Below are 288358 nucleotides of genomic sequence, written 5' to 3' on the forward strand. Positions count from 1 at the left end.
AAGCCTGAGGTACATCTCTCTGCTGAGCAAATTATGTTGTTTGTTATTATTAGTGGGAAGAGCAGCAAATCACAAATGAGAGTTTGTACACAGCTTTATAGTTTGCAGGCAAACCTGGAGCCTGGCAATACAACTATACCCTGCTCTGCTCCCAAGAGGTTTTTTCTGACACTCTCCAAGGTCCAGCTAACACTTCCACTTCCTGGAGGACAGCTGGTACAGCTGGTGACAGTCTCAGCTGGGAAGTCACAGCCTAGAACACAGCCTCCCAGCAAAGACCAGAGCCTGACAGCATAAACACGTTTTCTCATCTCCATTCCTGAGAGGCATTAATCTCTCCCAGAATGTGCTTTTAGTTGTTGTTTCCCAGAAATGGATCAGATTTACTCTTTTAATGCGATCTGCATTCTGAATCACTCTGAAAGTAGAGTGCCTCCATGTTGAAACATTAGAGCTAATAAAATTTATTAAGAAACCAAAACAGGGTATTAAATATGCAGATGCTTGATTAGGAGTATTACATTTATTTTTAATATTGAGATAGTTTAAACATTGAACATGCATGCATTTGAGAGCAGATGTGACTAGATAATTATTGTCAATAGAACTATCAAAAATACTTTTTATGGCATGAAGATCATATGAATTTCTCAAACAAACACAGGCAAAACAGAAAACCAAAAAATGCTTTCTCTGAAATCGACTTATTTCTATGAATTTTCTTACGTTTTTTTCTTGCTTTTCCATCCAGGGATCCTGGGTACCTCTACGACTTTTAATTGTTATAGTAAAAGAACAGTGGGGGCAATCTGATCAATACTACCTTTCAGAGAAAAGCTGGTTATTTGAGCATGGTTCCTATTTCACCTGTTGTGTTATTAGTAATATATTCCCTGAATAATTATAAGCATTGTAATTCTTCATATATGTAATCCATCTCAAAGCCAATAAATAATTTCTTCAAAATAGAAAAAGGATAATTAAATTCTCTCAAGAATATTGGTCTTTTAGCAAAGTCATAATGCAGGCTTTGAAATGCAAACCTATTTATCCTGTCCATTCAACTTACAGAGCTGCAGTAGGATGCGTGGTGTGACATGGTCCAGAAAACTTGAAGTTGCATTTTGCCTTGCCTGTTGAAACAGGTTATGTCATCATGCAACTGTTATTGCTGAGGAATATAAAAAAGATGAAGTTTTAAAACATTAAAAGTAACAAACATGACTTTCAAAAGCTTTGAAATAAAGCCAGCATTTAGCTATATAATAGGAAACTTAGGTATTCCAAGTGTTTTCTCTCTTGTTTGCATGACATTCAGTCTTGGAATACAGTTATTTATGCTTCTCTGAACAGGTGCATTTTGCCACTTGCCATAAAACTATGTCCAAACATAGTCTGTGCTGTCAAGAATCAACCATTTCCTAGTGCCTGACTAGAAAACATTACCAATAAAGAAACAAGGTTCAGTTCAAGTTCCCTTCCTTTATATTCCCCCAGGATTCTTGCTACAAGACTTCTCAGCCCATAGTATTTTTTGCTTCAGAAAGCAACACCCATTTCTTTTGTAAGCCATCTGCTCAGTGCATTAACAAAATCTGTGCAACAGCTTCCCAGCAACATCAGCACCTGCTGATAGGGGCTGGGGTTTCAGGCAGATACTGCCAGCCTGTCACAGCTTCTTATCTCTCTAATCTTCAGAGCACTGTCTGGGATTATCTCCTGGAAATCAAATGCCCAGCAAAGATGGCTTGTTTTTGTTTGGTTTTTTTTAATAAATCAGCAAACATGCTCTCAATTGAGTTCATTACCACTGTAAACATCCTTTATTATACAGATCACTGGGAATTTACAGGCTGTAGCAGCACAATACTGACATAACATAGCATTTCATATACAATAACTTTTTATAGTCATCACTCCAAGCACACTCTGGGTGAGATTCAGTACTGATGTAACATATTTTTGAACAGCTTTAAGATACAAGCACTCCTATTTTTAACTACACAAAGCATTATTTCAGAGTATCTTAATCTGTTTAGTAATCAAAGCTTGGAGGTTTTTCTTCAAATAATATCTTCAAGTTCCCACCTGCTGTTTGCCCTGTTTAAGAAAAAGGGAGTCCAAGAACTTCAGCAGTTTGAGAGGGGTTTTTCTGTTGAACATTTATCAAGCCAGTAAAAAAAAAGTAAAATATTATTAATATTATTTCCATTGTATGAAGGCTGTTAAGATCAAATGAGGCATAAGATGAAGGAAAGGGTAAATTTATACCTGCTGGTCAACTAAGTTAATGTGGGCATTCAGGAAATAAAAAACAGTTTTCATAAATACTCACAAATTGGGGTAAGAGTCTGTCATTTAGGGCAAGTAAAGGCTAGTTATGCTATTGCTGGACTGAAGGCCCAAGCAGAGGGAGGGTTGCTCCTCCTTCACAGCTGGACATAGAAATCAAACCATTAGTTATACAATATGGTCAGGAATCACTGCAAAGTGGGAATGAGAGATTTCTGCCCAGCAAAATCATACTCTTAGTTCATTTGTCTCCATATCCATTTAATCCAGACCTTACCAGGTGTAACTGAGAATGGTTTCATATAGGCTTATTCAAAAAAGTCTGAAGTGATCAGTTCATTAATTTGAATTATTGCAGTGTAACAACTATCGTGCGTTATATTGTATTACTACCACCATAACCATTCTTAAAGACAATTGGTATCTAAGCTTTATGAGCTAAAGAAGCTCTAAATCTTTTGATTCAATCAACAGAGAAAAGTTTGCACTAATTTTCATTATTAGGGTCTAAATGCTTTGTTAATTTAAATTTGGGGTGGAAGGGAAAGAATTAAATGATTTTGCATAGAATATTACAATTTGTTTAGATAGGCTAGTATACCTTTGCCATTAGCAAAGCTTTAATTCACTTGAAAATACTGTACAAGAATTACAACATTCCTATGAGGTAAATATTACGCATCTCCATTAAGGCAATAGATACAGATTCAAATTTATTCCAGTGGCACTGGTTCAATGTCATGTCAGCAATAAGCTTGTATATCAGGTGAGAACATCATCAAAAGCCACACAAGATAATGATCTATGTACAAGGTTCAGAAAAATCTATTTCCAGCATTTCTCTAAATTTTCTTCAATGTTTGTACACTGCTTAAAACATGACCTCTGAAGTCTCTGGCAGAATGAAGTACACAGGTTCTCCCAGATACCATTCATGTGCTCAGTAGATTAAATGTCACTGTCTTACAAGATGTATTAATTTATAGCCTTGTGATTTTTCTCAATATAGTTTAAAGTACTCTTCATACAATATCTTCAGAATTTGTGTTCTTCAGAGCATTCCCACAGTAGAATTAACTAGCAAAACCATTTCCAAACTCCTAATTGTAGGTACAAGTCTTTACCTTAGCTAAACTACATAGAACTTCATACCACAGAAATACCGTATTTTTCACGCAAAAAGGACTACTGAAGAGCTGATCTTAACTGAAACAGAACAGAATTGTATGTAGAGTATTAATCTGAAGTTTGGATTTCATTAATACACACCATTAAAGCACTGAAATACGTTAGTTCCTGTTTCTACATACAATTCTCAAATATACCAGGGGATACAAGAACCTCCTTATTTAGGCCTACCACTGTACCTCAAAGGAGCTTCAGCTGCATGGGCAATAGGTTTTGGGTTGTTCTAGAAAGCATTTTTCTTTTATACAACTGTACACTTATTTTGCAGTGTTGACGCTTTTTAATGACAACAGGACTGTAGAATCCTTTGAGATTTTTTTCTAGTATGTATGCTCCCCACCCCCCCCAAATAAAAATAAGAACATAATAGAATTGGTTTTACTTACAAAGGCATGATAGATGTATCTGTACCACAAGATACACTGAAGAAAGGTCAAAATATCTCCATGTGCACAGTCATTTCACTGCTAGGTAGGTGTTTGTGAGAAACCAGAATAATGAGATGGCATCAGAATCAGTACTGACTTCTCAAGGGTAGCAAGATACAGAAATTTCATTAGCAGTAGAAAAGGCTCCGTAATACAATTACTGCAAGCTGCACTGGGCTGCATCATGCAAAGTTATGCCTGCTAGCCTGTCAAGGTAGGCAACTTGAAGTCAGCACACACCATTTCTCACCACTCAAACTGAGCAGCTCGAGTAGTCCTCAGAGCAGAGGACTTAAGAGTGATAGAAATGGCATAACATTTGTGGAGAGAGAAAGTGAAAGTTAACTGTAGCAGGGATAAGGACTATATATTTGCACTTACAGGAAATGTTAAGCACAGAATTATAGTAGCCTCTTTTGCAACATAGAATAAATCCTACCAAATCTCAGTTTGTGCTATATAGCACAAAGAAATGCAGGATCAGTACCTATTTAGATGGGTCAGCTCTGCATAGAGGAAGTACAAAACATAGAAGGCGCTGAGTGGAAGCACTCACTGGATCTTTGGTATGGACAGCAGTATAGGTCTTCTGCATATTACATGAACCTTTAAGAGTTCAGATTTATATTAAAAAGATGCACCATCTCAAGGAGGCAGCAAGAGCATGGCTACTTGCTAGGAGAACATGCATCAGCAGAGATCCACAGCCCCAGGGACCAGCCCCACCACACCCAAGCAAAGTGCTCAAGACAAACCTGGAGATGGCAAACAGACCCAACCAAGAACCCATACCAAAAGGCAGTACCACAGTGATGAAGCCAGTCCACAGGCAAAGATAAGGTCCAACAGTTGTCAGGCTGGCCCACAACAATGAGGCAGGACTGATATCAAGCTGGGAAGCCACCCTATAAGCTAAGGCTGAACAGGTACCATAATCAGGCTGTGAATGAAGGAGATCAACACTCCTCTAACATAGCTCCAATAAAAGGTGAGGGACTCAGGGCTGAGCTTAAAATGGAGCTCGTGAGCCCATGGGTGTGGTGGAGGCTCCAGGTGAGACTGGTGAGGGCCATTAGGGTTTATTAGTGCCCTCCTGCAGCAGGATTCAGAGGGACTTGGGATTTGAGTGTTTTTCATTTTGTGTTATCCTTCACAAGCAGCTTTATTTCATCTCTCATGTTAACTTAGTATTTGTCTGGGTAGATATGTGATATTCAGTTCACAGTATAGAAGGAACTTTCCTATTCAGCAACAGGGTTTTGTTTACCTAACCCTTTCAATCAAATCTTGCTATTTGCAACAGGAATATCTGGTTCTAGAAAAGATAAAAAATATAGGGGTGAGCTTGCAGGAGAACAAAGAATAACCCAACATAGGTAGTATTTTCTATGGGCTGAATAATGTCTATTTGCTGTTGTTGCATTTTTAGAGATTGAAAATGTCTCTTTATTGTGTAGCATTCACCAGCAGGAAATAAACTGAAGTGTGTGGATTGAGGGCTTTTAAAATAGCATATTATGAAATGAACTCACTGAGTTTATGTGCATTTCCTACAAAAAAAAAAAAATAGCTCATCTTGAAAGCTGTTTTATCGCTCTTTAAGGTAATGAGTAGGATGCAAATGTAGAAAGGATAGCCTGATAATAACCCTCATTTCTTTGAAGCACAATGCTTCTGTTAAAAAATAGTTTTTCAGCTGATGATCCATCACAGGCAGTGATGGATGATGGCTTTACTACTCTCCAAGTCCCATCCTACCGCTATCTTGGACTAAAAGTTTATTGCAACAAAGCCTGGTAGAAGAAAAATGACTCAGTACAATTTCGCATTTTATAAAGTGCACTGGAATAGCAGGTCCATGAAGACTTTACAAGCTTTTTCCATTCAAAGTTCCAACCACAGTTACACAAGATTGAAATTCACATTCAATTGAATTGTTATGCGTTTTCCCCTGGTTTGACTCAGTTATATATTCTGGTTACTTTGCTCTCGTTTGAAGGACTATGTAAGACTTAGGATGATGTGAATTCAGATTACATAAACAAGAATTGCTTTAAATTCCCTTTTCTCTATCAGAAAAATTAAAAGAAGACTGATATTCACAGGACTCAGCCAGGAGTTCCAAATAATTTAATATTCATTTGTGAGATTCAGTTCATCTAATAAAGTTAATCATTCGGACTTTTCCATCATTTAATCACAAAATCATAGGATTTATACATGAAATAATATGACATTGTGCCATGAATATTTCATAGCTAAAGTTTAAGAGGTGTATTTTTGTATCAAGTGTAAGTTACACAGCTACAATGTTAACAAGAACTAGAGATTTTATTCTTAAATATTACAGACATAAAATGGAGGTCAAAGTTAACTTGTTCATATATGACCTATCTATATATATCTCCCACAGACAGCAATTATTTTATAGGCAGCAACAAAAGAGATGGATGTGTAGTAAGAGTATCACATTTTAAATCCACAAAAGTGGTAGGGCAATAACATATGTAGCAGTAATAGTGATAATTTTCTAAGGCAACTCATTGTGCTGAAACACTGCCAGGGGAGGAGACAAACTGGACAAGCTTTTAATCTCATTTCTAACACATTATCTGAATAAAAGAGAAAAAAAAAAAGAATTCTAAAATATCAGAGACAGAACCACCAGATTGTATTGTTGGGGTTTTAATTCTGCAAAATTCTGCATAATAAAGAACCTGCTGTTCCATATCCACATGAATAAACTTCAAAATACTTATCAGCTAGCTAATATTTAACCGCTCTATTTATCATGTCTAATTTGCAACTGATATTGCAAAGGGTAACATTTTCACTCTTATTTGAATTTCCCCAGTATTTTTTAATTCACTTCCTAATAGGCTTTTCAACCAGCTAAAGCTATCACCTCAACAAGGCACAATAAAAACACACTATCAAAATACAACGAGAAGAGTTGTCACTTTTGTATACTGAGTCTTCTTTCTCATATTCTTCTTTCATTATATATAAATTTTTAATCAGTAAATATTCATGTCACAACAGAAAGCAATATAGAAAGCAAGAAAAAAAGCTACTGCCAGAAAACATGTTATTTTTATATATCCTAAATTAAAACAGACTGTAAAAGCATGAAACATTCAAAAAAAAAAAAAAAAAGTGAAAAGCAAGTCTCTGCAAAAGCATATGTTTCCTCATACAGGATCTGTCCACCCCCAAATGACCTAGTTTTTCCTCAGTGTCCCCAGCTTTTTGAAGACCACATGTTGTTCCAGTGATGTTTACAGGGTTGTCCTAAAGCAACCAGATAAACCAGAGAAGTCTGAAGAAGCCTGTCCTCTCTGTGCTATAGTCTTCAAAATCACAAAAAGGAAAGCTTTGCAGAGCCCATGCCTGTGGAGAAACGCACAGCCTGAGGTGGGAGAATCCTGCGAATTCTTCACTACTATTTGTTACCGCAAAGAAACAAAAGACTGCTATCATTATACCTTACATAGACATGATTTTGGGCTTTGGTTCAGTCTACAGATTGTAATTTTTGTGAATATAATAGGTAATATTAACATAATTTACATTTCCTTATCTCATGGGATTTTTATATCCAAGAAGAGATAATGACCATGTTATTGAGTGATTATGATTTATTATTTTAATTATGGTAGAAAACAGAGACCCCGTTCAAAATTAAGTCCTTGTTGGGATGCAGCTGTCCAAACATGTATTAGAAGACCAGAAGTCTGCAAATTACTCCTTTCAAGAGCCATCAAGCAGTAGAGAGCTCCACACACAAAGGCAGGGATGAACCTGGACTATGCATGTATTGCCAAGATTGTAAGAAAATTACAGGTTCTCCTAGTCATAACCAACACTTTTTCTCTCCAAATGAAATAGGTTATATTCCTTACTATTTTCCTTTTTAAAAGACCATATTGTATATTTGCCTGTTGAATGAGGCAAGTTCTGCAAGTTCTACCATTTCTCTTCCATAATGATAGTAGGACCTGTTTTGCTTTCTCTGCACAGGTATGTGCTCCAATTCTGGCTTTGTTTTCTTCTCTCTTTACCATTTTCAGACTTTGTTCACCTCTGTCCTGCACTGTTTCATTCCTTTACCAGTTACCATGCTCTCATCTCCGTGGCAATATGAAGCTGCCCTCCACAAGGGGTTCTGCTGCTCTGCCTGTACCTCCTCCAGCCTTTCTCCTCTCCCTTGAAATTGCAGTTGCCATGGGACTGCCACTCTCCAACATCACTGAAACTTTCAGAAGCCTCTGACTTCATCTGACTGTCTCACCCTGAGACTTACGGATTAAAAAGCACTGCATAAATGATAAGTATTAGTATCAATTGTATTATTAATATTTGCATGTTAAAAGATCATCATACAAACCATTTAGCTTCCTCTTCAAACAGGTAGTGGATAGAAAGGAAATATCCCTCCCCTGTCCTCCATAGGGAAAGTGCTTTTAACTGAAGAACAACATAACCTGCATTTATCATTCCTAAGACATTCTAGGAATAAATTATTTACCCAAGAGAACCATTTCTAATATATCGTTTGTGCCCATTCAGTCTGTGGTCCTATGCTAACCTTGAGACAACAGATATGGCTAATTATACTTTTGTCTCTGCAATAAATTCATGAAACGTTATGGCAGAAATGAAAGAGACCATGTCAGGAAAATATTTTCTTTAAGTTAGTTTACAAGATGCAACAGTTGCAAAAATAGAAATCCAACCGAGGCTGAGTGTTGCAGGTAGCATCCTGATGTCACTGATGACAAAACTTCATTTGAGTGTAAAAAAAGCAAGATTTTGTTCTAGATTTCACAAAAATACTTTCTCCTCAGCTATGACTTTTATGGCCTTTGCCCCTGTGTGTGTGTGTGTGTTCAGGGGATTAGAAATCTCAGCTGTGGTTTGTCTTTTCAGTAATGACCAGGTAGGGCCCCAGCCAATTTAGACATGCCTGCATCTTTATGTTCAACCCTTTTAGTGAAAATAACATCTAACGTCCAAGTTATTTGAATGAAAAAAGGGATGCTGAACACCACCAAAGTGTGCTACTGAATTTCATTAGCTTTGTGAACTCTTATGAAATAATGATTCTGGTAGTAAATTTGCAGTACAGTGAAGGGAAAGAGCAAGTAAATAGTACAGGGTGGGAAAGGGGATGAAGGGAGGCCAAAAAGGATAGAAAAGGGGGAAAGCAGAGGGTAAGACTAAAGGCATATTAAGTCTTTAAGGTACAGAAAAATTACATTTCGTGAAGAAAGAAAAAAAAAATCACAATTTTAGCAATATAAAAAAGTAAAACTAAAAGGAAAAAGAAAACCCCACTTTTAAAATCTGAGGATAATATTTATTGTGATAAAAAATAAAGCACACAGAAAATTTCTGAGGAGAGATATCAAAGGCCAAGAAAGCAGCCGTTTCAAGTTATCTACATATAAAATCCAGTCGCTCTGAGTTCAAATGTTGCACCTGAACATAACAAATAACTGCAAGCATTATTCCTAACATTGTCAGGCTTCTGTACATCCTCTGTTAGAGACCTTGATCCACTGTCTTTACCAGAAATTATTTTAAAGGAACTAAAGCAACAAGAAATGCTTGAGGGTAACTTTTATATATAGACATTTATTGGTTAATATGTTACTTGGGAATGGATCTGCCCTTTGCAAAAAATGGAATGCATGGAGTTCTTTCATGCAAATGTGATGATTAAATGACAATACCTAATACCAATTAAAAAGCCCAGTCTTTCATATTCCTGTGAAAAAAAAATGTCTTTTATATGGTTACCATCTTTTAATATGAATTAAAAAAAAAAAAAGTTTCACTGGAAGTGCTATATTTATTTCAACTATTATAAGAAAATTAGCTCAACATTTCAGATGTGAAACTGAGTTTAAAGAAGATCTGCCTTGGACTAAATGCAAGTCGAATGCAAGTTCTCTGTTTCATAGGATTAAAAAAAATGCTTGAAAACATTCAGTTTCTCTTTCTTGGTCTATCAGTTATGCATCTACCTAATACACAAAACGTGTACTAATATCAGTGCACATTCTGCCAATGGCTTCTCAGATTCTGGAAATGAGAGGAAAAAGCTTTTACACTAAGATTTGCATTACAATTACTTGAAATACCCACGTCTCCTTTGTGTTGTGTTCTTTGTGTTAAAACCATAGATACTTCTCTTTCTAGCTTCGTCAAACACAAACCAAAAGTAGATCTACAAATACTAAATAAAATTTCTAACTTGGTTTCTTGGCTGCTTTTTTTTCAGATGTAAAATGGCTTTTACTGTTTGTTTCCTGCATGTGTTGGGGGGTGTTCCAACAGTTTCACACCTATGAATATGATACTGTAATTTTTTTTGCTAATTATTTCTCCTAATGAAAGGTTACTGGTCTAAATGCTCTTTTAGAGGTGCAGCTTTCTGGCTTGTAAGTGTTAGGAAGAGGCACTGCAGATACATGATTAAAGAGCATCTACTGTAATCCTCTGAGCTTGGAATGACTCCTCATTCATTGTAGTAGCAATAAAAAGAAATCACAGAAAGATAGAAGAAATTGGAGCATTTAAAGTCTCAAACTCTGGAAATACCAGAAAATACTGGAAAAGAAGGCAAGAGCACTTAAATGCACATCTGGAAGCAGTAAGTGTTATTTAAAAGCAAATCAACCAGAAGGAGGTTTTCCTTCTGAAAATAGCAAGTACTGATGCATTTGGCATATTTAACAGTTTCCATCAATCCAAGCAAAGGAGGACATTCATGATGCTGTTACAAAAAAATTGAGGAGCATTGCGTTCTACATAAAAATGAAGCATGTGAAAGTTATATGCTTTGAACCTGGAGGTTTAAAAGTATTTTGTAGTTTGTAAGGTTGGTGAGACAATTTTATCTACTACAGTTTTTATGATAAAGCATGGCATTAGCCTGCCTTAGGGTGAGATCTAATGAAGAATTGTAGATTAAAAAAACAAATACGACTTCCAAGTTTAAAAAGCCACTGGTTTTCAACAGAAAGTGGAGCAAGTAATAGAGAAATAGACTCCTGGGAGAAGCAGACTCCAGATGAGGTAATTCAGAATCTGCCAAGAAACTAGTATTTGAATAAGCGTTGGACTGGACAATGCTCTGACACCTTAGATATGACCAAGAGTTTAAAATAGCATAAGACAAAGACATTAGAGGCAGAAAAGCCTGAAGAGCTTGAAAGTGTAAGCCAGGAATAACACCACAACTAAAGCGGATGGGAGAAGCTGAATGTTAAGTGAAAGCTTGTATTAATTTGATTGCAAGTGCCAGGGGACTGAACCATGAACGAACTGCATGTTGCTGACACCTTTGCCTTGGATGACTGTTGTTTTAGGAATAAAGGACACTTTCAGAAAAAGATGTTATGTGCAGAAGAAATAATAACCATGACAACAAATGGAACATATTACTTTCAATTAGCCGTATGTGTACAACTCCCAGTATTTCTAGGAACTGTGCTATAACCCTAAGAGAAAATCAACAGGTGGTAGAAAGATAAATGGATAAAATTCCAGGTTTAGGAAAGTGATTTTGTTGCTGTTTAAAAAACCATGCTTCTAGAAGCTAGTAACAAACCAGGAAAAACATCTTAGACTGGTTTATTATTTTTAGATGGCAATACTAGAGATATTTCAGCTGAAGAGCTGATTCTGCATTAAAAGGCTTTTCAACTAGGCTTCTTTACCCAATACAGTTGTATGTGACAGCGGGACACAATTTAAAGGACATACATTTGAGCAGAATACAGTGAAGTTTGGATTTAGATATGTGACTACTAGTTTTCATCACTCCTAATTGGTTGGGTGCAGAGTACAAAAGCCTGGTGAACCCTCTGTGTGAACTCTCTTAGTCAGAAGAAAACTGACCTTCATCTAACGTAGCCTATTTCACTTCCAAAGTGAGCTAGCCTAAATTGAATTAAGGTAATTTTTAATTTTGAAGAAAAATACATACTGAGGCATTTAATATACCTTAGTCTACTTTAAATTAATAGCTGTAGTGAACTTGGAGATCTCTGTAGAAAAGACCTAAAAGGAGAAATTAAAAAACACCACTATTTTTGCTATTTCATCTTCTTTCTTCTGTAAAACATGATTCAGAGTCTCAATATACTGCAAAAACAAACATCAGTGTAATATTGATGACCTCCCAATTATGGTAAGCACACAGATAATGAAGTCAACTACCCTGAAACTGTTTTACTATATAGTTTTTTTTAAACAGTTATGCATTTGAATAACTTCAACTGCACAAATAGTATTTCTAATCAGATCTGTGTGAGTAGACTAGAATCTAATGTTAGACAACTATACCATCAAGTTTCATTCCTTCTATAGTTCATGTGCAGCAATCCAAATACATTGCTGAACTACTAAAATGACAAGAAAAAGGGAAAAAAAAGGCAACTGATTTTTTTGTTGTTTGGTTGTCTTTTTCTCCACTATTTTTTTTTTTATAGGATCAATCGCACAGAAGTGCAGCAAACCAAAATAATATAAAATATTTTGCTTTTCTTAGGCTGAGCAATCTATTATGGATTCCAAAAGTTTGGAACACCTGTGTAGAAAAGCAAAGGACTTCTCACAATGTGAATAAGGAAACTTTTAAAATGAAGATAATGGCAGCCAGATACCCACAAAAGGATCACAAAGTCAGTCACAGAGGAAGGTCAGTAAGAATTTTCCTTAACAGTAATTAGCAGTTTATTCTAAATCACAAATTTGCAGGCAGTACCTTCTACAAATATGGAATATTCTGCAGAACAATTATAAGCAACTGAAAAAAGTGGTGCTTCGCTGATAGCAAGACACTACACCCCCTCTCCCAAATGATCATAGGAGATAAAGGCCAAGAACTGAGCAGCTGGACTTACCCATTAAGAAAGTCTGTAGTTTATCTCTGCAAAAACCATGTCTACACGTCTACTCAGAAGGACATTGATCACAAACCACCACCTGCCACCTTCCATGAATGAATATATAGCCACAATCCACAGAAAATTCAACAAATGATGTCTTGTCAAGGGGCAATGCTGATAGCAAAAGCACAGACCATATATGCCTGTTTATGTTTAAAACATTAGGAAAAAACCCATCTTGTAACTTTATGGCTCTTGAGAGGCTTGTGGTGAAATATGTGTAGTTAAAAATCAATAAGGGAATATATAAACCCTTTCCTTCTATGTTTACATGGTTTTCTTTGACCAGCAGCTATCTTAGGAAACATATAATGCCAAAAAGGGAAGGTGAAGTGGTGAAGTGTTGGCTGCTGCTGTAAACTTCCTTTGGAACTTCTTGCTCTAGGTGCACCCAGTCATGTTGAAGGAAGCCCAAGTCACCTGTAATTAAGAATCCTTCCTTCCTTGAACCAAAATGTCCCTCAAAATTGTAACAGTTAAATTGTGCAGAACACTGCCCTGAGGCTCCAGATTCACAGTCAGGGCATCAGAGACAATTTGTCAGGAGATCTGTCAGAGCACGTTGTTGGCCAAGTTGCTCGGTTTCATTGTGGGTTCAGGGGCTGGCAACACCAGATATTGAAACATGATGTAAGACCTTTCACTCCTCTCTGTGAGGATGGGTCCTCAAAAGAAACTAATTGTGCATCAGTGGATTTGGCCTTACCTGCACAAAGATGTGCTTCATCACTTTTTGTATAGCTAGTACAGGAAGCAAGGGGAATTGCCATATTCCTGCTTTCATCCTTTCCCTTAGCACATCTACATGACATAACTGATATATTCTTGGCAGGGCTGAAATTATGCTGCAGTGATGAATATTTCTGTTTCTGGGTCAGAAGCTGTAAAATTTGGAAATAAATTCCACATTCACAAAGAGATACATATGCTTCTTGGCACGTTAGCAACCTGCTAGAAAAACATCCCACGCTGGCAGAGCAGGGGTTAGCTGAGAGCAGGAAATGTGCCAGTAGCCTGGAACAACCTGAAAGGAAAACAAACAGTTAAATGCCAAATATATCCGTCTGTTTAGGAGTAGAGGAGACTGCCAGGGGTACTCAAAGATGCAGGAATGTGGGATTTGGGGAACAGCAGTCAAAGCCAGTATTCAAACCCTTGCAGCGTACAGGCACTGCTGTAATGGTAAGACGGGCTGGCCATATAAAGACAATTACAACTAAGGCGGGTACATATTCATAACCTGAGCAGAGCCTACATCCTCAGGGCAGGAATTATCACTATGGATGGGCAAACCCATCAGTCCCTTGCAGGCACACGGTAAATGCAAGGGAAGAAAATTAAGATGCGTGATGATTTAAATTTAGTGACTCCTTTCAAATGTGTATTGACAACAACTGCTGTAGTTGCTACAGAAATGCCACTATCTCATCTAGAAATTGGAATAATTATGGAGTGAAATGATATGTGGCTCCAGAAGTAATTACCGTATGAAAAGGTGGTTTCCATTTAAAGCATGCGAGAGCCCTTGATCTAACAGAAATTTATCTTTTCTGTCCTGAAATAACCCTCTCATTTTTAGTTCTGAGTCCACATAGCATGGAATATGCAAGTTTCATGAGGGAACTGTACATCTGCTACAGAGCGCTAGGCTTAATCAGAGAAACAGATTGATCTTGCTAGGATATTCCTAATCAATATTTCCCAACAAATACGTAGAAAAACGGATTAAAACCTGCTGTGAGTCACTGAAACTGCATCATTAAGTGTGTACAGTTTTAAAACTGCTCAGCTGACTTTCTTAGAGTATAGCTATTTTTTTTAAATCTTACACAGATTAGCAAAACAAATGAAATTGCTATTTTTTTAGATTGCACCATTACTTAAATATCCTAACATATCCAAACAGAACGTTTTTCATATTTGCATGATTTGATTTTTTAACCAGTTGTGTTGCATGAAAGAAGACAAACTACTTTTGTATGAGCAGTGATACAGAGCATTTCAGCATCAAAGGATTTTACATAAGAAAACCAAAGGATTACATATAGGAAAATTAGGGCAAAGTAAAGATTAGGGCTAGAATAAGAGTTGATGCTCTGAACGCTGCATAGTCTACACTTGCATGTTCTGCCATTATTTTATAGCTAAGTTGAGTAAGTGGTGTGAACAAGAATGCGAATGTCCAGCCCTAAGTCTTTGTTTCTGTTACTTTCACTTAGACATGCAATGCTAAGATCATGGAAGTGGCTTATTTGATGTTTCACAGCACTGTTGACTTACATTTGCTATGTCAATTATGAAAGTGTTTGGGTATAAGCATTTATGCAAATCCATCAGTGCCGCATGTGTATTCAAAGCATGTGCTTATTTGAGAATTAGTATTATGCATTGCTGCACATGTGTATGCTGTGCATATATTGGATTTTGCTGGAGTACCTGCAACGACCAGCTGATCCTTGTCCACCAGATCCCAAAAGACAGTAATGATTACTGGACCTTGCTGGATCCTCACTTATGCCACCTATGCAGTATAATTTGCTAGTGAAGGGATGAGCTGTAATGCCAGGAATATGCTAAAGACGCTGCAGCATACCTCATTTGTTAGTAATGCTACTGCTGTCTTCTCAAGGATATCAAAATGCCTGTCAGCACCTGGATGAAAATCAGCTGACTCAGATTCAATCTGGCCAAAATGAAAATGATGATGGCTGGAGCGGGAACAATGTTTAAAACTGGGGTAACATCTTTGCCTACCTGCGATACCATCTTCAGACATTTATATAAATACTACAGCACCTCGGGTTTGTATTTTTTGTCATTGTCTGAATGATGAAGATGGTCAATGGCAAAGGTACCCTACTCTTTTCCCAAGCTTAACTTCTCCTGGTTCAGATCTGGCTATTGCAACCTTTGTGCCCTTCCCTGACAGAGTGAATTACCGATAACGAGGTGAACCTCTGGATCAGAGTTTAAGGAATGCAGACTCCAGCTTTGGCAAAATGAGGCAGCCTTCTTAAAACAGTAGCAGCTTCTCTGACCCCAATGGTTTGCAGGTTATTTCTTTGCTATGTCTAAGCCACATTTCTGATCTTCAAAGCAATAAAGACCAGGCTGCCCCAGAGCCTGTTTCTTTAACCATAAAATCACAGGTACTCCTCTGAAGCAAGCAGTACCACAAAGATCAGGATCTTCCTCAGGAAGAGGAAACCCTTCAACTGTAGTGTTCCTTGACAGAACTTCAACCTACAAAACATCAAGATAATTCAGGTAAGTGCTCCCAAAACTCTGCAGCGGGATAACCCAGGCAGCTTATACCACTGTCAAGGTAGAAGAACACACTAGCTAGGTATGCCTAGTGTTCATACAGTGTGCTCCAGAGCAGTCACAGGAGACTGGAAACTTCCCAGAAGTATCTGCTTTCATGTGCAGAAATTGGGAAGTGGATGCATACAAAATCCCTTCTTAGAGAAAGGCAATTGAGTATTAGGCCATGACAGCGTGTGCAGCACCAGCAGGCAGCCCACAGCATCAGGAGAGGGTTTTGGTAGGCCCTATGAAAGGTGGTACCTGAGATGGCTGCCGTCAGAGCAGTTCATGGAGCCTGCAGCCTTGGAGAAAGAATGCTGCCAGAACAGGCTGGGCATCACATAAATTGTCCTGGTAGAATATATATGGTTTGTGATCCCTAAGATTAGCACTTCTGCTTTCCACTATCCTCACTTTAAGGCACATAGAGCCTACTTTTGATAAGCATTTCCTTCCAGAGCTAAAACACTCAAAGTGTTTTACATGGTAAATATATATATTCAAAGAGTGCTATTATCAACTCGAAAGTCACAATACCGTTTGAAAATGCATAGTGTAGCTATTTATGACATGAGTGGCAGCGAAAGGGGGAGTAAAAAAAAAAAACCACCTCTTTCCTGGCAGCTCTCTCACTCTGTATTTTTTTCCCGTAGTCTGTTGAGCCGTGTAAAAACAGTCTGTGAACAGGCGGCAAGCGCGACTTCCCTCATGTTCGCTGCCGCGGCGCAGGCCCGGCCAGGACGGGTCGGGAAGACCCAGCCGGCCGCCACGGGATGGCGGCCCCGCGGAGCTGGTATCCCCGAGCTGCCAGGGATGTTCTGGGGGATGCGGCCGAGCCCCAGGCGCGGGCGGGCGCAGCCGCAACGCCTCGAAGCGCTCGGCCACTGGGGTCACCTTGGGCCCAGCACGCCGCACCCCCGACCCAAGAGCCTCTCACTGCGGGCGGGAGGGAACTCCGGACAAAGGGCACAGGGCCGCTTCCACGCCACCGCCCCGTGAGGCCGGGCACTGGCCGGGGGTACACGGAGGCGGCCGCGCCCCTGCCGCAGGCGCTGAGGCCGAGGGCAACCCCCCCGCCCCGGCCCTCTCTGAGCCAGCGCTGGCACGGGCGAGCGCCGCCCCAAGCTCCTGTAGCCCCTTGTCTGTGCGTCCCTTCCTCCACTCGGGCCCGGCGTCTGGGGCAGCACCCCCCACTTCGGCAGCGGCGGAGCCCGGACCCGTGGACGGCAGCATCCCGCGCCCCGCGCGCCCCCCGCGGGCGGCGTAGCAGAGAGGAGGCACCGCCCCGGCCGTCATTTCCGCCGTGTGTCGGGGTGGGGGAGGGGGGCAGAACGCTCGCCTCCTCCTCCGCGGCGGCCGGAGACACAGAGACCTAGCGCGGGGCGAGGGGAACCAGCCGCCGCCGCCGCGCCCGCGGGCCGCGCCGCCCCGCCAGCAGAGCCCTGCCCCCTCCCGCAGCAACCGCCCGGCATACTTCCCGCCCCCCCGGCCCCGCGCCGCCTCGGCCCGGCCATGGGGAACGCAGCCACCGCCAAGAAGGGCAACGAGATCGAGAGCGGTGAGTGAGGGGGACCCGCCGCCTCCGCTCGGCGCCTAGCTCCGCTCCCCGAGGAGGGGCCGGCGGGCTGGGCCCGGCGCGCCCGCCCCGCGCCGCTGCCGCAGGCCCAGCGGCCTAGCGGTTGAGGCGCCGAGCCCCCTGCCCCGCGCAGGCCTGTGCGCGTCGGTCGTTGGCTCAGCGCGGCCTGCTCGTCCCTGCGGAGAGCTCGCCTCTGGGTTTAGTGCCTGAGGCAAAATGAGGGATAAATCCGCCTGCGGCTGCCGAGCCGAGGCCGCCGCCGGGCCACGCGTCCGGCTGTCCTGCAGCAGGTGTCTGTCCCCGGCCAAGGAGGAGCCGCTCTACGGCTGGGCCAGGGTGTCGGCGGGCAGGTGTCAGCGCCTCAACCAGCCTCCATCCTGGCCCCGGCCAGCTCGCTTTCCCCACCCATGAACACACCCTTGCCGACGGGGGAGGCCGCCCGCCGCGCCGCTTTCCGTCTGCGACGGGAGGGTTTTCATCCCGCTGCGGGGAATGTAGGTCAGAAACTCCTGAGCCTGCTCGGATCGTGCAGCTCCGGTGACCCCGCCGGTGCTGCCGCTCCCCGGGGCACGGCCCCAGCCCTGCGGCGTGTTTACATCGGGAGCGCGCCGGGAGAGCAAACGCTGCTCTCCAGATCCGTGGGTAAAATGGAAGACAAAAGCATTGATCTGAATTTGTCATTGCAGGGTGCTTTTTGCTGTTTTGTTTTCTTCTCCCTAAATATCTCAGCATAATCTTAAAATGTTATAAAGCTGATTCAGTTGGGGGGAGGAATACGGACTTTATTTTTAGCAAGTTAACTTCCTTACTTTTCTTCTAGTGGAAAACTTCGGGTATGTTTGTGATGGGTAAGAGAAAAGCCAAGACATAGAGAGCAGCCGGTTGTGCAAGCTTAGTGTTCCTACAACAATACCCTTTGTTACTGGAAATTCCTTGGGCCGTGTTAAAGTGGAAAGGAGTTTAAACATCCAAGTTACTTTTTTTTTTTTTTTGGGCAGTTTGTTTACTTTTTGAGTGTTTACTGCTTGAGGCTTGAGGTAGAACCGAGTAACCCCATTTGTGTCGGCTAGCGCCTACCCACATATTCCTCTGCTCCCGGTGAACTGTATGGGTATCTCAAGGTGTGGGACCCGGGCTCTGCTTCACCTGCCCAGTCCTGCTCTGTGGTTTTGCCTTCCAGTTCTTGCATCTTATCTCCGTATTATTATTACAGATTTCACAATCCAAATGTTTGTAAGTATTTGACCTTTACTGTTTAGTGTTTTTTATTTATCAGAGTGCATTAACTTTTGATAGGGAGTATTTTAGCCTACCTATAAAGATATGTGTGGAGAAAGAGAGGGAGAGTGGGCGAGTTGTTTGAAGTACTTCAGATGACAACACTGGATTTTATACTTCGTAGCAGCTGTGTTGCTATTAATCTGTAGAGTTAAATAACACTACACCACGCAGTGTTTACTTCTAATTCTTAATAAATTCTTATATTACCAAATACAGTGATTTTTAGGTTGCAGGAGGAGTTTGCTTCAGAACTCCTCTCTCCTTTTATTAGAGTTTAAAAATGAAATGGCACTGAAAATACCAAGCTCAGATGTTCAGTTACTCAATATATTTAGCAGCTGAAAGCTCTGTAAGGTTTCAACTTCTGTTTCTTCATCATTGCCATCCTTCTGGGAAAGACCAGGATTCACTTACTGTGGAGAATCAATAGTATATGAATACTGTATGTATAGACACATAATAAATTACTAGAAATAAGACTTGGTTTCCTGGTAGTGAAAGTTGATGTGTAGTCTTATTGATACAATACATGAACAGAGAAAACTGAGAAAATATAAAATATGACGGACTTTTATTATTTCAGATATGCACATTCATGGTTGGACCAGTTTTCCTGGTTTGCATGTTAAGTGTCCTTAGTAGCACATATTCTAAACTTCAGAACTCTGAAAATGAAGTTATTTGAAGTGGTAACAGAAAAATATCCAGGTTTGACTCATAAAGGTGATGTTATGCCCTTGATCTGTGCATGGAGCTTATGGTATTGTGTGGATCAAGGACATGCTAAGGTCCCTGAAAGAACAATGAAGGGTAATGCTGCTTCCACTGATAACTGTACTTCATGAAGTTCATGAAGTGTAATTTGAGACCTCTTTCACTATGTGTGGTCAGCACAGTAAATGCGGTTCACCTCACCGCGGCCTCTGTATTCTTCTTGTTTACTTTAGCTTTCCATGTATATTCAGATACCTTCAGTACTTCACTTGGACTGCAAAGAGGAATAAAGCCAGTTATAGGTGAACACCAGTAATAGAATGGAGCAAATGTTTCAGAGTATTTCTAGGCAGAAGTTGCAGGTCAATGAAATCTGAATGCTGGCTAATTTTCTTCAGCCTAGCCACCAAGTGAACCAGGCTTGCATAGCAGGGTTAGATACATGGCTGTATAGACAGAAGATGAGAAGCTTCAGCGTAGTCTTTTAAGGCTTTCCTTCTATGCTCTTCTGTTCAAGATTCTCGTAATATGCAGTGGCTTTTGATTTGAAGGACCAAAATAAGAAGTGATCCTTTAGAAAAGAGAAGCTTAAGGGTTCTGTACCTGTTTTAAATGGGTTCATGGTTTTCCACAGGGCACAGCAGCCTGCAAATTCTGAGGGTCTTTTAGAATAACAAAGTGTTTTTCATTTGGAGTCTGAAGACACACAGTTGTTAGTTTTCTGAGAAGTTTGACAAAGTTTGATCCCTCATCCTAATATTTGTTTAATTATTCATTGTTTGGGTTTGCTGGGGTTCTTTTTTCAGTTGCTGATTTATAGTAGTTGAAAAACCTTATTTTGCAGCCTATGAGTTAAAAAATGTCAACATGTAGTAGATTAAATGTAAAAAAAAAAAAAAAAGCCACAGGCAGTCTACCTTAACTTGTTCCAATTACTGTAGGAAAATGTTAGCTGCTTTAATATTCATTGTCTTGGAGTCATTTGTTGAAGTAGCAGATGACATAAATACAACTACAACACATCTCTTGAGTTTAAAAAAGGTTATATTGTATTTTTTTAACCCAGTAAGTGAATCTGTTACTTCCAAGAGCATTATTGATTTTATGTGAAACAGGACTGTTTTAACTTTGCTAGAACTAGTTTATGAGCTGGAATGAATGTAAGCCCTGCAAATTGTAAAGTTTGTAGAAAGCTGTAGCATTGGGGTTTTTGGTATTTCGTATTTTTCCCTTCAGGTAACTTGATAATACAAATTTTTTTTAAAGTAATTACAATGTGTGTTTCTGAATTATTTGCCCCTTTAGATGTGCAAGATAATGTCATACGTGATAGCAAAAAGTTTGTTTAGAAATTAATTAGTTATCTCACAGGTGTTTTGTTTGGTTTGTTTTTTCCTAGGTTCAGTCATACTTAGCTGTGATCTTGTCTGTTTCTTTTTAAGCACCAAACTGGATTAGAGACCAGGTGATTAGAACACACGCTTGGGTGACTGGCATACGTATACTTTCTCCCAACAGATCTTGAAACCACATAGGCTTGGCTTCTGGGTTATGTTAGCCAGGATTCAAATGATCTTTGCTGCTTTTTCTGTAGCAGTATGTGGTAGTAAATTGCTATTAAAATGTATGCTTAAAATTAAACTATATGTGATTTTCAAAGCATAATTCTGTACACACACCTTCTTACCTGGTAGCCATATCTCCAGCTTCTAGTGCAGAATGGCTTTACTAACTTCAACTTCTGTGGTCTTTAAATACTCAAGTACAGTGTGTGTGATGTGTATTGTGCATGTGAGTTTTATGTTCATTCACTCCTCCTCAAAGTGTTCCTGCTACAATATATTCCGTATGACAGAATTCCTATTATAGTCAATTCTTCCCTTTTTAACTCTTATAATTATTCTGTAAGTAGTGCTTCTTTGAAATGTGCTTGACAGGAAGATGCAGCCTCCTTCATTTTCCTTTGCCAATAGATTTTAACTTCCTCAGGGGACATTTCTTTGAACTAAGTTTTTTTTATTTATTTATTTCTTTCTTTTTTTTTTTCATGTGCATTCAGTGCTGGGTCATTCTGCTGTACTTACTCATTGAGGACCAAAAGAGACCACAAGTTTGTTTCTTGTAAGACTGGATGAAGCAAAGCTCTGTTATTACTGACCTTGATTAGATTAAAATCAGTGAAGTGGAGGTGAAAATCTCCTTGTCCATTACTTTTCCAAGCTTGCCAATTCCCTGTGACTCTTCTAGAGACCTTGTTTCAGTGTTTTTAAGTGTGGTATTGTTCAACAGTTGTTTTTCTTATGCTCTCTGATTTTGAAATGAATAGCTTTTGAGGCCTTGCTTACACATTCTAGAAACATCAGCTATAGTATGTATTGTATAAATAGTAATTAACAATATATATTCCAGTGATGCTGGAATGGACTGTATGGATAACATCTCTAAACGATGCATAAAAAGCTTCTTTCCTTATACTTTTGGGCTTGTATTGTCTTACTATTCATCAGTTGGGTTTCAGCAATAAGGAAATAAGGAATTTTCAGCATTGTCTGAATATCAGGAGTACTTATAATTACCTGCTGAAGAACTAAAAATTCCTTTGCTGTAATAACCAATGTAAGACTGCCAGTATACACCATCTGAAAATTCTGCTTTAATTAAAATCAAAATGCTTATTCACAGCTTGGACTACCAAGAGAGAGGCTATCATTCAGTAAACGGTAGCCACATGGTAGCATAACAAAAGGTCAGAAGAACCTCCAAGTGACGAATTAGCTTATGCATTTAGCTGTTGCAGTTGGGCCTTTATTACAGCCTCAGATGGCTTTAAAGGTGGAATATTTTAAATAACTTGACATTGCCTTGTTTCTGGCTTTCTTTAGTGTTTGTTCATTTACCCATATATCGACATTCATAGAAATGACACAGTCAAAAGTAATAACTTGAAAAATATTCAGATTTCTCATACTTTTGGCAGCAGTCACATTGTTCCTCAGTGTAATTAAGGCCGTGTCTGTGCTGCAAAAGCTGTCTCATTAGTACAGGGAGCAGAATGTGGACAGAGAAGTAAGTGAAAAACCTGTGAGGTCGCAACACTGCAAGTTGTGGTGTTGCAGGCTGCCCTGCTTTGCAGTGTCTGTCAGGCTGTCGGGGAGTCTTCTTCAGTTAGTTAATTTCTTCCGTAACTGACACATCTGTCCTTTGGACAGAGCTGTGGAAAGGCCTTTGGATGGCTGTCAGATTTTATGTGTTTTGCCTACATCCTTACTTTAGACATCATGAAGGGCTTGTTTGCCCAGAAGCTCTTTTGTTTTTAAACTACAGCAGTTAGTTTAATAAAGGATATTGTCTCTGCTACACAGCAGGCTAGTTCCAGATCAGATCCAAGTACAGCACATTTTTTTAATCAGTGCTTCTGCTCATTTAAGCTTGCAGAGCTTTCAGTGTTAGGAACCTTGAGTCGGTGAGGATTTTTCTTACAAACTTGTAAAACTTAGGGCTAGAACTTCGCAGTCTGCCCTGCAGTGCTGCTCTCAAGCTTTGTCTTTGTTGCAGGTGCAAGGTGCTATTTCATAAGCATTTCTATCAGCTGCAGTTCTGCTTTTCTGTGCCTGCCACTTCTGTGCCCTCAAGTGTGCTGGAGCAACTGTTTATGAGACAACAAGGTGAACTGAATTTGAGATTGATCTAGGTTAAAAATAACCCTGCAGAAAAGGGAAAGCAGAAGAGACTTACTTAACCTGGATCAGCTTCCTGATCCAGTTCACTGCAGCTGCCCTAGCAGTTGTACCAGTGCAGGTATGACACAGAGGTGGCACTGGGTAGCAGGAAGAAAATAGGGGCTGCCTGACCTTCTGCTCTTGCCAAAAGGAGAGCTGTGGTGTTGTGGTTTCAGGCTGTACTGCAAGTCTTTTCCTACTGTAAATAGTTTCTACATTGTGAGGTAGAAATGCTTCCTGAAGAATGGGAGAGAGGACAAAATAGCAGTGAAACTTTTAAGGAGGTAAGTGAAGCGAGAAATGTGTTGTCTTAGGAGTTTTGAAACTAGAAGATAAAATCATAAAATTACTTTCCTTTTTTTCCTTTTTTTTTTTTTTTCCCTCCTTTCCCTACCCCTGCTGTGGTTAGGAAAGGATTGCACACATTCCTCTGTGTAATTTTATTTATTTGTGTTATCTTGGTGTTCAGTAGGGCTGGTCATGAACCAGGACCCCATTTTGTTTATGCAAACACCAAGCAGACAATTTGTTCTCCCAAACCTACATGTTTTTGTTGTTGAATACAGACAGATGGGAAATACAAGATGAGACTATTCGTCTGTGTAGCAGGAGAATCAGTATAAAGCAATTTGAAGGTATGTTTGTAGATGTTGCTGTGCAGGAAGCTGAAAGGAAGATACTGGGGTAGCCGTGTCTGTAGTGTTCAGGATCAGCAGCAGTAAATGACAGCCTCTTCAGTGCTTGATTGAGCTCATCTCTTTGACGTCCTGCTTGCTGTTTCTTCAGCATCGAAGCAGAACAATGTCTGCTAAGAGTAAGGTGTCACAAAATGGCTGAGCCCATTTGATGGCTTGTACTGTTGAAAAATCTGGTTTTATTCCTAGATGCTTCACAAGTCAGAGTTCAAGTGTTTTTTTTCCTGATGCATTGATAAGCTGTTTTACATAGGCAAAAAAACATGTGGGTTTTCTCTCTTTGGTTATCTATAATTATTTTGCCTGCCAGATCAATTCATTGAGGTGTCAGATGGCAATAGACAGATTCAAAGGAAGCGCTGAAAGCACTGTTGGTGATGAAATGGTGAGGTGGCAAGGAGTCTCTTTTCTTAGCACTGAGCTATTAGATTAACTCAATAGTTTTCTAAAACCTGACTGCTAACTTGGAAGTGATTACTCTAAACTACCTCATTGTCTGCCTTTGTTCATATAATTAATTATTTTAGGGCTTGAAGGTTCTAGTGAGAGATGTTAGCGTGTAGCAGTTAGACTTTACTTTTTAAAGCTTTCAAAATTATATGAAGATGGAGAAAAAATGGCAAAGCATTACTTCTTTGCATCTCCATACTTAGCATATAGATCTTTAAAACAGTAGTATTTTAGAAGTTTTTTGTTTAGTTTTATTTTGTATTTAGTTTCAGTTTTTTTTTTTCCAATTTGATATTCAAAATAAGAAGTGTTCCAAAGTTTTTATTCTTTCGTTTTCTCATCCTTACACTGTTTTCAACTTTTTCCCTGTCCAGAGGGGTTAATCTGTAACCATAGAGGGCTTGCTAACTTGTGATATAATGAGTTCTGGTACGTATTCTTAGATACACATGTAGTAAGTAAGGTTTAGACTAACTCTGTGGGTTGCTTAACATTTTACCTTGTAATAAAGGTGTGGAAACACCTTGTCTGTTTTGTTTTATGGTGATTTGGTTTTGTTTTAAAAAAGCCACAGATTTTATGACTTCAGGCTCAACTTTACATTGGTTCTTTACATTGGGGTATCATCTGTCTGTAGTTTTGAGCCATAGTTTTGAATGTTTTAGAAAATCTTTTGGAAAATCATAGAGATATATAAATACACTCTTCCTGTTAAACTGGCCTCCAGACTCTGAGAAGGCAAAAATCTTTTCCATGACATAGCTGTTCTCTACCAGAGAAAGCCTGATGGCCATTTTGAGCCAAGTTCTCTTCTTAGGAAGGGCAGAGAATTACTGTTCTATCCTGCACTGTTTCTTCTGAGAGATAGGGCATCTGTGTGATAGACTGACACTGAAATGTTTCATGTGATGTTAAAAAAAGAGGCACAGAAAATCATCCTTCAACACATTGTGATGAATGAATATCTAATCTGCTGGGTGGTTTTAAGAGGTAAATGTTAGTTTAGTTATCCCTCTGCCTCTTGTTAACTTTTTGTTAATATACTGTAAGGTTTAAACAGAGGACATCAGGAACTTCTTGTTTAATTTCATTCAAGTTAGGCTGTTTCCAGCAAGTATGTACTTGTTAACCTACTGCACTTGCTGTTAGCACTTGTCTGGAAACCCACAGACTTCCACAGCTGCAGCGTGGTTCACAAAATTAAAACAAAGGAAACTGCATTTCTGGCATGAAGATGAAAACTTTAAAGATAGAAAAGATTGTTATTTTGCCTGTGCCCAGAATCCGTTGCTCTTCCCTCTCATGAAATGACATAATTAAGGGTGTATGTACTCAGATACGTCAGCAGGTGCATTGTAATAGTAATTAATGTTAGTTTTGATTACTGTGATATTAGGCAGTTTGAAATTCTTTGTTTGTCTTCTAGCAGGTAACAGTAATAGGTTTATTGTCTATTTAAATTCTAATTGTTAAGCATATGATAATCTAGCCTTACTTTTCACAGGGGGAAGTGTGACTTAACTTCACCAAAGTCTATCATTAAGATGAAGTTTTTAATGCAAATTACCTGCATTCAAGCATTTTATTAGCTGATCCATAGATTAATGTGGAGCCTGGAGGTTTTAATCAGGGTTTCCCATTGAAAAACAAGGTAGGTGGTGAGAGAGAGTGGAAAAAAAGCATTCCGTATTTAAAATTATGCCAAACCAATTTAAAAGATCATGGTATTTGCTTCTAACAGGTGTCATTATGATGAAAGGAGATAAGTTTTCATTGACTTGTTGAGGAATATTTTATGTCAGTTTTTAAAAATCAGTGCTTATGACATACGTTTGGTTCTTGTGAAAACTTGTGTAATGAGAAGTAGGGGTTTCACAGGAATTGAGGGCTGTGCATGCACTGCAATCCCAGTACTGGTACTCCGCTTTGGGAATTATGGGTTAGACATCCTAAAGCAGTAGGCTGCAACATGCATCCCTTGGTCAAACTAGTTTCTGTAGCTTAAAAATGTACATTGTAGTGGTAGTTGATGATGTGAACTGAACTTCAGAGTGAAACAAGGTGCTAGATCATTTAGTTTAATAGCTTATATGAATATCAAATTGCAAAACAAGTAAGTCTTGTGATTAGTTTTAAATCTGTAACAGCTTCATAGGTTAAGGAATTGTGTGGGAGGTTCAGAGTTTATAGTGCTTCTTAATAGTTCTTATGGTTGTCTACTGGTTCCTTTGAAATTAGCAGATGTTTTTTATCTCTCAGTCTCTTGAGGACTAGTGATCAGATGCAGAACTGACACAAAGCCAAAATTAACTGAATTTTTACGCAGGTTATGCCAGTACCTAATAACAGTTCAATTTTAATCCAAATTTTGTCAATTGTTACAACACACTTTCTGACAAAAGATTTCTCTTTTGATGCTACCTACATAATAATCCAACTGCTTATTTAGTATTAAGAAATTATTTAATTCACATATTAACTTTTTTTTATATTGGACTTCAAGGTAGAACGTTCTTGAACTTTAAATTAATATGTCCAAGGCGTTGGAGGTTTTTTATCTCCTTGGGTTTTCATGGCTGGTAACATTTGTTACCATTTGTAGGTAGTGAACATATTAAACATTTTGCATCTGAGGTGAATACTCAAGGAAAGCTTGGCAAGGATGGCAAAAGGTTCTGAATGATTTCCATATGAAGAATTATGATGTGACATCCCTTCTATCTAGAATTGATAGAGGATATGATCTGTAAAATTACCAATCTCTGTGTGGCATGTGAAATGAGAAGTGTCCTGTATTTGCTCTGTTCTTGCTTTTGTTAAGCAGTCACTTTGAGTCACTTTTTCTGTTGGCTTTTTCCTTTGGGACAGATACCAATTTAGTCCTAATAAAACAGTAGAGCCTGCCTTGCTATGAGGAACTACAGAAAAAGAGGGTGGAGAGAAACCAGGCAACAGCTAGTAAAAAAAGTGTGAGTCAAGAAATTTAAAAACAGGGAGATAAAAGGAACCCTTAGCAGAGTATAGTGTGGGACTAGTCCATGTTATTCTGTTCTGGAAGAGGGAGCTGATGAAAGCTAGCCAGAGATCTTCTGCCTGAAGAGGTGGAAGTAAATGCCAAAGGTGTCAGGGTCATCCTGTGAAGCTTCTTCCTCCTAGTTGCAGCTTGGTCAGAGCCAGTGGAGTTGATGAAGAGATCTGGCATCGCATAGAGCCTTAGAGAGGAAGTGCATAAATGTAAAGATGAGCAAAGAGAATCTTAATAAGAGATTTTGGAGAAGCTGGAGGAGGTGTTGCTGTTTGTCCCACTAAGGCCATGGAACGTGTGTGTTCAACAGGGAGCTAAGCTCTTGGGACTCCATTAGCAGTATGGATGTGCCCATTCTTTAAAGTGTTTTTCCTGGCTGGGCTCTGGATGTAGCCCAGAGTACAAAATGGTCCACCTGGCATCTTGCGTCTTCTGATGGTAGGAGATCTTGTCTCCTGTCTGGACAGGTCCAAAGGTGAGAAATTGAAGTATGAATGCATAGGGGAGTTTTCCAGGACAAGGTAGGAAGATGAACTGGATGTCATGAAGCTAACTACAAATACTGTCTGGGGAAGCAGTTGTATATCACGGGGACAAGGATCTTCTGCTGGTCTTACAGGTGCCTCACTCTTGTAACTAGGAATTACACCGTTGCTGTAGAGGTGGCATTGAAGGTCAGGGCAGCCAGGACTAGCTTCATGCCAGATACTCTTAAGCCGCTTTATTGTGCTTCTGCCACAGATGCCAAGTATACTCAGTGTGTTGTATAGCTTCAGCCCCTTTAGTATTTTCCGTTGATACCTGTTACAGTAAGTCCCTTATTTATGTACAGTTCTAGTCTCCTTCGTGCGCTTAACTGTATTTCTTGCAGTCCTCACGTATGTTTTCCTGTAGTCTGCATGAGACAGTTTTATGTTGCATTAAAAAAAATGTTTCCTGTACCAAAGACATACTTTTGTTTGTTCTGTATATCATGATAATTGTAGGTGCTACTTGTATACCTTCAAATCGTTGTTTGTTGGGGGAGGGGGGGGGTCTGCTGTTATTATTTTAATGGGTGGTGTCTCTTTAGAAGCTTGCTGTTTTCAGGAGCTGAAGTGGTATTATACAGTTGTTCCCTTCAGGAGAGTTGGGTTTTCTTGGTGGTGATGGGTTTGGAGGGTTTTTTTATTTGTTTTAAACAAAAGTTTTTGGGAAATTATTATCAGAAGGAATATAGAATATAATTTGGCCAAATAATTTGTGCTTTTCAATTGTAAGATAGTGTTATATAATGATTTGTTGGAATTTTTGAATCAGTTATAGCCACAATTACTTGGAATTGCTGATGCTTTTTTCACAACTTCTTTTAGAAGCAGTTTTATAGTTTCTGCTGGGCAAGAGCTGTGTTTTCAAAGTAGAACCTGATTTTTGCTGGTATGATGGTTTGTTGTTGTTGTTATTAAAAAAAACACAAAAAACCCCACCCAAAACCAAAAAACAACAAACCAACAAACAAAACCCAGCCAACCAAACCAGGCAAAAATCCATATTTGCATAGTCTCCATCTTCAGGTTTCAGGCTATAGTTACAACACTTTTTTCAAGTTGTTGCTTATAGTGTAGTTGCATGATAAATTTTCTGTGGCAGTAAATCTGGCTTGAAAAAAATCCTGCCCTGACTGCCCTTGCAGGTCTGGGCTACAACTTCCAGCTCCTCAAGTGCCAGTAGAGCTGTTTGAGGATTGCTCTGAAGTGTCATCAACATGGTTAAATCACTTGCTCCTGCTCTGCTCTTCTAACCTGTTGATTTTGTGGACCTCTCTTAAACTATGGCCTAACTTTGTGTGGGACTGATACAAAGGAGGGAAGTGAAAGAAAGGGTGAAACGTTGTAAGTGAATTTTGCCACTGAAGAAAAAAGCATTTCTATAAAGGGAAGGAGAAAATGCTAGTGTCACACAGTGTTGATCTAAGCTTTTAGGCATGTTAACCTCAGGTGGTTTTTAATTTGAGGGGCTCTTTGGAGCCTTCCTTTGAACCAGAGATGTTGCTTGACTGACTTCTGTAATGATGTGCTGTCCTGGGTTTAGCAGTTGCAGTCAAAAAGTCCTGCAAAACTCAGGACGTGTGCTTCAACACACCAAGAATACTGTTGGTGAAAGTTGTCTCATTTATGCTTACTAGTGAGACGGAAATAGTATTTGTACATTTTAGTTCTTAAATGTGATTGCTCTAATGGTCATCTAAGCAAAGTTTATTTTGACAAAGTCATCAAAAGGATCCCAAGTCTTTTCATATTTTTAATTACTCTAGAATGTACTCAAGCTTTTGTTAGGACAAATAAAACTGGAAGATGACTAAAATGTACACGCTTATTTTAGATATAGCATGTGAGTAGAGTGTAACAGGAGGAAGGAGACATGCAGATCTGTGTAGTAGCACAATGAAAGATGTGAAAGAACCAGATATCAAAGCTAGCCTAAATTACACAGTAAGGCTAGAGCAAATTCAGTATGATCTTCAACAAGAAAAATGAAGGCATCTCTTAAATTTACCTTTGCAGCTGAACTGAATTTTCCACTTAATGGTGAAGATACCAATTTTTCTGTAGGATGTATTTTTCATTTAAAGTGAACATAAAGTTTGTAGCCTTACTGCCCTTTCTTTCAAAAGATTACTTGTGGTAGTTCTGGCCTTCTTTGTGTGAAAATAATCCCCAACAGAAAATAGTAGTTGGCTGGTTTTTCAGAGTTCTGTTCAGAATGCTGTAATTTTCTCCACCAACTAAATTGACTCATTCATTTCCACTAATACATACAAACTTACTTGTTCTGCTGCCAGTCCTCTTGTGAAGAGGACTAGCCCAAAACACAGTGGCTGGGAAAACAGGGTAGTAGATGTTCAGTATGCAAAGCCTATAAAACACAATTTTTTCACATACAGTCCTTTAGGGAGGGAGATTTTTCACAATGAGAACAATCAGCCATTGGAATAATTGCCCCAGGGAAGTGGTGAATTCCCCAACATTGGAGACTTAAGATTTGGGTGGACAGAGTGCTGGGCCATCTTGTCTAGACCATGCTTTTGCCAAGAAAAGCTGAACCAGGTGATCCTTTAGGTCCCTTCCAACCTGGTTTCTGTGATTCTGTGATGTGTAATGCTGAAGCTGAGTAGCAAAGGAAGTGTGTTGAGCTTGAGATTGTTACTTGTACAACTCTTGAGAGGGGCTTATAGAAAGTGACTGCATGTTGGAAGGGAGAGAATAGAGATCAGGTACATTTATGAGAAAGAGCATTGATGAGAATTTGGATTTCTCTCAGATTGCCTGAAGAGGGCAAGAGTTACATGAATAGCTGTTGTGATTTCCTGTTGAACGTACATTTAATCATGAAAAAAAGGAGACATTTAGTGAACTTGGGGAAAATGTATTCTGCAGTTGCTAAAGACAGATTATATTCATATAATGGGCATAAGACACAATATTGGCAGTTTTTTGAGAGAGTAGTAGTAAACACTGGAAAAGAAAGGTGCAAGAGAATAAAGCAATATAATGATTATCTCTATTAAGCATTTACTAATGATACAAGTAGCAGCAGTAGCATTATTGCAGAGGAATATTCTTCCTCTTCCAGAATAGAGAAGCACACTAGTGTTACGTGTAAATAAGTATACGCACATATACATATATGCATACATATATGTGTGTGTATATATATATATCTATGTAAAAACTCTTGACACATGTAAAAACTTGATTTTCCCTATTGGAAATAAGGAATATTAACTTTTTGTTGTGTTAGGAAAAACAACTGATCATTTGGTACACAAATCTCTTAATGTTACTTTTCTTTGGGGCCCTTGCTAACAAGAAGCCATTGGACCTTTTCTTGCAGTTTAAGAATATGATGAAAGAGTGAATCCCTTATTTGTGTTTACGTGATGAAGTGTTGAATAAAAGGTAGCATTGCATTTTTTCTGGTGTTTCCTCATATGGCACAGCATATTCTCTCATGAAAGATTAAATTGCAGATGCTGCTGACATCTGTTACTGTTCGGGAGGTTCTTGTTTCTTTGGAGGAGAGTTATCTGAATTGTAATTACTTGTCTCCCGCAGCAGTAATAGCTTTTCAGTATCCTTTTGTAGGAGACAATTTGGAACCACAAACAGAAACAGTTCTTCATTTTTGTAGCTATCTATTTTGTGTGGTTTTCTGGTCTAAACGCAGCTTAATTGTCACAGCACTGGTTAGTGTAGAACTGAACTTAGAGGACTGATAATGTGAAGTAGTAAAATACTGTGCTTAGAGTTAGGCATTGTTGCTGCTTAAGAAGTGCTTCCAGAAAATCATTCTTCTCAAGTACTTCTTCAGTAGTGATGGTATTTAAGAAGGGACAGCAAAATTAGAACCGTTTTGAAAGATGACCTACAAGCAGATATAAATCTGGTCCTTCAATTTGTTACAATTTAAGAAGGCAAAAATGTAGTCATAACAGTAGTCTGATATTTATAGCATACTTTGTAGTATGCATATGCTGTATGTGTAGATGAAATTCACTAAACTGAAGGAAAATCTGAGCAAGGGGAAGAGGGTATTTTCTACTGCTACCATTTTGTGACTTTTTCACATTGAATAAAGTGAGAAGGGTAGCAGTTCTATTGCAGCGAATGTAATTATGCTCTAGGTAAGATCATTGTTTAGAAACATCTTACTGTATTTTGACAAATACCATGTTGGTGAGTGATACACAGGAGTTGCAGTTAGAAAAATGGGAAGAAATGGTAGCTAATTTATCAAGAGTTACAGCTTGAAGCATTCATGTATTAGTAATTTAAAATTCTGTAGTATCCATTAATAATCCATAGAGGTATGTGAGGTACTGCAGGAAGTTTGAGATAATGTTACCTTTTTTTAAGTAAATTTACAAAGGGGAGTGGAGATGGTGGCCATTTAATGTTCCTTTCACATCTTAGTCATTGATTTTGCCAAAGCAACCAAAACAGTAAGCCTGTTTCAAGGGAAGGTTGTTTTTTTTTATTATGTTGAGGTTTTTGGTTGGTTTGGTTTGTTTTTTTGCAGGTGTATTTGTTTTATTATATAAAAGGAAATTGTATTTGATATGTTTATCCTCCTACAGAAATTTTATCATGTGAATCTGAATGTATGGATGATGCTACTATTGCAAACAGCAGTAATTTTGATCAAGAGATAATGGTATTTATGTAAACTTGTAAAGAGGCCATAAGTTACTGGCAGTCTAGTGATGGTGGTGAGGTAGTTCTATTTGTAATTTGGGTGTCTAAGGTTAGAAAAAAATAGGACATTTACATTCAGAGTTAGATTTTAAAAACGATTTCATTGATGGGAAAGGGATCTGCTTCTTTTCTATTGGCATGTCTTCATGCTACTAATTCTTTTCTTACCTCAGTTTTTTAGCCTCTTAGCAAAAGCATTTTTAAGAAGTCATTTTCACTTTAAGAAACAAAAAGCTTTTAGCGATGAAATCAGATATTCTGGTGTTCTGTTAGACAATATAAGTATAACATTTTCATTAATTCAAGTTGCATGATGCAGTATTACTTGGCGATTTATTAACAGGAAGTCTAGCTTAAGAACAAATTGTTTTATGAGTATTGAGACTGTTTTAATTCAGTGTTTCTATTATAGTTCATGTAGCAGTATCATGAAAGTATCATCTTTAGTGAAGAGTATTTTCTGATACTACAATAAAGTGATTTTAATCACAGGCATTGTTAGCATTCACACTAACAGGAATACTTTGGAGGGTATTTTTCCTGTCCACAAGTGTTTACATACCATGCTTCTACCTCTTTCTGCTTTGTTGTCTGAAATCTAGTATAGAAATTAACCACCAGAAATTAACAGGCTGGCAGAATTGTCATTTTTGTTGAACTTTACCCCTCAAGTCCTGCACCTATTCGGGTACTCAGGAAGACATTTCCACTTTTAAAAAAAGAAGACATGTACATCTTGTTATACACAAGGTGTCATAGGGTACTTTTTAAGTCTTTGTATTTCAAGCAGGTATTTTCAGATCATATTTCAGGGTAACAAGGGTATTTTAAACACTGGTGTCTAGTTAAGATTAGAAACTTTGCATGGTAGTATTTTTAACTATAATACTAGTTTAAAATTGCTTTGCTTAAATATTACATTATTTTAGTGTGGTTTTCAGTATCTTACTTTATCTGATATGAACAGGGTTATTCAAACACTTTACGATATGTTTCTTTTACTGCTCCTTTTTGCTCTGACATTTATGGTATGATGGGTGGGATAAGTTTTTAGTGAAAGCAAGGGATGGAAATGCAGCCTTGCTGTTCTTGGTAAATGCAACAAAAAAAAAATTCAACCAAATCAAAGTAATGTTTTCAATTAAAAAAAAGTAAACACAAAAACAATCAAAAAACCCCAACCAACCAAGAAAACCCTAAACAAGCAAAAAACCCAATCCAAAAAACAGGCAGCACACTCCTGAAATATTTCAGGAAGCGGAACTATAGCACTTGAGGAGTGCACCTGGGTATCATTTGGTACAGTTGGTAGGGATATATATGTGTGCTTCTAATGGAAATAAAAGGCACAGCAAGAAAGCCACTGATACAGTTTGAGCAAACAGTGAAACGTGACCTGTGGAAAAATGTAGCAAGGTATTTTTTGGCAGAACGTGGCTAAATAAGCCTTATTATGGGCCTCTTGGATTCATTTCTTTGTAGAGGTAGGCTTTTATATGTTCCTTGTAAATACCCAAGACTGAATTGAGCTAATCTGCAGAGAGCAGCCTCTCGCCCATTTCTGTTCAAGTGGGGAGTACATGATGGAAACAGGTAACCAGCTGAGGTCAAATAGCGATGTGCATTTTTGCAAACACCATGGTGTTTTTTTTCTTTTTTGACTGACTTACAGCTGTAATGATATGTATTGTCCTGAAGATACTTTGCTGTACTACATAGTCATATTTGTTTGCTTTTGATTTATGGTTTATTATTTACATCAACAGGCTAAAACATGAATTTTCAACTGATATGTCAGTTTCCTTTCCTAGGCAGTTAAATACCAATATATGCTTTCTCTATAAAAACAGCTTCTTGGACATATGATCACATGTCACCAGCTACACAGTGTGTATCAGTTTATTTTGCAAAGGTTATGATTTGCTTTTACGAAAGTTTGCAATTCTTATATAAATGTATAAGCTTTTAAAAATAAAAACTGGTGTGACTCTTACAGTTCTGTCAGACCTTTATTGTCCATGAATAAAGGGTCATCTTAAAAAAATAAGTTTAATGGTCATAAAGCTCTGATAACAATTGAGCAAATTAAAACAGTATCATGGGTGGAGGAGAAAGGTTTTTATTAAGGAGTTGAACTTGTTTCTCTTATGTATTCTTATGATTCTTCTTGAAATTCTTTTAGATGTAATTAGCATATTTCCATACACACCTTTTTCTATTGTTGTCGTTGCACCTTTTTTCAAGCTTGCTTTCTATCTAAGTCTGTTCTGGCCAGATTAGCTTTATGTTTCTGTTATGTTTTTGTTCAGATTGGGATTTATTCAGTAACATGCATGCATCACTTCAAACAATTTTTTTGTTGAAGTTCTTTATGAAAGTTAATAGATTTGCCATGTTACCCAAAATTTAGCAATACAGTTGGATAGAGGATAAAATGAAACCATAGTTTCCTCCCTGCTTATGTTCTTACAGTCCTAATCACTGTAGAACAAAAGGTATTTTATGCACCTCCTCCTTCACCACCCCCAAGGAATCTTGCTACTTTCAGTGCTTGAGACATTAAACAGTACTCAATAAGCAAGTTTTATTTATATTTTCATTGTTACTCTCAGTGCTTGTTGTTCTGCCTTATTTACTGCAAATTATTCTTTTCCTTGGGAGCTGTTTACAAGTCATTATTTTAGTTCATGGTTGTTTTGTAAATATCGAATTTACCTTTATAACATCCTGCTAAATGAGGGGGTTTCTTATTCCTGTTTTATGAATAGGAAACTAAGGTACAGAGATTAAGGTAAAATATTTCTCCTTATTTAGGGAGCCCTTTCTGATGTGATGACTTTATTTCTTGAGGCACATATTGCATTAAATCCTCTGAAGTACTCAGGTGCGGTTTAAATACATTTTTGTGTGGCAGTTACAATTATTTCTTCATCTTTATGAAACAGGCATCCAAATACCTTTTGATCATTATGGGGGATCAAAAAGCAGCAGTACATTAAGCTGAAAATAGTGGGTTTAAGGAATTTGTTTCAAAGCAGGGATATTGTCCATTCCTCAAGAATGGCATTCAGTGGCCCACATCATCAGTGTCTTGCTGCTTCCCAGAGTTTTGTAGCTCTTTCCACCCTACATAAAAGATCCCTGCAGATACATTCCTTTCACTGCCTAATCCTGAGTGACTGCCAGAGCAGTTCAATACACTGTATTGCAGGAGGTATCAGTCTGTGGAGAAATAAATACATGACTGTATCTGTTGTTACAAAGCACGTGTAAAAGAGGGCCATGATGAGGTTACTAAACTGATGCTAATTCTGACTTCTCTATGCTTTTGAACACCAAAATGTGAAATATGAATAAGGTTTTAAAACAGTTTTATGAAGTTACATGGACAAGTACTTGTTTATACGATTGGATTTGTGTCCTCTTATAAGAAGGCAGTAACACTACTCAGTTATTATCCTTATTCATAAACATTCATAATTAGTAAGACAGTAAGTGGATAGTAAATTAGTTCACTTTATCCCGTGTTGGTTGAATTTCTGGTTATTAAAATTACAGTAAAGCTAAGGGCAATACAGTAGATCAGTGGCAAAGTTTGTAGCTTGTATGTTTTTATGTCGAGTTGGAGGCATTTATTAAAATTTTTAAGAGGACATCAATTTGATAGATATACCTCAATTTTAACAAAGAAAGCTTGGGATCTTGGGAAGGGAATAGGTACTGGTGGGGGAAGCCTTTGCTTACTGGAACTACCAGGAGGGTCTTCTACTAAATTTACAGAAGCACTCTTAAAAACCTCATAAAAAGCCTACCCAGCTGTGTTTTGTAAGAAAACCAGAAATATGTCAGATTATGGTATCACAGTATTGAAATTGTTTGTAGATATGATTTGGCTCTTATCCAAGGTCAAATCACAGTATTTATTGACCTTCCTACTTAGCCTTGATGAACAGAAAATCTGGGCTGTTAAACTTGGGAGTCATATGATTGGCTAAATCCTTATTTCTCAGTTGTGGTGTTCTAGAAAAATAAGGCAGAGGCAATGCAATCAGGCTTAACAGTCCTATTGCTTTTAACCATTTCTGAATTTCTGTTCGGAAGAGTATAGCTTTTAAGAAAACTATTAGCTTTTTAAAATTAGTTGGCATTATTAAGCAGCTTTCATGTGAAAACTGGCGACTAACTGAAATATTTATTAGACAATTAACTTTTTAGAAGACTGAGGCATACAGCAATACAGTGAAGTGACTTATAATTGCTGTAGGCTTATAGTAACACTTCTAGTAACTGAAAATAATGCGTATCTTCATTTTTCATCACTCATGCATTTAAATTAGCAAGTCTGTTACAGAGAGAAAGCTATGGCAATTAGTATATCAATTTACTTCACGTTCTCAACATGCTTATTAATTTTAGCTCAAAATAGATCAAATGTACCACATGTGACTCCTGTATCATAATACTACTTATCTATTTTTAAATCTAAATGGACTCTGGGAAAGTACTTTGCAAACTTCTGGCCTCTATTGCAGAGCAGGTTTCCTATGTATTTCTAGGTAAAGTGCCTCCTAATGGGGTCCTGTACTGTGCATTGGTCTTTCTGGCCATGTTTCAAGGCTTTTGTATTTGTTAATCAAAAACCCTGAAGTAAATCAGGTGCATTGTGTAAATGCTTTTTTCAAAATGAGCAAGCTGGGAAGACTCCATCTTCTTTATTTCAGTCCTGAGAATGTTCTGATTTTACAATAGAAAATCAAATGTCTGCTGTAGGTCATGACCTAAGAATTGTATTATTCGATTTTGTTTCGTGTTTTCTCTGTAAACTTACATTCACAGCTGATTTGGACCTCTTTGTCTCACAGCCAAAGGAATGATCATTTTTCCCTGAGTGTATGCTATCAGCTTTTCAAAATGTATTAAATGTCTCCTATTAAAATATATTGAATAATGGAAAGCAAACAGCCTTCACCTTTCTTACTCTGTAATCATGGCGTTATGGTTCAAAAGTTACGTATGAGTTAATTTTTATTTTTATTTTTTTAATGGTCAGTTGGGTTTCCTCTATTTCCACTGCATGTAGTCCAGGTTAAATGTCAGGACTTTCTAGCAGGATATCACCTCACCAAATTATCGTAATCGTGAAAATTAATGAAGTAAGAGAGAATCTCAAAAGGCAGTAAAGAATTTTAGTATTTTCAAGTTTGAAGGCCTCTGTAAAATAATGTAAATATAAGGAGAGCAGATGAAATGTTGCTGAACTGGTTGGTTTCATGGTTGCATCTCAATATACAGTTGTGTTGTACAGTAACTGTAGTTGGCTTTTGAGCATAAGTTTGTGTAACTGCCATTTGTAATAATTCAGCCTGAGAGTTACAAAGACAAAAATATCAACAAGAAGCAGCACCACAGAGATGATACCAGTGTTTAACAGAACATTATGAAGGAACATTAATTATCTTTGCAGTCTGAATTGCATCACAATTTGGGATCCAAGGGAGTACCCTTAGGTGACAAGCGCTGGCAAACAATCCACAATAGATGGTGGATATTTGGAGCACTTAGCCTGTGAACCAAATAGCAGTGGTGCTATTTGGGTTTTCTGAAGTTACCTTTAATGCTGCAGTCTTGTCTCTTGATGAAGAGAGAGAACCTCAAGGTCCGGTTATTTATGTATTTGTTTTCATGTAAAGACATCTGCATGTTAGTGGTGCTGCAGCCACTAAATTTTACAGCTTAAACATCTCAATCGGTATCTGTAACAACAACAGATACAAACTAAGGAAGATGGCGAAACAGTTTTAACAAACACCAGTGTTTGAGGCATTCTTTTTTTCTCAGCATGCCTAAAGTATATCTGTAGTTTGTTATTCATATCCTTAGTCAGCTACTGCTAAGTCAGAAGTTGCTAAAATATTGAAGAATATTAAAGATGTGGGTGTTTTGTCTTTCATTTATGCACAGTTGGCAGTCAGTAACTAAATTCAGTTTTCATTTCAGTTCCAGAGCTGAAATGAAGAGTTGATATAATAGGATAGTGTTGAATCAGTTTTTGGCCTTCGACCTTCTAAAATTAATGTGTAAAACAGAATTAAGAGTGAAATTGTATATAGACATGGAATGTTGTCCTTCAAATGGCAGAAAAATCAGGGCAGTGAGGGGTTAGGCTTTTTTCTTCTTCTCCATTAACAGTGATAGGCCTTTCTCCATCTAGAAAAATTTTGCCTACGCTCTTGGGGACTTGCATTGTGCAACATCTCTCATTTTGTGGCCGATTCTATTTTTTTTTTAATGAGGCCATAGTTGGCAGCTGACTCCCTCGTCCCCCTCTTTTTTAACATGAGAGAATAGAACTATTTTGATTGTTAGGGAAAACAGTGGTGAAGATGCCTCATTTGCTCTATACCTTACACTCAAACTCAGGTTTTGCCTGTTCTCACAGTAGTTGTTTCGGATGCAGCACCCTCATCCTTTCCTCCCTTAGCTCCTTGTTTCAGTTTTTTTCTCTGTCTCATGTCAGCTCCCTGACGCAGTCTTGTGTCAGGACTCAGTTCCTTGCCTGTTAGCCCTGTTAGCCCTTCCTCTGCTTTTTTTGTTTTTAAATTTTTTCACCCCTCCCTCCTCCCCAGTTCAGTTGCGAAACTTTTGAGTGAGAGTCAGTCATTCTGGTGAATTCTCATGTCTCATGTTCCCCATGTTTGTGTCATAGTTGATCCTGAAGTGGAAACTTAATAGAGAGTAGGAAACTAATGTAATTTTAAACTGTGTAGTAACAGCTCAGTAATTATTTGTAATCTAAGAAAACATAGTTTCCTTTATCTTTCATATTTCAGCCTGGACATGCATCAATAGTTGATCTCCAAGTTGCTGATATAAATAGTACTATCATATCTTTAAAAGATCTATTTCACTCTTGTGATTCAACACGTTTTCGTAGGAGGCCCTAATTTCTGATTTATTTGATTTAGGACAAGAATCAGACCTTATTAAGTGTGGTGATTTGTTTCTGTATGCATTTTATTAATCCGTAATATGTCAGCCAACTTAAATTGTTTATTGCCAGAAGTCTGATATTAATCCATTTTCTTGGCTGATGCAAAAAAATTTAAGTGTTTGAACTTAAGGATGCCAGTTTAAGCATATGAAACACTAAGTTATTTTTAATTCAAACAAAACCCAGTCAATTTTATTTTAAATTGCTTCTCTATTTAAGCCTTAGTTTTATATTAAATTTTAGGTTACCAGTTATTTTTAGACACTTACAAATTAATGAAAACAGATGTGATGTATGATTAGAAATTTTGGCATGTTGAGCAGTCAAGCTGAACTGAAAAATACTTGAATGTTTAATATGTGGGACAAAATTGTATCAAGGAGCTATTTGATTGAAAAACCAGGGGTGCAAAAGGATGCTTTGAAGAAAGGCAGAGAGAACATCTGAGCTTGACCCCACTGCACACTGCAGGATGTGAATGTTTGTCTCCGAAATGGCTGTGGCCCTGTTGTGTGTCTGGATACTTGTATATTTAGATATTAATTCACTCCTTTAAGGGAGTGAAACCAACAATTTCAGTAAAAACTGTTCAAATAATTAGGGAAGGAGAAAGTCTGGTTTCAAACACACTGCATGACATATGTATTCATATAATGCTGCTCATGTATGATGTTCAGAATTTAAATATTTACCAATAAACATGGTTTGCTTTGTTTTTTTTAGGGTTTTTATGTTGTTTTTTTTTAAATAGTGTTGAGAGGAATCAGTCTTTGTAGACAAGGAGAAGATTTAAAGGTTCATGCTAGGTTTGTTGCCCTGAAATGTTCATACCTCTTCTAGGTGACTCCCAGCATTTTGCTGTCAGGGTTGTTAGTTACAGTTTTGTTCGGAGTGCTGCTGAAAGTATGCTTTTTTTGTCTGTATTCCTTGAGTTGGTTCCTTTAAGTAGGACAGAATTCGTACGTAGGACATCAGCTTTTCGTTTTCTTAGAGTGTATACATGCGTACACCTCCTTTAGAGGAAGGAAGGAAGCAAAACTTTGTGTTTCAGCATGGGTGGCTGAGAGGCTGCAAGCTTTCCAGCACAGTATGAAGCTTTGATCTTCTAGCTGAAGTTGTTGTAATTAAGGAGTAAGAGAAACTGATTTTATGAAGGATTTATAAATCTTCTTTGTGTAGGCTGGGTAGAGTATTTGGAAGAAACTCAATAAGCTACATCCAAGTGAATGCTTGTGAAGCAAGTGTAAGACAAGATGGAAATAAATTTGGTATCCTCTATTTGCTTTTGAACAATTTACCAAGTTTTCTTTCTTAATTCTGTGAAATAAAAGACTGATGAACTATATACAATTTTAAATGCTGTAGTCTTGGGTGGAGGGTGGTGATGAACATTCATGTGGTGCTGTTAATAAAGACTGTTCTTGAGTCTGAACTAGTGAGGTAGCTTTTCAGTTAGGAGGATAGAGTATGATGGTCTATTCCTAGGGTTCACGAGTTGGGTTGTCCTACACAAAATGAGGAGATACCTTCAGAGCTTGACATCTGTATGGTATATTTTTAGCAGGTTTGGAATACCATTCTCCATAGGGCCTGGAGCTGTACGCAGGCTACTCCAATTGCAGGTTGATGTAATACAGAGTTACTGAAGCAGTCATCGTTAATGGAGTATGGACTAATACTGTATTTAATTCGTTCTTAATTAGCTCATGGACAGAGGTCTTAGTAAAGATATATCTGAAGATAATAAGGAGGGTGCAGCGATGTAGTTAATCCAGTAACTGTGACAAGTGAATCTCTAGAAAGGATAATTCATTCTACCCTCTGAGAAGTTCTGTAAGAATCTGTGTTCAGTGTGCTGAAGTAATATTTTACTTAGGTGGATATTGTGGGGTTTGCACAGATTCGAGGCATTCATGAAAAGGTAATTCAGTTGTATATTTCAAACTAAGTTGAACTTATAACCACATGTAATGTGGAGTACCAAAAGCAATTCATCTTTAGAACTTGGCCATGTCTGACATTCTGAATGCCCAACAAACCCTCTGGGAACCATGCAGAGTTGCATTAGACAGCATATTAGCATGGTTAACCTTTTGCAACTTTTCAGAAAAACTAAGTACCAGTAGTGTTTTCAAAAATTACAGTAATACATCATTTGCCTTATTTGCCTGATATATCAGTTGTTATTTTCTTCTGAATGTGTTGTCTTTACAGAGGCAAAGGAATGGAAATGTCAAAGCATGTTACCTAAAAATACATGAACTACCCTTGTCACTTCAGATAAGTATTAATTTAGCTTTTAATTTACATCATTTAAGTGCTGGAGTTTTTCCTGTCATATAAGAAAAGTGAGGAGAGTAATTGCAATTACAAAGTTCATTGTTTTGATACTTCACTTAGATGTGATACCGTGCATTTCCTCCCTCAAGAGTGGAGGAAGGTGGATCTTATAGTGGAAATAAGTTTAAAGATTTGCCCAGTGTATTGCAACTGAGACATTTGGCAGTTTTCTTGGGCACAGTTTAACTTGAGAGGAATTGGAAGAAAACCAGAATCTTCCCACATGCCATGTGACTCCCAGAAATAACAACTCTGTTGAGGTTGTTAGGGAGAGTTAAGAGCATCTGAGACCAGTCCTAGGAGAAACATATTTGTTCTTCCAGGAGGAAGAAAATAAGCCTCTGGCTAGTTACAGAATTCAGATATTTTTCTCAAAAAATAGATTAAAATAATAAATTCTAGAGATAATGCCTTTAGTTCTGCCAAATTAGAGGGATTTCCACTTTCCAGAAATTGGAATGATGCCCATGTTGCTATCATAAGGTAGCATTTACCTGTTCAAAATAGGAATATTCAAAACTGGTTATAGTAGTATTCATGGATGGGATGAATGTATCACTAGGCAGCTAAGGACAACATTCCCAGTTATTACTGGGAACCCCTCAAATGGTAAAGCCTGTGTAGGCAAATTCTCTGTTTTCCCTGCACACAATATGCAGTGAAGGTATGCAGTGAAGCCATCAGGTATTTCAAACATGAACATTTCTGCAACTGCAGACTTTGTGGCAGAGATTCTTATTTCAAGATGAAAGTATTTGGATGCTTGTCACTTGTCACAGTTCTCAAATTCTGACCTGTGTAGGTTTTCTCTGCATGGTTTGGGGTGGGTTTTCTTTGCAAGAGTTCTGCTAATGAGGAGAAATTAAAAGTAATACCAGTGGCATCTCTCAAAAACAAAGACCCTGTCTTTGAACAGTTACTTGTTTTTCTTGGCTCCCTTTCATACGTAACAGTCATCACATCATAAGCCTCAGCAATTTATAGTTAATCTGGGGAAGGTCAGAGCAAGATTCTCAGAGCTCTGGCTGGGAATTGTTAGCCCTTGGGTCTGTGACAGCCGTTTGTTATAGGGTAGGTCTCTTGGCTTCTGAGACTAAGGTGGAAATGGAGCTACAGGTGTGTAAATGTTTAGATGACTTACATTGTGGTGAGAAGTTCTTTTCTGTAAATATCAGAAATAGGAACCAGTGGAAGGAAAATTGAAACATGGACTTCGGTAATATTGTTCAGTATCAAATGCATTGGATTTCTGCTGCAAAAATTTCTTTACCTGTGAGAGTGTTGGTTACCATGGTCAAATTTTGCTTGAATACAAGTTTGGGGAATTCTTTGGATGACAGTGATACAGAAAAGTCTTGCAGTACCTGTGTTTAAGAGAAGGCAGGGTTGATTGTCAGTGCTTTAAGGTGACCTTCTGTGCTATTGGTGGTATTTCATAGTATGAAATACAGTGATTTTTAGAATACATTTTTAATTTTTGTTTGCTTCTATTTCTCTTTAAAGCAAATTAAAGGTAAATACAGTTGCAACTGATGGATGTTCTTGTTTCTAATTAAAAATAATTTCAAGATTTAGTTTATATTACACTTAAAAAATAAATATTGTTGAACTGTGGAAAAGTTCATTCTTTATGCTGGCTGATAAAGTGAACTATAATAGAGCTAGTCAGCATAATGAGAACCTGCTTATTAGAAAGAAAATCCTTAATTTTTAAACAAAATGCAGAATTGTTGAAGTTCTTGGAATAAAGATGTAATGTCTTATCAAGCACTGATTTTACACTAAAAAAAAAAAAAATTGTATGTTCAACACAGCTTGTAACTTACTCTCTGTAAGCTGGCAAAGGGCATCACTAGTTTCTTTTGATCTTGTTTAAAATACAGTCTTTGATCATTTTGCTTTGAGAGTGAAAATGCAATTGCAAGGTTGTGGCTGCTGGAGGATACAGTATTAAGGTATTGCATCTTTTCTCTGGTGTCATTCATATTGCATGTGGAGCTGACATGCCATGTGAATTGTTAGATTTTGTTTTTTGTCACAGAATTGCAAGTAATGGTGTATTTTATCCACACTTGCTTGTAGAGCTTTTCTCAGGGTTCTGTTTGAATAGATTTAGGTAACAACTTTCAGAATTTTGGTTTCTGGTTTCTTAATTACTATTCTTAAAATTGTCTTGTAATATCAACTGAAATAGCATCTCGGCAAGTTTACATTAAGAAAAAGAAAGAAAAGAACCAGTTATGCATTTAATCTTGTAGTGTTTCTATCCTGGAAAGTGCTTTGTGCTTTCCTGTACTTTAAACAAATATTAGAATAAATAAAACATATTTGTGGTCATATATTTCTCTCTTTTTTTGTAAGATGCCTACTGGCAATTGTATCTTGCAATCCAAACTTCTCTCAGTTTCAAGATAGCCATCTCAGCTTTAGTTATTTTGGCTTTTAGTGTAAAGTAACACTGGGGAATGCCGAAGGATACTACAGGCTGGGAATTAAAGTGCCTGTTTCCTTAACCAGTAGCTGGAAAAGACATTTCATAAATAGCAGAAGAGAATTTTTTAATTTTAAGTGGGTTTTTATTAACCTGGTAAGATTGTATTATATCCAAATGAAAATTCTGCTTAAGAATGTATCCATACTACTAATAAGTAATTCATTTTACATGAAAAATTAAATATAAATTATACTTTGTAAATTAAACCCTATCATAGATAGGCAAAAAAGTAAGATCTGTGCACTTCACTGCTACCTCATTAAGAAAAATAACCAGTAATTAGAAAGTTGTGGTATGAATTATTTTCCCTCTAAAAGTATCTAAGATCTTTAATTGTGTTTATGTACAACACATTTACCAATGAATGAGTACTTTTAAAACTTGCTGTTCAGTATTACAGTTCTCATACCTCACACTTCAGTGGTAAACCAGTAGATGGCATCTATCACTCAGTTTAAGTGTAGACTAACAAATTCTGTAAACCCAGTGTCATCATCTTCAGTATGTAGAGGAATTGTGTGATCTGGAGTGTACTCCTGATGCCTCTGTAATCATGCAAGTTCCTGTAACTGGGATATTGCTTGCTTAGCACAATGTGTGTTAGGAGCATTTGATGAACTTTGAAATACCCTCCTACATGTTCTATGGTCTGTTGTTTTGGGGACCCGCAGCATCCCCTCTACTTTTCAAGGATTTAGTGCTGATTTTCCACTCTGTCTGCTGTGGGAGATAGTACTAGATCTATGTTAATTCTGGCTTTCCACTGTTTTGTAGAATATCTGAAACTGAGCAGGCTGGTAGGAGGGGAGGGACCAGGACACTCCCCAGGACAGTCTGTAGTCTGGCAGCAGAGCAAAGGAATACATGATCTGTTCCTAACACAGGTAGACACATGCCCATCTCCACATTACATGAACAGATCTTCTGTGCTTTAGACTGTACTTTAAAAGCCATTACTGTATTTTCCTAATTATTGCCTAAATGCCATATAACTGGAGAAAACCAAATGTGTGAATTTAAAATATTTAGCTCAGAGTGGAGTCAGTTGTTTTGTTTTATTCCTTTGGTCATTTAAAATGCATTTGCTGGTCATTTTAAATGCATTTGCTGGTCATTTAAAATGCAGACAGGCTTCCTAGAAGGGGTACTTAGGTGATTCTAGTTACTCTAGTATTTATCATTCTGTTCTTTCTCTGTGTGATACATAATCTGATACTAGAGTGTAGCTACTAATATAGTAAAGATTTTTATCTACAAGACTTTAGTTTTGGTGAGCATTTTACTGCTGTCCTTTCTCTTACTTTCTCCCATTATCCTGTATCAAGAATTAGCTCTAAATGTGACTGCAGATCATTCAGGTTTAATCATCATTTGGTATGTGAGGTACTTTGGATCTGGGACATGTAACGCTCGATTTGTCCTGAGCAGGGTTTTTCAAACATAAATGTGCCCTTTATGGGGCAGTTCCTTAATACAGCTAAGAGGCTAAACCAAGGAAGGGTAGACCAAACCAGCAGATTCTAGAAAAAGTAAAGCTCCTCTACCCAGAGCTTTCTGTAGCCAAGATGTCCTTCACAGCAGCTGCTTACCTGCAGGAGCCTTTACTGATTCTGTGAGACCCAGATCTTCAGCATCATTGTTCTGATGGGAGATTGGCCAGAATCCAAGCAGGTAATGTCTCCTTTAACACAATTAGATATTGAGCAAAATGAGCCTCCTAGTTCAGGAACTTAATTTTACTCATTTTGGTGGATAATCCATTAATGATTATTATTAACAGTAGAAATTATTTTGATGCACATTAAGTGGACAAAACCTTATGTCTGCTGTTAGTTTTTTCAGAGGGACAGAGTTACTGAGGTCATATGTTAAATTTCTTCCAAATTTAACCTTGGATTTTAATTTAAGTAAGTCCATACACGTACCTGTTTTTAATAGACCTCACTTGTTCCAAAAGCAAGAGCACCTTACGTAGTCTTGCCAGACAACTATTTTATGCAAGTATAACAAAAACTACTTGCGTAAGTCTTGGCGTACTTTCTCTTTTGCTGGAACCTAACAAGGTTTGTACAGAAATTCTGGTTATATGTAGAACTATCTTAAATTGTGCTAGGAAGCAGTTATAGAGAGTTATTTGAGTAGCATATGATCTGAAAGGGCACAGACCAAGCAGATTTCTACAAGTACCTTCAGAAAGTTTCTTGTACTTACATGGAAGCAGCGATTTCCAGGATGGATCTTCACTAAGCTTGGTTTTATTATGGAATAATTGTGTAATTTTTATTCACATTTTGCAGACTTGTCTCTTGCAATATGTCATTCAGTCCAGACCATAAGCACCTGTGAGCACATCATCTTGAAGGAAGCTGTTAAAAAAGCAAGGAGAGAAATCCAGTCCCTTTGGGGAGTTGGAGAGTTTTGTGGAAGATTTGGCTTGCAATGAAAGAGTTCTCTGTCCCCTTCTTAATGCTAGATGGGGACTATGACTAAAGGCTATTTGACTTCAAAATAACTTATAACGTTTTGATAGAAACGAGGAAACTTGATCTGCTGCTATGGTGTATGTAGAAAATGGAATCTTTGAGGATGAATTTGTCAAATTTTAACATGAAAAACTGATGGAAAGAGAGATTTTACTTGCATATGAAAAATCAGATGATGAATTTGACTTCCCCTCTACATCCTCCCCCAAGTTCTGTTACTTTTTAATTCCTTTCCTATCATCATGGGTAAAGAATAAGCTGTGCTGTTGGACCATGTGATCCTGCATTTATGCTTCCTCATGAGAGATGAAAGTTATTAGACATATGCTGCAATTAAGCTTGTGTACAGTAGATGCCAGTAGAGCTCTACTGAATCAAAATAGAAACATGACCAGCATTTCCATAGCAACAACTTCCTCTTGGCTGTCCTATTTATAGAAGTGCTGCAGTCCCAGCCTTAGCACTGATCTCGGAGGGGCTCTCTAGTAAGGGTTAACCTTCATAGAAAGAAGATGTTCACGTAGAGCTGCACTAAGACTGCAAAGGTTTACTTGCTTGTGTTTTATTAAACAGTGAAGTTACCGGTTGTGTTTATTTTGTTAATAAACATTCTGAAAAATCTTTTGTTTCAAAATGGAAAGCCATTAAATTTGTGAGATACTAACAAATACTGCTTTTCCTTCCGTATGTTTAAAAAGAAATACAAGCTAGTGGTGTAGTTCTGGATGTAGAGTGAAAATCAAAATACATCTGCTTTTTCAAGAAGCCTTTTTCTGTCTCTGTTTCTACCCATAATTCTTTCTGAAATATGCATGCCTGGCAAGACTCGGAATGAATTGTGTTTACATAATTTCTGATGAAAATGTTCTCTTTTTTTAGTTATAAAATGGCTATCTATGTATTTTAGTTTATATCCTTTCCTCTCAAGATTTTTATAAAAATACATGTATATCCTCAGGCTTATAGCACAGAATGCTTTAGGTTCTTTAGCATATCTTAACAGATTTTAGATGTCGTTATGGATGTTTATAAATGCTTATATTTTGTAATTAAAATTAGACAAAATACTTATTAAATTGTGTTGGCTGCATCTTTCAACTTAGAAATATCTTATTGGTCTGTCAGAGACCTGCCAAATTCAGCAACATCCTCAAGCTCTTAGAAGCGGAGGAATTGTCACTGACAGTTTGTGTCGAATGATTGCTCACTCCTTTTGTAATAAATAATAAATACTAAAGCTGGACTTCCATTCTTAAAATAACTGATGCATAAGGGAAGAGATGTGCTTTATCAAGCCATCAATTTTTAAAGCAAATAAACTTTAACCTCTAGAAAACAAGTTCTTTATTGTTCATAATAATAAAGAACAAATAATGTAATAATGAAGGACAAATAAATTAATTCATTATTCATTTATAAGGTTTCTGTAAGTTATTTGTTCCATAGATTACAAACGAAATGAATATGTAGAAAATGTCAGTGTGTCTTTTTTTTACTTGTGGATGGAGGCCAGTGCTGAAAAGGAGAAATATTTATTTTAAATATTTAAAATAAGAAGGTAAAAAAAGAATATCTTATTTAGCCATTAAAGAGAAGTAGAACACACATAAACAGACAGAGGGAGACTGAGTTTCGTAGGTAACTAGGAAATACTGGATTTCAAGGTTTGGAATTAAAGCTAAATTTTAGTTAGCTGTGGGTGGTCTGAAATTTGTTTTGTGTCATTTTCCGAGGTCCTGTCAAAGAATAAAGTTAATTGTATTTAAAACTCCTACATGTTTTTCATTGCAAGGTGTTCATGGTTAACCTTCATTGAACACTGGAGAGGACGCTCCCAGTTTTGATATAGCATGAGGAAATTTCAGTTCTGTGTATGAAACTGAGAGGTATGGCATTAGATCCTAGGTATAAAGTAAATACATTTCAAAGGTATATAGGTGTGCTCTATATTTTAATGTTTTCCTATTTTGTACTTCTTTAAAATTCAGGAATTCCATGGTAACTTTACTTGGGAAACATTTTATATATTTTAATATGATAATATGTGCATTTTTCTGTATTTCATTAAAGAAGGAGTGTACAAATAATGCCATCTCAATTCTTTGAGGAAAGGAGGGTGCTTTCTTTCTTAATCCTTAATTTTTAAGGCTTGACTGGTTGGGAAGAATTGCTTCTTAGGAATTGAGAAATTATGTTTTAGCAGAGATTAAAATAAATTGTTCATGTAGCTACATTTTCCTGATTCTTCCTCATCAAGAAGCTGAAGAGTCTGTGTCTGGGTTACAGTGCTGTATGTTGTTACCTATGGTTTAGAGACACACACAGGGCATGAGCCATTGGGACATGTGCACAGGGTTATGGGTTGGCTATCAGGAAAAGTGTAAATGGTTTTGTTGCCTGTATCAGGTTAGAGGACCACAGTGTTAGCCCTTTTTTTTTTTTATATAGATAAATTTTGGGAAGAAATTTTTACTTAGCTATTATTTATCAAAATACTGTAACTTACACGTACAGTGTTCGCATTCATAGCTGAATCTCTTACCCACAGTCTGGGGTTTTTAGTGTGTTCTAAAGTATTGCCAAGATGTAGTGGCTGGAATTTAGTGAAAGTAAATTTCTGCCTAGGGGAAATTCTTCACATTTCAGTGTAGACTTTGGCTGAAGGGAGAAGTTGGAACTTTGCTATCTCTTGTAGGGGAGAATTCTAGAAATTGGTTAGAAACATTGAAGCAATTCTCTCTTACGTTTTTCTGTGTTAACTCTTTCCTTAAATCGTGTGCCTAGTTGGTTTGAGCAGAGTGTGTTTGGGAGTGCATTGGAAGAGATGGAGCTCTGCAGGCAAAGGGTATCACAGTGCTGGCACCAAGCCCCAGCATTCTGAGCTGCCCAGGGGGATTTTCAGCACGGTCCAGCTGTAGAAACTAGTAGGAGATGTAGATGGCCACTGACTAGGCTTAATTTCTTCAAACATTAATTGTTTTTTAAGTAGCTGACCTGAAGTAACCCCTTTTTTTTTTTTTTTTTTAACAGAAAGGTTTCCTAGGCCACAGAGACTGTAGAGTAAAAATTAGGGTAAAAGGTAAATGCATCCTGATGAGGCCTGATATTATATGGCACATACCTGTGCACAGAGGTTGGCATAAACCTGATCTGACTTTTATAGCATTGGGTGGGTAGAACATATGGATGTTCATGGTCTGGCTAGAGTACAGCCAGCTTCTGTTCTTTTGGGAAGGAGTAAGAGCTTAACCACAAGCACTGCACAGCTTTACATCAAACCTGGCTCAGGTTCTTCTCCCAGCTTAGAGCATGAGTAGGATGACGTCGAGTGCTTGCACATGTCTGTGTAAGCATTTAATTGTATTTAAAGATTTACAAACTGTTCTGAGGAAAAGCAGCATTGGCTAGCAAGTGGAAATCCTAAGACAAGCAGAACACAGAATTTTGCCTTCGATAAGCTTTTGGGTGGTAAAATACTATGTCAGACCTTGTGGATTCTGTGCTTCATATTTGACATAAGATAATGGATAAATTAATGTCACACAGATTTGGAAGCTTGTTAATAAGACAAAAGATTAATTAGAAGGAAATAGAAGGTTCCACTTTTGAAAACCATGGACTTCTTTTGAAGAGATGTGAGCCTCACAGGAAGTCAGCTTAGTAGTATTGTGTATTACCATTAGGCAATGCCAATCAATGCCAGAAATCTACATTAGGAGGGTGTATTGCTATCTGTGTAAAAATATGACCAGTACTTTCTTCTCATGTTCTGTATATAGAGTGTTCACTGCCAATAGTTTGTAAAATTGTGTCAAATACAGGTTTTTCTTCTTTGGATATCTTTGAACAATCCTTTTTTCGTAACCTGTTTTCACTTTAACCAATTCACTCTTGTGATCTCAGGACGGATGTTTCTGCTTCCTATTTTTGGCACCTAATTCAAGCATCCAGGTTAGTTGGGTGCATTCAGAGCTCTGAATTTTGGTGGGCAGAGTTGCTCTCTGTTGCCACACCTCTGCATCGACTGTAGAGGGTTGGCAGACTCTTACTTAATGTGAAGCAATGTGAATTTTGTAAATTACCCTCTTTCACATTAGGGAAACAAAATGGTTTAGTTAAGAGACTTGTGTGAAAGATAAGGTAGCAGTAGTGTAAAGGCTCAGAACTGCAGCAGAGGAGAGAGAAAAAATGAGCACACTATCATGCCAGGTGCATTAATTTACTGGAGAAAACAGCCAAGGTCAGAGAAAATCATAAGCCCAGGGACTTGCAGTGAGCTGCAGGGGATCATGGCTGTACAATACCAGAGGGCCTCTTCCAGCACCAGAAAGTTCACCAGGCAGAGAAGTAAGTATCTTGTTATTGTCAAAGTGTATTTTACACTGGTGTATGACAGGCAAGCATAGCATTACTTTGCCATAAAATATTTGGTTATATATGGCACATAACATATCCCCTCTGGTTATTTGTAACGCCTGATAAGACAAATGGATCCCAATAGTTTTCACCAGCTCTTGTTTCTTCCAGCGTTCTTGAGCTGATGGGATGTCATGGAAGTCAGCACTGATCTTGCGATAAAATAGGTGAGAAGCCAGAAAGTGAAAGGTGGAGAAGGAATTGTAATGGGCTGGCATCCAGGGAAGGTTGCAGCACCTGACCGTGACTGGGGAGAGCAGCCTGGTCACCAAACAGATAGCAGGTTCTCATCTAGATTTGCAAACTGGTGTGTAAATTGTAAGCATTTGGACGGCTGGTTCCAAATTTTGAACAGGTTCTATAGAAGGAAAATATGTTTTTAAGTGTATCTAGAGCCTGAAAGCAAAGGGCGTTCCTGTGCTTTTTGTATAGTCCCTAGAAATTTAAACTCTTGTGTTGATGGAGGCAGGTACCAGGAAGTTAGGAAGTGCCTGTTAGGAGGCATGTAGCAAAATCTGTAAAGTCTGTCCAGCGACATTTTTATTGTTTTATCGTTATCACAGGCAGTTTGTCATCATAGATTTTTTTCTGAAGCACAGAGCTGTTATGAAATAGTTATATAATGTCCAAGGATGGATATCTGCTGACATTTGAAAACCTATTCAGTGAGAAGTATGATGGTAAAAATTGAGAGGTATGTCTTTAACACGTGTTGACTGTAAAACAGGAGACAGATTGTAGGAAAGTTATTTCAGTCTTTCTTAAGAGTAGCCTAAATTTTTAAGAAGCTGCATTTTACATGTGCAGAGGGTACACTGGGAAACCTGCCTAATGTATGTGTTTCCATTTTCACAAAATGAATATTTAGTATTGCCCATGTAAGCATGCAAAATTTACATAATTTGCAAATTAATATAATTTAATGTTAAATACAGCTTTCAATTTATTTCCCTGTGGTTTGGGCCATTAAAAATGATGCTTTATAGACTTACTGTACAGTTGAAAATACTCAAATTTCTTTTGAATGACAAACTTTCTTACACGATACCAGTATGTAGAGCTTTTACATAAGCAATGTCAGGAGCTGGTGACCATGACTTCGTGACTCTCCTTCCAGCAGCCTTTCAGGCTGGAAGAGTGAGCATGCTGCTAGATAAGGATCTGCCTATGCTGGTTGTTCTGGTGCTTTACTCTTGAAAAAATTAAAATCATTTGGTTCACTCCTAGAGTAAACAGAATCCAATTTGGATAAGTATAATGCAGTTGTGTTTATATGAAAGTTAGAATTTAACTTCTTCAGTCTGATTTTTTCAAAGGAGAAAAATAATACTTTCCCCTTCCCCTCATAATAAAATAATAGCTTATTCAGTAGTTTGTGCAAGTAAGCTCCTTACTTAGAAAGCTGTTTAGTTGGAAACATGAGATTATTAATGGTTAGATTACAACTGGTTATGTTTGCTGTGATGATGGTAGTACTCCATCTTAATAACGGGGGAAGAACTGCCGAACAGTCACTTTTGTTCACCCATGGTTGTGGTAAGTTAAAAAAAAAAAAAAAATAGACCTACCTTTTGATCTTTACTTCTGAGCAAGTCATTTGTAGTATTTTAACATAAAATGTGTATTTAAATATAAAATATGAAGTATTAAAAAGCTGTGAGAACACATGCTGTAGCGATTATTACACATTTAAAAACAAACAAAACAAACCCACTTTTTGATTGACATAAAAAGAGACTTTGAGCAGTATAAACCAGTATATAACAGAGTTTTTCTTAACAGGAAGTAGAAGAGAGTAGTGGTTAGAAAACACTGCACACAGGAAGCTTGACACATGCATAACTCTGAGTGGCTCTGGGTTGTCCAGCTCTCGTTAGATATTTTCTCTTTTGCTTTTGTAAATGTCGCTGGTGTATATAGATGGCAGCTCAGAAGGAGGTACCTTGTAACCAGTGCACAGGGACGGCCACAGCGCTGCAGAGGCTGGAAGGTTTTGCTAATCGCCTTTTCCATAGGCATTCAAAGAGTGGTGCACATGAACAGAGAGCGGCTCTGGAAAATGGGAGCCAACATTGCTCTGAGCTTGCTGTCCTATGGGACAAATCAAGTAAGTAGGGGAGTTGTTTATAGATATTTGCTCTTCATTTGCCTGGGAAGTGCAGAACTTGCATGTTTGTAATCAAATATGAACGCTGATCTGTGTTACGTTCCAGAGGCAATTTCATGATTCATTACCTAAAGGTATTAATTTGAAGAACAGCATATTACATCTGGCAGAGGGGCTGGGGGTCTGGCTCATGGACTGGTGGCTGGCAGAATAATTCATCCCTTGTCCCTTCTTTTCTCATGAAGCACAGTTGACTTGTTTGGGCAAGCCCCCACCCTGATATTTACTTCTAAATTACTTTCTTCGCTTTCAAATTGAATCAGCTAGTTCAGCAGAAACAGAAAACTCATTAAAGATTGCAATGTTTAAACTCTGTAATAGGCGGGCATTGCTGCACAGATTAAACTACTAATTACAGGGCTTCTTATCATTAATCATTTTGTTTTAAGGCATATATACATCTATACGTATACTCTATCCAGTATTAAATCATTAAATTGTGTTTGGTTTTAACTATTATTTACTAATTTAATGTGCTGACTATCATTAGCTTTAATTTCTTGATTAGTGCACAGTCTACAGTATTATTTTGATGGATTAAAACTTTTCATGATTTCATTTTGGGTAATAAGTGAGAGATTTCAAAAAATATCACAATCTAAATAAATTGACATTTGATTTTCATATTTTTCTTTTAAAGCTGTGCATTATTTTGCAAAGCAATTATTGTCTCTGTGGTTAAATACTCATTTTAAAATGTTACAATATGGTAATGGATGATAATTTTGTTCCAGATTTCAGATTCATTGATGGATTTGAGATAGCACAATTATTTCAGTGGAAAATACGCCTTATTGGAAATGCTTAGCATCACAGTATTGCCATGAAGCAAATCTGGTTTTATACATCTCCCTGCTTGCAATTTAAAATACTATTTGAGGAGGGAGTGAATCTGTTCTCAGAGGATAAGCAATAAACATGGAAACAAAAAGGTGTTAATGCATTGGCCTAAAATAGATTAAATCTAGGGCTCCCAAATGAGAGGTGAAAGGATTGACTAGTTTTGTTGGGAAGACAAATGATGGAAGTGCATAAATTCTGAGCTTCCACTTCTCCAGAATGTTTTTAGCTTGGTAAAAATAGAGGCATACTTGTGCTTATGTAGAAGCTCTTCTTTTTTAATGTAAATAGCTATTTGAAAAAATTAATTTGGAAGCATTTTTGTATATAGAACATAAAGAAAAAAATAGTATTGACCTACTGACACTTACAGATTGTGATCTGTTTGTGTACAAGTCTCAGCTACTTTTTTCCCCTCTAGCTAAGGCAGGGTTCCTCGTTTGACATGCTTGATGAGGAAATGGACTGTCGTGTCTCTTAATGATAAACATGGTGAAAATGGCTGTTCCGCAAATGCTATTTTAAGTCAGAATTAAGCACAGTGGTTACATGCAGTTTTTCTGAGCCAAGTTACTGAGCTCATAGCTGAATGGTGGTTAATTATGTAGCTTTAGTTTTGGGGTGAAATTCATAATCTTCATCCTGAACCTTTATTCTCAATTTGTAATTATTTTTAAAAAAATATAAAATACTGCAGGTGCACATGGACTGAGTCTGTGTTTGAAGATTCTCGTTTTGCTACCACTGTAGGTGAAGGAGTGATGGAGAAGATAAGGAGTAAAGTGGAGGGAGTGTTTCTGCTTACAATTGACTCTCATCTTCAGAAAAATACATGATCTGTGAGAAATGAAAGCAAAACAGAGTGTTGGACTTTTTGTTTGTTTTTTTTTATACCTGAGAGCTCAATGTTAAAGAATTGCGTAGCATCACTGAATTTGAGCAGTAGATTAATTTTGCAGAAAGTTCAATGAAAAAGCATTGGTTAGGAGCATAGTGGTGTTCGACTTGCAAGGATATTTGAATAGTCTCAATCATTAGGCTCATGTCACAGTGACTCAGAAATACCAGTGTAAGGTCTTGGGTGAAGCTACATAGCAGACAGCATGATTTACTCGTTAAACTTGAGGAAAAAGTTCTGGTTTTAGTACCTGAAAAACGTTCGGAAAGTGACTTCTCAGAATTTTGCTCATTTAGGTTTCAGATAGAATCCATTTGAAAAGGAAGTTAATGTGTTTATCCATTCTGGTGTAATGAGGTTTTGTAACAGGTCCAGTTTTATGTATGTCCTTCTACAAGCAGTTACTGATGAAGCCATGGGTTTGGTGAAGGGGAAGGAGCTGCTGCTTGCTGGATGAACTTTTTGTTTGAGTTGTCTTTCTGCTGTTGTGGGTTTCAGTAATTTGTCATGTGGTCTATGGTCTTAGGGTTTTTTCAATGATTGGTTTTGAAATAACATGTCTTTACTTCTTTATTTGGACATATAAAACAGTTTTTCTAATGTGCTTTGGATTCTTGGTTGATGCTGGAAATTAATGTGTTGTGTAAATCCTCAGAATCCAGTGGGGCAGAGGTGAGTCAGGCACCGCGGGCTTTGAAATCTGTTTTAAAAAGCTGACTGAGCGCATGTGTGATTGTACAGCCTGAACTGGTAACCAGGTCGGTTGTGCTGCACAGCTAGAAGATGAAAGGGCTGTGATGGTAGTCATCGGAATGGTGTATTTTGTTTTTAGTTTAGACAACTTGACTGTATCTACTTACAATTGTATGGAACCTACATTTTGTTCTGTTTTCTTAGTTGCTTGTTGCTCTTTCAATCTGAAAGATTGAGATTGGAAAGGAAAGGAGAATAAGGCTGCTTGGTTTTGAATGTAAAGACAGTAAGATCAGTGTGAATCTCTTTAACTGATACAGATATTTTGCAGATCTGCACTATCAACTAGCATAACTCAGATGGTCAGGAGAGTCACCATTTGTGTGTCTTCTGTCATCTTCATAGCCTCTAAATTGCAACTGATGAATAGTGATGAATAGTCAAAGGAATATTATTTGGTCTCAAACTGAGTCAAAATAATAGCATTATACTTCCCAATACCATGGAATGACTTACAGAAATTTAGATGAATAATTACTATCTGTATGTGTGTGTGTAGAGAAAAATATATGTGAAAGATGAAATAATGTACAGAGTATATTGTGTGAATTGATTCAAGCTTTAGAATAACTGCTACTTGGGTGCAAGTCAACAGATAATTCTGGTCTAAGGTTGCCATGGAAACAACCAGTGCTTGATATAATTGAGAACATCTTAAAACCTCCTGGTGTTTGCATGCTTTTTTTTCCCCCTGCCATTTTGCGTTGCTTTAGACATGAATAGGTAGCGCTGGTCAGAACAGTAGTAGTTTAATGAGCAAAACTAAATCCCTGTGTCCTGAATATTGATTTTGGTTTACTACTGGTATCTTGCGCTTCATAGGGTTTTTTTTTTTGCATCGCAAGGAGCTTATAAGGAAAAGCAGCTCTCTGGATTCTGTGTGCTCTCTCTTTCCAGTTACTGTATAAGTGTGTTTAGATATTGGAGCACTGATTTGGTAGAGATTAAAATACTTCATCAGCCATTGGATTAATATTAGGAGCAATATGTTTCTGAAAGCTGGCTTTTCAACATGAATGGTAAGTCTTTTCTGTTTCCTTTATCACGATATTTTTGTTCAATCTTCATAGTCAGGAAAAATCTACTAGGCTTCTCTTTCTTGTCTGCATAGCTGCATCGACTACTGATCTCTTTGTTTTTGTAATCGGCTCACTGTGGGTTTCTGTTAAAAATGATTAGTCAGAAAGTATTGCAGTTTTTGCTAAATATTTTTCTTTGCATAACTGGTACTTAGTATTTGAAATTTTATTTTAAATATTTCTTTTAGAAATAACTTTTACAAAAATGATTAAGGCACAATCTGATTTGGAAAATTTAATAATTGAATGATACACATATCGGATCACTTAATTTTCTGTGCCACTCATAATTATTTTATGTGAATTGATAGAAATCTGAGAGGCCTTCTGATATTATTTTAATTGTCACCTAAAAATTCTAAATTGGCATTTGTTGATTTTCATCTGAACCAGCCTATTCTTCTATGGTTTTTATTCTTTCTAAATGATGGGATAGCAGAATAGTTGAGGTCATTCATGGAAGTAGGGGAGGGGATTCTCATTTGAAATGAGATACTATAATAGATCTCGTAAACTTACAGGCAGGTATTTGCTTTCCAAAGCCATTGTGACTACTTGTTACAAGGTACTTTGATTTTAATGGAATGATGAAGTACTGTATTCTTTCTTGGAATGTTATATCTGAATATATGAACTCTGCATATTTATTTCCTTGGAAACAGCTGTCAATTGAAATTTTTTGCAAAAAGCTCTAGCATGTTTGTTCCCGAAATGCTGCTTTTTTTGTTTCAAGCAGATAGTCTGGAGCTTTGGAAGATGACTTGAGATGGCTAGAGATTGCTTGAAAAGAATAAACAGTTAATCATGTATATGGGATTTGTGTGGTTTTGCTTTATTCTGTGAATTTAAAGGACCATTTTTACAAAGGTTTCACTTTAGTACATGGCATGAGATAAAAGAGTGGGAGGAGCCATCCCACTGCCTTATCTAATATATATATATATAGCTTATACATATATTTACATCATACAAATGTGTTGAGGTCATCTTCTCTGCAATTAGAAAGTGTGGCCGTTGTTTCCTTGGTGTACAAAGTACAACAGACAGGTATCGGAACTGGTACAGTTATAAAACAAGGTTTCAGAACTTTGTATGTATGTACCTTATGGAGATTTAGGTTGCAGTGCTGCGGCTTTTCAAGTAAACCTTAATGCAGTCTGTCCCTGAAGGAGGTGGCCTGGCTTCCGCTGTGTGCTCCCTGCAGCCCTGTGGGGATGCTGCCAGGCAGGATGCCGGTGGGGAGCTGGTGTATACAGCAGCTGGACCTCCCCACTAACATCTGCCCCTGCACAGCCTCTCTGGAAGTGAGGCTGAAACCTGCAGCCTTGCTGTGCTTCTCTACAGCACACTACCGCCTTTGTCCATTGATGGAGAGGTCTCTTGTTGGGTCAGAAAGTCTCTGCTTCTCACCAGTTACCAGGCTGGGTTTTCCATCACCCTTTTCTCTGTTTCTCTTACTGTTAGGCTGTAGCTTCCTCAGGAATTAAGGTTTGTGGAAATCAGCTCTATGAATTTTGAATTTTTCTGCTTGGGTGTTGGGGTATTTTAGGGGGCATGCTGGTGTGATTGAGTCATCTTAAGGGAAAAAAATTGCTTTATGAATGAGGTGAAAAAGAGGTTAAAGGTGATTTATTGATTGATTGATTTTTATTTTTCCTAGGAGGTGGTGGGGTTGGTTTTGTTGTTTTTTTTTCCCCTGGGGCTTTATTCTGCAATTTGCATCTGTAGATTTCATTCATCTTGACATCTAGGCTCCCAGCTCCATTAAAAATAGAAATAAATAGCTGCAACTTCTACGAAGTGTCAGCTCCCAGTCAAAAAGGTCTATAAATGAGAAGTGTAATTTTGACAAGGGGAAGGTAACAAAATCTTGCTTTGTCAAGTGAGGATTAGATTGTCTTTGCTGTAAATATTTCCCCATGTAAACAACTTCGGCTTTTCAGTGCACTTTTGCTGTGGTCTTCCCTGCAGCAGTGTCACTTTGCCCCATCAGTGAATAAAATCAGATCCTCCTCTTGTGAGAGACTGCCAAGATTTTGTTCAATTGCAGGTATAATTGCTTTACTTCTCCCTTCTTTGCACCCCCATCCCGGAGAGCTTCACTTTATATGATTGTTTTTCTGAAAAGACTTGAAAGAAGGAAAAACTCTTTCTATTTCTTTGGTTTTGGGGATTTGTTTTGAACAGTAGAACGTTCTTGAACAGATAAAACTGTAACTTCCACAGCCCCAGCTCCTAATTCTGAAAGATGCTACTCTGCTAGATCTTCTGTTTCACTAGGAATAGGCTTAATGATCCCAAGTATCACCAAATACATGGTTGGGCCAGTACTTTCAAATACTGTAGATAGAGGTAATTGCTGGTATAGACATTTACACTCATAATACAGTAGGTACCAAATGTGCGTGGAGACAGATGGGTAAGTATGAGGAAAGAGGGTGAGCAATGCTGACAGACTCTGCTGAATTATTGTCTAGCTTTGCCTGCACTGGAGAATAGGAGTGGTTCAGGAGTGAAGGTAAAGGGAGGTAGCGTGCATAGTTACTTGCACTGGGAACATCCTTTAAGGGAGAAGGACAAGAAGTAGCAACTAATTATTTCTACTGCTGAAAAGACTGCAGAAAATGGAAGGATGCCTTGGAATTTCTAGGTGCCATGTCTTTGTACATGTGACTTATGGGACTGATGGATTCTTCCATTCAAAAATTCCCTGATGTTACACATTCGCCTCTGATAGTGGAACTAGGATAATTTCTTTGGTGTTGATCTGGGTTCATGCTTTGTTCTGATTTTTGTACAAAATTTTGGAAAAAAGAGAAGGCGACAGAGGTGTTGTGTTGGTGTAGTTCTTAAATTGCATTCATACAGTAAATAGTCCCTCAGGGTGCTTGGTTTGGGGTCTAAGCAAACAGTTTAATAAAATGAAGGTTTCTTCTAAAGGAAAGGGTGTTTGGTATGTTTCAGTTTTGTATTTCTTGAATTGTGACTTACTTTAGTCCCAGTTGTTACAGTTCTGATGGATATTTTGTTACAAGAATAATGTTCATCTTTCCTTTGTTTTTAGTTTGCATCTCAAATTGTTTAGATAATTATTTGTTGCTGGTTCCTCAGAGAGTTGCTGCTGGTATTGCTGTTGCAGCCAAAGTTCACAACAGGAGTTTCTCAGCTTTAATTATTGAGGTTCCTATGGGCTGTTTTGTAACTTGAATAACGTTTTGGGTGTTTTCCTTTATTCATTCGAGTTGCTGGCAGATACTCCAGCCCATCAAGAATTCACGTGGCTTAGGGGGGGGTTATTTTTTTTGTCAGGATTTGCAGCTCAGTTCTCTTCAAGTTTCATGCCTGCCTTTTATCCAAATTCGCACTGACTTTAACCAGTTTCTCCCTGAAGTCTCATTCTTTATCAGAATGGATAGTAAACACTCTCACCTACTTATTGCTTGCCCTTATCCTGAGGCAAACAAATTTGTTGTTCACTCAGTATGTTGAATTGTGAAGTGTGTTTGTTTATATAAGACTTCCTTATTCAGGAAGTCACCCTCTCTGCTAATTAAGGTTATAAATGAACTTCTACTTGGCTAGTTACTGTAGACAACCCTTTCTGTAAATACGGAAAGCCTGTTCTGCAGGAGATAATGTCAGCATGGCGATGTGTCAGGAGCTCAAATCTTGCAATGAGATGAGGAGCTATTTTGCTGATTTACCCTGACAGCTGTGAAGATGTGTCCTACTGATCCCAGTGCATGTGTATGAAAATCTGTGTCGTTTTGTTATTGTGAGACCTGGGACGAGGTAGCTTTTGTGCGAAGCAGACTTAGACATGAGTGTAGTTGAACCAAGACTGGAGTATCTACAAGTGTTTTGATGCCTTGTATGAAATACTTGAAAAAACAAAAAGCAGGACAAGAGTTGCCCTTTTCAAGTCACTTGTAAAATGCATCCATGCAGTCAACAGCCCTTACAATTGTTTAGTTTGGAGTATAAGGAAGAAAAGAGTTCAGTAAAACTTGGGTTGCTTCTAAAGAAGAGGGTATTTTTGTATGAGTATCTATCTAGTATTACGAGAGGCATTTCCTGCTTCAGGGGATTTATTAATCAATATGCAGACCAGATCAACTACCTGCTTACAGTTTCTAATAATCTAACTATAAAAAATACTTCCAGTGATAGCTGCCCAGTAATATGTTATCCATTTTAGTCACTGAACTTTTACAAAGAGGGAATGTGGAGCAGTAAGATGGAAAGTTGGTGCTAGCCAGTTAGACAGGATCTTAAACAGTGTGGAGGGGTAGATGGCTTACTTGGAGGAAAACTGCAGGAGGTGCCATAAATGTTGTGCTTGGTATGCAGTTTTGATGGTAAGAGGAAAATTTGATTATTATGTATATTAGTATTTAACTACTAGAATTTGCAGAGAACCTTTACTCAAGAATGTGATATGTTTACAAGATATTTTATAGTAGTACCTTAAAAAATCTTGCTCTTGGAACTCATTCTTAAAATGTATTGGGGATTTTTTTCGCACATGGTAACCATGGAAATATATGCACTGTAGAAACATGAGGTGTTTGAATTTTCACAATTCTTGCCAAGTTTTCTATTTTCTTTGTAAAGTAATACCTGTTACATTTCACACAACAAAGGTGGTCTTTTTACAGTATAGGTCCAGTGGTAGTTGCAGCATTTTAGATTACGGTGGGTAAAGTTTAGCTACAACTACAGTAGGTGGTACTGCACAGGTGAAACTTAATTTCTTATTGCTCACAAAGCACATCAACATCTGATAATTGAGAATTCTATGTGTTAAGATTTCTTCACATAACCTTTTCTGTATGAACTAATTGTATATGTAGGGAGTGTTAAGTACTGCATTGAAAGTAATTGTATTAAACTTACGATTTATTAATTTGAAATTTTAGGTTAATAGCATTAATTTATCTAATAATTGAAAATTAATAATTTAAAATTAGAATTATTTGTCAGAAGCCTGTTCAGTAGGCACTGCCACACTTCATGGTCACCTTACACGCACAAACTGGTACTCCTTCAGAAAATGAGTTGTTCTCCTGCCCCACATGTTTGCCTGTTTCTACCCCACATTTCCCTTCCCTCACCCCAGGAGAAGCTTTCATGTGATGGAAAGAACTGCAAGTTGCTCTGGATTAAAATTAGCTTTCCATGGCCTGCCATGCCTTCTGTCCATTACTTTTTAATCTGGCCTAATTCCCTGACCTGTCTGGGCAGTCAGCCACAAGGATGCTTTTGCTCTTTCAAGGAAGGTCATGATAGAGTGGCAGGAGCGAGTGGCTGTGGAAGGATGGAACTGGGATACTTTGTATTTATACCTGCCCATAGTGAATGCTAAACTGTGGTCTAACAAATCAAAACTCTATTTCTTGCACTTTTAATCCTCTAAGTGTGTGGATTGTTGCAAGAGAGGAAGCAGATTTACAGATCTGTTGTTTCCAGCAGTCTGGAATAATTTCTTTCAATGAACGCTTTAAGAGCAGGAAGGAGTGAGAGAAACTCCTTTCCAAAGCTTAGTTTTAACGTATTCCACATCTAACTGGATGCAAGTTGTACCGGTTCAGAGAACTGGAACAAAAAATTGCCTCTAATCAATCAGCAAAAGGTTGCTAATAATGCTTTAATTTGAAAAGAAAGCTTGGTTAAGAATGAATCCTGAAGGAGCAAAATACCCGAAGAGATGGAATACCTCTTCCCACCAGGAATATGCAGGAGACTTTACGTCATGTCCTGTGCTTGGATGTTTAGATGAAGCTATTCTGCTTGTCTGCATTGAGGAGGCTTGCATATAATCAATAATTTAGCATTTGAATAATAAATCCCAGCATGGTTCATAGAATCATAGAATGGTTTGGGTTGGAAAGGACCTTAAGATCATATAGTTACAGCCTCCCTGCCATCTTCAGAGATGCGTCATCCTAGACCATGTCGCCCAAAAGCTCTGTCCAGCCTGGCCTTGAACACTGCCAGGGGTGGAGCGTTTACCACTTCATAGGCGTTGGTTGGTTGTTTCCATATTTTTGGCATTTATCTGTGTGGTTTTTGAGGGAGGAGCCACTTTTTTAATTGGGTCTAGATTCTTTAGACTAAGAAAGCAGATATTTTGTCTCATCTGTATTTTTTATGGTGGAAAATGATTGAATCAGGACATACACACATGTACAACTCTGCTGAGCAGAGCTAGTACAAGATTTGATATGTTCGTGACTGAATAAATTTACCGATTTACATAAGTTTGAGGGAGTTTAAGCAAGATTTCAGGGATTCACACTGAGTGACTCTGTTAGTTGGGTTTGGCCCTGTCTGCACAGGGTGTTCTCTGTCATGCTGTACTTCCAGCATTAGCCAGGTTCAGTCCCTCTGTTCGGACCTGTACTTTATAATTTAAGGAAAAAAAAAATAAGGGGAAAAGACTGAAAATTGGATTTGGAAACAAAGTTGATTTTATTCTCTCTAAAAACAGAAGAAGGAAGAAGAAAGTCAGTCTGACTGCAGTAGTTGTGTGCGGTAGAGTGTCTACCCCTCAGAATTTAACAAAGGTATCTCTGGTAGTGAAAACCTGTTTTGGTTTGTTTAAATCTGTCACATCTCTTTTACAGGCTCTTGACAGCCAGCCAAGCCAAGAGGAGAGGTGAACATTAGGACTTCAGCTTTAACTTACAGCTTAAAATTACAGTCTTGCAGCACTGAAAACAAAAATTAAGGAGGGGAGGGAAAGGGGAAGGAAGAAAAGCTGGGTTCTTTATAGAGCACCTAGTTGTAAATTTGTTTTTATAGAACTGGCAAAATACAGTCTGGCTCAAAACTTAAAAAATGTGGATAGGGTTAAAGAAGGATTTTGCCTGTGTTCCAAATTTCAAGTTGTAATGAAAAAATACAATTTATATTTCGTAATTGTTGCACATTGGAAATTGATTCGTGCATGCTCCCCACAGCCTCACCCTGCCAAATCAGGTTCCACTGCTCTTTCAGTCTTTGGGCACTGCAGCTGTAATTGGTCTTAATTTACTGTTTATCCTTTTGCTCCCCCAACTTACTCCATGGTTTTTCCATGCCCTTCTAATCTCTGTTTCCTACCAGTACTTCCCAGGATTCCATAGAAATGTTTACAGAATGCAGTTAGATTATTAGCGCTTCCATTTAGATGCAGATTTGGATGCAGTTAATAATTCTTACATGGTCATTCATATTTTGTATTCCAGCAAATAGGCTCCTCCAGAACTGCACCACATGATTTTGGTTTTGGGGTTTTGTTTTGTTGTGAACTGAAGGAAAGGTTCTTAGCCATTGAAGCTGGCAAGTTAGTTTGTTCTGCATCCCCTCTTCTTATCATAGTGTTTTAAAGAAATACAAGGTCAAAACCCTGTTCTCAAAAACTTGATAAATGAGAGATTAAATTGACACAGAGTTTATTAATCTAGGCTTAGTGACTTTGCAACTCTTAGAGGAGAAACAAGACAAAACCATAGCTGGTCAGTTTTTCACAAGAGGGCTGGTATGTGTGTCTCACTGCAGCACTAAAGCAAGATTGACTTGCCCTCTACCAGGCTTATATCACATTGGACTTTTTTCCCTATTGTTTTCATATCATGAGAAGCAAAGTCTTTTGTAATTGTTGACAGTCTAATGGTACCATTTTAGTTTGTGTTTTGAAGTGTTTCCCTTCACTTCACCAGCTATTAAAAAGTTAACTGGTGCTCACACTTCTTCCTCTGAGTGTATAATAATATTTAGCACTTAGTAGTGTTCATTTTCAAGCACTTGCCAGGGTAGAGAAATCTTTTTCTGAGTTTTGTGATATTACTCCTGCTAATAAAGAGAAATTAAAGAAATTTAAGGTGACCGGTTAATCCTGTAAGAGGGAGACTTGACTTGAATCATATTCTTCTTACTTGCTTCTGAAATGTGGTACCATAACCACAGGATGCACTAAGGCATCTATATACATCTCCATAATGTTTAAGGCTATAAATACTGGTTGTTTAAAAATGAAATATACATGTGTATTTACCAGAATCTCTTCATATATATTCATTTTTCCATTACATGGAATTTGGGGGTTTAATTAAATAGCTCATTTAATTCTAACTTCAAGTGATTATATTACAATTTTGGAACAGAAATTGAATTGTATTTTGATAAAGGGCATTTTAAATACCAAGTAGAGATTGGCATTTAACACAGCAGATGGGGGTTTGTAGTGGTGCCCAGTGTTTAGTCTTAATCAGTTTAGTTCTTGCTTTCTTGCCATGAATCCTATTGAATCCTATCCAAATAGTTCCCCCCAACCCCTCCTCCCCCAAAAAAAGCAACAAACAACAAAAACACCCAAAACCGAACAAAAAACTGGCTTGCTGGCTCTTGTGGGATAGGCGCTTGAGAATAACAAATACAGTGCATGTGGGAGGTGGAGAAAGGCACAGTAATTAAAGGTAACTTCAGGACTGCTCCATCTGTGACCCCTTCCCCTCTGCTGTCATTTCATCCCTGCAACTGAGAGGTCTTAACCCCTTTAACTTTTTTTTTTCAGGAGCTGTCCTTGGATTCACTTGCTTTGAAACCATGTTTTAGGCAGAGTACTCTTGATGGTACTCATACCCTTTGTTAACAGTTCTTCATTATAAGCTTGCTAACTTTTCATACAAACATTAATCAGTAACCCAAGCAAAAATACTGTGTGTTGTGTGAATATACTGTTAGATAACAGTCTGCTTTTGGGGGTTTGTGTGGGTTCAGGGGAGTTTTGCTTGGTTTGGGTTTGGTTGTTTGGGGGTTTTTTTTAATGTTTCTTTGTATGCTGGTATTACCTAGGAACCCTTGGATCTTGAGTTGCACTTCCCTTGGAAATCTCCTACAGCAGGTTTCCTGCTTATCACCGTGTTGCCTTGGTTCTGAGTACAGCTCTCTGCAGGCAAAGTCCCACTCCACCTTTTATATGAGGGGGATATCATATCTTGTCCAGCTCTGTGTGCACCTGTAGCATTTCTTCTGACCAGGGTTTGAACTGAAGCAAGCAGAAGTTACAAAACTGCTTGAAGTCTTTCATTTGCGAGTTCTCTGTTTCTTACAACCTTTTTCTGAGTATCTCCCCATATTCCTACTATATACTTCAGATGTCTGCATTGCACAAAACTTGCTGCTTCTACCAACAGTTGTTCTTGCTGGGCACAAAGACCTAGGTTTGTGCTGTGTGTTTGTGCTTACTCAGTCTCTGGACCACTGGTGCCTTCTCTCCAGTTCCAGCTGCTGTGCTTCCTGACACGTCGTCAAGGTCCAGCTGGAGAAAACCCCAGTGTCAGAACTATTTTGTTCATGATCCCCAGAGTGAAATTACGATGCAAGTGAGGTCAAGTACCATAATCGATCAGTTTATTTATTAATTACTATAAAAAAGTGATAGGACAGATTGGGGAAAAAAAAAGAAATTAAGCAAACCTTCCAGAGTGCAGAGAGGTAGTCACCACTGTGCATCCAGCGACGTCCCAAGGGTCCATAGTCATCATCTGTAGTCGTGGGAGTCGTCATCGGTGGAGGATGTCCAACACGGCGATTACTTTTTTCCTGTCATATTTTGGGGGGAGTACCTCTTTTCTTAATGCCATGTACTGCACATTGCTGGTGAACCACGAGCATCCAGTTTCACTGCTCTTGCAGCCAGGTCTTCAACTGCACATGTCTGTAGCAATCCTCGAGATAAGGGGCAGCAATTCCTCGCACCAACCCTTGAGATAATGGACAGAGGATTCTTATCTCAGTGACTCCTACCTATCTCTCAGACAGTGGAGTCCCATTTCAGCTCCTCACACCCATCCTTGGGCAATGGACCTTTGAGTCTCAGCTTCTCATACCAATGTTTGAGACAATGGAGTCTGATTTCAATTTAGTCTCTTACACGAGTCCAATTGTTTTGAGTGCTGCTGTCACCCTCACCAGTGCTATTACTCATGTAAAGCAAAAGCTTTTCCTCCTTTAGTTTCAGCCTCCTTTGCTCCAGCTTGTGCAGTACCAGTGAAACCAGTCTGAATAGGGTCTGTTTGGCTGATCTTTGCTGCACTCTTCACACCCTCATCTTTACTGTGCTCAACTGTATCTAAGAGTGATCCTTGCTTTTCAGTATTTATGGGAACCTTTCTTTCAACATCTCTTTCCTGAATTCTTTTTTTACTTTGACAATCTTACAAAATCAAATCATTTCATCGTATGGTGACCGTACAGGATTTCCATGTGTGTTCCAGTTTGCATACAGCAACTTGGGCTGTGCAGTTGAGACTTTCTGAGGGGTTTTGCTGCTGTTGGGTAGGACTGAAATTTGATTGTGAATTTTTATTTTTTTTTTTGAGACTGCTTGCCATTTCTGTGCTATGCACCACATGCCGTGCAATTCACACATGCTGTCTTCTGGAACAAAGTGCTAAGTAGTGGGAAGATCACCCGATTACAGGTTTTATTGTGATCCAGCATGCTGCAATGAAGATAGATACACTTTTGTTAGCAACAGTTCCTTGGATGTGTGTCCTGGAATAGATTAATGATTAAAGATGCCAACTTGATCTGTTGAAGTTTTGTAAGCTGTGCTTATTTCTGTGATGCATCATCTTTTTTTTCATACTGAATTTAGCTGCCTCTGGGTTTGTTTTTTTCCTCTTTTCTTTGCTCAAACATTCTGTGATTTAGCATGAGTCATTTTGTCTGTGTGGGAAAGGGTTGGTTTGTTAAAGGGTCCGCTCTTGAGTGGGGAGGGGAACGGGTGGAATGTATTTGTGTTTTCTATGTGTTTATTGTGGAAATGCATAAATTTTTTTTTTTCTTTTTTCCTTCTCTTTCTTTCCTCTCTTCATCATCTCATCTGTGTGGGTGAATGTTCCTGCAAACCCTTGTGGAACCTATAGAGACTTTTGGTATGCTCATTCCTTCATTAGTGCCCAAAGTCATAGATACTAGGAATAGCTTAAAGACTAGCAAAGCAAACGAGTCACATTGTCACAATATAAGGTGGCTAAAAATGTGCACTTGAGGAAATCTTATAAGCCATCGTCTAATAAACCTGCTCATTTGAATCATCACAATAATACCAATGGCCATTACTATCCAGTTGGTGTAAATTTTGATTCTGTGCTTGAAAAGTAGAAATGAAATATGTCTTCCTGTAGCAAGAACTAATGTTTTGTGGTGGAGAGAGACTTCAAAACTACCTATCCTGTTCCAAATTCTAAGTCTTATTTTCAGAAGTGACTCAAGTGTATGCACTTGCCTAAATTCCATTTGAAATAACATACCAAATGATGTTGTGGTGTAGGAGCCCAGGTGACCTCTGAAAATGAGAACAGGCATAGTTCAACCCATTTCCTCATTAGGAAGGAAATGTAATTCTAATAAAACGCACCACAGAATACAAAATCATTTTTAAAAGGTAGCAGTTCTAAGATATATGAGTGACATGTAGATACTTTATTTTGAAAATGTGTTCAATGCTGCTTTCCAAGAAAAAAAGGATGAAAATAAATAAGGTAGAAGTTCAGTTGAAGGAGAGCTTGTGGCTTGTTGATATTCTAGAAATGAAAGATTTTTCTCGTCCTTCCACAATTTGAATATTTCGAGCTGTATCACATTTTTTCATGGACACCATTCTTTATTCCAGAAGCAGAACAGAAAGATGACTGTATGTAAATGTCATTGTTTTAATAAATGCAGAGTAAATTATATTTCAGTGCAAAATACGTGGAAACTTAAAATATTTATATGAACAATGGAGATAGTGTGAGGAATATTTAAGATACGTACTGTAATAGCATAAAAAGAGACCAGTTATGATTTGGCTGTGTTATATAGTATAAAAGTTAACCTTCATTTCTAAGCTACAGCCACTTGAGTTTGAAGGCTTGGCTTTTTGGTAATCTTAATGATCATCTTTGTGTTTTTTTCTTGTCATTAAGAGAAAATAATGTTCATGCTATTTTGATATAAGTTGATGTTTTAAAACTTCATCTGTAGACATCATTTTACCAAGTCGTCGCTGTTCTCCTGAATGGACGAAGGATCATCAGGCATGAATTTGGACACTGTTAGCTTCCCTTTTTTGTGTTGAGAAATTATTTCATGCCACAGGAAATCCTGTCCTTTTCTCAAATTAGGATCATTAGAAGTCATTACATGAGTAACCTCCATAATTTAAAAACAATGGAAATATTTTTCCCCACACAGGATAAATATGTCAAGCATTTTTACTGACTACCCACTAAAATATTTTTAACTCTCAGTGAGTTTTAATACCAGTTTAAAATAGGTCCTTTGATAGAAACTATGTTTTTAATACCAATTTAAAATAACTCCTTTGATATAAACTATGTTTTTCTTACTCTGTGTAGCCATACATTTAGGGTAATAAATATGTTCTTCCTTTCTGATATTTCTTGTGATCTCACTGTGAGTGGATCTCATGCTTTAAACACTATTTGGACTTCGAGGTCTGGCAGAACTTTTGATATTTTTTCTGAAACCTCAGTTATTTGTTCCTCCATCAGAGCCAGTGACTGTGGGAGCCATAAACCTCCTTTGGGCATTTTGTGGTAGTTGAGTCCTGTAGCGCATTTGATAGGGAGTTAAAAAGGAGCACAGAACAATTACTGACGAGCCTTCTCCAGGGCTGCCCTTGCTTTTACTGCTGCTGTAACTCCACTAGTACTAGAAGAGAATTTAAAGAGATGTCTCTGTGTAGACTCCAGTATTCTTTGAAAAGCACAAAAAAGTTCTGATTCAGCAGAATCAGATTGTTTACAACCCCATAAATCTATTTTTATGACCACTGGAACGTAAATTACAGTTGCTAAAACATATATTCCTAGATACTAACAGAAAATCTCAGCACACTGCTCAGTATTTTTTGAATTTGCTTGTGGCAGAACATCACAGTGCAGAAAATCCACTGTTATGAATGCTCTGTTAGTGAAATAATTCAGAGAACACAAAAGCAGTAGGATATTTTCTTCTTAATTCTGTGATTTTTTCAGAACCTCAGCAATGTCTAAAACACCTCCTATTTATGATGGTGCTTTAAGTAATCTGCCTTGATCTGGCTGAGAATTGATATCAAAAAAATAGAACAGCTGAAAGATGATCTAAATGAAATACGTTGGTGCACATTTTAAATAGCCATCCAGAATTTTACTATTACACATTCCTTCAATTTCAATGGAAAATCAATATTAAAAATTCTTATTCTCTGACTGTGGGCATGCCTAATATGCAGTGTCAGCGTAGCCCTGTGCTTTGTCTTTGCTTGCAGTAATGCTGTCCATTTGTTAGTTGAGCTTGCAAACAGCCTTTAAATTAAGGTGATGAGGGGAAAAGCAGTGAGATTGCCATTACGCTTAAGCAGCTGAAAGAAAATGTAACTTTTATTTAACAAAAATTGATTAAAAGTCTGTGGAATGGCTGTTGTAAATGTCAGGTGTTTGTGTTTTTTTCCCAGCCAAATTAAGAACATCTTGCATCACCTTAAAGCCTGCTTGCATATACAGTATTGTGAGATAATAGAGCCGATGTAGAATTTCTGTAGAATGATGTAGTTTCTCCAGAAAGCTTAGAGACCACCTGGAGATACTGTAAAAGCTCTAGAGGCATTGGTGCTTGCTTTCATACATGGAGAAAATAGCGTATTACAAGCTGAAGAAATAAGTTGATAATGAAGTTTGCATATTTTGCTAACAAAGCATCTCCATTGCATTCATGACGAATTGCACTAATTAAATTGTTCTTTTTTGGTCTGCTTTTCAGTGAAAGAGTTCCTAGCCAAAGCCAAAGAAGACTTTTTAAGAAAATGGGAAAGCCCCCCTCAGGTATCCATCATTTAAGCATTCAGTAATTTTCTCTTGCATTTTTGTATAATGTGATGTGTTATCGGCCTGCAGTGAGTGGTGCAGAAAACAGAAATCATTTTTAATGCCATTTTTAAAGGAGTTTCCAATTTTAATGTCAGTTTTGTTATTGAAGTTCATCAGCAAAGACTCTTGGTCCTTCTCCAGATTTGAGTCAATGAAATGCTCATATTGAACAACAGCTTTCTCTTACAGAGAATGGTGTTCACCAGCAACATGACAAGACTCATATTCTACTGACATGGTTTAACTGGCATTTTATGACAATAAGCATTGGCACATCTGTCATCTACCCTGTTAATAATTTCCTCCATGATATTAAGGGGAATTGAGGTTATTAAGTCTACTTCATAGGGCTTGGGGCAGGTTAAGGAGCTTGTTAGAGAGACATCTCTGAGAAGTTGAACTTGGTTTGGGTTTTGGGGAAAGGGTCGTTGTTTTTAAAGCAGCATTTGGAATGCTGTAGTACTGAATGTCTTGGAAAACTTACTCAGGGATACGCTCTCCAGACAGCCCTGATGTAGGAGTGCCTCTAGAGCTTGGGGTATTTTGCATGTTTCGATATTCTTGTTTGTGAAGTATGGGGGGGTTATTTATCTGCATGTTAAATTTGTGATCTGTTTACTGCATTTCTCACTAAGCATGTGTCATCTGTACGGACAAATTACAGAAATGTTGATACAATTCAGTTAAGTCATTTTCTGGTTTAATGAGTGCAATGTAAAATCTCATATTAAAATTTGACAGGCATGAAATCGTAACAACAGTGTAGTTGGCTATTGTTGTCTTTGATAAATGAAATTTTACTCATTATTTTTCATAAATAATTCAGGTCATACAGATTAAATTGTCTTTGGGTATTAAATAATGTCATTATATCTTTGTACATGTAGAATACTGCTGGCCTAGATGATTTTGAGAGGCAAAAAACCCTTGGAACAGGATCATTCGGGAGAGTAATGATGGTGAAACATAAAGCCACAGAACAGTATTATGCTATGAAGATACTGGACAAACAGAAGGTTGGTGTAACTTATAGTGGGTTCTGTGGTACAAAAAAGTTTTATGTAGATCAAGATCTGGTAACTGTGGATAAACTATATTGCACAACTGTGCTTTTGCTTATCACGTTTGGGTACCGGTGATACATGAAAAGCTTGGCTTTCTCTTTTGAACCTGCAGATTCAGCTGTTGAGGGCTGTGTCAGATTCTTACAACTGCCAGTAACGCTATTGGCAGGCTAAAGAGGATCTCAGTACTGTCCAAGGCATTAGGAAAATATTGTCAGTTAAATTCTTTGCTTAGCTTTTTGTGAGGTGGCCTATACCAAACTGTAGTGTTGTAGTTAAATAAATACATAAATACATCTTCACAGTGTAGCTCAAAATTCCGGAAGGCTCTTTGGATCAAAAATTAACAAAAATTTCAATTGTAAACCATAATTTAAAAATAATTTATTTTCCATTCTTGAACCCATGAGGTATTAACTTTTGTAAGCATAATTATGCAATAATCACGTTGCACCTCTAGTAACTGCATAGATAGAACAGTAACCTCTCAGAACAGCCATGACAGTAGACATTTTCTATGTTGAAAACTTAAATGCTGGAGTCTGAATCTGTATTGTTACTCCAGCCTGATTTAACACCTTATTACTGTTAGATTACTTATTACTGTTAGATTAAGTTAAGTGGCATCACTTGATAAAGTTTAAATTTTAAATAAAACAGAACTCTAGAATGCTAAGATGTGTTTTAAAGGAATTTATCAATACAGTTAGTTTTTAACCATTCAGACAAGCCTTTCAGAAGTACATTATTTAGATTAGTAGGTTCTCAGGTCTTCAGTGTAAGAGCTTTTCTTACTTTGTAAGGCACTGTAAATAACTTTGCTACTGTACAACAAAAATCATATTAAGGAAATATTAATCTGGCAAAGAGAACTTAATACTCAGCAACTGATAAAGTCAGCGTTATCTCAGTGTGGACTCTTGCACTTAGGCATTATTACCTTCCTGAGTAATTTTAGATAATGGAATCATGGCAGTGACATAAACGAGTCCTTTATGAAATACACTGTTTCAACTTGGTATACATAATTTTATGTCTGTATATTCTATTAGAAATATGTTAGTGTTATATCAGTAGCTTCTATTAATGAATCACAAAAATAGAAGGTGGTTTAGGGAGAACCTATTTCTGTCACTTTCTATATTCTAGAAAACATACAGGTGTCTAAAATTAGCTGGCAGACTGCCTGTGATTTTTCATTTACATTTTACTTGGTAATAGAAGTTGATGTAGCCAGAAGTCTCACGTGTAATGTTGTTAGTCTTTTATTTGTCTGGTTTAATTTAGGAAGGCTGTAACATACTATTGCTTGGCTAGTTTCATTAATAATTGTTTTTTTGAAAAGGAAATATTCTTAACAAAAGCTTAGGCACAGGCTGCTGGAGAATCTGACATTCCAAGATACCATTTGATCTACAGCAAGCTGTCATTAGACATGCCATGAGCCTGAGCTTAAATGTGAGCAAAGCGGTGTTATCTGAGGTTACAGTTTGATATTACGAAGTGTTAAACAGCAGCTTCAGCCTGTGGTGCTGCTGCCGTTGCCCTCCAGTATCTAACTAGCAGAAGATGGAGGAAGGGTGGAAAAGTCTTGTCTAGCATTGCAGCTGTATGCTTCACAATATCAAATTAAAACTTCAGCTTGCTTGCTTCCATCACCAAGGTAATTCCAGAACCATAGCTTTTTTAGGGATGAAGCAGACGCTTCCCACACAAATGAGCTGATTTGAGCAAAATTTTTATTTGGTCCCTAAAGATCTGTGATTCAAAAGAGATTTAATATTTTTAACTCCGTACTTCTTTTGTATGACATATATTTCAAAACAGTAGTGGGTTTTTTAGGTTCTGCCTTTTGAATCTAAAAAATAAATTTAAACACAGTGTTGGTCAAGGTTGGAATATCTTGCTTATCTGTTTTTTGTAGCTGTTAGATTTGATTTCCAAACGTGTAAAACCAGACTTCTTTTGATCACTCTTGTGTATTTTCTCCTTCTTTCCTTGGGGGAGGGGGGAAGGAGAAGTAACTTTACTTGGAAATCATGCCATTCTCAAAATCTATATTGTGCAATAGGGATTAAATAAAATGGAAAGAAATTGATTTTACAGTGTTGGGGTTTAACACAAGTAAACCAGTTGTTAATTACTGAGAAAAAGCAGCGATCAAAAATTTGCCATTTGCTGCCTTGTTAGCATCTTAGCATTATAATGGGTTCCAAGAAGGTAGCATTTAGATTTTTAATGCTTCTGCTAAGCAGGAAAGCAAAGCACACTTGAAAGGTCTGGCAGAAGTAACAGTTGTTTATAAGAATGGCAGTTTTGAATTTGTGTTCTCCTTAGTCATCTTCTCACTACTGTGTGAGCTAGATCAAATAAGTCAGTTTGCTCCTGTCCACAGATAACAAAATTCATAATTAAATGTGGCTGACACAATTTCCTGCCTTTCTTAGCAAAGGGTCCAGGGACCAAATGGATTTTATTGAACTGTCATCCAGCTGCAGAAGTATCTCCCTTACAAATGCAAGCAATTCTTAAGAATACGGAGTTTTCCTTACTGATGTTTCAAAAACAGGTGTTTTCCTTACTGATTCCTATTTTAGCACGTAGTAAGAAACACTATTTCAGGAGTTATCTGTGAACCACATTGCATCAGTATTACTCTTTAAAGTTGGACTTTTTAATCCTTCCTTAGCACTCCTGTTGTACTAGTAATCTATAAGGGTTTTTTATTATCTGTAAAGTTACAAGCTTGCTTTCAACTAATTGTTTTACACTGAAAAAATCTATCAACAGTAAAATGTCGTATTTAAACTGAAGACTTTTTCCTCCCCTAGGTCGTCAAACTGAAGCAAATAGAACACACACTGAATGAGAAGAGAATATTGCAAGCGGTGAACTTTCCTTTCCTTGTAAAACTGGAGTATTCTTTTAAGGTAATCATTATTTTGAATGTAGTTGTTTGGATTTCAGTGATGTGAGTGCTCGAACATGTTAAACCATTTAACTTTTATAGTACAATAGTTGAAAGTTTTCAAAGTGCTTCACATGGCACTGTTGCCAGGTCTTGAGCTTTAGTTCCTGCACTTATGTGTACACTTGCACACACCCTGGGTCATCAGGTGGTGACTGAAAGGATATATGCAAATAAATAAAAATTAAACTCTTAAAGACTGCCCTTTTTGAGGGAAACTGGCTCTTGTGCAGCAGAGAGTTTGTAGTTGTCATTCTGTCTTTGAGAAAACACAAAGTATGTATTTCTATACCAATATATTGAATGATAAATTTGTAATTGTTTTGCAGGCTTTTTAGTTGAGATTTATATCTGAGGCAGGGCCTAGTGACAGTCTTAACCATGACGGAAGGAGCATTTGATAGCTTCTGATTTCATGGCAGTATGTGTTAGTTTGTCTGTAAAGAAATTTGCATGTATCTTCTAAAATTCCTTCCTTTTTTTTTTTTTTCCTTCTTTCTTCTTTGTTAATACCAGTTAAAATGAGCAAAGATGTTCTACCTCAATCCTTATAGTTTTGAAGCTTGGGGCAGGGGCTGTGGGAGACAAGAATACCTCTGTCTATCAGTTCTGAACTTGTAAGAGTGCAAGGTCTTGTCTTGCAGTAGGCATCTTATCCTCTCTTCCTTCTCATCACTTACACGCCTTTCTGTGTTAGGAACTCACTGATTATTTAGATTTACTTTAAAATAGATTTGTTGACATACACAATGTTCCTTTTGTCATGTGTGTCTGTGATTTTCAAAGAATTTCTACCTGTCTTGCTTCATATTTAAGGTCATTTGATGGCTACAATCTTCAGTTTGCATTCTTTAATAAAATATACTGTATGGAGGAATTATAGAGACTGTAACATGCCTCATATGTATTTGTGTGTGTTTACTTGCTTCCTTAGGACAATTCTAATTTATACATGGTAATGGAATATGTTCCTGGTGGTGAAATGTTTTCACATCTAAGAAGAATCGGAAGGTTCAGGTGAGTGTATTGATGACTTTACTCCTTTAAAAAGGCTTATGTTGCTAAATTGAGAAGAGGGGTTTACAAAATTTGTTAGTATTGTTGGAAAAATTCTGGAGGGTTAATGCATTAAAGTTACTCCTCTTTCGGTGTTGAAGCTGGTCAGGCAATGAAAACCTCATAATTATTTGTTATTTTTCAGTTAGTTAATGCAGGCATTTGTGATATATGCATGATAGAATCTTGGAATTCCTATGCTCACTGAAATTGATGTTAATTTCTAAAAGTAAAACTTAAAGTCTAAGCTCTGTATTTTGGGATACGTTCATGCTGATTTGCATGTGTATTTCAGCTGCGAGACTTAAAGACAGGAAGTGATTGTGTCAATTCTAAAATGTTTGTCGTTTGCTGTTTTTTAATTAATTTTTTTGTTGTTGTTACACAGTAAAAGAATCTGTTACAAGATACTTAAGTTGTCCATCCCTGGCAGTTACATGGTTGTTTCAGTATCTTAGCATAGTATTGGGGTACTTAATGTTCTTTTAATTCTTCACAGTGAACCACATGCACGGTTTTATGCAGCTCAGATAGTGCTAACATTTGAGTACCTCCATTCATTAGACCTCATCTACAGAGATCTAAAGCCTGAAAACCTTTTAATTGATCAGCAAGGATACATCCAGGTATGATGTTCTTCATATATTTAGATAGTCGAGTCTTGTCTTACAGTAGGGTTAGGTGGTTTGAGAAAATGTGTTTAGAATAAGTAGTCTTGAAGCTGGTTGGCATGTATTTAGGGAGCATTAAAATGTCCTACTGCTTAGTAATGGTTAAAACCACTGGAATTTACCTCCTCTGACTAAAATTAAGTATGCACAGTGGAGTTGTCTGTGGTTGAGTGAGTTGTCAAGGTTTCCCTTGGGGTTTGTGGTGTGAAGTAGGTAGTTACATGGCTCTGTTCATCTGACCTATTTTAGATGTCTGCCCTAGAACAAGAGAAACAGTGCCCTAAAATGTCTGGTTCTCTGCATCATCTATATAAATGGCTTAGGATGACCACCTTAGATGTCAACACCAACACTACCGTACTTCATTTCATTCAGATGAATCCCACCCTTGGGATTCTTAACCTTTGCGGCACATCTGGAGTAAGAGCTTAGCTGAGACCAGATCAGAATTGCAGTGCTGTAAATGGTGGCTTTGGTTTTACAACAGCCTCTTACGGCACCCCCTTACCTTTCTTTTTAGCTTTTCTCTTTTTTATAACTGGCAAATGGGATACAGCTGTATACCAAAAGGTGGTATACAGTAACAAGCACTTTGCAGTGCTTTGCAGTCCTTCAATGATAGGAGCAGGTCTTTCCTCATTGTGTCAGCTCTTACTATAGCAGAATCTAACAGGAAAAAAACATAACAAAAACTTTTGAGAGAAGTAGAAAGGGTACATATCTTACATTGTTTATAACTCTAGAATAATCTTGCATGGAGAATAAAATAACACTGTAGGGAGAAGTACAAGTTCTGTTAATGTGGTTGGGGAGCACCATTAATGTAAAGCTGTGAATGGCTTCAGAATTGGTGACTCTGTATGTGCAACAATATGGTTTTGTGATGGTGGGCATACTGCAAATGATAATGGGTCCAACAGTCACTCTTTCCTTGTGAAATTGGTTCACTTCTGCTTCTGAATAGACAGGGGGGTGGGTTCATACATTGATACTGCAGCTCCAACTAGATTTTGTTTAGAAACTGCATTAATTTTTGTTTTTAATTTTAAAGCCATTACTGTTTGTCTCATGTCTGCAGTGTATTTTTCTTATTTAGACTGTGCATTCACAAATGCAGAAATGATTCTTTGCTGACTGAAGCAGGTCTGTCTAGTCAGTACGTCATCCTCTCTGTTCAGTTCCATCTGTGATTGCTGGTTTTATCAAAAACAAAGCAAAAAAAAGCTGCCTTGATAGTTTGGATTGTTTAATTGTGAGAGCAGTGCATCAGAAACATCAGCATAGGATGTTGTATGATAAGCACTTATTATCATTGTGGTATAGTATTGTTTTCTCAGGAAGCCATTGAAAAAAGGTACAAAGGAGGAAACAAAAGAAAGAGATCTCCAAACTTAATGCCCTGAAACTGACCCCAGAGTTTCACATGTAATTCCCTGGCTTCCATGTGTATTCTGCAATACAGCCCAGCAAATATGGCACAGCTGTCATCACATACAAAGTTCTGAAACTTACTGCAGAAAACATGACAAGTAGAATGAGGAGTTTATAATGGCCAAGAACTTGCCATTTGCGAATACAGTTACTGCTACATTTTTCCTGCCTCAGTCCTCAAATAAACAGTATTGACTCTGGTGATGCTTTCAAAGGTACTCAAAATCAGAAGTTACAGAAAGTGTCTTACTCTCACACTAATTTTACAGGTAACCTTTATACACGTATGCAATAAAATTCTACATTTACATGACTGGCAGATATTGTGACCCTTTTTGTGATTCATGTATTTGTTAACTAAAGGAAAAGATAAATATTTGTTCATATTCATATTCTTTAAACTTCCAGCAGTATAAACACTCTGATTGAAAAGTGTAAGAAAATTAATGTAATTGCAGTACATGTGGGAGACAGTGAGCCGAAGTTCCTGCTGATTTTTTAAATTATCAGTAGAAGGTTTTGTCAGGGGCAAGATATATTTTGTTATTTATTAATTTTATCATGAGAAACCTTTGTCTGAATTAGAAGTATCAGCAGGACTAGCTATTACATGTACATCTGACTATATGATACACTACATGATTAGAAAAGCAAATACTTCCTCTGTATAAAATGGCTTTCCAAAATACTTCAAAAGTACTTGATTTTAAATTTCTTTGTAGAAATGCACTTAACAGACAATTTATTTCTTCTGCTGACAGGTCACGGACTTTGGCTTTGCAAAAAGAGTAAAAGGAAGAACTTGGACGTTATGTGGGACTCCAGAATACCTGGCACCTGAAATAATTCTCAGCAAGGTACTTTGTCTTGTTATTCAGCCATGTACTTGACGCAGTTAGAACTTATCACACAATTATTAAACTCTGAGGCATAACCAATTGCTGATACTTCCAGAAATCAAATCTTGACTAGTCAATTCTTGATGGTAATTACACAGAATGAAATTGTTGCTTTTAAGTGTTTTTTAGTATGCTAAAATGTACTCCACAGCGGAGATTTTCACATAACTGTACACAGCTTTCTACATGTGCTTGCCATGTAACTTGTGAGGTAAAAAGGGATTTAAGGAGTCTCTAATGAGGTGATTTAACTAGCATCCTTGTCAGAAACCAGATGTGAATTATTACATTCTGAAGTGTTAACAGACTAGAACAGGAGCTCCAGGGTTAACAAGAACCACATTGGGTGAGTCACTAGTTATTAAATAATTAGTTGCAGAGTGTTTCGGGTTTAAGGCACTTTACATGAAGTCAAACATAACAAACCGCTGCTTTTACACATCAAGTACATGCAGTCCAACCTTACCATTGAGGAGTTTGTCTCTTTACTTGCACTGAGTGTTAAAATAAAAGAAATCTCATTTATCATATAGGTGCTCAACTGTAGCCCCTTCATGTTTTGTAAAGGTAAAAAGCAGTTCTATGAACTGTATATGATACAATCATAATGCATAATGTTAAATAGTGCATTTAATATCCAGTTTAAATACCCTTTGGAGATCAAAAAGTAAGCAAAATGTACTTTTTTGGGGGGAGAAAATGTTTGTCATTTGCAGCTTTTTTGCCCCTATGAGGCTAAAGCAGCAGAATAAATTGCAGTATATGTACTACAAATTCTCCACAGTAGATTTTTGAGAAAAGTCCAAGTCTTAGCCCTGAGCTTTGTAAAAGATCTCAGAGAACACATAAAATTCATGAGGTTGGTGGAGTTTTTTATTATAAATGAGTCTGTAACAGCTAAATTTAAGCCCTTGTAGCTAGTTGAATAAATATGAAAACAAATGTCCTGAAATGTGGATAATCAAGCAAAAATTTATACAGTATAGGAAGTACTGTTGTATTTAATGAAATTTTCCTAAGCTTTGAAGGACATTTCAATCATTCTTTAACAAGATTATTTTGATTTAAAAAAAATAAGTAAATCATGGCCACTTCCGTCACTTAGGGAGTGTTGTCACCTCAGTGTAAAGACATCACTGAAACTCAGCACAGGAATATGTGCAAAATGTTTCACTTTCATCACTGTTTCACTGTCATCACTGCATTTTTTAAGTATATTTTAAGTATATTGCTGTTGGAATCTACGAGCCTTGGTTTGGTTTGAACTAGTTTGTAAGTTGCGTATTAAGCAAGCAATAACGCATTTGCTTTCTATTCCATGGATAGATGCTGAAAACCTTTTAACTATGTTAGAAGTGGTGCTAACAGTAGTATTTCTCCTTTTATCCAGGGTTACAACAAGGCAGTGGATTGGTGGGCATTAGGAGTGCTAATCTATGAAATGGCAGCTGGATATCCCCCATTCTTTGCAGATCAGCCCATTCAAATTTACGAGAAGATTGTGTCTGGCAAGGTGAGTGAAGGCTTTGTGTATTTTTGCAAGCGTAGTTGTTTGTCTTAGCAGAACCTGGTTTTTGTGAGGAATAGATGCAGAATTTAATGGCTGCTAGAGAGTGAGCAATTTGGAAAGAACATGGAAGAAGTTTGTAATGTGTGCTTCTTAAGAAAGGACCGTATTACAGTAACATTAAAAATCAAAGTTCTAAAAATCTGTTCCCTGCTTTCAAATGCAAGTTATTAAATTTACAGACATTGTGGCATTATATCCTTTTATGCTTGGATAAAAATGATCTATTAACAATTATTTGGCTTCATGCTTTATTTGCCTTGCTATTTTCTTTTCTAGAAATATTTTTAAGAAGCTCTAAAGAGTTTCCATAATCCATGGTAGGTTTCTTTACTTCTGCAGTCCTGTAGTTCAGGACATGTCAAATGTTCTGTTCAGCTTTCATTGTTACATGGGATTTTTAAGAAATGTTTCCAACTTTTCCATTTTATTTTTTCATGAATAGCTCTTAGTGAGATGTGAGTATTCTGTTGTTTCTCCTGCCAGCCAGTGTTGTCTCTTCATGTTTCTTTGTGCTTATTTGATTTGTTACAGTTCTTCTCTTCCTTGTCCCTACATAAACACATGCTGTGCCACATCTTACGTACTGCTGTAATTCTGATCAAGGGAGGAGCCTCAGTAGGCCCTAAGACCATATTTAAATCAAGAAGGTGGTTGCTGTAATACTGTGACCCCTCAACTGTCTCTGTGAATAAATGGGAATTAACTTACTAAGATACATTTTTAAAGAAATGTTTATCTTCCAAAGTCAGAAAACTTGGGCTTTTTTTTTCAGTTGTATCTAATTTGCTCAACATTTGTACTGTTGATCATCTGCTTTTTTTACTGAGTCCATGGATGGTTGCAGAAGCAGCACGGGATGTGAACTCTGGAAACTCTAAATTCAGTTCTCAGCTAGCAGTATGTTTCCTTTATAACCTTAAGTCTTATTTAATCTTTCTCATGCACCTGGTTCTCTACTTAAAAAATTTAGTTAATATTTCCTTACTGCTCAGCTGTCTAAGTATTATATTCATTAAAATCTGTGGATTTTTCCTGTACTAGAGTAGAATATCCTGGCAGATAAACTGAAGCAGTTGATCTTGATTATCAGGTCTCTTGGTTTCGCAGCACATTTCTATGTTAAATAATTCCATGTTCTGCATTTACGTCATAACTGATCAGCTGGATATAGGGAGTGTCAAACGCTGAGACTACAGGCATGACAAATACATCTTTCTGCCTGTTCTTTTCCCCTTTCTTCTCTCTACCATCTCAAATGGTATCAGCAGATCTTTTGCTAGTAAAACTCCGTGTAATTACATTCCATGAATCATCTTCAACTATTTCTTAGCCAGGTTTGAATGAATTGTATTGGCAAGTGACTTCAAATCGTGCTGTATTATTTATCCAAGATCTTTGGTGTTGGTGTGTTCAGTTATCAGACACAGATTACAGTACAGCATAAAGTTCCAGATTGAATTTTCATGTACGATTGCTGAATGATATTTCAGAGCATATGTATGTGCTTTATATATATACTATTATATACTGTATCTCCTATGTGTGTGTGTGTGTATATATATACACAGTATAATCTAAAAATTTATTCCTGGAAGATAGTTAAAAATGCCTTGAGATTATGTGTTGGTAAAGCACCAAGTTAAGTTTAGCTTTTTTAGTATTATTACATTAAATTAATATTTTTCCCCAGCTCAGTCAGATCTAGAAACTTTCAGTTCAGAAAATGGTGGATGGACAAGGTAACACTATTGGTAAAGGCTCTGTGAAACAGAAGTACATGTGCAACAGTAATAATTGCTCTTTTCACGCATTCCTACTTGATTTGTTTTTAGAGGAAGAATAGGAAATGGCGCAATATTTTCTTTTGTGTCAATGCTGGTTTACTTTGCAGGGGGAAGAATCAAACTTCTGTATTGTTTTTTTAATGTTGTGGATGTATAATTTTAGGTAAGGTTTCCATCACACTTCAGTTCAGACCTAAAGGATCTTCTAAGAAATTTACTCCAGGTAGATTTGACCAAACGATATGGAAATCTGAAGAATGGTGTAAATGACATAAAGAATCACAAGTGGTTTGCAACTACAGATTGGATTGCCATTTATCAGAGAAAGGTAAGATCCGTCAGAACTATTCAGATCACAACTATTGCAGATCTTTAAGGAGTTAAATTTCTGATTACTTTGCTTATTTCTTGCTTTTCTAAATCTGTTACTTGTAGTTAAAGTGAGAAAGAGTGACAGTAGTTTAATCTTTAAGACTCTCTGAAGAATATATATTGATTGAATTATGTTTGTTTCCATTGGTATTTTAGCCTAGACCTTTCTATACATTCATGTTCTCTTAACACTTGTTGTGCTTTAGTCTATTTCTGGAATATCTTAGAATGAGCCATCTCCTGCCTCTCTCGCTTCTTATTTAACCCCTGCTATAGTGGCATCTATAAATACTCCTCCACAGCAGAGAGGAATCTTGTTTTCCTTTCCAGCTAGTTCTTAGCAGTCAGGCTGTGCTTCAGTGCGGAGAAGCTCTAGCCAGAGTTAGAGCTTTTCTTTTTCTGCTAAAGAAGCATGCCACCTCCTTCTTGGCTCTTGCTTTATCTGTGACTGAGACTGGATCATGCAGAGAATGTCTATGCTCAGTCCTCAGTATCTGCTGAGAAGTTTTTGTCTTCTGACATTACGCTTTAATTGACTGCAGTTCCATAAGCTGTAGCAATGGCAGGAGCCGTGCTGATTGCTTTTTTTTTCTGGCATGTTTAGAATGGCTTTCTAGACCTGCCTGACCAGCATGTTTTGTAATGCGGTTTTTAGAAAGTCCCTGCCCAGTCCACACTATAAAATTTAAGCCTGCCTGAGGCTGAAAGCAACAGAGACAACTGGGAATATTTTCAGAGCATGAGCAGCCATTGATGTATCAGTTAGAGGGGAGCACATCAGTAGCTTCCAGGATGGATGAAGCAGAGCTGGGAGAGGAAGCTGGAGAAAAGGGATGAGGATGATGACAATTTGGTCTACGTTTGTCTTCAGTAGCTCCAAAGCTCCTTCTCCCCTTGAGGGCAGAATTAAACTTAAATATCTGTAAATTATTGTGGAAACAGATTCCTAAGAAATTAATTGTTCTCTTAAATTCAACCTCTGAATTACCTTTAATTTTTTCAATGGGCAACCAATAGATGACTAAAATAACTTCAGTGGTGGTGTCTCAGAAGACTCAGTGGAGAAATAATTTTGTAGATATTGGTATTATACATATATATAACATATATGTATACATATGTATAACATTTTATTATATATAATATATACAATATATAATTAGATATCGGCAAAAAGGTTAGAGGTAAGTGATAGTATTTGAAAGAATTGGTTTGAATCTGAAACACTAACAGTCTTGACTATAGAGGCACGAACTTGCTGCTGTAACAGCAATATTTTAAAGGCCAAGCCTAAAAACTAACAATAGTTTATAAAAAGAAACTGGTTGTTTGGCTACACAAATTGGCAGTACAGTTGTTGTATTATTCACTAATGTATTAATTACTAGAAGACAGGGTACAATTAACACATCCTGTATTTGTATTAAGTATAGATATTTTTAAGAAAAGATTCCCCATTGTAGAATTGTAATAATCTTTGCTTTCTTAATGCCTGTTTACAAGGCAGATTTATGTGCACTGAGTTTCATTTGCCAGTATGCTGTCTGGGGACACCAAGGCCCCATAATAAATATTAAGTCAGATGTTTTAATACTGTGCTGAATATCCTTAGCATTGCTAGTGCACTGGTGTGGAGAATTATTTTCACAGAAACAAGAAGTATTCTAAAACATGAGCAAGTAATATAGCCAGAATAGCTATTATTGGTTTTAAAGGACTGTGAAAAGTGATGCTGAATAAGTTGGGAGTTCTCACAATAAGGAATAAATACTGTAATACTAAGGGGCTGAAACAACAGCATGGATCATAGTATCATTTAAGCAGTCATAGAAATACAGCAATAAATTCAAGGCTTATACCAGCTTTTCACAGCGGCTGCTTCCACAGCATGTATTTTCCTAAATCTCCTTGGCAGCTAATGTAACAGGAATAATTTGTTAGGCTACAGTCGTAAGTGAACCAGTTAATTACTTAATATTTCAGATAAGATCAGGTCTCATTTTCTTTGTTTGCATAGCTGTTTATTAAAATGCTGCCTGATAATATGATTGTACTTAGGGCAGAACAGGTACTCTGCTATAAACAAGTGTTACCTCCTGAAGTGTCCTTTTAGCAATTTCCTTAGTGAAGATAATAGGAAAAAGTCTGAGCCATCTGATTTGACCATGCTTTAAAATTCTTCTTGTGTTCTGAGCTTTGTTGTAAGAGAGTTTTTGAAAATCAGTTTGAGAAGACACAGAATTCAGGTGATGGTAACTGTGCGGCTTTGTAGGCCAGGTGTGTACACAAACTGTATATTCTCTCAGAATAAATTGCCTAAATACTTACATTGTTTCAGCAACAAAAGGGTACACACATGTCAGTCAGCACAGTTCTATAAATGCCAACAGTTAGTGTTATTTCTTGGGGTGTATAATGTTATCAACCAAAGTTAGCACACCTTAGTTTGTATTAGTATGTGCTGTACCTCTTTAATTTACTGATTTTCACACACACATACACACACACCCCATCAGTAATCTGCCCAGGGCAATGAGCAGTTCCACAGTTGCACAGTTGATCTGATCCCCTGCCTTAGCTGGAGCTGTGCCTGCTCTGCTTATCTGCCTCCCCACCATGTTGCCTCTGGCGCACATACTCCTTGGGACATCCCCAAGAGAGATACTTGCCTGATTACTTCGCATTTCCAGGTTTAAATTTATATCGCCTCAGCAATTTTACTAGAATTTTGCTTACTGCAAAGGTGGATAAATTAAGCACCTGTCAAATGAAAAAGAGAAATGCAGTATTGATAGTCATACCTCACACTTCTGTTTGTCCTAGACATGTTGGAGTAGGGCTCCTCTCCTTCCCCCCAGTCTTCTACTCTCTCTGGTCCCTCCTTTACCATCCATTTTTCATTACTGCCTCCCATTAACCCTGAAGCCTGCATATTTATTCTTCCAGCATGCAGCTGATTCTAAAATTCCACTTACTTTAAAAAGTAATTAAGCTTAATTTTGAACTTTAAGACATGTGATAGACTAGAAGGATTAATATTTGAATTAATATTAGCTAAGTGAAGGTAGAGTTTAGTAGTCTGATCCCTAAAATAGCATTCCAGTGTCTGCAAGTTGCTAACAATTCCTTTCTAATTCTTCCACCTCTCCACTTTTCTTCCCCTTCCCCTGACTGTGTAGGGACAGCCAGTAAAAATGCAGGTATGTCCATGTACAGATCCTGTCTGTGCAGATCCCTGTCTATGAAGATCCATATCTTCATTTATTGTCATTTCAGTTTAACTTCCAAGATGAGTGGAGGCTGAAAGTAGGGACAGATTTGAGACTGTTCAGTTGTATCTAGACCCAAGGATTTTATTGTAAGGTCAACTTCAGGAAGCTGTAGGTTCCCTTAATTTTAAGAAACAGCAGTTAAGAGGGTCCTGGAAAATGACAGGTTCACGTGCCTGAGTGTGAATGGCTTACTACCATACAGCCGACATGAGATGTACTGAATCCTGTGTTCGAGTATATATGTGGATCTGAGAGGATGTGCAAGTAGTCTTTACCACAAGGGTTTTTCCGTCATTAATTAGAGCTGCACTGGCGTTCTGTACAGTCTTTAGTGACCCCTTCATGTCACTGCTTGTCTCTCACTTGTGGCCTAGTTTCAGGAAGGCTTTCACTTCCTACAGTTAGGTCCCAGGAGGAACTTTATAGGAGATAGAGAACATACTGTTTTAAACTTGTACTAGATTAGTTTTTATGTGGAAATGGAGGTTTGATGTAAGTAGAAGAGGAATTCCAAACTGATTTTTGGGTAGTGTTGATGGTAATCAGCCTACTCTGCTTCCGCTGTGACTGTGTGCTAGTGCTGTGCAGCCCACGCTGTGCTAGGAGCTGCACCACGCAGCTGGCGAACAGCGGAGAGCAGGGCCTCTTCTCCAAGAAGAGAATTAAGGTTTGTTTTGAAGTGGAAGCAGTTTTTACTTCATGGTGGTCAGTGTCTTTCAGCTCACATTCATACAGCTAGACGTGCACCTTCTTAGGCTGGATTTATTTGTGCCACAACTTCAAGCTGTAATATCTGATTTCTTGGCAGAATTTGGGGAGTAATGGGAATATTGTTGTGCTTATTATCACAGTGTTAAGTCTAAGAGTATTAGGCAATAACATTTCAAGTGCCTCTTTTTTTTTTCCTCACCAAATACAGGTAGAAGCTCCATTCATACCAAAGTGCAGAGGTCCTGGAGATACCAGCAACTTTGATGACTATGAAGAAGAAGATATTCGTGCGTCTCTAACAGAAAAATGTGCAAAAGAATTTGCTGATTTTTAGTAGGAGTAAGAGGACAAGATGACATCAGGGCTCACATTGGGATCTTTGCACTCTGTTAACAGATGAGGTGGAGCTGAGACCATCATATGTCAAAACAGTTACCTAGTTACTTCATTCCACAAAGCTGACTGAGGTCTTTATTGCCATCTTCCATGTGTGCAGTTTGCACCAACCCTTCTAACTAGGCACAATTAAGCAAGCACTGTTTGTGCAGTAACACAGAATAATAGACCACTTTCCTACTTAACTTTGGTTTCTGTCGTTCTTTGTTTCTGTGTATTGTTCATTTCCCCCCTTTAAAATGAAGTAGTTTTTTACCCAAGAATGCTCCATTTTATTTTGAATAATGTATTATTTGTGTGAGTGAAATGGAAGGTGTTGCGGCTAGTGTGATTTAGACTGAAGTGAAAGATAAATGTTGCTTCTAGTCTGTGCCAGCCAATAATTCTTGTCTGTCTTGTGTCTGATGCTACGATTTATAAAAAATTTTTAGTAGCTCAGACTAAACCTAGCCAACATTTTTAGCATTTTTGAAGGTAGTATTTATCGCCATATAAATGTCTGCTAAATTAACTTAAAAACGTTTCTTCCTGGAGACTGACCAAAATTCAGTAGAATCAATTGGATGGCTTATGTAGGGGACAGTAGCTAGACCCTGTGCCTTGGTTTTCTACATCCTTGCAGTTTTCATCACTGCCTCCTTCCTTTCTATTTCCCACCTAGGCAGTAGGTAAATTGCCATAACCAGACTGTACCATGGAGAGCTTACAGTCTTGTGAGAAGGAGTAATTATACCTGGTCTGGATTTTGGACCATATTTAACCAAGTCAACTTACCAGCATTTCAGTTGGCAGGTATGAAATAGCATTTTTAAGAACATGAACCCTAAACTCTTAAAGGAAGTTTTGGTCAGTATTGTAGAGAATATGATTCATTTTGATTCACATTTTTTTTCTGGGTTTTGTTTTTTTTTGTTTGTTTTTTTTTTTTCTTAAAGCCAGCGTTTGGGCTCCCCAAGTATTCCTTGTTTCAAGCCTTTTTTGATTAAAAAAGGCACCCATTAAAATCACCACCACCACACCACAAAAAACAAAATGTGCTCTGCCATTAGCTATGAAAAACAAATGGTTTCGCAAATGCAACATAATGTTCTAGATGCATCGCTGGATGAACACGGTTATTTTTTGTTAGCTGTTAAGAATAAGAGGTTCTTGCCAAGTTTTTATTCTGGTATACTATATTAGTAAACTGAGGATGGAGTACTGCTACAATCATTTTCTTTTTAATTACAGCACTTCATTCACGAAGAAAAGAGATAAAGTTTCAAAACTACAGCAGCTGGGTTTATTTTAGTTGCGTTGTGTCTTCATTTCTAATCTACTTTCTTTCAGTCAAACAGAATGTATGGTCACACAGATATAAGTATTTGGGCTTAATTGTTTTGTATACTCTCACCAACTGACTTAAAAGATACCGCTGTCATGTGCTAGCTTTGGGCACTTTTACACATTTAATTCAATGTTAATAGTCAGTGGCTCAGCACTTTTTTGGGGGTTGCTTTTAAACTTATTCATAGTAGTTTTATTTGTACACTTGATTCTGGCTGTCTCAGTGACCTGTCTTAAAACAGCACATCTAAACAATTTAAACTAGACTCATTTTATGATCAATTTACATGCATACAAGGATGAATTGTTTTTAAAGAAAATGAGCTATATTGATACATAGCCATTGTATTTGTTTGGATGCCAATGCAAATACACCACTGGCATTCCCTCCTTTTAATCTGTATGGCACTCCTTTAAGAAAAGCCTTTGTAGACATTTTACAAAAGAATGAGAGATGTACCATCAACATTCTGTATGTTTAGGTTGTTGAGCATTTTTGCACAACGTCATTAGGAGGCTGACACTGAATGCAGTCTTTGTCCACCCATATTTACATATGTGCAAGAAAAGTATAAGATACTTTGCTGTAGCAAATTTTATGTAACAAAGATAATATCGTCACATTAATAAATTTAAAGAAATCCTTTGTATGAAAATGTTAAAATCTTTTGTATTTCATTTAGACCAAGGACATGCTGCTGTATGCTAGCTGTATGCGATAAATTCTACAGTAACTTTGTTGTCGTTTATGAACTTTAAAAGATTTTAATAAATGTTGGAGATCACAATTTGATTCTGTTATGATTTTAATTTTCAATCATTACCTTTATAATTCTAGTAAGGATCTGAGATTTTTTCTGTTTTGTAAAATACTGTAATCATCCATCTTGCGTGTACAATAAGACAGAAGTCTAGGATTGGTTCTGACCTGTCTGATATCCAGATTAAACTCTACATGGGCATAAGTGGGAAAGTCATCTTAACACCACGATATTATGCTACTTTTTTAATTTTATGAAAATCCTGTTAGAAAGTAAAATACTTTTCCAATATGGCATAATAGACTTCAGTATGGAAATGAGATTCTATTTTGGAAAAGGAGGGGAAGTGTGCAATTTCCAAGGCATTAGTGAGTACATTTGACAATGTGAGTATTATACAACCCTCTCATTTAAACAGTCATAAAATATAACTACAGAATATTATGTTACCTGTATTTAATTTGAAAAATCCTTTTCACAATATGGAAAAATTGTATATCTATGACAGTAGAAGCTTGTTAATTTTACACATTTGAGGAATTAAGTGTTGAACTATATGGTATATTTTAATTGTATTCTAGTTGTATGTAACTTTCATTTCCAACATAAAGGATTGTATCTCATTAAGTAAATTGCTTTTTTTATTATCTTGTCAGTTGCATTAAAACCCTTATTTTTAAATCCTTTAAAGTATTTTACTAATTTTTGCAAATAATTAGATGTTTTTAAGTGCTGCAATAGTGTGCAATATAGTAAACATTTATATACAGAAGTGCAAATTAAATTATGTACAACACTTGTGCTGCTTCTTTGTGAATCAGAATATTGTATGATGAGAGTCGTTGCATCTCCCCACACACTGCAAACAGAATTTGAAAATCGGAGGAAAAGGTTATGAAACATACAGTTCATACTAGTTGGGACACATTAAGCTTTACACTGACTAGGGGGTTTGGAGAAGATGGTATAGAGAATATGAAAGGCACTGTGAGATCTCACTGAATTGGACATCATAGACAATCAAAAGTAAGCAAGGTGATCATTAGCAGCAATATTGTTTGTCTTCATATTTTCACCTTCAGACTGGATGCTTTTTATTAAAGATAATTGCCTGGTTTTAAACTGTCTGCAGATCCTGCTGTACAAACTTTGTGCTATGTCTCATTGTGCTGTGAAACAACTGATAGAAGTAAAGACTGTTCATGGTCTTGGCATTGTCTGTCTTGAGGCTTTTTCCGCAAGTGGTGTTCAGAGAGGCTCTGGTACCTGCTCTCTGTAAGGCAGCTCCTCCTCTTCCCGCTTTTGGAGCGGAGCTTCGGCCTCTTTGCCTCTGCTGCTATACGTATGACTACAGACTGTGGTTTTGTGTTCTTCATGGTTTCGTGGTACAAATGCTGTATTACATTTTAAAGACCTTTGTACTTTTTCTAAAGCTGGACTAAGAAACTGTAAAAAGGTTGTCTTCTGCTTTTACTACAGCTCCCATGCAAACACGGCATGTCAAGCAGCAGATTTGAAGGTGTCGTTCAAATCTGTTGCTGTTCTTTGCCGCATGTAAGGAGGAGTTATCCCAGATAAGAATTTGAGAACTGTTCCATAAGAAACTGGTAGAAAGACAATTCCATCCTCCAGGTGGGGTGTGTGTAGCTGATCTGGATGTGTATGACAAAACGTTTTATGACCACCATAGTTTTACAAGTGTGGGTCTTGGCACACGTTTTAAGAATGTTTTTACTCAAGAGCTGGAGGAATCAACTGATCTGAGACTCTGAGGGAGGGATAAAATGAGTGAGGTCAGGTTGGACAGTGATCACTTGCAGTAAAAGGGTTAGAGCTCCATAAGGATGTTTAAATGTCATATAGGTAGTAAATATTTGTCATCTTACTACACAGGAAATATGTAAATTGTTGCATTTTTTTAGAAGTATGAGATGGGCATCTCAAGATAACTTCCCTTTACAATTTGATAATGAATAAAGATTTGAATTAGATCTGAAGTCTAGTGCCATTTTAACCTTTTGTTGTTGGGTTGGAGGTGTGTATTACAAAAAAGGGGTGCCTCCCCGAAGGAACTTGCATATATTGACAATGTAATTTATTCTTATAATTTACTACTGTGATAGATTCCTACCTCAGTGGGATAGCAGCAGCTCAAGGCTTCCATGAAGTCACTGGCTCATGAGCTCCCAGTGGTCTATTTCAAAGCCAGTAAAATTTCCTTCAGAATCCTTGATCTGGTTGTCCTGTTCCCTCCCTCAGAGAGTCAAATACAAATGTTTTTGCAGAAATGTATATCAAAAAATTGTGTTTATGTGGCTTTTTTCTTAAAATTTTAAAAGCAACGTATTTGTGGTGTTCATTTGCATTACCTGATGGGCAGTGAAGTGTGTAAGAAAGAGACAAACTTGCACATTCCTTCTTGGGGTTCAGCGTACAAGATTCAGATTTTGAGAGATCACACAGTAGCAATCTAGCATCTAGTTGCAAATTCTGCTGTGTTGAGAAGCAGTTTATCTGAGGGTGAGAGGTCATCGACAAGGCTGAGGTAGAGAAAGTAGTTTGCTTATGTGTGGGCATGGTGGCAGCACAGAAGCTCTTTAGGATGCAGAGTTCTAGGTGGAAGGAATTTGAGGACATAGGTCAGTGATCTGTTCCCACATATACACAACCACAGTAAAAAATGTTTTCCTTTCCTGGGGGGTAGAGATTATAGACCTATTCCTCTGCCTTTGCTTCCAAGATGCAGTAGAAGATTGGACACACTTTAGGTATATTAACACACATGGAGCAAGGTCTCAGCAGTCTGGTGTGTAGTGTGGTATGTTCAAATCTGTCCAGTCAATTCCAAGAAAAAATACCAGTCATTAGGGCAATGAAAAGTGGAGTGCTGGAAAGGCTTGATTAACTTCCTGAAATTCTTCACCAAGATAATTTGATTAAAAATATTTAACAAAAAAAAAAAAAACGCAAAGAAAGCAAAAAAACCCCAGCCTAATCCAATCCAACACCTTTTCATTTGCATTTAGTGGTATATCAATGCTTTAGTCTATGGAGCACTATCACAACAACTGTCTTCCACTAGAAGTATTGTTCTTTACTGTGTATCTGCGTTGTTACTTTGTGTATACAGTTGGATATCTAAGTAACAGGTCAACAAAATGGATGTCCTTTCAGTTTCTTCCATCTTTCTGTTTAATGTTTGCATAAAGTGGGGATCTAGGCATTAGGACTTCATTAATGATAGGTAACATCTTGGGTGAGTAAAACAATGTAATGCACTCACAGGTGTGTTAATTGAGGTTAAGCAATCGATATTCAGTTATTTCATAAATGCCAAGAGTTTTTAGTACCCAGGGATTATTAACATTATTCTCTTACCATATATATGAGGAACTATGCATCTGGCAGGCTTGCTTACCAGTGGAAAAGCTAAGAGAGGAGCTGAGCATGAAGCTTTAGTAAAAACATAATGTACAAGAAACAAGATCCTGGTGGCAGAATCGGTAACGTGACATAATGTGTACAATGCAGTGATAAGAGTTTGGTAATGTTAGCATGTTAGTTTGTCAGGAGTGTGGTTCTGCTTTTATAGATGTTATATGCTCTGTAGCTTAGGACATGATGCAGGGACTTGGCTTCAGGAGGACACCCGCATCAGGCAGGCACCTCCTGTTACGAAAGTCCCCATAGCTCATTCATTCTGGAAGAGAATTTCAGACCAGGTCTGGGTTGGCTGCAAGGTACATTTCCTGCCAATAGAAGTATTGCAGTGAATGCTGTAGGGAAAATAGCCCCTTAAAGTTTCAATATATATTTTTCATTTTACTCGGGATTTATACAACCCCAAGCTATGCTTTAGAGCATTCCTAGTATTATGTCTGAAGTTATTAAACTGGTCTTAATTCTGCAGCTACTTACTAACAGAACTCAACTCTGACTTTTCTTGATTTTTCTTTTTTGTTTTTAATGTTCCAGATTACTACAAAAACCTATAAAATGAGATGAATCACGATTCCACCTTCCCTTAGCTTCTCTAGAACAAAAAGCTCTCGTTGCATTCGTTTGCCAGTAGATGGCATATTTATATGACATAGAACAGTGCGTGAAAGAAATGTCGGCTCCAGAGCACGGTAAGAACAAGAGGGGTGGAAAATAAATATTTAAGAGCAGTAGGGAATGAGAAATTCTGACTGTAGTGGCCACATAATCTGTCAGATAATACATGCAACACCAACCACGAGTATTTGTTCTTTATGTATTAGTAGATTTTGCCTTTAATCCTTGCAATATTTAAATACTTGCAGTATTTCTCTACTGATTTTCGTATCAGCAAAGACAAGGCTTTGACACTAAATTGAACAAAAGCATTGTTTTCATTATATATTGTTGCATGTGCTGTATGAAAATTTCACTAAAATATCTCACTGATAAATCCTGTTTTCATGAGAGGCAAGAATCAGTGGAGTTGTTTAATAGCACACAGTCACATTTCTGTATTACATGCAGTTGAAAGTTCAGAAATACGCTGCTTTTAACCAAAGACTGACACAAAAAAAAAAAGAAAAAAGAGAAAAAATTGAAAATGCTTTTAAGCTGGTTCATTGAATATACAGTATTTACAGTAGAGAGAATATACATTTTTTAGAATTGGATATAGCTCTACTAATTGAAGCTACAATGTTTACAGGCAAAATCCATTTTCCTGAATTATGTGACCACCAGAGCAGTCAAGAGATGATGAAGTTACAGCCAGTGTGTTCTTGAGAGCACCTCCGGTCTCTCTTGAGCCTCATCAACCAATTTAGAGCTGATCAAATTCTTAAGAGGTCAATTTAACTGTTACAACCTTAATGCACAACTTTCAAATGTCTGTCGTGCCTGACATGTGTGAGCATCTGGTTATATCAAAGGAGAGAGTAGAGAGGGGAAACAGGGCCATCTAATGTGTGTCTGGAACACTTCCCCTGCTGCAACATTGGGTCCTTTCTTGCAGTCACTGGCAGTTTTGGCAACCACTTGCCAAACAACATGCGTGTCCTTTGATCTTTCATATTTACATAAAAAGCACAGGGTTGCCATGATTCCTTTTGGCTTTCTTGTAGTTCAGTGCCTACAAGCAGATAGAGAGCTCATAAGATCCACACTGGCACAGTGACTGAGAGCTGCTGAAAACACCCTTCTCTGAGCCTGTGGTGCTTTCAGTGGGCTGAGGAGCAGCACCCTCCATGGAAGAAATGCCACATTCTGGTCTTCCACACCTGCTATCTGGCAGTTTGACTAGAACTGTAACATTTAAGGAAGATGACAGTATTTACCAGGACACGTGTGCTTTATGAATCTTAGAAGTTACTTTACAGATTTTAGAAATCTGGATGTTTCTGAAGCAGGCTAAAACTGCCTGCCACTGGCTAACCGCCTGCCTACTGGGTATCTGGTGGAAAAACCTCACAGCCCTAGAAACTCACTGAATGGTCCGCCTGTGCATCTCTGAAATACCATCATTCCCCAAATGGCTGTGGTTAGCAAAGGTGGAGACCCTTCAAGAGTTTGCCACATCCAGGTGTGGCATAGATCTCTGTGCATGCCCAGAATATTTATTCAGAAGAAAACCATGAAGGAACAGACTGGGTTCGACTGGACTCCTGATACCAAGGTGGGTTTGTGTCTAAGCCTCTGCCTCTCTTTTCTTGAGTGGATACATGGACCTGCATATTTGCAGTCTTGGCTTCTAAGAAAACCTCTTGATGGGGAGGTAGGTGATTTCCTGGTGAGAAGAAAGCTTCCCAGCAAAGTGGGGAAAACCTAGCAAGCATCAGCATATTGTGCTTTTTTCCTTTGCTTCACTTCATACAACCAAAGCGCTGCCTTTAAGATTTTCCATAGATTTAACAGCTGTTTCACTGAAATGTCTGAGCCATATTTATATAAAACATTTTTATTAGGCTGGGTTGTTTTACAATGTTGGTATTTCATGTGAATAATTTTCATAAGCTTCTTGCTACGTTATCACAAGCTAAGCAAATATGTGGCAGGTACTACTGCTAGTATGAGCAGAATGAGTTGTGGTTTGCATGTTTTTTTTCATGTAAAGTATAAGCCTTAAAATAACAAGGGTTTAAGTCTGGACAGTAGCTTTATTAAATATGAGCTACTACCAGGATAAGAAGGAGCACAACAAAATAAGTAGGGCAGGAAATTCTCAGTGAAGTGGATATAATTCACATGCAGGGAGATTTACTTCAGCAATTCAGTCTTGGAAAACAGGAAGCAAAAGCAGGAAGGTGCCACTGGACTTGCATTGCAGTCAGCTGCTGAACACATTCATTTTCAGCCTGGTGTGAAGAGGGTGTAACTCTAGTCACCCTATTGGAAATTCATGAGATTACAAAAAAAAAGGGGGGGGGGGGGGTTGGTGGATAATGCTTGTTGTGTAAAAAGGACCTCAGCATACTAAAGCAAAGGTTTAATGGAGTCCCCGTCAGAACAGAACAGAGGGGCTTTGCCATCCCGTTAATTACTGCCTTGTCAGCGAGGCAGAGCAGCGCTCCTCCCCGCCAGGCATGCAGGGAGCTGGGCTGCTGATGCGGCACTGTGCACCTGCAGAGCTGTTAACCCATGCACCGATCCTGAAACAGCGCTTTCACAAAACTTCCTGCCCATCTGTGGGCCTCCATTTTAACCTGTGAGGGTGTACCCAAGTTACCATGTGGAGTACAAATCCAGGCTGAATGGCTCTTGTGCTCTGACCTAGTATTTAAACACACACTTCAACTTAATTGCCTCAGAAGTGAATGCTGGGTTGGTACAAGTCACTCTGCTGTGCCCTTGCCAAGGGTTTTCTGCCTTTCCTCTCTCCAGACTTGCTTTACACCAATGCCATCTTTGGCCTTTTGTCCAGGCTTTATGCAGCACTTCAGAGCAACATGACAATGCTCTGCCTTGCAGAAAACCCTGGCAGGTCAGACACAGCATAGCTTTTTAACGACCTTCCTGGCCAAGGCAGGAATTGAAGAGAGGTGCTTCATTGCTGGACTCTGCGTGCAAACTGAAGTACCCTGCTAGGAACTGTCCCTCATTCCTCTGTCCAGTGCCAAAGCAGGGAAGGGAGAGCAGGACAATGGGTATTACACTGTTGACACTGTGGAGCAAGGTAAGAGGCAACCTTGAAAGAATATGGACTGGAGTGAAAAAGACCTTAACTAAGGAAAGAGAGTTTTCTGAGAGAAAAGTGTTGGAAAGGTGCAACCTGGACCACTAACAGGGACTTTGCCTCTTTCTGGGTGTACAGTAATTGACAGGGACTCTGGAAAAGACTCCATAAGTGTAGTGTGGAGCTAGGGGCTCTTCAGAGCAGACAGGGAAGGTAGAAGTTATTGCTGAGACCCTACTGCACCTCGCAGTGCAGCCCCAAATGTCTGCACCTGGGAGGCAAATGTACACAAAGAGGAAAGAGGAACAAGCTCAGAACACGCAGAGATTATTACAGTGAGGGTCTAAAAGGGCTACGGCCATTCAGACAACTGAGTCTATATAAGCAAGTAAATACTACAGAAATTGAGAAGTCAATTATTAAATTAATATTACTACAGGAACAAATAGGTCTAAACTGGTCATGTATTTTTGAAGTTGTAAATTGAAAGTTCATAACCACCAGTAAATGGGAGCTTGACACAGACTTTCTGCTTGGCAGATTGGGATGAGATTCCTTATGAGTTCAGAACCAGCGCTAGATGCAGATGTGGTTATGTGAGGGTTTGTGTGAAGTGGCAGGAGATCAAACTCTGCAGCCTGGAAGGTCCCCTCCTGTATTGCTAGGAAGGAAACAATGCAAAAGGGATTTTTAGACTGGAAATAGCTATAAATTAATTCAGTTTGAGTAGCAAGCTGTCATCTTGAAGTTGTGTCGCTTCCACATCTGTGACAAGAATTACTTAAAACCAGCCTGTGCCATGTTTGTTTCCTCTGGCCCCAGTGTTACATTAAGAGGGGTTGATGATTTTTGGTCACTAATCACGTTTGGGTGAAATCTCTCAGCATTTTGCCTCTCTGGTTCACTTTCTTCCTCGCAGTAAGCAGCATTTCCAATCTGGCAGCCAGGAACCACAAATGATCACTGCCAGCCCCGAAGTGTCTTCCTGAGCATCCCGAGGAAAAGCATTATCGCCTTCCAGCGCTATCGCTCAGTCAGCGGGGCAGCTGGTGCTGTGACAGCCCCGTCCCAGGCTCCACACCACGGGTGCTGCGCCCGGGGGAAGGAGCTCAGCCGGGCGGCCCCTCAGAGACTTCAGCTCCCGGCAGGCCGCGCGGCCGGCGGCGATTGGCTGCGCGGTGCGCGGGCACTGGCTGGACCGCCAGCCGTTACTGCCGCCTCGCGCCCAAGGCGGGCGTCGCGTGTGCGGCCTGTCCCCAACAGCCGTCTGCCTGGCATTGGGACGGTCGTCACTGACAAGAGAAATAGGTGTTTTACACACGGATGTAATCCGTTCTGCTCCGCATAAGCCTAGTTTATGAAGAGGAGCTTTCCTCGCTTCCCTTAATGTGAAACCACACAAGCCCTTTGTTGTTTCCATGCTCCGCTTGATCTATCGTTTAGCCATGATTTTACCCAGGCTGTTGGAACAAGAAAGGTTTAAAGGGCTTTATTTTGCTCTGGGGGAGCTGAAATTGGGTACCTGCTGCACAGTTAACAGGGTACTACGCTCTCCTTAGCTACACGTGCAATGCATTTTGTCTTCCATGTGTTGCTGTCACTTCCAGGGACAAAAAATATAATATTTTTCAGTGGAAAACTGGTATTTTCCAATACCCAACCCCCAGGGTCATCAGTGTCCAGTATCTACACTTATTTCTGCGCATTTCTCCTTGTGTAACAGCAGAAGCTCAGAAACACGTGGAGTTCACCCCTTAGTCAACAATGGCCTCGCTTCGTTCCCTACATGGCCTGGAACTGTTTTTTTTTTTTGCTAGAAGTGGGATGCAAATAGTCAAACAAAAGTCTAATTCACTTTCCTGCTTTGTTTCCCTTCAGGCGTCATCTCCTTTTAATTAAATTACCTTACCCCAATGAATGAAAATACAAACTACTGATCATATCCACATTGAATTTTTCCACAGCCTGTTTTCCTCTCTCTGCTGTTCAAGGTCTTTTAGCCAGAATGCACACACTGTGTGAGCCTCACTTCAGATACTCCAAGGATTAATTGAAGAACATGATGGAAGGGAAGGGGAGAGCGTGAGTAAAATAGCTGGTTTATATTTGTATCCTCAAATGTCAGTTCATTACCAAGTTAGAAACCAGCTGATGCAGAAAACTCATCATGGCTTCATTTAGAATGCTTATTTCTTGAGAGACGAAAAAGAATTCTTACTTGTCCAACACAAATACGGTATGTTCTACAGCACACTTTGGGATGTGAAGTAAAGAGGGTTTTCTTTAGGGTGCAGTATGTTTAACACACTATTTAACTTGTTCATCTGAATTTATTTAAATCCAAAAGCAGAGAGGAGGACTCCTGCTCTCTGTTCTCAATGCTTGAGTCTCATTATTTGCATAAGTTTTGCAAACTTCGGTTATTTATTTGGCAGCATGTAAGTCAGGCAAAATGAAATGGTTGTGGAAGTCACATTTATTGTCCTTTGCATGAAAATGAGCTTTTCCTGTGATTTTAGTGCTTGTAACTGTGTCTGGTTAGCAGTTACTTGACTCAGATCTCTGCCGATGTGTGCAGCCAGGATGCACTCAGCTGCTTCTGTGTGTGAGACAGATGCAGGGTGCCTGTGCCAGCCCTGTGCCCACCCTGCTGCTCTGTCTGTGGGTGCCAGCTGGGGCACTTGCAGCATGGTGCCGTAACTTGCTCTGCAGAAATCGGCTGAAGTCACCAGCTCATTCCATATGAATCCCCAGGTAGCTTGTAATGTCCTATTGCCTCTTGGTGAACTGCAAGGGTGTAGTTTGAGTCTTTTGACTCAGAGGGAAATTCTGCAAGTAAGACATCCCCAATTTTGTACTAACCCAGGCTGTTAAGGATGGTCAGAAGGTCACAGCTTCTGAGTTGTGGTTGGGACGCAGCCCTGGTGTGGAGGGGGTCTGCAAAGCTCATGTGTGTGGAAGGCAGGGTGGGTTCATTGGTATTACTTGCCTTATTTTCCTACTGCTGACAGCGTGTCATCCATGTAACGCTTCTATGCCATTAGAAAAGAGCCTGAATCAAGGAAAGTCTGGGAGAAGAAGTTACAAAATAGTGTAATAAAAAACGTGCAGTTGTTGGAGGAATGTGCCAACATTTGTATTAACCTTTGTGGGTGAGACCTGATTGCCAGTGGACCAGACTTGGTCGACTGTTTGTGTGCACTTTGAATTGTACCTCACTGCACAGCAAATCCCGTGGGTATCTGTGGGTCTCCTTGTGAAATAAGATACGACGTTTATGTGAGTACGAGGTGTAGCTGTCCCTAGGAATCGCTGTCTCTATCTCCCGTTTTCCCCCAGTGCTGCCCTTCGTTGGTCCCCTTTCCTGTCACCTGGCCCCTGCTGATGCTCCAGTTCCAGAGAAAGCCAAGTGTCTGATAGCCACCTCCAAGTTGACGAACTTGTCCTAGAAACGAATTTTACGTAACTTTATAATTTTTTTCCCGAGATATGGTTGTTCCCATTTCTCACCTTGTCTAAATTTCTTCAGCTCAGTACTGTATCTTTCAAAGAACGTCTGCGGATTTTTTCCCTTTTTCCCCACTCGTACCATTACTTCACACACCCCACTCGGTAGGAGGAGTAGAAATGTTTACAATGAGGTCCCAAGAAACTCAGGTCATGAATCTGGCACTGAGCGCTTCTCTCCGGCCCTGCAGCCGCCCGTGCCAGCAGCCAGCCTCCGCCCTGCCCCCGGCTGCCCCGCAGGTAAGTGCTGCTGGAGGGAAGCCGCTCCCCGGAGGGGTCGGTCGCTGCTCCCATTCCATCAGACTCCTCGGGATACCCTCCGCGAAGCGGACGCCTGCGAGGAAGGGAGCTGCTGCAGGGCGGCGAGCGGGGAGACCCCGCGGGCCCCGGGCTGAACGTGGGGAGCTGGGGAGGCGGCGCAGTGCTGCGCCTTTAAAACGGGCGCCATGACGCGGGCGGCGGTTGGTGCGGGCCGCGTGTGGCGGGCACGTCAGGCGGGCCGGGCGCCAGGCGGGGCTGCTGCCCGGTGTCAAACTGAGCCGCCTCAGAGCGCCCCGCTGCCGGCGGGGGGGGCGGGAGCCGCGGGCTCCGGAGCAGCCCGTAGCAATGCTTTGGTTTAGTTGCTCGTAGGTAGGTTTTTCTGTCTTACTTCCCCCCACCCCTCACCCCCCCCCCCCCAGCCAAAAATTGACAATGTGGTGCAGTGGTGCCTAGCGAACGGTCTCGGAGATGCTTGTAAAATGGTGAACGCGTGCCACACAGCCCCAGAGGAGCTGGCTCCTCCCGCCGCGGGGGAAGGGGAGAGCCCCAGGAGCCCCCCGGTGGCCGCGGGCACCCTCCGCGGGAGGTGCCGTGCCCCGAGCCCGGCGTGGCCGCAGGTCCTGCGCGGCCGGGGTGAGTGGACCTCCCGCAGGCGGACTGGTGCGGTTGTCATTTTGCAGGCACTTCAGGTGAACCAAGAAGTGTTTCGAGGGAATGCGTTATTTAGTCACCGGGGCAGGAAGAAGCATCTTTCCTATTAGTTTGTTAGTGTTTTGTTGGTACTTTGCGTGCTGCTAGCTGTGTAATAAAGGGTCTTTTTTAATTTTTTTTTTTTGTTAACAGCAGTATTAATTGCTACTTTCTGGTTTTGCAAAGTTTTAGTTGAAGAGCATGATTTCCTATTCTGTATGTCCCAGAGCTCTGTAACATTTCACTGGCATCCATTAATGCTACAGCAAGAGCATCCTGAGACCTTGGTCAGTTCTTTGGTGCCTTCTGAAATAGAAATGGCTTACTTGAGAACAGAAAGAAAAGGCTTCGGTCATTTCTGCATGTTCTGTGGAGTGGTAGAAAAAGCTGTGTAGCTAAAGTATTCCAGCATGCTGCAAGGAGGGAAACAAACTGGATTTTCTCCTGTGTCCTTCGTATACTCCTTTCCTTTTCAGACTCCAGTGTATGGCACCTGTAGAAGACACTGTGCTAGTGAAGGAAGGATGGTCTTATGGATAAGATATAGATTTCAGGGCTCAGGAGTTTGGCACTCAATTCTAAACTCACCTTATGTGTGAAATGGGTATAAGTCGCTTTGTGCTGATCTGTATCCTGGATTCCCTATTTGTAGGACAAGGCTATGAATTTCAAAACCTTACATCTTATCCTCACTAGGGATAAGATCATACATCTGTTTGGATCCTCTGTATAGCAGGATGACTGAAGGCATAATAAGCTCCCTGGATATCTAGCTATATATTGCACGTCGCTCTACGCATATGGATATATAGTTTGATAAAATTTTTACCAGTTTCAGGAAGGATCAAATGTAACATTACCTGCGTTGATTTTTCAGGTGTGAAATATTTCTTGTGTTTGAAGCACAGGTCAGCATTTCCTAGTTCATTAGCTATTATCAGCCTTGACAGGCTTCTGAGGAGAACAGTCTTTTGACAGCACCTGTGCTCTCAAGTGGAAACGTGGTTGTGTCCTGGTAGAATGCTTGTTTCTGTTACATTATGTTGCTCTTTTCATACTACCAATAATTAAGCACAACTTTTTCTCCCCTTGTTGATCAGTTGCTGAAGTAAAAGAAACTTCTATCCTCCCCATGCTAACTGTTGACATGGAAAACAAGGAAAATGGCTCTCTGGATGTCAAAAAGTAAGTGAATCCATAGTGTTTAGTTTATTTAAACAGCACATGGATTTTGATTGTAATTTGACCTAACATGACTGGCAGTGATGGGCACCTCCATCTTTGCTTGCTTCAAACCTTGCCTGTTCTCAATTACATTTGTTGTATTTCAGCTTCAAAATGGAAGTGCCTTGGGAACTGAATCTATGTGATATGTTGAACGGGGAGATGTAGAACCTAGTAACTTAAGTTGGGGTGCCTTTTTCCTCTGATTTCTCCTCTCAATCAGAGTCTAAAACAAGTGGTACCCCAGTAACCAGTATTCTACATCTGCTCACCTGTCTGCTAGTGGCTTCTGTAGAGGCAGTTCTTGCGGGAGGGGTGTGGCCTATGTGGAAGTCTACTCTCTGTCTCATTCAGACATATGCCCTTCTCTGCTGACTGCCCAGCATTGCTGAGAAGTAGTAGCAGCAGCATGTGTCTTTGGTGTCAGTTCTCTTCTGGAAGATGTATTTTAAGCTGTTCACTGGAGAAGACCTAAACTGGGCTTTTACTTCAGATCTAGGGTGAGAATAAAGCATAGACATGGCGTGCACTGCTCTATGATTTTCCTTTAGCATGGTAGACTGCAGGCTAAGGGGTATGACCTATTCTGGAGGCATTTCTATATCCACAGAGGTCAGCAATTCTTAAATCAGGGCTGGCAGTTCTCAATTCTGAGTGATGCTATGATCTGAGAAGTGGAGTTCTGTGTTTAAAAATTTGGCCTTGCTGCTTTAAAGTTATAGAAGCTGTGGTAAGTAAGGTAGATATATGCATATATGGATATATTTAAAGAAAACCCACAAACACACCCCCCCCATAAAAAAACACCAAACAACCAAACCAACCAAAACACAAAAACCCCACAGAGAAACAAAACCCAAGCAAAACCAAAACAAAATACTAAAAAGAAAACAACAAACCAAAAAACCCAAACCACAAAGAAAGGTACTGGAGTGAGTTCTTAGTCTGTCTTCTCAAACAGCAGCACTTCTGCAAAGCTGCACTTCATTCTTCTCCTTCAGATCTCTTTTCCACAAGCCTTCCAAGAAAACTTGACAATGCTTTGGCTTCCAGGCACTAGAGTAGTAGTAGTAATAATCACCATCATCACTTCAAGATGCTGGTAAAACACTTGATTATGACACAGCATCAAAAGATCTGATGGCAGCCATTAAGACTGGCATGCTCCCCCTTCTCTTGAGACATTGCTTACACCACAACGACATAAAATGCATTTTCCTATTCAGTGACTATGAATAAGTTGTATCATGTGTGTGTCCTTCAGAAGCCACCTTCAGTTGGCAGTCTTGCTGCTACAATGAGGACTCTATGGTGGGAGAAGAAAGGAGGCAGTCAGGGCAAGGAAAGTTTGCATTTAATTATTTCCCCCTGAGTCTTAGGTGACAAGGGCTCAACTACTGCTGGTAAAGTTGGCTTTTTAGATGGGGTTTATATTTACACTGATCAGGAGCTGTGTTTTCTAAATGAACATTGTATGTGCATGTATCTACAAAGGAAGTACTTGGCACTTTCTTGAGGTGCTTATAAATAGCTTGGCTAAAACCTTTTTGTTCACAGCTATACCCTTGCAAGCCTTGCTGCTTCTGCCACATGATGGCAATAAAGCACAGGGACAGTGGTGAAAAGCAGTCAAGCCGCATCTTTATTCATTGCCAGTGCATCTAGTATCTTGTTACAAAGCCTAAAATGCCAGTCCTCTTAAGACAATACAGCATCCAGAATGTCTGGCATAAACCGGTGTATGGCTATGCCATGGCTGTTATGTATTCCCTCTTCTTGTCTAAAGAATAGAGCCACGTGCAACAGCAGGGCAAAGAGGAGACAAAGTCTAGAAGCCAAATGGGCATCTGTGTGGGTAGATGGGTTAAATAAAATCCAGTCTCCAACAGTCTGCCACATGCCTTTGAGTTTTCTGCAGCTGTAGCTGTGGAAATTGGCTCCACTTGAGATCCAGCATGATGCTATTCCTTGAAGCGGGAGCTTGCAGTTATTTTCTGTGATTAGTTAATGACTAAGGTAGAGCCCCTGAAGTCATTGCAGTTGAGCCTGGAATGGGGCTGGACCAAGCTGTAGTTCCATAACGGTAAAAGAAGAGCTATATGAAGAACTAGCATATGTGGGCTGAAATACGAAATTGTGGGAAGCAGGGTTTGAGACCATATTTAGCTGGAAATTAGAGTGTTTCAGGAAGCAAGCAAAATACAATTAGGAGGTATTTTTACAGGTTGAATATTTTATTTGCTATTTAGGAAGAATTAAATTAAGTATCTTTTAGGATTTATTACATTGTTGGTTTTACTTTTTAAATACCGGGGAGTTGGGGTTTTGTTTGTTTATTTTTAATTTTAAGTAGAAGATGAGTCATTGAAAGTGATAGTCTAGGGGAAAATACAAAGATTTAAATATAATACTTCAAATGCTGCCTTTACAAATACGTATAGGTTTTCTCTGGTGCTTTTCACGTTTTACTTCTTAAGCCTCAGAATGTGTACAACACCAAAAATCTTAATTGAAAGGCATTCTTTGATAAAAAAACGAAGTGCAGTTCTGATAAGGCTGCATACTCTCATTTTCAATTTTGCTGAGTATTGCCTCTTTGTGTAATCACAATCAGTGAAGCAATTCATGAAGTCAGTCATTACTTGATGAGCAGAAGTAAGAAACTCTGGCCCTTTGCTCATTGCTCTGAGATTTGTATATATTCCATGTGATAAGTGAAAGAAACTGCTTTTAGAAAGCAAAGTGCAGCATTCAGTGTGATGTTGAGGTTGCAGTGCGAGTCCCTAGGACCAGAATTTTGTTGACATGTTGACAGGTACATTCCAAAAGTTAGGAGAGAAACAAAGATCAGTGTGTTCATGAGTCCTCCTTCCCAGGGCTGAGCTAGTTGTAGAAATTGGGTTGTTGTAGAAATAGTGATGGGAGTATTTTTTGTGATTCTGTTAACTTCTTTTCATGGCTGGTTAGAAAAATGGTTGGCTTTTGATTCCCTCAGTTATTTTGCTGAAAGACACAAATCTAGTCAAGACAGATGTGGTGACAGCTGGGAAAGAAAAATCTGAAAAATGGCATAAAAATGCTGTTAGCAGAGTATAATCTGTGTCTCTTTTCCAGCTGGTGCTGTTGAAAATCAAAGTCCTCTAAGCTTCAGGACCTGAAATGGACAGGATTCTGACATCTGTCCTGATCTATAAGTTTTCAATATTTCTACATTAGCATTATGTTTAAGCATGCAGAACGCTGCAGAAACATCTGGCATGGACTTTGTGACTTCTAGTTGAGAAAGAACTTCTTTAACGCCTTTCTTTTGACATCTTGCTCTTCATCCTCCTAAACTGCTGTAGGAAAGGCAATCAAGCTGACTGTTTTTGTTACCAAGAATTTGCAAAAGCACAAAGGTTATCTGAGATAGGGTGACGGCAGTTTAAGTATGAGAAATGCAGAATAAGCATAGTAATATGAATGACTGGTTGGTTTTGCTACTGTGGAAAGCAATTGCCTAAGGTCAAGCACAGAAGGCATTCATTCTGACTGTGTTTACAAAAAATCCATAGATTTGTCCAAAGATGAGTCCAAAAACACTTTAGGGAAATTTTCAGTATTGAGCAATTAGTGCAAGCATTGGTGCCTCTGGTTGGTTGGTATTGTTTTGTTTTGCAAGGTAAAAGTGTTTTCCAGTAGTTTCTGCCCATGTTACAAGGAAGTACAGTCTTATCTGGGGAAAGAATAACATCCACATACTGCAATTCTGTTTAAGTACTTGGTAGCTGAAAGTAAGTCTTGAAAGGCAGGTATTTGGTACCTCAGTCATGATAGTCTTTGTTCTCGAACTGCGAAGATCCTGACTGATTACTTTTGGCTGATGTGAAGATTCATATACTTTATTCTTTTCTGAAGGGAGAGGTACCTCAGTTGTCCCCAGCATTAGGTCCTTGAAATGGAAGAGAACGGGAGTGGCTGTTCTGTACCAGGGCAGGGGGAGGTGTGTCAAAGGCTACTTTTCCTGGAGGAACAAGGAAGGAGGGAATGTACATGGGGTGTGCACAGAGAAGAAGCAGACACTCTGCACACATTTAGTGATTACTTGTCTGGATTTGTACTTTGCAGTTCAGTAGAGAATGGGAGACCTCCGGATCCTGCTGACTGGGCTGTTACCGATGTTGTGAATTATTTCAGAACAGCTGGATTTGAAGAACAAGCCAATGCTTTTCAAGAGCAGGTAAATCTGTTAGGAAACACCTATTGACTGCCATCATTTTCTCAAATGGCACATTTTTGTCGTGGACTTCGTTATATGCTGTCAAATGGGAGTGGAAATCCCACATTAGTGGAGGGTAAAAATCCATGGGACTATGATCTCTGAGTAATAATATTGTTCAACAAGGTATGAATAATGGGTTGGAGTTTGACTAAGAGAGTCATGTGAGAAGTGATGAATCTAAACAAATTTTCTGCCTTGGCCTCAGTCTTCTTGTACAACCCACTCAGTTTCACCATCATGTTATTTAAAATGTGAGTGGCAATTCCCATCTTCCTTAGTGTATTGTATAGATACACTTATGACTATTTATACAGTCTGGGACACCTAAGAAGCAAGTAGCTTTTGAAAACCTAGGATAACAAAGGGGCTGCTGGGTTGCATTGAACTTAACAGTGCAAGCAAACAGGAAAGGACAAGTTGGTAGTAAAAGGGAATGATCTTTTTAGGCACTGGAGCAGCATGTTTTTCTGAGAAAGAGGCTGGATCTTCATTTCTGGTTCTTGTAACTGCTGGTGCTTCTTTTGGTAGATTTGATGAGCAAAGAATTTTAATAGTTATATGGCCCCTTGCAACTCACCTGTCAGCATGCTGTTAAGGTGTATTACTGTGTGGAATAGGGAAGTTGGCTTACTTGGCCTACAGCTCACCTGTCCCATAGAGAAGAAACTTCCATTTCCAGATTGTCGGTTCAGCACCTTCCCTGGTAAGTCTGTAGGTTTGTGTGCAACTACCAGGAAATTATTTAAACAACATCTGTGTCTAGCTATCAAAATAGATGTCTTGACCTTCCAAGGCACTGATCTAGTACAAGTTATGGGCAGCTTTGTAGGGAAACTGTAAATCTAACATGGAATGCCATTACTGTTGGTCAGGTTAATCATGCCAACCTTCAGCACCTGGACAGTAAAGTCCCATGAGATTTGAATTAGTGACTATAACAGTATCTAAATTTACCTCTTTGTTCTTGCAGGTCAAAAGCCTGGTGTTGAGTAGTTCTTTTGCAGGGTGCAGAGAGAGGCTGTTTCTGCAGGTGCTACAATTTTTTCAGAATTTGAAGATGGGTAAATAGGAAAAAAAATTTTTTATGTGTATCCATTCCTAAATACCAGCATCCTTGTCTCCTCCACTGCCCTGGAAATGTGGTTTAAAAAAACACACAGGCAATTTAACTACAACCTCTGGGAGTTATTTTCCTTATAGTGCAGGTACCTCTGACTTTCTTCAAATAACCCCTCTGCACCTCAGCTGGCTTGTCAATAATACTGCAGTATTACTACTGATCTAACAGCAGCAATGTGAGACTAACTCATGAGGTTTAGCAAAGCAATTTGCAACAGTCTGCCGGAAAGCAGCATAGAAGTAAAGTGTAAAGGTTTTATTAGTATTCTGCAGTGAGGGCAAGTGGCTTCAGGAGGACAGCTGAAGTAAGCTGCTTTTTAGCAATGTGTTGCCAGGGCTCTGGTAGGGTAGCCATGGGCAGAAATGTGGCTGTGATTCCACTACTAACTTCACTTTATGCAAAGCCTTAGAGAGGGAAGCTAAAAGCTGCCATCAGGATGCAACCAGGAGATGTGGGGCAGACACTTACAGCAGAATTTATTGCCACATCCTTCCCTCTCCGTTCCCTTGGCAGCTCAAGGAGCAGCAAGTACCTGGTCCTCCATGCCAGCTCTGCCAGCCCATTCCTTGTCTGCACCAGGAACACTTCCAGGAATAACCCTGTTCCTAACCTCTTACTGGTGGTCGTGTTCAGTTTCTTTTATGTTGTATACTAGTCACTAACTTTGTGTGCTTATGGCATTTGTTATCAAAATCCCCCAGGCCTTCCAGGTATTCCAGTGCTGTCAGGTTCACTTTGAACCCTTAGCTGTCCGCAGTCTGTATAGTTACCAGGCATGCAGCTGAAGCTCTGTCCATCTTCATTTTAGTGCATTTGTACTGCAGCTTGCCTGGGTCCCAGAAACCCAAATTAACTTGATCTGCTACTGCCCTGAATATGTACTAGAAGGGGAATGAGGTTGTAAATGGTATTCTGTTTCACCTACAACAATGGGAAATTGTTTTTCACTGGTCTGCTTCAGTAGGGGTAGCACAATGGTTTCCTTACAAAACATCCATAGCTGAGAACAATGAGATCTGTTACTATGTTCAGCTTTTGCACAACAGTAACCGAGTCCACACTTTCTTTTGATGAATCTGAATGTATCTGGACTCACCCAAAGCAAGTGTCTCAAAGAATTTTTAAGACTGGATTTTTTTTTCTCACAATGTTTTAAAGAGAAGGAGAAATCATTTTAAGTACTGCAGAATGTTTTATTAAAACTGTGTTGTAAGTGCTGGTAAGAAGTGATGATTGTATGATGATTATACATTATTCCTTCTTGGAGTTTCACTGATGTCAGCAAGTCAGCTCACTGATGAAAACAGATTCAAATGAAATATATTGCCCAGTAACAAAAAAAAAAAAAAACCAACCATAACATCAGAAAGCAAATCAGAGAAGCCAAGAAGTTAGAGGCACAGGATTATCAAAGAGGAAGGCGGAGCAGATATGGGATGAGGGTGTGAACACCTTCAAATAACTGCTGCCTCTCAGTACATGGCTAAGCTAGAAGCCCTGGGAGCCCATGGGGCTGTGACTCACTCAAAAACTGACGCTGTTTGCCATGTCTTGAGACACACTAGTGCAATGCCTGACTTTCATTGTTGTTCAAGTGGCTTTTAGCCGTTAGTATTGCGATAGCCAGATAAGCCCAAGAAACCCAGTGTTAGTTTGCTGGCCTCACTGCAATGCCTTACCAGAAGGGGAGCTAGGGTTTGATGCTAGCTTGTGTCCACTGCTGCTTTCTAGCAGAGCCATGGCATGGAGGAGCATGTGAGCACGCTGGCTGCTCTGCTTTCATGTTATCTATACTGTGAAACCTTGCAGTTCTCAGTCACTTAGAGCAGAAAGAATGCTGGGAGAATTTGAAGCAAAACTGGTCCTCTGGTCATTTACTGAATATAATATGCTATTGCTGCTGAGGTCATCCTGGCACAATGGAAAATTACTATTAGCTCTCTTGTGCAGAGGGGTCCCTCTACAGATGACATTAAGAAGGCATAACAAAAGCTGGCATTGAAGTTGCGTCCTGAAAAAAGTCCAGAAAATAGAGAAGTAGCAGAAAAGAAATTTGGAGAAGTCACCAAAGCATACAAAAGCTTACCTGGTACCAAAAACTGGACTGACTTAACAAATGTACGGAAGCAGGTTTAAGTGGAAAACTAAAAAGAAGTGGAAGAGTTTACAATACACGCAAAGATATCATTCATTTCTACACATACATGTTTAGAGAATCAGTTTTCTATTCATTTAAAGTTACCAACATTTCTAGAATCCCTGGAGAGTCATGTGGAAGAAGAAGGGAAAGGGGTCAATGGTTTTCTCCTGTTCTTGGAGTTACTCCAGTTTCAGGTACTGGATTTATTTCATTTGGAGGCAGTTCTTCTTCCATAGCATCATTGAACAACAACAGAAAAGGCAACTTCAGGATAGGTCACAGCAATGAGCAAAATACTCACTGGAGTAAAAATTCCCACAAAAAGAATTGTGATGGAATGGAAAAGAGAGGATAGAAACTGGTTTTAACTGTTATTCTCAGCAGTAACTGGAAAGAGGCACCTGATATAATTGGGTAAGAAGTTACTGGAAACTTTTTCCTTTTGGAACTACTTTTACACTGTGCTCCCCTGATGGACCAGCAGTCATCATTTAAAGAAATTCTGCTTACAGCTGACCTTTGAGTATGTTGTGGTTTGCCCATGTATTTTGTACCTACAATCATAAGAGACGTAAGTCTGGACAAATTCATGCTGAACTCTAATAACTCGAAGTCTTCCTCCTTTTATGTTGGGTTGTAATCAAGGATGGGATCTCTGACATTTCCAAGACAACAGTTAGTATTCCTAAGATACTGCAGTGGGACAAATTGATGTGTGATGTTTATAATATTTATAAAAATACAAAATTTTGGCAATATATTATCGTGGACAGCAACAATATATGCAGGCATTTGAACTGGTTGTTGGCTTTTGATAACAAATTTAACAGTTGTGGCTATTTTGTTTGGGGTGTTTTGGTTTGGTGTTTTTTTTTGTTGTTGTTTTTTTGTTTTTTTTTCAATAAAAAAAAAGAATGCAACAGCAGAGTCAAGTTCAGTCCTTATAGCAGGAGAATGCCATAAAGCTATATACTTCTTTGGGCTAGGACAGCCCTGGGAGGTCTTGCTGTGTTGTGAGATACCAGTCAATGCATTAGCTGTTGCTCCTGTTTCCTAAGTAGTGCACTGTGATTGAACTGTAGGGATGTGTAAAGAAAGAATGGTTCCATGTCTAAAACAGTGATGGAAGTTGAAAGGTGTAGATTCTTTCTCTTCCATTTTGACCTTTGAGAAATCATTTACAGGTAGTTTTCAAATATGCAACAAGGTTTTGAAGTAAAAAAAAAACCACACCCTAAAGCCTACAGGATTTTAATCTAAATAGGTCAGAAAGCCAAGGTTTGAAGAAAAAACAAAACCCCACAAAACAATCAATCAAAGAAGTTCCCTCCCACTGTTGAGTTCCACAGTAGTCTAAATAGTAAATAGTAAAAGTAGTTCTAAAATTTCTGATTGCAGGAGTCTTCTCCTTCCTTCTCCACAGGACACATTGGAAGGTTGGCCTTTTAAAGAAGGCATCTGAAGTTATTAGCAGATACTGACTAGCCCAAACTTGCCTATCGCTGCCAATGGTAACTCTCCTGGAATGCACTTTATAAGCTGCTTTCTTGAGAGTGTCCTTCTCTTACTGGCGACAATTAGGCAATCTGCATATGTACCTATTAATTTGAAATAGATTTACAAAGAGGGAATTTTGAAATAAAGCTTATTTGGGTTTTGTGCTTGACTACACAGTATTTATGCTTTAGTCAGCACAAGTGAGCACTTGAAAAGCTGACAGCAGAATTTAACAGCTATAAACACAGTTTAAGGAAAATAAAAGCTACTATTTTTTTTTCTCATTGATCCTCTCTAGTAGTCCTCCATTTGTTGCATGACTGTTCTCATCTGTTAGATTTGTACATTTGTCTTAATAAACTCTTTAATTCTTCTTATAGGAAATTGATGGCAAATCATTACTCTTGATGACAAGAAATGATGTACTGACTGGACTTTCATTAAAACTGGGGCCTGCGCTGAAAATCTATGAATATCACGTTAAACCTCTACAGACACAACATCTAAAGAACAACTCTTTATAGCAAATTATCTAACTGGGGTCATGTGCCTCAAACAACAAATAAGCAATTTGGTTTCATGTGGTGGAACTTTGTAAAGAGAAAATATATCTGTTAAGAATTTAAACCAAATTATTATATATATCCTATTGGATAGAGTTGGCAATATACTATATACTGAGTCTGAACTGAGAGAAGTGGTGTGTATTTTTTACATAGTACATAATGATTTTCTCTTTTAGGAAGTGTCAACGAGCATGTTGAAATAGCTACATCACTGTATCCAGAACAAAAGGGAGGTATGTCAATCTCATTTTTGAGCCAGACATGTTCTTGATTTCACGAATTAAAATACCAAAAAACTCCCAAACCCAAATAAAGTTTACATGCATCTTTGGGAGAGAGAAACCAATTAATGTAGGTTTTGGTTTATACTAAAGACCTACTAAAAATATTGCTACTTGTAATTTTAGGATGGGACTGACACTTGCCAAGTCACCCTTTTTTGCAGAGGGTCCTATTTTGACCTTATTAAGGTTTACTCGTGGTATGCTGCAATGTTTAGAGCTGTGTATACAACTAACATAACCCCTTCAATAGCAGAAGGTGTTGCTAACAGGTGAAACTGGGTTGTGTATTTTTTGCTGTCCTTTAAATTTTCAGCTTGTTTTCACCTGGTTTTAATAGTAGTTCTATGTAATGTATAGTTGTTTCTTTAAAGTTTGTGTTGCTTTGCAAAACAAAACAAAAAAGCTTTGTTTTATTCCTTTTTCTAATTTATGATAAGTTGTTTTTTAACATTATGCAGAAATTTGTAAAAAGAGTAGAATTCTGCACATTTCTAATATTGTCTGTCGTTGGTGGTGTAATGGTTGATTTTTTTTAATGCTTTACTTAACAGTTTGAATACTTGTTTTAAAACTGAAGGAAGCTGTCTCATCGCCATACATCTCTGTTAAAAGAGAGTCTTGTTCAATCTGTTCGTACAGTTCCCTATTTGATACGTTGCTTGCTATATCCCAATAAAGCATTGCTTATGTTTGGATCAAGTTTAATTTACAGATCTTTTACTTTCTCTGATTCTTTGTTGTGGTATATTGGAGCTCCTGGTTTTCTCCATTTTCACATTAAAAAGGTACCAAAACTAACTTAATATTCTATGTTATTGTGATTACTTTTAATACCACCTACCAAGATATTTTAAAACAGAATTATTTTTGCTTTTTCTTATCTAGTGTTATATACTGCTGAAGAAGAAGCCCTGGTCACAGTTCACCAGTAACATCTGTGCTTTTCTTACCACATTCTAGAGCCATCGGTGGTGTAGAGGTGCTGTGCTGGCCCTGGTACAGCAAGGTGATTTGCCCTAAAATGCCTGAGAGATAGCCAGCCCATGGTCTGTCCATGTCTGGGCTCACCATCTTCTGAAGCCATGAAAGCTTTGTGATGACCCCAGAAGCTGGGATGTGAGGTTGCATCAGTGAAGCTTAGCAAAGGATCCCGGAAGTAGGAAATAAGCAGGAGAGTGGTGAAACTGGAAATGGTGTGGAAGGAAATAGTGAGGGGGTGCAGCTGAGAAGGAAGAAGGTAAAAAGAAAGTGGTGCTTTCTGCCAAGTAGGAGCAGGATTCAGGAAGAGGAAGGAGAAGCTACTTTCATTGCCTGCCTAGGCGGGGGCCCTGCCTTAGTTTCTGACTTGGCCAGGCACAGGGTGTGGTTGTTGATGCTGCAGTGCTAAAAGAGTTGCTTTTGTTTTCTAGAGTTGAGATTTGAGAAGTGATAAAGCCATGTTAATAGGTATGCTGTATCTATTAACATTTATTTAGCTAAAGTTCACATTATATGGTATAATGCATAAAGTATACACATCAGCATGCTTTCTTGTATACTTTGTTACCTGTACAATATATTTATTTGGAATTCGAGACACATGATAGGAGATGGGAATGTATTCACCATTTCTCTTTCTGTCCTTCATATTGTGCTCACTTCAAGTATTGTCTGAATTCTGCTTATGATTTTATTTATATTTTGACAGTGTCCAGACATACCTACTGGAAGTAGGGATCTTCCTAAATATCTTAATAGAGATTTCAGTAGGTTTACAAAAAGGATTATGCGAACCAGCTATGTGTAGCAGTCTGGAGATGTCTATCAGCCCTTTTTTTTGTAGGATTATTGTTGCAGGAGAATACATAGTGCTATGTTACTGGAGGATGAATTGAGTATTCTCTTTTTCTCCATATGCATGCTTGGTGTGGGATTAACACATTTCATAGATCTATGGATGACATAAAATTATTTCATGAGGGAGTAAAATCTCTACTGTAGCCGCAAGAGCACATTTGGTGATTACTGAGCACTGTTTGTTCATTTAATATGTTTTAATGAACAAATGAGCTGCATTCAGAAACATCCAGATTGTATTTCCCTTTTGATCAGCTCCACTAACTGGTCTGTACAAGTAGAGAACTAATGGGAGTCTTGCTGCAAAATGTGAAAAGGAATTTGGAGGAGGTTGCTCAGAACTGTAACAATTACTTTTTTTAATGTCCCTGATCCATATTGTAGTTTCCTGCTGTTCTCTGGGCTTTCTAATGCTGCTGCTCGCTTTGTGCAGGTGACTGTTCTGATTTTGTCAGTTACATTCTCCTTGCTTTTTTCTGTGAGAATAAAAAATCTTTTAAAATGAGACTGGTGGCTTTGAGAGAGGAAGTCAAAGCCAGATTATTTTTAGCTCCCATTTCTCTTGCAGAAAACACAGCTGCTGTTGAGATGAGGAAGCGACTGATGGGCATTACTGGATACCCTGTCAATACTGCAGTTCTGCAGTCACAGAGTTTGCAAGAATACAGTTTATAACGTGCCCTTAATGTGCCTGCAGATAGGAGAGATCCTCCTCCTTAAAAGACCTCTCTGCTTTGGGTGGCGGTTAAGCTGCCAGTGCCCAACTGCTCAGTTGATAGTGGGTGTGAGAGTGAGGGTGGTCTCAGTGCTGCAGGTCTCTTTGCTGTCACGCTGCACCAGCAGTTTAGAGAGTGGCCTCCTTCTCCTAGAGGCAGTTTTAAAGGCGCAGAACAACAGTCAGCTTCCCTGCCCTGCTGTCAGCACAAGAATGGAGACACGTGCTACAGCCAAGGTCCTCCTAATTCCCTTTCCCTCTTCTTACTTTTCATAATACCACTAGTGCACATTTATCAGAATCTTTCATAGCACTTTTAAAAATTATTTGAAAGCATTACAGATTCTTTTTTTGGTATGATAGTTGTGAAATATATATTAGTACTGTTCATCAGCTCTGATGTTCACTGTCCTCTCAAGCTGTAGATACAAATGCATAACATGTTCTCTTTGCATCCAAATATAGTACCAGGTACCACAAATAAAGCACATACAAGCTTCCATATTTATGGAGGCTGTGGCTGTGTCTATCCACCAAGGTCACTTTCTCAAGCCAGAGAAAATGGGGCTGTCTGCTTGCTGGTATCTCCCCTCCCTCTGTGTTTCTTTAAAACAGTTTGCTCTTATGTGCTGCACTTGTTCAATCTGTAGAAAAAATTGCTTTTATAATTCTAGGACAAGACTCAGCAGCGGTAGCAAAGGGAGTGGCTCTCCACGGGTCACTCCTAGTTAGAAATGGCCAAGGCAAAATGTCATGTTAAGCTCTCACTATCAGTGATTACTCACTGAATGAAATCTTTTATCTTTTCACTGCTTTTTTCAACAGATTCAAATTCCACCAAGTCCTTTACTACTTCCTCTTTTTAAAAACGAGCATTTAGTTGGCCAGTTAACTTCAACACTCCTCTTTTCACTGTCACACTTCAGTTACAATCACAGTAAATTGAGAAGCAGAGGGTCTTACTTTCTGCGAGTCTGGGGGAAGATACAAATGTATTTTTCTTTTTTTTTTTTTAATGGCAATATTATCTAAAATTTGAAGGCTGAGTCTGAGCAGGACCAAAAAAACCATTATCTCACTTTCTCCACCCTGGTTCTTTACTTCCAAGTCAGAACACCAGTTCCTTCCTTTTCAGGAAGGAGTTTTGGTCTGAAAGTCAGGTAGGAAATTGACTGCAAATTTGCATGTCAACAATGTAACCATCACTGTCTCAGCAGACAGTGGGATGAATTGAGCAGCACAGAGAAAGTCTGTTCTGCTCTCTCACCTTCACCTCAGGGACAATTTACATAGACAATGGATTGGCTTCTGCTTCCTCCAACAGAACAAGAGGACTTGGCTGGTGCTGGGGAATGTCAGCCAGGATTGCTCATCCATGTCCCATTCTGTCACACCAAAGGCCTCCATACACCTTCACCTCTACGTTGCTCAGTTTTGACAGCAGCTTCCCATAGGGGTAGTGCAGATGGCAGTGGCTGTCATCAGCCTGCAAAGGCAGCCTTCCATTGGAGTAATAGGCAGAGTGATTTAATACATAACTTTAATTCCTGTTGGGAAGGCTGACTTCTTTTCAATATGATAATGTAACAAGTTCATTAAATTCTTTTTTGCTTAGCCCCTATAATTTGCAAATTGTTTGATTTGGTGATGCTCCTTTGGATCCCAGATATGTATTCAACTTACTCCCAGAATAACATTATGTGGTAGATGCTGTAAATCTGGGGATGGAACTGTAGCCTCAAACACCTGGAGAGCCCAAGGGGAGCACCATGAAGACTGTAAGTGGCCCTTGGTTTCCATGTGAGAGTTCCACTGCTTCTGAAGGCTGCTGGTGAGTACAGGAGACCTCTGTTGTATTTATATGCTGCACTTGTGAGCGTCTTCTTTAAAGGAGCAGTCAGCAGTTATAACTGCTGTATCATCAGCTGATCTGCTGATAAAGCAACAACAAATGTCTTGGCATTGGCAGGCCTGTACTCATCTCAGGATGTTCTCTTCATCTTTTCAGATGATTGCTATAATCCAGCTGCCCTTCTATGAACACTGCAGCACTTGCTACACTGAGGAATTCTCTGACTTTGTAGCAGCTAAACGGTATAAAAAAAGGGAGGGAAGGCTCATCATTTGCACTGATGGAACATTGCTTTATCTTGTACTGGTGAAGTGCAGCAGGAGGAAGGAAGGAAGGAAAGGGTAAGGAACTTGTAGCTGAGTTTGTTCCCCAGCTGGTAGCCAAACCACAGGGAGAAGCATGGAAGTGGGGGTGCACTTGGGTGTAGCAATCCTGTTTCACAGGGATACTCTTCTTCCTCCCTTCTGTATAAATACTACATGCCTGTTTGCCTGGGCTTCTTTACTTGGAAACATGGCAGGAGTACAAGGCCATTAAAACTTGAGCTTGTGACTTTTCCAGTGTGATATAGATGTTAATATGGGAATTCATGCCTAATGTCACTCTTGAGGGGTAGCAGAAGACACCTTTAGTACTTGCATACTCTGGGTTCTGTTGCTATGCTTCCCTCTGCACCCAAGTTTTCTCTACTCCCCTTTTTTTTTTTTTCTTCAACTTTGATTTGTCTGATCTTTTTTACTACAAGTGTATTTCCACCCCTTTTTTCCTCCCCCTCATCTTTGCGCTTATCTTCTAGTGTCTCTTCTGTTACCTTATGTTCCACTTCCAGGCAGGCTCCCCTGTGCATGTCCATCCACTGGGATCTGGGCTACAAATGCTCATCCCCACAGGGAAGCACTTACTTGCAGCAATACCTGACCTGCTATGGTCAGCTAACAGGACTGAATGATTATGTTAGCTTCTGCAACACAAGTCCATGAAGTACTCCTCCAGCTCTCTCTGGCAGGCACCTACAGGGTATGTGCCCCTTTCCTGGTTCTGTCCATCACTTGTTTTTTTGTGAGCCTGGCAGAGTTGAACTGCTGTCCCGGGGTGTAATTTGGTATGAACCTTGAGGAGGATGTAGCAGGCTTCAACTCAATGCAGTGGAGAGTTTGTAAGTCTGTAATAAATTTATGTAACAACTAACACCATCTTGTGTTGTTTCTTATTTGATTGCTATAGATCGGTCATACATCATCAGATCTAGTAAGTATCTTTTCTAATATATATGTATATATGGGACCAGCTTGCTATGAATGGTAAGGATCAATCTCAGAAAACAGTTTATATTGTAATTATAGCTGAGATGTGAGTTTACATTTTTGATCCTATATCTGGAGACATTTAATAGGCTTCCTTTTTAGGTATAGCTGTGCACTTTCAGGAAGAAAATGGCTGGCTGTTGTATGAACACAAATTGCAGAATTCTAACTTCAAAAGTATTTATTTTGGGATTTCTAGCCAGAAGGGGTTTTTTTTTGGCCACTTCAAACGTTTAAATGTGTGTTGGAAAACAGGTAGCTTGAATATATGTATAGAGTAATACAGCCAATGAAGACAGATCACTTGTACTGACCGTGACAGTGATACTTTATCTCTGTTTTAAAAACTGGCTAGTGAGTTTAGCTAGTTCATTTTATCTGTGTGATACTGGTTGGTTTTGGAGTATGGTTAACAGCTGAGAAGGATAGCTGTTGGACAGTCATGGGCAGCTATCAGAATTGAACAGAAACAGGATGTGAAAGAATCAGACGCTAAAATGATTGTTTGCGCACATGAAACACCATATTTCTTGGTAGAAGGCTCCAGGCCCTAGAAACTACTGGGATGTAGCCCAGGACTAGTAAGGTTCATGTTATCAGCAAGAAGATGTATTTAAATGCTAATTCTGTGATTTGCTAGCTGCTGCTTATTTTCATCAAGTATCATTTCATCAGCAAAGCATCACTGTTGCCTCTGAGTAGAACACAGTAAACAACTTGAACTGAAACAAAAAATATCTTTCAATTAAAATAATGCAAGTCCATTGTGGAGACTGAATCTAATGAAGCCAGTGAAAACTTGGTCAGGTTTCAGGCCCAGATAAGTCTGGCTGAGTCCCATTTCTGAGAATGATTTTTGCTATTGTTATGTGAATCTAATTGCATATGGAATATTTGGCCTTCTTCCGATTGCTTACCTACTTTCTTTAGAGGCAGTCTGCCCACGTAAGCGAAACAAGTTTTCAGTGCTGCATGGAGCTGTGCTGAGATGCTTTTAAAGACTTGATGAAAATCTGCATGTCCGTGAAGGTTTATAGAAACTGCATTGCATGAGTGTACATGTGTGCTTGTTGCCACAGGAAAGTCTGAACAAACAAGTACTTGCTGCATTGTGTCCTTGTTCTGCCAGGAAGGTTAGTCCACTGTTACCTTACAAGCCCACAAATGAAGCACAAATAGTAACAAAGGAAACTTTCTGCCTAATGCAATAAATTTCTCATAAGGTATAGAGGAAGTGCATTGTGAAGATCTGCCCTGTTTAGAAAGAGGTAAATGCCAAAATACTAAGTAAGAACCTTTTTCATCTGTTTTTACATCTACTGATAGTGAATTGTCATTTGGAACAGGACTGGTCACTTTTTGAGGTAAAACTGGCTGAACTAAAACATATTTATTTGCTTGCAGTGTTTGCATTTATATGTAGGTAGTAAATTGTTTCATTTCTTATTTGGTAAATAGTCAAATACTCAAATACAAACAAAAAAGTTTGTTCTTTTGATGTTGCTCTTTATTTGCCCTTAAAAGATACATTAATAAATTACAAGCACCTGAAAATGGCAGAAGTAGCAAGACATTAGCCCACAGGTACAACACAACACAGTCTAACGAGGTATGAAAGGATGTCCCTGGCAAAAGCTGAAAGTGTTGTAAATAAAACTTTTGGAATTTGCTAGTGACCAGAGAGCAACACATCTGGAAGAGCCTCACTTTGTAATGTCACTTGTTCTGTTGTTTTTCAGGAGATATCTCAGGCTTGTGAGCAGCATCTTCCCTTTGCATCTATTACGTCTTGCTCACCAAAGCAAGTTCCTATCTTACAAAGCACCTCAAAATGTCACAGTGCAAGACATGCTCCTCATTTTCAGCGCCTGTGAATTTAATGATTGTACCCAGAGGAATGCTGCAGGTTTGCTGAACTGAGACGGCACAAAAACAACTGAATTGTGGTTTTCAAAAGTAACTGGGCAATTCCCATTGGATTTGCACTCTGTCACATGGAATCTGTGAAAATGACACTCAGAAAATGAGAACAGTGTCTTGAAGCTGTCAGTTCTGTTTCAAATGTGGTAGCCTCAGTTTGCAAGATGAGAACTGTTGGCTGTATAGTTTTATCTCTATGTTTAAAGTTATCACCTGGCATAACTAAACTAAGATAGATACGCATTGTCTGTCTGTCTAGCTTTCTTCCTACCTCTCCCAAAAGTAATAGGGTTACTTAGGTTGATTCCTACCTGCTCTGAAGTCATGAGGATATTATCAGATTTAGGAAAACTATTTAATTAAACTTAGCCCAAAACCTCAAACACCTCAGGGATTAATATAAAAGTAGTTATATAGTAACTGTGTAGTCCAGTGAGTACCAGCAGCGGCCATGCAGTCAGAATACATGCAGAGAAATTAGTCAACAGCTGTTACTATTCACACCTCAAAGGAGATATGAGAGAGACTTTCTTTTCTTTTCCTTTCTTTTTTTTTGTCTCTTCATTTCCTTCACAAACAAATCAGTGTCTGATTCCCTATGCAGTTACAGGGTCAGAACCTCAGCCCTGTAGAGCAGTGTGGCATCAAAGGGTCATGACAGGTTATGTCAATGAAACATCTGCTCTTGTGCCTGTATATTCATTTTACCAAAGGATCATTAATAAATAGAATATACAGAGTTGCTGATTTTAAATGACAAAACCATGTTATAGACATTATCAAGTCAATTGTTTCATTAAGCGGTCTGGGAATAGCTGGTTTAAAAATTAATTTACTGTAATGTTTCCAGCTGGGATTTCCAGAAGAGCATAGGGGATATTAATCTGCAAATCACACTGAGATTCAGGGACAGACTTTGATTTCTGAATTCCTGAGGGTCCTTCAGAAATCCTAATCTCAGGAGTTCATGGAGGGAAAAGTAGTCAGCAATGGAAGCAGCCAATAAGGAGTATATGTTGATAGGAAAGCCGTACTACTAAGTTTATTCCGAAGGTGTGAGTGTAGTCAAGAACTTTAGTTTCTTTGGGCAGCTGCCAGTCCAAACAGATTTTGCCTTTCATCTTTTAGCATATGGACTTGTGCTTCTAAGAATGTCTTCCTGCCAAGTGTGCAAGCACAGGAGCCATAAGGAGTTTCCACTGGAACCAGAACCTGAGGGGGATAAACACAAACAGAGAAGTCATTTCTGAGACAGGGATGTGCCAGCACCATCACAGCAGAAACTACAACTGTTCACCAATTCATAAAATCATGTCCAGGCCCTTTCCTTCTCTTACGAACACCAATGGTAGATATTGTTGTCTCAAGTGAAAGTGGATCTATAATGTCCACCTGAAAGACGGCAAGTGTAGGATAGTGTGGCAGCAAAATCACAAGACTTATGGAGGGAGACTAGAGCATAAACACTATAGACCACTGATGCAAAATGGAATAACCCAGTTTCTCTCTGTCACACAAGGATAACATAACAGACTTTCAGCTGGGCTTGGCTGTCACCTAGAGCAGCTGTGGAAAGAGGAGCGAATGTATCTCATCCCCTACATCTCTGACCCTCTGCTGGATCACAGGCTGATACCTTGTCCAATGTTGGGCAAATCTGCTTTGGCTCCTAACAGCTACAAAAACGTCCCTTCACTGCTCCTGTAGAGTGCTGGTCTTCAGTCACTCGGTTAGTCTATGGTCTAGCTAATCTGCTTGTAACCCCACTGCACAAAGGATGCTCCCTGCCAGCTCAGTGCTGCCAGTGGAGCAGGAAAAGCCATAGTGGGCTGTCTTTTCACACTACCTGGCTATGTAAAAGGATGCCATGATGCATTCTGCTTGGTTAAGACTGCACAGGTTGACACTATAACCAAAAGTCAAAGCACTGGTGAAAACAGGAAGGATTTTTCAGATGGTAGTCTCTGTTACAGATCCCGTTGATAGCCAAAGCATTCCACTGTACTCCTTTAGCTTTTCTCAGCAACACAGAAAGGCGATTATCTTTCCTGTGTAATCAGCATAAATCTCTTTCAGAAGTAAGGTGCAGCTTTCACTGGGCTGGGAGAGAAAATTTGCTCCTTTTAACCCTGTTCTATGCAGAATTGCTGCTATGCCTTAAGGCTGAGTATTTCTAGAGTCTAGGCAAGTTGTGCTTGAAGCATTTACTTACTTCTTTGTCATTGGTCAAGCCTAGATTCTTCATGTCTACAACATTATAAAAAGTGTTGTTCAAAACGACTTCTATAACTTGTACCTGAAACCAAGAGAATAGATGAGACAATGAGTTAGGGCACCTTTTTAGCCAACAAGTCTGCCAGTATTTTCACTCACTGTAAAGAAAAGCAATTCAAACACTCCCTCCCCCTCCCCCCCCCCCCATGTATGGGGTCTATGGAATGCGTACACAATGCTGTAGCACTCCTTTTGCTTTTACTTATGTCCTGCCAAGCACTGAGTGATGTGTTCTCCCCCATTGTGTTCGCAGCTGGGGAGCAGCATGGGAACTTCTCGGTGTGTTCACAGTTTTTTCAGACCATCTAACTGCACCACCAAACAATTTCCAGTCTTACCTAGAACTGCCAGAGGAAATACTAGCCTCATTTTGGTCTTCTCAGTGGTCTGGTTAACATTCATTAAAGTAAAACATCAGCAAGAGGAATGAAGATACCTGTGGTACTTTGCAAAGGACGTGCATCTGGATGCAGTTGACAGTTTTCTGGTAAGAGGGTGAGTATTCCCCACAGTCAGGTGGCCCAGCAAATGCTTCAAGGATACATTCACGGATTTTGTTCCTAGAGGTAACACAGGTTCTTACAAAACCTTGTATCAGCTGTTTAGATCCATAATGCTTTACTGTGGGTTTGCTGTTGTCCTTGTTGTTGGGTTTTTTAACATTTATTTTCTCTGTCTGTTCTGATGAATACATAGCACATGGAGTTTTATGGAAGAACAATTTCTCTGTCCTGTCACCTCCAAATCCCCCCCATTCCTCTCCCCTAGCTCTATAGTTCACAAATAGGTGTTTTGCTGAAAGTATTTAACAGATTAGTAATTTGTTCTCCTGAAGTGCTCAGTATTGAACACTGAACTGTCCATTTAAATACTGTCTGTTGGTGCACCATCAAAGAGAGGAGTACCCCCAAAGGGTGTCTCTCACCCCCTGTACAAGTGATAACACTTCCACTGAGATCTGTGGTGTTGGCTGGTGCACAGCAACAGCAGTTCTCGCCCTTACACCTGCTGTATTGTAAAGAGAAACTTTGGGATCATAGGTCAGGTAATATTATTTGATATGATGCATACCATATGCAGTCGAAGTCAAAATCCTTGCATTCGCCATATGACCATTTGCAGAAGAGCTCTCCACATAAAATCCTGTCATTTCTTTCAGGAAGTGTAGTGTATTCACTCTTACAGAAGCCTTCAAATCCGGACTGTGTTGTCTTCATAAGTTTCAGGTCTTTAATTCCAGCAAAAACAACCAGAGGACCTGTGATCCAAAAACATGAGACAGTATGAGCTCCTTTTCAGGCAGTGAGAAAGAAACCTGTGTGCTTACTTGTAGTGACAGCTTCAGAGCCATGAAGCTGTCTCTTCAGGACTCACTCATGTGCTCCACTTGCAAGCCTAACTACTTTTAAAAATTACTTTCTGCACACAGATGTTAGCAGAGAGGTAACATGACAGAAACTACTGCAACTGGAGCTCAATCTAGAAAACAGAACCCCTGAGCTGTAGTCAAGGAGAGCTGAGGACATCCCCTATCTCACCTCCTGCTTTGGGCTGGCTCTTACTGATGTCAGTTCAGGGAGTACTAATTGCTCTAAAGGGAAACTAAGTAGGCTACTAGTGCTGCAGTGTACAGAAAAGATGTGGTGAACCTTTTCTAACAACACAGACAAGTGCAGAAAACTCCTAGTACAAAGACTTGGAGCCTCCATCAGAAATTCTGTTGCGAGTTTTTTGCATCTGTAAGAACGAGAGGGCAAGGAGCCAATGCAAATCCTGCTGTTCAGCTAATTAGCAGGAGCTGGCACCTATACAGATGCCACCCACAGGTTCAAACTGAGAATGTTTTTTCTTGCAGCCACTATTTATAAAGCGTGCTGTTGTGGATCGCTGCTGCATGAGTGGAGTATCGTCTTCTGAAGACCAAGCAGTTAAACAGTTGTGTTCTGAACTTTTTCTTCTGACAACTCTTTTGGCTGGCAGCGAAACGGTTTCAAGTGGTCAGTTGTTAAGTGCACACCAAACTGATGATAGCTGAAAATTTCACTGACCAGAGCTGCCAAAAAAAGGCAGATTCAGAAATGAGAGACCTTAAGGCATGCAGGCTTGTTCAGAGCCTGTACAGATAGTCAGTGTCAGAAGCCCAGGCTGCTGTTTCTGTGCTGCTCTTGGTACTCACACTACCTAGTTAAAAATTAATCCTTGAATACATGTGATGCATAGTAATCCTGCCTTGGACTGGGAAGACTGAGAGACTTGGTCTTGAAATTGTGTCTTTGCAGGATTTATACTGTAAATAATTCCACTGTGATTGATATCTCTAAATGACATGATTGTTTAGAAGTTTGGGGAGTTTTTAAACTGCTCTGTCACTGGATGTTGTCAAAACTGCTTTTTGTGTATTTTTTCTCTTGTTTTTTAATGAGTCCAAGGAGATATATCTATAATTTTGGCTACACCCCCCTGCTATTTACTAAAACTTTAATAAAATCTAAAGAAGAGACTGTCCTTGGACAGGATATTCTGGGGTTTGTCCAGATCTTGATGAATTCATTGCTTGGGTATAAAATTATAATGCAAAGGTATTAATGTATTGTGGATTCTATCAGTGAACCTGGAGACATATTTATCTCTTATTCAAATCCGTGGCCTTGTTAGAAAAAGCTACTTATGATGAATGATTTACTGAAAGGCTGGCTGGCTGTGCAGCAAGCACCCTGAAACTTTCACTGAAGAATATATCGCATAGACAAAGCTTTCAAGGTGAACAGCTTGTGCTGTGCTTTCAGCATTTTTTGTGCTGTGTCTTCAGTTGCCAAATGTTGACTCTGTTAAGTTACTTATGATGTTTTCAGTTTCTAAAAAACTCTGAGCCTTTCATCAGTGGATATAATGGCAAAAAAAGATAAGCCTATAATTCTATTAAGTCTCACTGGGTTTCTTTTAATGATGAGAAAAGTGTTAAAAGAGGATTAACTGAGAAATAAATTTCTTTGCCTGGCTGATAGGTGCATAGGAGGATGCTAAAGATAGAGAAGGTTCTCTTATGAGAAAAATAAAACAGATTTGAAATCCTCTCTTTGGTTATTGTTCACCTAGGCAGGAATCCTAGAGAAACAGCTAGAGGACTACATGAAGGGAAGGCTAAGAAGGAAACGTGGTTTCTTCAGTAAGCCTTACAGGCTTGTTTTGTTTGTGTAAAACCTGAAATTGAAGAATTTCATGCTGGATTTTCAAGATGATGAAAAATTCAATTCAATCTGTACATTAAGAGCAGCAGCTTTTCAGGAAAGCATAAACTCTTCTCTATTTTTTAAATTCAGGTTTCCTTCTTACCATTTCCCAGAAACCAATATTTATACTATTAAGGCTGCCAAAAATACAGCAGTAGTTAAGATAGCTAGCATTAGGCTAAGAGACACTGGAGACGTGCACGGGCTCTCTCTTTCAGTAGGAACATAGGGATAGTGCTCAAATGTGCCTCTCAGGACTTGTGTCCTGTCTACCAGAAACTGGCCTCACCACTGGTTCTAACCTTGACACATTTGGAAAACAGAGAGGGTAGAATGGGAAATAGTCTAAGTTACACTAGGGCAGTAATAGATAGGTACCGAACTAATGTCTAAATCCTTTAAACCCACTGTGTGAAATGATGCAGTGCTCTCAGCTCATTTCCCAGTAGTCTGAAAGGTGGGTTAAAGGAAACACTAACACAGTGAGCATGAATTTACTTTCTTGTTGAGTCATAGCAAAAGAGGATTTTTACACTCCCTTTGGAATGCCAATTTATGGACAGACAGTTGAGCTTGAAAGCCTGTGTCTTTTAAGTATCATAAAACAATTAGTGAAGCCTAAATGGTGCTTTGTTCATGCGTGGCGTACAAAAATAGTAAGTGCACTCTGAAATATTTTCATGTGAAAAACTGTTTGCAAGTCGACCTGAGTGCTCACCATGTTCAAGCCAGCCTGGTTCGCAGCAATGAAACTGCAGCTTGCTTAGAAATAAAACCAAGGCATGTTGACAGGGTTTTGAAAGTAAGTGCAAACTAGGCAATTGACCTACAGTGGTGGGGTTTCATGATGTAGGATAATGATAATAGAGAGACTGCAAAATATAGTATAATACAAAAGTAAGCAGACTGTTCTCAGAATGCTATTAAAGCCTGTGACAGCATATAGCACTTCTTGTGGACGTGCTGTTGAGAATTGTGTGTTTAGGATATATATACACAAATAAGAGCTACATTAGCTTTTCAGCCATGTCTCAGAGATGCCAAATTAGACTATAAAGGTATTCTTTGTTTTAGACCTCTGGAGCAGCTTACTGTGCTGTAAGCTCTGTAACACCTTTAGCTATCTCTAAAACATTTTCATATCTCTTCGGCAGAAATATTTACAGTAGGAGAAACTGCAAATTCTTTTCTCACCATTTCGGCACTGCTCAGCTTCACAAAAGCGGATCCCATTAGGAGCATGTATGAATGAGTGGATGTGGGGAACACCATTCTGCAATATAAGAATTTACACTGTAATTTACATTTAAGTAAAAGTGCAGTAAATGCTATCTTAACTTGAAAACAAGAATGAAGAGAGTGATGAATGGCTTCAGAATAACAAACAGAATGTATTGGTATTTTAGATACCTCGTGTAGACGTTGCCATGGTACTTCTTGAATGTAGGTTTTGACGTACGCCACTTGGCAAAATTTTGTCATGAAGTGTTGGCAGATATCTATAGCGAATTGTTCTAAAGTTGCTATCTAAGACAAAAACCAAAATTATTAGAAAGAAGCAATTACCTCGTGTATGAGAGCAGATTGTTCTGATTGTTGCAAATATTTGGGAAGGATGAGTGTTGGTAAAAATACAGATTTCTCTCATTTTTGGTGTTGCACACTGTGCCTAGTCGTTTGATTGTCTTGCAGCATACAGTGCAAATAACAACTAGAATCGTGTCAAAAATCTCCCATTCTGTGGTATAGTGAGCTGCAGTTCTTGGAAAAACTGCTAGAAAGCCTTCTGCTTTGAGGATACAATGCTGAAATAATCATAGCAATATTCTGATTAAGCTTTGCAGACTAAAGGTGAGATTTCATTACTGAGACAGACAATTTACACTACAGATTGTCTTTGTGATAGACGCAATTGAGGGAGGTAAATACACAGTTAACAGAATTAAGAAGAGTCTCATATACATTGAGACCTTGTGTTTAAAATGCTATATAGGAATAATGCAGTATTATATGCTAGCAGATTTAAAAAGATGGGTCCTCTATGACAAATCTACAAAAACTACTGCTAGTTCTGTGAGAACATAAAAGACTTTGGAAAACTAAGGAGGAGTCCACAGGATAAAGACTGGAGGAGGAAAAAATTTCTCCCAAATCACTGAAGGTCACTAGCGCTGCTTTGACATGTTAGTAGCAGGGAGATTATTTTGTCGTATTTCGAAAGTAAAAGGTTATTATAACAAACACTTCCAAATGAAGTCATAAGAAACAGCAAGGTTAGTTAAAAAAATAAAAAATACCCCATTTTTCTTAGCCAACACAAGGACAATATTCTTTATGGTGTCTGTAGGTATCACAGCAGAGTTGTTTCCATCCAGGTACTCATGACAAGAAGTCAGCCGGAGATGTGTGCACACTTCCACTTCTTTAACAAAGTGCTTCTTCCCTTCTCTATGAAGGCGAAGGAACTTAATTGTGTTCTTGCCATATTCACAGTTGAGGACTTCTACATCCTTGATCTACAGAGAAAATATATCACAGTTGTAATGGAATTTGACGAAAGCCTGAGTTATACTCAGTCAATGAAACAAACAATGTTTATGACCTTTATTTCTGTGGTTACCTGAGACAATGGAAATACCTTCATTATAAATTGCAAAGTCCTGATGGGAATCAAAAACACTTTTGAAAGCTATTATTATATTAGTAGCAGGTGTGATAGAGATTTAAAATTTCACGGGGGACAGATCATATGCCATGAGTAACAGTAAACTGGTCTGTCTTGTTCATTATCTTTGCATTAGTCCTGACTGTATAGAGCTTCACTGAGTCTCCCCTCTGACATCTCTTTCTGAGCCCCACATGTCCCAGTGCACTCAGTTACCACAGGTGCAGCACTGCAGAGGGCAGGCAGCATTCACACCCGTGACCCCAAAGGCAGTCTGCCAGGCCAAGGCTGCACCTCTACATACATTTCCTGATGTTCCCTGGCACCGAGAGCAAACTGTCACCACCTCTGGCTCCCAGCTCCTCCAGTCGCTGTCAGGCTCTGCATGTGCCATGTGCTCAGCCCTCTATTTTCACGCAGGGACCAGCAAAGTTTGGTCAGTGTCCTGCATGGCAGAGCCCCCCATTAACAGGCAGAGCCCAGCAGGCACTCCATGTCCCTAGGGCTGCCCCACATCATGCACCTTCGATGCACTGAGGCCGAGTGGAAGCAGTGAGTACCAAAGCAACTCTTCTGTGAGGGGTGGAGAGGTGAGCAGGTGTAAGTCCCAAAGAGAAAATGGAAGCAGCTGTCACATGCTTGGAATATCGTGTGTTTTGTTAACCCCTCCATGCACACTGCAATTCCCAAGAGCAAGTAGAAAATACAGGCCGAGCTCATCTGGTTGAAAGCATTTCCTCACAACACAGTTCTGATCTACAAAAAGGATCAGAAGCGAGTCTGAACAGTGAAATTCAGCTCTTGATCAACATCTCCAAAATCCTGGCATTCTGAGATTGCTTATGTTTGGTTATGTTTGTGCTAAGCCCTATTCAGTTTTACCCTGCTGCTGTCAAACACCCCCCCATTTACACATCTATTACAGTGTTGGAGAGGCTATACTAGAAAGGAGATAAAATACCGCAGAGGTTGTGAGGATTTCTGATATGCTAAAATACCCAGAATTTACTGCACTAGATTTTCCCTAAGGCTGAAATATCCCATACTTGGTATCAACGTCTTTTAATGTAAATCATCAACTTTTAATGTAAGCATAACGAGGAAGGAGAAAGAACACTTTACACAACAAAATATAAATTGAAGCTTTTTATGTGTGAGTTGCTAAAAGCTTATCAGATGTAAAATTGCTCAATCCAAGCATGTTTGGTCCTAAGAGACAGGCTAATGCACTTAGAAGGTAATTTAAAAACCCATATTAACTAATTGAAAGTAAATTGCTGTGGCTCACAGCATTTCTCTGCCTGCCAGTCCCTGCGGGCTCAGTCCCCACGGGCAGATGAAGGCCCCCAGAGCTGAGCATAGCTCAGCGCTTCACCAGAAACCATCTTTGAGGAAGGGTACAAAGCTGCACTGGCTTCAAGGGCGGCTGCAGTTGCAGCGAGATGGTTTTGTTTTGCTTGTCTGAACGCAGAGTTGTTTTCAGACTGTTGTAAAAAATTCATACTTCAGCCTTGCAGCAATGAAAGGAAAACAAAAAGGGTTTCCCTATCTGCGGCTTTTCTTTTTTTCTAACAGAGTACCGTAAATACTCTAAATAGTTAGAATAGCACCTCCTAAAATACGGTGGGAAGTGTCCTCAAAAACGTAACTTGACAAGCCTTATTCTGCTGTTTTGTTGTCCATGAGCAGTTTCCAGTGTCTAATAGGAGCCCTGGCCCCACTGCCATGAGCTGGAAGCCTGACATCCGGGCTGGCTCTGCTGCCCCGGGGTGTACTGGTTTCGTTGCACAGCATCAGCTGACAGTTAATGCAACACAACTTCTCCTTTTAGAGCCTACCCAGGGCTCGCCCTGCGCAGCCGAGAAACCAAAATGCCCGCGAGGTTTGCAGGGTGTCCCCGTGCTTTGCTACTGCTTCTCTCCTCCGTGCCCCTGTGGGCAGCTGAGATCTCCTGCAGGAATGAAAATGGGGAGGCAGTTGATTGGTAAGTAAATACCACGCAGGGGAGAAACACTGGGTGAGTAAACAACACTTGAGATTAAACCGCTTGGAGTAGTTGGATCACTGGGAAGTAATGCATAGCAATCAGTGGTTTAATCCTGTTTGCCTGTGAGTGGTAGCTGAACTTTTCATTTGGAAAACCTAGGATAAGTTATTGAAATGTGATTTTGTTTCCCTGAACCAGCCACCATACTGGTTTATGACTAACTGCAGAGTAATCACTGCTTTACACAGTGTTCTTGTCTCATCAGCGAAGGGAGTGTAACCTCTGAACGGGTGCCAAAGCTGCACTCGCTGGCGGCAGCCCCGCACGTGTGTCTCGCCCTTAGCCGTGTTGCTCCTACACGAAGGAAGGACTTGTCCCCTTGCTGCCATCGCTGAGCCACCCCAGGAGGAATGTGAGGTGGGGACAGCAGTGTGGGAAAGCATCGTCTGTGCCCTGTGATGGAAGCAGAGGTCGCTCCCTGCCTCCAGAGCAGCTGGCACGTTGGAACTGGTACCACCCCACTGCCAGCAGCAAGCCTGAGTTTGGGTTTTAAGTGATTAATTGGATTAATATGCTTTGAAGATGAAAGACACAAAGTATAATTACATGATATCCAGCACAGGTTTAGAAAGTGAAATAAGGGCTCTTAAAAAAAAGAGCACAGAAGCCTCCCAAAGATAAATATCAACCAATGTCAAAATAAAAGTACATCTCATGGAACAATGGTTAGTTTGGATATAAATGATAAAAAAGTAGGTGTTATTCTCACGCACCCCTTGCACACACAGCTAACTGCAGGGAAGACAGGAGCTCCTGCTGACACGGCCGGGCTACTCAGGCAGGAGCATAAAGCAGACTGTGCTCTGGATTTGCATAGCATCAAATGTATGAGGGTCTGGTCCAGCCTTCTGACTTGTCACCCTTGCCAAGGCCCTTCTGGACAGTGTGAGTTTTCAGGGATCAAACTGTTTTCTTTAGTGCAGCTATTCAACAGCTTTAATGTATGAGAAATTTCATTTCTCCACAAACTACAATTATTCCTTGCAAAATGCGTGTGTTGCGCTAAAGGTAAAAAAAAAAAAAAAATCCAAGCCCAGACCAAAACACAAAGAAACCAACCCTATTTACCATTCATTCCTTAAACATGTTTTTTGTACCCAAATTCTCTGAGAAATTCTTTGAAAGCTGTGGCTAGGAGTAATTCCCTCTGCCTCTGTCTAAACACCAGCAATGTGGGATTCATTCCAGATGGGAACTGGGGGATCTGCCCAGGCAAAACTGTGTTAACTTCTGACAAATTTAACAAGAAGGATGGGAGATTTCCTTTCCAATGTGCCATGAACAAATGAAAGAGAAACTTGCCTGTCTGCAATGGTCACCCTAGTTTATTGACAAGAAATAGTCACCTTTTGCCTGACTCTGGATTTGGTTGCTATGAAGCTGATAGGAGAAGCAGAACTGAAACTGCTACGAAATGCTTCCTCTTAACCAAAAGACGTCAATGCTCTTTCAAACAAACATGGCACTGCAGGTTTTATATCCAGTTAGCAAGAGCTTTATGTGAGTTCCTACTCTCCAGTGGTTTCATCCTGCAGCATTCCATAATTAGTGTTCATGCACCCTTCTGTCTGCCACTGAACCAGAGGAATCACTTGCCCTATCTGCCCTGATCCTATCTGTGCTCCCCAGCTATGCCTGTAGTTCCTACCCACACACAGTGCTGGTGCTGGCAGAAGTTTCCCCTGTGTTTTCATTCCCCTCAGGATCTCATCCCACCACCTTCACTGCACCTCACGCAGGAGCTACCAGAGCAAATGGCCATAAGATCAGCTCTCTAAGGAGTGCACAGAGTTGTTCCTTTATTCATCTAAACTCACTGTGTTCTGTGGGAAGCTTTCCATGCACATAAAAGCCAAAACTGCTTTCTGAGAAATGCTGAGTCAAGGGTGGAAGCCACAGATGCATGCTTTTGGGGCTTTTGGGGAGAAAGGGGATGGAGAGAAGTAGTAAAGATGTGGTTAGAAATAAAGATGTGATTATTTGGATCAAGTTAGTGTTCAGTCACAAGCAGGCAATGTGACAATGCTAATTGGGTATAAGCAGATTTGCCTTCTTTTGGTCCTCATGAAAATAGCTTTCACTCTGCTCCTACCAGTGCCTAAGCTCTTGAGAAACTTTTGTGCACAAACAGCAGTGAAGACTTCTATACAACTTTAATTGCTAATACACTAATACTGGCTTTCTGGAAAGGTCCAAAACATGTATCCACTGGGAACTGGCAAGTAATTTACTGATAGCTCAACTGCTAGCATTTCCATAAGCATACCTGCTAACATGTGTTTCCCAGATGCAAGGCTGTAAACATCTGAAAGCATACATTTTCCAATACATTTCAAAGCAGTTTGGAAAGGCTTCAGATACTAATTCCTGGATCAGCTTATACTATTGTAGCTATTGCTGTTCCTCTCCTTTCTGAATCTTCATTTCAAATACAGGAATTGTTGTGGATCCTTGTGCATGTAAAGTTGTCCCCAGCCTTACTATCCAAATAATATTATTCTCTTCTCTGTGATCTCTTATCAGCAACAATTTCTCCTGGGATATTTAAGGAACATCACTCAGTCACTGGCAATGAAGGTGGATTACCAGGACCAGGACCAGCAGTGATGTGTTTCTGTCCTGCCTATACATGCATGTTTCCCACCGATCAAATGTTCCTCTAGCAAAATGTTTTCTTGCCACTTCTTACCTGCTTTCAGAGCTGCCTTTCTGGACCAGCTTGAGACTGTAACTACACTGGGCAAGGCTTACTCCTCCTGCTGTACTTGAAAGGTTAAGCACAGTCAGGCTGCATTTTTAATAAACAGTATAGGATTAAAAATAATTCTGCTCAGTTCTTACAATGACGTAAATAACAAATTACTCAAGTATGGCACTCAGAGAAAGGGTCTCAATTATTTATATTGCAATTAATCCCATGGACTTACACACTGGGAAAACCTGTTTACTTCATCAGGGACATTAGTATGAGCTGAGCCATTTGCTGACAATATTGAGTACTCAACATTTTGAGAATATGTATATATTCAAGTAATACTCAATCTTTGAGAAAAGAGTTGTCTTTCTGGCTAATGGTTTGCAAATAGTCTGCAACAGTTCAGGATAGTGAGAGTCTGTTATGAAAAGCAGGATTGGAATAACATGGCTTTATAATTATTTTGTGGGTTTAATATGTATAAACATAACATTAGGCATTTTTGTAATTCTAGTGCACAATTTTATGTTGCTTAGAGTTATATTTATGTAATATTAAAACCAATTTTAAGGGGTGTCCAGGTTGACCATGAGAATGTCAGGCTGAGTCTGGGACCTGACGTTCTTTACCAGAAGCAGGAGTAATGGGGATTTGATGGCTAAATGGGACTCTAAACCAGGGCTACCTCAAATTCTTTCAGGGTACCAACAGCAGTTCTGGCCACAGCAACAGCACTTTGGTGCTGAATCAGCCTCCTTTGCTCGCTAAGAAGCAGAACAAGTTTGTCTGCAGCAGTTGCTGTGCTGTTGAGCTGCTGTTGGTTCCTGCACTGGGTCACCACCTCAAGCTGAGACATTCATTCTGCATGCTGGTGGCACTGGTACGTCTCCAGCATAGGCACCCCCAGAATCACCCTTCTCTTAAATCCTCAGGAGGGGAGGAAGTGTTGGTTTACACATTCAAACAGGATGGCTGTAAAATAACAATTGCTCTTCACTGTTGCAGGTTTGCTCTTTACAAGTTGCCAAAACATGGCAAAGGAGAGATATCCATGCTGGGGCTGGAATACATGTACATGGACGCCCTGGCTCCACAGTGGCAGCTCGGTAAATACCTTGTCAACATGACACAAGGCGCTCTGGGGCAAACACTGAAGCAGCTGTATGAGATGTATGAATCCCAGGCAAGTAACATTTAATTAACATTTTGTTGGGATGCTGGGTTGATATTACATGCAAATGAAATTAAACCAGCCAAAATAAGCACGTAGGGGTATGGCCAGACCTGACAGACTAGATCTACTACAACACGTCAGGGGAAGCATCTTGGCAGCTGGGAGATTATTTGCAGTTTTGGCTGCAATTAGAAATTGTTCTCAGACTTCTAATTTCTGGTCAAAGTGTTGCCCATCAAAAAAATTAGCATCGGTGCATAGTCCCCTTGGCTGCTTCTCTACAATCCACACTGAGCAACATCTGAGCTGTGAGCTGGCTGTGAACTCAGACCAGGGCCAGTGGTGACTGTTACACTTGTCCTAGGCCCTCCCATGTACGTGTTTCATGCTCTGTCACAAGTCTGGGTTTTGATTTTCCCCCTGAACCACTATGATGCTTCAGCAGTGATAGGCTGCTTGTTAGGCCTTTGCTTTCTTTTACACTCACAGTCAGACACCTCATTTATATTTGTGTGAAGCGATTGCAAAATACAACAAGATCTGCCTATAGTTATTTTTTTACCACCTACATAGTACTCTTTGGAGCTGGGTGTGTCTTTGCGTATCTGCTGTGGGTTAGTGGTAGTGTGTCATGAATTTATATGTAGAAGAGACTCCCAGATGTCAGCCAAATACTGGCAAACCAGTCAACTGTCCTGTTCCAGACCTCGCTATACTTGTAATAAACTGTTCACAAAGTACATCAGGAGGGGGAGCGTGTCCCAACTCCTCTGAAGTTCTCCATTCAGGGGGAATGAGGTGTGGCTGTATGCCAGTATTTTGCAAAAAGCAGTAGTTGCTTGTCTTTCATACGAGCACTTGTCAGTCTGTTGTTCCTTGGCAAGCACTTTCACCAAATCTGGTTGCTAAATCAGAGAGGCACAAAAAAAAGGGTGGGAACTTCTTTGTGAGTAAGTGCCAAATAATCCCATTTAAATTGTCTTAGTGAGCCTAACTGACCTCTTGAGGCAGATCTGCTGCAACGACTGAGAGAACTTCCAACTTACATTAACTGGGACCCTCATGCTGAGTCTTCAGGTTTATTTTACTCTAACTTCTGCAGAGACTGTGTCAGCTGAACTGGGAGAAAGATCAGGCTCACAATGTTCACACAGACAAGTCCTGAATTCATTCTTCTGTTCCCAGCAGATGTTCACTTAAAAGCCTTCCTTTTACTCAGTGTCATGTTTCAGAAATGTGTGTTTTCCTGCAGAAGAATGGCATTGCATATGCGATATACAACGATGAGGTCCCTCAATCAGACTCTGATAGGTGGAAAAGAGGACATACCAAAGGTACAGGGAGAGTCCCAAGCTATTATTTTCTCCTTTCTAAAGCTGTGGATAACATCTACTTGTCTGTTTGTCTATCTGCATATCTAAAATTTCTGCCTATAGCAAAACTGGAAAACGATTTGCATGTGTGGTTTGTTACATAGTTATACAGGCTGTGGCTTCTGTTTTGGTTTTGTTAGGCCTGTGCTGCGTTGAAAAATTGAGGGTTTACAGACCCTTTGTTTTCAAGAGCTGAAACTCATATAGCTCCTCTCAGTGAGTACAAACCACACTGTCCTGAGCCTAATGGCAACAGCAGTACAAGGTGTAAAGGGAAAGGCACCCTGAATATAATTCCTTTGTTGTGGTTTAAGCCAAACCCAGGACACCCCTCCACACTTTCTCTCTCTGGGTCAAAAAACTGCTGCCACTAAAGTATGCAGTGTAAGTAAAGCAAGTCTAATAAGCATAAACTTTAGTGGAGGTCCAATTGTTCCCTTGAGGAAGCAGATGGGGTTTGCCCAGCCTGGCTCCGGGATGAACACATTTTGCAGGGCTGTATGTTCAGGTTGCAACAGTGGGGACACCTCAGAAGCTGCGCTTCTTCCCAGAGCACCCTGCTGCAGGGGAGGCATAGCCCATCTCTCTACTATTGCCCTGTGGAAGAGGATTTGGTCTAGAAAGGATGATATAGTGTTGATGGAGTCTCTTTCCCCTTATGCAGTGAATCTATGAAGGGAAGGAAAATGAGCAGTGGTGAAAGGGTCACAGCCACTAAATCAATGGACTTTTTGAAGACAAAATTTTAAGCAGAGAAAGAGAAGGGTTTTTAAAAGATTCCTTTTTCAAAAGGAAAATGGTGATAGTTTGAGTTTGGCTACGTAAGAGAGAATTAATGTAATTTTAATACATTATTAGTGTCTCCTTTAATCCATTAATCCAGAGCCAATTTACTGTAGACATAAACGCACTGAGGTATGGTCTCTGCAGGAGCAAATCCGAAATAGTACACAGCTCTGTTGTCTCAGGGCCTTTTCCTCCTTAACTCATTTGCAATAACTTTGTTTTTTTTGGCAGGATTTCTGCTCTTGGACAAATCACAAGGATTCTGGGTGATTCACAGTGTGCCCCTGTTCCCTCCCATCCCTGAGGATGGTTATGGGTATCCAGCTACTGGGGAGATCTATGGACAGACGGCCATCTGTATAACCTTCAGATATGACCAGTTCACTCAAATAGGTCTGAAAAGCTTCCTCCTGAGAAACCCTTTGTCCCACCACACCTCTCTGAGGCTTTGCCTCAAAAATTGCTTGTTCTTGTCCTTCATGGTCAGATTGGGAAACCAAAGTGGGCCCTTACAAACAGTGCTCTTGGCTTCAGTCATGTTTATCTAATGATTTCCTCTGTGCATGTGGGAAATTCACTCTTTCACTCTGACTCCATCTCCCCATGGAACTATTGGGGTAATAATAGTCACAGATGCTTATTGAGGATAAACTCAGTCCACACACACAAAATACTTGGGAAATATAAAGTAGGATGATAAATCACTTTGAACTGTAATAGCTCGTTCAGCTGCAACTGTCTGCGGTTCTAAGAATGTCATGCAACCACTGCTTGAGCTGGAGGCTTCACATGTCAGGAGTTATGAATATGGAACAAATATCACCCAAGATTTCTCCAGCTACTTTTTGCCACATAAAATACCAATAGTAAAAATAAATAATTAAAACAACAACAACAACAAAAAATATATATAAAAAGCCAACAAACACAAACCCCCAAATTCATACCTGTAAAATTCAGAACAATCTGATAATGGTCTCTGATACTGAAATCCTTAAAAGGGAGTATCAAAAGGCATTACAAAAGGTCATACTGGCATGTTCCTTAATGCTTTTCACACTGTTTCTCACTCTTTTCTCAGTTACAAACCTCAAATGATATTAATGAAACATGTACACTGTGCAAATTGCCAGGCTGGCCACACCTCAGAGCTATCAAAACCAGCTTCCTGTTTGTGGAAGTGCATCTATGCATGTGTTTATGGAAAGAGGACAAGAAAATGAGATGCAAACACTAGTGATTTTCCTGCTCCATCCTCCCAGCTTCTGGCAATCTGTGGTTCAGGGATTTCTTGAGCCAGAAGGACTGGAAAGTTTTTACTGGTCTTCCATGAACTCATCTAATGAGCCCATTTGTTCCCTTGCCCTTTATGACATCCATGACAAGGACGTTCTACAGTTAAACTGAGCGCTGTACAGAAAAGTACATTTCTTCTGTGAATTCAATCCAGATGCTGAAAATCAAGCTCTGTTCTCCCTAAAACCAGACTAGACCATCTGGCAGCTCTTCTGTTTGCATGTGGCTTGGCAACAAACTGACTACAAACTACTCCTGTAAATATGGGCAGGCTTGGATTTGCTCATGCCCTCTGAGCTTTTTGTGATCGCTCAGAGGTTGGAAGATGAGCCTGGGTGGAGGTGGCAGTGGACAGAGATCCACAGTTAACAGTTCTGCTCAGAATAATGAGGTGTAAGTGGAAAAACCTGAGTGTACTCCCCCAGACAGTCTACGTGCTGCAGGGCCAGTCAGAATAGAAAGCAATCGGTGTGACTTTGGTGGCTGAACCAAGATACTTTGATACTTGACCTCTTCCCAGAGACAGGCTGTGAAGATTAAGAAGGATTTAGGTTTCCTTTCCAAGGCAGAACTTTACTCTCTTGATTGCTTCGCTTTAACCCATTTAACTCTACAAGTGTTTATTTATTTGGGTTTTTCTTAGACCAACAGATGCTGAGTTATAATCCAGGAATCTACAGCTGCTCCATCCCTAACATCTTTCAAGCTGATCTCCCAAATCTGCAGAAACTCTGTGCAGGGTCCAGGCTGCCCTCTGCCCCCTTGCGCCACCTCTCCAAGCTCCAGTCAGCTCAGGGGGAAACCTTTCTCCACTTTGCAAAGTCACATTTGTTCATAGACGGTAAGAGAACCTGTTGCTCTACCTATCATGCATTCTTAATTGAGAAATAAGCAATTAATGCGTTCTTTGTCAATTAGTATTGTCTTTGAGGGGAAAAAACCCTTCAGCTTCAGAAATAAATGTAATAAAGGGCAAGGAATTGTGTCCCATCATGATATGCTCTCAGGCCCACAAAGCAAAAAGCTCCCTGGTCCTTCAAATGCCTTAAGGTATTCAACAATGGGTTTTCAGAAAACTTATTTCCTCTTATTCAGTAATAACAACAGAGGGGTTTGATCACCTGCTTCTTGTTACGAAGAAGGCTTGATTATTATTTTTTCCTTCTTTTTGCCGCTGATTGTTTGTAACAGCTTTTCCAGGATGAGGAGAAAAAGTAGAAATGAATTTGTGAAACTAAAGTCAAAATAAGGGGAGGGGGCGAAATCCCCTCTAGCTCACTTTATGCAAACCAGGCCAATTTAGGTGACACTTTTCAGTCCCCTCTTAAACAAAGGAACAGGAAAGACTAATTTCCATGTGTTATTCCACAGATATCTACGTGGCCTGGATGGCTCAGGAGCTGAAGACTGATTTGTTGGCTGAATTCTGGCAGCATTCTGGCCAAAAACTTCCCTCAAATTGCTCTCTTGACTATCATGTCTACAACATAAACCTAATAGGGATGCCATTGAATTTCACCTTTTATTCCATTAATGATCATTCTAAATGGGCTGTTTCAAGGGAATACAAAGATCAGTGGACCTGCATTGGAGACTTAAACCGGACTGCTGAGCAAGCTTGGAGAAGTGGTGGGTTCATCTGTATGCAGAACGAGCACATCTACAAAGCCTTCAGGCATCTGATAATCCACTATGACAGTTGCCCTGGTGCTTCTCCAGTGATATAACAAACCATTCCTCCCAAACAGCACAGCCCCTCATTACATAGAAGGTGTAGGAAATGTCTCCCTTAAAGTATGTCCTTCTCTGAAAAATGGCCCTGTGAGTTGCCAGGTGTGTTGGGCCTTCACCTTGTTAGCTGTAAAAGCAGTCAGTTTGCAGGTAAAGTATGGCTGGTTTTCTCTGGGTGCTGCACCAGCAGCACACTCTGTGCTGTCCCCAGCTCCTCCTGCCATCAGCACTGGGCTGGGACACTGCCATACAAGCATGCACCAAAGCACATCGCTATGAGCAGCCATGCACAGGCGTCCCCAGGGGAACTTGTGGGTGATGATGGATATGGGATGGGAGGTACAACAGGAACCTGTCTCACGCACTAGGTTGTCAGGGATGGGCAGTTAACAAGAGAAGAGTATCCGAGAATGCTTCAGAATCGCCCCATATTCCAGGCACTGCTGAGATCAGGCACAGCACTTCTGCTCAGTTTGAGCTGACTCTTAAAGAGCTGACAGACTTGGATACAGGCAGGGAGATGAGTTTGTGGACAGGAAGGCTTCATTTTTACATGATTAATTTTTAGAGGAGAAATGAGCTTTAAATCATTTGTAACCAATAGCTTGGGAGCATTTATAGTGCTTTTATTCATGTACAGCAATCCTATAAACAAATAAAGATGTCCAAAATATGAGTAAGCAAAATAAATTAAGAGTGAAAATGGTCTGTTTACAGCCTCCCTCTTCCATTTTTATAGTGATTTGTGCTTGGTTACAAAGTTTTATGGCTGCCAAAGGGAAAAAAAGGATAATTAGGAAAAAAATAAAAATAAAAGAACAGAAAATATTAGAAGGAAGATGTTATTTCATCTACATTTTCCCACTACAGCAAAAGTTAATGGCTGTTAGTTTTCAGCCCCTTCAGTCTCAGCCTTAGGAGCTGAAATTTACATGTACTTGCTACGAAGACAAAGCTAATCCTGGTACACTTTTGGGTTCAAATTTCAAAGGTGTATCTGTATTTAGTATAATTCTAAATACATTTATAGGGTTATATCTCACTTGTATTTTTTTCTCCCTGAATTGCTAACAAAAACTCCAGTCTCAAGAGCTGGCCGTCCTACCAGTATTTCCTGTTTACTGTGTTCATAGCTCATATCACTGATTCTCCACAACAGTGTCTTAGAAGGAAGTAGATAACAAGAAATGCCCCACAACCACAAGCTGGCACTGGAGATTTTGTTCCCTTTCCACCCTGAAAACATCAACCAAACCACAAAGTGTACAAAGTAGCAAACAAATCATTTTCAGAAAACATCTGTGCATACTTCTTGAGGAAATAAAAATAATGTATGTGGCCTTAATGTATGTGCTTAACGAGGAGAACAGATTTCATATTTAGTCATCTGAATCAAAGGCAAACGCAGCTCTCATAGCTCAGTGAAAATAACCTAGGGAGCTTGGATATTCTTCACAAACCAGCTCTTTTTCCTGCATATGACCAAGTAACATTTGATAAATAATTTGCTTGGTAATGTTTTTTTCTCTGATGCTTGTCAAGTTGTTTTGTATGTACACTTTTCATTCTTTTCCTAGCTGTGGTCAAGCAACACACCTATTTGTGGCAGTGAAAACTGCCAGTGACAGCGAGCACTGAGCACTGGGTTGGTAAGGCATCACTCAGATAAGCCAAGATGAAATTCCTTTCTTGTGCCCACCTCTTTTCTTGGCAGGCACTAACCCGACCTACCGGTCTGAACTCTTGTATCTTACCCATGGCTTTGCAGACATGTGACCTCGGTGTACGGGAATGGCAAGAAATCCTCGACTGGAGACAGTGCTGCTGAGGTTCACCATGGGGCACCTGAGGGCACCTGCACCTGTGACACAACCTGTATCTCTTATGGTAGATGCTCAGCCTCAGTGTTTGGGTCACCGAGTTCAATAGCAAAGAGTCTCCATCAACCAGCTGTCACAACAGTGTTGCCACAGCTCTGCTCCCCAGGCTAGAAGCCAACAGTCCTTAGACTTTACATGATTGCTATTCTTAATAATTCGATCAAATGAGAGCTGTCATAAACTTAAGGCTACTTACAGCATTCCCCTTTCATTGTACCCAAGACTGGTAGCCTCCATTTTAGCTGTTGCTGAGAAGGCATAAACAGCAGTGGAAAGAGGGAGGGAAACAGTTGTACCATACATTACAAGCACCTAAATAGCCAGGTTGTGGCTGTGTAATGGACAGTACACACTTACTTCAGTGGTGTAGCAATAAAAAGGCTGCAGTGCCAGTTCTCTCTTTTTTTTTTTTTGTTTTTTGACTGTAAACAGCTTTAATTTAGTTTTGCTTTCATTGTGTAACTCCTATATTTGCATATCCTGGCATTCCTGCTACACACATTACGTAACATGGCAGACTCACTGTTTCCCGCAAGAGACTGAGAATTGACAAGGTAAGCCATACAGAGGGTTTGTAACTTTTGGGCTTACTGTGCAAAGGCAAGACCAGACACCACTTACTCAACCTTGTACGCCTTCACAGCAGGCACTGTGATCAATTGTGGGTGTGAAATACTAATTTTTGCGTATTTTATATATATATATATATATGTAGGTTTTAATTTAAAAAATGGCTGTTCTTTTTTAAAATGCCCTATGCTCAAGGAGTATCTGCCTGTCCCAGTGCCTCTGTGCTGCCTTTGCTGCCCATGGTGACCCTTTTGACTGGACAGACCCTCTTCTGCAAAAGGGGACATGTGGCACCGCTCTGTGATTTCAGGGGGACCTGCCCAGCAGAGCTGATTCTGCAAAAGCAGAAGTCTTCTTGGACCCTGGTATGGAGAGGGGATAAAGCTGGTCTCTCATCTGGAGACCCAGAGTCTCTCCTCGTCAGTGTGCAGGTATGGCTATTTGACCCTTGGGCTGTGTTCTAGATAGACTAAATGAGAGCACGTATTATACATGAAAATTGTTTGCTGAGGCAGTAGGAGAGGCCAAGGCAGACATTATTAATCTACTAAACATTACTGTACTGCAGCCAAGTTTGTAACAAGCACAACAGTAGGGATTGTTGTTTGGTATAAATTGCCTTGTAATCACTTCCACAAGCCGAGACTCCGTCCCAGCAGGCCCGACAAGCTCGCAAGAGGCAGGAAATGCAAATACAGCCTCTCGAAATACATGCCTGCCACTCACTCACCCACTGGGAGCCTCCTACCCTCAGCACAGCCACTGTTACCCCAGAGAGAGGGCAGAACCCTGTCTCCTGTCACTGCTCAAAACCCCTGCCAATGATTGTTCTATAAACCCCTGTATCCCCGAGGATGCTTCTGTAACACTGGGAATTGTGGATCGTTAGGGTAGCGGTTTGCTGTGTTGCAACAGTGCAATTTTACACAGACTTAATGCAAGAGATCAGAGGCTCAGACATGGCCTCCCTGGAGGAAAAGCTAAAAAAAAGGAAAAAAAAGATAAAATTTGAAGGCGTAAGAACTTGCACTGTGTAAAGTTTAACTCCAGAGCAGTTACAATACTGCAAAACAGTCAGAGGCTTTGCAATCTGAGCCCACTTCAACAGGCAGCATTTAAGGTGGGATTGGTTCTGGTATCTCCACAATGACTGAAAATCTAGAGAGCCGTCATGGTGAGAGCGGTGAGCAACAGACTGGAGAATTTCTCAAGGACACGTGGGGCTCCATGCCAGCTGCCCACCAGCAAGTCCAGGGAAGCTCTGAGAGTAACTTCTCTGACTGAGCTGGAACCTTTCCTTCTCCAAGGCATGGAGCCTGGCACTCGGAGCTGTCACGGAGCTCTGCAGGTGTACGTCTGAATGAAGTCTGCTCCAGAGTGTGCTAGATTGCACTTTTAGAAGTACACAAGTCCTTCAAAGCCCAACAGGTTTTGACTGATTCACTGTCAGTAGCGCCCATTCTTCCAGCCATCCTTACAGACCACAGCCCCACTCCCCTCTCAGCACACTGTGTGTAGTTTTCTGTTCCACAATGGGAAGCTTGCAGTGAACACACCTAATGCAACCGCCTGTGTCAAACAGGGCTTCCTCTGCTTGCCTGCGGCATGAAGGGAGAGGGTTATTTTTGCGAACACATACGGGCCTCTCTCATCTCTCTCTCCTGTTTAAATATATACAGTCCTGACAGTAATGAAACACTCAGGAACATCACTGTGAGAATTTGTTTTAATGTATCAAAGCATCCTTGCTGTTATTAGCATAGTCACCTAATTATCCCCAGAGAAACATACGCCCATATGTTAACACCCATAAATCATTATGTGGATCTCTTTTATACCTTTATTTTCAGTCTCTGGGAAGATACATCACTGGGCACTTAGCATAGTAATTGCTTCAGAGCATATGAGCTGCCTATGCCCTGGGTAAAATGTTCGGGACACAGAGTGGTGCTGGCAGTGTCTTCTGAAAGCTCACCGTAACCCAAAGCCTAACTGTGCTCAGAGTGTGATGCAGGAATATGATGTGCCAATTTAATTTCACAAGAGATTTCTTAAAGACAGGGGTTTAAAGATGGGAGTGGGGATGAACACAAATACACGCTAGGCAAAGCATGGGTAAAACCCTCATTTAGCATGGAATAAATTCTTCATAGCACAAGGATGACAGCCTGATCTGAAATGTGAAGCTAGGATATCAATATCAGTGTTTCCTAGATACCCTGACAGCCTAAGTATTTTAGCCATATCTGACACATCTCTACTGACATTGGAGATAACAGTTTAAAGGCTTCATTTGCTGAATTTTCTCATAATCCTCATGAATTTGGTGCAAATACAGTAACAGAAGCTGCACATAAACTCAGAATTCAGTTGTAGCACTTTCAGATCTTTGCCTTGGGCAGATGCTAGCTCATAATATGTTCATTGTATACTTATCTTCATGCTTTTAAGTGATTTATCCCAGTATTGAGTATGCTATTCTATGCATATTTGATACGTTCATTTTACTCAAACTATTGAATACAGAACATTAGGACTTGGAAAAACTGTATCTTGCTTTTTATAAACAGCTGCGTTACAATTCCATTGGAATGATTTTCAGTAAATCCTCCTGATTTTATTTTTTATCAGTTGAGTTTGTTTGCCATTTCTACACAAGGTATTCTGGTGAGTACTCTGATTCTGCTGTAAGAGGGATAAAAGGAAGGAACATTCTTCCCCTCCTCTGATCACTGCAGTCTAGGAACTGAAAACCAATACTCAGATATTCAGAGCTCTGCTGGAGCAGAGCGTGTTATTTGATGTTGCCTGCTCGAGTGCTGACAATTGCTACAAGCAGTTCGCTGTAGTACACTTGTACTAGCGTTGCCTAATTTATTAATCATAGAAATTTTGTATGCAAATTAGCTACACAGTTGTGCATCATCATACAATAACCCCAAAATCTGTCTTCACATGTATTAGTGCCCGCAATTAAACATGTCGTATTACAGCAGTAAAGGGTTTTCCCATTGCATTCCAAAACCTGCCAAAAAGTCACTAAAAACCATTATCAGTAAGTGTTTTCTTTTTGTTCCTTACTTCTGGCTTTGTAAAGTGTGGGAGTATTTAGGTCCAAGGCTGTTTTGTGCCTTTTTCCAGGTTTCGTTTTTGGGCTAAGTGTCTGTCAGACAATAATCAGTGTTTCTCTTGCTGTAGTGCAATCTAAACAAGTATTTTTGCACTGGGATGAGTATGCCCATCACCACTGTCCACCACTTCATGCTGAGAATTCAAAATGCCCATTTCAGGAAGTTTCCTTCCCTGCTGTCAGTGGCTTCATTTCACATACTGACCATGTAAATCCTAGGCATTGTGCAAAATGGAATCTGCACCTTTTCCTCTCTTGTTTTATTTCATGTACGTCAAGGTGAGAATGAGGGGACTGATAATTTTGCGTGGGACATTTTGCAAAGGAAGACCATTGAAGAAATGCTGCACAGCAATTAGAGACAATTAGTACAGTTGTGCTCCTAGCTGCCCACCAACCTGCCTTTTTATCGCCACAAGACTTGAAGAACCAGAGAAACAGGAGCAAAGACAGAACTGGAGCAGGAGAAATGGAGAAGAGGGAACAACACATCTGAATGCGAGTGAGAAGAAAAAAGCAAGGGAAGAGCAAAAGGAGCATTAGGATGGGCAACACCAGGAAGGAAAGAGACCTGCAGTTTGGTGACAGAGAACCATTAGGAGTTAACTGTGCAGAACTACAGTTAATAGGATGTTTCATTTACTATGATAATTATTTAATATTAATCCATGTTACAGATATAGTCTCCATAGGCTATGCCTCAGAGAGATAAAAATGAAAGGCCTAAGTGGCTTAGTCAAGTATTAGAAAACCCCAACAAACCAGCACCTGACGAGAAAGTCACTACATGCCTATGTACAAGCCTACAAGAGGTGGAGCAAACTAAAGTCAAAAGCATTTACTATGTAAAAGTAGGTGGGAGAAATTTGTAAGCTAAGCTAACTAGTTTGAACCACACATATTTGAACATTAGCTTTTCAAAAAGGGAGCTACTATTAAGGTTTAAAGTCAATACAAAAATACAATGGAAAAGAGACATGCAAAATATCCACAAGCGTAACTGCAGATCATTTCACTACAAATGATGACGCTAAAGCTAGCTTCATTCATTCTTGTGGCATTGAGAGAACTGGAGGCAAAAAAAGTAAGTACAGATACAAAAGAACAAACATAAACAGTGCTAAGCAAATTGGTGCCTTTAACAGTTTGCTCTTGAGATTATTACTACAGACATACCTGCAACATAAAGCCTTTTATTCTTAGGTAAAAATCAAGCTTAGTTTAGAAACCTCCCCAGTTTTATACTATTTTTGGTTTCATCTCTGATGCAGCACTAAGCAAATCATCACCAGTCTAACATAGTTGTTCCTCACTGCACTGAGTCAAAATCAGCAAGCATTCCTAAATACTACTTACTGTCACTTGGCTCATGGTGGCCTGCTGTTTTGTCACCTCCAGGTCTTGGATCCCACAGAGGAGTAATGGCAGTATAGAAGCTGTAGCTCTATAAAAACTGTCATCTTAATATCAGAGGAGGAGCTAGGCATAAGGGGTTGGCTTCAGAAATGTAAATATTTCATAATTAATTTAGTAACCTGGCTTTTGTTCCCCCCTCCAGGCAAAGCTTTAATAAAGGAATAGGTCTTCTGCAACAAAGGAAACAACAGCAAAAATAGAGACAAGGACACATCCTAACCCCATTAATATCAGTGGAAATTTGCCTTCATCTTCAGTGGGAATTTGCCTTCATCTTCAGTGGGATCAGAACTTCAAAGACATGGGAATCACCCCTAAAACCTGAAGGATAAAATCAGAACCTTTCGTGGTCTATGACACAAACTGTATTTAGAGGATGGTAGTGTAGTCCCAACACTGTCAAAATGTCCCCAGCAGGAGTTTCACCTCCTTGGCTTGGCCACAGCCTTGTCCCTGGTGCTCCAGGGTGGCTGTTAGGATGGACATCAGAGCAGCTACATGTGTGGGCAGTTTCTTTGGCACAAGAACCTCTCTGAAGCAGGGCCATGCAGGAGGTGGGCAGAGAGGAACCTTCTCATGGTGAACTCTGTCTCTTTTGCTGTTCATGGCTTTATTTTCAGTGCTCAAATAAGGAAGAAGTTATATCCCTTATATAGGTGTTATTTTACATCTCAGTCATTTAAGGTGTTCTTTTGAAGCCTGTCTGTGGCAGAATGAAGACTGAATGCTGCATCTCCCCAGTCCTGTCTTGTGTTACTGTCTTCTCCAGGGAGATTCAAGATCTTTCTCGGGACTAAGAACATGTCCTGGGTGCACTCTGCCTGCTAAATGCTGTGAAAAACCAACATGTGAAAGCGAAGATGAGGGAACTCATTCCCAAGCATCTCTGCAGGTCTTGCTTTGGTACTGCAAAGTAGAAATTCTGCTAACAGCATTAGTAGTTTCCCCTCTCTTCCCTTTGGATGACTCCTTATGCTTCTTCCAGTCCTCAGATTGCATAATAAAACACACTATCAAGTCACTGTATGACAATGTACATAAGGTACGTTGAGAGGTTGTTTTTAAGGGTAAAAGCCATCTGCCCCACAAACACCCAGCTCCTCAGAGTCCTATTTTAGCTCCTTAAAGAAAAGCCCCCCTCTGTTCTTCCTAACCGATCAGCAAGATCAGTCTGACAGCACAGACTCTTCCAAATAAACCAAACTCCAAACCATGGTAGGTGTTTTGGGAAAATGTTCTTCCCCAATGAAGGCTTCCTCAGTAATTTCAAATTATATCCCATATGGGATCCGCACCACTGGTGCACTGCAGGTCACGTCAAGAAGAAAATTACAAACGTTTTCAGAAAAGCCCCTTTAAAAGAAATGTGTTTACTGTGCTAATATGCCTGTGTACTACGTGGCAGTGATTTGCAGTCCCTGGGTGTAGAGAGGTCTATGGGCAACCTTGAAGAAAGCCACAAAATACAAGTTCACACATATTTTCTGTACATTAAACTTAAGGAAGCCTGTGCCTCTACTGGAAAGCTATAGGAAAAATTCAAAACCTGTGCTTTTTGCAAGTCAGATCTCATGTTATGTCAAAAGATACAACTGGGGACTTGGGTTGTGGGGTTTTGTTTTTTTTTGAGAGAGTGAGCCCTGCTCAGGATCTTGCAGGAACAGAGAATTTAGGGTTTCAATATTTTCTTCAATAAAACACAGTATTCTTTAGCGCTAAATTCCTTTGGTGTCTAGTGGCCTCATTTTTAACAATCAGTGTGTATACAATCAGTTTAAGAAATGAGGAATGAGGTGTGTGGTTTGGCTTCTTTGAAAATCATATAATAATGCTATCTGTGGGCTTAGCTAAAATGACTGACAGCTAGACAGGTAGTGCAATAAAGATGAAACACAGCATTGCAGATAAGCAACTAATCTTTTCCTGGCCCCCATCTTGGCTGGATATATGAGCCCAGCACATCGTGGGATCAAGTGACACCCTACAACATAGTGCTACTGAGCACAACCAAGTTGATTAGATTAGTTAAACCCATGTGGCAAGGGCACAGTGAAACCAAGTAGCTTCATGGCCCTTACCACGTATATCATCAGCACAGTATCTTTCCTAAGCAAGGGAAATTTTTAAGGGTAACAGCATCTGAAGTAACTTAGTGTAATTTAAATGAGTATTGTATGAAGCATGACAATGAGATCAGCCGAGTAAAAAACTCGAAAAGCTGAACTCTGGACAAAGTCACAAATGCACTGCACACAGCAATACGTGTTTGTGCAAAGTATTCAGGAAAAGAGAAGTAAGTTTCTTCTGAGGATGTAGGTGTGGCTACCGCAGTGTCCCAAAGAGATTAAAACAAATCCTGTTGATGCTGTGTTCTTGCGTTTGAAGTAGTAATTAGAGTCTGGCGTCAAGTCTGAATGATAACTATTACTTTCTTCACGCAGATTTTCTAAGCTTGAGAGACCAGTTTTCAAAAGCTCTCTAGCAAAGCAATTATGTAACCAGTGTTGCGCCATCAGAAGAAACTGTTAAAGGATGGTCAGAAATACTGAAGGTGAGTCTTGGTTTTCCAGTACCTTCCCAGGACTGGGCTTTCAAAAGGAAAGTCAGCTTTTCTGGCAGCAATATCTCATAATTACAACTGGAAATTATGCAATTGGCAAGGTCTTGGACCTAATTCATTCAAAGGCCCAAGCCTTTACAATGTAGACGCTTTTTGCCAATATTCTCTGTTCTAACTCATGGTTTTGTTATTAAAGGGAAAAAAAAATAACCTAGGCTATTTTTTTGGCTGCTGATACAGTTTGTATCTGTTACTGCTTCGGATTTTGTGGTGTGGGTACCCCCAGAAGGAGGTTGTCAATGCAGATGCCCAGAGTCTGCCAAATGACTGGCTTTCTACGCAGCTTGGCCATCAGCCTCCATTGCAGGGATTACATGCCCCAGCTTACTTCACCATAACTACATCTACATTTTGTGGTTTGCTTGTTTGTTTGTTTCTTCTTTAGGCTTATTAAAAACAACTCTTGGCCTGAACAGAAAGCACTTTTACCAGAACACATATTTGGATTCCTTTATTCCAAACTCCCATAGCACTAAGTCTCAGATGGCTTAATACTGAAAAAGATTCTAGTAAGTCTTGTATATGGGTGTATGAGCATGCTATATATAAAGAAAAACTTATAACTGAAGAGATTCAGTAATGTACAATAAAGCATTTCAAAATGAGGAAATATAGAACTACATTTGCCTGTGCAACTTTGACTTGGCTATCCTTTACAACTGGAACATCTTTCACGTTGTGTACAAAATCTACAGATAATGGGTAGGGGTTTTGCTGGGGTTTATTCCTTTTTATTAAGTGTAAGTCTTCAGGTGTTACTTATTGCTCATTAGCAGCTCTGTCCCAAGAGCTCATTCTGTCATGGGAGTTTTATATGTTTAGCTCCCTGAAGCATTATGGTTCTCATGTTTGGTCTAGTATGTGTAGTAGTGGTACAAGTAAGATGTATGCCTATGGGTGGAGGAATAAATAGTATTTACCAGTAACAGACTCAAACAGTTCATTTCCTTCCTTCTGCGGGTTCCCTTCTGGTATACTGTAACAAGTTCTGCCCCTAAACAATTTTTTTCTTACTTTAATATATTATTAGTCACAAGATTATCCTGGCTTCATGCTAAGCCTTTACCTAGTAACAAAGCTTTTCTTAAAACCTGTTGAAATGCTTTTCATCCCAAGTACATAGTTTGGTTTCTGCTACACAGTCCTCTGCTAGCACTATACATATGTAAACATCTTTTCCAAATCACAGTAGCTCAGTTTGAGAATACACTGGAATATCCAGTAGCACTGAAGTTTTAAGTGGTGACTGCTAAAAATTCTTGGAAACGTGAGAAGTATTTAAAGGCCAGATGGTTCAGGAAGCTAACAGGAGATTAACTGGCAACAAAATGTGGGACAACAGAAGGAAAGAAGAGGGTTATCTTCTGCAGCTTGCTTTTTTAAATAAGAAAAATGAAACAATTTGTGAATGCAAATATGAGTGGAAATCACTTTTCAAAGAGTTTTGAACTGCAGAAAGTTGTGGAGTGCCTGCCTCTTCCTAAAGTAGGATAATACCTAGAAACACAACCAGTATATGAGGGTACTAGACTGACATCTTGCCTGAAGCAACAGAATTACCTTATTTAATATCTGCCAACAGGCAAAATAAAATGAAAGATCTTGAGCCCAAAGGAAAGCAAATTGTTGTGTCCCCAAAAGTAAGGACTGCTTCCTCATGAGGTGGTACTAAGGACAGGCTGCTTTCCATGCAAAGCTGGCATAATGCACAGAGAAACAACAGCATGGCCAGTGGATGTGGTTCATTCTTGTCAGGGTGACAGTCTGTTCCCAGAACTACCAAGCAAAGTACAGCTGAATGAACAAGTGAGAACAAAATTTTAAATATCAGCCTCAGCCTGTATAAACCCCTAGAAAAGGATACATTTAGTTGTAAAAAAAAATCTAGAAGGACATGCTAAAAATCCTCAGCAGAGACCTGCAAAGAGACTACAATCATCTGAGCAGTATATTCTAGTTAAGTTTTTAAAAGTACAACAGAACTTGGTCTTGATTAATACCTTGTGTGCAGTTTTGTTGGGATCTCCAGCAATGCCATTGCTCCATCTCTCAATGATTCTGTGGTTAGCATCGTATCAACAATATCAACCCTGCAGGTGGTGTAACAAGATAATGATGCAATCCTTAGGGATGAAGGTGGAGGTGCTGGTAGGATGACAAAGTCCCACCACCCAGATACAGTAAGAAATAATTGAGATCAGGTAAGGCTGCAGTCAAACATGAAACATTAAAAATGCTGTTCATTAACAATCACAGAAGCCATTAAAATGAATTTATAAATTATTTAATTAACAAACTAGAAATACTGAAGTGACCTGTGTGATCTGCTAGTCTGACGTCCTGTGTAATGGAGAGCAGGTTTCCTTGAACCAGTTCCTGTTTGAACTAGATTGTATCATTTTAAGGGGGAAACATCACATCTTGATATAAATATCATCAGCAAAGTTACCATAATTCTTGGTAACCCCCTCAATGGTGACTTCTGGGTAGCTACAAATTAAGATTGCATGTCTTCGATCTTTGTCTGCCAAAGGTAAGCCATGTGTTTTGAAATGGATATTTAGCACATAGAAGGATATGTAAAAGGCCTCCATTAACTTTCTCTTTGATAAGGTAAATAGGTGGAAATCCTTGAGCCCTACACTAGAAGGAGAGCATCTTAATCCTTTCATCACACCTTATGTCTATTCTATGAAATCCCTCTAATTTTTCATCACTCTTTTTGAATTTAGGACATGAACCCTATCTACAGCATCCCACTTTGCCTTGCATCACTGCCAGGTACAGAAGTATGAACTTCTTTGTTCCTTCTCAGTATTTAATGGCTTGGGCAATCAAGAGCTAAATTCCCTATTCTAGTCACCACATCAGAGAAGTAGTGACTATGGTCTCCAACTCCAACTCCAGTCCCAGGAGAGGACTCCCTGTGAGATTTGCTGGGCCATTGTTCTTCTTTCTAGAATAGAAGTTATGCTTATGTATCCATAAAAGGCAAAAATGCTTTCACACTAATTCTGTAGAAGAATAAGGCACAAAGGGACTTACAGGAAGTTACCATGAAGTATTTGTGAAGAAGGAATCTGAGGACAGGACGGGTCTCCTGAGTCCTGTACTGGCACTAATACTGCACATTTACATCTGAAGTAGGATTGCAGAGGCAAACAGGATGCATTGTCAGCTAGTGGATACGATCCCAATATCAGACTGAATGCTATAATTTCTTTCCAGATTTGAAACTCTACTGGTGAAACAAAAAAATAGGGCTTGAACCATTTAGCCTAACTCTCCTGCCAAAGGCAATCATTTGTATCTTCCCTTTCACAGGTAATCCCTCACAAACTTCGGAAACAAAGTATTTTCCCAGCAGGAGGAAAATACAATCAAATGGAAAATATAGACGAAAAAAATAGTATCTTAGCTAATTCTTCCCTGTCATTTCATACACTAACTTTTACTGAATTGGTGCTTTTGATTCTGTCCTCTTTCCACTACTTCAGGAGCAGAGATATCTTTTGGCATCAGTCTGTGTTGGGTAGAGCACCAAACTTGCTGAGCTCTGTAGACCAAACAAAAGACTTACTCTACTAAAAGGTCTAACTCAAAACTGGATTTCATGATTTTCTCTCCAATCAGTTCAGCTGTGTGCACCAGACATCATTGCTCTGATGAATTTCTGCTGTAAGATGCCAAAATCTAGGCCAGAGCTAGGAATAGTTCTTGGGAAGCTCTCTGGATTTCCTGGAGGGCAAGGTGTGACTCTGTATGTGGGAGGTAAACGCCAGTGATTTTCTGTTACTAGTAATTAGGTACTGCTTGAGTTTCATTAGTAAGAGCTACATATGCATACTGGAAAAAAAGAGTTTACCTGACACTGGATTATTATATGTTGCCAGCTAAGTGTCTTACAGTGCTCATTACCTTTGCTGTTTTGTGATTAGCACTTACAAACATCCAAAAGCTTGTTCATATTTTATCAACACATAAAAAAATTTCTGCCACTTAGAGTTTATATATAAAAGAGAAGGAAATCTCCTGGTAAATCTCAAAATTATGCCACCGATCTGTCTAATATTTTGGAACTGCTTCTTGCATTACTGTGTATTTTTATTGGCTTTAGTGATTTTGCTTTTGATGTTGGTTATGAACACTACCAAATACAGAAATATGCTCTCCAGAAAGTGAACACCCAGCATGGAAATATCAGTCCTAAAAATTCTGATAACCCAGTGAGGAAAGGAAACAGAATCTCATGAGGGAAAAGATTCTGTGTAGCCTCAAATAAAAGAGATACTGCGATTTTCCAGTGATTATTTATCAAAATTTAGCAATACAAACATGAAAAAACACCATGTAAAAGAGCTAAAAATGTCTGTTACATTGAATTATTTTAAAAATCCATTCATTTCAGTGTCTAACCACATACTATTTGAGTATTACGGCAGATATTCTGAAATTCTTATAAAACATTTTAAAGGTTTGGGATTTTTCTCCATTTTGATGTTTCATAGCATCACAGGTTTCCAGGTGAGAAGAAAGCCCCCTGATTCTCCAGCCTGACCTTTTGCATGGTACAGGTGACAACTGGATCAAGTGATGTCTATATAATTTCTGGAAGAGCCAGAACACTTCCTTTGGAAAAATCCACCTTCTTGAGCTAAAGATTTCAGGTAACAAGGCGTATTTTTTTTTTTTTTTTAATTCCTTATTTTTTATTCCAGTGTAGTCAGTCTGAGGTGGGTTTTTGTTTGTTTTAGTGTTTGGGGGTTTTTTAATTAAAAAAGAAAGTCTCTTGAGCCAGCTTTCAAGTGCTACATCCTTTAAAGGTTTGTCTGTTAAACTGAAGATGTCTGTTATTACAATTATTCTCTTTATTTATATAATTCCAGGTGAGTTAGCTCTTATGTGATTAATTGACGGACTAAAGAGATTAAGCTTTTAAAGTCTCTTCTGTAAGAAGGGTTTCAAGATCCCAAATCAACCGTATAGTTCTGCTTAACCAGTTCTGCAATTTTTGTCTCGGCATCAGGTCAAGACATACTGCTCCACTGACAAAATCCCTGTTGCTACAGTGTACTCCCCACATTTATCCACAAGGATTGCATTTCCATGTGCTCTTAATTGCTTTTCTGTATCACTACTCTTCATACAGTTCTCCATCAGATAACTGATGTACATTTTTCTTTCCTAGAAATATTAGCCTGCAATTAACTATTTAAATGCACATCATTCAAATTAGCTCACCTTACCAAAGATTCTGGCAACAATGTGGAACAAATCCTTATCATGCATCACTTTGCAACTTTGTTTCTAATGCAAATATTATCTTACAAATTTGTAAACTAACTAATATTAGCCATTTTTAAATACTTCTGAATTCTTAATAATGCCAAGTAGAAAATGATCCTATTTTTCCCCAATTTAAAATGTAAAGTATCTACTAAGAGTGAAGATTAATATAGACAGACACTGAAATGAATTAAAATAGAAGTCTATTTCAGCAATATACTTTCCCTTAACTGTTGATAATGTGTGTTGATACCATAGAGTTAAAAGTGATAGGCAAGGGGAACAACAGTTTCACTTGAGGTATTTTACTCTGTAACAAATTAGTTACCTTGTTTCTATAGTAACACCTACAAATTACATTGCAATGATTTTGAACGGGGAGAAAATTCTTAGGGCAAGCAGAAAAAAAAGCAAAATTGTTTGCTGTACCAAGTTCTATTTATTACAGTGAAGATATTCTACTACAGCACAAGTATGACTTAATATAAAATAACAGCAAGTCAATAAATAAAAAAACAATGTGGCATATTCTGAAAAATATCTGGATAGAAGTGAGTCATATTCTAATGCTGGATAAACCCTTTCTCCTTCAATACATGAAGGAATGTTTTATTAAGGTAGCCCAAGCGATGTGTAATTCCCCACCAGCAAAAAGATACTATCATTACTTCCTACAAAGAGGACCCCACCCCTCAAGAAACTCAAGTTTTTGTACATACCCACAAAGCTGATGAAATGTTGCCATTGACTGGACAGGACAATTCTGTAGAAAAGGATAGCGACCTCCAAAAGCAGCAAAATCTGTTCATCAGAATACCGTGTTGGAAGCACTAGATGCTTCTTCAGTACTTTGCCATGGGTAGCTATTGCATAAACTGCTCAAAAAGTCTAAATGAATCAAATTACAATTTTATTCTTTATACAATTTCTATGTGGGGAAGTATTTCAGCTTTCTGCACAAGGCACCTGAAGCTCTAGCAAACTATCTTTCCTTTTTTTTTTCTTGGCTTACAGACAATGATTGCATTATTTAGTAGTTTTAATGCACTAACTAACCAGAAGTGCTGACGGACTTGCAGTAAATTAAGCATTCAGTATTCATCAAGCTGATCTGCCCAGATTAGGATAATGGCCAGCTATGCCATCTTGATAGGTCCTGTGGGAATAAATTATTGTAATGTTGGTTATAACTACACGGTTAAGATTGTGTCGACATCCATGGAGCAGCTGCAAAGTAATTTTTTAAACAGTTTTAAAACTGGACACTTATATGCAGCAGACACTGGAATTTAAAATCATAGAATCATAGAATAGTTAGGGTTGGAAAGGATCTTAAGATCATCAGCTTCCAACCCCCCTGCCATGGGCAGGGACACCTCACACTAAACCATGCCACCCAAGGCTCTGTCCAACCTGGCCTTGACCACTGCCAGGAATGGAGCATTCACAACTTCCCTGGGCAACCCATTCCAGTGCCTCATCACCCTTACAATAAAGAACTTCCTCCTTATATCCAGTCTAAACTTCCCCTGTTTAAGTTTTAACCCATTACCCCTTGATCCTGTCACTACAGTCCCTAATGAAGAGTCCATCCCCAGCATCCCTACAGGCCCCCTTCAGATATTGGAAGGCTGCTATGAGGTCTCCACGCAGCCTTCTCTTCTCCTGGCTGAACAGCTCCAACTTTCTCAGCCGATCTTCATACAGGAGGTGCTCCAGTCCCCTGATCATCCTCGTGGCCCTCCTCTGGACTTGTTCCAACAGTTCCATGTCCTTCTTATGTTGAGGACACGAGAACTGCACACAGTACCCCAAGTGAGGTCTCACGAGAGCAGAGCAGAGGGGTAGGATCACCTCCTTCGACCTGCTGGTCACGTTCCTTTTGATGAAGTCCTGGATACAGTTGGCTTTCTGAGGGCGCACTCAATCCCACTGTCCATGTCACCAACAAAGATGTTGAACAAGATCAGTCCCGACACTGATCCCTGAGGGACACCACTCGTTACTGGTCTCCATGGTATGGTTTCCATACTTTTTAAAGAATACATTTGCAAGATTTATTTTTTTTTAAGAATATCACATAAAATACTTCTTTTTGACGTGTTCTCCTTTGGTTCATTTTTTGATTATTTAAGTTTTTCTCTGTCAGGCTTCTGAAAGCTTTGCTTCTTTTTCTTTCTCACATGCACATGCATACACATTCTGAGATTTGGACACAGACCACTTGAATGCATCAGTAATCACTGCCCTTTGCATGTTATAGCACAAGGCTTACACTAAGCTTGCAACTTCAAGGAGTGCAGGATGGAGAAGTCAGCGACTGTCAGCCTCACAGGATGACTGTAGAGCAAATCCTCCTGGAAGGCATTTCCAGGCACCCGAGGGACACAAAGGTGACTGAGAACAGCTGGTGTAGGGTGACTTTACCAAGGGCCACTCTTTGATGGGAAGTGTGACTCAGCAGAGGAGGAAGAAGAGTGTGTGCTGTTTACCTTGACTTCAGGAAGGCCTTCAACATGGTGTTCCACAGTACACTTACAGTCAGACTGGTGAAATACAGAGTGGAAAAATCTTACACAAGCTGGATGGATAATTGGCTGCTCTGTGGAGTCCAATGGGTGTTGATCAGCAGTCCAAAGTCAAACAAAAAGATGGCTGGTTACTGCTGGTGTTCCTCAGAGACCCATACAGGGGCCACAAGTCTTCATACCCTCACTAAGGACCTAGACGAGATAACAGAGTGCTCTCAGTCCTGGTGTGATACCTCCTGGGGGAGGGAGTATTAATACTCCATCAGTTAAAGCTGCTATTCAGAGGGGCCTGCAGTTTTTTTACCATTGTTGGCTTTCTTAAACCTAGGACTTTGTACATGAGAACTGTAAAACCCACAAAGATCAGAAACAAATTCTGAAGACTGAGGGTATTACAGAATGAAAACTAACAAAATTTCATTTGTTCTCCTTACTCTCCTGTAGTTTAACAATAATTACTTTAGAGATGCACAGTAAGTCTGCAATCCTCATTTGCTGCGTGCTGAACTTGAGATATCTGGCATCTGATATCTAGAATGATCCTGAACATGGTAAAGTTAATTGTGAATCTAATTGAACACAATTGTGGTTTGAACATACTGTGTTAAATATTCTCTCAATATCCAGCTTTGTGTGTCCTACCTGGACATTCTAAATTCATAGATCCCCTTGATAAATTTTGTTTTGAAAAACTTGCTTAGATTTAATTTTCCCATCTGCAAATTGACATAAGACACTCTTTCCAATAAGCACCTTAATGTCTGTACACAGCTTAGATATTAAAAGAAGAGTAACCCAGAAAAGCATATGAAATAATTAATTTTTGTGCTACAGGATGAGGACAGGCACTGAGAGAACACAGTAAGGTCTAGTGTTCATCATGAGATGATAAATAATACCCAACCTTATTGAGCATGATCCCCATTTTACCCATTGGAGAGATTGCCTTAGGTGACTGAAAATATTGAAATTAAAGGCTGTAAACAAGATCCACTGAGGAATGCAAGCCCATAAGTCCCAAACAGATGATCTTGGAAACTACCCACACAGTTCCTGCAGAGGCACCTTGTAATTTTACTTTGCTCCCCTACATAATGTTCCCCTGGAGAAACAGCTTTGGGTATGCCTCAGTGTGGACAGAGCTAAGCAGTTTAGCATTTACTTCATGCTTATGCCTTTAGCTTGATAAACAAGAGACTTTTCTACAGCAGAGATTCTGGATGGCTTGGTACAGTAACGCGTGAGAAGCATCACAGAACCAGACTCCCTACAAAACATAACAGGCTTTCTCTCAGTGATGGTATAGGTGTCCATTTTTTTTTATGGCAGCATACTGTGGTGGGCCCATGTTCAAGTCTTTCATCAGCTAAGACAGATTCCCTTGCCACATGGAGTGCCTCCCACCACCAGGGTGGTGAGACCACATTACCTTTTCTTCACTGGGCAAAAAGCAAGAGAACAGCAGGACAGGGGTGTAAAAAGAATCAGATTCTTCAGCCCAGTGACGAGGGCACACGCCCGGAGACTGAACCTTGCTACAATCCATTCTCTACAGCTTGTTTTTGCTTTGCTGCATAACTTTTTAAAGTAAACTACAGGGAGAGGATTGAAACCTAGCTAGGAATCCAACATTTCTTCCTCTAAGACACTGACCCAACCACTGGATATTTGGTTTGGTGTTTTCAGCATCTTACTCTGTATGCAACAATAGCTTCAGTTGGAAGAATGAGGACAGTTCTCATCTCTGAAAAACCTGCAGGCCTGTGATTTGATTGTACTGAAAGGAAAGACGTTGAGTGTCAGTCTCCAGAGGCTAGAAAGTCTTGTCTTCTGTATCAAATGTGAATACTCTAACTTTTGAACTGCCAGTTAAGGAAAGCTACTATCACTAATTTTTAATCGCTACACAGTCAATGCGGTTAGACAGTCCCCAGGGATGCTTACAGAGAGAGGCTGCAAGCAAGAGTGCAGAGAGCATCTATTTTGAGGGCCTAGTAAGGCTCTGACACAATCAAAGCTGTACTAACCGCTCTGCAGTCTCAAGGCTGAGGTGCTTACAGGCATAACAAAAGCCAGACCTTTGGGGTAGAACTTCATTATCTACACAGCACCACGAAGGGATGGGAGAACTAGCTGTGAATGCAAGAATAAGAATACACTTCAGTCCTGGCTCCTGTCAATTAGGCCTCCTGGGCAGCTGAACAAAGGGTGCCTGCTGCAACAGCAAGCAACCACACTACAAAACTCCAACTTGCATTTCCGTTCTATGCTGCCTTTTGCTGCCTGTTTAAACGTATGAGCCTCTCTGACTTCACTTGGTTATCAGTACGTAGCACTAACTTCAACAGTTCAGGTATATTCTTCACCATCAACAGAGTCCAGAGGGCCTAGGGTTGTTGCAGAAGGTTTTGAGGGCCATAAATGTGGACCTCAACAAAGCTAACCCTTGAGGGAATCTTGAGCCATCTCACTTCTTACTCGTGTTTTCTTGTGACCTCACATTCCTTGCATTTCCCCTCTCCTCACCAATTTTAGATCCATGACAATACTGTTTCCAACTGTGTAACTTTGGGGATTTTCTCTAGAGGAAAATTGGTCACTTCTCCCTTGTCCTCTACTCACACACCAAGAATTTTCACAATTAAGACATTACAAAAACTGTGCCCATGAAACTTGCAATCTTCAATTTACTATTACCAATTGATGGCTATCTGTTTTAACAACAACCACAAAGAACTCTGGCACACTGATTCCAAGGGAAACTGCTTTGCCATATTAACAATGTAACTGCAGTTAAAATAAATCCATTTTAAAACATACAATAGCATTTGTTTTATTTTTTCAAGAGAAAACCAGTATTCTATAGGAAGAAAGAAGTAAAGAAGCCTGTAGGGCTTGTCTCTCTTCCAACATAGACAAGAGGTTGCTTGGTTTGGAGCACTGTGTTTTCTGGGGCATTCTATTCAGTGTAATGAATCCTGAAGACAAGCAGCATGTCCTCTCTCCCTTCAGGTAATGTAATTAAGAAAAACAAAACAGGAAAATAGCAAAATGTTGGTTATTACTGAAAAATCCCCAACCAATAAACAAACAAACGTGCAAAAAACCAGTTCTCTTTCTAATCAATTCTTGAATCCAGAAGCACCTTACCCTTTTTTCTCATCTTTCATAAAGATTCTCTAACTCCATTTCCTTTCCCCAGATGATTTTTTTCTCCTTTCAACTTAAGCACAAAAATATTTTTCAATTGTTTAAAATGAGAGAGCAGCAGAATAACCCGCAGTGCTCCACTGACACAACTCAAAATGGTGCTTCCACTACTGTAGCTGTGTCAGTGGTAATGTACAGAAAGGTCCCCTTCAAAGTTCCTTAGTGCTGACTCCACTGGTGAACTTACTTGTTGGTTTACACAAACCAATGCTACTGGTGTTTTCTGTTTGTTTTTTGTTTGGTTGGTTGGGGTTTTTTTTGGGGGTGGGGTGTTGGGGAGTGTTTTGTTTTGTTTTTAACCAGGCAAATCCTTCAGAAGGCGGTTTCCCTGTAATGCTGCATTAATTGTAATTAGCTTATGGAACTGATGGACAGAAGCAGAGCAGTTGATGTCATCTACCTGACTTGTGCAGAGTGTTCGACACTGTCCCACACAACATCCTCGTCTCTAAATTGGAGAGATATCGATTTGACAGATGGACCACTCGGTGGATAAAGAACTGGCTGGATGGCCGCATACAAAGAGTTGTGGTCAATGGCTCAATGTCCAGCTGGAGACCAGTAACGAGTGGTGCCCCTCAGGGGTTGGTGTTGCGAATGGTCTTGTTCAGTATCTTTGGTGGTTACATGGACAGTGGGATTGAGTGCACCCTCAGCAAGTTTGCCGATGACCCCAAGCTGTGTGGTTCAGTTGATACGCTGGAGGGAAGGAATGCCATCCAGAGGGACCGTGACACACTTGTGAGGTGGGCTGATGCCAACCTCATGTTTAGCCATGACAAGTGCAAGGTCCTACACCTGGGTCGGAGCAATCCCAGGCACAGCTACAGGCTGGGCAGAGAAGAGATTTAGAGCAGCCCTGCGGAGAAGGACTTGGGGGTGTTGGCTGATGAGAAATTTAACATGAGCCAGCTTCAGTGTGCACTCGCAGCTCAGAAAGCCAACCGTATCCTGGGCTGCATCAAAAGGAGCCTGACCAGCAGGTCGAAGGAGGTGATCCTGCCCCTCTGCTCTGCTCTCGTGAGATCTCACTTGGAGTACTGTGTACAGTTCTGGTGCCCTCAACATAAGAAGGACATGGAACTGTTAGAATATGTGCAGAGGAGGGCCACGAGGATGATCAGGGGACTGGAGCACCTCCCATATGAAGATGGGCTGAGAAAGTTGGGGCTGTTCATCCTGGAGAAGACAATGATGTGTGGAGACCTCATAGCAGCCTTCCAGTATCTGAAGGGGGCCTGTAGGGATGCTGGGGAGGGAGTCTTCATTAGGGACTGTAGTGATAGGATCAAGGGGTAAGGGGTTCAAACTTAAACAGGGGAAGTTTAGATTGGATATAAGGAAGAAATTTTTTCCTGTGAGGGTGGTGAAGCACTGGAAGGGGTTGCTCAGGGAAGTTGTGAATGCTCCATCCCTGGCAGTGTTCAAGGCCAGGTTGGACAGAGCCTTGGGTGGCATGGTTTAGTGTGAAGTGTCCCTGCCCATGGCAGGGGTTGGAAGTTGATGATCTTAAGATCCTTTCCAACCCTAACTATTCTATGATTTTCTATGGTTCTATGATTTTTTTAAAAATACAACTTTGTGCAGAACTTGGGACTTCAGCCAGAGCTTGTAGCTAAAATAAGCAGAAGTCCCTGGAACCTTCTCTGTGATGAAACTAATGCAATGAATGCCTTTATTAGTTGGGCCTTCTATTGAAGTTAAGTGTACTTTGTTAGGGATGTTATTTTTATGAAGTCCACAATGTGCTTCTGGCATCTTTTTATTGCCCCTCCTCTGCCCTAGGAAGTTCCTGTATTATTGCATATCATTATTTTGCTCCTGTGAGACCTTAGGAGAAAAGTCTGTGAATCATACTAGGAGATTGTCTTCTCTTTTGCTGGCAGGGAGGAAGATAATGTGTTTTTTTCAACACACAAGTACTCAATGAGCTTCACGCCATTACCATGCACATCAATTTGCAACCATCCCGACAAAAACACCATTGCCAACTGGAACTACAAAGAACTCCCTAATAGGTCTACTAAGTACAGCAATGAGTATCTCTGCTAATGACTTTTGGAGGTGCCCTTGCAAATTCAGATATTTGCATCAGCCAGGGAGATAAAGTTACAGAAAGTCTTCGGTTAACACATTCTCAACTAAATCCCCAAGCCTTAATTACCATGGAAACTACTTATCCTTAAGGCACCAAGGAGAGCTGAAATATTTTCTCTTAACAAAAGTGGGAGTGAAGCCAGAAAAAAGGGGGATTGTGCATAATGAGGCTTTTGATCTTTCATTTACATCTATGTTAAGTAGAAATAACCTGTAGGTAGAGAAGCAACCTAGAGAGTTAAATTTGTTTATAGGACAGCAGTAGGTTTCAGACATTGTCTAAGACTATGTCTCAAGTTCTAGATCTTTTTCCACTATCTTCATGTGTTTATGTTAACAGGGTTCTTTTTCACTTGTCTAGTAAAAGAAATCTAATAACACAAAACAATATTTGTATATAAAATTAGATGTTTTCCAAGCTTTAAGACAATCCTTGGGACACATGGAACTAGTCAGTCTCACTCAGGCTCAGAATTTTGCATTCTGGGATTGAAAATGCCTCTAATAACCCAGCTTCCATCACTCTCCCAATCCCTGAGTACTCAATTTCTATAAACCAGAGTAGTCTTTACTGTGCAGCAGCACCTGCATACCTCTAAGATGGAACATCAGATCAGGAACAGAAAAACTAATTTCTAGCTTTACTTCAATTAAATCTCTTTCATTAGCTGTAGGGGTTCTTGCATTTTCATCTACGTTTTAACAGGTTTTAATGGAATAAAAATGATTTTCAGGAGCATCACCATAAAACCCCCGTGATTCCTTTCAAACAGATGCTTCCCACAGCTTAACCCACTGTGACCAAATAAACGTCTGGAAGTAAAACGTATGCTTATGGGAAAACACTACTGGGTCGTGATGCTTTATTAATGTAAATCCGCCGGTGTGCCATGTTTGTTCAAAGCTTAGTATTGTCACCCCTGACTATAAGTTACACTTTAGTAATAATTTCTTTTCAATCCCCTTATCTCGAGGTTTGCTCCCTGCTGAGCAACCAGCTCAGCCATTTAAGGTACCCGCAGCGAAGCAACAGGCTGTGCAAGTACCTCAGCCCGCCTTCTCTGACTCTCTATACGACCGCCACCGAGGCCCAGCCACACCTCCTGGACGCACCGAGGCCGAAACATGACGGCAATGGGGTAAAAAGAAGCCGTTTCCCCACGGCGTTAAAACCTGCAACCCTTGCGGCACGAAATCCCCCCCACCCCTGCGCCAACCACCTCCCCGCCCTTGCCTCGCCCACAGGCAGCCAGCCCGTCCCCTCCGCGCATGCGCAGAAGCAGAAGCACACCTCCTGCCCGCCGCCTCAGCGCAGGCGCAGACGTGCTCTCCTAGCGGGCGGGGTAGAGGTCAGGGGTGAGGGGTCAGCGCCTTCCCGGCGGCAGCATGGCGGGTGATGGCAGGGGCGCGGCGGCTGAGGATGCGGGGTCGTCAGCCCCGGCCCGGGTTCTCTTCCCGCCGACTTTCAGCGTGTCCGAGATCAAGAACAAGCAGCGGCGGCACTTCATGTTCCTTCGATGGAAGCAGCAGCAGAGGAAGGTGGGGGAGGAGGGCCCGTCGCGGCGGCCGTGGCGGGAGGGCAGGGGGTGCCCGGCCCTGTCTGGCTAACGGACTGCTCTCCCTCTCTCGGTAGGAGAAACTCGCCGCCAAGAAGAAGCGGAGAAAAGAGCGAGAAGCCCTCGGAGACAAAGTAAGATCTCCGGGTCCCGCGTCGTGGTGAGGCCGCCCCGCCGCGGGGACGTGGTGCTCCGCACCGGCGTGGAGGGGGCAGTTCGCTTCTGTGATAATTCTTCATCTCAGCCTTGTGCTGGGGTTCTTCAGTGTCGAGAGTCAGACGGGGCCTCCACAGCCTCCAGTGGAGAAGTGGTCTCCGTGCCTGCTGGCTGTGGTAGCCTTCAGCGGCCCTGTGCTGTGTAGCGGAGGTATCAAACAGCTGAGCTTGGGGATGTCGTTGGTACTGAGCTAAATGATGCTGTGGGTGGGCAGGATGAGTTTCAGACTAATGAGGGCATAAAAGCAGGCCCTTCCTGAAATGTAGTTTCTGGCCAATGTAATTGCTATTTTACTGTGTTGATGTTAAAAATTACACTCTAGTAAGTAATTTTTATATAAATTAAAACAATCAGATCTGGCCAAAACCCTGCCCAGACCAGTTGTCAAGTTGTTTCCAAGCCTAGCCCCTAACAAGGTGTTTGCTTCTTTTCCTTTCCTTCCAAAAAGTGGTTTGACAGTTAGCTCTGAGTTTCTGTATTACCGTAATCTCCCAAGTAAATGGGGTAAACATTATAGGCTACTAGTTGTTCAGTTGTAGATGTCAAGGCTAAAATGCATTGCTGTTAAAAAGTAGAGCTTTTTTATTTCCACAGAAGATAAGTGGATAGAAAGTTCCCCTCTTTTTCTTTTGGAAGCCTGTTTCTTAATTAGATGCTGCTACCACAGTAACACTGCTTGATTTCAGTCTAATTAAGAGCTGACATATAACCAATACTACTTCTAGTTCTGTGTAGAAGTGTATGCTGTGTCATGGCGGTATGAATGTGGTTTTTGCAATACACTTAAAAATCACATGAATGTGTTAAGTTAATGAACTTATTTATTTTAGGCCCCTCCAAAAGCCATACCAAAGACTATTGAAAATCAGAGGGTATACGATGAAACAACTGTAGATCCCAATGATGAAGAGGTAACTGCTAAATTTCTGCATGTGCTGTTAAGTTAAACATTGTTTGTGGTGGTGGTTGTTTTGTTGTTTGTTTTTTTGTTTTGTTTTGTTTTGCTGGTTTGTTTTCCAAGAAGGGTCATAAAATAGATTGATGAAACTTAACGTTCACCACTCTCCCATTAAGATGTTGATTACTTTTTACATGTGCTGGGTTCACTTAAGAGGTGATGTCATTCTTTCATTATCTGTATGAGATAATTGCCTTTTAACTTACTGTTATTGATAGTATAACCTGCCAGTGTTCATCACATTAGGTTCTTACAAATGCAAACCCCACATGCCTTGTGATGATTAATTATAGGGTAGATTTCAAGAAGTGAAATTTTTCTTAACTAAATTCAATTTCATCAGAATTTAGATCATATCAAACAATTGCTCTTCAATTATTTCACATATGGTGTATTAACAACATTTCTGTTCCTCCAGGTTGCTTTTGATGAAGCAACTGATGAATTTGCACCATACTTCAACAGACAGACAGTTCCCAAAATTCTTATTACAACATCAGACAGACCTCGTGGGGTACGTATCTTTTACTTCGATCATTCCAAGCAGTCAGCTGGTTGTAAGATGTCAAGGTTTTCATCCTATGATTGGCAAATGAAAGTTTTAAAATACTAGCTTTCACATGGACTTTTTTGTGCTGTTTTGTGTAGTGACCATCAATAACTTTGTATACGTAGGTAATCTATTAGTTTCTTTAGAACTGCTTGTTCCATCATAACAGAATCCAAACCTCATGCATATTTTTTTGTATGCAAATTACCTGCAATAACTAATTTGGAAGATTACTGACTTTTGTGAGAACCATAAAAGAAGTGGTTTTAAAAATAGGAGAAGTACACCTCAAATAGTTTACCTGGAAAGTCATACAGTACTACCTGATGTAATAGATATATTGTATTTTGAAATGTTGTGAAGTTTTTGCTTTTGGGATTTTCCCATAATTTCTGCTTTACTGTGATGGAGGGAAAAAAAAATCCTTTAAAAAAACCTAAAATGTCCTTGGTGCGCTGCAGTCTTTATTGCGAGTAATTTTCTTTTCCACTGACTGAATGAAGTAATTTAATAGCTTGTCTTCATATGTTTATAGAGAAGCCGGTAACATACCATCAGCAGGCAGTTGGAACAGGCAACCCTCCATTCTCCTAATACTTGAATTTGTTGCTCTAATTACCACATTGCAATTTAACTCACCTGTTTTGCAGAGAACAGTGAGATTCTGTGAGCAACTGTCTACTGTTATACCTAACTCACATGTCTACTATCGAAGAGGACTGGCTTTGAAAAGAATTATTCCACAGTGTATTGCAAGAGACTTCACGGATTTAATAGTCATTAATGAAGATCGCAAAATACCAAGTATCCTTTTGTGCGTTTATTAAAATAAATATACTAGCTCTGGGCCTGTTAGGGAAGGAAAATAATTCTGTGGTATGCATCAAAGATCTACTTTATTCTGGGTTTTTTTCTCTTCACTGTGCAGCTTACAGTGTAACTGCCATGATAAATCACTGTGCCAACTTGTGTATCTGATGGCTAATGGAATATGAAATTATTAAAGTGTATTAGCTTTTTTAGTTTAGTTTGTAATGTGTAGATTAATTTAACAGTTTAATTAATAAATTTTTCTAATCAGGAAATTCTCTTTAGTTTTGCTGACTAGATAGAACATTAGTAATTGATAAGTGAAGAAGTGATAAACGGTAACTGATTAGCTACAAACAATATTTAATGGACATCCTTCAGAACACCAGCTAACTAGTTTATGAAACTGTGCTCAAATACATAATGAAACCTTGTAAATCAGGCAAAGATTATGGATGTACTTTAATACTGCATTTTGCAGTTAATGTTCTTCTATAAACTACATGTTGAATTTTACCAGCCTTCTTTTTTTTTAACTCATTGAACAGATGGTCTTGTTTTAAGTCATCTGCCTGATGGCCCAACTGCTCATTTTAGAATGAGTAGTGTCCGGTTGCGTAAAGAAATAAAGGTGAGACTCCAACAAAACTTAAAAAAAAAAAAAAAGGGGGTAGTCTGTTGTTTAATAATAAATATGTTCAGTCTATTTGAACTGTCAAACCTGTGCTGTTGTACCATTTAGCTGATCTTGTAGTTTTTCGTAAGTTGACAGGAGGCCAAGGACTAGTATAGTCTACTTCCATAAGCAAAATATTTCCATTTGCATAGTTATTTGCAGAATTTCTTTAACTGGCTGACAAGTATTCCTACAGTCATGCAAATAAATAGCAGCTGATAACCTTACATCAATAGGGAATACCCAATGTATAGTATACACACAAATAGGGGGTGTGTATAAAAGTATACTAGAAATATCCAAGTATATGCACAATAGGATGTGTATAAAAAGTATACAAAGGGATAAAAGATTTCAGTAGATGTTCCTAAAGTAAACTTAGTTTTGCTTACTCTTACAGCCTTGTTAATTCTTCTGTAGTAAGTATTGCTTACTTAGCCCTAAGTAATTTGCAGTAAAATGTTTTTTTTCTTGTTTGAAATAAGTAATTTTTAAACTTCATCTGTCTTTAATAAGAGTCCTATATCCTCTTAGTTGGTGTTAATACAGAGAAGAGTGCTGTTGTAGGTAGAGAGCATTATTTGCTGTAACAGGTGCTGCCATGAGTGGAAATAGGTGCAGGAGGAAATGTAAGATTATTTGTGCTTTTTCATTCAATTTACATTGTCGAACCAAAGATCCTTATGTTACTAGTTGCTCCTTTGCTTGTATATGAACTTAAGTTTGAGGTATGTAATAACATGCCTTAATAATACTAGCCCTCTTGTGAGAGGCTGGCCATGGTTGTCTTCCCCCTTTTATTTCAGATTCCTTTTTGATAATATATTAAAATCCTTTTGTATTCAATTTGTTCTTTGCGTTCTTACCTGTTACTTTCTTTTCAGCGAAAAGGGAAAGAGCCCACAGAACATGTACCTGAAGTAATCCTGAATAATTTTACAACACGACTTGGCCATTCTATTGGGCGCATGTTTGCCTCTCTCTTCCCACATGATCCTCAGTTCATTGGAAGACAAGTAGCTACATTTCACAACCAGCGAGACTACATCTTTTTCAGATTCCACAGGTGATGCTTTCCACAAAACTCACAAATGAGAACGTTCATAGATAGATTCACAGAATGGTTTGGGTTGGAAGGGACCTTAAAGCTTAACCAGTTCCAATACCCTGCCACAGGCAGGGACACCTTCTGCTAGACCAGGTTTCTCCAAGCCCTGTCCAACCTGGCCTTGAACACTGCCAGGGATGGGGCAGCCACAGCATCTCTGGGCAAATGTTCTCGTAACTTGCTTCTTAAATTTTTTATTTTTTACTTTTTATTTTCTTTCCCCAAGATATATCTTCAAGAGTGAGAAGAAAGTAGGAATTCAAGAACTTGGGCCACGTTTTACATTAAAGCTGAGGTCTCTTCAAAAAGGAACCTTTGATTCCAAATTTGGTGAATATGAATGGATTCACAAGGTATGTCTAAGTAGTGAAGTAGTCCTGCTTGGGGAGGGAGGCTAAATCTGACATGAAGTGTAACCACAAATCTTAGCCTAAAAAAGCAGTATAAATGCAGTTCTCAGTACATGTTCAACTGAAGTATTTAGAGGTATATTTTGAGAAACATGTAGCCAATGTATCATGAACTATAAACTGGAGTGGTCACCCTTGTTTGTATCCTGTTGCATGAATTTGCTGGTTGGTAACTTTTCTTTTGAATTGCAGCGACGAGAAATGGACACAAGTAGAAGAAAATTTCACTTATAAGGGACAGCTATCTGCCAATTGCCCGTGCCCAGAAATACAACTGCTTCGAACTATGGATTATCTGAGACTCCTAATGAATGGTAATGATATTGAACAGTATCTGTCTGCGGATGCAAACCTTAAAACTCTACAGGAGCACATCAAGTAGGATGCATCTTTCTCCCTATGTTTGTAGCTAATCCAACATGACGAGGACAGTGACTCTTTTCCAGTTTAGCAGGAAAAACTATTGCAGTGTCAAAGCAGCCTGTAATTTAGCTATCACTGAAGATGTGCCATGACTGCTGCTGTGCTGTAGAGATAGATAACACTTTGTAACATCAAAGACAGTAAATATTTTGTTTAAAGATATTCTCAAAATAAAATATTTGTTATACAGCTTTTTATATTTTTCTCTTCAGTAGCTAAACCCTGATGTCTTTCATTTATGAGGTAAGACAGAAATATTTTAAACCTCTTTCTGACTTACGGTATGGCGATAGGTTTCCAAAAATAGTCTCCTATCTAGAGACCACTGATTAGGTTGTATGCAATCCAGCATTGACCGAGGAAGTCTTGTGGTATTTTATTTCATGAACATCTTGCGTAAGACAGCTGTGTTTCTGAAGTTACAAAAAAGCATTTGACTCTTAAAGGTATCTCTTCTGTACATGTCCTATTTAGAAGAGGTGTATACCCAAAGCAATTGAAAAGAAGTAACACTGGGAAAGAATTCATAAGGCCATAAAGCAGTCTCACCTAAAAACGCTGCTCAGTTGAACAGTCAGGTTTCTGAGCAGGGTTTTCCCCACTAAAACCTTAAATACGGTTCTTCAGCCTCATAGCTATACTCGAGTTGGTATTACCTGCAGAATATTGTTCTGCCTTAGGTTTTACACATTCACTGGCAGCTAAATAGATGTTTTCTTTGAATTGCCTTTTCATATGAAGCTATAATAAGAGCTTTTTCGTACTCATCTAAAGAGTCAGATGGCTGATAGAGTAAGTCATCTATTAGGGTAGAACTACTGTTTAAAATACTCTGTCTTGTCTATGATATGGGACAGGCTGTATAGTTGAATTATAAACAGCCTTTTTTTTTTATTTTTCTATTATGCTTCTGAATATAGTACTGGTGAATATTCACTGTTCTGTAAGACCTCGGGAAAACTTGCAGCAGCATGGAATATGTAAAGACAGACTCCTCCGTACACTCCCTAGCTGCTGTAGTGATGCAGTAACTGGTGAGGTGTCAACATAGCCAGGTGTTAATCAACTTTTTACAGTAATTTTAAGACCAGATTAAGTCAAGACACTTTTATTTTTTGCTTGGCATATATAAAACTGATTCCCTTATGAAACAGAAGTATTTTACTAGCATACAGTTCATTTGGAGAGGTAGATGGTAAGAAGTTTGACGACAGTAGCAATTTTACAGTTAGATTTGGCACATGAAAGCTAAGCTTTTGTACAGACTTCAGACCAGGCCACTCCTTGAGGCACTCTGCCCATACACACATCAGCAGCTAGGAAAAGATGCTAAAGGATCTGAAAATAAAAAAACAAGATGTAGTTAGAAAAGTATCAGTTCTAAATAAAGCAACTCTAAGAACAGGCACCTTCAGAGTATGCCATGTACTGCTATTTAGAAAAAACAAAATCCTCTTTTTTTTTTTTTCCCACAGCTGTCTTATGAAACTACTATTGTAGTTGTTCCAAATCACTTGGCACCTATAGAAATGCCAGGCACCTACTCTGCCTTTGAAAAGCAGGGGTAGTCTGTAACTAACAAATTTTCACTCCGCAGAGGTTGTACTAACTGTAAACACGAACTCCATGGGTTCATTGTGAAAACACTAGGATTATAACTAAGAAATTGTCTATTTTGAGGATGTGCTTGCAAGAGATAAAGTGAAAGACATTTTCCATATAGGTAGTGTAACTTAAGCTGCTGTTATGACTTTTGCCTGTAACTTCAGCAGAAGTAAGTGCTCTGCTCCAAATTCAGAAAGATGGAAGATAAGGCCTGTAGTTGAGAAAGAAAATATTAAGCCTTTTATGCCTTGCATGTGCAAGATAGAGGAAACGGTATTTCATGACATCCACACCCAGGAATTACTAGACCTTGGCAAACCTCAGTGGGCAAGTATGCGTTACTGATAAAAGTAGAGTTTGTCTTTTTATAGGTTAGCAGTTTATAACACTTACACATGATCTGATTTCCTTGAATTACTGCTTGGTGTTGATGCTACAGTAGTGTGAACACAAGTCACTGCCCAAGAATAAAATCTTTTAAATAAGAATAGTTGATAAAATTCACAACAAAAATAACTTTAAAAGCTGGAAGAACTCTAAATCACACTTCAGTTACACTGCTGTAATTCACTGCTCAAAACAATGGGGGAAGTGGTTTTATTTGTTATATAGTTAAGCATCAATCTCTATACTGTTATTACTAGCACAAACCACTGTTTATACACAAACTTTTTAGAAGTTTTCTACAGTCTGCTTGAGGGGATAACAGTTTTAACAATTCAAACAACCCAGTCTGACTGTGGTCACTTTTCTATAAAGCTGCCTAAATATCACAATGCAAATCTAGCAAATTACAATTATTTGGGTGATGTAAGTCAGCTACAAAACCAGGATTCTTTAAGGTTAAGACTCACTACAAGATGTGTAAGGATTGTGCACTATGGTTCACTGCGTATCTGATGCTTTGAAATAACGTATATGCCCTCACCACCAACAGATCCAAATCAAGGGGCAATGGGGAGGAGGCGACATGGTAAAATTATCATGCGTTTACTGAGGGCAAAATAGCAAATTGTTTTGAGTTTCAGTGAGACTACTGTCGATCTACAACTCACCTTTCTAAAAGGTTAGTCTAAAATTAATCAGAATTTCCAAGATGAGTAGTCTTCATAGTGATAGCAGTATTGCTACTGAAGGTAAAAAAGTTACGGAATGAAAAGTCAAATGAGTATTCAACTGTTTCCACTTAAACTTGCTAGCTGTGTAGTAGTTTGTATGAGTGGAGTATGGGCCTTCACAAAATTCTTTTCTTGTGGCTTAGAGGGCATGTCCTGTAAGGGGACAGTGCTCTTGGAGGCTAGCACTCATCTTTGATAGTGCTCTTTAAAAGTTTAAGAATGAAAGTCTGTTCTATCCGTCACAGTCAGGATTCACCATGTATGCTGTCAGGTGGGTAATCCTACGTGCAAAAAGGGAAGTAACACCCTTACACGGAAAATACAGCACAACCAGGTTAGTCCTGACAGTAGTAGCTGGTCCCACTACTACTTTGCTGCAGCAACAGAGACAGGCAGAAAGAAGCCCTGCAACATGAATGCTGCTCATAATACTTACGAACAGCATGTGTCCAGCATAGAGCTATGACCAGAATAGGGGAAGAGGAGCACAAAATGGGGATCTAGACCAATACCAGCTGCAGAAGTCAGTCTCTTCTGAATACTTTTAATACAGGCAGTCTCATTCAATTAAAGCTAGCTGTTTTTAATGACAGAACCATTTATGAATAGTAATTCAATAACTTACCACTGAAAGATACCAAAGTAGTTCATGTAATTACAAAAATGAACAAACTTTCTGGGGTCTGAATGGGTTTGTACTCGATGATACTCCTGTCAGTAGGGGATCATGTTGTGCATTTTGCAGGCAGAATTGCTTCAAGTCTGCTGCAGCCTGGGAAACCTAGTCATAATGAAAGCTGGCATTAGAATTCACTGACCACTGGTTCCTAAGGATGTAACAACATCACAAAGTATAAAGAATACTGCTAATCATTCCGCAGTACAGCTTGCTTAGATTTTATACAGTGCTTCCATCGTAATGTTTTGGTTTAAGAATTTGCGCAGTAATAGTGAGAATTTAGAAAATCTTCACATTAAACTTTTAAGCCTGAAGAGTGAAAGACGAGCAACATCTTGGAGATGGGTTTGTTAAATATATGAAGATCCTTGTACTAACATAAAATGTGTAAAAATACAGCCTACAGTTTAAGATGCCCTACTTGACTGAACTGCTAGTTTATCTTCCATTGGAAAGACATCCTAATGACGAGATGGTGGTTTTGGTGGGTAGTACATAAAGACGAGGCAGTAAGAACTCTTTGTCATTCTTTTCTCTATTGTAACTCTGAACTTGTAAAAAATACGGACCAAAGTTTCAGAAAGTAGCATCTTCACTGGTATCTTGTACTTGCAGTTTGCCCAGAGTTTCTGGCAGGGCCCTGTCTCAGCCCTTAACCGCACGAGTTAAATGTACTCAGTACGTTTTGCAGCGACGTCTCCATTTTACAGTGCCAGGCTAGCATGGGCAACCTGTTGTGAGCCTCACTCTAGCGGCCCTTTCCACCGGAGAACGATGGAAGAAGACACTTCTCAGAAAAAGGAAATTAAAGGGAAGGGCACAGCAACCATCCCGGGGAGCGCTTCGGCCGCGCACCGGCCTCCGGGTACCCGGGAAGCTGCAGGAAGCGAGGGGGCGAGGCGGGCCCCGCACGGGCCGAGCTCTGGGACGGCGGCAGCGGCAAAGAGGCGGCTGCGCAGCCGCCCCGGAGCCCTGCTCGGCCCGACGGAGCCGTGGCTATAACCTGTGATGGGGTGAGGTAGGTCGGGGCAGGCGGTCCTGACCCTGCCCCACCGGGCAGCCCGGCCGCCTCCAAGGACCGCCGTGGGGCGCGCCCCAGGGGCGGTGTAATGGCGGCACGTCCGCCCCGTCCCAGCTCCGCTTCTCACCTTAACGCGAGTCACGCTGGCCTCCAGGCGCAGCTGCTGCACCACCTTCTTCATGGCCGCCACGTTGGAGGAGCCAGACATGGTAGGAGCGGGAGCGGCAGCGGCTGCACACCCAGCACAACTTCCCGGCGCGTCCCAAACTCTCCGGCCCGGCGGCGCCTGCGCAACGGCCGCCGCGCCCAGGGCCGGGGGTGTCGCGGCCGCGGGGGGCGCTGCGGGAGCGCTGGCTGGCGGGTGTGGTGCCCTGTGGGCAGTGGCTGCTCGGTGCGAGCTCTGTGTGCCCGGGAGGGGGCACCGCCTGGAAACACAGAAATAAACCGCCTCCTTCCCCATGTATGTGTAAAGTGGGTTTAAAATAAGACTGTTAAGACCAAGGTGGGAAATCTTGGAGATAATATCCAGTGAGTTACTAGTTTGGAGCTTATTTTGAGATGCAATGGAGTTACCAACTTTGCTCCTGTTGGCATGTTCGGCTCTTGACAGCAGTTCAGAGGTGAAGGGTGTTCACCACAGAACGTGCCCAGGAGTGACGGTGAAGCCTGGGCTAATGGCATGGGCAAAACATGTTGTCATGCAAAGTGCAGTAACTTGCATGTGTACAGGGAGGAACTTGTGCTGTAACCTGCTGTGTCTTTGGTTGGGAATAACTGGGGAAGAGATGGGATGTTACAGTGAGGTCGTTTGTGAGAGCTTGTGTGGTGTACTTGTGAAGGGGCAAGTAAAGACCTTTGTAAGCAGGTGCTTTCTGCTAACATGGGGAAATCGTATTTCCACCTCATGGAGCCAGGGTGAGACTTGGAAGATTGTCTGGAAGGTCTGGTCACATGCGCCCAAGAAAAGGTGGAAATAGCAGGAGTATGAGGGAGAGCTGCAAGATGATCAGGACAACAGTGAGGCATTGAGCAGGCTTAAAATCAGGCGGTTAGTAACTTCTGAGGTGCTGGAAGAGCCTCCAAAGAGAGGAAACTCATAAAAAGGTTAAGGCAGAACCATAGTTTATGGAAGGATTTTTCTGGCGTGGTCACCCAGAACAGTCAGGTTTGCTTGGACTACTGTGTTTGGTCAGCACAATATGCTGTGCATGTGGCTTGGCTGCAGTTCACAGTAATTGTCCCTTTATCAGAGATAAACCCAGATCCTGCAAGAATCCCATTTAGTGGGGATTTAGGTCTGTGTCTTTAGGAAAGCAGTACAATGTGTAGAAAACTATATACAATCAAAGAGTCTTTATGAAAGGGGAGAAAATGGTAAAAGAAAACACTCCAGCGCAGATCTGTGGGAGCTGCAGGGCTGTGATTAGCAGTTGCCCTGGTTACTTAGGTGATACTCATTGTGTAGAAGGTGTGGTTGAGTCTTGTTTGTCTGTGGTTGAGTCTTGTTTGGAACTTTCTGTTTCAGCACAGAAATTACTTCCCCGTTTTCATAAATGGGAAGAACAGTAAGTGAAAATAAAGGATATTAATGGAGTAACTGCTCTTGTAACATCATCAATCACGAAACTCATTCTTAAAGAACGTTTAACTCAAACAGAAAATTATTAAAGCCCACCTGTCATTTGCTGTGATCAAGTACAGGGAGCAACATGTCGTTCAGTCAAAGGAGACCTCAGACATCCCAGGTGAGAGGTTTTGTACTTTTCCATGAAGTGTTTTTTGATTTCACATTTAAAAATATAAAATATCACAAGAAGTAACACTGCACCATTTCTAGGAGACATGGGGGGGTGGGGGGGTAGAAGTGCTTTTAACATAGCATATATAGAAAGTATTGTTTTCTAGTACATTTATTAACATTTTCTAATTTTCTAGTTAAGTTTAATAACACAACAATGGCTGGAATATGTAATACAGCTTGTTTGCATGGCTTCTAGTTATGGGAAATGTTTCATCCTTATCAATACCATCTAATTGTCAGTAAAAATATCAAGATCTGGGCATTAACAGTCCCACACCTGCCGCAGGTTTGAACGCAGTCTAAGTGAACCTTGTTCAGAGCATGCTTAGTTACTCTTTTTGCAGGCATTACCAGGAGCATTTCTGTGCTTCCAAGGTAACTAATATTATTAAGAACTGCCAGAAATATTTTGAATTCTTTTTCTTCTGGCAAGGTCAAGTTGTGATGCTATTTGTACCCAGCTTTCAGGACTTTGCATTATTTATGAGAAGAACAAAGGCAGGATTTCAGCTGAAGTATTTATGTAACCAGGACACGCTCCAGAGTATCAAGTGTTCTTGGTAAGCTCTGTCCATTGCTGTCATAGTGACATACAGCAATAGCCCAGGCTCTGTTTCCTCCGATTTCCAGCGTTGAGCATTTCTAATGTGACTTAGGTTGATGTTGTCAGCTATCATTCAGTCACAAACTGCTCTACTCGTTGCTGTTCTCACTATTTAGTCATCTCTGTCAGGTGGGTGCTCACTCTTCTAGTCCATCGAAGAAACCATTCCTGCCTCCAGAATTTGAAAGTCCACCTAAGCAAAATAAGGCAAAATAAGAGGGTTATAATATATCTACAGTTATGATTATATGTTCTTTATTTAGTTGGTGGAGTTCCATGTTTTTTATGTCCCAGAAGAAGTGTGGGACTTCAAGCTGAATACAGTTCCTGTAGCTCTTACTAGCAAATTCATCTCAGCTGGATTTATAAGGTGGGTATAATCTTAGGCTTCATATACATGGTAGGTCCTTCACATTGTCCTTTAATAATTTAGTTGAGCTGTTGCTCTGTGAAGCACAATTACATCTGTCAGAAGAGACTTGTTCTTTAATAATTTCTGGAGAGTAAGTGATGTCCATGACTAGTGTTAAGTTTATTTGGATTTGTATCAGGCTTAGCTCCATTGCAGCCCTTGGTGTAAACCACTGAAAAGTACTTGCAGAGCAGTGCTAGTATTTCTGCAGAATAATTTATGTTCTTAAATCACAGTCTTGCATTCTTTCTGTCTACTGGAGCCTGCTTATCAAAGTCTTGAGTTCTTTTTGGGTATGGACCAGCCTGAAGACAGAGTGGCTTGATGAAGATGGGATAGCCTGTTAGTTCCCAGGAACAGGGATATGATGATCTGAGCTCTCTCAGTCCAAATAAAAAGCTTGAGCCATGTTTCTCAAGGTGAAGCATCACATCCCATACAACTACCAGCACATCTTCTTTCTTTTTCAGTAGTATTTCTGAAAGATTGCGCACAACACCATGCGCCATGTGTGCTTTCAAGTAATTGTTTAGAGGAATTAGTGAAAGAATATCCCATGTCCTAGGCCCAAACCTGGCGCAAAGAGCTGCAGTTGTAATCTTTCACAGCTTTGAAAGTTTGTTTTGTACCCCTAAACTCACAAATTCTGTGTGTATCTAGTGTGGTAACAAGTTGTAGAAAAATCAAGTAATGTAAAGATGAGTATTGAAGTGGAGCTTTTACGTTCACCTTGTCTGCTCCTGAGCAAAACCTGACAATTTAGCTTAAACTACAGGGAATATGGGTTTTAACTACTTTAAATTAGGGTTGTGTTGTCCACTTAATACACTGTGTAGCTGAAGAGATTGACAGAAGTCAGGTATGAGCATGTGAGGCAGAATGTATTCATTCTCACAGCTTCTTTTGTTGAAAGGCTGCTCAAAACCAGAGGAAATAAGTGTACATGTCTGTTTTTGTTTGCTGTTCTAGTCTCCAGCAGAGGTGCAAAATGCCTACAGCTGGAGTGGTAGCTTCACATCATTTCATATGATTGCACCTCTGTCACTGCCCTCTGTTCTCTAGTGTAAATTTATTTCCCCGGGGCTCAGTTCTGAGGCATCAACTTAAATTAGGTGGGTTTATATCTGATGGGGTATTTGTTGCTTTCTAATGAGTTTTAAATAATTGCTAGTTAATTATGCTATGGCTACTCAGCAATGCTGCAGTACATTGCATTAGCAATAACTAGCACATGGCCATTTTATCACTGTCTTTAAAAACAAAATTATTTAAAAAAACTATGGAGAGGGGGAGAGAACAGCCTTGCTGGTACAAATGCTGTTTGGACATTGTTGATAGCACTGTCCAGTCAGCTTGACAATCCTAGTACTGTCTGAGTCAGCTTAACAAAGGATTCCTAGGTTTAAGTACAGGCCACTTCCATTAACTATGAAATTAGAGGAAAGTATTAAGTGTGTAATTGTCTATGGCCCTGAGCTTTTGTTCCCATGAACTTATTTCTGAGCCTCTGTGATCTTTTATTTATTCCTCATTCTTCACCACAGAAGCCATACATTTGCTGTTTCCAGATGAGATGGCTGCAGTGAACTCTAGTTTGCATTATCTTTAAAGGAACACCCTGAAGCAAAGGACTAGTCTTCTGCTAGCCAGTGGCAGAGAGTAAGAAATAGATCATAATATGCTCCTAGGCGTTGCACATTCAAATAATTTGCAGATAAATTGCTGTCCTATATCTGAGGTTCTATGTACCTAGACAGTTTTCTCACAGGGTACATTGTAGTTACTGAGGTGTTTTCCCTGCTGTTCATAAAAACAAAGATTTCCAGGCTGTTTTGGACAGGCATTATCAATGAAGGATGTGCAGTGATAGAATTTCCTCTGAAAGAGCTTCCATTTATTGGGTTTTGGAAGACAATTGAAGGAGTATGTCTTCTCTGGGACATTAGCTTGAAGAAAGGATAGTGCGTGAGAGATATTTGAATTACAGATCATATGTGATCTCAAATAAGACCTTGGAAGGGCGTGTATTGAGTTATGTATCTATCACATATTCCTTTATACATTTGAAATAACTGACATTAGGACTAATATCTGCAGCAAGTGTGGGTAAAAAATGGCTGGGGAAGAAATAAACAGGAGCTAAATGTAGAGGGAGGCACCAAGCAGTGTGGCCTCAGTGTGTCCTCTCTGCAAACTTTGGTCTCCTCTGCTGCATGCCTGTGCTACAAGGCAGATTTATCACCTTGGGGAGATGCTCTAAGTCCAAGGTGTTTTAAATCATGCATGGGAAGCATTGTAGCCCATTGAAGTACTGTGTTTATGAAACTGGCGGTGGTTTTACATACGTAGGGTGTGACATGAAAGCAAATAGGTCTGTCTGAAAGTGGAAACAAACCCTGACAGGTTAAAGTTGAAGACTGAAGTTGAAGGGGTGGCATGTTCTTGTCCATACTGTTCAGTGAGAATGACATGTGCTATCCCCCAAGCTATGTCTGTGCATTGCTTGAAGAGAGATAGCTGCCTGAGCCAAAACCATGACTAGGTATTATACCAACAATCAGCATGGGTGATTAACAGTCTCAGGCCTGAATTTGTTCCCTAGTTTATGACAGGAGCAATTAGAATTGCTTCTGATATCCTAGAGAGCTTTTGCATGCCTCTTGCACATTTGGTTTTAGTCTGTGGAGCTTTTTGTTCTACAGTAATTTTTATACTGAACTCATTACTTAAATATTTGCATGGTTTCCAGTAGTACATTAAATGATGCAATTCATATTTGCATCAGCTCTTTCATCCTCAAATTATGGTGGAAATGTTCACACTGCAGTGTTTGGTTTTGATTTAAAATGCATTTGCATGTACACATGCACACACCCAACTGTAAATTTGTGTTGGAGAAGACAAAATGAAAGAACTGTGCCTGCTACTTAAAGTGGACAGTAATGTAGTCTTCTCTAGCCCTTAGTGCTTGAAGGGGTATGTTCTACAGTCCTAGACTGGCCCCATGAAACATCATCACCTATATGGAAACGCATAATTGTAGTTTCTAATGTTTCTGTTACTCATCTGCAGATGAGCAAGAGCATTCTGAAGGAGTAGTTTTCAAATTTCAGCTATTTCCATATTATCCCTTTTTATGGGATTCCTAAAATATGAATATTGCTAGTTAATGTCATGACAGCCTTTGTAATAGAGTCTACCGTAACCTGATATGATGTTCTGACTCTAGCACACAAGGACTTTCTGGCCTATATGTAGTTGGACAGTAGTCAGTTCTAGGACATAGTTCCCATTTTTGGTCATTCTGTCCATGCAAGCCAGTATGTACACAGCATTATCTTCCCCCTCTTACTAACTAGCCATCATTATTTGATATTACAGATGTATTAATGAATAACAACATTCTAGGGTATCTCCTCACATCACATTAAGAGTGCTACGGGAGAAGCTTGGAGAGTACCTGGGTGGAGTTTCAGCTTCAGGTAAATTCAGATTTTTAAAATGCATTGGGAAAAGACTAGCAGTGGTAAGTTAATATTTTTTCTTCTTTAATGCTCTTTTGTTTTACAATGTCAACCACATTCCTGCAGATTAGATTACATAAGCAAAATACATAAAAAGGAGATAACCTCAGGAGCACTGTTAGCATTTCTTTTTTTTAAACGTGCCGGAGTGTAAGTTCTTGTAAGAACACATCTAATTCTCCAAATACAAAGGCACAGCTGGACAGGTATATTAGAAACGCCTTTTAAACCATCATATGTAATTAGTTGCCATCCAGTGAAAACATGTTAGTTTTGATAATTCAGTGGCTTAAATATGACAAATCTTGTTGCATTAAAAAAAAATCCCCTTAAGGTCATTATTGCCAGTACATGTTTGGGAAGATGGAAGTTGAAGAATTTACAAGGGAAGCTGAGTAAGTCAGAGTTCCTCTAATGGTTCTTGCTGTGACCTGCCCAAAAGCCTTTAAAAGATGAGTCTCTGGATGTACATGTGTTCCACTAATTAGTCTAGTAGTACAGCTTGAGATGCATGTAATCAAACCCCTAAATTTCCGAATCATAGCTATTCCTAGTGTTGATTCTCTGTATATTTATACCTTACAAACTATAGCTAAAGATTAAATACCCTTGAAAATTAGTTCAACTGAAAGTTTCTTCTTGTAACACCCAAAGACTTAAGTCATGTGTGCAAGTACAGAATACTTCTTTCTCCTCTCATTTCACCTGTCTCTTGTGGACCTGTAAGTTAATTCCAGGCTGGAAATTTGGTGTCATTCTTTTAGTTACCACTAAAATTACTCACACAGAAGACCAGAGTATACATATCAAGTAATATGCAAAAAACAGGTGGAAAAACATAAGGAAAAACTTAAAGACTGGGACACAATCTGAATCCGAAAATATGCATATGTCTTCAAAGAATTCAGGTCTTTTAAATTGGATGACCATAAGTAAGATGGTGTATTTTCTTTCCCACTGATAGTTCTGAGATAAATGGAGAAATTTTCCAGCTTCTTTTAGAATGTCAGCGAATTAATAAAATACTTTAATAGAGAATTAAAGATATGGTAGATACAAGTGAAGGTTTTTAGTGATGAATTAGACATATAATTTTAAGTTGGCATATTTACTGTTGCTTGATGTTTAACATCATAACAAAGTGGAAAGCAAAAAACCAACTAACTGGTTTATTTGTTATTTAGGGTCATGGTAACCTCATTGGATCATATCTCCATGACCAAATATTTGTTGACTGGTTTCTTACCCCCCAGTCTTCTGTTTCACAACATTAACAATGTAAGCAATACTAACAGCTGTACCCAACTTGCAAGTAAGGGTCTTTAAGTGAAAAAGAAATGTAAACCAACATCATGTTCATTTGGTCTTATTTTTCTTGCATATAGCTCATGTCTGTAATAGTGGCATTGCTTGGCCATTACTGAGAATAAGATTAGGTACCATGTTTAGTTCAATTTCATTATTTAAATGTAAACACAGCTTATTTATTTATTTATTTATTTATTTTAGCTCATCTTATAAATTTACATTGATTATCTTAGACTTTGTTTTTAGGACACTGTTGAAATATGAAAGGGTGTTTCTACCATATGAAGAGTATAAACAGATAGTATAGATATTTTTTTCTACATACATTAAATATTTTGCAGTATTAGGTGAATAGAGAAAATTATGTGAGAGTCAGCATTTCTAGTCAGATTCATCTTGAAGCAGCTACTGGTAAAGAATGTTAATGACTTTCTTCTGCTGTGACTGTTGGATCAGCTTCCTTGAACCATAAGAGAAAGTGCAAAATATATTCAGTACATCCATGCACTCGTGTGGGTCTGAGATTTTGAAAAACAAACAAAGTTTAAGTGCTGTGTCAGAAAATACAATAGTAGTCTGTGTTACTTCCTCCCCATGAGGCCGTTCCAGAAGATAAATAGTGCTGGTTCTGAAACAATGTAGTATGTAAAGAGGATGACAGAATAAAGAAATTAAGTGATATGCAACATTGTTGATAAAAAAGTATTTTATTGGTTACACTTCCATACCTTACCTTCCAAGGTGAAAGCAAAACAAGAAACAGAACTGGAACTGAAGTCGTTTGCTCCACCTTATGTATGTATTGAATGGCTTTTAAGGTATCATTTTCAGAAATTTTTTACATTGTACTTTTCATCTCATGTCTGATGAATATACTGCATATTTTAGGCACTTTATCCTGAATTATATTTGTTACCTGAAGTGGAATACTTTGAAGGCATTTATGCATTATCAGCATCAACTCAACAAAGCCATCACTTTAATGGAGAAGCTAATAGGCTTGATCATAAGTCAGGATTATCCAGGCTTCCCCAACAAAAACCTGAAACAAGCAAACAATTTTTAGAAAGCATACAAAGCAGTCATCAGCTAGAAAATAAAGAAGTGCATGGTCCTGTGAAATGGGGTGAGAAAGAACCTGTTCCAGTTTTGCACACAAATAATATGCAAGACCATAACAACAGCATTCCAGAAAATCATATACAGCTTAGAGAAGAAGGTAAGTTTAACCAATATAGTGAAGGAGGACGATGAAGGAGAAGCATAAATACTATGGTTAACATTTACAATAAAATAACATTTCTGTTTTCTAACATCAATTATTATGCAGATCAAAATGGATCCAGTGGATCTCTCATCACACCAAATCAGTCAAATCCTGCAGATGATTTGGAGTCTGGAAAGAATGATATGGTATTACAGACCTCTCAGCAAAATCATCTTAGCCAAGATCAAAAAGAGCTTAACACTCCTAAGTGGAATGACGAAGCCAAAGGAACCACTCTTATTCTTCATGTAAACCACAGTGATGAAGAAGGCCACAATAATCAAACACCTCAAAATCACATCAAGTACCAAAAGGGTACAACTGTTTATTGTCATCCCTCTGCTAAAGCATGTGTTTAGAAAGTTGGCAGAGTAAAGCTTAGTTTTAAGAAATCTATAATTAAAGCATGGGTTGTAATATTGCTATCAGAACAATATTCTGATTTTTAGAATAATAATAATGTCTTTCAAAGAGCTATAGTTTTAAATTGGATAAGTCATAGAATCATAGAGTAGTTAGGGTTGGAAAGGACCTTAAGATCATCTAGTTCCAACCCCCCTACCATGGGCAGGGACACCCCACACTAAACCATGTCACCCAAGGCTCTGTTCAACCTGGCCTTGAAAACCGCCAGGGATGGAGCATTCACAGCTTCCCTGGGCAAACCATTCCAGTGCCTCACCACCCTTACAGTAAAGAACTCCTTCCTTATATCCAATCTGAACTTCCCCTGTTGAAATTTTAACCTGTTACCCTGTCACTACAGTCCTTCTTTATCACTGTGTATTGATATAGGGAAACACCACTATAATTGATACATTTGTCTAATTATATTAATATAATAAGTAATATATTACTTAAATGACTTATATTCTTTGAGATGTGTGTGGAGAGTTTATTAGAAAATGTTTTTATGGATGAATTATCAGTAATTTCAGTTTCCAATCATAACCTGTTAAAAATAGCTCTATCCCTTCACCATCACGTTAACTCATATTATGTATGAGACTGCTTAATACACAAATCTATATATGTAAAGGTATAACTGAAATTTTTTCTATTAAAAGTTTTCCATAACTTTATTTTGAATGGTGAAGGATATAGGATTTTGTAGTAGTAAAGGTAAAGTCTGTCAGCAATTTTATTTTGAAATACTTATTGTATATATTTTAAAGCAAAAACCATTTATTCGTTAACATTTAAATTCAAAACATTTTGCTCTCCCTTTCTATGCTGGCTCCAGTCTGTAGGGGATCTTCAGTCTCTAAAAGGCAGAAAGCATTAGATAAGGAATTAGTGTAGGGAAGGTGAAATAACTGAGTGGTTTCCTTATCTGTCATAATGTTTCTTGTACTGCTTACCACAACTAATTAGATACAAATTCTCCACCTTAGGGTTTATTTTAGTTTTTTTTCTTCCCTTTATTTATTTCTTCTGTTATTCACCCATTTCCAAACCCCAGAGATAACATTATTTATTAGATGAATTCACTGAATTTCTAAATCAGGTTGGAAAGCCCAGGCATTGACAGTCAAAACATCTTGAATTTTATGAGTGTAATCTATATATTTTGATCATCACTATCCTGTCACAGAACTAACAAACATGGATAATAATGACCACTTAAAAGATACCAAACTAAGACAAGACAGAACAGAGGATGCTGGAATTCTTAAAATAATGGAAGACCAAGCCACAGAATATGCATGCAAAAAACAAAGGTTAGTAAATAATGATTGTACGAAAACATACGATAATATTAATTCATAACCAGACTTCAGATAAATGAAGGAAAATGAGGGTGGGGGCGTGTGGAATTAATGACACAAATTTTCACTTGCTGCTTTGATTTAATTTTAGCTTGTTGCAGTACAGAACTAGCAAGTCTATAGCTGATCCTGGTGAAAAACTGGATAATCAGGTATGTTTTTCAAGGTAACATATGCTCAGCAATATTGAGCAATAAGCATAGTCCTCCACCTAGACATATTTTATAAGAGAGGTAACTCACTAGAGATATTAAATTCTCAAATGTAGATTTGAGAGTAATTGGGAAAAGTCAATCCATGTGCTGCTACTTTTTGGTAAAGAAAAATCAACTATATTTCTCAACAATGAAATCATCAGAAGTTATACCTCTACTCATAATTTAACAGGAACTACATATACAATAACTATCTCAGTCTTATTAATGTTAGCCTGTTATTCCTCATCTTGCATGGGAGCGTCAATGACTTGTGAGGTTGTGGACATGGACAAGAACAATTAGCCATAGTCTATGTTTTTGTCCGCATGTTCTCTCTGTGATGCAAGTGTTCAGTGTTCTGGTTTTATTTGCAGAGGTCCATCTGTTTGTAATTTAGTAATCATTTGTACTGGTAACAGGATAAAAAAGCTTATATGCAGAATTCAAATTCATCCCTCATGTTCAGTCAGACCACTTTCACAGCATATTTCTGATGGAGCTATTCAGGATTATGGGTTATTTACTTACAGTTGTGTGTTTTGACTCTAGGCTGGTGAAAGCAAGAAAAATCCTCTTAGTTGTCCAAAAGAATATATTTCACCTCCTAATCTACCTTTCCTGACATTTTCTGTAAATCCAGATCAAGTTCCTGCAATTCAGACAGCAAGTGAGTATATGATTCCAAGAAATTGCATGGAGTGAAAACAGGCTGAGAGAATTGGGGATGTTCAGCCTAAAGAAGAGAAGGCTCCAGGGAAACCCTTATAGCAGCCTTTCAGTACCCAAAGGGGCTGACAAGAAAGCTGAAGAGGGACTTTTTACAAGGGCACATAGTAATAGGGCAAGGGGGAATGACTTTAAACTGATATAAGGTAGATATATATTAGCTGTTAGGACAAAATTCTTTGCTGTGAGGGTGCTGAGGCCCTGGCACAGGTTGCTCAGAGAAGCTGTGGCTGCCTCGTCCCTGGCAGTGTTCAGGGCAGGTTGGACAGGGCTTGGAGCAACCTGGCCTAGTGGAAGATGTCTCTGCCCATGGCAGGGGGTTGGAACTGGATGAGCTTTAAGGTCGCTTCCAACCCAAACTGTGCTATGATTCTATGATAACAATCAAGACTGAATGAAGACAGAAATACCTGGTTTATGAAAGAATTTGTACATTCTTTCATTCATAGTATTGTTACAAATTCTAATTTGTGGTGGGAAAGTTCCAGCCATTTTGGGCTGTTCATAAAGCGTGGCAGGTTCCCAGCACTAGAAGACCCAGTTTGTGGACTTGGGGATGAAAGGAGAAAAGTGGGTAGATCAAATGAAATACTACTCACTTAAGTGAGAATGTAGCAAAGAATACCAATGGCAGTACTGCTGAGGATCCTCTGCTGTGGTGGTGTAGTAGGAGGATAGTGAGAAGGTAAGTTACTGACCTGTTGTGACTAGTGGAAGTCTGTTCTGCCTATGACTGCCTGGAGTTTAAGGCAAGATTTTACTAGTTTCTATCACAACGTATTTTGAGCAGATAATAGTCTTTTGGAAGCTTTTTTGGCTTCATACGGTTATGTGTGATGCATTACAAAAATCTTCATTGATAGTATCCTGGTACTTACTAAATATAATATCTTTAGAAAACAAGATGGTAGAACAATTGCAACAAATGAAGGAAGACAGAATGCACATGGAAAAAAATAGAGAAGAACTGATCAGAAAAGTTAAAGGGCTACTGGAACAACATAAGCTGAAAAGATACCACGGTATGCTTTTAATTTATTTTGTAATTTGGAATGATAGAGAAATGACACTGAAACCAATATGAAAATATTTGTCTCCTTATCAGTGAGCTTAATTGCAGAGAGAGCAGTTTGCTAACCAATAGCTCCAACAAGGCTCACTTGGGTAACAGCGTGTTGAAAAGATTGAAGGTTGCAATGTTTCCTTCCACTTTCGTGATAGTCTTATAAACCTAAATATATCCTGCTTTTTATCCCAGGTCATACAGTGCCTGGAAAGCTACTGCAGGCCAACTTCACTCTTTGAGGCCCAGAGCAGCTGACATATGCTAAACCTGCCTGTAGCTGGTGCTTACAGAGGTTTTTACTGTGCTGATAGAGCTTCTAGTTAAATGGCCAGCATAATACTTTTTGTTCCTCCTATCTCATAGTATTCAGCTTATGACATGGAAGTTACAAACCTGTCATGACAAGCTTGACAAATGTTGGGTTTTTTTAGAAGTTAAAATCTCATTTAAATCCCACCCAAATTTTCTTTGTAAAATTATTTTCAAATTTATTCTGAAGTTATCCTCCCTAAATCACATTCCAGTTAACCAGAGATGAGGTTTAATCACTTGGATGTTTGAGAGCATTCTCTTTGTATTTAAGTACAGCTAAATCACTAGGAGTCTCAGCTATTGTTTGTAGCTTTGTTGAAAGGACAAGACAAGACAATTCTTTCAGTTATTTTCTGAGGGCATGGCTTTACAGTGCGCTCTCCAGCATGGTGAGGTTGAAAAAAAAACACAACAAAAACTTGAGTACTTGAAGCAGTGAATCTGTAGTAGCATGGAGCTGCAAGGCAAGCTAATTTACCCCATTGAGATAAGCTCTGAATTGCTCCTGTGTTGTTTTAAATTATGTTATACAGTTAGGTAAAATAAAGGTTATTTCACATGCATTCAAACACCTTCTGCAGTTTTTTTAAGAAGTGTCTCTACTTCTGAAATATTTTTATCAGACCTGTAGAGTTTCATAAGTGCATTTGCAAACATGCCTCTTCACAAGGTATGAAGAGAAGGGCATGTTCTGTAGGAGCAGCTGTCTTGTCTATATTCAATACCCTCCTAAGGCTGCCATGCTGCCATGCTCAGTTACATACTGTATAGTCCTACAGGAGCTGGGTTCTTTTAGGTAAGTTTCTGAACAGCAGCTATCCTGATTTCCTAAACTACGTCTTGAAAGAAGGAATCATTTAAGACACTGCAGACTAGTAGATGTATGTGGCTGTAAGAATGCCACACTAAATACAGGGGAAATTGTGTGCTAGCTGTAGACAGCACATTATCAATATAGGAGGAATCATAGTTAAGTGTACAGGTAAATAACTGCTTCCCATAATCTTGGGACTTTTGTACTGTTCAAACTCTCTGGCTCTGCAGAGCTCAGATTTTGTGTAAGTCTACAGTGCTAAATATCCTGCTACAGTATAGGCATGAACTTCAGGCTGTGGTGGGCATCAAGTCCTCACAGGTCAGGAGCACCTACTGTGCAGCTGAAACATGCAGAACACCAAAGCTGAAATTTTGGGGTTGGACTTTGTGTGGTATCTTGATGAACAGAGAGAGCCTTTTGTTGCAGGTGATTGTGCAGAAAGTCAATTGCATTTACAGTGAATGTAATTTCAATGAAGGTTTTTCACTAAATGCTTTTTTAAAAAGAAACCTACTGCTATCTTTTAATATGCATTGGCCAACTGCATCTTTTTAGATCAGTTAGCCATTACTGTCTTCAGCAAACCTTATGATAAGATGAACAAGACCAAAAAGTATTACTGTTTTCCTGTGTAGTTTGTGAGGAATGGAAAAAGCAGTACTTTGAAACTAAGAAAGCTACAGTTCCCCTGGAGGATGCTTTAAACAAACTGCAGCAAGATTTAGAGCTTTACCACCAGAAATTTCTCTTGCAACAGGAAGCCAGAGATAGCCGGAAACGACCAAATAATATGACAAACTCCAAGGTATTTGCTTGTGTTATTGTAATCTCTCTTTTTACACAGCCTGTTTGTTTTTTTTCTCTATAAAGTAAGAAATTAATCACCAAACAATGTAAACTAGCTTTAACAGCCAAGTACAGAATATATAGAATTCCTTCAGCCCACACTTCTTAAAAACTTCTTGAGTCTGAGCATTTGATTCTTTATGCTTTGTGCTTCCACAATATCTTCTTGTAACTAAGTGCCCTTTCATTCAGTATGATTAATAAATTGTTCAATTCTGTATTGTTTTCATCCCAAATTTCACTTACGAAGGTAGTGAATTCTGTTTGGGAGGATGAGACATGTCTGAGGCTTTTAGGGTGGTTGCACCTGAACTATTGTGCAATCGAGCCTCACGTTATCTTGATGCCAAATCACAGGATGTTCAGAGAGGAATTAAAAAAAAGATAAGAGGGGAAACACACTTCACAACAGTTGTATCTGTAAATTTTCTAAAAGTGTTAATGAAATCAAGTCTGTTGGCAAATCTGAAGCTAGACTAGGAAAAATCAGTGTCCCTTTCTTGTATCTGAAAAGTTGGAGAGTGTATATACAATCTAAGAGTATATATTATATACAAATGTGTATTATTTGACCTATGTGAATATAAATGCCTACAATATAAAAATATTATTAGGGTTGGTATTACATTATATAATCAGCTATGTTCAGATGTTTTATTGCTCCTTTTGGGGGGAGATACCAGGGAGTTTTTTAGGTCTCTCTGGCTAGGCACAAAGAATCCTTATGTGGAGGACATGCACAAGTTAACATGCCTACAGTGGTTATTTATTGGCTGGCACACAGAAGATAGATACTGAGGATTTAATTAGCTATTAGGCTAAGCACAAGTATGCTCTCCACCCCTTGTAAGCTACATGCTGGGAAGGCAGGCATCAGTCAGATGGGAAGAGTTGGCTCTGGGGAACAGCTCCTGCTGCTGCTGACTTCCCCTTTTCCACCAGCTTTGTCTTCACTGGTGACTCAACCCAACACTGCAGTGATTCCTCTGTAGCCCCCAGCTAATCTGACAGCCCTGCCTGGTTTCCTCCTACATGACAGTGTATCTTTCATGCTTTCTCAGTGGTCTGGGCCAGGGTTACAGAGCCATGTGGTGTCAGAGCTGGGACTTGGACCCTTGCATGCAGGCAGCTACACCCCTGGGTGGGAAGAAGCTTCCAGCAGGAGCTCACAGATGAGAGGCTGCAGATACCACTTAATGATTCCTTGTATGCCAACTTGATCGCATTATTTGCTTCAGCTGGCACTTTAATAGAATTTTTAATGGTTTGGAACATCGAGAGATTACCACATACACATCCACACCCATCACTCAGTGTTACTGACATCAAGGGACCGTGGCTGACTTCAGAACCTACATTGGAAAACATGAATTTCAGTTTTACAGGTTAATTCAGTGATAGGCCCACCCACACCTACTGCTGAAATTATGTGCTGTATAACCTGGAGATTACCTGCACTAAACATCACGAGTGTAGTAATTTCATCAATAAATGTACAGTGACAGAGTGATGCTAAGCCTGTGAAAGAAATTATTTGAAGTATGCCTTTTTATTATAAATGGGGAGTAGCCATAAAAGATAATTGCAAAACAGCATGCTGTTACTCAGGAGAACTGATCTGGATCTTAACTTCCTAAAGCAAAAGGGAGTGGAAAAACCTCTGCACCCAGGTGAAGGGCTGACAGCAGAAGGGAGCTGCCCCCTCTTGGAGAGCTGACTGCTTACAGACCAGAGACAGCCCAGTACACTTTGACGACTGGAAGAAAGCAGGGGAGCTGGAATGAGTTTAGAGAATAGTTTCTGAGTGGTGAAATGCACTAATGCTGTACTTTTACCTTTTGTTATTTCTGTTCTTTTCAATATAGAATTACACAATCATCCAGATTACTACAGTGCAGCATGAACTCGATCTACTGAGGAGGAAGCTGGATGATACAAAAATGAAACTTGTAATAGTAATTAAGGTACTCTGCCTTTTAATTAAAACAGTCAAAATGTTACTATGTATAAAAAACCCCTTAGATCTTCCCAAACATTAAATTATTTCCTGAAGAGTTTTTGGTTTATGTGTTAGCTTTATGGTGTTAGTTGCCATTGTAACTTTATCACTTGAGCCAAATTTCTCCAGAACACCAGGTTATTAAATGACTTTGAATGTCTAGCATTCAACCAACTTAGACTTTCCAGTTACTATTTAGGCTAAGCTTCACAGTCTTTCATAAAACACCATTTCACTTAAGAGGTAACTGAAGAAACATACTGATGAGGCACTGGTTAGTTGTAGGCTGTGGCTAAGAATAAAAAAGTAAAAAATTTAAAAAGAGAATCTCTCTCAAAGCAGACAGCAGTCCTCTTCATCTGCTTTATTCCATACCAGTGCTGCCTATGGCTCCCTTTGGAAGGAAGATAATGGTATAGACCTCCATAGTGGACAGCTTTTCAGCTTTGAGTGCTTGAAATAGGAGGTCTCTACATCACATGAACTGCCCATGCCCCTCTTTACTGTGTAATGTAGGCTGGATGTACTCATTATGCCTCCTCCATTGTATAACAAGGAGTGGAAAGAACAACGAATTGCACAGTTGTCTCTTAAAAGCACCAAACCACTACAGAAGAAAGTTGCTAGAACTAGGCTACCTAATTAGACATGTAAAATTTTAAGGGTGAAAGATGTATCCTGTATTCAGCCATCCTGTATAAAATTCAGTCTTAGTTATATAAACCCATATGCATATCAAATCCAAAAATTTCCTTAAATCGCAATTCCTTAAACTACTGGTTTTTCTGCAGATGAGAAAGCAGGCAGCATCTGATTTACAAGTGCTGAGAGCGGAACTGACACAGAAGAAGATTCATTCAGCTTTAATTCGCCGGTCCAGAAAATGAGGGATTTAAGAGGATGACATGCTTTTACAGCCTTAAAGTCTCCAGAAGCTCTGTAATGTTTATAGAAGATCAGAATTACAGAACATTTGCCTGTATGTTCTTGAAATTATCTTGTAAAAAGACACCAACTATATAAATGTTGTGGAATTTGTATACTAGGGTACTGAGCTACTGTGGCTCACTTTTTACATCTCACTTTTAATATAACATTAGTCAACTACTTAAATATACAGTTTAACCTAGTAACATGTCTAAAACAAAGTGATTTAAAAAGTGCCAATTAGTGAATGTGTTACATCACATTGGTATGCTGAAGTTCTTTCATTAACAAAATACCTACTAAGAAAATAAACCTATAATCTATAACCTCCTGTTCTTATTTTCAGGCATGCACATTACATTTTTGGAAAATTATTAAAATAAATCTTCTGTAGAACTACAGCATGAAGAATCCTTTATTTAGCTAGTTACTGAAATACATTTTTGTCACTATGAGTATGCTTATCTATAAATTGCCATATTAAGTATGAACAAAATCTCAGATATCTTACTTTATTTCATATCTAACCATTTTTGTTCCCTTTCTAATTAAGAAAGCTACATGGACATTAACCATCTTATGTAGCTAATAGAGGTAGCAAGCAATGTCTTGTACAAGCTATGATGATGATCCTGGTCCAATTTACAGTACTGCATATTCTGCCTTTCTTTAAACTCAAGCTCATGCATGTGCTTAGATAACAATTCTCTGGCTCTCGTCTTTGCCTCTTTGCAGTACCCGATGTTATTATCTTAAGCAGAACAAATAATATGCTAGGAATTAATGTCATATAAAAGGCTGTATTTATTGGTGGAAATAAAACACTAATGGGAAATCAGTAATAAACCAAGAAAATGATGCAACTCACAAAAGGACTAATTTCAAATGTCTTAGACAAACCACCCTTTATCCAATTTATTTTCTTTATGATAGGATTTACCAAATATTTTAGTGGGAAAGTATTAAATCTCTAAAGTCATCTGGCCTTCAGTTAGGAATTTGTAGGTCAGATGATCCACTCCAGAAGACCACTCAGTTTCAAAAGTATCTCTCTCTCAGTATGTTACCATATGAATATAAATAGTAATACAAATTCTGAAGTGTCTGTATGTCAAGTAAATTTAACAGTTTCTCCTAACTAGTTCTAGCACAGAGCCCTCTGATTTTCCAAGAGATTGCTTTTCCTTATATGAGAGCAGTATGCTTCATGGTCTGCTTTCCATTATCAGTAATATCAACCTGTCAGACACTCACATGAAGTCTTCTAGTCTTCTCCTCAGTAGCCATTATGGTAATGCTACTACTCTTTGGTGTAAATATTCACCAAGGGGAAAAAGCTGAACCCAACCAACCAAAAAACACCCCAAACCAACCCACAACTGACAACATATATCTAATTAAATAAAATGTTTAATTAATGGAGTCAACTTAAGCAGGGCACTTTAATCTGGTTGTGAAAGAGGCCTGAGAAGCAGAGAAGCAGTGTGAGCTGTAAGCTGTGGAACAGGTAAAGCATAAACAGGCAATGCTGTTTACCAATCTTAGTGAAGAAAGCATTTTATTTAGCAAAAAAATCCTGTAAACACCCATCTTTCTGCCACTACATATATTTTTAAAAGTCATCCAATTTCTCTAGGTTAATTGAGAAAAATATGAACTAAAAAGAAAATATATCTCATCTCAGAGGCAATACTGCACAAAAAAGAAAAGTAACAACAGGCTACTGAATGAAGTTTAAAGTGTGTGGAAATTAGCAGCTCATTAAATAAGCTTCCGAGTTCTAGTTTTCAGGAAGTGAAGAAGTTTGAAATGGAAGAAGACATCATCCAAGTCCTCTCCCTGTTAATGCTCCTTCTTCATGATAAGGTCCAAGATTTTAGGCTTTTGAAACTATGGAATTTAGTGATACATAAACATGGTGAAACTGGAGTTTACTGAGCATTCTTTTCCAGCAACACGCCTGATAGAAACCTTAATGGCAACTACTTCATGTTATATAATTTTTTCAGTCCATAAAATATTTTAATCTCTAGAAAAGTAACCAAGTACAAGCACAAGTTTCACCAACTTGCATATAAGCAACAGTCTGTGTCTCCAGTATTCTGAGTTTAATCTGATCTGCGAGTGACTTACTTGTGTAAAATACAGGTTGGGGTGGGAAGTCGGAAAGCTGCACCATGGGACCCCAGAACGAATACTTGCTGCATCAGGCAGCCTTAGCAAAGGATCTTTAGGAGATTGCCCGTATAAATCCACTGCTTGGATTTACTTGTTACCAGGTACACACTGGGTTCAAGCTTCAACCAACTTACAGTAGTTGTGAAAAATGAAAAAGATGAGCAGGCTTTTAAAAAAAATCCCCACACTGCTAAAGCAACACTGGAACATCTGGAAGCATGAAAACATGGCTTTGCTTACAAAATAACAAGATGAACTGGGCTAGTTCTCAATTTTTTTTTTAATCATGGTATATTTATATAAAGTCAAAATTATGATAGTATAAGGCATAATAAAAAATTACCAATTTTCACCATTTTAAATCAAGGGTTCAAACAGTTCTTATGGTGTCAGGGCCTGCCACATCGCTTCAGTTTGTTGTTCTGCTGCAGCTTCCCTGGAATAGTCAAGACTATTTCCGTTCCACATGCCAATGCCTCTTAAACCTCGATTCTTTGCATATGCTGCTTTTAGAGAGATGCTGCGAGGGTCATCATACCATACCTGGTGGAAGTGACCAAGTGAATCCTAGGAAAACATTTAAACGCTCGTGTCAGTATCTACTTATCTATATAAACACGATAAATTAAAGTTCATCAAGTTTTGACTGCATTTTCTGTTGAATGCAGTGAAAAGGACTACTAAAAACTGAGATACACAAGCTGTGTAGATTTCCACAATGATGCGCTCCTGATTTACAAATGATTTTTTACACACAGTTCAAAATTTAAAGTCAAATACATGGCTATTTTTTAATTGTAGAATCTAGCTTATAAAACAGTGTCACATCTTACTGAAGTTAAATGAAAAGACTGAGCTAATTTGTATTTTAATATGATTTTGAAATCAGCTAAAATCCCAGACGCACTATCTAACCCAACAGGTGAATTTAGTTAGAAATTCAGTGCTTTTTTTCCAGCAATAAGCAGTTTTAGGGGAGGTTACGGAATTTTGTAAAAGTAATGTTGCTTTGACGTGGTCATTGCTTACAACACCTTTTAATCATCTACATGTGGAACTTCAAATTATGGCTACAGACACAAGATGAAATGCATACATTGTGTAGTTCACGTAAGCACAATCATTCAAGAACATGCATGCAAGCCACTGAGTTGGAAAAATCTAAGAGCGTCTCAGAATCTTTTGAAGTCATCAACTTAATAAAAGTAGCTGTAGCAGTGAAGGATGGAGATATAGGATTTCTTTATGCCAAACCGGCTTTTTTGACATGATAGAATCTCTTGAGAAAACTGCACGGTAATAAAGATTTTTATTACTCCTGTATTCTTCAGTCACTGCACCCCTCTTTCAGAACAGAAATTTAAGAGACGGAAATCCAGACAACCTTTACTACACCCAAACAATGTAGAAAACAAACAGGAGAATCTAACCCTGAACACTTCATAATCAAAGAACTATGGTTCATGAACATTTACTCCACAACATGGTGTCTTATAAAAAGACTCTTACCTTGTATTCATAAAATGGAGACTTCTGTACCTCATCCCATAGCATCCCTGAAAGGGAACTGTTCACCTGCTTCATGATTGCTCTGTAGGGGACCTGACTCCCTGCAGCATCACTGCAAGGAGCCCCACGGAAAGGTACGTTGGAAAGGGAACAAACATGATCCTGAAAAAAAAGCAGAAGGTATGAGTTTCACCTTACATAGATTTACTGAACTCCAAAATAGCAGTACAGCTAAAAACGAAATCACAAATGGGTCTAAAAAATCCAAACTCTTCAAAAATACCTGTGTGTATGGACAGATTTCATTAAAACAGATTTTATTTATTGTGTAGTAACAGAAGATTGGATGGGCATCACTCAGCTTACACAGTTGTCTTATCTTTTCCCCTTTAATTCTCTGTTATGTTTGTCCCACATATGATGTTTCAGACTGCATAATTTATCCGTAAACTGCTATACTTTTAAGAGTCATACGGTTTTAGCACTCTATGGTTTGTTGCACCTAGTCTTTGAGCAGTGAGCTTAGTGATTCTGTTGAGAAGGCAGACATATACAAGCATTGTGGTGCCTTTGGACATCATCTCTTCTACAGATAATGTCTACAGCTCCTTAGTCAAACACAGTGCTTGGGTATCATGGAGTTCAGGTTGCCTACAGGGAGATAAAATGCCTTGTTTGGTACCACACTGCTTATCAGTTATCAGCCCATCAATAGTCTCTGTCCTGAGCCCCAGCTTTATACTCTTTATTCATCAGACCACAGTTACTTCTTAATCCAAAAACCATATCACCAGATTCTAGGTATCTCTTTCAAAAAAAAAACAAAAAACAGTATGATTGCAAATGAATAATCTTCACCTTACCTTAGACAGGTTTTGGCAGACATAGTCATAGCCATACCAGGGGACACCCATCACAAGCTTCTTAGGATCAATGCCCATAGTAATGTACTCTTCATATCCTAGTTTTGAAGGAAATACAGATTCAGATGCACTATTGCATTTCCACATGTTTTTTTATTCCTAAAAGTAATCTAAAGCCAGAGTCAAGATAGGACTTGGATGACCCCAGACAGAGGCTAAGATGCAAGCTCTGCTGTACCTCCCACCTGCATATTCCTTGACCTGTTTGATTCAGATTTTAGTTACTGCTCTAGCTATTCACACTTAAAACCAGCTGCCCATAGCAGCAGTTTACAAGGAGGAGAGACATGTTTCCAGTTCTTTGCAAGCCCAGGCAGACACCATTGCTCAAGCTGCCGTTTGTCATTCTAAATGTGTTCCTAACAATTAGGACCTAGACAATTCCAAGTAACAACATACAACTACTAAAAGTCTATCTGTAGTGTCATAAGGGTCTGAGATACTATTTCACATTAGAACAACACTTATTTGAGCACACTCAAAAGCCTTACACAACCAAAAAAGAAAAGGCAATCTTTGCCATCTGTTCACGTGAACAAATGGAAATGTCCTGACTCCGGGGAGGTGTTCTGTCCTCACCAGCCAAAGTCTGCAGGTAAGGAGCATTGGCTTTTGCAATACAGTCTGTCCAGATCTGGCTCTGTTCATCATACGACATCACAAATAAAAAGTCACAGGCATCTGCAATCCCAGTATAGTTGTAGCACCTTCTATCTATGCATGCAGGAGACCAAGCCACATCAAATGTTACCTGCAGGAAAAAGGCACAAGTCAGTACCATATATGGCACTTGGGTGCTCTTGTTTTCTCTTTAAAAAAAACCTGTAACTTCTAAAGACAGTGTTTCTGCAATGCTGCTAAGTGTTTAACACACTATGATACTAATGAACTATAGAATCAGTTGCTCAGGTGATAAAAAAATAGATAATAAACAGTGAATGCCCCATCCGCGATTCACAACACCAAAGAAATTATAACATGAAAACCGTCTGATCAAAAATCTGATGCATGATGCAAATCCTTAAAACTTCAGTGATGGGTTTACCAAAACATTGTCAAGCTTTTAGACCAGAAGGCTGTATGTGCCCTACTTTCAAAGATTAATTAAGCCACACTAATAACTGCCAGCTCCACAGGGCAATAACATTCTTATCTACAAATCTCAGTGAAATCCTTACTGAGTTTAAATTCATACAGGTCAAAAAGAGCGATTCTTATGACAGAGTATCACAGCTAACTTTCTAATTGACCATTCTTGAGAATATCACACTCTGGATCTCCACAAAAATTTTCATATTCATATACTAAACAGCACTCTGAAAACTGCTCACATTTCATGAAGTTAATGTTTGTGTAAAGTACATGGTTATTACCTGTGATCCTGGTATTTCTCTGTGAAAAGCATCTGTAGTTTCTTTAACAAGATCTGTTAATGCATAATACTCAGGAGAGGTTTCGTTAACTTCTTGCTCTATATCTATGTTAATCCCATCCATATACTGTTTTTTTGCAAGGTCCACCTGTTGGGATATCCATGCTGCTCTTTTAGCAGGATCAACAATTTCCTGAAGAGGTACATCACCTAGACAAGAGGCCTTCAAGAGTTAACACATACTTGCACACAGTGACAGGAAAGGTTTGTCTTTACTAAACCAACAACCAATCACAATTAAAAAATCCCCACACCCATACAGGCAAAATGCAAAGGACTTAACTTCTTTTCCCAAGCGTAATTTTGACAATGGACCACAGAGGAGATTACCAAGCTTCTTTGATGACAACGTGATGTTCAAGTTCCTTTGGGATTTTTATTTTCTTTAATTGCTTTACTTCTGCTTAATATTCTGTCAGCCACTGTCAACTCCCTTTCTTGAAATCAACGTACTTTCAGTATTTCCATGGAGTCAGAGGGACTGTGTTTTACTGTTTAGGTAAACATACTTTTATGTTTAACACTTGTTGCTTTCCATATTGTGGTCTTGGATTCAGCCTTTGCCTCAACAGAGCCTAAACTTGATTACATCATGTTAAGCTGTACTGGACTTTGTCTTTCTAACCAGCATTTGTAGCTGCACAGAGTTCCTCGTATTCATGTTTTAAAACTCATCTGCTTCCTAATACAGAGGGATTGATTTAAGTGGAAACACTAAGAATTACTTAAACTCCCTTCCCTTACCCTGTCATTTGGGTACTCTGCCTAATATCCATAATACAGACCGAGATAAGTATCTTATGCAGGCTTTTACTTTTCTCCCTTCCTCCCTGTTCCTCCACAGCTGTGATTAATGTTAGATAACTGGAATGTCACTGCAATGGTTTGTTGTCACTGCAATGGCTTGTTATCACTGTGGCAGAAGCGGTTTTCTTTTTAATACCCTGCATACCAGCACATGCAAAATGTCAAGGTATTACAGTCCTGTGCATGTTATCCCCTTATTAATCAATCCTCTTACTGATTTTTAAGACTCTGGATACAAGTGAATGTGGAATGTCAAGGCATTATAGCCTTTTGCACATCATGTTCTTATTCATGTATCACATAAATGTCCATATTTTCACAGCGTAACCAACCTTTCAGCACAATCCTGGAGCCTTTAGAGTGAGCATAGCACATGAGTTCAGGATCATACTTTCCAAAAGCTGCCACAGTTGTAATTTTTGACCAATCGTAGGATTTCCAGGTTTCCTTTCCCACATCGAACACGAAGACCTGGAAACGGGTAGAAAGCACCTTCATTAGCTCCTAACACTTCTCAGCAGGACGATTCAATGCCTACTAAAAAGGTACATGACTTGTGTGTCTGGAAACCAGCTTGCTGGAACAGCTTCCCAGGGCAGGGAGCAGTGGCCTAGCAGCGGGGCTGGGAACGGTAGGGATTCGCAGCAGCTGGGTGCAACATTTAGCCCTGCAAAGCCAAACGCTGACGCTCCCCTGTGAACCACAGACACCCATCCTTTTGAAACCTCTTCCGCTCTAACACACACGATCAAGGTAAGGCGGCGCCGCGCGGTGCGTTCAACACGCCGCTAACCGCGCCTCTCCCGGGCCGCCCTCCCCAGCCTCGCCGGGACGCGGGGACCCAGAGCTGCCGGGGACGCGCACCTCGAAGCCGCCGGTGCCCGTGACGGGGCGGCAGAGCCGCGGGTCCTGGCAGGGGCACGCACCGGAGGCGGGGCCGCCCAACAACTGCAGGACGCCGAACGCCAGCAGCCCCCAGCCCCACCGCCGCCCCATGACTGCGCTTCCGCCTCGGGCCCGCGGTGCCGGCGGGCGGGGCGCGCTGGGTACCGCCCGGCCTCGGAGCTCCGCCCCGCGGGGGAGAGCCCCGGGAATCACCGCCCAAGGGCGGGGTAAACCCGCGGCGGCTCTCGGGGTGAGGGGCGGGCAGGAGACTTCACAGGGTGGTGGCCGTGGGTGGTTCAAAGTCCCGCGGCAGGGTCCTGGGCGGCCGAGCCTGGGAGAGCTGCTTGTGCAGAGAGAAGAAGACATCTTGACTGACCCATTTGTGAGACCAACGTTTTATTAAAGGACCAAGCCCAGCGAAGGGTGTCCAGGTTTACTGTCACGATCTCTAGAAGAACTAGAGAAGAACGGTCTCCTGAAGAGGTCAGGGCCTTGTCCTCGCTGCCCAAACCAGCCGTGCCGCAGGGCCACAGGCGGTCCGGGGGGACACCGACACCCGGAAGCGGGAGGAGCCTGTGGAGCGGGGCCTCACGCCGGGCAGGACTGGTGCTGGCAGGAGCACGCTGTATGAGCAGAAACGGTGCTCACGGCGTCCTCGGATTTCTGGTCTAGCCTCTTCTGCCCTTCCAGACTGAGCGCGGAGTCTGTAAACGAGAAAAAAGAAGTCGGGGGTGGGGGGGGTGTTGTCCATTGAGGTACTTTTGTATGGTCAACCTTCAGGCTTCTTACAGTCGGTCACGGTGGCTGTGCTGTGCACTGGTACCCGTTGTGCACTCACCAGCTGGCACACAGTGGAAGCCCACGGAGACAGGAACAGTCCTGGTTGCTGAGCAGCCTTCTACGCAGTGTAGAACGGGCTCGGTGGAGAAGCATTTTGCTGCCGTCTTCTCAAATGCCATGGGCTTATCAATTTTGACAAATCTGCGCTGCAGCTTGCAAGCTATAAAACATGAATTCTCTTAAAGCACCTACATAATTTATATAAGTTTTTATAAATTACATTCTGGACTTAATCTGTAGAGTTAGCAGCAGCTAGTTCCAAAGGGTGAACCAACTTGAAAGTAATATGATTGAAGTGAGTCAGTTTTCTGTCAGTGGCTTAGGCTGTGAGAAAATCAGGCATATGGGGCACGGTCCCACGGACAGAGGCTTGCTTGCCAGGTAAGATTTAGGTAGGGTACACGTGTCAGAATCCAACAAGATACATGTGAAAACTTTGTCCAGCTGACACTCAACTTTACCCAAGCTGTGACAGCGCTTCATCTTGGGGCAGTAGTGGCTCCTAGACATGTGTATATCCACTTCTGTGCTCTGCCTAGCATCACACCTCCTTTGTCATGGCTGAGTAGCTTAGTAAAGCTTTTGTGATCCAGGCTTTCCTGAACCAGTCCCCCCAAGGAGCTTGATCCAGGAGTATAGAATATATTCCAAAAAGGCCACCACGTACCCAGAGTGTTGGGTTCCACATAAAGTGCTGTGGACCCTAACATTATCAAAATGTTCATGTTGGTTTTATATAGGAGCTGGATGGTAAGAATAATCATTTGTGGGCTGAAGGTTTCAGATTAAGTTCATCTTCAGACTAAGGAAATAAATCAGGTATTTCCCACCTCATACGCCCTCGAGTTTGATAGCCAGGGCCAGATTTTCGTATTTTTTATTTTTCTGAGAAACTAAAAGTCTGGAAATAGCAGAATGGAAATAAAGAATGAAACTATTAAGGGTGTCATAAAACGTCTTTTGTCCAGTCAAACTACTTGCTTTTTGTACTAATTTATCATCTTAGGGAGTTCTAAGTTTATAATTTTATCTGGAACACACAAACTTCAGGTAACTACGTAGTGCACAAGAAGTTGATATAATAATGCAATAAAAGCAGAACTTGCAGTGAACTACCAAACTTGGGAAGAACAGATTTTTCTTTTTTACTCTATGGCCACTAATTACAAAAACAGTAAAACATAAAATGATTGTGCTACAATTAATATAAATCATCTATTCATGTAACTAATTAATTAGTCAAAGGCAATGACATTAATGTATGTTAGTACCTCCAGCACAGGGGTCTTCTGAGATGATCCAGGACTGACCAAAGCTCACTGCATCTTTAGCTAAATATCCACTGGGCATTTGATATTCCCTTTCCTTCTCAGCGTCATATTTTCCACAGATACCACATGTTTTTCCAGCCATCCAGAAAGCAACCTGAATCTTTGTGGAAATAAAGAAAAGCTGCACTTAATTGTTTGTTTTTTTCTAAAAATAAACCTGCTGAAATTAATAATAATATAAAAAATACCTCAAGTCTGTGGCCATCATAATATATTTTATCTATGCCATAATCCGGAGCTGTTAGTGACAGGCCTTCCTTTTCACTGCTAATCAGCATGTTTGCATCTGCAACAAAAAGCAAAAAGGGATTTCTTTTAAAAGGAAGTCACTGGTTTAGGGTCCAACCTGAACCACTTGTTAAATTCCTGGGAACTTAATGCATGTCTAATGTATCGTGGAAGAGATGGGTGAAATGAGGAAGACCGTACTTCCCCTGCCCTAAAGCCCTGTGACAAGGGTGGCCACAGCCAGGCGACATCTAGATACTTGTTCTGTGGGTTTTGTGACCAGCACAAGGTACTGTTTATGACCCTGCATGGTTTGTCTTGTGCAAAGATGCACAGGATCAGCATCTTCTTTGCTCACCTTTCTGGCCACCCCTTATAAAAGCTAGCATGAAGGTATATTAAAATCACCTCATTGTTTCTCAAATTAGGGCAATCTTTAACTTGAGAAGGGTTTTCAGGATCGTGTCCTCTCCTTCTTCAAAACCTCATAAAAGATGAAGTGAAATATAAAGATGGGTCTCTTACCAGAATTAGATGTATATGGAATGTCTGTTGGGGCTTGAACACCATTAATCTTCAGCTGGATGAGTCCATTGGAAGCATACATGTCAATCTCACTTTAAGTAAAAGAAATGAATATAAACAAATGCTTCTCCTTTGCCCTACTCAGCTCACAATTTCTAGTCCTGATAGAACCAACACTGAAGGATGCTCATATCATTCTGGCATGAATCTCCTGCTACCTACTGGGAAGGAGATGGAGAAAGCCCAGGAAAGCATGCCAGGAATGCTCACAATACACTACTCATCTCTGAGTGTCTGCTTGTGGCCATAGTTCAGGCAGGCTACAGGGACCCTTGCTGTGGAACAGTGTAATTGCTGTTACATTCGCATTAATTGAAGGTGCTTTACATTTCAAAGGAAGATTGGATTCCCTACGGCAGTTCTCTTACAGCTTGAATAGTCTGTGCATTATAGTATTTTCTTCAGAGCAGTGTTTGATCTAATGAAGAAATATGAAGCTCAGGCATATCGAAAGCACATCCATAGGGTTGTATGAAACAATTGGGAATGATGCAGTGACAAGGATAGCACGAAAAATAGTCTATGAAAAAAGCATCCTTCATTCTTCCACAAAACAGGTGCAGAGAATACTAGTTTCTCTCTGTTTCTCCAACATTATGACACAGTTAGGCACACAATTTACAGAAATAAATAATTACTTGTAATGAAACCTTACAGATCAAAGCCTATTTATGTGCTTTGAAGAACACTCACTACAATGATTTTGGTATGCATAATCCCATGCAATTTACAGTATCAGATTATAAAGAACCTATGATAGCAGAGGTGATAGCTCCAAGATGAAACAAAGTGTGTCTTAAATTAATTTCAAATAGATTAGAACATTATGCACCAGCTAAGGGATGACCTAAGAGAGTGCCTCTAATATGGAATAAGTAATTTCCTTTTTAGGCATGTCCACTTCTCAACATCTCTGCTGACATGATTGTGGGTACTAATTAGTTCTAATTATTAGCTTAGTGTAGGAGGCCAGACTAAATGATTACAATAGTCCCTTTTGGATTTATAGTTTGTATGTCTACATAATTACGAAGAACTGAAATGAGATGTTTAAATGCTAGCAAATTAATGATGAATTTGGGGCAGTATAAACTTCAGGTTACTGGTCAACCTCAGATACATTTTAGAAGCACTTTTGAAAGGCAAAGTCCCAAATCCCAGTGGCACTCCTAGAAGTCCTTCAATTGACATTAGTAATTTTTGCATGAGTTTTAAGCTAGCACCAATCTACTCTGACAATCTGGTCTTCACATTTATAGCATATTCAGCTTGGCATCCATTTGTCATTAAGTCTGCAATTACTTACTGGCTGGCAAGCTTGACATTTATTGCTGTAAGGTCAGCAGACTCTTCAAGTCTTTTCATCATCACCAGGAATTTCAGTTCTGGACTACAGTCCTGCACCAAGACATGGTAGCAATTTGGAGGCATTGAATAGTTGAATTTAACACCATTGAAGGTTGTGATCACATTTTGGAAAACTGAACAGCGAGCTGAAAAGAAACCCCAAGCAGTCAAAAGCAAGCCTTTTATAATCATATAAGACAGTTACTCTATTTTAGAGCTGTAATTTAAATAATAATAATGAAAAAGACCCATTTTCTGGTTTTACCTATTCCCACATAAAAACAATTTGATTCTTTCAGAAGAAATACTGTATTTGCAGTAATGCAAAAGTAGAGCTTTGCTAGCCCCAGACAGCCAGGCAATCCACTCCCGATTCAAGCATTGTGTGAGATGAATTGTGCTCACAGCCGGTGCTGGTGGAACTCTCTTTGGGCTTTTGGCTTTTGTAACTTTGTTGTAGTCAAAAGAATTTCTCAAAACCATTCACATATCATTCTTCACTGAGAGGGTGAAGGTGGTGAGGCCCTGGCACAGGTTGCCCAGAGAAGCTGCGGCTGCCCCATCCCTGGAAGTGCTCAAGGCCTGGTTGGATGGTGCTTGGAGCAACCTGGTCTAGAGAAAGGTGTCCCTGCCTCTGGCAGGGGGTTTGAACTGGATGAGCTTTAAGGTCCTTTCCAACCCCAAACATTCTGTGATTCTATGACTAACACTAGAGGAAAATTACTAAAATGCTGCCACCTTTATTGAGTCCTAATGAGGATTAGAAGTAGTTAGAAGACGGGGAGGAAAAAAAAGCCACACTAGAGTAAACTTCTCCCTTTTTCACTGTAATGGTATTTTGCTGGAAATCCTACCATCTCTGATAGGAAATTATTTTACATCAATTTTGATTAGTATGGATTTAATTAATCTACAGTTTTGGTGTTTATCAAAGAAATATGCATAGGCATGACATTAGCCCGCTGATTTCAAGCAAAATGCGACTCCTTATCCCAGGATTACATAAAGCTTTTCCCTAAAGTAAGTATAATGTGATTAGCTCTTAATACAGCATTAATGAAACAATAATTCCTTCAAAATCAAGTGCAGGAGCATCTGTACTATCAGCACTAATCGAGCAGAGCATCCCAAATCTGGGGTCATTTAGATGTCTCTCTCACAGATTTTGTAATGCTTATTCCTCACAAACAATCTCTGCAGTGAAGATGACATGAATGCATTTGGGAATGGATGCATTGGAATCACTGTTAGGCAGGCAACTGAATATTTAATCTTACTAGTACGAATTTCCTTTCCTTTACATCTTTGCAGCCTCACAGATTTTCATACAGATTTGCTTATTTCTATCTGAAGTCCAACTCATTTTTCAAGTGAATGTAAAATAATTTCAAGTTATGTCAAAGTATAAATCATGTTTACAAAATGTGCAAAGTCAGTCAATGCTTGTGCAGATAGTTAATTGCTGACCTTTAAGGTTTTCAGTGATTAAAAGTGTTGCTTGGATAAAGACATTCTGGTCAGGGGATGGTACTGTTGCAGTCGGTGTACCTGGACTTGAAGGGAATGGCAGGGGAAGCCTGATGGCTCTGTCATAAATTGTGAGCTGAAAATCAGTTAGAGAACAAACATCAATGTAAATGCAAAATACGGTGTAGAGATAAGATAGCATTTTCCTATAATGGTCAAAGAGAACTGTACTGACTGAGATCTAAATTAGAATCTAGATTTAGGTGAGAGCTAAAATTAAATCCTCTGTGTACAACATGAAACAAACAAACAGCAGTTTGACACATACGTAATCTATAGAATAGCAGTGCTATAAATTACATTTGATATTCACTATTTTGTTGCTTTCTGTGGAGTTGTACATCACATTTGCTCACAGTCTGAACAGTTTCTTCACCTGAGATGCACATCCTCTCCTTGCCTATACACTGAGGGCTGCTATTTGGCCATCATGCTTCTCTGCAGCCTGGTCTTAATATCTTTTCCAGGACATAGGAAAACCTATCATCTTCCTAAAGATTTGGGGAGGGGTGGTCTTTTTAATAAGTTATTGTTAACATGCTGTCAGTCATGATGGTTGTTTTGTAACCTGTTTCTTATTTCATGTGTTTGCATGCTACAAGAGAAAGGGGAATATATTGTAAGATATTTTCACAATGGAACCAACTGTGTGAATGTAATATCCTTGTGATGGCACATCTTTATAGCTTAATAAATTGAAAAAAACCCAAACAAACAGTGAATTAAAGAAACTGTTAACCTTTGATTTCATAAGAACTGGATGCCCCGGGAAAGAAGACAGCAGAAATACTTACCTCAGGTAGCTTGAGGATCACACTGCAGGTTCTGGGAGATGTCAGAGCCATAACCAAGGTTGCCTGGTGAGAGGGACCATACTGTTGCCTTTGGGAGTACCCGAGCACATATGCAGCTTCTGGAAGAAATGAGTAGAACCTGGAAAAGGAAATAAAGTGATTAAAATGATCTGTCTTTGAAAAAAATTGGTTATTATTTGTTCAGACTAAAATACCCCCGTAAAGCAGTGGTAACTTTAGCAAGGATCCTTTGCCTACTAAGATTGTCAATGAGTTTACAGAGGGATCTCTATAATCGGGTTCCTTTACGCACATGGGCTCAAATAGAGAAATACAGAAAATATTCCTTCAAGAAAAGGCATAGTCTCAGAGTTGAAAAAAAGCCGAGTTCTGTGGCTTTGCTCCAGGATAGTCAGTTGGATGGTTTAATAAAGGCAGATAATAGCACTTCAGGTAATTCAATCTAATATAAAAAATTACCCCCTTCGGTAGACATTTGTTAACACAATTGCCTGCATATCTTTAACGGGAAAGCTTGTCTTGCATACATATTTAGATAGCTGAGTTGTTGCATCTGTCCATATTTTGGCAGCAATATGAAAAAAGACCAGGCTTTAATATGGATCTATATATTATTGTGGGAAAATGCATGTGTGAGTACAATGAATGAATGAATACAATAGCTAAATGTATATGGATAGACAGAAGTGAATCCAGCAGTTACAGCTTCCTTACACTGCGTGTCACATAATACTTGCTATTTAGTGGGCAGTAAACCTTACGGGAAGTATTTGTATCACCTTCTTCAGAAGCTGAGATAAGGTGCCTACATTAGGAAATTGCTCTTCCTGTACAGTCAGTAAGAGACAGACTCGTTCAGAGAACCAAGGTTAGGCTTCTGCTTTGAGCCTCCATTAATTAGGAAGCATCAGGAGAGCAATTTCCTAATTCAGGCACTTTAAGAGTCTACAATAGATTAGGTGAACCCCATCATCCCCTTTGTTTCATGTGGTTTTCTGTAAGCAGAAATGCATGTGCTTTGAGAAAATGAATACACAGAAAGAACAGACTTATATCGTACTGATTAAGGGGAATTTTCCCAGAACTGAATCTGTAATTATCCAGAGCATTGACATTATTTCAAAAATTGAAGTAAAATCTTACCATCTTGCTGTTGTTCGGACTGTTGAAGGTACTTTAGGCCACTCCAGCTTCATCTGCATAGCTGGGTAAGTAGCAAATTGTCCTGTTGCAATATGAGTAGCAATCCAGTAGTCCTGGCAATCTTTACCCCATTTAAGAAAACCCTAATAGAGGGGAATATATATGTACTAGTATAAAAGATAGGAAGATCATTCTATTTCTTTTACATTTGAGCTGATCGTTATTTTAAACTTACCAATACTTTATGGGCATTTATTACTGAAGCATCAGCACAGACTTTCCATCTGTTTGATACTGTGATGCTTGAAACGAACATCTGTACCCTCCATCTCCCGCGTTGTGTGTCAGTGTACAGTACAAGCTGTAATCCCGTTGGCTGCTTGTTTCTGTGAATGGCACGAAGGACTGCAGCCAGTACTGGTGGCTTACTATCTCCCAAGAATTTAGGCTTACGTCAATAGAGAGAAAGTAGAGAACAAAGACATAAACAAGGCATTAAAATTACTATATTAAAACCACAGACAAAAAAGTATTTATAAAGGAAAACTTTCATTCAGAAAGTCATTTTATATGAAGTATGGGACAGCATCATAGATCATCACTTGATCTATTCAGTTCATATGTAGTTTTGCCAGAGTCTTTCAAGGGAGAGCTGTCATGATCTGTGTAAGTAAAGCAGTAATGTTGGGAACAGTTCAGGAAAATAGTAATGTGGTGAAAAGATGGACAAGAGTGGTGAATTCAAGTTACACGGAAATGGGACAGAGAGACGGAAGAGGAAAAGGTAGATCTGTTTGCTTTTATTCTGCAGGCTACTTGCACCAACAGCTGTGAGCTGCTGGTGCAGAAGGGGTGCATCTGCAAAGTAATGTTTACTATTTTGTAGACATGTAGGTCCCTGTCTGAAACGTGTGAAAATTTTGTTTGATGAAATGTGCTGCAGATTCCATCTGTTCTTACAATAGTTCTTAAAGAAGGACTAGGTACCATTAACTTTGTGTTGTGCGGTCATTCCTGAATAAACACCTGGATTGCTCTAAAGTTGGAGCCTTACTGCAAAATCAGGGTCTTTTCAAAAGCCTTCTACAGTCCTAGTAGCATGCACAAGAGTGCTTGGCAGTGAAAACCTAAAAGAGTGGCAAAGGCAATTCCTGAAATTTTACAGAGAGATATGCAAAAAAAAAAAGTACACCTGAAAACAGCTTGTGATCAAGCAGGTCAGCTCATCTGATGTGTTCTTATTGTTATAGAGAATTGCTGGCTAACACAGATTTCAACATAATCCAGTTTTATTAGAAAATGCAGCCTGTATTGGATGAATATTAAAAAACATTCCATGACTATCCAATGTGCTCATCTTTACAAAATAGGAAACAATTTAATTTCTATATATTATCTAATATGCTAAATCATCATATTTTCCCTACTCTGCTATAAACATAGGATAACTGTAAATCCAAAGTAAATATTTTTGTTGTTGTTGTTGTAGGCTAAGACACTCACCTGAGCTCTAAAGATGCTTTCATCACTAGCTGAAGAAGAGGAGCCCATGCTGTTGTTCAGGGCTTCCCTTCCTGGCTCCTACAAAAACAGGGAATCACCTTGAAGCAAGTTGCTTACCATTAGAGGTTGTTGCGGAATTAATTTATTGTACTTTTATTCTCAGAGAAGTAAGTTCTAATAGCAGGAAAGCTAGTGAGAGCAGTTGTAGGCCCTGCTCACAGTATAAACAGTGACTGTACCTGGTCATCTGCTGGTTTGAACCAAAACTGGTAAATAGGTAGACTTGCCTGTGAAAATAGATAGAATGTAAGAACTATGTAAAAGAAGATGAAGAGCTAACTTTTGACAAATGTATTAAAAAGTCCAGTATTGAGTATAGGAGGATAAAAAAAAAAGCAAAACAAATTCTTTTTTAAAAAAATATTTTAAGCTGAAACCTCCTGAAATGTGAAACGTGTGAATTGAAATGCTGCAGAGAACCAGACAGGTTAAAAAGGGGGAAAAGCTCTGATAGGTGGCTACCGCATCCATCCTGCAGCAAGCAGCCACCCTCAATAGTCTGGTCTGGTTTTCTTTCTTTGGTCCATGTCTATGGGCACAATTTCCTGATGTAGAAAACATTTACCACAAGAAATATAACAAGGTCCAGCCTGTGTGAATTACCTGTTGGTTGGAATATTTACTGTCCCCACTGCAGTGCCTGTCTCCAGAGCTGCCTTCTCTGCTGCTGCTGCTACAGCTTTTACTGCTAGCCGACCTGTCACTGCTGCTGCTGCTTCTCCTGCCGCTGCTGCTTCTGCTGCTGCTCTTGCTGCTGTTGCCACGCTTCTTCCTAGATTGCCTTGTTTCATCTTTCTTGTGTTCATTTCCAGGCTCTTTACCATCAGCAGAGGAAGCAGTGGAAGAAGAGAATGAACTGGAGAGGGGCGGTTCACTGGGGTCTGCCCAGAGGTGTCTATTTGCAGCTTCTTCAGTTCTGTGAACCCGTTTCCTATGGCGCCGTGTTTTATTTGAGACCTCCAAAAACAGTTCAAAGCATTATGTATTTATAGCTTGTTCTGTAACATTTCTCTGGGTGTCAGACAAGCTGCTTACCACAGGCTTTCAAAGAAATACAATTTCCTGGCCCTGCACACTGAAGAAGGTGCACCAGAACTCAGCCAACCCCATTCCTCCAAGCTAAAATCCTTGCTTTCCCAGGCCATTCCTCCACACTGGAAACCCTTGTCTTCTTTTATAGGAAAATATTTCCCCCTCCCATGCTCAGAACCTCTTACCTTGAACACATTTTCAATGCCTAGAATCTTCTTTAGTTTAGCCTGAATATCCTTGTATAGGGTTGTCTCATCCTCTTCCTTAGAACCTGAGCTTGCGACATCAATTATTTTGGAAGCTGCTTTGGATCCTGCCTGAATCTCCAGCTGAATTTTCTCAATATCAGCATCTGTGTGAACTAAATAAAGTAAAGATACTTACATCCCAGGGTTGTGCTGCTTGAGCAGCATTCACAGAGGTTGACAGAAAAGTTTCTTGTGGCTGTACCTGGCTTCAAAATTATTTTGGCTTCAAATTCTCCAAGCAGTTTGTGCAGATGGGTAGTTCTTAAGAAAGCAGAATTTTGTGACTTTAGGCTGAGACAAGCAGAACATCCCAAACTCTCAAATTTTCTACAGAGGGTGCGTGCGTAAAATCTTCCTCCTACACTGGGGTGATGTGCCTCTTCTGAGCCTTGCTGGTATCCTTTGGATATCACATTAGGAATATTGCTTTGCTGCATCAAACAAAATATGGCAAATAAAGATATTTTCCACAAAAAAAAAAAGTTATGCTCCTAAAATATTTCCTCCTATTAATGAAGAGAATGATGACATACTGTGATACTGTACAAACTGGAACACAAGAGGTTCCACTTAAACTTGAGAAGAAACTTCTTCTCAGTGAGGGTGACAGAACACTGGAACAGGCTGCCCAGGGAGGTTGTGGAATCTCCTTCTTTGGAGACATTCAAAACCCGCTGGACATGTTCCTGTGTAACCTTATCTAGGTGTTCCTGCTCCGGCAGATGGAAATGATCTTTTGGGTCTTTCTCTAACATACTGTGATACTGTGACAATCCTGCTTACGTAAGGAAGCAGTGCTTGAAATTGGAGATCCAAGCACTGGAAGCAGTGGGGCTCCTCCAGAGTGCTCTGTGGAAGAGGGCAGATCTCCTGCCTAGCCTTTCCCAGGCATTGTTTCACAAACACACTTCCCCATGAGGTTCTGAGGGCTCTCTGGAGGGGCTATCTCTCTGCATCAGTTTTGGGCAGCTAGTCCTCCTGGGTTTCCCATGGCAGCCTCAGAAGCTGAACAACACATAAGAGAATGGGTTTCTGCAACCCACTGCAGGGATTACCTCTGGATTTGGGAAGAAAAATGTATATTCTGCTCAAGAGCCATCTTTTCCACATTGCTCTGGCTCAGAGAAAAAGGGATATTGTACAAAGGTTATGAATTTCACTCACCCTCCCCATGACTGTAAAGAAATATGAAGACACACTGTCAAAGCAACCCTACCTGCATGATATGATGATAGTGAGCAGAATATGAATGATCATGTCCTGAACCCACTGGGACTTGTTAGGCTTGGTATGCGATATGCCAGGCACCTGCTGAATCTCTGTTTCTGTGTTTGTGATCTGGTTAAACAGCTGCTATGTTGGTGGTGCCCAACCCCTCTGAGGAGCTGTGTATTCTCTACCTCTCTGCAACACAGATGGTGAGAGGTCTCCTTACCTTCCAGCTGCTAGGTCTTGGAGACCTTTCTGGTGGCTGAAATGGCTGGTTGGAGATACTTGGTAGTTCTCCTTCAGGAAGAATCTGGGATTTCTTTTCAGAATCTTCTTCCATATTCCTTGAAATAGCATAAACTTCACTCCTGTGGACATAATAAATGGCACACAAGTAACATCATCTGATTTTGCTTACCTGACTTTGCTGGTGCAAAAAAAAGACAATACTAAGCTTTCTGTGGTTGCCAAGGTGCGGGCAGACGCTAACAAGGAGCTGTATGTTCATGGTTTTATAATTCACAATCAGTAACACATAACAAGCAAAATGCCACAAGCTGTGTACCTCACAGCTGCGAGCTCAACCTTCTGACGGCAGGGAAGGGTTTCAATCTTCAGATTATTCTCTTTCATATTGATCCTGGCATCAAATTTCACCGTAGTGTTGGCACTGAACTCTGCGTGAAATTCAAGACCACTCTGAAAGTATTGTGTATTAATCCCCATCATCGCAATCATATGAAAATATGTCCTGAAGGAGTGGAAACAAAACCATGCATAATTACAGATTAATATGCACATATTTTACTTTGAAATGCAAAATTGCATTTTCATGCTGTTCTCTTTATTGTAAGAGCCACCACTGATGGATGAAGAGATGTACCATAACAGAATAAGAAAAAGCTGAAGTGCCACTGGAAGAAGTGAAGGGATTTATCTGATGAACAAAGCTAGCAGACCCTCTTCCCACTTTGTCACTGATATATGGCCTGTGGACAAGTTAATGCCAGAATCTTCTAGCTTCAGATTGTGCCTGTTTTACCATTATTATAACTGTTATTATTATCATTATCAGCACTGCTGTTTTTGCTTTTTCAGATGAAGAAATACTTCCCTTTTCCTCTGGAGTTCCGCCCAGCTTGTGCCAGGTGGTGATGTGATTCTATGTCGAACATGTAAAAATCTGTTCATACATAAGCAAATGTATCTATCTTCACCACTTACTATCTTCAGTCATAGGACAGGTACAGATGTGAGCATTTTTTAGCAATGGCAGAACACAACAGCATCCTGTGGGTTATAGTGGATACTGCTGCGTTCGCAGGGTTGTGAAGCATCAGGTGATTGTGCTGCTTTCTCACGACTTCACTGCTCTGGATTAGCACAGCCATCCCAAATCTGGGACAAGCAGGACTCATATATGACAACATATATAGATCACATGTCTATTTCAAATATAAACGTAAATGTAAGTAAATAGAAATAAAAACATAAACATTAATATTAATGTTTTTGTGCATATGTGAAACTATATGTAATTTTTACTTTGGCTTGATGTCAGCATGAATATCCATGTTGGCTTCCAACAGCTGTGAAGGTCTGAAGTCGTCAGATAATTGTGGTGATATATGTATATCCACTGCAAAAGACAGGAGTTATATGAACAGAGAAAGAGTAAATGCTGGAGATACAATGTTTTCAATAAGCATAGTAGTTAACACATGAGAGCAGTGTTTTTACATTTTTAAATGCTTTACATGATTATTTAAGGATTGCTACTCCAAACCAGAGTTATACAAATATGTTTCAGGTGAAATATGCTAATTACATGTCAAACCCTTCGGAGGTAGCTAAACACTAATGTTTCCACATTACAAGAGTATTTTTCAAGATTATAGAGGGATTCAATTTCAGCAGAGGGATTGGACCCGCAATTATTGTGGGGAGACTGCTCAGCTGGGTGCCCCAAGCTCACCATTGGCCACAGCCTGGGCCAGCATGGCACCACACAGACTGAGCTCCAGCGGGACACCGACCACCGTGGGGACAATGTGCCGCAGCTCGCCTACCATCACCGGCAGGGTCCATCGGGCTGAAATGCCTCGCTGGACCTCTTCCACCACTTTTTTCACCACCACCTGCCAGTTTGATGATCCAGTTAGACTCTGAAAACAGAGAAATGGGTTGGGTTAGAAAGTAAGAAGAGACAGGGAAGGGAAATTATTGAGCATTGCAGACAGAAAAGACAACATCCTTGTCAGTACCGTCATGGTCTGCTCAATGGCATTTTTATCAATGTCAATGAATGCGATCTCTTGGCCCAGTATCTTGATGTAAGCAGACACCAAAGGGTTCTCGGGAGGCAGTTCTTTCCATCCCAGAAGCTGTGGTATTAAGGAGAGATGGGGAGAAAAGGAAGAAGCAGATGATGTCATTTAATACAGTAATGTATTAGTGAAGAGTAAATCCCATCTGAAGGATGCTAACCATGGTTCCTTTGCCAAAAAAACTATTAGACAACTACAGGTCTGACCCAATGTGGCCTTTCTTAGGTTGCAGATCTGACATCAGTGGGAGTTTCCCTATGTAAGGTTGAAGTAAGGACTTGGTAATTTCTGCTGCTGTAAGTAGTGGGTGACACCCAAGAACTCATGAACAAAAATCCTGTTCAATAGTAATTTTAAAGAAGAAGAGCAAGCACTAACTGGATTTTAACATATGTTTTAAAACAGATGAATTTTGGCTACCAGCACTGTCATCATCTTTTGTACTGTACATTAAGGGCTGACACATGTTGACTGAAAAGATGGCATCTCTTGACAGCATAAGTACAGTGTAAGTGTATCTATCCATGACCAAACAGAATGACAGACTCCTTTCTCACTGAAACATCAAAGGGATGGCTTGGTGTGTGGGGTGTGATGCAACTCTGGTGCTGGCAGGAATTCTATGTTGCAAACAGGTCAGAAGGGAGCACAGAGACATACTGTTTTACCAAGTTCCTTCAGCGTCTTGTGCGTATCATACTCAGCAAAAGGAATATTCTGATTGCTGATAAACTTGGTTAGGCTTTGTGACCGGAGAGCCACCTGCAGGAAACAAAGTCAGGTGTCACAGACCAAGTACAAGAGAGTGGAGGAAAACCTTTGTACCTAATATTACACTCACAGAGGCTGCTCTAAATACATACTTCAGGAAGCCATTGCACTTATAAGGCTGCGTCTACCTGGCAGATGACTGCAGGCTCTGCCTGCAGGTACTGAGGATGTGCTGAGCCAGCTTTGAGTTAGTCAGCAGGGATAATTTTAGGGCAGCACAAGAGCTCAAGGCTGCAAAGCTTGCTCAAGAAGCTGTGTAAATACCTGCCTGTTGTCACACGGAGCTTCGTGCCTCCCTGGCTGCACTTCTGGCTGAAATTTTATTTCAGATGCTATTTCCCTGTACTTATGCAAAATACCGCAAATGCCACGTGACTGTAGGTTGGCAGATGAGTGTTCTGCTGCATAAGCTGTCCTCTGCTTTCTTAGATTTTCATGCCTATACTGAATGTGTTCATTGGTGAGTGTATGTGTCAAGAAGGCCAAATAAAAGAAACTTAAGTAAAATCATAATCATTATCTAAATTTTCTTTCACATCTGCCCTCACAGCCAGAGATGGAATTAAACACTACATTACAGTCCAAATGGCTTAACAAATAATACTATCTGTGGCTGGCTTTCACCTAGCTGGCTGTTTTAATGTAATACTTACCTCAATAATATCCGTTGCAGTATTTGCATAATATCCTCTTACTTTTGTGATTATATCAGATGGAAATATGCTGTTGGGACTGTTCATGAGATAGACCCTCCAAATGGCACCAGCCTGATATTTAGCTATGACAGGAATAAAAAGCAGCAGAGATTGTCGTTAGGGTTTCTGAGGTGTCTGGTGCACATAGGCCACCTCAGGTACATGCTGTAGTAGATCACAAGGAGTACATCAAGAATTCAGTCCCACAGGTCCTCTAGTTTGCAACCTCAAAAGCAGAACTTTGTTCTAGGGCAGAGTCAACTCAACCACAATGACTGAAGAAGGAGGCCTAAATCCATGTGCAGGCACCCCTTTCCGCAGCAGACTCCCAGAGAGTAGTAGAACACCCTCAGGGGATTTTTATGTTAGGAGGCTCTGGTGCTTTTTCTATCCCAAGAGTACACTAAGATCACAGATTGTGATTAGATTTTAGGTAAAAATCATGGACCACAGTAAGAGGCATTTGGCTGTGTAAGCTGAAGCAGTGAACAAGGCACCTGGTACTCACAGGAATAATCACCAACATGAATGACCTTGCTGTAGCGATAGCTCAGCCTGTCAAGTCTGGGACTCAGTAGTTTGATGGCAATGTTGCAAGAAGCAGATCTGAGTAATAAAGAGTTAAGATCGTATGAAGTTAGTTGACTGGGACCAAATTCTTAGAAAACTGCAAGAAGAGAATCACCATTTGCTACTAAAAAATGCATTTCTTCCTCTACTTACAGATGATAGAGCTGTGGGATCCTTCCTGCTGCCAAAGCCTTCATGTGCGAATATGTGAAACTGGCTACTTGTAAACTGGGCTCCGTCAGCAGCGAGCTGGCCATTGCTGTTACAGTTGGAAGAGCAGGCTTAGTTTCAAAGAGGACAATACAAGCCACCATTCGGACATTAGGAGCAAGTGTGTTGTCCATAAAGACCTGGAGAGTGATCTCCCTTACCTAGAGGAGGAAAGTACAGCCTGTGAGTACGTTATAACTTCTCATTGATGAATGGTTCCTGAACTGTGCCTGTGTGACCTGCGGTGAGTGGAGAACTAAATCCTAGAAGTTAGAGCATGGGACATATCACAGAAAATGAAGATATTGCTGGGTGCACAGTGAACGGGGCTGGAAGAAACAACAATTAGTAGTGGGCCTGGTATTACAGCGACTAAAGCAACCTCTTTCCCGGAATGTCAGCAAGGATGCCAGGAAACTGAAGTGTGGGCAGCTGAGAAATCTGTCCAGAGTTGCTAACATAACCTGATGGCTTTGTTATTCCTGAATCACTAAGTCAATGCAAATCATACCCTAGAAGATATTCACTTAAGTGATAATTTCAGTTACTTTTGCTGGAGCTTTTCTGGAAATTTTCCTCAAGGCCAATATGGCATCAGCATGAATTCTGTTTGGTAATGAAGCCGCAGCCTGGGAAAATGTTGGCAAAAACTTCAGGATGCGTTTGATACTGGCCGGCTCTCCTGCATTGCCGATGGCTTTCAGGGCCAGTGCCATGTCTTTGGCATCACCTTTGCTGGTGGCTTCTGTAGCAAGGTCGTGGAGTGGCTGCAAACAGAGCAGACTGTGTTAATCTTTCTGGTTAATGAACTTGTAATAACACATATTATTGTAATATGGTAATATATGCATTGCCATAGCAATCAAAACTACTACAACTGATACAAAGCCCGGAATAAGTTTTTCTCCCAGTAAAAATCTCATTATCATCATTGTCAGGATGCCAAATGCAGAACATACAAGCAAACCTGGTTTTCTCCTCAGTGTTGTAATCGACTTTAAATTTTGCCTGAGCCTGTGCATGGGAGACAATCCTAGGTGGATGCCTGCACCAAAGAGTCTGTTCCCAGCTCAAGAGCAGACCCAAACTGCTGCTGGGTTCAGTAGTTCCCTGGGCCACCTCAATGGGCCATGCTAGACTGCAGCCCGCAGGGTCTACGCAGTTGCAGGATTACACTTGTGTATTTTTCACTTCCTATAGTGATAGCAAGTTTACTTAAACAGCTTTACTGCTCTGAGCAGACGAATTACCCTTCTGGTGGCTTGGCCTGGCTTTGTTCCACTCTTTCGGGAGATTTCAACACACCAAACACCAACAGGCCATTTCAGTGCTGCGGTCCTGAGTAGGGAGCCAGAGCACCATAGTCAGAGGACAATGTCCTGAATATTTCTGACAGTGATATGCAATTATGTAGCAGGGCCTCTTTGGAAGCCCTAACCTATGACATAGCTAGAGCTTTGCTTATATTCACACTGCCTTTTAAATGGATTTTTTAAGTACGCTCTGCCTAATATGAAAGTAGAGGGAAGAATCATGACTACTTTGCTTAACTCCAGAATTTGTCATACCTAAACTCAGTTTCAGGTAGTCTTTAATATCCATTGTCCCCACAGGCTTTTAGCACTTACATTTGAAATTCTGAACTGTTAAGACCAGATCTTTTCAAAGGCACCAGCTTGGGGTTTCATTTTGTCTTTGCAATTTTGCAGGCAGTCACAACTAAGAGTGAGGCGAGTTACCTGACTGTAAACAGCGAGTTTCCTAATTGCCAGCATAGTGAGAGCTAAATTAGAGTCATTTTAAGAATTTCTTCACCCTTTGTGAATAAGAAATGAGAGTCACCTACCTGAAGAAGTTCATCTGGACAAACTGATGTTTGAGCACAGTATTTATTTACCATGCTACCATATCCCAGGTAAACAATTACTCGATGCATTGGTAATTTCCGAATTTGGGGACAGGTCAGAAAAGTCTGCAGGAGAAAGAAGTAGTAGTCTTTAATATCTCTAGTAATTAGAGTGGTATTTGGTGAAAATTGCATTTGAGAAATTGTCATGGTTTAAGCCCAGCTGGTAACTCAGAACCACACCATCAAAATGACTGGAGAATAGATAGAATTTCTTCGGATTTTTCCTAAACATTTTCAGAAGTTAAATCAAACTTTAGTCATTTAGGTGCAATAAAAGTAAATGGACTCACTCCAGTTATACTGTATGTATTCAGATTTTGGTTACATGGAGTGATTTTCTTGACTGTGAGGGTGGTGAGGCACTGGCACAGGTCGCCCAAAGAGCTGGTAAATGCTCCATCCCTGGCAGTGTTCAAGGCCAGGCTGGACAGGGCCTTGGGCGACATGGTCTAGTGTGAGGCATCCCTGCCCATGGCAGGGGGTTGGAGCTGGATGATCCCAAGGTCTTTTCCAGCCTTAAAAATTGTCTGATTCTGTGAGTTGGTCTATTAAATATATATATATTTCTCAATAGCAACTTCATTAGGATTTTAGGGTTTTAATGTCAAATATCAAAGCCATTAAAAATTTTGGCAACAAGTGTTTGGAAACATTTTCTACAGCATTCCCCATTTTTGTTACTACCTTGCATTTTACAAATGGAGAAGGAAATATGTTGCATCTTTCACTTATAATCCTGTGAATTCACCTTTAAAAAGGAGTAAGAGGGAAATAGGAAGAGTGATGTGTACTCACTGAGGCAATTTCTAGGGTTTGCTTGTTGATTGAAACAAAATGGAAGGCAAGAGGGAGTGTAACAGCTGCTTCCCAGATGTTCAGCTTCTCATCATGGATTTTTTGCTTCAGGAATCTGAATGTGTCAGTAGCTCCAGCAGCACAGGTGGCGCTCAGGAACCAGTGCCTGCCACAGAGAGGAGGATTCATTATCTCCATTGCCCAGTGTGCCTCTGACTGGAAATCCTGGCTGAAGGCAATACAGTTACCTGTACGGAAGGTTGCTGCCAAACAGCGTCCACAAAGACTCAATTTGATCAAAGGTCACTATACGAAAAAGCTGGATCATTTGTAAGAATTTGGCTGAAGCTTCTGTAGTGGCTCCTTCCTCATTATTCTGGACTAATTGTCGCAGTGTTTCTGTTAACTATGGGAAAAACAGACAGTTGGAAGGTTCCATGTCTAAAATAATGATGTGCTGACCTGTTAGCCTTAGAAATAATGAAAGAGTATGAAAAGTAAGCCTCTAATACCTGTAAATCTGGATTTTTAATCCTTATTAGAGGAATTGGCATCTGGAGTAGCTCTTCTGAGAAATGATAATGAAGACTCCCCTGGTTTTGCAGCTGAATTTTTGGTGCACTGAGAGGAGTCCTTTTAATGCTGACCAAAGACAGTTCTTGTCTTCAAGGGAAAAAAAGGAAATTCATCAGTAGCCTTTAACCACGTTGTGTGCATGGAGGACATGTACAGCAGTTGTAGCAGACTGAGGGGCGCACAGCAGGACCATTGCATTGACCACAAATGGATTGTGGACTTCTCTGTTTATGCATTGTTCAGGATTATCAGTCATAGGACTGGTGAGAGCTTTTGTTAAGAGTTTGTCAGGGTCTCTGGGAGGTTGGGTAAATGTTTCAGGTGGCCCAGCAAACCCCCCAAACAGTAGGCCATGGGACCTGGCTCAGCATTCCAAGGGATGTATGGTGCCTTGGCTTTTTGCAGCCTATAGGCCAGATGCTTGTTAACTCACAACAGTAAATATGTTTTAGGCATCTCCTGGTTCTGACAATCACAGCCAACATAAAGACACGCACAGTGCTTACCTTGCCTCCATAGCTGTTGCCCCATTGCGTTCATTGAAGGGAGAGATCTGGTACACCTGCTGAGACGCAGCAGACGTCAACGATGTCCCACTGTCGTCATACTTCATCATGTAGGTGAACATCACCGTGCCCTTCATGTTTCTGATTTTCTAGAATTGCAAAGAGACACACTCAGAAATACAAGTAGGCAGTAGTTAACTATCACTGAGTTAACTATTCACACATCACAAATGAGTCAAACTCCCTACTAGCATGCACCATGATGCATGAGTGTTTAGCAGTGGCTTATGCCCAAGCATGGCAGCAGAGCTGTGTAATGCTCGTACCAGGGGGCAGGTGGGGCAGGGGCGGATATATGACATTCCTATGTTCTTCACTGCTTTCTCCTGGCAGTCTGTCAGGTCCTTGCTTTTGTAAATGATGGCACGGTTATTCTTGCTGTCATCGTGGATAATGTATCTGGTTCGGCAGATGCCTTCAATCCCAGCCTGTGAGTATTGATTAAACACAATGAACTTTCAACTTGAAACAGCAGTAAATAGGTTAAAGAAAATTGCCTGGGAGGTGTATGTACAGGCAAGTTACCATTTAACAGTAAAATGAGAATCAACGTAAAATTACAATGGAAAAAAACAAACCTCCTGTAGTTCGTACACATTTTGTGACTTTTTGATGGTTATCTGCACCATGTTCAGAATCCCTCTCACTAGGTTAGTGCACAGGATGGGACAGTCCTCAGGAGCAAAAATACTTCCAACCCTTCCTTCAGTGTATTCAAACTTAAAGGCTTGGCTGAAGCATGCAGCAAGGGTCTCTGAGAGCCTTGAAGATGGGGTGAAGGAGTCTGTGGGCCAGAAGCCATTGTATTCCTCCAGCTTCGGTGACTGAATCTGTAAACAAGGTTAGGAAAACTTTTATCCTGTTCACTATCAGTTCGAAACAGGGCAATAATAACAGGGAAACTGGACATTTCCAGTCCATAGCCAGGCACAAGCCACTTGTCCAGTACCACAGGAAATGTTTTTCTCCTCAGACTCCTGTACCAGCCCTAGGAAGTTTCCTTGAAAACACAGTTTCCATGAAGGATCTCTGCCAGAAAGATAGGATTATGCAAACAGCATTCAGCACTTCAGCAAGTCTGGTGGAGCTTGCTGGGTGAGTGAACCACCAGCTGCCAGCAGTCTGTACAGAAAGGATACTCACCCATTTTCCCCACATGTCCAGTAGATCTCCCTTCAGCCTGCAAGGCAGCCAAGCCACTGCTCAAACTGCTTACTTAAACATGTGGGGACTATTTTGGTTGCTGCTTTAGGTCTGGCACATCCCAGAGCTCCAGAGCTGTGGCACAGTGGATGAAGAAGCAGAGTTGACCGCAGATCTCACATGGGAGATGGGCCAGTGGGAGCTGAGTCTCTTTCTTTGGATGCAGCTGTCATCATTTTAAGCTTACCAAGTTGTAAAAGCTTGCACACAAGTCCTTGACTGCTACCTAGTGGGAAACACATGCCTGCATGCACATACATATCTAGTCACATACACACACATCACCCACCCTTGCACATAAAAGTACATGTTCCTGAATAGAGGGAAATGGTGTAGGTTTAGTGCTGTGGTTTATTCTAGGCATTTATAGTCAGTGCTGCAAGGGTGGCTTGCCTCTTGACACCTTTCTCAAATTAAATCCTACTCAAGACTATTGTCTGCAATTGCTAAAGTTATAGCAACTCTAGCAAGGTACATGGAGCCTGCAGTTGCAGCAGTGTGTAAAGTTTGATAACAGGTATTCCTTCAAGCTGTTTCAGTAATATATGCAAGGAGTACAGATTGAGTAAACTCCAAGGATGAACGCTAAGGGCACCTCTTACAGCTTTCTCCCCATGTGGTGTCTTTTGGAACCCTTTTTCTGTTGCCTTTCATTCTATGCCAGTATTTTAAACTGTTTGGTTTAATCTTTTTGATAACAGTGCTTCCAGATCTGATATCATTATGCCAGACACAAGCATTACCATTATAATCCTTCACATTTGAATTAATGCCTATGTGAAGAATATCAAAAGGAAGATAATGGAGACAGATGGGACTTCCTCATGTGATACTGAATTCCAGCACTGAGCTTTTCTCAGGCTATAGACCAGGTTGAAAAACATGGATATTTCAAGCATGAATTCTTGTTTTCATACTCAAGCTTCATATTGCCTTAATGAAACTATATTGATATATATATTGTATATTAAGGACATTTCTTCAAAGCAGCTGCCTGCTGTAGTTCTGCACAGAGATGAACCTAAGGCAGCTTTTGTCAAGGAAAAGTGCGAATGGCTGCAGAGCTGGAGCAGCTCTGCCCCCCCGCCAGAAGTGGGGCTGCAAGGAAGCCTGTGGTACTGTCTGTAGGTCACTACCAGTAACCAAAAGCAGTTTGGCTGTTCCTGTAGACACTCCAGTGATGCCCTCGGCTCTCCCCCAGCATGACTCGTGGGTATGGGTACAAAGCTCAGTGCCCATGCCCACACCTCTCGTTGTGCTGGGGATATCATACCTGCCTGGGCAAAGCTGCTTTATCTGACATTCTGCTTATGGGGTCATCTAGGCACTGGGCAGGGCCCTAAGCTTTCATGTGAGCTCTGCATACTTTGTTGTTTATTTTACCAGCCCAGAGGTAAGAACCACCACCTGATGCAGGCGGGTGGGTGAGTTCCCACATCCATGGTGGTTTACCTGGAGAAGGTGGTCACTGTGAGACACATGGCTGATCTCCACCTTGCAGGTCAGCTTCACTCCAGCCATTGCCATGCCTCTGTTGGGCAGCCCATGCAGGATGAAGCTCTCATAGCTATACAGGTAAGTCTTGCCAGTATGAAAAATGGGCTCTATTTGAAAACAGAAGATATAACAGAAACATCTCCTTTGCTATGGCTGTTGTGATGTAAGTTGCAAGAACCATCCCAGCAAAAAAGGGTGAGGCTGCTACTGCCAAAAAATAGATGAGAACAGTGGGCAAGGCATGGCCGCAGGGGAGGGCAGAGTGGGAGCTGCTCACCGGTGGTGGGAGTGCACTTACCAAGGTCCTGCTTCTGGGCCCCTGTGTGGAAGGAAAGAGAAGGATGCATGAGAAAAAAAACCCATCTCTGTGGATCCTTTAATTTATGATTCATTTACTCAGTATGCTAATGGTTGGCAAACAACCAGTAACGGGCTCCCGAGGTGCCCCCCACACCCCAGAGACACGAAGCCCATGGCAGCCTCACTCACTAGCTGCTCCTTGCTTGGCTTTTCTCCTGCTGTTAATCTTAGGCACAGAAATCTAATAGGTTGTAGCAGAGTCATAAAAGGGCCTCAGCAAATTGAGCTGTAAATATCTCTAAAAGGCCCCGAGGAGATGCAGTTTGCTCAGGATTGCAGTGGCCATCATCAGTGCTGGGAAAGCTTCAACTTACCCACAAGGGTGAGCACCAGGGCCAGGATGAGTCCCTTCATGCTAAAAGCAACTGAAGACTGCAGAAGAAAATGTGTGGCTTTTATAGAAGAATTATTAACAGGCACAGTGAATTTTGTCGAGTTATCAACTTTTTATCAACCACTCGAGCCCTTTGAGGGAGAGGGGGTCGGGGACAAGGTGCCAGCTGTTTTTATGAGCCAAAACCATCACAGGCACTTTTGTTCTTACTTCACCAACTGAATTCACTGAAAGTACCTTTAGAAACAAGTGCTTGAAAGTATTAAGGTATGGTTAAAGTCAAAATATTTATCATGCAAGAAAAACTACTGATTATCCTTATTCACTGGAAGCAGCCAGTGCTGTTGCAGCCTGTGCTGACTTTGCCCAGGTTACCCTGACCTGACCATAAGGCACACAGCTTATCTAACTGATAGTGCCCCAGCAGGATTGTGCAAAATGCCCAGGCAGCCCTCCTGTGACACCGGGCCATGCCCACTGCTGGGAGCAGGACAGGCTGTCACCACAGGGCTGCTCTCGGGGGACAGTGGCCTCACCCTGTAACACAAACCTCTCGTCATTGTCACAAGGCCATGGCTAAACACCACTGAAGCTCGTGCTTCCTTCACCTGCCTTCTCTTACGGGACTAAGGCATCAGCCCCTTTCACGGTTGGGATTAGCCATGCGAGGTGAAACAGGTGAGGCTGAATGGGCCTTACAGACACAAGCCTCTTGGTTTACAAAGGTGCTCAAAGTGCAGCTCACCCAAACTCATTTCACATCACGCAGCAAGGGGCGGCATCTTCACCCCATGGTGGAGCTCCCCTCTCCCATCGCTAGGCCTTTCCCCTGTCCCTTTGGAGCAGACCCACGGGTCCCTCAGGCTGCTCCTGGCTCCGGGGTTTGGCCTAGTCCCTGGATCCCCTACAGCAGGGGCATGGAGATGGGCTCAGACAGAGCTTCCTGGACTATTCCCATCAGGAACCTGCAGGAGGAGCATTCCAGCAGCTTCAGCACTGAGGGGTTCACGTTGCTCACCAACCTTCCCCTCTGTGGGTGGGGAACCAAAGCTGCTGCCCAGGTCACTGTGGATGCAGGTTCTCAGCAGCAGATCAGTGGCTGCTGTCCAAGGCAGCTTAGTTTTCACAATGCTCTTTAGCTGATGTGGGGTTTTATAACTGGCAGTTGGGGTTTAATTTATGTCTGACAAACTGTGGGTTTGGTTCCTAGAACAAAGATTACATCTACGGAGTAAAAAAAATAAATCATTTTCAAGCATGGCAAATACTTCACCGTGGTTTTACCAGCACTATAATCTGGTCCCATTTGTTTAACCCTTTCTCATGTAAACCTGATGGCCCATGTTAGAAAAGCCAAGCCATTCACTAATGAGTTGTGTCATGCCTTTGCAGATTTGGTATATGGTAAATGTAGCTAAAAGATTTGAGTACACAGCTAGTGATGACTGGTAATTGAGGCTCAAAAGCTAATGTACTATGGTGTAACTATGAGCAACTGCAGGTTTTATTACAAACAAAACCCCACCTTGCTTGGGGAAGGTTTGAAGTCAGGGGCAGGACAAGCAGAAGAGCTTGATGTGATCTTTGATGGCAGATTTAATGCAACAATGCTTGTGTTCAGTATCTCAAAAGTATAACACTTTATTGCTGAAACACCACACTACAACAGTGACACTGAGAAGTGTGCACGAAATAAGGGTCCTCCCTGGAGACTGTCCAGGCTGTGCCTGGCTGCAAGGGCAGGCTCTTCCCAGAATCCCCACATCCCCCAGCCCAGGGCTTGCAGAGTCTCGCCCCCATCCCACCTCATCCCACGCCCTGGGCAGCAAACTGCATTCCTGGCCATGCTGCTGCCATGGCATGGCATCATCTATGCTTCTGCTCCAGGTGTAAGCAAAAACCTCCCTGTGAGGGTGTCGGCTTCTGGGGTTTCTTCATAGAACTGGAAGCCAAGCTCTATAAAAACATTTTGAACATCGATAACAACTTCAGCACCCAGGCTCTCTGCCCATACACTCACAGCCCTTTCACGCTTCGCATTTCTCCAAAGGATATAGCCTGAATTAAAAAAAGAAAGAGAAAAAAAAGAAATCCTAAGAAAATCGTGAGGGTGATGAACCACTTTGCTGCGCCCAGGAGCTGCCCTGGAGAGCATTTCCTTCAAGCTGTACTCAGCTCTTTCTGCAGTGGCAGTGGAGGAGAGGGGCAGAGGCTGGCTGGGGCCTCCCCACAGCCCTTCACAAGGTGGACACCCGTAGTCTGCATTCCCCCACAGCCCCATGGGTGCTCTGACTGCCATAGTGGCTGAGCGATGCTCACCCACAGGTCTCCTGCCAAGCTCATTGCACCCCTCACACCGGAGCACAGGGGGAGGAAGATACCCAAAACTGTGCTCCAGCCTTGGCAGGCTGGGAAGAGGGGAGCAGTGTGGGCTGGCCCCACTGGAGCCGGGAGCTCATGCCAGAGACCCCTAGAGCCCATCCCCCGGGGGTCATGCAAAACCCTGGCTTCCACTGGATTAAGCCTCAGGGGTTACCTGGAATGTCTGTGCTCCATGTGACTTCCCATCACTGTACTGTACTTCCCATCACTGGTAGGTACCCCATCACTGTGACTTCCAGGCAACCAGCAAACCCACCAACTCATTGCTATACTGATGCCAGGTAGTGCCCAAACACTACCTGCCTTTATCTCACCATCACTTTGCAGTGCAAGGCACCATGACAGCATTTAAACTGTATGTCAATGTATATTTATGCCTGTCTCTCAAAAATACTTGTTTTGGTATAAAGGACATTAACTTCCAAACTATAAAACTGGCCTACAAACAATGAAACTCAACATCCATTGAAGGTGGCAAAGGTGCTGGGGAAAGCAGAATGATACATTTTTTACAGAACACTCTCAAGTCTTTTCAAGAACTAGCCAGTGGCTACCTCTTCACCCCACATGGTCATGGGTAAGTGCCACTTTTCTTCATTGCTTTCTACTGGTTTTAAGAATCAAATAACTTGCTTCAATTTTTTCTTTCTTTTCAGTAATATACTGAAGAGCTACATTTTTACCTATTTGGTAGGATCACATTCTGCTTTGCATTAACAGACTTCAATATAAGAAATGAATGTGTGCCCAGTCAGTAACTAAAATAGCTGGATTGGATGTGTGTGCATTAATTGGAAGAATGAGGATGAATTAAGGCAGATAAACTTAAGAAAGTACAATACCATTGCTATTGAAAATTGTGCAAAAATGGTGACTTAAGCAAGCAGAAAACACCTTCCAAATCCACTGGAATCCTTTGGGCTCCAGCACTCACAGCAGATGAGCATGTCCCTCACCAGTACCCAGAGAGCCCTGCAGCAGGTGTGCAGGAGGCTGATGGTGGCCACAGCAATGGCTTGTGCTGGGCACAGGGGCTGGGGCATCTCACTCAAAACACAAAGGTCGGCTCTGCTTCGGACCCTTTGGCAGGTGGCATATTTGGGTAGCTCCACCATGTCCTATCCAAAGTCCCCTAATTTGCACTACCTTCTGCATGTGGTGCATTAGAAGCATAATATGTTCTTGACTCTCAGAGCAGCCTTGTTCAGTGGCATGACATTCAGGCTTAGTCCCTGATCTTCTTGATCGCACTGGCAGCACTGGCACACGTGTAGTTATTGCAGACTACTACAGCTGTGTGGCTGCTGCACCACACAGAAGTGAGCAGTTGCTTCTCTGAGTGCACAGGATCCCAGCACCAGGGAGGCAAGCACTGGGAGACACAAGCAGCAACCTGCTATGACAGCTACCCAGCCCATATCTGTGATGGGGCCTGACACGGACACATGACTGGTGCACAGAAGACAGTCACAGACTCAAGAACTCTATGATATTGGGGATGAAAAGAAACAACACAGACCTCTGCTTCTATAACCAGCGAAATAAGGAAGTCTTCATCATTTTTCCATGCATGGATTTATTACCAAATCAGATATTTATAGGAAATCGTAACAGTTTCTCCAATAATAAAGTTTAATACTTTAAATTACTTGGGAAGATTCCGCATATCCTTAACACTTAATTTAGTATCTCTGTTATTCCTTAGGATGAGTTTTCTTACACCACACAATAAAAATACTAAAGTGTTTCTGTTTTTTCCTGTGTTGCAATGTACAGCTTCACGCACTGCAGTCTTCGTTCTCACAAGAACATGCTATGTGTGCATCAATAGTGTCCTGAATATCCTCTGACTTCTGGTCGAACTTCGCCTGTTTGTCCGTCAGACTGGTAGCAGAATCTGATGGGCAACAAGAAGTGCAAATAAACAGTCTACCTCAGAAGTCATTTTGCAAGGTACAGTATTTACCATACACTAGTCATTAATTACAGCAAGCTTGGCTTCTCGCTGGCTCACATATTTATATTTGCCTAAGAAGTCACACAGAGATGTTCCAGGAAACCCACTTAATTAATAAGCCTGTTCTACCTTTAAAACTACTACTTCCGTGTAGAATTTTATTAATAATACATTTAGGGAAGGATATTATGATCTTAAAGGAAACCTGGGACACAGACACGAACCTATCATCTATATAAACTGTTTCTACCTTATCTAATCTCTTACAGTCTACCACATACCTATAAAAAGGACATCCTCCTATATTGCTGCACCTGTATGCAGGAATCTTGTCCACACTTGCCCTTCTACTGCCTACATCAGTTCAGTGAAATAGGATCACACCCGAAGTGTGACACATAAAAATATACAAGGTAAGGATCCCTGTTTCAGGTTGCTGCACATGATCAGATGTGGCTGAATCCTCACAGGCTGTAACACACAGCTGTGCTCTTACCCTGACCTTACCCTGGTAGCTCAAAGCACCATGAAGGGGAGTTCAGTTTGGATTTTAAATTTTGGTATAATGAAAAACACAGTAAAATTACAACAAAAAAAACCATCTCTCTCACTAAAGGAAGTTTTACATATTAATGAAACAGGAAAAGGTCTTCAGTCAATATTGCAGGAAGTCTCTAGCTGTGAATGTATTAGATTATTCATACATTTACAGTGGAATAACTGAGTCAAGGCACAATCTATTAAGTATTTTGTGCAGCTCCTATTCAGTAAGATTTCTGTTGATTTACCTGCTGGGAGACAGTGGAAACCAACAGTGACAGGAGTAGTCTTGGTGGCAGAGCATCCTTTCATACAGCGCAGCACGGGCTCTGTAGAATAGCACTTGGACTCTACACCCGCAAGCTGAACGGTCTTCTCAAGCTTCACGAATGAGCGCCTCAGTTTGCAGACTGTAACACAATCATTGGTGATAGTTCATGAGCTTACATTCAAAATCTTCAGATCTCCCCAGAAAGACCCATCTGCCAATGCTGGCGATTTGCAACTTTTTGTAGCTCCCTATTGAATTAGCTGATTTTAAAAGCTACGTAAACTTAATTTCAAATGCAACTGGTTTATTTCTAGATTAGCATGTAGAAACAAAGTCTAATGTATTTTATAATAAACATATTTCAAAGTAAACTGGCTTACTGAATAGCTGCAAAAGAATTTGAAAATGTTGAATATTCAGCAGTGGAAATAAAGGGGGAGATTTCTGACCAAATAAAAGTAATCACTAAAGAACTATGCTATTACCACTGTCATTCAGACACAGAATTGCTGCTGAGAGAGATCATAAGTTATTGCTCCCAGCCAGTAATATTGAGCTCATTTTGGATTCCCAAGACAAGCAGTTACATGTGTGTGAGAAACTAAATGGACCACAATTTATTCCTGATTATAAGCTTTAGTCTCTAAAATTCCATCAATTTCCACCATATGTTAAAAGGAAACACAATATGTGGTCACTACCAACCATGGGATTGTTATTGGGTACTTGCATGTGCACTCCATAGCCATCTATAGCAAGCTTGATGCCCAATATAAGTGACAAACACATATAAGGATAAAAGTTAATGCACAGCTAAACATATAGAAGCCATCTCCAGGGATCAAGGATGTCCTTCAGACCATGACAAGTCTTCTTCACAAAGGGAATGTGCTGGTTCTCCTTGCAGCATTATGGAATGCTGTTGCATCAGAACCTCAGCTAACAGCATCAGCACACCATAAGATCCTAATCTACTGAAACACTTAAAAGACAGCTTTTTTATTTCAGCAATGTAATTAACTCCCTGGAACTGTTCATGCACTTGAATGCTTTGCTTGACAGGTTGTACTAGTCCAACATTCAGGTGGTCAGACATGGTAATCATTACTAATCTCCATCTGATTTTTTGATGAGTTAAATGCTGGAAATTGATGTCTGGAAAGTGCTGTTATGCGTAAATCAAAGCATTCCATGTGAGTTTATCCTCTTATATTTCTTTTCCTGATCTTCTAAAATACTTCAAAGCTGAAACAAAGATGCCAACTGACTGGTGTATTTTGGCTCATTTATTTAACTTGAGACTTCTTACTTCTTTCTAAACTGGCAAGTAATTTTAATACTTAATATATTAGTTAATAATGAATTCTTATAAAAAAATTTATTTCCAAAATGTGTACGGATTTAGTATTTTATAAACAGATTCTACGTTTTCTAAACAACTGCAATAATATTATATTAAATTTATTAGAGCTTGCATACCTCCTGTACATGGCTTTTCCTCCAAAATCCAAGAATGTGCAAAGCTCACTGCATCTTTAGCTAGATATCCATTGGGCATCCGATATTCTTCTTCACATTCTGCGTCATATTTTCCACATATCCCACACGTTTTCCCTGCCATCCATAAAGCAACTTGAATCTGTGAGAAAAATAGTGAGAACCATTTCAAGTTAGCAAAAAGTAACACCTATGGAGCAGAATTTTGCTATCAGGTCTCTTCCAGTATAAGCGAATACACGAACATTTAAAATCTCTTTGGTAAGAATTCAAAAGATCTGTCTGTCAGATGGCAAAGCCCTGTGGTGCTGCAGTGTCTTTAACTGCTCCAGCCTTTAAAACCTACTGTGGCAGTCTGGTATGTTAAGTTATTAATAATCTAGACTATTAATAGGCTGAAGCTTTTGCTTGATGGATGTTTTCATAGTACAGATGATAGATATAGTATGGTTTACTGATTTCTTCCATTCCATTTTCACATTATTTTTAGTGCAGCATTTAAAGCATTCATTCGTCTTAAAGAAGGGCTTCATTTGTGCTGATCTGAAGATCTAAACAGCTGTAAGAACAGTGGGCAGGAGCTGAAACTCATCTTTATTGCAAATGCAATGCTGACTCTGTGTGTGTGCACTCACATGCCCATTTCCCAACACACACCTGTACTGCAAGAATAAGGTATTTTTGTTGGTGAAAGATTCTTACTTCTGCTCATAAATAAAGAGCAGGACTGTGCAGACCTGTAGTGTCATCTTCCCTTTGGGTCTTTTTTTTGGGCCCTGCACATATTTGGCTTTACCACTGTATACTCTTGGACACATACATACAGATTTAAGGGAATCTATGGAAATTTCTCAACACACAAGCTTATGAATAGGTGGAAAGATACCTTGAATGTGTATCCATCAAAGTACAATTTGTCAATGCCATAGGCTGGGGCAACAAGTACAAGCCATTGATTTTCACTGTAGATCCACAGAGGAGCACCTGGAAGAAAACGATATTAAACAAAGCAAAACCAGATCCAAAACAGACCCAACTTAGCTTCTTTAAGAAAAAAAAAGAAAGCAACTGTCATGTTTCTAAAATCTTATTTTCCTTGAAATTCCTCAATTTTTCTATTCAAGAAACACAACATTCAGCAAAATAATGTAGAAAAGTGTAAAAAACACCTATAAAGATCAGGTGTTTGTAAATGGTGGAAAACAATTTTAGTGATCAGGAGTTTATTCATTTTTCTTTGGATTAGTAACATACTCATATTTATTTCTAGAAATTATTAGATCTGCCTATATTATCTGTACAGTTGTACAGATGTACAAGGCCCTGAGTATATTATATAGGAGTAAGGAAATACAAACACCATGACTGTCACTGGAGCCATTTCTACCACAATTATAACTTCCCTAGGACATAAGAAATAGGACAGAGCTCAGCACTGGCAGTTGCTAACACAATCAGTAAGATGTAGCCCAGTTCAAATACTACAGCTCTACAGGAAATACCTGCACTGTATATAGTCACTGACTGCATAGCACAAAATGAAACAAGGTCCTCCTGCACCCTTTTTTCCTAAACCATGTGAAAATGAAACAACAGGTGCTGCGTCACTTACCAGCAGATGCATATGAAACATTCGTCGTGGGGCTTTCAACCCCATCTACCAGCAGTTTCACTTGTCCTCTCACAGGGCGCATATCAATTTCACTGTTAACAAGAAGAGTGTTCATACCCTGTTTGTATGACATTCACATGCATACAGTGACAAAGATATTTTCCTGCTCACTGAGTATCACTGGCCACAGTATAACTCATTTTAGCTACTTAAATTACATCAGGGGTATTCCTGTTACATAAGATGCAGGATAACATCATCAGCATCACATGGAAAGTAAATAAGGGAAATGCTGAAATCCCATGGGCTGCTAACAATAACAGTAAAGCTCAGATCTAAGCTCCGCTGATGTTAAATATGGACAACGTAGTCCCTCATGCTCCCAGCATCTGGCAGGAGTTACTTACTGATTGCCAAGCTTGATGTTGATTGCTTTCAAGTCCACAGCTTCTTCAACATTCCTCATCATCACCAGGAACTTAAGGTCAGAGCTGCAATCCTGAGCCAAGATGTGGTAGCAGTTTGCTGGCATTGTGTAGTTAAACTGAACTTCGTTAAAGGTTGTTATCTTGTTGTGGGAAACTGAGCAGCGAGCTGGTTAAATAAAATGCCAGTGAGTATTTGCTTTTCCATTAAAAAAAAGTCATTAAATGGAATATTTTATTTTTAGTGCTATATTATTTTAGCTTTATATTTTTTTTCCACTCTGTGATATTTTTGCATGGATTACAGGGGCTTTTGGCTACTAAGCACCCATAAATTCTAAAAAAGGCATGGAAAATATACTCCTCTGTCAGAAAATAATTCCAGAAAGTTTATTGTACCTTGATCCCTGAAATGTTTATGATTTCTGTACTATATGCATAATATTCTCTCCCAGTGGAACCATCCTCACATTATTATATCACATGTTCTAATTAACTGGAGACAAATAATCCCAGGAAAATTCAGAAGATGCTCATGTAATTCAGGAGACAGAGGATGTCATGCTTCTGAAACCAATTAGACCCTGACCTTTCAAATTCTCGAGCACTGCAGAGGGGGCTTCAGCAAAGAAGTCCCATATGGGAGGCTGCAGCTCTGAAGCTGGTATCCTGGGACCTACAGGGAGTGGCAGGGGAAGCCTCATGGCTTTTTCGTAGAGGATCATCTGAAAGAGAATTCAAAAAGACACTCAAAATTGTGCCAGGTATTCACAATTCATATTCAGCAAACAGCTGAGATGAGCTGTTTCTCCTACTTGGAATTTTATTTCAATTTCTTCTACTTTGGCTGACAAAGACTTTATGTGAACACAACTTATCTGACCATGAGTTCTTTTGATTCTGCTTACAGTTTTCTCTCATAGTGTGGGTTGTCAGTCAGATATTATTAGGGAAAGAATTATTCAGAAGTGACACTTCAGAGGTGGTTAGGTGAACACTTACAGAGCTACTACAGATGTAAATGTGTCATTATAAGTACCCACAACACTCTCCCTTTCCATGAACAAAATCATTCTATAAATATTCTTGGATGTAACATAAAAAGGTTGAAAATAACCAAAAGTTGTTTTACTCATTTGCACCCAACCTGATGCTTACTTAATTTCTCATTCTTAGAACTGACCCACTGTAATAAAAATGCAACAGCCTCACTTTTCTAATAGGAAAAATAGGAAAGTGATAATAATATTTCGCAATTACATCAGGAAGCTTGACAACAACATCACATGTCCTTGGAGAAGTTAGAGCCACGATCACCCTGGCTTGTCGAGAAGGATTCTTGTCTGCTTTTTCAGAGAAGCCCAACATAAATGCAGCCCCAGGAACAAACTTGTAAAACCTTCAAAAAGTCAAATCAGAAAGAGCTGGTGAAATAGAGAACCAAAAACCAGCACACATCCCAAACAGATTGCCTCACATCTGTAAGTAGCATAGGGAGTCTTCAGAGTAACTGATGAGGTCCCCATGACCACTCTCTGCTTTACTTATCAAGTCTTCAGTGAAAGGAAGGATCTGTTCCTCAGTTTTCAGCAATTATGCCCAGTATAAAGATTAGTGTACATTACAGTAGCATGGCTGTGATCTCCCACTCAGCTTTTATGTCCAAGTGCAGTATTCAGACAGATCAAAGAATAAAATAATAGCCAGTACTTTAACCACTCACTTTAATCCTCACGAGTGGATGCTGAATTTCCCAGCTGATTGATACAACAGATGACTGTCATTAAAGATTAAAACCTCACCATTCTGCTACGGATCTGATACTTGAAGGAACTTTAGGCCACTCCACTTTCACTTGTGCAGCAGGGTGGGCAGCAAACCGCCCGGTTACCAGCTCAGTTGAAATCTTGTAGTCCTGGCAATTCCGGCCCCATTTCAGATAAGCCTATAATGGAGAGAGAAACAGTCCATTTCTAAATGCATGAAACATGGTTTTCCTATGATGCATACAGCTGTCTGTAACTATTTTTGAGCCTTACCACTGCCTTGTGAGCATTGAGGACTGAAGCATCAGCACAGAGTTTCCACTTGCTTGAATCTGTGAGGTTTGACACAAATACCTGCATCCGGGGCCTGACGGAGTCAATATCAGCATATACCACAAGCTGGAGGCCTCCTATCTTTTCATCATTACGAATGCCATGAAGAAAAACAGCTAATACTGGTGTTTTAACATCTCCCAAAAACTTAGGCTAAGAAGAAGGGAGAGAAAGTATGCAAAGAATAGAATTATAAATGAGTTAACATTTTAGATGCAAGATCTAGATGGATAAATGAAAAATAAGCAACTGAATTGCAAACATGCACCAGCGTATGTAGCACACATAAATATATGCCTATAACACGTATGTCTTTAATGTGCATGGCTCATTCTATGAGCTAAAATTTTTGCCATTTCCTGAGCTACAGTTTATGCTGTGGAAATACTGATATTATTAGGTTACAGTAATGAATGTGGTTTGGGCTTCATATAGTCACCTTTGAAAGAAAGAAAGTGGTTCAATTTGACTAACAACATTGGCTGTCAGCTGTACTCATCACTCATTCTCACACTAGCTTTTTGCCTGTCCTCCTTTTTGTCTGTCTGCCTGGTCTGTTGGCTTTCACCTTCCACTTCAGCTGTGAGTTCAGTGGGCAGGGCAGCACGCTGGCACAAAATATAATCCTCCAGGATGTTGTCTCCACCATCAAGAACCTCCTCCCTTGAGAGCAGGGCCTTAAGCATACTGTGACCTGTAATTCCTTCACTCCATTGTTAGACTTCATCACTTTGCCCAGTAAGGAAGTCTGCATGCATCAGGCTGAGTGGTGGTGAGGAGCCAGTGCTACATGTTGCTTCTGGAGCATGCCTTCCACTGAGGCTCTTCTTAGCCTCGGCCCCCACCACCACCCTTGCACTGGCACTGCAGCACCTCAACTTCCCTCCTTGTTGCAGAAGTCACAGGATCAGCCTCTGCAGCATCTGTTGGCTAGGAGTACATGAGGGAAGGATTGTGGTGCAAGTAAGAAGGATCCTCACCTCATTGCTGAGGAAAGTGTATATGGGAACTAAGATGCGTGTCTCACTCATAACTGATAGGTGAGACTTGAGAGGTAGGTGAGACTTGAGAGGTTGTTATGTCTCTCTTCCCATTATCCTAGCTGTACAATTACTGCAAGCACAAGGCCACTCTGCCAAAGCTGACAAAATCCCCTAGAAATGATGCAACTAACCCGGGAAGCAGCTCGAGATGAGGCATGAATGGATCTGGTAGAGGCGTATGTGCTGCTAAGTCGTTCAGCTGGGAGTTTTGTTTTTGGGAACTGCAAGAAGAAAACACGTCATGCTGTAGAGGGTAACTTAAAAGCATGCTTATACAAATTGCACAAGGCAGCGCTGCAGAATACTCTCTGTCCTGGCACTTGGTGTTGGTAAACTTGCGTTCCAACCCTGAACAGCTCAATGACTTGCAATATGCTTTGTCCTGCTTAGTACATGTGATTTAACTCTGAAAAATCTTCTTTATCCAAATATATCTCACCCCTCAGAAGAGACATATAAGAAAAGTGTCTAGATGAGAATTCCCTGTGTCAAAAAATGATGACCAGAGGGAGTCAAATTGAACCAGCCTCTGGATTCAACATGAAAGACAAGAACTGATTTATTTTGCTTATGGAAGGGCCTGATGGAAGACACACTGAATGGACCAACTGAATGGACACACAGCTGAACTTCCCACTTTTTGAGAAACACTAATATCAAGCACACTGCTCCTGGCTGGCCCACACCCTAGGAAGAAAATTTTGCTATACTAAAGTACCTTAAAATATGGTGTCCTCCCATGTTTGTCAACACCACTATCCTGGTGTGAATTGAGTGATTCCCGCCCAAGAAACAAAGTGATCAAAGCCAGTCGAATGACCCAAGCTCTGATGATAGAATCTTTGCTCCTCCAAACTGTGCATCCCCAGTCCCTTGTACTGCTTTGATAGAACTTTGCATCTAGTTTGCAGAGCCATAAATTGCATCATGTGGAGAACATAAAGGAGAACACAGCCCTTTGTCTTTATGCAGCTTAGAAGAACCACCACGGTTGATTTGGTGTTCTAAATGTTATCAGTACCCTAATTTTCCTCAAAAAAGACAAGTTGCCTTTAAGCTTTCCATTTGACTCACAACAAACTCCATACTTAATTTACTGAGGAAAGGAAATCTCACCTCTTGTCTATGCGCTGATTTAAAGCGGTACAGATAAATCTCATCATCTTCCTTTGAATATAAAAAACAAAAACAAAAACAAAAAACCCACAAGAAGATGAAAAGTCTCAGAAGAAAAGAAATGCTATAATTACATTGAAATCTGAGCACTGGGAATTAAGTAAGGATTTTACTAATTATCATTCATACGTAGTTCTGTATGCTCAGTCACAAGCACATAACGCAAGACTTGAAGTAGTTTGGATAAAACATGTTCCTACTGCAAAATTAAGACAGAAACATGCAATATATACTCACAAAAAGCAATAAATTAGCAAAAAATTGGTTCCATGCCTATAGCAAAAGTTTCACGTATTTGAGGTGTTCTGAACTAGACTTCTGAGCAAGTGATTGCAGGTGTGCTTGCAGAATTAATATTGAAATTTTATGTTACTAAAATTTACTGTGTCAGCTCATAATTTCGGGATTTATACAAAACAGCTGCCATCAGGAATATGATTCACAAACATTAGCAGCATCAGTCAATTTACTGGCAAAGTTACCCATATTTTGGAATATCTGCTGCTGCTGCCACCTTCCAGATGTCCTGAATGATGCCTATGGCTATGGTGACTCGACGACTTGCTGCTGCTGCTACTGCTGCTGCTGCTACTGCTGCTACTGCTGCTGCTGTCATTCAGATACCTTGAGTGATGCCTGTGGCTATGGTGACTCGATGACTTGCTGCTGCTGCCACTGCTCCTACTACTACTACTACTGCTCCTCCTACTACTGCTGCTGCTCCTACTACTACTACTGCTGCTACTACTCTTGCTGCTGCTGCTGCTGCTGCTGCTCTTGCTGCTGCTGCTCCTACTGCTGCTACTGCTGCTCCTGCTCCTCCTACTACTACTGCTGCTGCTGCTACTACTCTTCCTGCTGCTGCTACTGCTCTTGCTGCTGCTGCTCTTGCTACTACTGCTCTTGCTGCTGCTGCTCTTGCTACTGCTGCTTTTACTGCTTGCATCTTTGTTTCTTGCTTGCTTTACTTCATCATTCTCATCTTCATCCACAGCCTTTTTACGATCAGGAGAAGCAGCAGATGATGAGGAAGAGGAGACAGCTGAGGAGGCAGAAGATGAACTGGAGGGATTTTTTGCCTTGGGGTCTATCTCAAGCTCTGTTAGCATAGTGTTTCCTTTCTTAGAAGGTTGCTTCTTCTGATGTCGTGTTTTATTTGCAACCTGCAAAAACAGTTCAAAGAAAAATGCAAGAGATGTGAAACATCTGGTTCTGCATTAACAAAGTAGGACTTCTCTGGGCATCAGACAAGCTGCTCACATCAGCCTTTCAAGGAACAACTTCCCTGCTTCACTCACTGCAGAAGCTGCAGAACTCCCTTATATCCACTCTGCCCAGCTGAAATCTAGCTCAGCACAGAGGACCAGCCCAAGCTGGATGCCCTCCGTAGCATCAATCCTTTCAGATGTGGCTTTGGCTTACAGGCCTGGCACTGGCACCTTTCAAACTAACCCCATCCTTGCTTTCACACATCAGCTTTCCACATGGAACTTCAAATTCTTGGCTTTATCTATGGGAAAATATTCCCTTTTCCCATGCTCAAAGGCTCTTACCTTGAACACCTTTTCAATGCCTAGAATCTTCTTCAGCTTAGCTTTAATGTCCTCATATGGAGATGATTCATCCTCTTCCTCAGAATCTGAGTTTACCTCATGTATTATTTTTGAAGCTGCTGTGGATCCTGCCTGAATCTCCAGCTGAATTTTGTCAATATCAGCATCTGTTCGAACTACACACCAATTGCACACATTAGAAGGTTATACTGTTTCAAACAGCACCGACAAACCTAAGATGACAAGGCTTGTGCTCAGTATTGTACCTGGCAGCAAGACTATTTTAGCTTCGTGTTCTCCAATTAATCTGTGCAAATATGTGTTTTTTAGGAAGCTGGCATCTCGTGACCTTCTGGAAAAGCAGAGCTGACAACCAAGGCGATACAGTTTGATGCAAATATCTTGTTTATGAAGTTTTCTTCCTATGCCATGGCGAAGATCCTCTTGAGAGCTATAAGCATGTTTCCTTGGCATGCTGTCAGCTTCTTGCTGCATTGGAGATAAGTATGTGAATACCATTGGGAGCATACCATAAGCAAGAGTAAAACTGCACATATGTGCATCATGGAGAGGGTAAATATTACTATATAAGCAAAAAACCAACAGGTTACCATTGTGAAACCTTCTCTGGAAGCGCTCTCTTCTGGTTTGAAAGGTTCTTCTACAATATCTGATGAAGCATCTTCTGGAAGAATTGAGGTCCTCTTTTCAACACCTAGTTCTCCTATATTTCTTGATACAGCAAAAGCTTTATGTCTGTTGAGATATGTGCAAAAAATAGTGAATTATTCTGACCCCTTGTCTTTAGATTACATGAAATACATCCCTGTCAGTATCATGTGACAGCACAGAGATATGATGCTTGAACATAGAGATTTTATATGCAAGTATAAACAGAAATATTAAAGACAAATAAGAGTTGAGTTCATGAGAAATTCCAGTTTCTTGTATCAGGAAATTTTCAACATCAGGATGAATTTAAACAAATTTCCAAAACATGAAAGGCATTAATTTAAAAACAACAATTGAACCCCACTTGAAAGCCAATAAAATAATAATAATAATAATAAAAAATTAAACCCACACAATAACAGGCAAATTAAAATAAACATTAAATTTCTAAATAATTTAGGTATCTTTTGACTTTTATTTCCTCTATTTCTCTTCCTTGCTCTTTATCCCAGAGGTTCTGCTAGACACTGAAAAGTCACTCTGCCTGTCTAGAAACCTCTGTAGGACATCAGCAAATTGCAAACTTGGTAAGGTTTCAGCAACAGAAATTATTCTGAAATAAGACTACCATACCTTCCAGCCACTATCTCAGTTTCCTCATGGCATGGATTTGTTTCAATCTTGATGTTCTTCTGTTTCACATCTATCTTGGCATCAAACTTGATTGGCACTCTTGCCAGGACCTTGCCTTGAATTTCAACAGCATGTTGAAAGTATTCCGTGTTGACACCCATTGTTGCGACTGTATGTACGTATAAGCTGAAACAGAGTGAAGCAGTCAGGTGTAAGAAAGGTGCTCCTTTTCAACATGCAGTTGTGCCTTTTCATAGAACTCCATCAAGTGTAAAGCCTCAAAAACCTGCCATACCTTGGGCTTATGTCTGCTCGAATCTGCACGGTGGATTCAAGCAACTGGGAAGGTCTAAAATCTCCAGTTAGAGGGGGGGTTATCTTTCCATCAACTGCAAATGACAGGACAACATTTGAACATGGCAAAAGGTTATGATGCAGCACACTGACAGTGGAAAAAAAACTATAGGAAGAAAAAAAGAGCTGACCCAAATTGAAACTTTGTTAATCAGTATAACATTAAAATTCCAGAAATGCAAGGAGCCAGAAGACAGAGTGATGGTGAGCAACCAGGCTAAACAAACCCTGCTCTTCAATCTTTACTCATCTCAAGTGTGAATATTTTTCTTGTACTGCAGACACAAAACTGGATATTGAAATCCAGATACAGCCTCAGATGTGCTAAATAGAGGGGAAGAATAATTTTCATGCTAGCTCTGCTCTCACTGTTGCAGCCAATAGTGCAGTTGGCCTTCATCACCACAAGAGCACACTGCTGATTCATTATACCAGCTTGTCCTCCAGGCCTCCCCAGCCCTTTTCTGCAAAGCTGCTTTGTCTGGGTGATGCCCAGCCTATACACTTGCATGGGTTACTTCATCCCACATGCATTGCCTTTACTGAATTTCATCATACATTTGTCAGGCCATCCCCCCCACCCTGTCAGGGACCCCTAGGATGACAGCCTGACCCCCCAGTGCAGTGACTGCTCCCACCAATTCAGTGTCATCATTGACACAGATTTGCTGAGGAAGCCTACTTTTCCAAAGTTCAGATTGTTAGAAGAGACAATGAACAAATGCTGAGAAGCTTGTCATGAGTAACTCACAATGAGCCACCAATTAGACTTTCATCTGTTGACTACTCTTGGAGGATCAGCAATCCACACAGCCTTCACTTACTTTGTAACCCATCCATTCAATCCATACCTTCCCAGCTTGGCTACAAGGATGTTATTTAAACAAAAATAGATAAATAAAAATATCCACAAAACAAGAGGCAGGTATTCAAAGCTGTTATTAAAACAAACTAATAAACCAAACACTAAGGGCATATACAAGACTTCTGTGTAAAGAGACTCCTCATGTGGTGTCAGCAGAAGCAAGGGTCAGTTTTGCCTAGACTAAAAGTCTGCTGCACAACACGGTATGATCACTGAATTCATTTCTTGATAAGTATTTGTACTTGCATATTTATTGTTTTAAAACAGTGCTCTCTGTCTCTTTTCACAAGCCTTCTTCTCTTCATGCCTTTTCTAACATTAGTGGTAGTTCCCTTTTGATTGTCTTCTATTTTTTCCTCTGCTTAAATCACCATTGAATCCTATTTAGCCTGTGTGTGCATCTCTTGGGAGCCACCCCCTTCTGCCCATGTTTATCTCAGCTCTCCATGTTTATCTCTGCCCTTGAACACTATGATCTTTCTCTCTGGTTTCCTACATTTCCACCTCAACTTCTCTGTCTCCAGCCCATTCAAAGATGAGTCAGAAATCTGGTGTGTCCAGCCTCTCTTCAAGCATCTTCTACTTCCTCTCCACTACAAAAATTAGTTCCTTTTCTAACTTCCTGGTTTTCCACTTCTTTCTGCAGCCCACCTTGGCCTGTCCCTCTCAGCCCCTGCTCAGAGCTCATATGGCTGATCCTGTACTTCCCACTCACTGCTGGCTGCCGCTCGTGCCAGAGCAGACGTGTATGACCCGTACTCCAGTGGCAGGCCAGTGCAGGTAGGAACGATGTAGCGCAGCTCTCCAAGCCACACCGGCTGTGTCCATTGTCCTGCAATGCCATTGCGGATTTGGCTGGCGACTTTCTTTATCGTCGTGCTCCTGTCAGCTGGTTCTAGCACAGCCTGCAGTAAAACGGAGATCCAAGAGGTTAAGATATAAAAGTACAATGGTGTCAGATCTTGCAAAGAGAAGTAGGGGTCTCTGGTACCTTCATAATCTGATGCAGGACTTCCTTATTGATGTTGACATAGGCCAGCTCTTGGCCAAATAGTTTCAAGTAGGCTGATATCAAGGGGGTTTCTGTGGGCAGCTCTTTCCATCCCAGCAGCTAGGGAGCAGATAAAGAAATAAGCAAAGTTCCTCAATGCAACACTTTACAAATGGTAATTCAGCAAGGTGATCAAAGCCATTGCTGACCAAGTTGCAATCTTCCATTGCTGCTGGTGTTTCTTTGCTGTTTTGTAGGTAGCACAGTGTCACTAATTCAGACTTTCCCCTCTCATCAAGGTGCCCGTGCATATCCTCATGTGTTTAGTATTCTAATGCAATAACATTTACACAGAAGGCCTGGGCCACTAGTACCACCAAACCCAATTTGAAAGCACAGCAACAAATCGCCTTTTTTCCAAAGACAAAGGTATGTTCTTGTAAACTAAGTGAGGTAGACGAAGGGAAGGATAGGGAAGCCTGCCAGCCATGAAACACACGTGATGCCTGCTTCCCCTGTCTCTTCCCAATGCTCACTGTGCAGCCATACATGAAGTTGGGCAGAGGCTGGGCCAGAGCGAGAATTTGCAGAAGCTATTACAAACATCACAGAAGTGATGTCCCCAGCAGTTCCACTGCAGATCTTGCTTTCACAGAAATACTTGAGCTGACTGCTAGGCAGGTATTTACCTTCTGATAAAGGGCCTAACTAATATGAGAAACCTCACTAAATACCCCCTCATATAATGCACACATTGTATTACTAGAAATACCTACAGCTTTTCCAATCTCCTTTATCTTTTTGTATGCAGGATATTCAGCAAACGGGATATTCTGTTTTGTGATAACATCTGTGAGGCCTTCCACACGGACACCAGCCTACAAAACAAGACAGGAAAGAGCAGTCTGAAACATACTTACAGAGATGAAACTTTGTAGTCAATTTTAATTTCAATTTGCCTGATTAATAATTCAGGTAAATATTTACCTCCACCAAATCAGCCACTGACCCTGCAGAATATGCTATCAGCTTGGAAATTATTGCTGATGGGAACATCGTTCCTGGGCTGTTCATAATAAAGACATCTCCGGCAGCGCCAACTTTATAGTTATCTGTAGCAGAAGTAAAGAAAAGACATCTTTTTTTTCTAACCATTCCATTTATGACTCAAGATCATATTTCTGCAGCTTTTTCCATTGCCAACTCTGATGTATCATTACTTAAATCTTTTTAGGCACAAATTAATAAATGGCTACTCATGTGTTTTCAAATATATGAATGTCACATTTAATTCAGTATCTTACTGAAATGCAGAATGACATATATCTGTTAAGAATGGGTTTCTGAAATGTAAATTTCCTGGTCAATGAAATGCTTTTACTCACCAAAGTAACCACCAATACGCACGACCTTGCTATACCGATAGCTGAGCCTGTCCAGTTTGGGGGCCAGCAGCTTAAGGGCAATATTGCAAGCTGAAGATCTAAACAAAATAGGAAAGGTAATAACATTCAGAAATAAGATGCACCCCCAACGGAATATGAACTGAATTCAGTTTGTCAGCACATGCAGTGTTCATCAACAAGAACATAACAGAACTTATTTACAGATTGTCGACTTCACTTCTGTCTCTACTTACATGTTGTACAAGTACGGCAGTCTGCTCTTCGACAAAGCCTTCATGTGGGAATATACAAAACTGGCCACTTGCAAATTGCTCTCTTTCATTGCCACATTAGCTATTGTTGTTATCAAAGGAAGGGCAGGCCTTGTCTCAAAGATAATAGTACAAGCCATCATCCGCACTTCTGGAGGAAGTGACTGGTCTGCAAGGATCTGGATGAGATGTCCCTGCACCTTCAGAGAGAAAACAGTGACTGAAATTACCAGTAATTGAGACTTTTTTTACAGACTGGATCCACACATAACCCACAAGAAATACGGGAAAGGGGGTCATTATCCCTGCAGAAAGGTTTCCTGATCTGTTTGATTGCATGGTTCCACGTAATTTTATGAAGAAGAGGCCATGGAGGAACAGCCCTATGGAGAACAGCTGGCACTGAATCTGAAATAAACATCCATGTATGAATGTATTAGGTCAACTCACCACAACCCAAAAAACAACAGCATAGACTTTTGCGTTACATTCAAAGAGCAGTGAATAACTTTGGAAGAAACAACTGTAAATGGTAAGGCAGATTCATTTTTCGGAGTAGCTCCACTGATTTGATGAGCATGCTTCACTGTTTTTTACATCACTTTTAAAAGGGAAGCTTCAGCAGCTCACCAAAGACTGTCTGAGTGGATGCTATCTGCTGTCGCACACACCTCCTATACCTAAACCAGGTATAGGCAGAAGGCTCAACACATGAGCAACCTCCACAGGTGGTCAGTGGGAAAGGTCTAGAAGAGGCAGAGCCATGTCAGCATTTTGCCCAGGAGTTCAATAGGAAGTGTCTCTCTCCTCCTAACTATCAAGGCAGTTTAAATTAAATGCCTGACTTTTAGGTGGCTAAATTTCCACCACAGCATAGGCCTTAGTTGGTTATGACAGATGACTAAAGAAACACTGCTGATATTTTACTGACTAATAACTATTACAGCATAGCAGAAAATATCAGCTTAAATATAAAACTGTACTGTGGTGGTCTTAAAAATAATATGTTTATTTATTTATTTATTTATTTATTTATTTATTTATTTATTAACCATGCTGAATCCATACACATGAAACCATTAAGCTCATTACGCTTACAGTATATATTTTCTAATTCACTTAGTAAAGAAATCCCTGGCAGATCTTACTTACTGTTTTGGAGTCTTTCCAAGCTATTTTTCTCAAAGCCATTATGGCATCAATCTGAATGTGGATGGGGATGTCAGAAGCACTTGATGCAGATATGGGAAGGAACTTCTGGATGCGCTTGATGCTGGCTGGTTCTCCCATGTTGCCAATGCATTTCAGAGCTAATTTCATTTTGTCTTCGCGGCCCCTGCTGAGTGCTTCATCTGCCAGATCATGGATGGGCTATAGACACAGCACAGTTCAGTCTTCCTAATACACAGATTATCCACAGTGTTCCCCTTCCCCACTGAAAAGCCTATCACAATAAAGCAACTGGATTTAATAACATCACCCAGTGATGGCTTTCCTCAGGATTTTATCTTACAATGTGAAAACTGTGTTTTCAGTGACAAAGCAAATTAATTAATTAATTGCCTTTGTTCTGAAGGAGACCTATGAAATGTGTGTTTGTGAGCCCACTTGCTATTTTCATACTCTATCTTACAAGATCTGGGCTAAAGTAACGAACATTACTGAGCTATTAAGAACTACTTGACAAAAAGCCACCTACCTGAAGAAATTCTTTAGGACAAGATGAGGCCTGAGAGCAGTATTTATTGACCACAGAGCTGTATCCCAAGCAGGCAACTTGCTGAAGCATGGGACTTTTCTGGATTCGAGAACTGGTTATTAAATCCTATGGGGGGAAAAAAGTGAGGAAAAAAAATAAATTGCTATTTAATATGTTGCTTCATATAGCTTTCAGAGCAGGAAAATCATCAGAGCTTATCTAAGGGGACCAATTTCAGAATGATTATTGTCCATATCCAAACAAATCAGCGTGTAGACATCATATTTGCAAGCTTCACTTAGGAGCTTAATTCTCCATTATTCTCAATGTATATCTAGGTTTGCAAAGCGCCATCTTGATTTTCCTCAATTAAGCCTAACTCTGAAAATACAAAGATTATGGGTGAATATCAGTGTATAAATGCAACATCCTTAGAAAAATGTGCAACTCCATTATATTAATGGAGATTATAATGGAGATGGATATTAATGATGCATTCTCACATCATATCATTTTTTCCTATTTAAGAAGAATAATATTGACTAGAGGTGGCAAAATCCTGTTCAGAATACATGATTCATTATTGTATCAAAATAGTTGATGTTTGCACTACTACTTGCACTTCTAGTTCACAGGAATAGTTTGCAATTAAAAGAGCTCTTCTTTTTAAATGACATTGCACGCAAATCACCATTTGTTTCAGAAGTAAGTGACAGAAGTGGACAAAATGTAGTCTCTGGAATGCATGAGGTGATCCCAGCAAACTAAAATGGGAGTTATTCTCTGACACTGTTATGGGAAAAAGACTTGTGTATCCATGTAGCAAAGTGAAGACACAAAACTGAACTCCTCTCTCATGCATAACGCCAAAAGAAATCCATGGCTCAACATTTGCATAAAATTAGTACACATGCGAGGAGTATCCAGTCTCTGATGTACTGAACAATCAAAAGCTGTCATCAGGTTTCATTCCTTTTATAATCAGATAGTGAAGATTCACGCAGGTTTACTCACTGCTGCTATTGGAACGGTGTTTTCATCAGCTTTCATTAAATGAAGAGCAAAAGAAACACTTAGAAGAGTCTGAATGTAGTTAAGGTCATCATTGCGAATTCTGGTCTTAATGAATTTGAGTGCTTCTGCGGTGCCTGCTGCAGAAACTGCACTCAGCAGCCATCGCCTGCAAGCAAGTTAAAAAAAACCAAACCCAACACCTAAATGTTAGCTCTTGATTCTCCAAAACTGGAAAAGTTTCTTGTAAGTTAATACAATGAAATACCTGTAGCGGGGTTTATCTGAAAATTGCTTCCAGGTGGATTCAAGAGTATCAGTGCTTGCTATCCGGCAGAGCTGGACAAGCTCCAAGAATCTGTATGGAACATCATCGTGGAAATCTTGTTGGTTATTCTGGACTATGTGTTGCAGGGTTTCTACTATCTGTTACAAAACATGAAAGAGAGAGGGCATATGTAATTAAATCCTTCAGAATTTATGATCATTACTCTTCTTTTTTCTTTTTTTTTTTTAATTAGGAAAGCAATTTGAAGACCTAAAAATACTATACCCGTTGCTCGGGGTTCTTCGTTCTGATCAGCTGCAGTGGCATTTGTGGCAGTGCTGAGAAGTCATAACGAAGGCCTCCATAGCTCTGCATGGAAATGTCTGGGGCACTTCCCCGTTCACTTCTCACTTCAAGCAAGGTGAGCTGCTGTCTGTCAAGATACAAGCGTCACCAGAGGAATGAATTAGCTCTCTTCCTCCATCTGCCTTGGCTGTTTGTTGGTTCAGCAATACTGTGACAGTATTAGTTTTACTCTTTAATAATTCTTCTTATCACAGTAAAATATTACAGTTTGCTAATGGACAAAGCTTCTCAATTGAAACAAAATAGTTCTGTAATCAATGATCTTATTTCTACATGCAACATCTTCCTCCTGACACTATAAATTAGACCTTTTTTAGGACAGAGTGGTAAAGTTGCATTCTTACAGTATAAGCAAGCAAAAGAGTTTTTCTCCTTTTCTTCCATGTACTCATAGTGCCAAGCTCACCAGGGCACAAATAAAGAATGGTTCCTTGAATTTTTAGGAGTGTGGAAACCCTGAGTATGAGTACTTGCAGCTTTACAGAACTGCTGTGGAACTCAATTCTCATTTCACTTCCACTGGGGGTGAAAAGGACTGCCAGAATCCTCACTCTGAAGCAAGCCCATGTCCTGCCTACCTTGCTTCCATGACAGCAACACCAGTAGGTTCACTGAATGGAGAGATCTGATAGACCTGCTGTGACACCACTTCTGTGATCAGGGTGCCACTGTCTGACTGCTTCAGTTTGTAGGAGAAAGCTGCAGTTCCCTTTATGAGCCTTGCTTTCTGGAGGAGGAGGACAGAGAGATTCAAAGAGTGAACAGGAGCAGAATGGCCAGGCTTGTAATTAAGATTTTTTCATGTCTCACATACCATCACATCAGCAGGACAAGGATAGATGTAAGCCATTCCAACACTCTTGGTGACTTTTTCCTGGCAATTATTTTGGTCCACAGTTTTGGTAACAGAGACTCGGCTATTCTTCCTGTCTTCCTGGATGACGTACCTTGTATGGCAAACACCTCCAATTCCAGCCTAGCAGATCAATACAGATAATGAGACTTCCCAATTATGCCAGTATTTCACTGTGTGAGAAGTTCTACTGAACAAAGATTCTGAAGGAATGGCATGAGGGTAAGGACCTACTGAACAGCCTTAATTACATTTTGAAACCTTTAACCATTACACACATTTAATCCTATTGAACTAAACAATAAACATATGAGAAATACTCAGGGGATAGAGTTAAAATGAAAAAGTAATGCATTAACTAATATCAACAATGAACAAGTAAAATGGATCAAGTAGCTGACTCAGGGAAGCCATATAACAAATACTTCCATAGCTAATCATTCCTTTTTCTTGAAAGGGCTGTATGTTAAGTCTTAAACAGAATCCAGCCCCGATACTTTGTTCAACACATATGCACGCATTTTCTTCTGTGTGAATGAAAATTATCCTTTTTTTGATGATGAACATTCGAAAGTAGATGCAAACAAACAGAAACTTCTAGGAAGAGCACCTAAAGAGAACAATTACATTCAGTAAAGTAGTTTTAGAATGGAAAAACAAACCTCTTGCAATTCATACACATTCTGTGACTTTTTAATGGTTATCTGTATCATGTTCAGTATTCCTCTCACTATGTTAATACACATATTGGGGCAGTCTTCTGGGCCATAAATGTTTCCAACCCGTCCACTATCGTATTCAAACTTGAAGGGCCGGCTAAAACATGAAGAAACTATCTGGGTGATTTTGGAAGACCGAGTAAATGGGTCCCTTGGCCAGATGCCATTGTATTCCTCGAATTGTGGAGAGCGGATCTGGGAGGAAATAAAGAAAAGATATGTAAGTGAATAAAATTACTTTGGTACTATATATGCAAATAGATTAGAAGAAATTAACATAATCGCTAGTTATATACTCTTTCCTTCCAGATATAGGTTTAGGAATTCATTCAGCAGTTTATTCTTTTGTCTCTTGCTTACACTGTTATAAAACCAGTACAAACCCTGTGGGATCAGCACTGGTATTTCATCTTACAGATGCAGTTGACATATTACTGTTATCTCATATGGACCTTTTAAACATTTTACTTGCATTAACTCTATACAGAGAAAGGCTGATTCAAAAAGTAATTTAAACATTTCCATTCAGCCTCAAAATAAACATTTTGCTTTAGGGGAAATTCAGTATTTAAAAGGTCTATGGCATTCTAAATGTAAAAAAAAATAATAAAAATTTTAGAACATTTCGTTTTCCAATATTATTTTTTTTTTACTAAACTGGTTGCAGTGCCTAGCCCATAATTTTGACACCTTGCCCTCATCAGTGAAGGATCTACCACTCAGCTACAGCCAGCAAGAGCTGTCACTGAATTCAGTGCCCAGAAAAGAAACTCTGGTTTGTAACTAAATTAAACAGACAAATAAAGGTATTTTTTCTGAAACATTTATTTCAGATGGGTCAGTTCCTATCTCTATTGATGCTGTCAGAAGCATGATTGCACACGTACAGATCTCTCACTGCATTATCCAAACACTACATGTTATTACATGCTCCTTTTTGATGCCTTTCATTTTTAAATATTTCGTCATGTTATCACTTTTTATTTTTAGCTTGTATCATTTTTTAAGTCTACATTTAGTAATTTCCTGTATGACAATAACTCTGCATACCCAAGTCTGGCTTCCCACAGAGACTGGAAATGTGTGTTGAGACTAGAATCAAATCTTAAAACACAGAGCAGGCTTTGAATGCTTTGAGTTAAAAACAGTGATTTTCTAGCAGAACCCTGGATTTTGGCACCTCTATTTACCTCATAAACTCTTGATGAACATCTGCTACAAACAATTTCCACAACAAACACTGGTGACTGGATGCTAAATCACTTGTCACTTCCAAGACTTTAGCTTGAGATCATTCCCTGACATCAAGGGGGTCACGAGGATGATCAAGGGACTGGAGCACCTCCCATATGAAGATCGGCTGAGAGAGTTGGGGCTGTTCAGCCTGGAGAAGAGAAGGCTGCGTGGAGACCTCATAGCAGCCTTCCAGTATCTGAAGGGGGCCTATAGGATTGCTGGGGAGGGACTCTTCATTAGGGACTGTAGTGATAGGCCAAGGGGTAATGGGTTAAAACTTACACAGGGGAAGTTTAGATTGGATGTAAGGAAGAAATTCTTTACTGTAAGGGTGGTGAGGCACTGGAATGGGTTGCTCAGGGAGGTTGTGAATGCTCCATCCCTGACAGTGTTCAAGGCCAGGTTGGACAGAGCCTTGGGTGAGATGGTTTAGTGCGAGGTGTCCCTGCCCATAGCAGGGGGATTGGAACTTGATGATCTCAAGGTCCTTTCCAACCCTAACTATTCTATGAGTCTATCTACAGCACTAAGGCTCTAGTTGTATTTCCAATAGCTTTCCTAAACCACAGATTCACCAGATGTAGTTATAACTGTGATTTATAGTCTGCTGTTGCATAGTACATTTGGTAGTGGATACAGTACCTTGAGGAGGTAAGTGCTCTCTGACAGCCCACTGATCTCTACTTTGCTGCTCAAGCGCACACCAACTTTGGCTAAACCTTTTTCTTGAAGCCCATTCAACACCCAGCCTTCATAGCTGTACAAGTGGCTCTTTCTGCTACTGAATCCAGGGTCTGTGGGGAAACAAGAACAATTTTTCACAATACTTGCAAGCACGTTCCAGGAAGTAGAAATTACAACAAAGTCACCCAAAGAAGGCCATAAATTTACTTACCAATATCAACCTTCTGGCTACCTGCAAAAAGAGATAAAAACCAGATGAGTAATTGTCAGTCTAGATCAAATTGTTGCCATTGGACTTAAGAAAATTTGGGGAAAAAGAGATTAAGGGACATGTAGGCTTACCTACAAAGGTGAGCGCTAGTGCAAGTATGATTCCCTTCATAGTGAAGGTGAATGGGGCTCTGCTTGTCATGGTGAGACTTTTATGGAAGAAAGCTCAGGAACACGTGGCCAGGTTCTGCTGAATTCTCAAGTTTTTTATCAGTTTATGTAAACAGTTCTCTTGCAATCATACTTTCTCTTCAGATGGAATAATGGAAATCAAGTCATAACTTGGCATCTCACTGATTTTCTCATATAAGCCCTTCTCTACATTGTTCAAAGGTTTCTGTTTATCCTAGTAAAACAATTTTACCAGGTTGTTTACAATAAATTTATAATAAACACATTTCCTAGATTGTGTCACCAGCTGGCTGCTGGTATTCAGTCATGGATCAGGTTGATTGCGCCCTGGTTATGCTGACCTGGCATCTAACCCAAACAGTTATCTCACTGATAGTGGCCCAATTAATAGAGTCAGTGTCACATGTGTTAAGAATGCCCTTTCTCTTCACTCAGCATTGGTTTACAGTTCCCACTGTAGGCAGGAGACAAGGACAGCTAAACCTTAGCTAGTCTTACACATAACCTGCACCAAAGCAGATTTAATATCCTACTGAAAACATGTATGGATGGAAAATATATAGATGTATTAAAAATAACAAACCCAGGGATCAGTGTGCCCTTTCAGCTCTGGTCACACTGACCATGAATATTTTTTAAATGAACAAAGATTTCATAAGCAATCTGTAAATATTTTATCTTCCAAGGTAAATGACAGCTGAACATGAACAATGAAAAGCTGCAGAGAGCGGCAGCAGGGACGCAGGGGGAACGGGAGTGCAGGTCAGCTAGATCTTTTACATTTGCTAAGGAGCAAAATTCAAAATGTATGATTCACATAAGCATTCTGGTTTAGAAATGTCAGGGGCATGGAGGCAAGCGGAGATGCACAAATCACATTTGCCCTTTTTGAGTATGGTAATTCACTGATAATCAAAAAAAAAAAAAAAAACCAAACCCAAAACAAAAAACAAAAAGGAGAAGTTAGTTCGGGTGTGTCCCCCCCCCCAAAAAAATTAACACAGTCTTCCAAAGGGGGCCAAGTAGCAACTGCATCAATAGGGACACAGACATGGGGCGGGGTAGGGGAGGCAAGAAAAACACAGAGAGGCCTCCGAGTTGGTGGATATTTCTGGAGGGGTGACTTCATGCCCAATTTGACATCTACAACATACCACTTTATTCAGTCACTTTATTTCTGCTTCCATAATGCCTGTGTTCATAAGATTAACTACTGCAGTGTGACTCATGGCAAGCACTATTTTAATGACCACAAATGAACATTTATTTTTTATTCCAGCAGTTTCTACAGTCTCCCACTAGTAACTGCTCCTCTTTTCAAAACAGATTTCATCTGGGCTGTAAGCCCATATGGGGCTGTCCCACACAGGGCTGTGCAACCTTTCATTTGGGAACTGCCATCCAGCTCACTGCAGAACACCACATTTTTGGGGGGACATTATCAAGAAATACCTTCCTTTTCATGATCATGAATTTATTATGCATCACAGGTGACAAACTTTTCTTTATGATGCTGTCAAGCTCTTGCATACAACTGTAGCTTTTTTCATTCAACTTTCATTAAAACAAGCTTAGCTGTTACACATTCCATTTAGCTGTATGCCTTGTACAAGTCAAAACTTGCACAAAAAAGGAACATGGGTACTGCATCAGGCTGAAAAGTACAACAAAATGCAGACTGTGGGATTTTCATTATTTTAATTACAGCGCAACTGTGAACAACAGTGGGCACAGCTAGTGCCTGAATGCAAAAAATAAATCATCTGATGGTCTGAAGTTTTCTTTGGGCATCAGTTTTTGCATGTAACTAGATCAACCTCTCATGTTTTGCTATCTACTTCTCTCACAAGTTACATGGAGGGTAGTGGAAGGGATGGAAGTAGATGTCTTCCATGTCTTCACACACAAAAATGTAGTAACTGCAAATTACAAAAATAAAGCAGCAGCACAAAAAGCAGCTAAACTAATTCAACATACACAGCATTGCCATTACTCTGCATATATTTTCATTTTCCTTTTAAGAATTACCTGCTTAAATTGATAGATTTTGTGAATGTATTAGTTAACTTGGCCTGCATAAACCCTAAGGAAAAGCTAGGATACGGTTGGTGTTTTTGCCATACACATGGGGATAGTTTTGTCCTGCTCCAACTGCAATTTTTGTCCTTCTGCAAATCAGCAGAAGCTGGTGGAAGCAGTTGTTCAAATTAGGAGGAGGGGGGCTGTTTTGGAGGAAGAAAGCTTTAAGTATGGTATTTGTGGTAAAAGAACTCTCTCATCATGTAGACTGAAAAAGCAGCAACGCATATTATCTTTAAGGATTTTGTGACATGAAATATGATGGTTTAAGAGAACCACTCATCTTTCCAATGTCATGTATAGGTAGCTAACAATAGCTGCATGCCTATCAGTCACTGGTAGTCAGTACTTCTTGTTCCTTCTGAAGTAGGCCATATGCACCTGTGTGTAGTAACACATCTGTACTACATTATTGCAATCAGTTAATTCCCTTTGCTCTTTCACATTCTACAAGTTAAGAAAAATGCCAAAGTCATTTCCACCACAGTGAAGCATTGCAGTGTCAGCACACTAACCAACCAGACCATCTGTAGTGTTCTCACCATTATGAGCAGTAGCTTCAGATTTAAAAAGCTTCCTCATCACTGCATAGAGAACAACCCAAAAACTCAGGCATATTTTCTTTCTCTATGGGGACAGGGCTATGAACAGAATCTATACCTCAGGCTTCCAGACCAGGTCTGAGGAGGCAGCTCAGGGCTCAACTGCATGCACATACCTAGCACTGTTGATTCTTCCATGGAGGCATTTAAACAATTTTCCACTTCTATCAGACATGGTACATAAAAAACTAGCAATTAACAAACATTTTGTACTAACAATTCAACAGGCACAAAAGATTAAATAGATAAATTATTAGTTCTTCAAACGCATTGTTATCCTAAAACTTACTGTCGTGAAGAAAAACTGTCTTGTAAACGAGTCCCACTAAACTGAATGCCTCTTAAGTGTCCAACACAGCCTCAACGAGCACACGGTAATACTTCCGAGCAGCAGCAGCCCCTAGTGGCATGCTGATACTGCCTCAACTACGGATTTACAACCCTGGAATAATGTACCAACTTGAAAGTAAGAATTCTACATGTAAAGTACTGTCAATATATTAAGTTTTCCACGTTACATCTTTAAATACACCTTCTGAATATGTATATTTATTCTTCCATGACTAAAATTCAATCAAGAGCTGTCCAGCACATTGTGGGTAAGGTGTAAGCCTAACAGTAACTATATGCTACTAAATGCTTTCAGCAGATGACATTGCTAAGATTGCCCATTTATTGACAAAGAACTGTAGAAGAACTAAAAAATAAGAAATGATACTTGTATTTCCAACCTGACTACCCCTGCAGCAGAAAGCTGACCAAGAACATTATGTACATCTCTGCTTCCTTAAGGGTACTCGGCAAGAACCATGCAAGTATCCTGTGCAGATTGCACTGGCCACTACTTCATCTCACTCAATATGCAGAGCTAATCAGCAGAAACTGCGGTTGTCTTAGCTTCCTGGCCCTTTATTCTCTTTCCTATGTTATTCAATTCCTATTTCTCCAGGTGGCCCAATCACTGCATTACATCCAATTCTGAAGATAATAGGCAGAGCAGCAGTGTGTTTTCAGTAAAGAATTCTAAGCTTCAGAGTTAACTTCCTTCCTATGAACGTAAGAAAGGCACAAGTTTCTTAGGCATCTTCCAAAAGCATCAGAGCTATGCACATGCATTCACAGGCACATGAAAACCCAACAAAGACAAGATTGATTTGTAATGGGCAAGGAAAAACCGCATGCATGCAGTCAGGTGAAGGAGACTGAAGCATCTTACCTCCACTTGGCTATTTTTATTACATTATAAACAAAACAGATTTCCCAAAGGCTACCAAAAAAAAAAAAATCTGGAATTGCTTAGAAGGTAAAACTAACAAAATTCCAAAGCAGCATCAGATTTGTTGTCAGTAGATGTCCACATCAGCCTGACATCCACAATAGCTTAGTGCATACAAAAGAGAGAACCAAGGTTTCTTAGAATAAAATTACACATTTATTGTTCACATTTGAAATAATCTGGTTCCTCACTGAACCACTGAAAGTCCTAACGCATCTGTAAACTCAGTATCACTATAAAACAAATTTAAAATGCCATGTAAAATAATACTATGTATGCATGTGTTTCATTTCATGGTTTCTCAGCATAACCACTTCGTCTATTTACAAATATATAAAGATTCTGCACTTTAAGTCATCTGAAATATCAAAGAGGTATTTTCAAATCACACAATAAATATAGAACCTGTTTTGTTAAAAATCTACAGTATACTGTACATTCAAGTTGAGGCAAAAGAAGTTTTAATGCCAGTTACACTTGAGACATAACTGAAGGTTTCCAATAATTAAACAGCTTCTAAAAGTGCTATCTCTGCCTGTGATGAAAAGGAACACAAGGATCCAATATTTTGTTACAGTCAAAGTGTCAGACTATTGCTTCATTCACAGAATCAGAGCTTTGTTACTAAAAAAATATCAAAGCTTTTATATATTTTAAATTATCTTCTTTCACAGTTGCAGGAAAATGAAGCAAAAATGGTCTAAAAAATAAAAGCCATGTGCACACACATACATACACACCACAATTCAGATCACCACATAATCCTCTAGGAGAACGATCAAACTCATGGCATTGTTTCACTTTATAATGAAAAGTTTATGAACCAATCTCCAACCAAAAACCCAGCTAGCAACCCTAGGAAGTCTAAGGCAGTTGTTCTATGTGCAACTTTCTACATAGCAGAGTGCCAACTCCAGAGTCTTCCCATGACTTTGTGCATTACTCTGTTTCTTTGTCACTTTCCAGCCACTGATTTGGTATGCTATCTCCAGCAGGTTTTCTTAATGCAGCACTGGAGCTAGGAAAAAAGAAAGAAAGGAGAATGTTATAATTCAAACAAATTATGCTTAGGATAGATGGCTTTATGATATTTAATATATTTTGCAATGTAACAATCATAAACTTCAGATTAGGCTTTCTGTAAGTTATCACGACTCAGTCTCTATGTAGAGTTTAGCACTATAAAAACCAACCTCATTTCAGATACCTGTTACGTGCAATATACTGAGATATCTGGCGAGGTTCTGCTGAAACAGGACCACCCAACATACACTGAGGTTTTCTTTGCTGAGATGTAGATTTCGGTAATCGATTGTCTTGGTCAGGACCTAAAAGAGATACATATCGACAGTTAAACTACAGTTCAATCAAAAACATCTGAAGGACTCACTTCTTTATATGTTCTACTTCCTAAAACACCAAATATCTTGCAGGATGACTATAATAATAAATCTTATTGTTACAGATCTCTATAAAATTTTATGAGCACATGTAATGCTACTGAATGAAGTTATGTTCAGATTAGGATTTGACACTTGAAAGTGAAGCATTTACATATACAATCATGACTGCACACAGTCATATTGAAGTCAACTTTAAAGCCACTCAGTAAAGTAAAAGTTTCTTCCAGCATATGGTGGATACAGTAATCAACACCAACATGAAAAAATGCAAACTTGTCAGAGTATAGGGAAAAAGAAAAAGCACCAAGTTAAATGCCTTAGCATTTATATGAACTTAACTATCACTAAAGTTGGTGGAAAGACAATGGCCAAACTTGCCAGGGCCAGATCAATCCTTTCTAACTCTTCCTCACACTTAGATTCCAAACAGAATGGTTCTGTATTCTGCAGCATCCATCACAGCACTACAGAATTAAGAGTTTTTGGACAAGTGTTGTGAAAACCAAAAATTTATCATGAAAACAACTCTAATAAACTGTGGAATAATATCCAAATGGCATCTTGATTCTGTGTGGCAGACATTTTTGGTTTTTATGACTATTATCCAGTAACTTACAATTAGGATATATAAAAAACCAAAGAATGACATTTAGAAGAGAAAATGACATTAAATACATCCAGAAACAATAGGATTTGGAAAAAGGCAATTACAAATCAAAAGTTTCAGCATACAATGAATGTTAAACAGATCTCAAGTTGCTCACAGATCACTAAACCAAGTCATTCTTCATGAGCAACAGCCAAACAATTTTAGCTCTATTCCTAAAAATAAAAGTTCTCCTACTGTGGAAGATCATTTCACACTTACAGAAAGAACTGCACAAAGAAGAAACAAGGCAAACCCAGAACACAAGGCTAGCTAGTTTACCTAACAAGAAAACAAATTCAAGCCATCTTCACTTGATAGATGTTTCACACATTTCTTAATTGTTTGCTGCCATAACAAGAATCTTTTTAACAGACTGTTGTTACTTCTTCCTCCCCCATTCCTTTCTTTTTTATCTCAACCCCACCACACAACCCTTAGAATGTACTGAAGACTCAGTGATGAAGACCAAAACACTGCATGTGCATATTCAGGAATGAGGGCATGGGAAATGAGCTTACCAATTTGAAAGAAGGAAAGAAATACTTTCAGTAAGTATTCTAAACTATACATAGCATAGCCATTTTTTTAATGGAGATACAAATCTTAAAATTGTTTATTGCTCAAATGTGTAATGATTACACTTTTCGCTGTTTTTTTTCCAAAGGATTCTTTTCTTACTGAATATGTATGAATGCATGTCTAATATTACTTCATCTCAAGCAATTAATCCTGCCACTGCCATTTTATGATGTTCTTGTTCCCAAAACTTGTTACTTATCTATATAGATCTTTGTAGGTCATGATTTCTCCAACTGCCTTGGCAATTATTACGTTTACATCTAATTTCAGTTTATAACTCTAGAAACTCCCTGTTCATAACAGCTGTACTGTCAGGTACTTGACACTTAACAGATCACCTCACAAATACAAAATCATTACATAAATAATTATCAGGGAAGGAGTTATAACAATTCCCTTTTTAAAAGGAGATTTTAAACCACCAGTTACCCTGACAGGCAGAGGCACAGATACCTGGTAAAATTTGCCTTGGGAAGTGTTAGGTTGAGGGATTTGGGGTGTTTGGGTTTTTTTGGGAAGGGGGTGTTGGGTTTTTTTATAGTTTTGCTTATATTTGCATCTTCTAATTGACAGAAAGGGGGGAAGGGAGGAGGAAGTGAGAGAAAAAGCACATTACAAGAACATAGTTTGAAACAAATACTTGCTTCCTAAGAAGGCACTTGGAGTTGTCACATTTTCAGAGTGCTTGTAATCAGTAGAAATACTTAAGAACTGTTGCTTCAGCCATGCTCCTCTATCTTCTTCAAATGCCTTTCTCTAAGAAAAGAAATGACAGTTTACATTTACAACCACAGGAACAAGGTTACTCCTCATTCATTCTATTATAGCTAAGAAAAAGTTGTAACATGTCCATGTAATTCAGAAGAGACAGCCGTTTAACACAGAATTACAGTCATGTGAACAAGCTTTTAAATCCAAGGAGGATTAGCTGAGAAGGTATTTATTTTCAAGCCAACTCCCATGGTTTGTTTCACTGAAGTCTGACTAATCCTTTCATTTTACTGTTCTCCACTCCAGTGACACAATCTCCTATCACTACCTCCTATGCTCCCTTCACCTTCAGTGTAGCACTACCTCTTGGAGGTAGCCCCCATTTCTGCGCAGCTGCCAGTAAGGATTACTGCTTAAACCTCAACCCTGAGCCTCTTCCTTGACAAAAGTGATACTGAAAATAGCACTGATTAATTCCATCTGAAACTGTGGCAGGAAGGGGTTGTTTTATTTCTGTGATTGAGCACAGAAAAACCCCAAAGAAACTAATGGCAAAAGACAAACTCCAAGAAGATCCAATGGCTCTGGAATCAAGCAACAAGCTATTTCATCTCAAAAAAACATCAGTAAAACAGGTGCTACAAGTTCATTCTAGTCCTAACCTTGAGAGATTAGGTGAACAATACTGCTTTCATTGGTCCAACTGAATCCACAGTTCTATAAATTTTAATCATATCCCACTCCAACTTTTTGCTCTGCATGTCAAAGCAAGCAGTTCTCTAAGTAGTATTTCTTTTTTCCTTCAATATTTTCCTGCCATGACTGTACAATCATAGTTTCATGACCACACACATCATCATGGCCTCCTTTCCCTGCTAAACTTGTAAGCCTCCTCATGCACTCAGCCCTAACTGCTGGCTGGACCAAAGAACACACATGCTAGAGCTCATTTAGAAACACATCTACCCCAACCATGTCCCAGTACGTGCGCTTACTGGCCAACTTCACTACAAGAAAAGAACAGACAACCTTAAGGAAAAGGCAGCAACTACTTTGCATTTCTGAAATAGTCACTGGTTTAGTCAACAGTTTAGGAATCTAGTTCATTTGAGAACTCTGAGAATGCAGCCAAGTCTGACCAAAACTTGCATAAACCTTGCTTTTGTAGGAAACCAAGATTAAGCATTACCTACTAAAGGATTTTGTGATTAAGTGGACTGATTTTTGGAAGTACTTTGATATTGATGAAATAAAAAATTAGTCATTCCAATTGCAGCAACTGTATTTTCTATTACACACAAAAAAAAAAAATCCGACTTTTCTGGGTTTTTTTTTTTGTTTGGCTGGTTTTTGGTTTTTTTTTTATGCCAACAGAATGATCTCCTACAATGACCAAAGACACATTTCATATACTATGGGAATGATCTTTCTCTATAGATGTTAGCAAACAGATATTGTTGGATGGCTGCACTTTGGTGCACATAGCAGTAAAATTACTTAATCATGACTCATCTTCCATAACAGTTTCCTTTTCTAACACCTTCCCACTTTTTTAATACCTCAAGTCCTAATCTAATAGCAGCTTCTGTAAAACTCCTTCGCTCCTTCTCAAAATTCTTTCTTTGTTCTCGAAATAGTCTCCATTCTTCCTGAAGACGCTCTCTTTCTTCCAGTAAATAGCAGTCCTGTAGTAACACAGTGGTGTCATCATCACATGGACACATGAGCTGCTGCTGCAGATATAAAGCAAAGAGACACAAACATTGATTTGGGAGTGACTGTTAAGGGAAGAATTTCCATGGATTTTCAGTTTTATAAAGAAAAATGACTGAAGTTTATAATAGAAGCAATGCAGTAAGTATCACTGGTGGGGGAAGAGTTCCAGATAGCAAGCAGAATGTCAGTCAGCTGACACCATCAGCCTTCTTCACCTTTATCCCCCCAAATTATTCCTACCGGGATTACAAGCTCTTTAAACTACCAACCAGACCACTAGCAAACCTATACTCAGACCAGCCATTAAGGTGTTTTATTTCAAAAGCATTATTAAAAAAAAAAAAAAGAAATGGAGAAAGGCTCAGAGGTGAGAAAACTGACAAGTTAAAAAACCAGCTTAGATTCAGCTGAGGAAAAATAAGAAAAATTAGTCTACTACCTGTAAAAGCTGTTGCTGAGTTTTGATCATTTCTTTGCATTGCTGGATCTCCAACTCTAGCTTTTCAGTTTCCATCTCATGGTCTTCTCTTGAAATGACGTCTTTCTCATTCAGAGCTCCTGAATGTACACGTGATACTAAGGGGAAGAGAAGAAAGCTACTTAGAAAAAAAAGAAGAAAAAAATACAAAACCTAAACAACAAAAATCCCTCCTATCAGGGACTTATAGCAATACCAAAAGATCTTAGACTGTTTCATCCTGAAAGATATACACACAGTGTTCAAAAGCACTACTGGAGATGAGATCTAGAATTGGTGCTACACACATAGCTATGCACTAAATCCAGCTCAGGAAAAAAATAGCAATGAAAACAGCCGTTTCACACCCCTAAAGGAAAATCAAGCATCTGCACTGCAATAAGTGTCATATAAAACCCCCTACTTGTTTCAGCAGTTACTTAGAAGAAAACAAGTGAAGAATTTCTTTTCAGTAACATGCTGTTAACGTATTCTTACAAGCCACTTCTGAAGGGCTTGGGTGTTCATAAAAATATGACAGCAACTATATTTATCACAGATATAAAAAGATAGCCTTTTCCTTCAAGTCCTGTGAAGGAAAAAAGGAATTATAAATATCACAAGCACATTCTCATCCCAGTAAGGGAATGAATTAGAGAAGAATAAGATGTATTTTGTGTAATTACATACTGCTTTAATTTTATGCATAGCTATCACAGTGATTGTAATAAGACGAACTTCAATCCTCTGATGTCAGTGTTTGAATATTAATTGAAACCTGTTGGACCACATTAAGGCCATTTCTGTAAATCAGAAAAACCCCAAAAGGTGACTCCAAGAAAACAGCAAATGCTCAAGGCATTTTTCCTGCTGCTTACAATTATTTTCCCAGTTAGCTACACCAGATCAAGTATTACTTAAAGCAAATGTTCTTAAAATCCTTCCTATGACATAAACGTATTCTCACATAGACCATCTGCTCTTATTTGCAACTGCATGCATGACCTTCTCAGTCTTATTCTTGACTGCAGATATCCCTGTGATAGCAGCAGCATTTGCTTGCATGGGAAAATAATACTAGGAAAGAATTTTATATATTTTTAGCTGTCCTTTAATGCTGTTTAACAGCTGGAAACAAGGAGGGTCCATCACCACACCAGCAGCCAGTTCACTTCAGAATGCCAGAAGAAGCCTCAGACTCCCAAGATGGATTTATGTATTTTGCCTCCAATCACTTCAAATTACATATGCATTACTTGAACATCCCCAAAAGCTGGGGAAAGGCAACAAATTGTAGTACAGGGCATGTATGACGTTCAAATGAAAAACAATTATGTCTTTATAAAGTTGCTGTTTACTGTGTCAAAATATAATCATGTCCTTCCTCATAACAACAGGCTTGGTATGCAATCACTCCCTACAATGGAAATTCACACAGAAAAAATATAAAAATCACAAGCCCTTTCAGAAAGGCTACCAGGTAGTTTCTTCCATTTTAGCTTAGACAGTAAGTCTTCAGGGCATGATACCAAATGGAATTATTAGTAGTACTTTACATGAAAATGTAATACAAATAAACTTCACCTTGGTTATCTAGCTTTTCAACATGGTTTTTCAACATTCTCCACTGTTTTCTAATGCTGTTGGTAAGCTGCTCTCGCACAGTTTCACAAGACAGTTCCCACATATTCTCTTTATTTAACTCTCCAATATCTTCTTCCAAGTCTGACAGCACCTGTAGAAGCAGAAACAAGAAGGTATAAACCACTCCACTATTTCAAATACATGCATTCATTGATTTAAATATGCATATGGATTTAATTTACTGAAGGGAAGAAAACCCTTCTATACAGGAATGATTTTTCCAACCAGGGAAAAATGACTGTCAGGGAGTTTAGTTCCTTAGCATCATGTTGAACAGACAGAAATGACCTGGCAGCCCCCAGAATCCCATCACAGAGGGAGTATATCAGCTAGCAAAACTTACTTTCACACGTCTTCAAGCTAGGAGTTCAGACTGCTGAGTTATGCTGTCAAGCGTAAGCCATAGCTGCCTATAAACTCACTATGTAGCATGAACAGGATTTAAAGACAAAGATTTTCTCCTGTTGAGAAGTAATTTGCTCCTGCCTCATTCTTCTCCATCATGATAAAACCCCAACCAACCAAACCGCCACACTGAGAGTAGTGGAGCTAGCACCCCTTCTTCCGCTTCCATTTTTTGCTACAGCTCAAGCATCAAGCCTGAATGCTATAGTGAACAGCTAGCATACAGAAGTATAAATAGCAAAAACAAAACTAGCCCAGGACAGTTCAGTAGGTTTAATTTGAAAAGCTATGGTCATTTGAATAACTGGCACGAATATTCCACTCTTAAGCATCTAAACCATTCTATACAATGCCCTTGATCTACAAGTAGGTAAGAAATATTGGATGGAAAGTACAAAACCATAGTAGCCCATTAATGCTACAACAGTTAACAGATGCTTGCCTTATCAGTGGATAATTTCAGAGCACTGTTTTTCCCAAATTTGTTTCAATGCACAAGTTCATAAGGACCCCATTCCCACAGCTGGATTTTCAACAGTGTACTTAAGATTGTTCCAAACCCTCTTGGCCACACTAGAATCCTAAAAGCAGGACCATTTAAAGAACTGATATCCAATTATGCTTTATACTACAAATTATACCAGATACCCACTACAGAAGATCAACTTCTCATTGCTGAGCTATAGTAATATCTACATAATCAACTTCTAAAGTAAATGTTAACACACAGCACATTACTGACTACTGTACTAAATACACATGGGAGTCATTCTGTCTGGTATACAGGGCAAGTCATCCAGTGAAGTTATTCACACCTTACAAAGGTGTGGCCAGAGTCTCTAGTGCTTTTTCTACACAGTGCATTCTGAGGCTGAACAAATGCACTTGACATAGCTCAGAAATAAAGTACAGCAACTTGAATAGGACAGCCAATCTTCTCAAACAGCAAGCACTAGATCCCACAAAAAAAGAATACACTCTGACAGGCTCTATCTACACATACTCTTTCTTATGAACATGTACTATTTGTAATATAAAATGCTTAATACTTTGTTCTGTAGAGTTTCTCTTAATACCCTATTACCAGTACATCACTCTGGCGTGATTCTCAGAATCTAGCTTTTGTGCACGTTTGCTGTATTTCAACTCTATTTTTATGCTCAGGGACTTGGCTAAGCAAATGCTCAGTTAACTTCCTAGATCATTCCCTACTTCACTCTGACATCAAGACATAGCTGCAACTTCTAGCAGGGAATCAGCATACTGAATGATAAACAATGAATGTGCCCCATACTGTTCCATAAAAAAATTATATATACATATACACACACTCTGTAAACAAAGAAATACTTAAAGCCTGAAAACAAACAAAAAGCCCCACAGAACATTTTCCTTGAAATTACCAGCAGCTCTGTAAAAGGAACCAACAACTACTCTAATCCATATAGGAGCACATCCTAATTACACATCCTTCACCCCCAAGGATTCTATGGGAAGCCTGGTTTCTTTGCATAAGCACCTTGAAAGCTAGCATCAACATCTTTGTATGGAAGGCAAACAAAATCCCAAATGCATCATTACATAGAACTACATACAGGTAGCTACTGCATTTACAAGTTGCTCGGAGTATACTTTCAAGCTTCCCATTGACTGGCTGGAAAGAATACACTGGGTATTGTTAACAGTTAGTATGTTACTTGTTTAAACTGATGTGCAAGCCACAATAAACATGAAAGTTTACTTTTACTTCATCTTTTTATAATTGTGAAAAGACTCCAGCACTAAACCACCACACAGATTTAATTTTAAGTGAAGAATACTTACTGGCCCATCTTCAGACCGTTCTTTAAATTTCTGTTTCTGTGGTGGGAGAAGTGAAATAATCTCTTTCTTCATTTGCTGAAGAACTTTTTTCAGCTCAGCATTTTCCACTAGAAGTTGTTTTTGGCGTTGTTCATAATCACTTAACAGAACTTTGTACATTTCTTCTTCATTTCTGGAGGAAGAAATCTTACAGTAACAACATAACAGCCATAACATAAACTTCAATTAATGTTGTTCTAAGACAACTACCTGGCTTCTGTCTTATCAGTCCTCCATGCACCTCTCTTCCCATCAGCTCTACCAACATAATTTAGAACTTCCATAGCTACAAATGAAAAGGATATTTCAAAGCGTGAACAACATGCAAATACATAAACATTCACACGACATTGCATTTACATGTAGTTATTGTCAAGAGACCACATTACCCAAATATTCCCCTCAATCCTCCAACCCATATGAAACCACACTGCCCTGCTTAAAGTAACTGAACAAGATAGCCAATGAAAGAAAATAAATTTTTGTGTTTGGAAATTCATGGAGGGATGTATTCTCATCCTGGTTTATACTTTGTTATGCATTCTTATGCTATTTCAACCTTCATCAGAGGTTTATCAACTTTAACCTCTCTTCTGCCAGTAATGCCAGTTACACCTGCAGTTTAGAGTAAGCAACTTCCTAATGTGCCACAAGATGCTCCTCAAAACAAAGAGGCTTCTCTTTCCACATTTAAAGAAAAAAATTGAAAAGAAAACGCACACAAAACACAACAATCGCAAAAAACACATGAAAAACAAAACCCCAGATCCATCACTACAGATGAGTGGTCCAAGCACAATTCTAGTTTGCTATCAAGCAAAGCATAACTAGATGTAAATCCCTGCTATTTTGACTCCACTGATAGTTGAGCTAGTACTAGCCAACTGCAGTCAAGAACATGCCACACGTAAATTTTGCTGACAACAGGGTGAGGCTTCCAAAGATTACCAAGCTGATACCTGAAGATTTTCTGAAGCCAGAACAGGTGTTCCTGCTAGTGTCCTAATCTGGTTTAGTTTACCCTCAAGCACTTTCAGCAGACTAAACCAGCAGAAAAACAGCTTGGCAACAATATGAATAGTTTTCTTCTGACTTAGTGAATTAAACCAGCTTACTAGAACACAACATGCACTACAGCTGGAAAACAGCTAAGTGTTTTGGGGCTGGCAGGAAGGATAAGACAAGAAGAGCAGGACTTCCACTGGAGATAAATGATACAAATATGCTAAGGTAAGATATATGAACCAAAATATGCAGATATTTTTCTTAATACGTAATACTGATACCTATTTCCAGCAGCACACCACAAAAACCATACTCATGTTAAATAGCACTGATGCTTTGAACACAATTTTTAGGCAGCATGACATATGAGTGCTCATATGATAAAGGAGACTTCTTATTTCACAAAACACTAGGTGCTATATATGCTATGCAGCTTCCTCTCCAAAATTTCCCAAGGCTTGTCCCTAACACAAGTAGACTGTAGTATCTTAAGGGTGGAAAAAAATGTCATGCAGTGTTCCTTCCTGACTGCAACTGGTGAGCATAATACAATATTTATGACACTAAGGTCTTGTGATGGCAGCAGTAATTCTAAAGTAGAGGAGAGACAGCTCTGTCTTAGGAATTGATTCCAGATAATTCCCCCTAGTAATGAGTACCTCTCATTTTGTAAAGATCTCCATTTGGTTTGTGCTTGGTAAAAAACCTTATAGAACAATGAAAGTTAGCCTTACAGAGTCAGCTGACTTGAAATATTACATCCTTTACATAACGTTCTAGCATCTAAAGATCTACAAGGGGCCATACTGACTTTAAAGATACCCAGAACATAAAAGCATTGTTAACATACTGAATATGCTGGTTTGCTGTAGTAAAATTCAGAGCTACATACCTATCTTTCTGTCCTTTTTGCTCATGACTAATTGATGTAAGCGCTCCTTTAATTTGTTATATTCTCTTTCTTTCCTCTTCATATCATGATTGTACTGTGTAGCTCTGCTTGAGATTATGTTCTGCAGCTTCTGTACCTAAAAGCAACCCCACAAAAAAATATTTTCTTCAACTAAAGCGTAACTACAACAGATTTATTCAGAAAACCAAAGCACAAGAAGCAAAATTATAACTTCTAATTAAAACTGTCTTTCTGGTGAAAGGAAGTGACAAAAGGGATCAGAAAAACCCTCTCAGCCCATGGATTCTGACCTCAGACTTCTCAGGGGTTTAGTGTCTTTTCTGCAGAAACCAGTATCACAAGCAACATATTATAATACTTGTTAGGTTTACACTAAAAATAATAAAGTACTAATCTTCTGGGCAGTAAGATGCTGGAAGACAGACTATTCCATTTGGTTTAAAAGAACATTAAAACACATCATAAAACAGATTTTTTGGCCAGTACTATCAATACCTGGGCTTGGGTTTTGATTTTGTTTTGTTTCTTGGGTTTGTATTTTTTTTCTCCCCTCCCCTCAATTGTCAGTTTTAAGCTCACAAACAAACATACATCACATTGAATATTTTAAGCTGCAACTACAGAATGTTCACTATATACAGATAGTGCTGTGATCACTAACTGCATGAATAGGTTTATGATCACAGAGAACCCTCACAGAAACTTAGGAGCCATATAAACAAGGGGGATGTGCAGGAGGTGGTACAGGAGAGGGAATGGGAGGGAGGGAAGCACACTGAACACAAACCCTAAACTAAACAGCAATTGAATTTCAAAGTATCTTCTAATCTTAGTTCTTCTTTTAAACTTCTAAGATAAAGCTATGCTCAGAAGTACAGAAAGCCTCAGAAAATGGCACATACACATTTCTGCACTACTCTGCTATTATTACAACTTGGACCTATCCCTAACAGAATTTATGTATCCATATGCAACATGCCAATTTCACTTTGGTGAAAGGCAACATTTACCAAGAAAATAAGAATTCAATGTGAACAATTACAAGACTCACTAAAATAAAAATATATTACTGAATATCCAGCTAATGACTCGTGTTAATGTACATGACAACTCACTTCGTCCTTTTCATTTTTTAGTAACTGGTGCAAATTTCTGTTCTTGTTTTGCAGTTGTCTGTCTCTTTCCTGAAGTCCAACTATCTCCCTTTTAGATAATTCCAACTGTTCCTAGGAAAGAGTTGATAGCTCAGTATCAGTAAGAAATAACAGCAAAAGATTAACAAAAAAACACACCCCCAACAAAGCAAAACAAAACAAAAAAATTCAAAAAACCCCACAACCTAAACAACAGAACATACAAACCAGAGTGCCAAACCACCTCACTTGAACTAAGTTTTCCTATATATTCCTCCAATGATTTGGGGATGATCTTGCATTCGCAATGACAATTTAGTTCTATTTTCTGGAGCAAGAAGTACGATTCCCCAGTACAAGTAACACTCCTGCTCACAGGTAACAAAAATTTGGCTTGATATTTAACAGGAATTATCTCAAACTGAATAATAATCTTAAAACAACTTAATGAAAACTTAACTTTTCATTAAGTTGGGATTCTGTAAGCATTTCTATACTAGGAGACTGAGACAGATACTGAACAACCTGTATGAACTTGGGGCTATAGTCTCACTGGAGTATTTCTGTTGAATAATCAAGAGAACAATTAACACAGATATGCAGCCTGTGACCACAGCAAAACAAACAAGCTATTTCACATGACAGAATTAAACGTGGCTAAGGATGTTAAGGATAACAGGAAGGGATTCTACAGGTACATAGCAAATAAAAAACAGACTAGGGACAACGTAGCCCCCCTCAGGAAGCTCTCGGGAGAGCTAGCTACAAAGGATTTGGAGAAGGCTGAGGTTCTGAATGACTTCTTTGCCTCGGTCTTCACTGGGAAAGGCTCTGACCGCACCACCCAAGTCTTGGAAGGCAGAAGCAGGGACTGTGAGAATGAAGCCCACTGTAGGAGAGGAACTGGTTCAAGATCATCTTAAAAACCTGAATGTGCGCAAGTCCATGGGTCCTGATTAAATCCATCTGTGGGTCCTGAAGGAGCTGGCAAATGAAGTTGCTAAGCTGCTGGCCATTATATTTGAAAAATCATGGCAGTCAGGTGAAGTTCCCGATGATTGGAAAAAGGGAAATATAACCCCCATTTTCAAGAAGGGGAAAATGGATGACCCAGGGAATTACAGACCAGTCAGTCTCACCTCTGTGCCTGGCAAAATCTTGGAGGAGATTCTCCTGGAAGGCATGCTAAGGCACATGAAAAACAACAAGGTGCTTGGTGACAGCCAGCATGGCTTCACTAAGGGGAAATCCTGCCTGACCAATTTGGTGACCTTCTATGATGGGGCTACAGAACTGATGGGACAGTGGGAGAGCAGTTGATGTCATCTACCTGGGCTTGTGCAAAGCGTTCGACACTGTCCCACAGGACATTCTTGTCTCTAAATTGGAGAGACATCAATTTGATGAATGGACCACTCAGTGGGTAAAGAACTGGCTGGATGGCCGCACACAAAGAGTTGTGGTCAATGGCTCAATGTCCAGCTGGAGACCAGTAACGAGTGGTGTCCCTCAGGGATCAGTGTCGGGACCGGTCTTGCTCAACATCTTCGTTGATGACATGGACAGTGGGATTGAGTGCGCCCTCAGCAAGTCTGCCGATGACACCAAGCTGTGTGGTTTGGTTGATACGCTGGAGGGAAGGAATGCCATCCAGAGGGACCTTGACACACTTGTGAGGTGGGCTGATGCCAACCTTATGAAGTTTAACCATGCCAAGTGCAAGGTCCTACACCTGGGTCGGAGCAATCCCAGGCACAGCTACAGGCTGGGCAGAGAAGAGATTCAGAGCAGCCCTGCGGAGAAGGACTTGGGGGTGTTGGTTGATGAGAAAATGAACATGAGCCGGCTTCAGTGTGCACTCACAGCCCAGGAAGCCAACTGTATCCTGGGCTGCATCAAAAGGAGCGTGACCAGCAGGTCGAAGGAGGTGATCCTGCCCCTCTGCTCTGCTCTCGTGAGACCTCACCTGGAGCACTGTGTGCAGTTCTGGTGTCCTCAACATAAAAAGGGCATGGAACTGTTGGAACAAGTCCAGAGGAGGTCAACGAGGATGATCAGGGGACTGGAGCACCTCCCACATGAAGACAGGCTGAAAAAGTTGGGGCTGTTCAGTCTGGAGAAGAGAAGGCTGCGTGGAGACCTCATAGCAGCCTTCCAGTATCTGAAGGGGGCCTACAGGGATGCTGGGGAGGGACTCTTCATTAGGCACTGTAGTGACAGGACAAGAGGTAACGGGTTAAAACTTAAACAGGGGAAGTTTAGATTGGATATAAGGAGGAAATCCTTTCCTGTTAGGGTGGTGAGGCATTGGAATTGGTTGCCCAGGGAGGTTGTGAATGCTCCATCCCTGGCAGTGCTCAAGGCCAGGTGGGATAGAGCCTTGGGTGAGATGGTTTAGTGCGAGGTGTCCCTGAGTTGGAACTACATGATCTTAAGGCCCTTTCCAACCCTAACTATTCTATGATTCTATACAGAGTAAGGCTAGAGAGGCGATCTCATTATAACACATTATGCAAAACTAGAAATTTAGACATTTTTTCCACAAATATGGAACTCAAACCCCAAAATGCCAACTTAATTGACAGAGCCAAACACTACATACAATCTCTTTTTCTTTATATGTATAGTATTGAGCTATGAATGTGCAGAGATATTTAAGTAACAAGAATTTCTAAACAAACCACACTGGAACACAGGTAACAAAATAGCGTAAGTCAAGATATTTCCTGCATGGTATCTGAAAGAATTTACACAAGAAACTTTGCAAGCTGACAGCTAAATTAAATGCCCTGGGATTGAAGTTGTACTAACAAGGTACCCATCCCAACACCATTACTTTAATGCCATTTGTCTAGGGAAAGTAACTGGAGTAGTTACCTGGAAGCTAACATTATGCAGTATTGGTATAAAAACTGAGTGCAGTGACACATGATTTTTAACATCCTATAGAAATGCTTCTATGTGGATGATCTACTATATTGAGAGTCTACAGCATTATTTGTGAAAGAGATAGTGCTGGCCAGTGAAAAACCAGCCTGAAAAGCTCTGAAACGTATGCTGATGGTTTTTATTTTCCTGACAGAATCAAGGGAAAGACAACCCTAACATGACCACACATGCAAGTGCCCATTAAGTAGCATCTGAACTTCCAATTTATCAGCTACTCCACAGTGATTTGCCTTGTGCATGTGTTTATCTTGTGATAAGATGAAGCTTAGTAACTTCAGGCTTGACAAGAGTTTCTGAGCAATTCGTATGAAGAGAACTTGTAGTTGGCTATCCAGGGAATACAACAGAAACAAAAACACCCATCCACACACGCAAAAAAACCCTACAGATATGGGGAAAGACTCATAATAACCCTGTGACACAGAACAGAAATGCTAACTACAGTTTTACTGGTTACAATTATATCAGGAAATCAACTTTTAGAGGTGGGCATAATGCTTTTAAGTGGTACTGAATGGTGACCTGAACTACTTAACATTTTCAACCACAGTATGAATTAACACTTCTAATCTGAACAGTCTCTCCTCTTCCTTGATTCAAGAGGCTATAATTCTAAATATGAATTAGAACTGAAAACTTAGTAACTTTACAGATCTTTCAAGTGGAAATATACTTCCTAAAGCCAACCCAAATTGCACATTAAAATACAACTCCCCGCTAGTACTGGGGAGAAAAAACAAAAAAGCATTCACTGTTAAGAATGTTACAATCTGTTAAACAGAAGCGCTGCATAATAATGGTGGAACTATCTTGGTTTTACCTTTAACTTAGCATAGCAGTTCTGTAAGTGATCCATATCACTACCCAGTTTTAGATGCTGCATTTCTACTTCTTCCTGAGCTCGAAGGTTCTTGTGCTGCAGTACAAGCAATTCATTCATGCAATTTATGATAGATATTAAGTTTAATTCCTTTCCTTTGGACTCAGCATAAATAGAGGGAAAACCCAGTGTTGTCAGTTCCTGGTAAAAGAGAAGGGGGGTGGAGAACGAATAAATAACTAACAATCTTCCACAGTCCTCCAAAAGACAGAAACAGTATTATCTGCAATGCTATATTAATCTTTTCCTATATTCCCACACCATCTCCCCAGAAAAAACTATTTCTCACCAACTTCAGCTTCTGAGAATTAAGAAGGCTTTTTTCTCAATCCAATGAATCTATACAACCACAACTGATGTAATGTCACCTTCACACAATCACCAATAAACAGCAAGAACTCACCCTATCAAGATAGGATACACTCTGTTCAATATTCTCTTCTGTGCAGAAGGCACTGAAAAAGCCGTGCATGCTTTTGGATGAAGGCAGTGACAAACGTAGCACTTGTGAGTTCATACTTGGGGAAGAAATACTTTTATCTGAGGTATACTGAAGAATATTTTTGCTATCTAAAAGTTAAAAACATTAAGAAACAAGTCAGGGCTAATAGTTTAGGACACACAAAAAAGTCAAATCCCTTACCACCCAAATTATTCTTTACAGAAATTTACAATTCTAGAGCTTAGAATGTTACTTGGAACTACATACTGAAGAATTCCCAATTAAAAAATAATAAAAAAAAAAAAGGCATAAGCTTCCACCAAAGATTGAAAGACTTAATATCGTAAGGTACTACATCCTTTCAAATTTTACTCATCTGCCAAGATCCACAAATTTTACTATTCCACTCTATAGAAGTAAAAGAAACCATTTACTCCTTTGATACTTCTGTAATCAATTTATGAGGCAAAAGAATATAGAATAAGTAAAGAAACCTCTGAAAATACAACATATCCTGAAAGGTGTGACCATATGTTAAGGACAGTATTTTACAGCAGCATGTCTGTACAGACACAATCCAAAACAAAAAAACCCAAAGCACTGCAAGTACTACATATTATTTGAATAGTCTGCTTAACTAGTCAAATGTCATGCATGAAACTCCAATCACTCTCTTAAGTGCTACAACATCCCCAGTAAAGATACCAAATCCAATAAATTCAAAAATATTACCAGTTTACCTGATGACAGCACTGGCACAGTAACAGTCTTCCAGTCTCCCATAGCAACAAAGACAGGCAGGGTACCTGAGCAACTGGTTCAGCAGTGAAGTATTTAGTACAATTGCCGGCAATGTGTTACGTAGGCATCTCCTAAAATATCAAGAGCATTTTAGATTAACAATAGCAGCTAATACAGCTAAAAGATTAAAGTAGGCATAAGGAATGATTACTGGACTTGAGCCACATACAATTTTTCAACTTCTTCACACAACATTTGGAACACAGTAAGTACAGCAAATACTACGCCATAAAACTGATGCATATATCTATATTTAGCCTTAAACTTAACTAAGTCTTGTAAGCCATTAACTAAAGCTCGAATGCCATGCACACATGAAAATAAAGACTCACACTACATAACTCAGTTACTTCTGTTGATGTTCATCAGAGGAAGCACAGCAAACCAAATACTAAATATTTTCCTGCCATATGGCTAGGAAGCGATTTTATTAAGGTAAACTTATATGAAGTTTTAACATAAATCTGTGTGAGGGGGATTATTACTTAAATAGAAGGATAATAAAGAGAAGATATATTGACAGAGAGCGCACAAATAAACTTCTAATAGGTATTTAACCATTTAAATTTAACTTAGCTTATACATTTCGTTTATTCTAGGATTCCATATTGCTTTTCCCTGGCTTGCTTTCTTCCAGAATCTCCTAAACTGTTAAAGAACACAAATAGAAGAAACCTTATCCTAAAGGAAAGACACGGTCATAAGAAAGAACAGATTGCCCCCTCACCCTACCTCCACTGCACAGTAGGGTGGCATGTAATAGCATTAGAGTTACCACACTGCTGGAAACTTAGAATCCAGCTTGGATATTTAAGATTCAGACAGCACAACCCATCACCTGTTACATGAACAGTGATATTTAAGGGAAACAAATTCATCAACTAGCAGGAAAAAAGGACCTTTTTTCAATTAACACTTTGGAACAAATTCTCATATCAGTTTTAGATGGACTCTGTAGACTTCTACAGCACAGGGATCTTTTCCCTGCCCTCCCACTCATGTTCCAATAAATACACTCTGGATAATCAACTTCTAAGTCTCTGATGCCAAAACCTTGTATTTTTATCACTGTGGAAAAACCTGTTACCTGTGCAAGGGAGCAGAAAGGAAAGGAAGAGGGGAAAAAGACCTCTTGAAAACAGAGACAGTGAGAATCCTTATCAGCATTTTAAAGTGAAGAACACAGTGCCCAAAATAACACCAAGTTTTTAAGAGATCATACTGGTGTACAGAATTCTCAGCACTAGAAAATAAGATGAGCATCTGGATATTCTTCCAGGTTCATAAGTTTACTTGGAAAAAAAGGTAAAATCTGTTTCTTAGATGAGTTGAAAGCTTGCAGGAACTGGTAAACTACATATGAGAAAGTACAGGTTAAAGCACCAAGAAAACATAGTCAATGTTACAATCTAATGGCTGTTCTTCGGAAATGGATTTTTCTGCTTTCTCTCTGTCCATATTCATTTATGCATGTTTCTCAATTTTCTCTCACATTTCAGATATGCTGTAACTTTCAAACCAACTGGCTATTATTCTTTAATAGACTGCATGGCCATTATGAGATCTTATCACCCAGATTCCCTCAACATATGGTATTACCAACCCACAGGCCTCTCTACATTGACAATACTATTCTGACACAGCATCTATCACACCAAACAATGTTTGACTGGAAGTAGAAACGGAACTAAGGGATTATTGTGTTCCCACACCTGGACTAAATTTGAACCCTACAAGCCGCATGCAGATTCATTCAGATGCTTTATCAAGATTCCTCTCAAGTGACATGCTGCTTCTAGGTACACCAAAAGGACAAAAAATTAACAGACAAACGCAGGTTCAGAAACATGTCTAGTGAAGACGGAGTAAGCAAGAACACATAGGCAGTACAATGAAATGCAGATAATGCAACTATATTCTTCTCACATTAACCAGTGTTGAAAGTTCTAGAGCCTTTTGTCTTGAAAAGGCCACTCGCAGTACACTCCACAGGGTTTTAGAATACATCAGATTAAAAATCACCCTCAACAATTTTTCTTTTTTTTATTTGGAAGTGCCAAACTCAAACTTCCTTCAACTGTTAAACCACTACATTAAGGACCTCAATTGCTCTGTGTCAAGTAAGTGAAGTAGCTTTGAAGCAGTAATTCAGCACTCTGAATCATCTTTATGTACTGTATTTAAAATTAAACTCAGATGTGCAGAACAAGATAACCGCATGTCAGACACAAAAGGGAATGTTACAAGCATTTAGTCCCATGCCAAGATCAACTCATCAGTTCCACATAGCTTCTACTGCCAGTTCAGGACCTTCGAAATGACCTCTAAAGCTATCTAGTGATTAAGATCCACTAGCTATATTTCCTTCCCAGCTTAGGCAGTTCCTCTGTAGCAACACAGCTCAATATAGCCTCACTGAAGTATGCAAGAGCTGAAGACAAGATTCCTGATGAAGACAGTGTGGATGCAAAATTAATTTAGATACACTGTAGTCAGAAGAGACCCTGAACCTTTGGTACACTACAGCACTCTCTTTAACCACCATAACGTATCAGGGAACATAGTCATGCAGAAGAGGAAAACGTGTTACTCTGAAGCAGTATTTGTGAAATTATGGAAGAATAATAAAATGCATAAAATTGGGAAGTCCTTTAGGGATCTCCAAGGCTATCTTAGTTAACATAGAAAAACTTCAATCAAACAAAACCAGTAAGGCTTTTTGGGGGTTTTGTGGGGTGGTTTTGTTTGAGGGGTTTTGTTTGTATTTTCCCCTCCTCAAATCCTGGTTGGGAAAACATGCAGCAGGAAGCACTTTCCCAGCTTCTCACACTAATGTAAAAGAAAAAAAAAAATCTAACAAATCTATAAACAAAAGAAACAAAAAACCATTAACACAGGCCTCCCCAAAGTACTTCCAGTAAAAAACAGAGAGCTTGATTCACACCAAGGAAGCAGTAATCAAACCAAGGCATTCAAATGCTTGTTAGAACAAGTAAGGTACAATAAAAAAAAAAGCCCAAAACAACAAAAAAACACAAAACACAAAACTCTCATGGCAATAGCATACTAGAACTTGATTCTTAGAAAGACACCTGGGAAATTTTTTGACACAAGCCTACAGGAATAATTCCAAACTCCTACATCATTCACTATCAGATATGTCTTTCTTTTCAAGAGCAAATGTAGATTAAACTTCAAAAATAGTACATTTCACAAACCCAGAATGCTGAAAGGAGCTGCTCTTAAAATTACTGGTTTGTGGTTTGGGGGACAGGGGAGGGGTTGACAATGAATGTACCAAGATTCCAGACAGAAATATGATTAAGTAAGCCTGAGTTTAGACCATATCACAACTCAAGCATCACTAGCAGTAAGAAGTAGGATTATATACTTTACACAATGCAGCATACTTAAGAGTTTCTCAGTATCACGCTTGAACTTGAAAAGGAGTAGTTGTAACTGGGTTTGTAAAAAACTCATTCAGACAATCAGAAGAGAATCCCTTGTCACAGCACTGTGCTGTGATCATGTTACACCATCTGGTCATCTGGAACCTACACAGGGTGTGACACAAATGGGAAATGCAGTATCTGGTAACACAGAAAACTTTTCACCCCCAACACAGAGAAGATAAGGAAAGATTGTTTTTAGAGAGCTGTTTTCTACCTGCTCCCAATAGTGCAATGCCTTGGAAAAAAACGTAAAAAGTCAGTACCAATCAGAAATTGTCAAACATTCCTTCTCTGCATATTCCAAATACTACTACAAGCTGACACATGTATACGTCTCAACTTGGAAAACTTGGGGGTGGGAGGTGGCGTAGTTAGCATTTACGTAAAAGGCGATATGATTCCTTCTACTAAAAATTATATCCCAAAAGGGGCTGTGAATCTGCTTAAGGTTTTTACATTTGTCTAGTAATCCAGATGCCTTTTACAGATGGCTTTTATCTGGGTAGACACAAAGGCACATCAGGCTGTGTAAATTTAGGGTACACTCCAGTCATGACATTGTGGGTTTACAGATATATCCCTGGCACAGTCATAAGACATATACTTGTTTTAATTCATGTGATCACCATAAAAGTCCATGCATTTCCTCCCTAGAGTTTTGACATTCACTCTCTCTACAGCTGTCTTAATAACACTGTTTGCATTTGGCACTAAAATAGGCTTATATCCAGTGATAACTATAGTTGAAAGAATACCTTCCTCTAAAAATTTATTACATTTTTAGTGACCTTTATTTAACACTGTAATTTTAATGATGGGCGTTGGAATCAAAGCAAGATCCTGGATCTTTCCTCCTGCATTTACAAGACTGTGGCAATTTCACTGTTATTCTACTAACTGCAAAATGAGGGTGGGGGGAATCCCTCCACTTACCCACATTCAATGGGAACTTTCAGTAATCTCAAATTTCCAGCTAAACTTCTCATGCTGCCAGAAAAGGCAAGTCAACCACCCAGCCTGTGGGTATTGAGTCTCTGCTGCATTCTGAGCATATCATACTCAGAAGAATCCCAACTATATTTTTTACTTACAAAGCAAAACAAAGAAAATAATAATAAAGATTAATAGTATAAAGTCTTATTTGATCATCTCAACATATATAACCATACAAGAATATACTCTCACATCTGATAGAAGCCAATGCTCAATGACTGTCCTGTCATTGCCTCAAATACTCAGGTTACAAGGCACATAATCTGATCTACTACCTCAAGATTCAACTCTACCTTTTAAAAACACAGACAACTGAAATGCTGTTCATGCAATCACTGAAAAAGTTGAAACACATGAAAATCTTTCATGGGGCTCCCAAATTCCTACCCCATCTTGAACTAACACTCGGCATTTCCCTATTACTAAACAATAGTGCTATTTTTGTTAATATTCAGAACTGCACTTCTCTGCCTTCACAAACCACCTACTACATGTACCTGAACCAGAACATTTTACTACCCATGAGAAAAACCTCAGGAACTGTCTTCTGTGGTTCCTCTTCGTTCCCCCTGCACCAAGATTAACTCTGGAAAAACTTCAAAGCTTGGATGTCTCTGCAAGCAGACAAGGTTTTTAAAAGGGGAAAAAACCCAAAACAAGCAAAAGAGCCCCACAAACAATAACCAACAAAACAAACCACAACCTTAGTTCCTAAAGTTTGTTAACAGTTACTGGGCAGAGCCCTAAACTAGTATTCCAGATCTGAGAAACTGAAACTCACATTTCAGTAGCATATGACCTGTAGGTTAAATCAGGCATAGAATGGAAGATGGTAGCTGCAATTAATTTCTCTAAAGATTGCCAGGGAATTCAAGGAAAGGCTGTCATGTAAATTCTAGTTTTCTACTGAGCAAAACAGGAGTGTCACAGAACAGACTTAGTAACTGCAAAGAGGACTGGTGGTCAGCATACCTTCTCTGGAAGGAACACACACTAGCACATCCACCACAGTGCTCTGGAAGAAAAAAAATGAGCTGACATACCTGGGCAAAACAGCATAGAGGAATTTCCAGAAAGCTTTTCACAGTGTTTCCTACCAAAACCTCTTAAACTAAGATGTCAGGGGATTTATTAATGACCAGTTATGGATGCGGAAGGGCAAAGTGTAGGAATAAGTTAAAGAATGGCAAGGAAAGGGTATGAAATTATATCATCTGTGAGTCCCAAAGAGACGGAGGGGCTTTTGCAGGCATCTCTGTTGTTCAGTAAATTTAAAAAGGTGATGAGTAGGTTAAGTGAGAAAGCTCATGTACTGTACAGAGTTATTCAGAAAAATAAAAACCAGACTGAGTGACCAGAAGGTTGTCCTCATACTAAGCAAATACACAATAAAATCAGCAGCTGAAATTCCATGTTCATAAGCACAAACACAATGAAAAAGACAACTGTTAGCTACTTAAACCAACAGCCCCAATTAGGTATTATCATGCAGGAAGAGATCCCAGGGTCACTATGATTAGTCCTCCAGAAATAACAGCTAACAGAACATTGGAGCAGAGAACAGAGATCACCATGATGTCTCTAAGAACACTACGCTTCCTCAGCTGAAACACCACATGCTGGTATACCCTTCCCTGTATAAAAGATAGAACAGACCTGAAAATGGTGCAAGAAGGTCAACCAATGCTTTCATGCAAGAAACTAAGCTACAACTTTTCAGCTACAAGAGAAAGCAGCTAGGTAAATAGGCCAAACATACAGAAAATAAATACCCATTGCTTCTTATTAACACAACTATTAAGCAGAATGAAATGAAACATTCAACGCAACAACTGGAAAATAAGAGCTTTTATCCATATAAAACAGTTAAACTGTGGACTTACATCACCATGAGGTGGTGTAAATACTAAATATAAACTGGCTCCAACTCACTGAAAAACACCTATCAGCAGCTATTAAATTTAAAGAGATGCAACCTCTGCTCAGAAATCCTTTAGCTCCAAACTGCAGTATACTAAAAGGATATATGGATAAAAACATCACTGTACAACAAACCTGTACTAACAATCTTTTTCTTTACATCTGCTGCCATACACTTCCAGATAAGATGTTGACCCCAATGATCCCATTACTCTCTCAAGTCCAAATGATAACCACTCCATGATTCTATATTACTACCACTGCTTTCTCACAAAAACACATAAACCATCTTCCCCCCAAATACTTACACTCTCAGATCTCCATCAATGTTATTAAATCATGTCTCCCGGTTTCCTACCTTCATTATCAAAATTTACCTAATATATTCACATTTTACTTTGCATGCCTCCTATTCTGAATCACTGCCCTGAACTTCTTACCATATCTCTGTAGCATATGGAGCCCCATGTAACTATTTCATTGACAGCATAGAAAGCAGTAGTGCTTCACATAAAGAGGGAGTGCAGTAATACTACGTACAGACCCTGTACTGTGATTTGACTGTCAAACTGAAATAGGCTTTGATATAATTAAGAAAAACTATTTTTAAACAGACACAAAATTCTTTACAGAACCTCTACTCTTACGTCACGTGAAACTACCAGCTCAACCCGAGCAACCATACATCCACTGACTCAGTAGAAACCTTTATAGCTCTCACCTCTTAGCGCATCTGACGCTTGTAGCTTCACAGAGATCAACAAATCGCTAGGCCTTCCAGCCTGGGGACAGCCGGCAAACCCAAGCCGCTAACCTAGCTCTCCCTCGTCCCTGCGATCAGCCGGAGCCTAGTAAGAAGGAGCACATGTCAAGATCCACCGCCTCGCCGCGGCCAAAGGCTCCCCAACCGCACGCAGCCCTTCCCCGGCGCGGCCGAGCGCAGACCAGGGAACCGCGTTTCCCTCTCCGGGCTCCCACCGCCGGGCGAGCAGAGCCCAGCGCAGCGCCGGTACCTCCCGCTCCCGCCGCTCGTGCCGCGCCGCAGAGCGCCCGTTACCCGCCACGCCTGACGGGCGGGACGCAGCCCCGCGGAAGCCTCCTCCCGAGGCGCCGGTGAGGAGATGACCCGCGCGCATCCGCGTAGCGCCACCTGCTGCGGCCGCTGCCGACGCGACGGGGGAGGAGCACGGAGGCGACTCCGAGCGGATTCGACTTTCCCTTGCTCAGCTCTCCTCCCCGGCCCGCAACTGCCACGACCACCGCTCCGGCCCTTCGGCGGGCCCCGCGGGGTTAACCCCTGCCCCAGCGTGACCCCGCCCCAGCCCTGCTGCCATTGGCCGAGCCGTTGCTAGGAGACCATCAACAAGGGCCTGCACCGCCCCGGCGGGCCGTGGCGCCGCTATGGCCGCACCTGCCGCGCCGTCAGCCGACGGTGAGGGGAGGAGAAGATGGGGGACTGCAGGGGCCTGGGCCCTCCGCTGCACTGCGAGTACATGGAGTGGTGTCTCCTTACCTAATGCTCTGCCCAGAATGACATCGCTTGTCACAGAGCACAGAGTGGTCGCAAGTTCTGAAAGAATCTGCCATTAAAGATTAGCCCCTACGTTTGACTATTTGTTGCTGCATTTTTTTTCTCCCTGCAGGGAGTTTCAGTGCCTGCAGATAAAAGCTTAAGAAGTCCTTCTCTGTGTCATGTTGTTATTCAAAAACAACATTTCTGTAAAACATTTTAAAGACGACACCCTCATAGCTGGTGTCGAGGGTTGTTCAGTGCAGTTGGAAACAAAGGTATTGCTGATCGGAGCAATTAGCTCACACCAGGAATCCCTGGCACTCACCCAGAGCAAGCTGTGCCCAGACATCATAAAAATGGCTCGGTGTGGGAGACCTCGTGTCTGACAGCCCTCTGTGGGGTGCAGTGGTGGTGGAGGAGCACCCAGACACCCTGTCTGGCACATGCCTTATTGGCCAGGCAACATCCGTTAAATTGTCTCGCGTTATGTCATTTAATATGTGAGGCTCCTAATAAAACTACCCAATAGAACTCAGTAAAATCAACCGAGTAATCATGACCCATAGGATTTGGCTACTTTCACTACTAGGGTTTGCAAGACTGCAGCCTTCACTGAGTCAGTGACATCCTCATTGGTTGTTGTTGACACCTGCCACCTTCATAGCCATGTACACCAAATTCTGCAATCATATGTAATGTATGTGTACCTGCAATATGTAATTCACAGTCCTCTGTGTTGCTGTAAGTTTGTTGACAACTCACATGTCTCTATCATTGTATTTTGGTGCAGAAGAGGCCAGTTTTTAAGTTGCCTTTCCTAATCTGAAATTTTAATCCTGATTTCTTTCCACATTAATAATAATTTTCAATAAAATCAACCTTATTCTGTTTGGTTTTGGGTGGTTTTTTTGTTTGGTTGGTGTTTTTTGGGTGGGGTGTTTTTTTATGGGTTGTTTTGTTGTTTTTTTTTTAAGATGAGGTCACCAGAACAGGCTCTGCTGAGTAAAATAACATTTTTAGTACATTTTCATTTATAATGACTAATGAGTCTTTAAAGAATATTCAGATCCATTCTCCTTATATTTCTTTATATTTTCTCTAATAACTTACCTTTATTGGTCCAGTGTTCTCTTTACATCTAGCTTTGAGGAGAGTACCCTTTTGGAGGACCCAGTGCAAATAACCACAAACATCTAACCACAGGTGAAGTGAAGAGACTGAGGAATATTTTTGTCAGTATGTCAAAAGCTAGGATGTTACAGGTCAAGAAATAACAGAACAATTACAGAAGAGGCTGAAAATGCAGTAGACAGGTTGGCTGTTATGACTGGAAAGCCACCATCACAGAGAAACAGCAGCAAGTGGAATATTACATACTTATTTTTCATAGATTATATATTCATATAAACTTTCATAAATTCAGTTATTCACCCAAGTCAGCATATTTTGATGATTTTTCTGTATTTTCAGTGGAAGAAGATGGTAACACAGGATACAGGCCATATGTTAGCATTTTCAGTGCTACTGTCACCAAGTGAACAGTGGTGCTCTGTGGTGTGCAAGAAGGGATGGAATAGTGAAAGAAAATGAGTCTTGTAGGTTTTCCTGCCACTAACGTAGCTGTGAGAAACTTCTTACATCTCTTACATGCTGCTTGCTCTGCTTCCAGATTCTTTTTAATTCATCATTCCTGGTTTTCAAAGGTCAGCTTGAGAATGGAAAAACACTGAACAAGGTCAAAAACAGCCTTTCAAAATTCTCACAAAATTTAACACCTGGGAATGAAATATACTCTTGACATCAAGATTGGAAGTAAAGCTATTTCTCTTGTTTATGGGCAAACATCCCCCAGAAAGACTTATATATGGTTAATAAACTGGCACTTGCTGTGTATGAAGCAGACTTCAGCAGCTTGCAGAAATAATTATTATTGTTTGGGCATTTAGTACCTTTGCAAGATCAGTAATAAATATTTTTGATAACTACATTCTTTTTAGAGTTGTTTAGGTCATAGGAAATAAGTCCTTGTAGCACAGAACGTTTCATTTTATGACTCAGGTTAATTGCAGAGGCTTTGGCCCTTTATACTCTGGCTTTGCTGCAGGTGCACTCTGCAAAAAGAAGCAGACTCACACAGAATATGTTAGTGGTAATGGCAAGTGGGACAACAGACTTTGTTCATGGGAAGGATTAAGGTCCTGGGGCTTTAAAAGATAATACATGGAGTGGGTGGTGCTGAATTCCCTTTGTCCATTTGATCTTAGCAGCTGTTCCTGAAGTTGATGCTATTCAAAAGAGAACACCCCAAGCACTTTGCTGTGTATCATGGACTGGGTTTAGTTTATGGTTTTTTTTTTTAAGGGCTGGCCAGGAAAGGAGAAGTCTTTGTGGGATACATTCAAGCAAGTGACAGAAGAAATTTTACCTTATGAAAAACTGTAGCCCAAGATGTTATCTAGTAGAGGATAACATCTTGTGCTCGCTTGAGTAATGTCATAAACATCCTGTAATGAATATCAGGTCTTTGACACTAACCCAGCCTTAAAAGTTCAACTCTTCAAACAATGTTTTTCTTCTTTACCTGTTTTTGCTTAAATCTAATTGATGGAGCTATCTGGAGACTCACTTTATTTTGCTTTAGGATTCAGCATTATAGGAGGAAAAAAAAGAGGAGGGGGTGTAATTTCATAGCCTTCCCTCTGTGTGATATAGCTCATTATCCTTAAAATTAATTTTAGCCCCATTTCCTTCATAAGCTATCAAATAAATTATTAGAGAATTTTTGAAGAAGTGTTTATAATTTCTTCTTTGTAATTATTTGCTAAAAAGTGGGATCAAGTATTGTAATGGGAAAAATATTAAAGAACCAGAGGAAATGCGATGCTTTGGGAAGTGAAATATGCAGAATACTTCTTAAACTTACATTCAGGCTGGATTAAACTGTAACATGGACAGGAGGGCAAACAGGCTCCTGCAATTTAGGAAGAGGTGGACTGATCCACAGTTTGTTTGCATTTCAATTCAAACTCATCTTCTTAAGTACATTCAAATGCTTTTTGTTGGCATGGTTTCTATAGCAGTGTCCTGCTTCATTACAAATCAGCAGGGCTGATGAACCATGGACTAGCAGAAGCTCATTAAAATGTCTGATCCTGTTATGCAGTAGGCCAGTGGCAGCCGGTGACTCCTTTATTGTCTCTTGATGTAAGAACTGCATCTCAGCAAAGCCCAGCTCATAGGGCTTTCACAACTCTTTGTGGAGATGCATAAAAATAACCTCATAAGCCAGTCTGTGGATTGTGCTGAGCGCTGGTAAAGTCTTTCTTTAAGGTCTGTTCTCAACTCCAGCTCACACATTAGAAGCTCCAGTTGTGTGGTGATCTTAACAGATACCTCCAGAGCCCACTGGAGACTCCAAAGATGCAGGAATCTACAGCATAATTTAGGTAGGCTTTACATATTTGAGCCCACCTGTGTGGTCAAGTCCCTCCTTTCCCCTTCTGTATTACTACATGGGAGTCACTTGGATCAATATCTAAAATAAATTCAACTTTTGTCTGAAAGTTCCCTCTGCTTTTACACTTGGACTGTGACATTTCAGGCTAATTCCTGTTAGATTACAAAAATGTAGAGAAAGGGTGGCTATCTTTCCCCAGGGGTTTGACCAAGCACATCAACACTCACAGAAATATCCCTGGGATGAGATGGTTTTGCTGTCTGGTCAGAGCATCCCCCACCCAAGGCTTTGTGCCAAACCAGTGCCAGAGAAAGCAAACAAAGCATTGGGGCTCCAAGGCAATGTAACACAAAAAGGATGCTGACTCTGCAGCAAAGAAACTATAGACAGAACTTCTGAACAAGAGTGCCTCAGGGTGACTGACAGGGTGCCAACTAAACCACGGGCTATCACTGTTTCACTGTTCCTCCCCATGCATGTCTACATGTTTTTGCACGGGCACTGGTTTTTATTGCCCTCCTCTGAGTCAGTTCAGCTCACTATTTCTTTTATTTTTTTGTTGGGCTAGTGTTTCAACAGCTTAGCAAGTGAATTGTGTGAATAAAAGTCCTTATGATCTGAAAAAGTGAGTAAGTCCAACATATGCTAGAGCCAGTACGAGACAATCCAGGGTAGGAGAGAGGGAAAAGAAAGAACGGGCGGAGGAATGGGACTTCCCAATTTTAGTATCGGTGAAGTAAGTGTTAGATCACTTATCCCTTTCATGGAGCTACACCCTCACATTTGTGTCTCTGCAACTTTATTTCTGGTTAAAGATGGGAGCAGATAACTCATTTAACTATTTCCACACAATATAGCATCCAAATTTTCTTTTCCATTCTGGGAGGCAGGCACCAGGTAAGCTTTTATTGGATTTACCCAAGACCTTTGGAGAAGGATGTCAGACGGCTACAATGCCTGCAGCAATTCAGGTTCACTGCTGGACCGTTTTCACACTGTTACTAGTTCAAGGGAAAACTTTCATGAAGCAACGTAGACAATGCCATTTAATTCAACTGTGTTGAAGGGTTTCAGTGATGCGGATACTTCATGAAATATTTTGATCTTAGTAGCTATAGCAACTTGTGCCATGAAGCAGTTGTTCTTCTTCCCACCCTGTCCTGTACTACACATACACCATCATCAGAGAATATGTGCAATATTTTGCATGTCTGCTTCAATCTCCATCTGAAAAAACTTCACAAAAATCTGTTCAACATCTCACACGCATGAAATATCACTACAAGCAGGGCTAAACATCACTGAATCTCTTGCATTTAACTGTTCCTCATTCGGACAGCTGCTGAGATAGTTGGGTAAGTGTTGTTACCAAACACTAAGGCACTCAAAAGTGTCTGAAATTGTGTTTTTAAAGGATGGAAGAACAAAAAGTAGCATCAGGAAAGTAAAGAAAGGTCCCACAGCTTGTGAAAAGCAGCACAATCGCATTTCAGGTGAAAGTGGTGAATGAAGAATGTTAGTATGGTGTCTGCAGAAACAGTCTCTGGTTAACCTGACCTCTTCCCAGTCATGAAAATAAGACCTTTTTTCATTGCCAGCAAATAAACACAACTGCACCATTGTTCAGCACCTCAAAATAACACAGAAAATCCCAGACTCTGAAGGGTTATCACATAAAAAGGGGCAGGAGTGGTGTTATAATTTTAAACATGGGAACTTAGGCATCAAAGTGTAAGTATGTTTTCAGGAAAGTCCATTCCACAGCCAAGGACTGTAATTTATTTTTTAGCTCAAATTTCAGATCATTAGGACATTAAATTTCAATAGAAATATGCCCCTGAGACTCTCATAGGAGTTTGCCATACATTTTGCACTCCTATGGACCAGCGCAGGCCTTGGAGTTACTAACAGTGATGCTGTGTGCAAGTACAGTCTTCTTCCATGAGAAAATTTACTGCAGCATCATTTATTGACTGTAAAAAAGAATTATACACATCAGAAGAGAAGAATTAAAGCTTTCATGTAGTGCCATTCTCAACCATACAGTAAAATATTTAGGAAAATAAAATTTCTAGAATAATATTTTACCACAGCACAGTCCTTTCAGTCTGAGACTTGCTGAGTAACACTGAATGTCGGAAAAGGAACAGAACCTCACGATTTCAATCCTGTCTCTCTTTAGCTTGTCTGTAACTAGCTTGCAGAGCAATTAAGATACAGTTATCCATGGTCAACACAGCTGATACCCTGGGGTTTAAGCATCCCCAGCTGTAACTAGTTTCAAACAATGCCTCTCCTAAGAGAGGTACTTCATGTCATGCCGCTTGAGTATAGCCTGAGCTAGGGTGAGTTTACTGCTTAAAGACACATTGAAATCCTTTCTTTTCTTGGTTAAGGACTAGCTCACCAAAAGCATAAGGAAACAATTGTGTATGTGATTCTATATCACTCCCCAGTGGGGCTCATGGTGCACGAGTGCCAATGTACAATTTAAACTTCACATGCACAAGTACCATAACCTGATAGAAGAAAAGTAAGTGTCGAGACAGATTACCAGCTGAAAGGAAATCATTTTGCAAAAATTCAGTATTCATGTTAGTATCTTAAAAATAAAATCCCTGTTTAAAATAAATTTTAAGGGCAACAATATGGAAGTGAGCAGTATCTTAGCTGTGCCAAGACATGCTGTCTCTGCAGATAGCTGGCATGCCTCCTGCACACTATGCCTCCAAGAAAAAAGCAAACACAAAATCAAAACAAAAAAAAAGAAGAAAATATTTTAAAACCTACATGTTTAAAGATAATAAGAAGATATCAGTAACGTGAGCTGCTTTCTCCTTAGTTCTTAATCTGAAACCTGCACAAAGAAACTCTCATTTAGTCGCACACACAGTTTAAACATGAGAAATACAGCCAGCATAATAGCTCTCTGTCCAGAACAGGAAAGACCACGATGAGTAACTTGTTCTTACTGGTCTCTTGGGTAATAGTTTAAGAAAGGTTTTCTGTTACTTGAAGAAATAAAGTGAGCTGCTTTAAACACAGATTGATGCCAGCAAATGGATCTTTTTAAATATCCTTATGTGAAATAATTTTTGCATAGTATTATCAGGGGTTGCATTCCAGCAAACACCTGAATGTCCCATTCTGTTAGCTTAGGTTATTTTTTCGAATGTCTGTAGAAACAATATCTGATGTGTGTATGTCTTCAGTCACTGTACAGGCTGTGACTTGTGCTACTAGGACACTTAGATTACTATTATATCAAGTCTCTTTTAAACGAAAACTCTTATTCTACATTGTACACTCGGATATACAAGATCTTAGGGTGCTTTTTTGAAATGAAGCCAAAGCAATCTTTTTAGAAACTGGGGTGGAGCATAAAGGAGCCCATAGTAAAAAAATAAAATCACTTCAACTGGTGAAAATTGCAAAAGAAAAATATGAGCCACAGAGAAAAGTTGATTTAGGTACGACCATAAATTAGACTGTCATTTTTGTTTCCATATCTGCATAAATGACAGCCACCTTCCCTGGTGATTTTGAAAGGCAGTTACAAAATGAGGTTAGGGATCCCTCAGCTAGAATAAAGCAATCTTGTTTTTAATTGGTAACATCCAGTATTTTGTGTGTGTGTGTGAAATTGCCAATAGAAGGTGGAATATGTGTGTTTCATAGGAAAAAAGTGCCTATATTTCCCATTGATACAGCCTATAGAAAAGGGAAAAACTTTTTAGTGCTACAGTTAGGTGCCAGTATGTAACATAATTATACGACTTAGTGTGAAGTTTTAGATCAGAGGATTTAAGACTTTACTACCAGTAGTTTTTGTCTTCACCTCTTGCTGGAGGTGACTGCCTCTGGAATATCAACTAGTGCAGCTAAGACGGGAACATCTATTCCTTCCTAACAGAGTTGTCTCCTGGAAAGGAAAAAAACACTGTGTGGCTGCATGGCACAGACAGCAAGCCTGAATAGTGTCGGTGTGTAGAGAGCTTACACAGAAGAACGCCTGAAGAAAAGCTGAGAGAGACTCATAAGCATCATCGTTGCTCACACTTTCTGTTAACTAGAGCAGGGCTCAGTGCCAGTGCCAAGTGGGAATTTGATCACAGAAAGCACCACCGTGAAATAATACCAGATCCAGTGTCACAGGATGTGTGTGGAGGCACTGGGACAGTGCTGCACAAAGGTGAATGGAAAGCCCTTTCCTTACAGGAGGGAAGGCTACAAAACCATGGTGCAATCCTGGGAACACCTCAGCACTGCACCATGTACTGAGCACCACAGGGTTTTCCTGTGGGCTTCAAGAGATCATAGATCTTGAGGAGCTGCGCAGGCAGACCTGAAGATGGTGAGAAATACTGCAATGCATGTCCCATGATTCAGTAGAAGCAGAACTGGTCTGTTTTCAGACCAGACCAGTTAAAAACAGTAAAACCTTTTAAAAGCAAGATAAAAACACCTATTTGTATTAAATTTTGCTTTTTCAATTGCTTTCTTCCAGTCTTAAGGTCATCCTGACATTCAGCTCCAAGCTTATTACTGAAAGAGGCTCTGAGCTCCACTGCAGCCTCTGTCATCTGGGGACCACAGTACCGTGGGCCAGAGGGAGAATGAGCCACTCACTAGCAGTTTGCCCAGTCAGCTGCCCAGATCTTGTCTCGATTTGTTGGGAGCCAGTGTTATGTCATTAATGTCTTCTCTTTTCCTGCGTAATGCCTAAATAATCTGCATGACCACAATGTGGATTTGAAATTGCTTCTCTTGAGACAAAAGATGGGGGTAGCCAGCTAAAGCCTTTGAAGGGAGAGACTGGTGCTGTGATTCCTGCTGAGAAGGGGCTCTGAGCAAGGAGGAAAGTCAAATGTTTAAACACAGTAAAAGCCATTAATCATTTCAAGTCTAACCGCTTATTTTCTGCAGAAAATTGTGTATACTGGTGCCATTTAAGCTCCTGTCTTCAGGGCTAGTAAACGAATCGGAAGATGTTAACGCTATACTTAAATACTTAATTTCGGTGGAACAATAGTGGCATCCAGTGGTCAGTCAGCAAAATTCAAAGCACTGCTTCCCCGGGGTTTGAGGGGGATAGTGTGGTCTGCTCGGGCACCTCATGCTCTGTTCTTGATTGCCTTTTTTTGGCGGGGTGGTGGGAAATAATACTTTTTGAAAATGGGGTGTATTTTCACTCCAGTGGAGAGAGTAAAATACATTTTCTAACGTCCAATAATTAAAAAGTTAATTCTCTGAGGCCCTACTGCAGTTGGCAAGTAATTTTATGGAGGGCATAGTTGGCCTTGGTGCAAACACATTTGATCTAAAGGCCCTGTTCTTGTGATGAAAGAGGTCAAACAAACTGTAATTCATCATTGCAGCTATGCTGTTTTGTTTTATAATACAGCCTTTCAGCTTTGTTCTGCTTGGTTTCTCCGATTGTCTAGAGGAAGATCTGTGTGTGGCTTTATATATCACCAGAAGTAATCTTTGGTTGCTATAAATCCTTGGAAGCTTATTCTACCCATGTCACTGAAGTTAGCTGCATCACGTCTCCTTACTATCCATTATTTATATTTTGAAAATATTGAGAGGAGAATATGATTTGAAATATTTCAGTTTAGAGTCTCACCTTTATATTGTAGATGGAGAGCTTCCATTCACACATTCACACCAGGCTGGTCATCTTAATGCCCGCTGCCTCTCCTCCTGCACTGAAAAGAAAGAGGGTGTTTACTCCACCAGACCTCTGAGTAGTTCATTTGCATCCATATTCTGCTATTCCATTTAGATTGTAGCTAAAGCAATGAACCTAACCCTGACTTGATAATGACAAAAGTATCTGCTGCAATCTCTTTTCCAAAGGCAAAAAAAAATACCGTAAATGAGATGCTGTGACACCTCAGGGGAAAAAATAATGCATTAAAATTACACTGTAATCTTGTAACAAGAATAGTAGTTTTCCCCTTCAGACATACTATACTCTTGACAACTTAAAACTTTAAAGATTCATCCAGGGCACTTGGTTTTGAATTATACATCTTCACAGTCATTATGTATTTGCACATTAACCAAGGGGGAAACTAAATACTTATAATCTTGAATTCAGATCTCTGCAGTGTAGATAGATACACCATCCATGATTCTCACAAGTAACTGGAAATGTTCCGACTGGTTTCTCTTTCCAAATTCCACCTGAAAAAAATAAATACAGCTTTTACTTTCAATCAAAGTAACATCATAAAATATATATCAAAGTTTTCCATCTGCCTGTCCAATAGCTGTGGTTAGTAGATGCTTTCTGCCTAGCAAAAGATGTCTGTCATGTAAAATGTTTTGTGCATGTTATATAGACTTATGAAATTCCAAATTCTGATTTTATACAATTTTGCCCCTCCCTTCTTTTTCCTTACCTTTCTTCAAATGTGTAAGTTCCAACTCAGTCCCCATTGATGTAAATGTAAAGACTCCCACTGACTGCAGTGGGAATTGGCTTAAATCACTAAAACAACAATTACATGCCTAATTGCTTTTTACTGCTCACTTAAAAATGCATTCTTTGAAACACTACCAATATTT

General features: G+C 39.7%; 11 protein-coding genes and 2 long non-coding RNA genes across 18 annotated transcripts; 7 read left to right on the forward strand and 6 right to left on the reverse strand.

Annotated features, from left to right (window-relative positions):
- Positions 1–17541: 17541 nt before the first annotated feature.
- PRKACB (protein kinase cAMP-activated catalytic subunit beta) lies at positions 17542–90313 on the forward strand. Of its 4 annotated transcripts, none has more exons than XM_061345203.1 (10): positions 17542–17732; positions 71130–71191; positions 72124–72252; positions 75132–75230; positions 76203–76285; positions 76824–76950; positions 79188–79283; positions 80716–80838; positions 82843–83007; positions 87243–90313. In XM_061345203.1, exons 1-10 carry the CDS (start codon positions 17687–17689, stop codon positions 87366–87368), a joined length of 1056 nt encoding a protein of 351 aa, XP_061201187.1. In that variant the 5' UTR covers positions 17542–17686; the 3' UTR covers positions 87369–90313. The 4 variants fall into 4 exon arrangements, with proteins under 4 accessions (XP_061201187.1, XP_061201186.1, XP_061201189.1 ...); XM_061345202.1 differs by lacking the exon at positions 17542–17732 and adding an exon at positions 53417–53699; XM_061345205.1 differs by lacking the exon at positions 17542–17732 and adding an exon at positions 56835–57269.
- Positions 90314–97981: 7668 nt separating this feature from the next.
- LOC133207871 (uncharacterized) lies at positions 97982–98953 on the forward strand. Its single transcript, XR_009724191.1, has 2 exons — positions 97982–98144; positions 98632–98953. It is a non-coding gene; the product is annotated as an uncharacterized LOC133207871 (long non-coding RNA).
- A 1796-nt stretch (positions 98954–100749) lies between these two features.
- SAMD13 (sterile alpha motif domain containing 13) lies at positions 100750–112912 on the forward strand. Its single transcript, XM_061345207.1, has 4 exons — positions 100750–100804; positions 102226–102310; positions 106457–106568; positions 111748–112912. The coding sequence occupies exons 2-4, from the start codon at positions 102258–102260 to the stop codon at positions 111889–111891; spliced, it is 309 nt and encodes a 102-aa protein (XP_061201191.1). The 5' UTR covers positions 100750–100804; positions 102226–102257; the 3' UTR covers positions 111892–112912.
- DNASE2B (deoxyribonuclease 2 beta) lies at positions 106504–139831 on the forward strand. The gene is made up of 7 exons (XM_061345208.1): positions 106504–106568; positions 129845–129997; positions 133761–133938; positions 135182–135263; positions 136320–136481; positions 138028–138225; positions 138756–139831. Exons 1-7 carry the CDS (start codon positions 106552–106554, stop codon positions 139109–139111), a joined length of 1146 nt encoding a protein of 381 aa, XP_061201192.1. The 5' UTR covers positions 106504–106551; the 3' UTR covers positions 139112–139831.
- LOC133207868 (uricase-like) lies at positions 120446–127942 on the reverse strand. The gene is made up of 7 exons (XM_061345206.1): positions 127646–127942; positions 126759–126875; positions 126543–126621; positions 123190–123376; positions 122555–122678; positions 122057–122140; positions 120446–121056 (listed from the first exon to the last, which is right to left on the reverse strand). The coding sequence occupies exons 2-7, from the start codon at positions 126828–126830 to the stop codon at positions 120919–120921; spliced, it is 684 nt and encodes a 227-aa protein (XP_061201190.1). The 5' UTR covers positions 126831–126875; positions 127646–127942; the 3' UTR covers positions 120446–120918.
- An 8202-nt stretch (positions 139832–148033) lies between the features above and the next one.
- On the forward strand, positions 148034–153408 carry LOC133207652 (uncharacterized). Its single transcript, XR_009724108.1, has 3 exons — positions 148034–148662; positions 149117–149240; positions 153240–153408. It is a non-coding gene; the product is annotated as an uncharacterized LOC133207652 (long non-coding RNA).
- Positions 153409–163217: 9809 nt separating this feature from the next.
- Positions 163218–168755, forward strand: RPF1 (ribosome production factor 1 homolog). Its single transcript, XM_061345210.1, has 9 exons — positions 163218–163394; positions 163489–163545; positions 164458–164538; positions 165004–165099; positions 165786–165939; positions 166494–166576; positions 167506–167687; positions 167956–168082; positions 168332–168755. Exons 1-9 carry the CDS (start codon positions 163242–163244, stop codon positions 168371–168373), a joined length of 975 nt encoding a protein of 324 aa, XP_061201194.1. The 5' UTR covers positions 163218–163241; the 3' UTR covers positions 168374–168755.
- Positions 168756–169654: 899 nt separating this feature from the next.
- On the reverse strand, positions 169655–173304 carry GNG5 (G protein subunit gamma 5). Its single transcript, XM_061345211.1, has 3 exons — positions 173113–173304; positions 171911–172066; positions 169655–169900 (listed from the first exon to the last, which is right to left on the reverse strand). The coding sequence occupies exons 1-2, from the start codon at positions 173191–173193 to the stop codon at positions 171941–171943; spliced, it is 207 nt and encodes a 68-aa protein (XP_061201195.1). The 5' UTR covers positions 173194–173304; the 3' UTR covers positions 169655–169900; positions 171911–171940.
- A 415-nt stretch (positions 173305–173719) lies between these two features.
- On the forward strand, positions 173720–190961 carry SPATA1 (spermatogenesis associated 1). Of its 3 annotated transcripts, XM_061345212.1 has the most exons (13): positions 173720–174730; positions 175654–175760; positions 179211–179328; positions 181376–181429; positions 181523–181853; positions 181965–182216; positions 183496–183622; positions 183762–183822; positions 184417–184534; positions 185490–185615; positions 187424–187593; positions 189500–189598; positions 190425–190961. In XM_061345212.1, exons 1-13 carry the CDS (start codon positions 174695–174697, stop codon positions 190518–190520), a joined length of 1695 nt encoding a protein of 564 aa, XP_061201196.1. In that variant the 5' UTR covers positions 173720–174694; the 3' UTR covers positions 190521–190961. The 3 variants fall into 3 exon arrangements, with proteins under 3 accessions (XP_061201196.1, XP_061201198.1, XP_061201197.1); XM_061345214.1 differs by lacking the exon at positions 185490–185615; XM_061345213.1 differs by lacking the exon at positions 181376–181429.
- Positions 190962–192995: 2034 nt separating this feature from the next.
- Positions 192996–198456, reverse strand: CTBS (chitobiase). Its single transcript, XM_061345215.1, has 7 exons — positions 198274–198456; positions 197742–197880; positions 196544–196752; positions 195750–195921; positions 195111–195208; positions 194248–194409; positions 192996–193305 (listed from the first exon to the last, which is right to left on the reverse strand). Exons 1-7 carry the CDS (start codon positions 198403–198405, stop codon positions 193120–193122), a joined length of 1098 nt encoding a protein of 365 aa, XP_061201199.1. The 5' UTR covers positions 198406–198456; the 3' UTR covers positions 192996–193119.
- Positions 198457–198673: 217 nt separating this feature from the next.
- Positions 198674–222010, reverse strand: LOC133207876 (vitellogenin-2-like). Its single transcript, XM_061345216.1, has 35 exons — positions 221956–222010; positions 221580–221600; positions 221237–221388; positions 219160–219411; positions 218848–219009; positions 218522–218670; positions 217952–218102; positions 217688–217845; positions 217440–217605; positions 216582–216707; positions 215284–215502; positions 214679–214896; positions 214464–214561; positions 213914–214038; positions 213150–213251; positions 212427–212546; positions 212138–212327; positions 211708–211801; positions 210728–210913; positions 210389–210530; positions 209156–209384; positions 208891–209066; positions 208277–208630; positions 207853–207900; positions 207614–207691; positions 206346–206558; positions 206111–206253; positions 204947–205085; positions 204093–204228; positions 202585–202771; positions 201219–201310; positions 200654–200751; positions 200406–200565; positions 199133–199294; positions 198674–198998 (listed from the first exon to the last, which is right to left on the reverse strand). Exons 1-35 carry the CDS (start codon positions 221993–221995, stop codon positions 198883–198885), a joined length of 5202 nt encoding a protein of 1733 aa, XP_061201200.1. The 5' UTR covers positions 221996–222010; the 3' UTR covers positions 198674–198882.
- A 3903-nt stretch (positions 222011–225913) lies between these two features.
- Positions 225914–248965, reverse strand: LOC133207878 (vitellogenin-2-like). Its single transcript, XM_061345217.1, has 35 exons — positions 248881–248965; positions 248750–248770; positions 248497–248648; positions 246562–246813; positions 245861–246022; positions 245625–245773; positions 244966–245113; positions 244681–244838; positions 244416–244581; positions 243402–243527; positions 242855–243073; positions 241685–241902; positions 241431–241528; positions 241033–241157; positions 240822–240923; positions 240046–240165; positions 239770–239959; positions 238131–238224; positions 237836–238021; positions 237142–237286; positions 236797–237019; positions 236531–236706; positions 235460–236140; positions 234918–234968; positions 233933–234022; positions 232699–232911; positions 232462–232604; positions 231920–232058; positions 231249–231384; positions 230642–230828; positions 230235–230326; positions 229509–229606; positions 228605–228764; positions 227103–227264; positions 225914–226254 (listed from the first exon to the last, which is right to left on the reverse strand). The coding sequence occupies exons 1-35, from the start codon at positions 248948–248950 to the stop codon at positions 226136–226138; spliced, it is 5571 nt and encodes a 1856-aa protein (XP_061201201.1). The 5' UTR covers positions 248951–248965; the 3' UTR covers positions 225914–226135.
- Positions 248966–253030: 4065 nt separating this feature from the next.
- SSX2IP (SSX family member 2 interacting protein) lies at positions 253031–278090 on the reverse strand. Its single transcript, XM_061345218.1, has 15 exons — positions 277963–278090; positions 277534–277660; positions 270387–270518; positions 269608–269774; positions 269145–269345; positions 265358–265468; positions 264222–264357; positions 262535–262610; positions 262286–262457; positions 259997–260147; positions 258395–258531; positions 257799–257972; positions 256173–256284; positions 254105–254225; positions 253031–253915 (listed from the first exon to the last, which is right to left on the reverse strand). Exons 3-15 carry the CDS (start codon positions 270427–270429, stop codon positions 253837–253839), a joined length of 1680 nt encoding a protein of 559 aa, XP_061201202.1. The 5' UTR covers positions 270430–270518; positions 277534–277660; positions 277963–278090; the 3' UTR covers positions 253031–253836.
- Positions 278091–288358: the final 10268 nt, after the last annotated feature.

The sequence above is a fragment of the Neopsephotus bourkii genome, unplaced genomic scaffold (genome assembly GCF_033783945.1).
Source record: "Neopsephotus bourkii isolate Nb327-2 ecotype Australia unplaced genomic scaffold, CSIRO-AGI_Nbou_v1 NB_234, whole genome shotgun sequence".
Classification (NCBI taxonomy): Eukaryota; Metazoa; Chordata; class Aves; order Psittaciformes; family Psittacidae; genus Neopsephotus; species Neopsephotus bourkii.

Bases quoted from the DNA above. Each gene is read 5' to 3' on its own strand.
- SPATA1 (XM_061345212.1), top strand. From the start codon at position 174,695: ATGTCGTTCAGTCAAAGGAGACCTCAGACATCCCAG. The intron at 182,217-183,495 runs GTACAACTGTTT...ATCCTGTCACAG, and splicing joins TCACATCAAGTACCAAAAGG to AACTAACAAACATGGATAAT. The intron at 185,616-187,423 runs GTATGCTTTTAA...TTTCCTGTGTAG, and splicing joins TAAGCTGAAAAGATACCACG to TTTGTGAGGAATGGAAAAAG.
- DNASE2B (XM_061345208.1), top strand. The intron at 133,939-135,181 runs GCAAGTAACATT...GTTTTCCTGCAG, and splicing joins ATGAGATGTATGAATCCCAG to AAGAATGGCATTGCATATGC. The intron at 135,264-136,319 runs GTACAGGGAGAG...TTTTTTTGGCAG, and splicing joins GAAAAGAGGACATACCAAAG to GATTTCTGCTCTTGGACAAA.
- SSX2IP (XM_061345218.1), bottom strand. From the start codon at position 270,429: ATGGGAGACTGGAAGACTGTTACTGTGCCAGTGCTGTCATCAG. The intron at 265,469-269,144 runs GTAAAACCAAGA...ACTCTTTCCTAG, and splicing joins ACTGCTATGCTAAGTTAAAG to GAACAGTTGGAATTATCTAA. The intron at 253,916-254,104 runs GTATCTGAAATG...CTTTTTTCCTAG, and splicing joins CAGTATATTGCACGTAACAG to CTCCAGTGCTGCATTAAGAA.
- LOC133207868 (XM_061345206.1), bottom strand. From the start codon at position 126,830: ATGACAAAATTTTGCCAAGTGGCGTACGTCAAAACCTACATTCAAGAA. The intron at 126,622-126,758 runs GTATCTAAAATA...CTTATATTGCAG, and splicing joins CATGGCAACGTCTACACGAG to AATGGTGTTCCCCACATCCA. The intron at 122,141-122,554 runs GTATCTTCATTC...TCTTGGTTTCAG, and splicing joins TCCTTTGCAAAGTACCACAG to GTACAAGTTATAGAAGTCGT.
- PRKACB (XM_061345202.1), top strand. From the start codon at position 53,513: ATGGCAGCTCAGAAGGAGGTACCTTGTAACCAGTGCACAGGGACGGCC. The intron at 75,231-76,202 runs GTAATCATTATT...TTGCTTCCTTAG, and splicing joins AACTGGAGTATTCTTTTAAG to GACAATTCTAATTTATACAT. The intron at 76,951-79,187 runs GTATGATGTTCT...TTCTGCTGACAG, and splicing joins ATCAGCAAGGATACATCCAG to GTCACGGACTTTGGCTTTGC.
- CTBS (XM_061345215.1), bottom strand. From the start codon at position 198,405: ATGGGGCGGCGGTGGGGCTGGGGGCTGCTGGCGTTCGGCGTCCTGCAG. The intron at 197,881-198,273 runs GTGCGCGTCCCC...ACCCGTTTCCAG, and splicing joins CGGGCACCGGCGGCTTCGAG to GTCTTCGTGTTCGATGTGGG. The intron at 195,922-196,543 runs GTAATAACCATG...TTTTTCCTGCAG, and splicing joins GAGAAATACCAGGATCACAG to GTAACATTTGATGTGGCTTG.
- LOC133207878 (XM_061345217.1), bottom strand. From the start codon at position 248,950: ATGACAAGCAGAGCCCCATTCACCTTCACTATGAAGGGAATCATACTT. The intron at 245,114-245,624 runs GTAGGCAGGACA...GTATCTTGACAG, and splicing joins GTTGCTGTCATGGAAGCAAG to ACAGCAGCTCACCTTGCTTG. The intron at 236,707-236,796 runs GTACAATACTGA...ATTGGTGTGTAG, and splicing joins TAAAATAGTCTTGCTGCCAG to TTCGAACAGATGCTGATATT.
- GNG5 (XM_061345211.1), bottom strand. From the start codon at position 173,193: ATGTCTGGCTCCTCCAACGTGGCGGCCATGAAGAAGGTGGTGCAGCAG. The intron at 172,067-173,112 runs GTGAGAAGCGGA...CATTATGACTAG, and splicing joins CCAGCGTGACTCGCGTTAAG to GTTTCCCAGGCTGCAGCAGA.
- RPF1 (XM_061345210.1), top strand. From the start codon at position 163,242: ATGGCGGGTGATGGCAGGGGCGCGGCGGCTGAGGATGCGGGGTCGTCA. The intron at 163,395-163,488 runs GTGGGGGAGGAG...CTCTCTCGGTAG, and splicing joins GGAAGCAGCAGCAGAGGAAG to GAGAAACTCGCCGCCAAGAA. The intron at 167,688-167,955 runs GTGATGCTTTCC...TCTTTCCCCAAG, and splicing joins ATCTTTTTCAGATTCCACAG to ATATATCTTCAAGAGTGAGA.
- SAMD13 (XM_061345207.1), top strand. From the start codon at position 102,258: ATGCTAACTGTTGACATGGAAAACAAGGAAAATGGCTCTCTGGATGTC. The intron at 102,311-106,456 runs GTAAGTGAATCC...TGTACTTTGCAG, and splicing joins GGCTCTCTGGATGTCAAAAA to TTCAGTAGAGAATGGGAGAC. The intron at 106,569-111,747 runs GTAAATCTGTTA...TTCTTCTTATAG, and splicing joins CCAATGCTTTTCAAGAGCAG to GAAATTGATGGCAAATCATT.
- LOC133207876 (XM_061345216.1), bottom strand. From the start codon at position 221,995: ATGAAGGGACTCATCCTGGCCCTGGTGCTCACCCTTGTGG. The intron at 221,601-221,955 runs GTAAGTTGAAGC...CCTTCCACACAG, and splicing joins CCTGGTGCTCACCCTTGTGG to GGGCCCAGAAGCAGGACCTT. The intron at 211,802-212,137 runs GTGAGCTTGGGG...TGTCTTTTGCAG, and splicing joins GGCCCAGGCTGTGGCCAATG to TGGATATACATATATCACCA.